At 40.9% G+C, this 255,937-nt stretch overlaps 2 protein-coding genes across 8 annotated transcripts; one reads left to right on the plus strand and one right to left on the minus strand.

The window, feature by feature from the left end:
- Positions 1–23,686: 23,686 nt before the first annotated feature.
- brd7 (bromodomain containing 7) lies at positions 23,687–64,168 on the plus strand. Its single transcript, XM_072279591.1, is given in 19 exon segments — positions 23,687–23,734; positions 23,737–23,900; positions 23,902–24,062; positions 35,334–35,536; positions 36,402–36,531; positions 39,083–39,137; positions 39,729–39,873; positions 41,721–41,831; positions 46,709–46,896; positions 49,111–49,240; positions 49,442–49,517; positions 50,193–50,300; positions 50,634–50,769; positions 51,303–51,414; positions 56,908–56,964; positions 58,154–58,259; positions 58,793–58,936; positions 60,492–60,629; positions 63,950–64,168. Coding segments are annotated over 19 exon segments (2,319 nt in total). The 3' UTR covers positions 64,057–64,168.
- Positions 64,169–76,663: 12,495 nt separating this feature from the next.
- Positions 76,664–236,712, minus strand: adcy7 (adenylate cyclase 7). 7 transcript variants are annotated; one of them, XM_072279595.1, is made up of 29 exons: positions 190,133–190,205; positions 189,150–189,218; positions 188,693–188,805; positions 142,684–143,245; positions 137,126–137,323; positions 135,979–136,140; positions 131,821–131,970; positions 128,541–128,686; positions 128,053–128,164; positions 125,663–125,790; positions 124,312–124,470; positions 122,078–122,210; positions 113,664–113,855; positions 113,526–113,569; positions 112,500–112,580; positions 109,996–110,065; positions 109,153–109,250; positions 108,982–109,066; positions 108,166–108,297; positions 102,383–102,433; positions 97,545–97,595; positions 95,901–96,070; positions 91,973–92,063; positions 91,723–91,881; positions 87,666–87,812; positions 87,447–87,554; positions 81,946–82,060; positions 81,442–81,566; positions 76,664–77,573 (listed from the first exon to the last, which is right to left on the minus strand). In XM_072279595.1, the coding sequence occupies exons 4-29, from the start codon at positions 142,855–142,857 to the stop codon at positions 77,442–77,444; spliced, it is 3,213 nt and encodes a 1,070-aa protein (XP_072135696.1). In that variant the 5' UTR covers positions 142,858–143,245; positions 188,693–188,805; positions 189,150–189,218; positions 190,133–190,205; the 3' UTR covers positions 76,664–77,441. The 7 variants fall into 7 exon arrangements, with proteins under 7 accessions (XP_072135696.1, XP_072135697.1, XP_072135695.1 ...); XM_072279596.1 differs by lacking the exons at positions 189,150–189,218; positions 190,133–190,205 and adding an exon at positions 236,426–236,712; XM_072279594.1 differs by lacking the exons at positions 188,693–188,805; positions 189,150–189,218; positions 190,133–190,205 and adding exons at positions 152,656–152,749; positions 157,798–157,926.
- Between the last annotated feature and the right edge of the window lie 19,225 nt (positions 236,713–255,937).

Consider the following 255,937-nt stretch of genomic DNA (forward strand, 5'->3'; position numbering starts at 1 on the left):
TTCACAGCGTTTGTTAACCACAAACCCTTCGCGCATGCGATGGCCAAAATATCAGACCGTTGGTCTGCACAACAATAATGCCACCTGGCCTACAGATTAGTGTTCACAACTGATATACAACATATCAAGAGGGCAAATAATGCCGTGACTAATTGCCTCTCATAGCCAACCATTGAGGGCACACACATAGGGGTAGACTATGTTGGCACAGCAGCTGACAAAGTTACTGGCCCAGACATCCAGGCATACTATAAAGCAATCATGCGCCTGCATCTGGCTGACATTAAGTTCAGGGAAGTTGGGGTTCCTTTTGTGTGAGTTGTCTCAACCAGTCGCCCTTGCCCCATAGTGCTCACAAACTGAATGCAGACTATTTTTAACTCCATATGTAGCTTCTCGCACTTGGGCCAGAAGGCCTCACAGAAATTGGTTGCTCTAAATTATGTGTGGCATGGCCTTAGAAAGGAGGTGCGCGATTAGGCTACAGCTTGTGTGGAGTGCCAGAGGACGAAAGTTAACCATCATGTTCAGACACCGTTGGTACCTTTTGATATCCCTGAGTGATGATTTGACTATGTCAATGTGGACCTTGTTGGTTCTCTTCCCCCACCCTTTGCAGTTTGACACACCTCCTTACCATGGTGGACCATAACACAAGGTGACTAGAGCTCTGGCATCGATGCCGGGCACATACGTGGCTCGTGCGTTCATCAGCACCTGGGTTGCTCAGTTTCCTTTGAGCAGATTTCCAATTCCTTTCAGACCTCTGGGTTGCAATGGCCCAGAACCTTGACATTAGGCTATATCACGCCACAATGTATCACCCACAGTCCAATGGCCTATGCAAGCATTTTCACCACTCCTTAAAGGCTGCTCTGAGGGCTTCCCTGATGGATGAGTGTTGGCGTGATCATCTCCAGTGGGAACTGCTGCGACTCAGGACAGCTCCAAAAGAGGACCTGCAGTCGTCTGCAGCTGAGATGGTATAAAGACAGACGTTACGCGTGCCAGGTGATTTTATTCCTGATGCCATGACTGCCTGGTTGGCCTCTCAACAGCATTCCACCCTCCTCAATAAATTCAATTCCTTTGCACCTATTCCTACCTCCATTATGGTATACAGCCCTCTTGGGTTCCCGTTGACTGACATTCCACCTCATTTGTCTTTGTCCTCCATGATGCACACTATCATCTTCTCAGACCCTTTACAATAGCCCATTCCAGGTTTTGGAATGGGGAGAAAAGTTTTATCATATATGAGGGGTAAACCTGAATGTATTTCAGTAGATCGCCTTAAACCGACCCACCAAGACTTGGAGCATTACACAAGACCCAAGGTGGACAGATCTTCCGAGCTCTGGACAGATTTACAATTCCGGTTTTAGTTGATTCTGTGTAGGGTAATGTAATTGGTGGAAACATACAGAATTCACAAGCAACATTGAGTCGAGGTTCACTTTAAGAAGCTGGTCTGACATGATGATGTAATTACATAAAGTACCTTTACTAGGCTTCATGTTTTTATGTGCGAAAACCTATACATGCACTTTGGTAGAAGGAACAAAGAGACAGAATATTTACTAAACAGGAAGAAAATTCAGAAATCATATAACCCAATCGCTGAATGGCCTAATTTGCTCCTGTGCCTTATAATTGACGGTCCTTCTATTGCCTTGTCTATTCAAGTTTCTCTCAACATCTCTCTTAAGTATAGTGAATGTATTATATTCCACCATATCCTCCGGACTCCAGATATTAACCACTTTCCCCTCAAATCCCCTTCTTTTCAGCTTAAACCTATGCCTCTATGCCATGGGAAAAAGATACTGAGGTTTTTTATGCCTCTATAGGTCAGTCCACAGACAACTTCTTGCCAGACAGTGGATAAACCCAGGCTATCCAATCTTTCTTCATAAGTAAAATCCTCTCATCCATACAACATCCAGACTATTCTCCCTTACACATTCTCTAGTATAATTGTATTTTCGTATAATATTGCAACCAGAACTGCACATAATACTCAAGCAGCAGTCTAAATAATGTTTTGCAAAATTGCAACATAACATTCCAACTTCTATATTCTATGCTCAACCAATGAAGGCAAGCACGTTACATAGACAAGAGGTGCTGCAGATGCTGGAAATCCTCAAGCAAAATGCTGGATGAACTCAGCAGGTCAGACAGCATCTACGTAGAGGAATAGAGAGTCAACATTTTGGACCGAGTTCTTTCCTCAGTACTAGGAAGAAAGGCAGAAGAAGCCAGAATAAGAAGATGGAGGGAGAGGAAGAAGTCCAAGCTGGCAGGTGATAGGTGAAGCCAGGTGAGGGGGAAAGGTAGGTGGGTCAGGGAGGGGGGAATGAAGTGAGAAGCTTGGTGGTTATAGGTGGAAAGAAGGAATCTGATAGGAGAGGAGAGTAGGCCATGGGAAAAAGGGACAGAGGAGGGGAACCAGAGGCATGCCATATGCGTTCTTCACCACCCTACCTGTTTTACTACTTTCAAAGAACAGTGGGCATAAACTCCAAAGTCCTTCTGTTCATTAGCAATCCTTAGTAGCCTGCCATTTACTGTATATGTCCTACCCTTATTGGACTTCCCAAAATGTATCATCAAACCTCTAAGAATTTATTAAACAAGAGCTAGATGCAAGATTAAATATGGCAATGAAACATGAAATTTTGGCAACCTTTGCTTAAAGCATCTTCAGCAATGTGGCAAGAACTCAGTCTATATTGCACTGTCAGCCTAGACTTTTTTGTGTTCAAATCTCCAGAATGGGTTTTGAACAAGACTGCTGGCAATTGCTGCACAGTTGACATGAAAGAGTGATTACTGATGGACTGTTTTAGATATTCAGTGGAACCATAATGAGATTTAAGATCACTAAAACAAAAATCAAATCAAGATTGGAAAGCTAATCTTGATGCAAAAGATGGTTGAAATCTGGAATTATAAATACCATAAATTATTTCAAAAGGATTTAATAGCTGTTTGAAACACAATAGCTTGCATTTAGATGGTATCTAACATAAAATAAAAACATAAAAAGAAAGTAATGTCAAAGGAATGGAGAGAGGGCAGAATATTCAGATTAGACTGGATAGCTCATGTGGAGAAAACATCAGTATAAATGAGCCCGATGGCCTATTCCTATATTGTATCAAGCTTTGATTTTATTATATTCAGTCCCTTTGAAAATTTACAAGGGTTGGTATATAAATATTCTCATCTTATTTATAATGATTAATATTTGAGTAAATAATGATGTTGGTAGAAGGAGTAGATATACAATGTGGTGCAAGCTAGTGCATGAGAAAGCCTTTGATTTTTCTTCAATTACTTGATTCCAACAGTATTGGTAATGGCAGTATTACTATTCCTCAGCTTCATTGTACTAGGAAAGAGGACAAAAGCAAGTTAGACTCCTAACCAATGACTCTTACTAAGAAATATATGGTTATAAACATCAAGTAGGGATATTATCTGCATCTAGTGCAATGCCCCCTGTAGCTTATCATTCCAGAAAACCTTTATCTGTTTATTAATACATCATAGCTACAACAATAACTAAAAAACCAAAAGCTTCAGGTTTTGCACTTCAGAAGGAAGATTATTCCAATGCAAGATGACACTTGGCATGCAAATTGTTGATGGCCTGCTGATGCTCTTGAACTATAAACTAGCATATGTTAACAAATCAAAGATAGACAATAAGAAATACAGAACAAACTGCACAAACTTTTTTGGTCATATGCATTCAACCACTGGAGTTTCTTCTTGCACTTAGCATAAAAGGGAACTATTTTATGTTAGCGTACAGGAAATCATCTTTTCGTAAATATTTTAGGCTGAAAGGTCTCCACAAATACAAAATGTACAAATTTCATTTAATTTGATACCTGCTTTCTTTGATTTTATTAGATTCTTGTTTATAATTTCTTTGGACTGGTTGCAATAATTTCAAAAGATCTCTGTTCAATTGTCTTATAGCACCCCCAGGAGGAGAAGAAACATACATGCAAGATACAGTGCAATAATGGGATTGTAAATACAATGAAAACAGTGACACACCAACATTTGAAGCACTATCAATTCCATATTAAAGTTCAAAACTCAGAAAGAAGCAAGCACTTAAATAAATTACCATATTGCAGAGTACTAATTACATCAAAATAGCTCCAGATATTATAGCTGACACATTTACTCTGGATTTTTGTTGGCTAGAAATCATCACAATTTCCCTTATCCCTCTGCAACTCTCAATAAAAAAAAATCAATTCCAATCTCCTACAAACATTCTTCCAGGACTACCCTGCCAATCAGTGAGTTAACATGAATATATGGATTCATATATGAATTTTAACCACACATCAATAGGGTTATAAGTATGCTAAAAGTCTGTTACTTCACTTATCCTCATTATTACTATCAATCAAGCTAATTTTTCCTGTGGTTCCAATTACATTGTTTACAGATCCAATGTACAAGTAAATTATTAATTTAGTTCTTGCAAAGTTGAAATATATGGAATTATTTTGTATTTCTGTTGGATTTAAGGCGGTTTACAAAAGTATTTCATGTTTTTTTCCCCATTAACTTCCCTTATACTGTATTTCCTGAAGCCAGTTACTCATGCTGGGATATAATTCCAAAAGCAGAAGTAACCTAGTATTGCCTTCTTTCAATTTATTCTCATATTCACATTTCTAACACAGTTTGCTTTACAGCAGTAAGGATTAATAATTTAGGATATTTTTTTCCTCACGACAAACAATTGAAATCTCTATATTTTATCTTCAATTCCTGATTATTAAGATAAATCTGATTCAAATATTAGTTGCAGTTGGATCCAGTTCTTTTACATCATTGATTGATTGTATCTCACAATTACATTCTATTATTGAGTATTCATAAGGAAAGTTCAGGTTGCCAGTCTATGGAATAAATGAGGATGAAGAGGGAAATTTTAACACAGAGACAAACATGGGTTTTAATGCAGGTAGGAGTTTAACGTCAGTGAGAATGGGTACAAACTCCCATCTTTGACTCACGCACGTTAGTCTGGTTGAATGGAACAGCCTTCGGACAGCAAGATTTATCAATTAGCAAATGCTCATTGATAATATGAACTAAAACTCCAATACATTTTTTAATTTAACACCATACTTATGGCCATCCCAAATTCTCTGAAATTTTCCAATGAAATAAAATAACAAGGCTAATTAATTGCCATTCAAATCCTTGAATAAATATTTAAGGATTTCAACTGTTTTTTTTATCGACATCAAGTTCTGTAAGTCCCTCTGCTATGTTTTCTTTCTGCACCTTGGAAGTTTCCTGAATAAGGTTGCATGCCACCTTGTTTTCCATAGATTGACACTTTCATGAGGAGAACAGCCCATGAAAGAGTGATCAGTAGCAGCAATGATCTACAGAGGATAGATCTGAAGCTGCAGAAGTGTAAGGTATTATTCACAAAGCAGGAGTTGCAGGCAGAACCTGAACTTCCTTGAGTTAACGGATCTGCAAAGATCCTGACACTCAGGTTGTAGTACAGATGTGAACTAACAGCCTGCACAATTGGGCAAGGCAGTCACAATCCACAATTAGGAAGTGCCCAATGCTTCCTCTGAAGCTAACACACAAAAGATTCACTACCTGCTCTTTGTAAAGATTTCAACATGCAACAATTGTTAATGCCCAGTGATCACCAGTTTCTGGAATGGCTGGCACAAGTTAAATCAAGGCCACTGTCATCTTCTGTTTTTTTTTCTATCATGAACCTAGAGTTCTAGTTGTTCCATAGGCTTAAAGTAATGCAGTCACACCTACTCTGTGAAACTGCAGAGAGGAAAAGAGAGCAAGTCAAAGCAGAAGTGTAGGAAGAATAGAAAACATGGTTGATGGGCCAGTCAGCTATGGTAGAAGACAAAACACAGTTAATGACTTGTAAGCCGAACAAGTGCTACACATGCCCTTACACTTCCTCCCTCACCACCATTCAGGGCCCCCAGACAGTCCTTCCAGGTGAGGCGACACTTCACCTGCAAGTCAGCTGGGGTGATATACTGCGTCTGGTGCTCCCAATGCGGCCTTCTATATATTGGCGAGACCCAACGCAGGCTGGGAGACTGTTTCGCTGAACATCTACACTCTGTCTGCCAGAGAAAGCAGGATCTCCCAGTGGCCACACATTTTAATTCCACATCCCATTCCCATTCTGATATGTCTATCCACAGCTTCCTCTACTGTCAAGATGAAGCCACACTCAGGTTGGAGGAACAACACCTTATATTCCGTCTGGGTAGCCCCCAACCTGATGGCATGAACACTGACTTCTCTAACTTCCGTTAATGCCCCACCTCTCCTTCGTACCCCATCCCTTATTTATTCATTTATTTATTTATCTCCCCCCCTCCCGTCTTTTTTCTCCCTCTGTTCCTCTCACTATAAATCCTCGCCCATCCTCTGGGCTTCCCTCCCCCTTTCTTTCTCCCTAGGCCTCCCATCCCATGATCCTCTCCCTTCTCCAGCCTCCCCTTCCTTTTGCCAATCAACTTTCCAGTTCTTAGCTCCATCCCTCCCACTCCTGTCTTCTCCTATCATTTCAGATCTCCCCCTCCCCCTCCCCCTCCCACTTTCAAATCTCTGACTATCTCTTCTTTCAGTTAGTCCTGACGAAGGGTCTCGGCCCAAAACGTCGACTGTACCTCTTCCTGTAGATGCTGCCTGGCCTGCTGCGTTCACCAGCACTTTTTATGCGTGTTGCTTCAATTTCCAGCATCTGCAGATTTCCTCGTGTTTGAGTTTATATTGGATAATGGTTTCTCATCTGAGATGAAGATACTGTACTACTGTCAAAATGGTATGAACATGTCAAAAATGTGAGCAACGTGGTAGCTGGCAATAAAAGTAATGAAAATTTGAGTCTAAATGTGTGTAGGGAGAAGTGCCAATATAGCCATCATTATAACAGACAAAGAGGAGAACCGAATGCTGAATGGGGCTGAAACAAGGATTGTTCCTCATGTCCACAAAGTGCCTGGTTTAGCATAGTCTTGTGAAAGTACCATAGCTGTGATTTGGTGAAAGTTGCAGAAGAAAGTGTTCAATGCATTCAGCCAAGCAGAGAAGGGGATTGGTTGGACCTCTGTTCAAGGAAGAAGTGAGTAGTCCTCAGGCCAACCTGATATGGGACGGTGGATGTCCACAGTGAATATGAGTTTTTGGGATGAGGAAACTGAAGATGTCAAAATGGTAAATGCCATAGAGTTGTTGCACAGGAAGGGACTGGAGAAGCGGAAAAAGACAGAGTAAAAAGTAGGAGGGAATAAGTTTTATAGGTAAACAAAAAGCTGAAACATTGGATTTACCAGGACAGGCCTGTTTTTCAGGTGCTTGGGAAGGAGATAGAAGTAGCTTTCTGTGGTTGGTTGACTGTTAACCTATCCAGAAAATGAGAGTAGTAAAGGTCAGAAATCATTGCCTTGATGTTCAATGATGACCATGGTTGCATTGGAAGATAACTGCCAGCTGACATTTGAATTTTATAAGTTAGAGATCTGTGAAACAACAAAATCACAACAATAATGCATTTGTCACCATGTTGGATGATAATATTGGTCTTTATTGAGCACAGTATTACCGGTTCAGTGGGACATAAATTAGAGTGTTTGTGGGCAATGGAAAAATTGAGGTGGTCAGCATTATGTTGGTGATTAATAATGAGTAAATCTCATCGCCGTGGCTATCCCTCGAGGTCGAGGATGATGGTCTTCATTCTGTTGATCTACTTATGGGCTCTCAAGTGGCTTATGAGTCCAATCTTGGCTTTGAAAGTTCTTCCGTATTCAGAACAGGTAGTTCCAGATGGCATATTTGGTTGGGCTTTGGTTGTTGCTGCCTCTCTTTCCATTTTCTTCTCTTTTCTTCTAATTCTGCACATCTGTTGGTTTCGAAAGTTGCTGTTCCTTCTCGGATGATAGCTTGCCAGAGTTTCCTGTCCTTGGCATTGGATTCCCAATTGTTGATGTCAATGTTACATTTCTTCATGTTGGCTTTTAAGACATCTTTGTATCTCTTCTGTTGTCTGCCTCTTTTACGTTTACCTTCTTTAAGCTGGGAGCATAAGATTTGTTTTGGCAGATGTTCGGCTTTCATCCGAACAACATGACCACTCCATCTTAGTTGGTTCTTGATGACAAGAAACTAAGAAATTAAAAGGAGATGTCCATACGGATATGGAGAATGGAGAAACAGTCCCCTATCAGGAACAAATTCTACTGTTGAAAATATTGAGCACAAAGGTAAAAACAGTATAAGAACAACCCAAAGGCAAGAAATTCATTAAGAAAGGAAGGAAACTAGGGCATTTTCTAAGCAGTTGTTAAAGAAACTAATGTGCCTGTAGAAGCAGAGTTTGATCAATAACCTATTAATAACAAAACCATTGTAGGTGGAGAAGGTAAATAAGACAGGTGAAAACCTATCCGAGAGAGAAGTTCTATCTTCAAGTTGGTATTCTTGGAAAGAAGAGGCAGTGTTTTGAAAGATAATTGAAGTCAAAACAGAGAAGATACTGGAAATCTGAAGCACAGCATGTAAGTGCAACTACAAAGAAAGCATGGCAGCGCTTCTACTTCATTAGGATGAACACAAGAAAGACTGCAGATGCTGGAAATCTAAAGCAACACACACCAAAATGTTGGAGGAATTCAGCAGGTCAGGAAGCATCTATGAAAATATATAAACAATTGACATTACAGACCAATACGCTTCTTCAGGACTGGAAAGGAAAAAGGAAGACACCGGAATAAAAAGGTGGAGGGAGGGGAAGGAGGATAGTTAAAAGGTGATAGGTAAAGCCAGGTGAATTGGAAAGCTAAGGGGCTCAAGAAGAGGACAGTGGACAACAGGAGAAAGGGAAGGAGGAGGGAAACCATGAGTAGGTGATAGGCAGGTGAGAAGAGGTAAGACGGCAGAGTGGAGAATAGAAGAGGGGAAGGAGAAGGATTTTTTTTTACTGGTAGGAGAAATAGATATACATGCCATCAGGTTGGAGGATACCCAGACGGAATATAAGATGTTGCTCTTCCACCCTGAGGGTGGCCTCATCTTAACACAAGAGGAAGCCATGGACTGACATGTAAAGACAGGAATAGGAACTTCCACTGGGAAGGTCCCTTTTTTTGTGGATGGAGCAGAGGTGCTCAACAACATGGTCACCCAATTTATGATGGGTCCCACCAATGTAGAGGAGGCCATATCAGGAGCACCGGATACAGTAGATGACCCCAGCAGATTTGCAGGTGAAGCGTTGCCTCACCTGGAAGGACTGTTTGGGGCTCCAAATGAAGGTGAATGGGCAGTTGTTGCACTTAGGTTGCTTGCAAGGATAAATGCCAGGAGGGAGATTAGTGGGGAGGGATGAAGGGACAAGGGAATAACAGAGGGAGCCATCCCTGCAGAAAGCAGAGGGGAGGGGAAGAAAATATATGTTTGGTGGTAAGATCCCTTTGGAGATGGCAGAAGTTGCAGATTTACCAGGCTTCACTTATCACCTTCTAGCTATCTTCCTTCCCTTCCTCTCACCTCTTTATTCTGGCATCTTCGCTCTTCCAGTTCTGAAGAAGGGTCTCAGCACAAAACACCAACTGTTTATTCATTTCCATAGATGTTGCATGACTTGCTGAGTTCCTCCAGCATTTTATGTGTTACTTCAATAAGGATTTGCGAAGATTCAGCACGACATCTAAAACTTTGACACACTTTTATAGAGGTGTCATGGAGAGTGTATTGACTGGCTGCATCACAGCCTGGTATGGAAACACCATTGCCATTGAATGGAAAAGTACACAAAAAGTAGTGGATACAGCCCAGTCCATCACTGGTAAAGCTCTCCTCACAACTGAGCACATCTACATGGTGTGTTATTGCAGGAAAGTAGCATCCATCCCCGAGGACCCCAGCAACCAGGCCATGCTCTCTTTTCACTGCTGCCATCAGGTAGAAGGTCCAGGAGCCTTGGGACTCACACCACCGGGTTCAGGAACAGTTATTACCTCTCCATCATCAAGGTTCCTGAACCAGAGCGGATAACTTCACTCAACTTCACTCATCCCATCACTAAACTGTTCCCATGACCTATGGACCCTTTAAAATGACAGGAAACACACATACAGCATTTTTGAAGACAAAGAATTGATATGTCAGATCAACGACCCTTCGAAAGATTAGGATAAATGAAAAAGAAAGGACATTACAGCTGTGAGGAAGGGGGGTTGGAAGAGAACAAAAGGAACAAAGGTGATATACTAGGGAACAATGATTTTCAGGTAACAATTACTTTCCATGCTGACAATTAGAGAGAGGGATAAGGAACAAAAGAACATGGTGGAACTTAGATGTAGGGACCAACAGATGTTAGAAATCTGAAACAAAAGAGTGTGCTGAAATACACAGCAAACCAGGTGGAACCCGTGGAGGGAGAAAATCTCAGCTCTTGCTCAGATAGTTGATTCTTCTTCAAAACTGTCCAGAAATTGGTTCCCAAAATTTATTGAATTCAATACCAAGTCATGAGCACTTCAATATACCTAGTCAGAAGTCGGAGCAATGCTCTTCAAGCTTACATTAGGCAATGTAGCTAAAACATCAGCTGGAGCTACAATATTCTAGGCAATCATTAAATTGATCCATTTCAAGTTGCCTGCTTCTGCTGTTTGCGACCACACCAGAAAGCATTTATGAACATTAATGTAGTTTTCCTCTCTCCACAAATACTTGACTTTTTTCTCCAGGCCATTTTTGTTCCATATTTCTGGCAACTGCTGTGTTTAGATCCCATCAGTACCGACATTTGAAACAGGAAATCTGCATATGCTGGAAATTCAAGCCACACACATCAAAGTTGCTGGTGAACACAGCAGGCCAGGCAGCATCTTTAGGAAGAGGTACAGTCAACGTTTCAGGCCAAGACCCTTCATCAGGACTACCTGAAGGAAGAGTTAGTAAGAGATTTGAAAGTGGGAGGGGGAGAGGGAGATCCAAAATGAAAGGAGAAGACAGGAGAGGGAGAGATGGAGCCAAGAGCTGGACAGGTGATTGGCAAAGGGGATATGAGAGGATCATGGGACGGGAGGTCCAGGCAGAAAGACGGGCGGGGGGGGGGGGAACCCAGAGGATGGGCAAGGGGTATAGTCAGAGGGACAGAGGGAGAAAAAGGAGAGTGAGAGAAAGAATGTGTGTATAAAAATAAATAACGGAAGGGGTACGAGGGGGAGGTGGGGCATTAGCGGAAGTTAGAGAAGTCGATGTTCATGCCATCAGGTTGGAGGCTACCCAGACGGAATATAAGGTGCTGTTCCTCCAACCTGAGTGTGGCTTCATCTTTACAGTAGAGGAGGCCGTGGATAGACATGTCAGAATGGGAATGGGATGTGGAATTAAAATGTGTGGCCACTGGGTGATCCTGTTTTCTCTGGCGGACAGAGCGTAGGTGTTCAGCAAAGCAGTCTCCCAGTCTGCGTCGGGTCTCGCCAATATATAGAAGGCCACATCGGGAGCATAGGACGCAGTATATCACCCCAGTCGACTTACAGGTGAAGTGACGCCTCACCTGGAAGGACTGTCTGGGGCCCTGAATGGTGGTAAGGGAGGAAGTGTAAGGGCATGTGTAGCACTTGTTCTGCTTACCAGGATAAGTGCCAGGAAGGAGATCAGTGGGGAGGGATGGGGGGGATGAATGGACAAGGGAGTCGCGTAGGGAGCGATCCCTGCAGAAAGCGGGGGTGGGGGGGAGGGAAAGATGTGCTTAGTGGTGGGATCCCGTTGGAGGTGGCGGAAGTTACAGAGAATAATATGTTGGACCCGGAGGCTGGTGGGGTGGTAGGTGAGGACCAGGGGAACCCTATCCCTAGTGGGGTGGTGGGAGGATGGAGTGAGAGCAGATGTGCGTGAAATGGGGGAGATGCGTTTGAGAGCCAAGTTGACAGTGGAGGAAGGGAAGCCCCTTTCTTTAAAAAAGGAGGACATCTCCCTCGGCCTGGAATGAAAAGCCTCATCCTGAGAGCAGATGCGGCGGAGACGGAGGAATTGCGAGAAGGGGATGGCAGTTTTGCAAGAGACAGGGTGAGAAGAGGAATAGTCCAGATAGCTGTGAGAGTCAGTAGGCTTATAGTAGACATCAGTGGATAAGCTGTCTCCAGAGACAGAGACAGAGAGATCTAGAAAGGGGAGGGAGGTGTCAGAAATGGACCAGGTAAACTTGAGGGCAGGGTGAAAGTTGGAGGCAAAGTTAATAAAGTCAACGAGCTCAGCATGCGTGCAGGAAGCAGCGCCAATGCAGTCGTTGATGTAGCGAAGGAAAAGTGGGGACAGATACCAGAATAGGCACGGAACATAGATTGTTCCACAAAGCCAACAAAAAGGCAGACATAGCTAGGACCCATACGGGTGCCCATAGATACCCCTTTAGATTGGAGGAAGTGGGAGGAACCAAAGGAGAAATTATTAAGAGTAAGGACTAATTCCGCTAGACGGAGCAGAGTGGTGGTAGAGGGGAACTGATTAGGTCTTTAATCCAAAAAGAAGCGGAGAGCTTTGAGACCTTCCTGATGGGGGATGGAAGTATATAGGGACTGGACATCCATGGTGAAAATAAAGTGGTGGGGGCCAGGGAACTTAAAATCATCAAAAAGTTTAAGAGCGTGAGAAGTGTCACGGACATAGGTAGGAAGGGATTGAACAAGGGGGAATAAAACCGTGTCGAGGTATGCAGAAACGAGTTCGGTGGGGCAGGAGCAAGCTGAGACAATAGATCTGCCAGGACAGGCAGGTTTGTGGATCTTGGGTAGGAGGTAGAAACAGGAAGTGCGAGGTGTGGGAACTATAAGGTTGGTAGCAGTGGATGGGAGATTCCCTGAGCGGATAAAGTCGGTGATGGTGTGGGAGACAATGGCCTGGTGCTCCTTAGTGGGGTCACAATCAAGGGGTAAATAAGAGGAGGTATCCACGAATTGTCATTGTGCCTCAGCAAGGTAGAGGTCAGTACGCCAGACTACAACAGTACACCCCTTATCGGCAGGTTTAATAATAAGGTTAGGATTAGTGCGGAGGGAGTGGAGAGCACAGCGTCCAGAAGGAGTGAGGTTGGAATGGGAACAAGGTGCGATGAAGTCGAGACGGTTGATGTCCCGTCGGCAGTTAGTGATAAAGAGATCCAGAGCAGGCAGAAGACCAGAGCGGGGTGTCCATGAAGAAGAGGAGGGTTGAAGACGGGAGAAGGGGTCATCGGTGGGGGTGGAAGAGTCCTCGCTGAAGAAGTAGGCTCGGAGACGGCGGAAGAAGAGTTCCGCATCATGGCGTACACGAAACTCGCTGAGGTGTGGGCAAAGGGCCTTCTTTCTGTACTCTCTATTTGCCATCACCAAAGATAATTGGTCAACTCAGTCTTCAGCCCTTCACAAACAGTTTGTTCACTCCAACCCTCCATCTCTGAACTTAAAGCATGCCTATTTTCTCACTTTTCCAGTTCTGATGAAGGGTTCAGTAACCTGAAACACTGCCTTTGTTTCCCTTCCAAAGGACGCTGCTGAACCTTTATGCGCTTCTGACACCTTCTACTTGTTTTAGGTTTCCAGCATCTGCATATTTTTGCTTCAAACAATAGGTGAGACTGCATCACATTAAACTCATCAAGAAGCTGGTGCATGCCATTACTGGAATGACTATTATTGAGTCACATATAGCATCAGGACAATAGCTACAGAAGATGACAGCATACCTGTAAATACGTATATGTCTTGTCCTCTATCTCGTGAAATATGCTGACTTACAAGCTGCTTAAATTGTAAGTATGCATTCCTTACTCTCACTTTGAACTACCCTTTAGTCTTAATCCTTTAATAGAATAATGTTAAGGAACACAGAGGAGTCATGCATTGACCTTGCACAGGGCTTTGTGCAGAATTCAGAACCCATTCTTTCCACCTTGAACAAACTAAAGATGTGATCATAATCCAACTGATGGCTGCTTTCTCAACCTCCACTGCAGCACAAACAAAGGCTGTGTGCTCCAAAGGAAACTCAGACCTCTTATGCAATGTCAGCTTGCTACTCTGCACACTCATATTGCTATCATTGTGGCTTTTGATACAAGCTGAGTGTCACAGCCTCCATATTTAATAATAAAACCAGGGGCACCGGCAATAACTGCATGGAGCAGAGATCTGCTGCCTCTCTCTAGATGACAGCATTTGTGATCCCATCACTTCCAATCACTGGTATTGAAGTTCCCTGTCAGCAACCCAGCCAGCTCCAATCTATCAGGCCAAGCTGATGCAGTGCCAACACAGAGCTACTGAAGGTCATCTGCGAGCATTGAAAGTCAGCAGTCTTTCATAACAATGCTGCAGCCACTGGTGTATCAATGCACAGCAACATTGAAAATTGCAAATGGATACACACAATTGACAAAAAGCACAATTTAGTTTCAAATTTGATTTTGATTACTTAGTTTACATTGTCTTTTAATGCTGGCAATGTGGCAGATTGAAGATTTGATGGTCTGCCACTAAAGAACGCAAGATGTGATCCATCGGTAAACAAGGGTTTCAAAGGTCAGCTCTTCATTTCCCTCCACAGAAGCTGTTTCTCCATCTCCTTTATGTATTATCACATATAAAATGCCTTTACTTTTTGGTAGCATGAATGAATGAACTTGCTACAAACATTCCTGACCAGAACAGATAGCCTGAGTTATTTCCACTTCTACCTTCTGTAAAGAGGCTAAACTTGATTCCTCTTTGGTATATGCTGAAACATGCAACACAAAATGAAAGTTTGTAAGACAAAATGGTGTCAGCTTGGAATGTGGGAACAGCCTGGAGATGTGCATGAACACACATCCTTGGGATTAGATACTGATAAAGAATGTTTTCCTCTGACCAGACCCGTTGTCTCTGTTTCCAAGTTATGTGCCTAGGGCAAAGGTCGCAAGAGATAAGAAGGTACAGGCTGGTACCACTAAGAGATAGAAAAGTACTGGGATAAGAGTTATGTTACATTTTGGAAGGGTATAAAATGGGGCAATGTCTTCGTGCAAGTGAGAACCATTCCTTAGGCTGGGTCACAACTACTGCTAGAGCTGGAGAAAGAGACAAGATGCTGAGAGGAGGAGAAAGAAAGAGAGACAGAGACTGGAAAAGCTGTTGGACATTTACGGTTCCCTCCAGCAGTATATTGTGTGGCATAGCTTAACAATTAGTTTTTAAATATTATGTAGTCTCTCCTCTGACATTATTAACCTTTTTTATTCCTGTATTTTATTCTTTGTCTATCACTAATAAAGTATAACCTTTAATACACGTACAGTGCCTCCTTTGTGGATACCTCTTGCTGTTGAATCAGAAAAGAACATGGAACAAATTTTAAAATATTCTCATTACACCTCCTCCCTTCTCTCCCTTCACTTTTCGCAGGTCTGATCCCTCATGTGGATAAGATAGCACCGCATGCAGCAGACTACCTTGTTGTTCAAGATTCACTCAGCCAAGGACTTGAAGGCCTAGTCAGCAGAATCATTATCCGAACATGGAAGACCCTTCTCTGTCACATTTTGTTTGATCTCAGATTGCAATACAATGAAGCTAGATCATTTGTTTTCTTATCCCCAGACTAAGAAGGTTTGGCTCCCCCCCCCTCCCCCCCCAAGAATCTTCAAAACCCAGAGATTATTGTCCAGAAGAATCTGCCTCTGCCAAAGAGAGAGCTTTTCATTGTAGTCCACAAGGAGTATGCAGGGAGTGTATGAAAAAGTATTTCTGTTCCTTGGCAACTCTTTTTCAGAGCACTATTCTAAATGTTGACAATTCATGCTTGCAATTCACAACCCTCCACTGCCCCCTACTTCCTGCTATTTGTTTGCTGATGAATGTGAAGAAAGGAACTGAAAGAAACCAAGGTTGAAGCATGAGTTAGGGGTTATGGTACACAGGGCTCCTGGTTGTTTACAGGACTGTCTTAAGTTTTCGACATTAAATGGGCCGGTTGAGGAGATAGGGGATGTTATATTCTGATATGAATCCACATGAGTGAATCTTTGATTAAGAAAAGCATTAGAATAGCAATGTGAACATTTAATGATTCTTCAGGAAGATCATTTTCCTCTTCTACAACTTCCTATATACAGTATATTCCCAGGCAATCTGTAACCTGTGTCCTCGTGCACCTCCTAAAGCATCGCTAAAAATATTCAGCATCTCAAAGGCTTGCAAATTTAATTGTAAAAAACCTTTCACTGAAGCACCCCTGAATTTCATTACTTTGTTTTTGTATTATCCAATAGGGAATCAAGAGATATTATTTTATTCTCATTCCTATCCCAGTCCCTCTCTGACACCTATGAGTCGTTGGCCTCTTCCACCATGATAAACAAATCCTAAAGTAAGCTTCAGCAACAGTATTTTATTTTCTGACTTTTCTGACTCAGGATTGTTCTGTCCCAATAAAAGATGATCAACCTGAAACATTAACTCTATAACAGCTGCCTAACCAGCTGAATATTTCCAACATTCTATGCATTTATTTCAGATTTCCAGCATTTGCATGGTTTTGCTCATCGAATTTATATTTCACAGGCCTAGTATATTTTCCTTTTCCTATACACTGCTCTAGTTGTAATTTTTCTTCTTATATTTACTTCTCTACCATGCATGTCAGCTATGATTAACAAGCCTTTATCAAAAGCACAAGAGATTCTGTGAATACTGGTAATCCAGAGTAACACACAGAAAATGCTGGAGGAAATCAGATCAGGGAGCATCTCTGGAGAGGAGTAAACAGTTGACGTTTCAGGCTGAGGCCCTTCATCAGGATAACTCTTTTAACTGGGACCTCATCACTTGTGTAATTTAGTCTTTCTTGTCCCCCATCTTGTCACATACACTCTCCTTTTTCTTTCCACTTTCACCCTTCTCTGCAGTATAAAAGGTTTTTTTTACCTTTCCTACTCTAAAGAAAGGTCATGGACCTGAAATATTAAGTTTGTTTCTCTCATCCCAGCTATTGTCTGACCTAATGAGATCTTTTTCAAATTTCACGATTCTATTGTCCAGCTCCATCTGGTGGTTAGATAACAACACAAAACTAAAATGACTTCGGCTGCCTGCTGATGCAGTCAAATGTGTTAAATGCAAGAGTTGTCAGTCAAAGTCTGTGTATACTGGCCTGTTTCACTGTAAGTGTTTTAATGTATGACCAGTCATTGAAAAGAAAACTTCTTGATTGCTAACAGGCTTTCAAGTCTTCTTCCAAATACAAAGAAATCAGGCATTTGGATCTCCTGAGGATAAAAACATACCCTGAGCTTATACATACCGGCTGCATAATGCGAGGGAGCTCTTGCTATACCTGACCACTACTGATTGACTGAATGCTGAGTACATGAATTGTCATTTGTGCATGGATGGCACACAAACCTGAAAGTCAGCTTAATCTCATAAGCATCAAAAATCAATATGACTAATTGTCGATTTGGGCAAGCAATTTATCAACCTTAAGTATTGTTGACACTGGCAATACCATAAAATTTTCTGAAGGTTCCTTGGAATGGATCCAATGGGAAGATAACCAATAATGGTCATTTTGACAATTACAAATAATGTATGGCTGTTGTATTCAACATTGAGAAGGGACTTTTCTACGACAATAGAGATCTCAAACACAAGATCTTGCAGGTGTTCAGGATCTTGAGCAACTCACACAAAATTCTGGAGGAACACAGCAAATCAGGCAGCATCTAGGAACCTGCAAGAGTTATCCCAAAACGTCGACTGTTTATTCCCCTCCATAGGTACTGCCTGACTTGCTGAGTTCTTCCAGCACTTTGTGAGTTTTGCTCAATATAGAATTGGTTTGGTTCTTACATTTTGAACATAATTTGACCACAGTATTAATAAAATGTCAAGGTGTATCACACTAACCATTGCTGGAGATATAAAAAGTATAACAGATAATGGTATCAGTTATGAACAGTGGCATGGTGACATAGTGTTTTAACCACTGCACCAATGGTTCAGAGTCTATCAGTCCAAATCTCACCAGAGCAGTTAAGATATTTAAATAGATTTCATTAAATAATCTGGCATTTAAAACAAAAACAGACAAAAGAAAGCTAGTAAGTCACAAACATGGGAAAAATCTAGATGCTGGAAATCCACAGCAACACACACAAAATGCTGGAGGAACTTAGCAGGCCAGGCAGCATCTATGGAAAACAGTAAACAGTTTATGTTTCAGGCTGAGACCTGATGAAGGGTCTCAGCCTGAAATGTCGACTGTTTACTCTTTTCATAGACATTGCCTGGCCTGCTGAGTTTCTCCAGCATTTAATGTTGCAAAAGAATGCCAGTCCCAGAAATAGAAACCAAAACTACAGATTATAAAAACCTAACTAGTTCACAAATGTATTTCAAGAAAGGAAATCTGCTGTCCTTACTTGATGTGCCCTGAATGTAACTTCAGACTCAAGGTAATATCCAAGTATTACAAATATTTATGATTCTACAAAGATTTGGAGCTTTTCAGTTCCCTAAGTTTGCTGCAACCTCGGGAGTGAAACTGCAAATGCTGATACAAATGCAGATACCAGTGCTGTAGCTCAACTCTGTTTTACATTGGAACCAAGAAGGACTCACATTGAATGGTAACTGGTGTTTGATCATTGATGGAACCTCTAGGTCATTTGGTCATGATGCCTTTATTCTGCAACAGCTTTTACATCATTTGTGCATGACTCATGACAATACCATAGGGTAGTTATCAAGTGGTAGGGTCTGTCTGCTGATGACATGGTTGTTAACCAGGGAGTGTGATTAGTAACTTTGCAGTTGACACAAAAATTGATGGAGTTGATTGTGAGGAGGGCAGTGTTCAACTAAAGAATGATCTTGATGATTCGGTAAATAAGCAGAACAATGATAAATGGAAAATAATCTTTAAAAATGTGAGGTAGTACATTTTCAGAGGATTAATGAAGCTGGGATGTACACACCTTTAGAAGTAATAAGGAAGAGAGTAACCTTGGTGAAGCTGGCCAAGGGATATTTACGTATCTTTAATAGCAAAGCAGAGAAGGTCAAGTACAACAGTATAAAATATTAGTTAGGCCACAGCTGGAGAACTAAACAACACATACAAAATGCTGAAGGGAACACAACAGGTCAGAAAATGACCTAAACTATGAAGATGTTTAAACAAGCGACATTTCGGGCCAAGACCCTTCAAGAGGACTGCAAAGGAAGCGGGAAGATGCCGGACTAAGCAGATGGGGGGGGTGGGGGGGAGAGAAGGAGGACAAGCTAGAAGGTGATAGGTGGCCAAGTAGGTGGGGGAGGGGTGAAATAAAATGCTGGGAAATGATAGGTGGAAAAGGTAAAGGGCAAGAGGAGAAGGAATCTAATGGGAGAGGAGAGTGGGCCATGGGAGAAAGTGAAGGAGGACCACCAGCGGTAGGTGATAGGCAGGTGAGAAGAGGTAAGTGGGGTTCCAGAGTGGGAAATTGAAGAAGCGGGGAGAGGGAGAAAAAATTACTGGAAGCTGCAGAAATCGATGTTCATGCCATCACATTGGAGGATATCTAGACAGAATATAAGGTGTCGCTCTTCTAACCTGAAAGTGGCCACATCATAGCAGAAGAGGAGACCGTGGACCAACATGTCGGAATGGGAATAAGTATTGAAATTATAATGGTGAGCCACCTGGAAATCTTGCTTTTTGCAGATGGAATGCAGGTGCTTGACAAAACAGTCCCCTAGGCTATGTCGGGTCCCACTAATGTAGAGGAGGCTGCAAGAGGGGCACTGAATATAGTAATTAACCCCAACAGATTTCCAAGTGAATTGTTGCCTCACCATGGACTGCTTGGGGTCCCCAATGGAGGTGACAGCGGAGGTGAATGGGCAGGTGTAGCACTTCTTCTGCTTGCAAGAATAAGTGTCAGGAAGGAGATTAGTAGGGAGGGATGAATAGACAAGGGAATCACGATTCCTGTGAAAATCAGAGTGGGGGGAAAGAGGTAAAAATGTCTTTGGTGGGTAGGGTCCCAAATTAAAGATGGCAGAAGTTGTGGAGAATGATGAGTTAGATACGAAGGTTCATTGTGTGGAAGTGAGGACAAGAGAAACTCAATCCATGTTAAGGCAGCAGGAAGATGGGGTAACTGTGGGCCATCTTCTTATTCTGGCATCTTCCCAGTCTCTTGGCAATCCTGATGAAGGAACTTGGCCCAAAACACTGACTGTATATTCATTTCCATAGATGCTGCCTGACCTGCTGAGTTTCTCCAAAAGTTTGTGTGTGTTGCTCTTGACTTCCAGCATTTGCAGAATCCATGTTTATGATTTTCTGCTCACCATACTATTGGAAGGGTACAAACAACATTCAGGAGTTTTTCTAAGATGTTGCATTTCAGCTTGACAGGATAGGCTGTGATTATTCTCCTTTGAACACGATAGGAATAGGACAGGGAGTAGAAAAAGATTAAAAGGTCAAGTTGCAGTTTCAAAAAGTGCTCTAATCTGCATGCTGTTGATGAAAAATTCTGATAATGATAAGAGTGACACAGGACTGAGTAGCTTGATGAACAACCTGATAAATATGAAAGCAACACAGGAATGAGTAGCCTTAAGATTTACAATGTGAAAATTAACAATCAAGAAGCAATATAGCTTACACCAAAAGTGAATGGCAAATTAATTAAAACAGAATTGGACACAAGCTCAGCTATCCCAGTCATTCCATAAAATGAGTTTAAATGGCATTTCAAAGATACTAAACTGAAGCCTGCTGATATTCAACTAAGAACTTACACTGGAGGAAAGATAACTCCTGTGGAAATGATATTCATGACAATAAAATGCAACAACCCACAAGCCTCATTGAGCTTGTACGTGGTAAAAACAGAAGGATCAGCACTGTAGGCCCATGATTGCCTGAAACAGCAGCTTGATTGGAAATCCATCCACAGTTTGCATGCCACATCTCCTGCAATAGTTAACTGAAAGCAAATTAAGAAAGGTACTGAATAATGCCATAGCAGTGTTCAAGGATGGCATTGGAAAACTCAAACATATCAAGGATAAAATAGTGTTAAATGAAAATGCTACACCCAAGTTTTACAAAGCTCGTCCTGTTTCTTATACCACCCATGATAAAGTAGCCAGTGTGCTGGATCACATGGAAACTGAAGGAATTCGTTCCAAGGTTGGAGTGGGGCCCATGGGCAACGTCAGACGTCGCAGTAGCCAAGAAGGATGTGTGGTGATCTGTGGTGATTTTAAGGTTACCATCAACCCAGGATAGAGGTTGTCTTTGCAACCCTTTCTGGCAGGAAACGCTTCAGCAAAGTGGACTTAGCTGAGCCTACGTTCAGGTGGCGATAGAAGAGTCCCAAGTACTTCTCACCATCAACAATCACAAAGGGTTTTATCGCTGTTATAGACTTATTCTTGGAGAAGCATCTGCACTGGCATTCTAGCAGAAAGTTATAGACCACGTACTGCAACACTGCCCAGGCACTCTGTTACCTGTGTGGTATTAGTGTTACTGGTAAGGATGCCAAGGGACATCTCCAATATCTGAAAACAGTGTTAAAAAGATTAGAAGCATATGGGCTCAGAGCACGACGCAACAAGTGTGAATTCTTCAAACAAGCATCACTTACTGTGGTCACACCATTGTTGCACAAACATTACACAAGCGGCTGACAAAATTGAAGCAGTAGTGGATGGATGCCCCAAGGGCAAAGGATGTGTCACAGTTGCAGTCCTTTTTAGGATTTTTTAATTATTATAACAGGTTCCTGTCAAACCCAGCCCCTTCAACTCATCGGGAAGAAATGGCAACAGACAAAGCAATGTGAGGTGACTTTCCAAAAGACAAAGGAAATGGTGTCGTCAGACATTATAATCCAAATTGTCCAGTAATGCCTGCCTGTGTTGCCTCACCTTATGGTGTCGGTGCAGTCATGTCACATGTTATGAGTGACTGAAGTGAATGCCTCATAGCCTTTAAATCACATTCCCTTACATGTCAGTCATCTAGGCATTGTCAAAATCAAAGTGTTCGCTCAAAGCATTGTCTGATGGCCTGGGATAGATCAGAAGATTGAGCAGCTTGGACGTGCACTGTTCAGGATGCCATCACATCCAGAAGATGCCAAGAGCAGTGCCTCTCCATCCCTGGGAATGGCCTGCATTGCCCTGGCAGAGGATTCATGTGGATTTTGCCAGACCATTCATGGGCACAAATTTCTTGGTAGTGGTGGATGCAGCTACAAAGTGGCCAGAAGTGTTCCCAATAGCCTCCACTACAACCTTACACACTGTTGGTGTGTTGAGAAGCCTCACCTCAAGGACTGGTGTTCCAGAACACTTAATCAGATACACCGGACCACAGTTTGTTGAGGAACAATTTCAGTAATTCCTGAAAATGAATGGAATAACATGTATGACATTTAGACCATACCATTCAGCTACAAATAGCTTGGTGGATAGGTCTGCCCAAAGTATTATATGTAATGTAATACATTACATATCTGAGTTGAGATGCATTCTATATTGAGTTGAAGTTTTTGGCTAAGCAGGGAGGAGTGTAGCGTTCTCAATATTTCAGTAATATTTGAGTAGTATTGTAAATATATTGTTTAAGCATTATTTGCTTACATAATTCATTTTGAGTTACATGCAAGAAGTATGTGAATGCCTTGCATCATCATGCCACATATGCGACCACCACACTAAAGAAAACAAACTAAGTAAACAAGTATCCCAGGCTCCTGTGTTTTTCTTTCAACTAGTTCATAAGTTACAAAACGCTACAGGCTAGTAGAGAGTGTGATACCTTTTCTCTCCTTTGCAAAGGTATGTATAACAAGAGGGCATAGACTCTTGTAAGGGGTAGGAAATTTAGAGAGAAATTGAGAAAGAATTTTCACCACCAGGAAGATTGAAATACGGATCTCAGTAGTAGTTAGGAACGGCAAGAACTTCCAGTCTATCATTGTACAAGCTCACGGAATGTTTTTGCCTTAAGGCATCCTAACAGGGTGACGGAGGCAGTACTTTCACAGCATTTAAGTACTTAGATGAGAGCTTTAAATGACAAGGCATAGAAGGCCATGCACCGGAAAAATGACATCCGTATAGATAAGTACTGATGGTCTTTACGGATACACAGGGGCGAAGAGCGCGTTTCTCTTCAGTATTATTTGATATGTCTATGCCCTCGTTATCCGGTGACTACTCGGTAAATCGAAGCCAGGAGTCACTTAGTTGTTTTCGTGGAAAATGTAGGAAGCTACAATTACACTCGTGGAATCGGTCTGAAGTATGGGTCAGGCCCCAGGTTCAATGTGGGCGTGGGCTGGGATCGGGATCCAGGATGCTTATGTTTCAGGTTGTTTTCTCAAACTAAAATTTTCTACATAGAAGTGATCGAATCCAGCAGCCTCGGTGATAACCACGGTTCTTCGTATTATTTGCAGGAAGTCCACGCCTCATTCTCGTACGAATTATGAGGAATATCTTAAGCGTTTCTTTTAACCCGACGGCCCTGATCGATCTGCCTTCAAAATAAATGATGTTCCGCTGTTAACTCGTTTCTATTCTGAGTACCAGCGGCATCAATGAAACCCAAAACATTGACAATATTGACAAAGTCGACAAACAAACCTTGTTGAGCTATGAGGGGAAAGAGAAATCCAAAAATAAAGGGGAAAGTGGGGAGAAAGCTATCCGCTGCCATTGGCCTCTCCTTGCGCCGGTCGCCCGGTCGCCTGGCGATAGTCTGGTCCGGTCCTGTCCTCTCCTGTCGAACGTGTGTGGGCGCTGCTGTCTATCGCCGACTGCGCCCGCCCGCTCGATCGATCGAGGTGTCTGCGCTCCTCTGCTCGCCCTGGCGGCTGTGGCTGGGCCGCGCATCGCCTCTATTGTCCCGGTCCACCGCGCTCACGATGGGCAGAAAGCACAAGAAGCACAAGTCGGAGAAGCACGCCGCCGAAGGTAAGGGGGCGAGGGAAGGGGCCGCGGCCACCCTCCCCAGGAGCTGCCCCACGGGCACCCGGCCTGCCAGCGGGTTGAACGCTGCCATTTCCCTAGCGCAGCACCGCCGGACTGCAGCTACTCTGCCTCCCCTCGGGTGGGTGCAGGCCTGGTACTTCTACCCTTGTCTGACCACCCTCCTCACCCCATTGTCTCTTAACGGAGAAGGTTGGCTGCGGTCTGGCCTGCTTTCATTGACTCTCCCCGTCGCATTTGTCCTGCGGAACTCGGGAGGGGGAAAGGGGAAGCTGGTGGGTAACAGCCCCATTCATATTAATTGAGGGGACCCTTCCCAACTCCCAAGTGTAGCAGCTGGGGAGGGTAGCAGAGAGAATCTGATTTAATTCTGATTTCACAACATGTACAGTGACTTTTTGACGTCAAAGGCGCCATTAATCGGCTTCTTTCTTTCCCCACCCCAATCTTTTTGCCCCGGTTGTAAACTCGCGTAGCGGGAAATTTGAATATTTTGGTGCCGAATTTTACGACATTGTGAAAGAACACGCAGCGTTCTCTACGCCTGAAGCTTCCATAGTTTTCAGCGTTTACTTATGTACTGTGACGTTGCAGAGCCAGAGAGATACTGGAAGAAAGTCAGCTGTACAGCTTAACCATTTGCTTTGTTTTAAACTATAAAAACACGAAATGAACCTCTCTGAAGCATTTTGGGAGCTTTTAAGCACCTGCTGAAGAGTTTGATCGATGGCAAATATTTATGACATTCTCGTTGGTAATTTGATATCATTAAGAAAGTCTTTGACTTCGGTACCTCGGGTCAAGAATGATGAGTTCGGAGGAGGACATAAAGATACGGAAAGCACTGGTGTGGAGGGCTATGAATGACATGAAGGAAATCTGGAAGTCGAACCTGACCAGGGGGCTTAAAAAGAGGATTTTCATAGCAGTCATAGAGTCCATTCTCCCATACAGATGCGAGACGTGGACACTCACAAAGACTATGAAAGTCTCTAAATGTTTGCTATACAGGTATGCTCCAGATGGCTCTTGACGTGAGTTGGCAACAGCATATGACGAACGTCGAGCTCTATAACGACCTACCAATGCTCACCCCAAAAATCGAGGCGAGAAGACTGCAACGCGGGGCACTGTCTACGCCACCCTGAGCTACCTGCTAGCCTAGTCATCGTATGGGAGCCCAAGCATGGGAGGATGAACCCTGGGCACCCTCCCAAGACTATGGTCAACACACTCCTAGAAGACAGCGGCGCAGCTAATATAGATGAACTGAACACACTGATGAGGGAGAGGGAGAAGTGGAGAGTCCGTCATCGTGCCCGACGCCGGCCCCTAGGCCTAAGTCAACATAGTAGTAGTAATAGTATTGGTAATTTACAGTAATTTGAACTGCAGAACACCTATTTCATAGGAGCATACTAAATTTAGAAAAGAATGAATTTAGCAGTTAATGGCTGGCTGTGCCACATATCAACATGAGGAAGGGGAAATCGTTTAGATGATGGTCTACACTAGTCATTAGAATGTCAATTTATCTGGACCCATTTGTGAAAAATCCTATGCCCCAGTGACAGGTTTTCACGGCACGCCAGTAGGCTTGTTAGATGATCAATCTTATGTCTTTTGGGGTTCAGGATTTAATAATTTTGTTTCTCGCAAGCTTGCCCTATGTAAAAACTTTGCAATCGTTGAAAATCTCTCTGCTCCCCTGTGCTTTTAAAATCCTTGGCCTCACCCCAACGTTTTAACCTCTTAAGAGGCAATTTGCTTTTGTAACTGTACAGAATTTCATGCTCTACATCTGCATTCCTCTTTGTTTCTTCAGTATTAAAGCATTTAATTTCTTTGGCTCAACAGCATTAAACATAATGCCCAAATCCATTTGCATGGCTTTCTCTGATCTCCAAAAAGTTCCAATATACCAGTCAGCACGATGACCCATAATCATTGGGAAGTCATGTATCACAAGTCTATTAGAATTTTTTGAAGGGGCAACCAAGAATATTGCTGAGTGCATGGCAGTGGATGTTATCTACAGCAAGGTTTTGGCAAGGTACGACATGGAAATTTAATCTGGAAGGTTAGATTGCATGGGATCCAGCGGGAGCTAGCTACAAATGGATCAAATTAGCTTGATGGTAGGAAACAGAGAGTGGTGGTAGAAGGTAATTTTTTGGATTAGAAGCCAGTTACTGATGGTGTGCCACGCGTCAGTGTAGGATGTTTTGTGTTTGTCATTTATATAAATGTTCTGTACAAGTATGGTTCATGAGTTTGTAGACGACACTGAAGTGGGTGGTATTGAAGGCAGTGAAGATGGTATCAAAAATTACAGGAGGATCTTGATCAGCTAGGTAAGTGGGCTGAGGAGTGGTAAATGGAATTTAATCTATATAAGAGAAAGGCGTATTTTGAAAGTCAAATCTGGGTAGGACTTTCACAGTGAATGGTATAACCTTAGGAAATGTTGTAGAACAGAAGGATCTTGGAGTACAAGTACATAGTTGCCTGAAACTGGCTTCACATGTGGTCAGCACGGTGAAGAAAGTATTTGGCATGCTGGCTTCATCAGTAAGGGCACTTAGCTTAATAGTCAGGAAGTTATATTGCAGTTATACAAGGTGTTGGTGTATTGTGAATATTTTGTTTCTTTCGTTACAGGGAAGATGTTACTGGTAGAGTGGACAAATATATTCCAGTAGCGGAAGAGTCTAGGACCAGAGGGCACAGCCTCAGAATAAAGATGTCCATTTAGAAGAGAGATGAGAATTTTTTTTAACCAGAAAGTGGCAAAACTGTGGAATTCATTGCCACATATGGCTATGAACGTCAAGACGTTGGATATACTTAAAGCAGAGGTTGACAAGTTCTTGGTTAGTAAGGATGTCAGGGGTTATGAGGAGAAGACAGGAGAATGCAGTTGCGAGGGAATGATCGATCATGATCGAATGACAGAGTAGAATTAAAGGGTTGAGTGGCCTAATTCTGCTCCTATGTCTTATAGTCTTAAAAGAGTGCAAAGAATATTTTCAAAAATGTTGCCGGGACTTGAGGGGTTGGGCAGGTTCAGACTTCTTTCCTTATAGCATTGGAGACTGAGGGGTGAACCTTGTAGAGGTGTATAAAATCACAAGAGGCATAGATAGATAGGACGAGTGCATGCAGCCTTATTCCCATGAAAATGGGATCAAAAGGGCATAGGTGAGAGGGGAGAGATTTTAAATAAAGCTGAGGGCAACTTCACGCAGAGGACGGTGCATATATGGAACGAGCTGTCAGAAAAAGTGATTGAAGCATGTATAATATTTGGGTAGCATGATAGCGTAGTTTTTTTGAATTCATTCATTTACAGGATGTGGGCATTGCCAGCTAAGCCAGCATTTATTTCCCATCCCTAGTTGTCTTTGAGAGGGTGGTGATGAGCTGCCTTCTTGACCTGCTGCAGTCCCTGAGGTGTAGGTACATCCACAGTGCTGTTAGGGAGGGAATTCCATGATTTTGACCCAGTAACAATGAAGGTATGCTTTAAGTAGTGGTTAACATAATGCTGTTTCAGCACTGGTGTTCAATTCTGTCTGTCGGGAGTTCTACCAGGTGCTCCAGTTTCCTCACACATTTCAAGGACGTATGGTTTAGTAGATTAAATGGTCACATGGGTGTAATTGGATGACGTGGGCACATGGGGCTGGAAGAGCTGGTTATTGTGCTGTGTCTCTAAATAAAAATAAATATATTTAAAGTTGGACAGGTCTATGGACTGGGAAAGTGGAGGCAGGCCAAATGCAAACACACAAAACTAACTTGCATGAGCATCTTTGTTGACATGGACTAGTTGAGCCAAAGGACCTGTTTCTTTGTGGTATTTCTCTATGAATACTTCATACCTACCCCAAATTTATTATAGCTCACTGGCCATCATTACTTCTGAAGTGGTTTGGTATGTTTTTTACAGTAACTGTTAATATAAACACAAGTATTATCTTAAATCATACATGAATTTCAAAGTCATTTATTTGTGTGTAGATGATGGTTAGACAGCTGTCTAGTAATAAGGATTGCTTGCAGACCAGAATTGTGATTTATGAAAAAGGATATTGTTTCCAAAGCCTTGTGAAATCTCTCTCCTGCCACCAATAAAAGAACATGGTTATTTATTTGTAAATTTAATTAATACTTTAAGCCATTCCATACTGAACTTTGTAAGAGGTGTTGAAAGCACTGTTATACTTGTTGCATCAGTAGTTTAAATGACTGGCCAGAAATGTGTATTACCTCATTATTTTTACATTGCAACAGAAACATAGTCTCAATGAAAAAAATGAGTTGACAGATACACCAAACTGCTCACATCTCTTAAATAGCAAGTTCAGTGACTTCAAAGCTAAGACACCTCATGATTAAAGAAAACTTAATTTTTTGTTATATATTAACTTGTGTCAAGTCCTTTTCGTCCCCCTGTTGTTGACAGGGAGCCTGAGTCTGACAGTATTTTTAAGAATCTCAACACAATGTTCTATTTATCTTTTCTGTTACCTCCAACAATTTCCATTTCTCTTAATTCTGTTTCTTGCTCATCTGTCAAGTCTCCATATTTCATCATCTGGCACATTTTATCGATCATCCTTTGTAGAGGTTAATTGCTTTTATTGAGCGTAAAATTTACTGCAGTTTCATTTTTTTTTTTTGGATCCCTAAGTAACTACTCTATAATACCCCAACTCTATCTTTCCTCACTTAACTCATTGTTTTAACATTGCCAGCTGTGAGTTAACGTTAGAACACAATACTGGACTGGACAAGCCATTCAGCCCAGGATGATGCCAACTAATACTAAATGTCCTCCTATTTATCAACCATATCCCTCCATTCCCTTCATATTCCTCTGTCTGTCAGCCTCTTAAACTCAACCAAACCTCCTGCTTCCACGATTAACCCTGATACCCTCTTTCAGGCACCTACATAACCTCTGCTTGAAAAACAAATCACATCAGTCTTAACATTCTGCCATCCAACCTTAAAATTATGTGGTGTTTGCCATTTCTACCTTGGCGAAAAGATTCTGAACCTACCCTATAACCATGCATCTCATAAAAACCTCATTGCTTAGCTTCCGACACTCTAGGGAGAACAACCCAATTTGTCCAATCTTTCATTGTAGCTCATTATCTCTAATCCAAGCAGCAAGCATCTTGGTAAGCCTCTTCTGCCCTCTCTCCATAGTTCACCACATCCGTTATGTAATGGGGTGATCAAAACTGCATGCAATACTCTCAAATGTAGTCTGACAGCAGTTTTATATAGCTACAGCACAACTTCCTTACTGTTGTGCTCAATACCCCTACCAATGAAGGAACCATGCCATACACCTTCTTTACCACCTTATCCACCTTATCCACTTGTGTAACTACTTCAGTGAACTTTTCTATTAAAGGAATCTACCATTAATGGTATACTTTCTCTTTTCATTTGATTTCCCAAAAGGGTAATGCTTCACACTTGGGCAGATTAAACTCCATCTGCCTCTTCTCTTTACGTATCTGTAACTGATCTATATTCGCCCCCTCCCCCATATTCTTTATTATTCCTTTACAATGTCCATTCTTGGATTCATCCACAAACTTGCTACTCCACCTACCAATCTTTCTGTCCAAATATTTTATTTATATATATATATATATATCAAGAACATCAGAGATCCCAGCACTGATCCTTGTGGGACATTACTAGTCCAGGCCTTCTGTCTGCATTCTGTGTCTGAATTCAAACTTAATAATTCATCCTGGATCCCACGCACCTTTACCTTCTCAATCAACCAACTATTAGGGACCTTATCTAATGCCCTACTGAAGTCTTTATGGATAATTTTCACTGCTTTACTGTCATCAAACTCTTTTATCACCTTATCAAAAATTCAGTCAGTTTTGTAAGGCATAATCTATGCTGCACAAAGTCATACTGACTGTCCCTAAGCAAGCTATGCCTTTCCAAATGTGCATAAAACTTGTCCATCAGTATACTCTCCAACAGCTTTCCTACCACTGGCATGAGGCTCACTGGCTTATAGTTACCTGGAATATCCCCATTTCCCTTCTTGAACAAAGGCTAGATCGCAGAAGAATGCTACCCTTCAATCCTCTGGGACCTCACCTATGGACAGCAAAAGACTGATGGGTAAACTATCCTCGTTGGGACTCAACAGTGCTCATTCTGCTGCTGTTCACACTGCTGACTCACAACTGCACTGCCAGATTCAGCTCAAACAACATTATCAAGTTCGCTGATGATATTACAGTGGTTGACCTCATCGGCAACAATGATGAGTTGGCATACAGAGAGGAGATAGACTTGAAAAGTGGTGCGAGAACAACTTGAGTCTCAACATGGACAAGACATAGGAGATGATTATGGACTTCAGGAAAGTGCAGGTCAGCCACTCTCCATTGCATATCAATGGCGACATCATAGAGAGAGTGAAGAGCACAGAATTCCTTGGTGTGCACATAACGGTGATCTAACTTGGACCCACAACACCTCACTAGTCAAGATAGCACAGCAGCGTGAAGGGATTGAGGCATGTAAGGCTCCATGCCCCATTCTAACAACTGTCTACAGGAGCACCATCGAGAGTGGCCTGTCTGGCTGCATCAATGTGTGGTATGCAAGCTGCAAGGTATTGGACTGCTAGACCCTATGGAGGACAGTAAAAACCACTGAGGATCATTGGGATCTCCTCCCCCGCCATTTGTGACATTTACCAGGAGCATTGCAGATGGAGGGCCCAATGATTTGTTGAGGATCCCTACCATCCATCCCACAATCCCTTTGAGCCACTAACATCAGGAAGGAGAGGTACAAAAGCTCAAGTCTAGGACAGCCATACTGGCTTACAGGGGCTTCTCTTAGGCTGTGAGACAAATGAATACCCTGCCACCACCGAAGTCTTGTCATAGGACAGTGAGTCGTTTACTCATTCCCTGTGCTGTGCTTTACTATATGCATGTTGAATTTTTTTTTTTTTTACCTCTAATATAATATTTTGGTTTATGTGTGTTGTATGTTGTGTGGGTGCACCATGGTCTGTGTTTGGTTTATTATATATGTACTATTACGAGAAATAGTTCGTGAACCCTTTGCAATTACCCAGCTTTCTACATTAATTACTCACCTAAGTCACAATAATAGACAAACACAATCTGCCTGAGCGAGTAGCACACAAACAATTGTACTTCTGATCAGTACTGAGTACGCCATTTGAACAATCACAGTCTAGGTTCAAAAGTATGTGAATCTCTGTGTAAGCTATTTGGAATCAGGCATCCCAATTAATGAGATGAGATTGGGTTGTAGAGGTACGTCGTCGTTTCCTTCCACGCCGCTCTGACGTATTGGGAAATCGTGTGCATGGCAAGTTACAGCATTGCCTTCTGCGGAGTGAGTTTTTTTTTAAGAGATCACCAGCTCTTAACCCAGCACAGATGGAGCGCGTGCAAGGGAGCCGGCTGGATTCGAACTCAGGACCTCTCACCCCGAAGTCCAGCGCTGATGCCACTACACCACCAGCCAGCATTGTAGGGGTACACTGCCCAATAAAAAAGACACACAAAGTCAGGTTACTGACAGAGTCTGTTACTCTGAAGAAAGATCTGTTTATGTGCAGCATTAATCAAAACAACTTTCTGAGGGCCTTGGAAGAAGAATTGTAGAGATGCATAAAGCTGGAAGACCATTTCTAAAGACCTGAGTGTTCATCAGTCCACAATAAGAAAAATTGTCTACAAATGGAGGAAATTCAGTACTGTTGCTACCCTCCCTACGAGTGGATGTCCTGGAAAGATCACACCAAGAGCACAACAGGCAAACAGGAAAAGACCTGCAGAAATCTTTAGAACTTGCTAAAGTCCCATTCACGTGTCCACTATATAAAAAAAACATGGAATAAGAATGATGTTCACAGATGGATACCACAGAGGAAACCACTGCTCTCCAAATAAAACATTGCTGCACATCTCAAGTTTGCAAAAGACTACTCGGATGTTTCGCAACACTTTTGAGACAATGTTCTGTGGACAAATGAGACAAACGTTGAACTTTTCAACAGAAGTGCACATTACTATATTTGGAGGAATAAGGGCACTGTACACCAACACCAAAACCTCATCCCAACTGTGAAGCAAAGTGGAAGAAGCATCAAGATTTGGGGCTGCTTTGTGGCCTTAGGGTCTGGACAGCTTGTAATTCTCGAAGGAGCAATGAATTCAGAATTGTATCAAGGTATTTTACAGGAGAATGTCAGGGTAGTGGCCCATCACCTGAAGCTTAATAAAAGTTCAATGATGCAACAAGACAATGATTTGCAAGACAAGAGTAAATCAACAATAGAATGGTTTAAAAAGAAGAAAATCCATTTTTTTGGAATGACCAAGTCAGAGTCCAGATCTTAACCCAATTGAGATGCTGTCTCATGACCTGAAGAGGGCTGTTCATGCAAGGTATCCCAGAAATATTGGTGAACTGAAACAGTTTTGATTGGAGTAATGGTCTAAAGTTCCTCGTCGCCATTGTGCAAGTCTGATCAGCAGCTACAGGAAATATTTGGTGGAGGTTATTGCTGCTAAAGGAAGTTCTACCAGTTATTAAGTACAAGGGTTCACATACTTTTTCCAGGCTGGACTATGAATGATTAAACAATACATTCAATAAAGACATGAAAAGTACAAATGTTTGTGTTATTAGTTGAGGCAGATTGTGTTTGTCTATTATTGTGAATTAAATGAAGATCAGACCACATTATATGCGTAATTAAAGCAGAAAACCCAGTAATTGCAAAGGGTTCACAAATTTTTTCTTGCAACTATACAGTCAGATGACAATAAACTTAAACTTTATCAAAGCCCCAGCAATCTCCTCACTTCTTTTAATATTCTGGGACATATACCATCAGGCCCTGTGGACTTACCCACCGTAATGACTTTCAGAAGACCCAGCACTACCTCCTCCTCAAACTGAATGCCCTGCCCCTGCACACTAGCATGCCCCACTCTGCTTTCACTATCCTCCAAATCTTTCTTCTCAGTAAATGCAAAGACACTCATTTAGTACTTCGGTCACTTGCTCGGACTCCAAGTTCAAAATTCCCTCCTTTATCCTTGAGTGGACCTATTCTCCTTAGTTATCCTTATCTAAAATAGTCTTGTTTTTGCCCTGTCTTTGGCACCAAAATAACTTTATGGCCACAATCACAATGGGTGAGCCCATGTTGTCCTATTAATCTCGCCGGATGCAGTCAGTGCAGTTCCAGCAGCAGCTGCTTTAAATCCTGCCATCATTACATCTAGAATTCCTGAATATCATTAATCTTTCTTATCAATGCATAATTATAGGCATAGAATCAAATTCCAAATATGTACTGTTGAGATTCAATTCAATTTCTCCAGCAGTCCTTTTAAATTAATGGCTACTTCTGTGCTGTTTAATTTCCAGTTGGTCTTCCCAATTGAACAGCAGTATTATAGATGCTTTTGTTTTCAGTCTTCACACAGAAAATACACATTGTTGCGGACCACCAATTCAAACTAACACAATTCATGCAAAGCATCTGCACTATGTGAAACTTATAGCTGTCCTCCAAGACAAGTTTTCCTGTTGTCAGTTTCCTTGCAAGCTTGTCCTACTTGCCAACCTTTTAACCACAGGCATAGGGTCAAATTTACCAAGGTTTAGTTAATAACACCAAATTGTCTACTTATTTCAATCTGTACATCCTCTTTGTTGCTAGAATGTTTCTCTAACTTTTGGTTCAGTTGAAATGTCCTTTCTTTGAAAATGGAAATATTAAAGTAAAAAATCTGGCAACCATTACTGTTGTATTTAGAAGAGACCAACAGCTGAATTAAGTGTGGGGGGCGGTAGGACCTAAACAGCACATATGGGAGGGGTGAGGGAGGGTAAAGCTGGGAAGGGGAAAGGAGATGGGGTGGTAGGGTTTCCTTTGCTTTTTGCTTGTTTACATACATTCATTTGATTGTCATTATGTTGTTATAAGAAAAAAGAAGCATTGTACTTTAGGACATTGTCGGTTGTGGTTAAGCTGATGTTGCTCCACAATAAAAACATTTGAAATGAAAATGGAAATATTAAAGTCATCCTGTGAATCCCTATCTCAAGCTCAATAACTTCATTGTGCACCCCATCTCTTTACAAAATATTATCCGTTATTAATCCAAACGGTTTGCCATGGTGGTTTAGTAGTTTACCCAAAACAGAGCTTCTTCATTATTGAAGTTGAGTTTATTGTCATATGCACAAGTGCATATATGCACAGGTATAATGATCAACTTATTTGCAGCAGCATCACAGGTACATAGTGCCATTCATGATAAGCAGCATTCATAAGAAAAATGTAAATTGAACATACATTGGACCCAATTTTTACAACAAAGCACACTGAACAAAACAAAAATCCATTTTACGGCAAAGTAATCAAATGTGTCATAGTGTTGCTAAATTGTAGTGATTAAGGTTTTGCTGATTGGTTCAAGAGCTAAATGGTTGAAGGAGAGTAGCTGTTCTGTTGGTGGAGTACTTGAGGTTTTGGTACATCCTACCTAATGGTAGCTGCAAAAAGATGGCATGGCCCGATGGTGGAGATCTTTGATGATAGATGTTGCTTTCTTGAGGTAACACTTCCTATAGATACTACACATGTTATTTTTAGATATTTCAACTCTCTTCTGTCTAGACTTCAACTTCCATTCTTCTCAAAGTCAACTCAAAATTCTACTACTTTTATTTTTCATCATTCAGTTCTAAATTTCAAAATGCTAATTCTGGCTTTTACTGTTTTGTAATCCTGACCAGTTCACAACCTAAATGAGTATGTCTTTCATCTCTTTCTTCCCCTTTTGCCTCTTCTAGCCTCTTTTGCATTTGTTCCCTTATGTCCTATCATCAGCGTCCATTTCTTTAACCAGCTTGGCCCATGTTCTGCCACTTCCTTTCTAAACCCTTCCATCCCCTTTTCCTTGAAGCTCAACAGATTAACAAAATGGCATCAATTTTAGTTGAATTGTAGTGTTGCAAAGCTTTTTTATCTTATGCTGTCAAGGTGCAAAACTTGTCTCTTGTTTAAAGTTTGTTAAACAGACCCATTGTTCCTAGCCTTACTAAACTGGATTGCTTTAAGTTTCCCCTATGCTTTGAATTTAAAACAGTCAAACTTGTTATCAAAATCCAAAACCCTGTTCTTCTGTTTTTCAGAATATACAGATAAGCCATTAAAGCTGGTACTTAAAGTGGGTGGAAGTGAAATAACAGAATTGTCAACAGCAAGTTTAACTCATGAATCTAGTATAAATGAAGACAAATCTGATCATGATAAACACAAAGAGAAAAAGAAAAAAAAGAAAAAGAAAACTGAAAAGGAGAAACGAGTAACTCCAGATGAACGAAAAAGGAGAAAGGTATGGATATACAAAGATATTTTCAGATACAGAGCTCTATTTATATAAGCATAATTACAAGGTGAATATGTGTTTCACATCTTAAAATGTCCCATCATTGTGACCGGCTAAGCAGTCAAATTCTGAAGAGTTAGTGCATCGAAAAGAAGTGTGGTTTGGCTTAGATTTTATAAATGGCACAAATACTAGCATTGTAGCTCAGACACTAGGGGATTCTGAGAACATATAAACAGGATAAACTATGTAGCTCTTTAACCAATCAGAATGAAAATTCATTACTGAGATACAAAGGATATCAGCCATGAAATTAAAATTCAAATTTTCCGTTGGAGTATCTAATGTCAAGTTACATGCAAGAAGCAAAATCTAAGACAAGAAAACAAGGCTCATGGAAAAAATGAAATATATATTTTTTTTAATCTTCAGTAATAATTAATTCTCAAGAAATAATACTCCATGCTTTTAAAAGTAAAATTTCTGTGCCAGCAAGAAGATTTGAGAATAGTTAAATAAAATACAATGAAAAGTTGTCTTGCACACAATTGGATAAGACTTCGTTTTCCTTCATATTTAGTGGGGATTGTATCATCACACACATCATAGATAGGAACGCCAAGTACCTTACAGTCAAGTCTTTAGAGAATCAAGACATTTCAGGCAGCCTGATATTTCATTGAAAGCTTGTCCGAGAATGTTTGTGAAATTGGTCTCCAGATTTGCCCATTATTAATCACCTCTCATAGTTTTCCTACTGCAAAAGGAACATTGTCTTTTTTACATTTGATAGATTATAACTTACTTTTGGCAAATAGGGATGAAGATAAAATAACTTGGTATGTTATCCAATTTTCTTCCCCCCTGCGAGGATGAAAAGAAAAGGCGGGAGAAAGAGCCTTCTGCAAGTGAACGGGAAGAGGAAGAAAGAAGTCGATCTCCTGCAAGATTTGAAATGCCACCAGAAAGACACATGGCTTCTCCTTTAATAAAAGTGGAAGGTGAGTTTTTGATGTCTAACAGCCTCCTTAATAATTCTAATTTCTGTACTGATATTTTTTCAATAGTATATATTGTATCCATAAATGTAAGATATTTTAAGAAAATGCATGGTTAATTTTGATCAGTTGTCCACATAATTTCATATATTTGTTGATGATATTGATGGAGGATGTCAGTATAGTTAAATTCTGATATCTAATATCTTACTATTTGGAAATTCCAGTGGTTTAGCATCTGGCTTACTGAGTAATGTTTGTCAAGCTCCCTTTCCACTAACCCGAGACGTAGTTCTTACAGTCCCTTTCCATTCAGCAGCATCCCAGTTACCATTCTCACGTTCCCATCCCTTCATTCAGGTCCTCTGTTATTCACTTTTTAATACACTACGAAGGCTCTTCCAGTGCTGATCTTTTCATTCACTGGAGCTGATTTTTCTGTGCCAATCTTAAAGTAATGGGGCTAGGTTTCCTGCACTCTCCAGGATTTACTCAGGCTTCCTTTCCATTCACCCTGGTCTTGGTTCCTGTGCTCTCTTAACACTCCTTAAGACACCAGGAAGCCTCTTCCTGCACTCCCTTTCAGCTTACTTGGTCCCCGGTTCACGCATTCCCTTCAACTTTCTATCAGTATTTACAAAGGAGGACATGGAGAATGGGGAAATTATTGTGATGCAGGCTAGTTTGCTAGGACACTTTGAAATAAAGAGGGAGATACTGTTGTGTCTCAAAAAAAAAACATTCAGATGGATGAGGCCCCAGGGCCTGATGGGATATACATCAAGTTACTGAATGAGGCAAGAGATGAGATTGCTGGGCCTTTGTGAATATCTTCCTGCCCTCTCTGACCATACACAAGGTCCCAGAGGACTGTTGAGTAGCTAAAGCAGTTCCATTACTCAGGAAGGGATAATCCCGGAAACTATAGGCCAATGAGTCTCACCTCACTAGTAGAGAAATTACTGGAGAGGATTCTCAGGGATTAAAAAACTATGACCTAATTAGGGAGAATCAGCTTGGCTTTCTGCAGGGCAAGTTATGTCTTACTAACTTGATTAGGTTTTTAAGGAGGTGACAAAGGTGATTGATGAAGGTAGAGCTGTGGATGACATCTACATGGATTTTAGGAAGGCATTTGATAAGGTACCTCATGGAAGGCTCATCCAGAAGGTTAGGATGTGTTTTGGATTCAGAGTTTACTTACCCATAGAAAGCAGAAATAGTGCTTGATGGGACCTACTCTGGCTGGAGGTCTGTGACAAGTGGTGATCCACAGAGATCTATACCGAGACCAGCTACACAGATTGATATGGTTGTAAAGAAGGCATATGGCCATGCTTGTATTTTATTTGTCAATGAATCAAGTTCAAGAGTTAGGAGTTGTATTGCAGCTTCATAAGTCTAGTTATGCCACATCTAGAACATTGCATTCAGTTCTTGACATGCAGTTGTAAGAAGGATGTCGAGGTTTTAGAGAGGTGCAGAAGAAGTTTACCAGAATGTGGCCACTCCGTGAGAGTGGCTACACAGATTGATAAGGTTATAAAGAAGACATTTGGCCATTCTTGCATTTTATTTGCCAAGGAATCAAGTTCAAGAGTCAGAAGTTATATTGCCAGGATGCTGCCTGGATTGGAGGGCATGTCCTATAAGGAGAGGTTGGAGAGTGTTGGGTTGCTTTCTGTGGAGTGGCGGAAGCTGAGCAGAGATCTGATAAAGGTTTATCAGATTATGAGAGGCATCAATAGAATAAAAAGCTGGTATCTTTTTTCCCTGGTTAAATGTTTAATACTTGAGGGCATGTATTTAAGATGAGAGGGACATTGTCTCCATTAAACCATTTCTTATTATTCCCCATGCACTTAATCCTGTTCATTTATCGGTCATTGAAACTTCATCGTGGATGAGGGATATTCAGCTAATGTTACATGTTCTGTTTATTAGGAAAGTCATTTAACTTCGTTCCATAGGAATGTTCCCTGTAATTATTTTTTACAGTTGCAAGGACCAAAATCATTGCTCTGAGGAGGAATTTTTTATACGGCCTGAAAACCACATGGCACTTTAAATTTTTTTTATATAGTATGCACACTGTGAATATTTGGAATGAAAGTTGAAAAATCACGTAATTCTGAGTTTATTTATTAATTGAAGAGTATAATATAATACAGTACAACAAAGAAAATATTTCACATTTCGTAAACTTTTTCGAATTGCATCCAATTCCAGCTGCGTGGCAACAAAAGCTATGTGTATGGGAGCATTTCAGTTACTGCACAGCTTAAAGGGAACAGTGTTCATATCATTGTGTATCATTTTGAATATCTCTCCAACTCTCTTTACACTTAGTTATGAAGTTGGCTTTCACTGTCTTTTCAAATAAAAATGTATCTCCCCAAACTTTTCTCTTAATTTGGCAGTGACTGTAAATCCAAGATTTCATAAATCAAGGCTAGAAGGAACATGCTTTATGATCAGAAGTTTGCAAGTTTTTGCATTGCCTTTTAACCATATACATTTCTAGCTAACATGTTTTCCTTTGTTTTTATTAAAGAACATCAAACACCTTTCCAAGAGTTGCTCTATCAGCTTTTAAGACAACTTCAGAGGCAAGTAGTAACTACTTAAAAATATTGTTTGGCTAAGGGGAGGATAACTTAGGGGGAAAATAACTTAGAGGTCATTTACGAGTCTAGTTGGAGACTTCGAGAAGCAGAAACTCTCTTCATTTTTAAAAAACAATTGTAAAGTTATCACAAATGTTTTTGGATAGTATAACAGATATCTGGAAATTTGAGAGCATGTTTTCAGAAGGCACTTCAGTTAGTGCGGGGCTTGAGGTTAAATTTAGATATTGATTTATCGATTCTGTGTCCTAATTTGGCCAGTTATTTTTTCATAATAGTTTCAAATGATGAAAACCGGTCTTAACATGCAAACCATTTTCTTGGTGTTTTGCAATAAGTATATTAATTTTGAACATGCTGTTTTTCAAAACAATTTGAGAACTTGGAAATAACTAACTTCATTTTGTCATCACATTTTATTAGACTGAGATCCCAGTTTGGGATCTCCAAGAAATGAAAATAAATTGCCAAGATAAAATTAAGTTTTGAGATCTTTGTAAAGTTCATGTACATGGGCCAGTGGTATTTTCTTCGTAAAAGATCTTCTTAGATTTTTATTTTGCATTCTTACAGGAAAGACCCCAATGCATTTTTTTCATTCCCAGTTACTGATTTTATCGCTCCTGGATATTCTCTGATCATTAAGCAACCAATGGACTTCAGTTCGATGAAGGAGAAGGTGAAGAAAAATGAGTATCAGAACCTTGAGGAATTAAAGGTATACTCATCAAACTATTGGTTCAATATGATTAACATTAAATATTGAGAAAAAAAATCTCATGATTTTAGAACATCAAGATACATAATTTCATTCAGCATCAAATACGTCATCCTATATCTAACCATTTGAGCCATCAAAAGAGCATCGATGAGAGGAACAAATTTCAAAGGTGGTTTGAGAGTAATTTTTTTCATTGAGCGTAATTGATATGCACTGTCAGGTGACGTAGTAGAGTGGAATCAGATACAATAACTTCATTTAAGAGGCATTTAGACAGCGTTTGAATAGGCAAGACAGAAGGATATGGTTGTTATGCAGACAAATTAGTGTATGTGGGCAAAAAGATCAGCATGATTTTATCGCTCCTAAAAAGCTGTTTCCATGCTGTATGATTCTATAACTAAGATATAAAAGATTTAAAATGTTGTTTCAATAATGTTAATGTTGTTCCATTTTTTATTTTGTGTGGCATATTCAAAATATAATCAAAATGTGTAGTTATTTCTAATTTTCTCAGGATTCTTAATTTAATTGTTTTGTTAACCTGACTTAATAGGCACACTGTAGCCTGCAGATGACAGCAGTCAGTATTAGGAAAGACCAGTTATATACCACAACAAGGCTAGATCTGTGTAGGCAATTCTCTTAGAGGTCGGAGACAGGAATTGTTATTTCATCACTGACACAAAATTTGAGTCATATGTCATATTTCTGATCCATTATAATCCATTATAATTATTTTTAAGTATTTTTTATGTGGATTAGAAATGGGATGGTGTAGTTGGTGTTGAATAATTTTAATAATTATTTTTAAATGTCCTTGGTAATTATTTAAAAATTGACATAATCTGGTCACCTTAAATGCAAGCTTTACTTCAGAGTTATTCATTCATATGGCTGCTGGTTCTGAAGTTATGTCAATGGATGGCAGGAATTGAAAATTTATTTGCTACTTCTATTGATGATGGTCAAACCCTCTTCATTACAAATGTGTATAATATGCAGTACTGTATAAAAGTCTTAGGCACATGTATATAGCTAGAGTGCCTAATACTTTTGCACAGTACTCTATTAATTTTATGTATTGCACTGTACTGCTGCCACAAAAAAAAAACAAATTTCATGACATATATGAGTGACAATAAAGCTGATTCTGATATGGGTTCCTATAGTGCACTGATAATTGGAAGGGGGCAGGGAGAGAGGCGCAAATCCATGGTCTCGCGAGACTAACGGATGCCACCACCACCACCAGGGAGAGGGAAATCGTGGTTGGGTAAAGGGGTGGGAGCACCAGAGAGACGTTCTGTAATGATCAGTAAATTGATTGTTTGGAATCAAGTGACCTTTCCTAGTGTCTCAGGACTGGGTGTGTCTGCATCCACACCACTTCCTGCTCCTGGCACTCCTCTGCCACGTGTCTCACACCACTCCCGTGGCACTCCACCCTCACCATTCCTCATATGCTTTGCTCCCGCCAGATTTACAAATTCGCTCTCCGCTTCACATTAACAAATACAGTACTGGGCACCCTAGCTCTATATATATCTCAAAGGCTTTTGCACGTTACTGTAATTGGTACAAATACTGCAAATCTCCATTTGGTGGAGTGGGCATTTACTTGATAATTATTAAATTTTGAAAAGCAGTCTGCATCATATGATCATGTAAGCTGTTTGTGATTGTGTTGTGTCCTCATGAAATGGTATTTTCTTCTACAGTGCTTTGTGTAATGTCATAGAATGTATGAAGTATATTTTGGATCAGTACTGGTATTAAAATAAAGTAGTCATTATTATAATAGTATTAGATTCAAGAATCTGTAATAATCCTTTATTTTACAGGGAGATTTTAAAATGATGTGTGAAAATGCAATGACCTATAACAGGCCGGATACCATTTACTACAAAGCTGCAAGGAAGCTATTGCACTCTGGAATGAAAATTCTCAGCCAGGTAAAAACATTGAAATATATGTCAAAACAAACTAGTACTATCATTTTACTAGTGCCCAAGGGAAAACACTACTATCTTTGTGGTGGATAGCATGTGACTCCAGACACACACCAATATCATTGCCTCCAAACTACCCGCTGAAACAAAGCACATAGAAGTTCGTGAACGTGATTAGAGAGTGAGAACACAGACAAGAGAACATAAAAATTATGAAGCATAGAGCTGGAGGACAAGTTATTAAGCCAATATCAGAAGGATCAGCCTGTCCTGAGAAAGCAAGTTAACTAAAGCTGCCGAACTTGCATCTGGGCACTGCAATAAGTTGGTTAGACTAATGCAAGTTACAATGGGCAAAAATGAATTTGGCTGTCTATATGAAGGGGGGGGGAAATAAATAGGAAAAAAAAGCTGACTTCTATCGTTTTGGAAATATAACCATGATACCAGTTTGAATGGGCATTTAATAGTCAAGCTTTTTGTTTAGTATTGGAAAGAATGGGCTCAGTGCAACAAGTTCCATTCCTTATTCCAGACCTTGTTACATTGTTACGTATTCAACAAACAGAATGTACAGACTGGCATTGTCTAATCTGATAGATAACTGAATAGTGTTTTAGTTTTACCTGGTAGACCTATTGATGGTATGCAGTAGCAAATGGCAGGAAGTTCATGGATAAGCTCTGCAGTTAATATGCAGGACATGGATGTACCAACTTTTTTGGTGCATTGCAGAAGTACAGGAGAGGCCTGAAGAACTAAAACTTTCATGGCACAAGTCCAAGTGGGTTAGGAAGTACAAGATGGGCTGTGGTAGCATGCACGCAGCGGGAGATCCATGTGTTTTCAGAGCAGATCATCTACTTTATTAATACAAAGAGTTCTTGCCTACAGTTTGGGATCAAAATGAAGGGGGGCAATGTACTCGAGCAACACACTCAAAATGCTGGAGGAACTCAGCAGGCCAGACAGCATCTAGGAAAAGAGTACAGTCGACATTTTGTCTGTATTGCTCAGATTTCCAGCATCTGTAGATTTTCTCTTGCCTGGGTGGATCAAGAACTGAGTTCATTTCCTGGTCGAAAGGAATTTTGGCCTCATCTTTTGTGTTGTCAGTGGTTGTTAGCCCATAGTGCATATATTGAAAACTGTTATAGTACTAACCCATGGCATCCCGTGAAGCCCAAGATAAGTTTTCAATGAAAAGTGGGTTCTGCTCAACAGCCGGTTCATCCATTGTCATAAGAATGTGGGGAAATCTCAGTGTTAAAGCTTTGAGTAGGAGTCAGTAGAAAACTGAAGAGCAGATTAGTCATATTTTCTCTATTTAAGCATGGAAAAACGGCAAAATTTCCATCTGCAGGATATCTTAATCATTCTTATGTGGACCATTGCCACCCCGGCATGTATTGTTAACTTCTAATTGTTCCTAAAATGAGGTGAAAGTTGAGTTGAACACCTCTTGCTTCGGCAGTCTGAGGTATCCGCCTGTTTCAAGCAGGCTTCAATTATACCAGTGCCTAAGAAGAATGTGGCAGTCTGCCTCACTGACTATCATCCAGTAGCACTTGCATCCAATGTGATGAAGTGCTTTGAGAGGTTAGTGATGGATGTGTCAACTCCTGCCTGAGGAGTGACTTGGATCTGCTCCAATTTTCCTACTATCACAACAGGTCAACAGCAGATGCCATTTCATTGGCTCTTCATTCAACCCAGGAACATCAGGATGCTCTTCATTGACTATAGCTTGGCTTTCAATACTCTCAACCCGTCTGAACTATTCAACAAGCTCCAAGACCTAGACCTCAATACCTCCTTGTTCAACTGGATGCTTGATGTCCTTACTTTCAGATACCCAGTCAGTTCGGATTGGCAATAACATCTCCTCCATAATCACCATCAGTATAGGTGCACCACAAGGTTGTGTGCTTAGTCCCTTGCTCTACTCGCTTTATGCTTAAAGGTATGACTGTGAAGCTAAGCACAACTCCAAAGACATATTTAAGTTTGCTGATGACACCACTGCTGTTGGCCAAATCAAAGATGGTGACAGATCAGGATAAAGGAGGGAAATTGAAAATCTGGCTGAGTAGTGCCACAACACCCACTGCTCCCTCAATATTAGCAAGGTCAAGGAGCTGATTAGTGACTTGTGGAGGAGGAAAATAAAGGTCCATGAGCCAGTCTTCATCGCGTATCTGAGGTAGAGAGGGTCAGCAACTATGTTCCCTCTAAGCTGTGCACGTGTGCACGCACACACACATTTTTCAACCAGCACACAAAGGTAATTAATGTGTGCACAAAAGGTTAGTTACCTAAAATAATGTAGTAATTAATAATTATACTTATTGAAAATAATATTTTAGCTAAATGTTTCTGTTAACTAGTTAGTCGGTTTTTCAAACACCACAATGCACGTCACTAGTTTATGTCACCTGTTCCGGTTTGTACAGCTGCATCACGGTGGCAGCCACCTTTGGCGGACAGTGTTCATAGATGTAAAGTTTACAAAGATCTGTTTCAGGTCCTGTAGATAGCATACTAAATTTTTATTGGAAAAAAATTGATTCATTATGTCAAATTCAAAAGAAGCGAAGGGCGTGAAGCACAAAAGAACTGCAAATTTGTTTAACAAAATAGTAGAAACTGCTACACCGAAAGCTCATGAGGTCATGAACGTTCAGCTGTGAAAAATATTAATGTATGATTCGGAAACCGGAGTTATCTGTTTGTATTGTCATGATGCGAAAGTCGCTGGAGAATTTGTTAGTGGAAAGAAGTGGGATGATATTTGGAAACTTGACTTTTTGAAGCATCATTTGGCAAGTAAATCACATTTGGACGGTGTACAAAAGCTCAGGCAACAGAACCCGTCATTACCCATTACAGGGGTGCTACACATGTTACGGTTGAGTGCAGATGAGCAAGAGCGAAAACTAGTGCGGACTGTGAGTGAGGTTTTAGCCTAATGAATCAACTCAGAAACAAGCTGAGAAACTATTTAGGTAAATGTCATTTGGCTATGTTAATGAGAATCAAAAGCTGGATTGGATGGAAGTTGTATTAGTCTAGATAGAGTTTACAAAGAATGGGCAAAGACAGGAGAGAGAAAAAATAGCTGAGTGACTTATGTATGTATGTTATTTTGTGCAGTTTTATGTCAAATATTTTGTAAACCTACATAAACTGTGCCATGTGTGCATTCAGTGCGCACACACTTTTGTCACAGGAAAAAAATCTGCACAACATAAGATTTTTGCGCACACTGACTACTGAAAGTTAGAGGGAACACTGGTCAGCAACTTAAAATTTCATTGTGTTATCATTTAAGAGGATCTATCTTGAGTCCTGCATGTAAGTGCCATATGAAGAGAGCACGACAGCATCTCTACTTTCTTAGAAGTTTGCAAAGATTTGGCATGCCAGATAAAACTTTGAAGAGCTTCAATAGATATGTGGTGGAGAGTATATTGACTGGTTGCATAACAGCCTGGTATGGAAACACCAATGTCTTTGAAGAGAAAAGCCTACAAAAATAGTGGATATGGCCCAGTCCATCACAGTTAATGCTCTCTCCACCACTGAGCACATCTACACAGAGTGCTGTTGCAGGAAAGCAACATTCATTATCAAGAATTCCCACCATCCAGGCCATGTTCTGTTCTCACTGCTGCCATCAGGAAGCAATGCAGGAGCCTCAGTATCCACACCACTAGGTTCAGGAACAAGAACTGTATAGTTGGTGCCACCACAAGGTCCTGCTGTCCCTTGCTGACACACTGGAGTGGGAGAGGTGTAAATTGAGACCAGCTGGCAGAGCAGCAAACAAGGCAGTTATTGTCATCGAGGAGAGGGCTACGCCAATCGTATCAAAAAGGCCTAAATCCATTCTGCTGCAAAATGAATAATCATGGGAGATGAGGGTCGATGTGGGATGGAAGCTGCAGTTCCCAGAGGTGGTGCAAACCACACTTCAATCAGACATTGTACTTTGGTCCACCAAAGACAAGAAAATCATCCTGGTGGAGCTCACAGTACCATGGGAGGAAGGATGTGAGGAGGCTCACAAGAGGAAGGCCCTGAAATACCAGTCCTTAGTCTAGGAGTGCAGGGGCAAAGGGTGGCAGACGTAGCTAATCTACAGGGTGATTGGCTGTAGAGGGTTCCTGGCAAGCTGAGCCTTGACGAAAAGAACAAGATCCAAGCAGCTCGCTTGCTTGGATATATAAATGTGAGATGTTGCATTTTCGGAAGATAGTGTCAGACCTTCACAGTTAACAGTAGGGCCCTGGGGAGTGTTGTACAACAGCCAGATCTAGGGGTACAAGTATGTGGTTCCTTGAAAGTGGCATAAAAGTAGCGAGGTGAAGCTGGCCTTTGGCACTCTGGTGTTCATCAGTTAGGGCACTGAGTTTAGAAGTCGAGATGTTGTGTTGCAGTTGTACAGGACGTTGGTAAGGCCGCATATGGAATATTGCATTCAGTTGTCACCCAAAGCTAGAATGAGTGCAAGGGAGATTTTTGAGGATACTGCTGGGACTTGAGTGACTGCGGTACAGCCTAATTCTGCTCTAGAATCTCATGGATATGGGTCAAATACAGGCAGGTGGGACTAGCTCAGATGGAAATTTTGGGCCATAGGGTTTGTTTCCATGCTGTCTGACTCTGATTCTTGGACTCTATCTGCTCAATAGAGAATTGTGTTGTTGATTTTTCTGCATTTGACACCTCCATGACGAATGCAGGGAATATTTTCAGACACTGACATAAGGTTACATGAAAGTGAATGAAGTAACATTTATGATTATGAATTCTGCATTGTCACCAGAATAGAACCAAAAATATTTTCTTTTAACCTTTGCAAATGATTGTTTTCTTAGGAGAAAATTCAAAGTTTGAAGCATAGTATAGATTTCATGCAGGATCTGGAGAAATCCCACAAGCAGGGAGAGAAGCTGAGAACGGGAGAATGCAGTGAGGAACACAAGAAGGATGACATGGATATCATATGGGAGACAATGAAAAATGAAGGAATAAGATCAGCTGATCAGAGGAATGAGGACAGAAGGTAAGGTGTTGTGAAAGTTGCTTGTTACTTCCAGTATTTATATGGAGCCTTTAGTCATGGAAGAATACATTTCTATTTAGCTGGTTTGAAGTTAAAAGAATTGATCACTACGATTGGCAAAAGAAATGAATTCTCAAATAATAAGTGTCTCAGTGATTATAGACCGGTTAGCCTAAAGTCGGTGGTGGGGAAACTGCTGGAGTCAGTTATCAAGGATGTGATAACAGCACATTTGGAAAGCGGTGAAATCATCGGACAAAGTCAGCATGGATTTGTGAAAGGAAAATCATGTCTGACGAATCTCATTGAATTTTTTGAGGATGTAACTAGTAGAGTGGATAGGGGAGAACCAGTGGATGTGGTATATTTGGATTTTCAAAAGGCTTTTGACAAGGTCCCACACAGGAGATTAGTGTGCAAACTTAAAGCACACGGTATTGGGGGTAAGGTATTGGTGTGGGTGGAGAGTTGATTAGCAGACAGGAAGCAAAGAGTGGGAATAAACGGGACCTTTTCAGAATGGCAGGCGGTGACTAGTGGGGTACCGCAAGGCTCAGTGCTGGGACCCCAGTTGTTTACAATATATATTAATGACTTGGATGAGGGAATTAAATGCAGCATCTCCAAGTTTGCGGATGACACGAAGCTGGGTGGCAGTGTTAGCTGTGAGGAGGATGCTAAGAGGATGCAGAGTGACTTGGATAGGTTGGGTGAGTGGGCAAATTCATGGCAGATGCAATTTAATGTGGATAAATGTGAAGTTATCCACTTTGGTGGCAAAAATAGGAAAACAGATTATTATCTGAATGGTGGCCGATTAGGAAAAGGGGAGGTGCAACGAGACCTGGGTGTCATTATACACCAGTCATTGAAAGTGGGCATGCAGGTACAGCAGGCGGTGAAAAAGGCGAATGGTATGCTGGCATTTATAGCGAGAGGATTCGAGTACAGGAGCAGGGAGGTACTACTGCAGTTGTACAAGGCCTTGGTGAGACCACACCTGGAGTATTGTGTGCAGTTTTGGTCCCCTAATCTGAGGAAAGACATCCTTGCCATAGAGGGAGTACAAAGAAGGTTCACCAGATTGATTCCTGGGATGGCAGGACTTTCATATGAAGAAAGACTGGATGAACTGGGCTTGTACTCGTTGGAATTTAGAAGATTGAGGGGGGGATCTGATTGAAACGTATAAAATCCTAAAGGGATTGGACAGGCTAGATGCAGGAAGATTGTTCCCGATGTTGGGGAAGTCCAGAACGAGGGGCCACAGTTTGAGGATAAAGGGGAAGCCTTTTAGGACCGAGATTAGGAAAAACTTCTTCACACAGAGAGTGGTGAATCTGTGGAATTCTCTGCCACAGGAAACAGTTGAGGCCAGTTCATTGGCTATATTTAAGAGGGAGTTAGATATGGCCCTTGTGGCTACGGGGGTCAGGGGGTATGGAGGGAAGGCTGGGGCGGGGTTCTGAGTTGGATGATCAGCCATGATCATAATAAATGGCGGTGCAGGCTCGAAGGGCTGAATGGCCTACTCCTGCACCTATTTTCTATGTTTCTATGTTTCTATTATGTTTTAACTCTTAACAGAGTAAATTTTTACAGAGTACATCAGAAATAGTTACTGATTTGTTTTGAGAGTGTTACAATGTGATGAAACTACTTCTGTAGGAATTAATATCTATAGGTTCTAACCGTTCAGTATTAAGATGCATTATCAGTATCTTAGGTCATAAACAACTGCTGAGTGTTCTTTAAGTAATGGAATTTAATGAAGTGCATTGTGTAATACAAACAGCCTAATTGTTACATCGTGTGATAAAATAGTCTGGAATGCTGAGCATCCAAGTTCATACCTAACGTTCACTCTGAGGTAATAGTGGTCTACTGGTATCTGAGAAACTATATTGCAGTAATTGAGGAATAAAGGAACAGACAGAATGAGATGATGGAAGTGACATTCATTGCTAGCTTTTAACTGAATCCAAATACTATTTAATATTTGAAAGATTGTTCAAACCATAATATAATATTGCTACAGGAACAAAAATGTTGCTTTTTCTGGTCATTAGTGTACTACATTAAAATTACAAAGGTTCAGTAATTGAAGATCAAATTTTAATATAAAGCAGAGTTAATTATTAGGCTGTGCGGAGGCAGTAGTGAAATGGTTGTGAACTCAAAGTGCTTATTTAGTGGTGGAAATATTTTGCACAGGTCAGAAAAGGAATCTGGGGAGGACCTGCCTGGCAGTGGCAGTAACGTGATTGACAGGGAGTTGGAAAAGGTTGATCGTGTTATTGAGGAATCAGCTGGAAAACTCACACGGCGTAAAGTAAACAGCAAGGTAATCACTTTTAGTAAGTTTACGTGTCAGGTACAAACTTGTACTTTTTAAAAGACTCTGTAAATCCCATTAAAGATTAAATAAGATATCAGAGAGTCTTAAACATGCCTGAAGTTTTATCACTACATCCAGGTTAGAAAAGCTGAAGAGAATAATATTTAAATGGTTCATGTTCCCCAAATTATTAATATTTATTTATAGTTTGAATTCCAGAGAAGAAAAATTGATGGTACTACCACCCTAGGAATTCTCAATCCAGTGGAGCCTGACATGGGAGGTAAGACCCAGTTAAATTGGTGTCAAAACACTGTGACCTTTCACTCCAGTTGCAAGGAAAGCATTGGTAATTTGAACCTGCAGGTAGGCAATGTCTTGGATTGCACCTACAGGCCTTGTGTATCAGATCTGCAGTCATTTGCTCATTCGTGGGTTGCTCAGTGTTGTTTGCCTGCTCGCCTTTTTCACTAATGTTAGGGATCCTTGCCTTACAAAGCTGAATATTTTTGATTTAGCATCAGTTTCTACCAGGTCATAGAGGCCACTGAGTGAATGTTGTTCATGTTCAACAGTTTTGAGCCCAGCCTTAGAGAAGCAGTCTCAGTTATCCCTCCATGGTATTTCTTGTTTCCTATGCTAGCCACTCTGGTGGTTGTTAGCAAAGCTGCAGATGTGTGCGCGCTGATGTGAATGTTATATTGTGTGGATCTGTGCTGGGATGAATAAGCACATTTCCGTGCCCCTGCTGCCATGAGAGTTGACAGCCCTTTTGTGAAATGTACTCATAGGCAAAGCCCAAGAATGAAACCTTTGTGATATCATACAGTGTTACATCTAAGTGTCTCTGTTATTCATTATCATCTTACTTTATTTGAGCATTTGAACAGCCTTGTGCTCCCAGGTTTTCTATTCAGTTAGAGCATGTATTGTTAATTGTGCTTTACCTTGGTTACAGATACAAATTACTGCCCAGTGAAGCTTGGTATGATGGCTGGTAGATTACAGTCAGGTATCAACACTCTTCAGGGATTTAAGGAGGACAAACGTAATAAAGTCATTCCAGGTTAGTGCTGCCTCTGTGGTGGAAATGAGTGCTCTTACCAGTGTGTTGTAACATCCTTAAGAGTAAAAGCTCATAGAGAATTGATCCTGAGTTAACTTGTATGGGAGAGTTTATCATTTAATTGAGATTCCTATTCATTTCTATCAGGAGTTTTTAAGATGAAAATTACTTTTGATTAACTTTAGTTTGTAGCAGTCAGTTGCCAAAAGTTGAGGTAGTTAACATAAATTAAGGAACCTTTGTTTCAGTTGGGCTAGAACATGTCTTTCATGTGAAATTGCTTTCCCGCAACAATTTTCACTAGGTGTTTTTTTTTTCAACATTTTGCTGCAGTGACATATTTGAACTATGGACCATTCAGCTCTTATGCTCCAGTATATGATTCTACTTGTGCTAATCTCAGCAAAGAGGATTCTGACCTCGTATACTCAACCTATAGTAATGAATCGAGTCCTCCAGGTTCCTTTAGGTGAGTTTTCTTTCTTTAAAGAAAGCTTCTGGCATGCACTCTACAAGAGGCGTGAATCACAATCACAGTGTTTGTTTTGATAGTTTGCACCAGTGGATAATCCATCAATTCATAAGTGGTGAGATATCACAGCTAACAGCACAGAAGAACATTTATTTTTGAGGGTTAACCATTTTTTGAACTCCAAAACTGAGGAGAAGCTAAGCATTGCTTGTTTCTTGCCAGATCTATTTTTAGGTGTTTTAAATACAAAAGACATGATGACACTTGATAAAATAATATATATTCTGTTAATTGCTAATGCATAGATTATTCAAGTGTAATAGCATGTTGCACACCACTGATTTATTCATCTATACTGTCAAAAGTGATATGAAGAATTACAACTCAGCTTAAGTTGTTAAAAAGGCCAAAATCATTCACTAAATTAACTGTGCTTAAGTCAGTTAATTTTGAATTTGTAGGAACAAATTACTGTCTAAATAGGGCAAATAAGAAACTTTAGCGGTATTAAATAATCTGTTTGTTTGCAGTGTTCAGCAGTTCCTGGCAAGTAATGAAGACTACAGCGTGAATATGGTGGATAATTTATTGGATTCCCTGACTAATGGAGAACATTCTAGATCACTGAAAGAACTGGAAGTAGTAAGTCTGCAATTCCCTGCCATAAATATTTTTTCCATTGGTATCTAAACATCGTCATTAAACTGAGTGCAGGGCTTTGTATATTATTTCAGTTTTGTGGAGGTGAAACAAAATAATATTGAGTACAATTGCTCATGTCCATCATTACCAATCACCAATCCAATCAAGAAAACCGCTAAACTATAACCATCAGGTCTCACCTAATGCCTCTCATACCATGCTGACTCTGATCAAACTCTGCTCGCTACTGCTGGTGTTTAGCATCATCATCGAAACTGAAATTACATTGTGATTAGATGAATTTGTTTATTGGCAAGTAAGAGAAAAGATTTCATTTATGTGGATGGTTTCCATTCATTTTAGCATATCTACGGTACTCTTCTAACACAGTCACTGGCAAAGAAAACTTTTCAGAAACCTCATATTTAGTAAGCTCCCACAAGTACTATTAAGATAATGGCCAGATAATTAGGTTTAGAGTTGATTGAAAGATAAATATTGGATGTTATTGGAGATGATTAGAGTTGTAGAATAACACAGCACAGCAACAAGTACATGCAGCAACTGGTCCATTGTCGACCACAGCTTCCTTCCTGCTAGTCCCAGTTACCCATGTTCAGTCCATAACTCTTCAAACTTCTCCGCTCTGTGTTCCTACCTAAAAGCCTATTAACTGTTGTAATTGGACCTGTCTCAACCATTTTGAATTGCCCTGCGTTCTTCAAAATTGTACCGTGGGATCTTTTTTCTTCACTTCACAGTATTCTTGGTTTATTATTTTGTCTGCAAGGTGCCTTTCGTGCTCCCTCAGTACTGCACTGGAGCATCAACCTAGATATTTCCACTAAGTGGTAGTGGATTAACACACAAATGTAAATCTTTTCCAGTATTACCTGAGATCAAAGAATTTAGTAAATTGGTGATAGTTCCCCAGCCAAAGAACATATTTATATTGGGTTTTATAAATTTAATATTTCCAGGTATAACTATTCCCTTGTCTCAACAGTTTTCAGACAGATGGCAGTCATGAGGAAGTAATTTTTTTTACTTTCCTGTGAATTGCTTTAGGTTTTTTTTGATAAAGGTTGAATTATCATTTGCCACATTTCTCTTGAAGGTAGTTTCAATTTACAGCGGAGAGCACAGGCTGTGTGTCTCTGCGTAACTCCTTCCCTCTCTAATGCTTCCTAACCCACCGGCTTGCTTGCCTGTCAGATTTTTTTCTTCTAAAGTATACATCCTTATCCATTATTCAGCCACCTTGCTTCTCCCCTAACTCCACGATCGGCCTTTTTGCTGAACTGTTAGGCTGTGCTCAGCTGGAACGTTCCTTGTTCTGAGGAGGGCAACAGTAATGTAGTAGAGAAAAGCAAAAGGGAATCCAGAAGAGGGGGAGGAGGAACAACTGAAGAATAGCAGGTAGAAGTGAAACAGAGGAATGAAAGGAAATTGAGAGCGAGTAATGGTGTGGGAGAGCAAAAAAGGTGGGGACGGGTCAGTTTCTTTAGGTTTGTGAATGAGTTTTAACCAATGCAAAAAGTTGACTTTCCTTAGAGTAAAGATTGCCTGTATTAGTTGGCTAAAGAATATTGTGCAGAACTGAGATAATACACTGTACGTAACATGTGATTGGACAGGAGAGGATGTTCACAAGGATGCTGTATGGAATATAACCATATAACAATTACAGCACGGAAACAGGCCATCTCGGCCCTTCTAGTCCGTGCCAAACTCTTACTCTCACCTAATTTCTCCAACCCGCACTCAGCCCATAACCCTCCATTCCTTTCCTATCCATATAGGTATCCAATTTAACTTTAAACGACAACATTGAACCTGTCTCAACCACTTCTGCTGGAAGCGCGTTCCACACAGCTACCACTCTCTGAGTAAAGAAGTTCCCCCTCACGTTACCCCTAAACTGTTGCCCTTTAACTCTCAACTTATGTCCTCTTGTTTGAATCTCCCCTACTCTCAATGGAAAAAGCCTATTCACGTCAACTCTGTCTATTCCCTTCATAATTTTAAATACCTCTATCAAGTCCCCCCTCAACCTTCTACATTCCAAAGAATAAAGACCCAACTTGTTCAACCTTTCTCTGTAACTTGGGTGATGAAACCCAGGTAACATTCTAGTGAATCTTCTCGGTACTCTATCTATTTTGTTGACATCTTTCCTATAATTTGGTGACCAAAACTGTACACAATACTCCAAATTTGGCCTCACCAACACCTTGTACAATTTCAACATTATATCCCAACTCCTATACTCAATGCTCTGATTTATAAAGGCCAGCATACCAAAAGCTTTCTTCACCACCCTATCCACATGAGATTCCACCTTCAGGGAACTATGCACTACTATTCCTAGATCCCTCGGTTCTACTGCATTCTTCAATGCCCTACCATTTACCATGTATGTCCTATTTTGATTAGTCCTACCAAAATGTAGCACCTCATATTTATTAGCGTTAAACTCCATCTGCCATCTTTCAGCCCACTCTTCTAACTGGCCTAAATCTCTCTGAAAGCTTTGAAAACCTACTTCATTATCCACAACTTCACCTGTCTTTGTATCATCTGCATACTTACTAATCCAATTTACCACCCCATCATCCAGATCATTAATGTATATGACAAACAACATTGGACTCAGGACAGATCCCTGAGGCACACCACTAGTCACCATCCTCTAATCTGACAAACAGTTATCCACCACTGCTCTCTGGCATCTCCCATCCAGCCACTGCTGAATCCATTTTACTACTTCAATATTAATACCTAATAATTGAACCTTCCTAACTAACCTTCCATGTGGAACCTTGTCAGAGGTCTTACTGAAGACCATATAGACAACATCCACCACTTTAACCTCGTCAACTTTCGGAATAACCTCTTCAAAAAATTCAATAATATTTGTCAAACATGACCTTCCACGCACAAATCCATGTTGACTGTTCCTAATCAGACCCTGTCTATCCAGGTAATTATATATTCCATCTCTAAGAATACTTTCCATCAATTTACCCACCACTGACGTGAAACTCACAGGCTGATAATTGCTAGGCTTACTCTTAGAACCCTTTTTAAACAATGGAACAACATGAGCAATATGCCAATCCTCCAGCACCATCCCTGTTTCTAATGACATTTGAAATATTTCTGTCAGAGCCCCTGCTATTTCCACACTAACTTCCCTCAAGGTCCTCGGGAATATCCTGTCAGAACCGGAGACTTATCCACTTTTATATTCCTTAAAAGCGCCAGTACTGCATCTTCTTTAATTATCACAGTTTCCGTAGGATTATGGGTTAGAGGAGATACTGCCAAGAATCAAATGTCATTTCCAACAACAGAGACTGAGGGGAGATTTAATTGGTATGTAAAAAATTATGAGGTACGAACAATGTGAACAGGAAGGAACTATTTCTCATGACATTAAGGTAAATAACTAGGGGCATGGATTTGTTAATTAGTAGAAATATTGTTTGAGAACAAATACTTCCATCCAAAGAGTAGTAGGTGATCTCACTGTAGTGCAGTACTATGGAAAGTGTAGTAGAAGCAGACACTGCTGTTACATTTAATAGTTAAATGGATAAGCATTTGAAGAGCAATGGCCTACAGGGCCGTGAGGCCATCAACACAGATACAACAGGTTCAACTTATTCCTATAAATCTTCACTATTTTGTGAGAGGATAGTTGATTGTCTAGATTATGGTTCATTTCATGCAGTTATGCTGAATTCATATCCAAGGAATATAGAAACATTTTCCAATCTCTGACCATTTTAATAAAACTCTACTTGTTTTTCTTAACATAGATAATTGAAAATTGCTAATTTCACATTTATCCATATCATACTGTATCTAACTTATAATTGCCTGCATTGTGAATTTATCTAAATCATATTGAATGCTTTTTTGCATTCTAACAACTCTTAATCCTACCCAGTTTCACATCATTGGCAAATTTGGAGGTATATTCAGTTCCCTCATTTAAATCAATGCTACATACTGTAAACGGCTGGAATCAAAGCTCAGAACCCTGTAGCATCTTCACCACCTTCCAAAGTGAAAAGGGCCATTTGTTTCTACTGTTTGTTTCCTGTCTGTCAAACAATTTTCAGTCTATACCTGTATATTACTCCAAACACACGTGCTTTAATTTTGAACTCACCTCTTAGATGAATTTTATCAAGGACAATGCAAAGACAATGCATCCACTAAGGACCCCATATCTATTTATCGAGTTACATCCACAAAAAAATTGTAATGGATTTGTCAAACAATTTCTAATCTACATTGACTTTGTTTAGTATCTTAAGCTTCCCATGCTCCCTTGAAACTTTGAGGGGCCTTGCTTCCTGCACACCCTGAAAACCACATAATTGGTCCTTCTCTTGAAATACTTCCCTATTTTGTAGTTCCTTGTGTTGTTTTTTGTTTGCTTTTTTTTAAACTATTCTGAAACAACCTATTGTCCAGTAAATCACATGATTCAGCACCTGGCTTACAGGTGATGTTTCCCTGGGTCCCATGTCCCACTATACCTTGAAACTTACCAGGTTCACTGAGAAGTTGTTATATTGTTGTGTACCATCCAAAGGAAAGGTGAATTTCAAGTGTTTTGGGATATAATTAATAATCTCATCAATAGTCTGTTAATTTGCTAGTTCAGCAGTGCCATGTTGCTGGATTAATGAAGCTTTACAGTAATGGAGATACATTAGCCACTCTCTAATCTGCAGGAACTGTCAAATTATCTTTAAGGTTTAGGAAGATGACACAATCAGTAGACCTATTTCCATGGCCGTCTCATTTTAGTACCCTGGCATACAGATTATCAAGCCCTAAGGACCTAGAGGCTTTCAGCACTATTGTTTTCTCTAATACTATACTTTTCACTAATGTTAGTTTCCTTTAATTTCTCTTTTTATCTTTGGTTTGCTAACAGTTCTGGGAAGTTATTGGTTCCATATCAGTGAATGTACAAACATCCTTGTAAAGTTGCTATGCGGTTCATTCCTTTTAATACTTCTTAATTTATTATCTTAGATAGTGAGTATATATTTTTATATAATGCAGTAACCATAGGTGTGTCTATTCATAGAACAACACAGGCTCTTCAGCCCATCATGTTGTGCTAACCAACATAAACCTACCTCGTGATCAATCTAGCTCTTTCCTCTTATACAGCCTATATAACCTTTCATTTTTGTTACATCCATGTGCCTCTCAAGAGTCGTTTAGATGTCCCTATTGTATCACTCAGCTACTACCATCCCCGGCAGTGCATTCCAGGCACCCACCACACTGTAAACAAAAAAAACTACCTCTGACATCTTCCTTCAACTTTCCTCCACTCACCTCAAACGGATGTCCTCTGGTACTGATTTTAAATTAATATTGACAGTCATTTTGCAGTAGACATACTTTGAAGTACTCTTTCTGATGAAACTAGTAATTATTTTCATTATTATGTTTTTACAGTCCAGTGATAACCATGAAGATGAAGTGAGGATTCTTCACGGTACTGAAGACACACAGGTAATACTAACAATATCTGCTGATATAATACTGACCTGCAAATCCCTGTTAGTTAAATCTGAAAGGTGCAAAGCTTTTTTTTTGCCAATATTCAGTCAATTTGTAATAGCACTGTTCGTTGTCCTGTTTCATAAAATGCTTTAAAAAATACTTTCAGTTCCTGAGATGGAGGGCATCAAGATGCAGTATAGTTGCAACTTTTTCACTTTTTTATTCACACTGTTCTAAAGATTTGTTGATCTTTCAAAGAGTATCACAGTGCATGTTTAATCATTCATTAACTGACTTTCAAAGCCCCCAGGTTGGTAAATGAGATGCTTGTGTATGTTCTTAAGGTTGAAACAGCAGCATAACTTCAAACAAGCAGGATTGAGTTTTAGTTTCTGTAAAACTTAAAGAATGGAATAAATGAAGATCTCTAAAAGCTTAGTTCTAATTGCACTTAATGTGACTGGCAAAAGCTATCAAAAAGAAAAGGTGATTGTAATACAGACAAAATATGTGGTGAAAAAATTAAGGTTTGTTCAGCTCTAATGAAAACAACAACTGCATTCAAATTTTCACCTAGTAAGTGCCAATAGGACTTTATCCTTATTTCATCGAAGTTTAGGAGGATTTCATTAAAGCTTGCCAAATATTCAAAGACCTAAATAGAGTGGGCATAGGGAGGATGTTTCCAATAATGGGTAAATCTAGGACCAGTCTCAGAATTTAAGGACGTCCCTTTAGAACAGAGATGAGAGGTTATTTCTTTAGCTAAGAGGTGGTGAATCTGTGGAATTAATTGCAACGTACGGCTGTGGAGGCCAAGTCTCTGGGTACATTTAAAGCAGAGGTTGATAGGTTCATGATTAGTAAGGGCATCAAAGGTTACAGGGAGAAGGCAGGAGAATGGGGTTGAGAGAAAATAAATCAGCCATAATTGAATGGTTTAGCATGCTCGAAGAGCTGAATGGCCTAATTCTGCTCCTATCTCTTCTGGCCTTATTTACTATAACCCTCATTATCTACAGAATTGTGGAGACTTGAAAATAATTTTCTCATTTGTTTGGGGAAACAAAATAAACATGAGGCGTAGTTGAAGAATCACCATCTCCACATTTAGCATTTCACCCATGTTTGACTCCTTAGTAAGGTTAAACTGCAGTGCATGCTTGTTCTGTGTCACATATCAATTTGCTTTATCCAGGTTTCCTCAGCTGAGTCTCTGCAGCCATTGGAACATAGTTCTGGGCGTGCTTACGACAATTTTGCTTCTCTACAATCATTAATAAATGCAGAACCTGAATCAGCAGGTATGTAAGCTTTTCAGAACTGGTTTTATTAGACAGACACTACAGCAGAGAGCAGGCTGAACACAGAAAATGCTGCAATACTCAGCAAGTTGTGCAAATATTGTGGAATGGAAAGGAATTAATATTTCAGGTCCTGGACCCCTAGTTTTAACAAGAGAGGTAACAATTTAGTTTTAGGTAGCAGTGAAGCTGTGGGAGGGGAATGGGTGGAACAGATTTTTCTAAGATGAGGCCATGTGATCTAATGTGACTGCTAAAAACAGATTAAGCTTTTTTATCTGTGTAAAACAATGCAAATGAAAGGGCTGTGGAACCCATCCAACAGATCAGACTGTACAGACAATGTAGTCGGCATCTTGTTGTGCTTGTAAAACATTTTTTTATATCAGCTAGGATATCTACAATGCTGGAAGGACTTGGCTATCTGATATTAATGCACCATTCAGATGTCCTTTTGTGCTGTACCAAGTGCTGACAGGTTAGAGAGAGATCCTTTAAAAGTTTGTAATATTAATTCTGTTTCTGTATTTCAGAGTGTAAAATGTTTCAAAGGAAGCTTGATGAAACGACCAAACTGTTACAAGATCTTCAACAAGCACAGAATGAACGATTTGGAACCCGACCCCCGTCAGCTATGATTTGCTTATTGGGACCTTCTATTAGAGAGTTGTTACTTGGTAAGTCTGGTGTCTGTATGGCCAGCAGTACACATATTGGTTCAGCTGCAGGGAAATTTACAATGCTTTTAAGAATTTAATTTTCCTTCTGTTCAGAAAAGATGAACAAGTAGGGGTGGGGTGGGGAGATGTAGGCCATGTGCAACTAGATACATAATTTAAATCAATGTCAAAAGACCGAAGGGACTTTTTCTGTGCTGTATGTTATGTTAAATGCTTTTTCCTTTATTTTTGTTGATTTCACCATGCTCCAGAATTGAACTTGTAATCTTGAATATGTCAGTGTATCTCGCCAAGAAGAATATATCTTGAAACTGATAATTATACAGCTAATTACTTTTTGATCTAATCCTATTTAGTTTATGAAAATAAGTAATAGTAGAAACAAAATATAAAGAACATCTTCTCTGATGAAAATAGTATTTGCTGAGCCATCGCAACACACATCAAGGTTGCTGGTGAACACAGCAGGCCAGGCAGCATCTCTAGGAAGAGGTACAGTCGACATTTCAGGACGAACTGAAGGGAGAGCTAGTAAGAGATTTGAAAGTGGGAGGGGGAGGGGGAGATCCAAAATGATAGGAGAAGACAGGAGGGGGAGGGATGGAGCCAAGAGCTGGACAGGTGATTGGCAAAAGGGATATGAGAGGATCATGGGACAGGAGGCCAAGGGAGAAGGAAACGGGGGAGGGGGGGAAAAAGCCAGAAGATGGGCAAGGGGTATAGTCAGAGGGAGAAAAAGGAGAGAGAGAGAGAGAGAGAGAAAGAAAGAATGTGTGTATATAAATAAATAACGGATGGGGTATGAGGGGGAGGTGGGGCATTTGCGGAAGTTAGAGAAGTCAATGTTCATGCCATCAGGTTGGAGGCTACCCAGACGGAATATAAGGGATCTCCCCCTGCCCCTCCCACTTTCAAATCTCTTACTAGCTCTTCCTTCAGTTAGTCCTGACGAAGGGTCTCGGCCCGAAACGTCAACTGTACCTCTTCCTAGAGATGCGGCCTGGTCTGCTGCGTTCACCAGCAACTTTGATGTGTGTTGCCTTGAATTTCCAGCATCTGCAGAATTCTTCGTGTTTGTGATTGTTAAACCATCCTTGGGTTTCAAAAATTAAATATTGATTAGAGCAATAATTTGGAGTAAAGCTTATTGAAGCACAAACATCAAATTACATTCCTGTGATAAATATGAACTATCTCTTAGAAGAATTTTTTTTTTAAGTTTTATAAGAATTTTAGGAGTGTCTCAATATATATGCCATGAATATCAGACTTTGAAGTCATCTTTAGCCTGAATTTAGGGTAAACTCCTGAATTCAACTTGAAGTGCTTTGTTGGTCAAAAGAGTTCATGTATTGTCTTTAAACTGGGTGAGAATGTTATGATTACAGAATGAACCAATCAAATTTAAACATGGCTTTCACAATATGTCCTGAAAGGCCTGAGATAAAATATTGATAATTATAAATCAGGAATTATATTAAAATTGTACAGCAATGTGACCAATGCTATTCTACTTCCTATAACTACTGAAAATAACTTAATTTTTGTTCAGCTGAGAAGGTAACTGGAAATCTGAAAGAATTGGCAAGCCAAGTAACTCCTGGGGACATAACCAGCACTGCTGGAATTCGAAAGGCCATGGGAATTTCAATCCCTTTAGAAATGATGGATTCTTTAGATCCACTGTTTGGTAAGTATGGGAGAATAAAGTTCAAAAACTACACTATAAAGCTAAAAATATGAAAATACACTGACAAAATTAATGGTACAAGTGGAATGACTATTACCCATTCTCCTATTTTAAGGAATTATTTTCGGCGTACTCAGTTACATGAATTGGAGTAGTTTTCTATTTGTATTTGACAGTATTCCAAATTTCTTCTTTCTTGACATTAATTTTTTGGGAGAGTAAGAGTGTAAGAATGGATGAATACTGTTTTTGGGTTCTGGCACCCTTTGGTAATTTGCCCAAGTGGTAGTTCCTTTTGAAAGTCCCGAGATTAGCTCTGAAGCAGTTGGTGACATTGGGAGGGACTGTACCTGCTCCATTGCTTAACTTTACCCATTGTTAATTTGGAAAGAAACAGCAGATGGCAGCAGGAACTTAGTTTGATTATTTCCTTGTTACATCCCTGTGATCTGTGCATGGTCTAACATCACACATCGGGTGTTTTCAAGAATAAATACTTAAATTATTTCCCTGACGCAAAGCAAATAATTGCTTTCATGTTTTCATTGTGATCCAATGTATAACAGTAAAATGGTTCCAGCCCAGTAAGTCATTGAGGATGTTTTTATTGTACTTGAGTTGTAACCATCTCTGCCAGCTGATAGGAATGTCACTCTCATGAGGTAGTGGGGGCGGTTCTGCTAAACCATTATTCCTAATCGATTGGCATCTCCCTAGAGCAGGGGGTTTAAATGGGGTGGAGTTTGTTAGGTGAGTTCAGGAAGGTTTCTTGACACAATATGCAGATAAGCCTACAAGAGGAGAGACCGTACTTGATTTGGTATTGGGAAATGAACCTGGTCAGGCGTCAGATCTCTCAGTGGGAGAGCATTTTGGAGATAGTGATCATAATTCAATCTCCTTTACAATAACATTGGAGAAAGATAGGAACAGACAAGTTAGAAAAGTGTTTAATTGGAGTAAGGGAATTATGGGGCTATCAGGCAGGAAATTGGAAGCTCAAATTGGAAACGTTCTCAGGGAAAAATACAGAAGAAATGTGACAAATGTTCAGGGGATGTTTGTGTGGAGTTCTGCATAGGTACGTTCCAATGAAACAGGGAAGTTATGGTAGGGTACAGGAACCGTGGTGTACAAAGGCTGTAATAAATCTAGTCAAGAAGAAAAGAGAAGCTTACAGAAGGTGCACAGAGCTAGATAATGTTAGCAATCTAGAAGATTATAAGGCTAACAGGAAGTAGCTTAAAAAGGAAATTAAGAGAGCCAGAAGGGGCCATGAGAAGGCCTTGGCGGGCAGGATTAAGGAAAACCCCAAGGCATTCTGCAAGTATGTGAAGAGCAAGAGGATAAGATGTGAAAGAATAGGACCTATCAAGTGTGACAGTGGGAAAGTGTGTATAGAACTGGAGGAAATAGCAGACATACTTAATGAATACTTTACTTCAGTATTCAGTATGGAAAAGGATCTTGGTGATTGTAGTGCTGACTTGCAGTAGACTGAAAAGCTTGAGCATGTAGATATTAAGAAAGAGGATGTGCTGGAGCTTTTGGAAAGCATCAAGTTGGGTAAGTCGCCGGGACCGGATGAGATGTACTCCTGGCTACTATGGGAGACGAGGGAGGAGATTGCTGAGCCTCTGGCGATGATCTTTGCATCATCAATGGGGACGGGAGAGGTTCCAGAGGATTGGAGGGTTACGGATGTTATTCCTTTATTCAAGAAAGGGAAGTAGAGATAGCCCAGGAGATTATAGACCAGTGAGTCTTACTTTAGTGGTTGGTAAGTTGATGGAGAAGATCCTGAGAGGCAGGATTTATGAAGATTTGGAGAGGTAAAATATGATTAGGAATAGTCAGCATGGCTTTGTCAAGGGCAGGTCGTGCCTTACGAGCCTGATTGAATTTTTTGAGGATGTGACGTAAACACATTGATGAACGAAGAGCAGTAGATGTACTGCATATGGATTTTAGTAAGGCATTTGATCGGGTACCCCATGCAAGGCTTATTGAGAAAGTAAGGAGGCATGGGATCCAAGGGGACATTGCTTTGTGGATCCAGAACTGGCTTGCCCACAGAAGGCAAAGAATGGTCGTAGATGGGTCATATTCTGTATGGAGGCCGGTGACCAGTGGTGTGCCTCAGGGATCTGTTCTGGGACCCTTACTCTTTGTGATTTTTATAAATGACCAGGATGAGTAGTGGAGGGATCAGTTAGTAAGTTTGCTGATGACACAAAGGTTGGAGATGATGTGGATAGTGTGGAGGGCTGTCAGAGGTTACAGCGGGACATTGATAGGATACAAAACTGGGCTGAGAAGTGGCAGATGGAATTCAACCCAGATAAGTGTGAAGTGGTTCATTTGGGCAAGTCAAATATAATGGCAAAATATAGTATTAATGGTAAGACTCTTGGCAGTGTGGAGGATCAGAGGGATCTTGGGGTCCGAGTCCATAGAACGCTCAAAGCAGCTGCACAGGTTGACTCTTTGATTAAGAAGGCATACGGTGTATTGGCCTTCATTAATCGTGGAATTGAATTTAGGAGCCAAGAGGTTATGTTGCAGCTATATAGGACCCTGGTCAGACCCCACTTGGAGTACTGTGCTCAGTTCTGGTCGCCTCACTGCAGAAAGGATATGGAAACCATAGTAAGGGTGCAGAGGAGATTTACAAGGATGTTGCCTGGATTGGGGAGCATGCCTTATGAAAATCAAGTTGAGTGAACTCGGCCTTTTCTCCTTGGAGCAGTGGAGGATGAGAGGTGACCTGATAGAGGTGTATAAGATGATGAGAGGCATTGATTGTGTGGATAGTCAGAGGCTTTTTCCCAGGGCTGAAATGGTTGCCACAAGAGGACACAGGTTTAAGGTGCTGGGGAGTAGGTACAGAGGAGATGTCAGGGGTAAGTTTTTTACTCAGAGAGTGGTGAGTGCATGGAATGGGCTGCCAGCAACAGTGGTGGAGGCGGAAACAATAGGGTCTTTTAAGAGATTTTAGGATAGGTACATGGAGCTTAGAAAAGTAGAGGGCTTATGGGTAAGCCTAGTAATTTCTAATATAGGGACATGTTCAGCACAACTTTGAGGGCCGAGGAGCCTGTATTGTGCTGTAGGTTTTCTGTGTTTCCTAATACTTGGGCCTGGTGGAGAGTAGGGAGCGACAGGAAGATGCTGCCCACCAGATACAAGTATCATCGCCCCGGAGGTGAAGCCTGGTTGGATAGTGAACAGGGAATCCTGCACTTCTATAATTAGATGAATCTGAGTGATGCATTAACAATTTACCATGCTTCAGCATGCCTATAAACTTACCATTACAGGAGCCAAAAACAGCAACCAAGTGGAGGAGATGGAAATTGCAGAGCTGCCACAGGCTGAGCAAGCTGTTGCTATTACTAGAGAAGATCCTGTAGCTGTTGCTATGTGAGATGTCAGATGAAGTAGAAAAAAGTTTCATCTCAAAACATAATCAGTAATTTAATGATTTTGTATGAATTTTGTACTGTAAAGTGTATAATAAATGTGAAATTTTTTAAAAACTTTTTGCTCTATTATTTAGTCTTTCTTGTTCATGAGCTGTTGCATGTATATCATTATGACTGTTTTAAAAAATGAAGACTGCCATATTAAATAGCTAAAAGGTCGATCGTTAGCTCACCAGCGTATCGATTGATAACCCCCAACTCTGCTACACACTGGTGATCTGAAGCATTTTGCTAGTGTGTTAAAGACACTGGAATCAACCACATTGCTCTGGACTTGAAATCATATTGATCAGGTGAGGATTATAGATTTTGTCCGTTAAAGGACATCAGTGAACCGAAGATTTTTTTTCCTGAACTTTATAGTTTTATGGGGACCGACTCTAATACTTAAGTTCTAGTATCAAAGAAGATATTTCCGTTATCTAATTGTATGATTAAAATCATTACCTTTAAATCCTACCACAACCTCCATTCCGTTGCTATTAAACACAAGCACCTACCTGCCAGATGTCTGAAACTGAGCCCTTCAAGTTACAACTATTCAATCCCTCCAAACATACAACTCCTCTCACTAAATCAGGATTTGAAGCCCACATCCACGATTATGTCACATTGACTGCCTTAATGTTCTTCTGACGCCTGACTCTGAGCTGGGTGCCACGGTTTCAGGTTCTCCCACTCTTATTGTGCAGATAAATATAGTATTTGTATTTTGTCAAACCTGATTACTTATGTTCATGAGCACTTCATGAGTAAAGAATCGGATTTATTCCATGTCTTTTTGCAATATAGAGGATTTACCACTAAAGCTGCTTCCTACTGCGAGCAGTGATGCCTGCCAGAAAATGCGCACCTCCAAGAGGTATGGAGGTAAACGAGCAGGCGCTCTGGTACGCTGCAGCCGCAGAGGCTTCCTTACTGCTCTCCTGGAAATCTGCCTTTCAAATGTCCGCTCTCTTACAAATAAGAGTTAGTGCTACTTGTCAGGACTAACAAGGGTTATACCCATATTTCTGCCTTTTGTTGAAACATAACTCAGACATACCAGACAACTTTGATCAAATGCCAGGATACCAGCTATCAAGAAGGGGTCTTGCAGCATGGTGTGCTAGTAACAGCTTGGAACTAATGCTATCAAGACAATGGAAATGGGGATTGATTTTTGCCTACTTGCCCACCACCCTCCTCCCCCCGGGAAATTAATGGTCAGGCTGTATCTGTGGTTGATTCATTAACATTTCTAGGGACTACCATTACCAATACATTGAAGTGGGACAAGCACATTATGCTCATCACTAGGAAATCCCAGCAGAGATTGTTCTTTCTACGCCAGCTTAAACAAAACATCAGGCGGGAGGAGAAGATGGCAGCACAACGCAGCGCGCTCAGCTCTCCGGTGAAATGATATCGTATTTGTTAAATAGGGGCCATGCACAATTCTGATTTGATGGAGACAGCCGTGAGAAGCACAGTGGAACATCTGGAGAAACTTCTGAAATGCCTGGTTTGCTGCCGCTGCTACTGTGCGATGGAGAATCTCCAGAGGGAAGGCCGCAAAATCCTCGGCTTTGCCTGCTGCTGGCGGCCGGGGCTGGGGTCGAAGCGCTTGACAGAGACGGTGCTCGGTGTCAGAGGCTCGAAGTTTTCCAACGACTCAGAGTCGGACTGTGGTCGGGCATGGCAGGGAGAGTTTTCTTCCTTCTCCCGTCTGCGTGAGATGTGGGACTTTCGAGAGACTTTGAACTTTTTTACTGTGCCATGGCCTGTTCTTCATCAAGTTATGGTATTGTTGCAATGTTGTAACTATATGTTATAATTATGTGGTTTTTGTTAGTTTTTCAGTCTTGGTCTGCCCTGTGTTTCTGTGATATCACACCGGAGGAGTATTGTATCATTCTTAATGCATGCATTACTAAATGACAATAAAAGAGGACTGCATGTCCTCATAATCTAATCTAATCTCAGGGTGTATCCTGATGAATTTTTACTCAGTCATCACTGACAGTGTTTTGACAACCTCTGTCACGATTTGGTTTCCTGCCGCCTCCTCCCTCTCCAAGTCCAAGCTCCAATAAGTGGTCTACTCAGAGGAGAAGGTTATTGGTGGTCACCTACCAACATTAAAAGACCTGCTCATTGCCAAAGTGAAGAGAATAGCTGAAAAAATTACTGCTGACTCTCCCCACCCTAGCAGTCACCTATTCACCAAATTGCCATCAGGGAGATGCTGCAAGTCCATCAACACCAGGACTACATGTCATTTCTGAAGCTCTCCTGTAGCTATCCAGTTTCTCAACAAAACCACTCAAGTGTAATATCCTAACTATCCCTGTACATCTGTTCAATAGTCTTTCCTGCTCTCCTGTTGATTTAGTCTGTTCATATGTTCACACTTATTTAAGTTTAATTGCTGATCTATGAGTATGTGACTGTTCTGCTAAATGTTGATTACTCATGGCTGTTTGCACTATTGTCAAGTAAGTTGTTGGTTGCTATTTTGTTTTTTGCTTGGCACTGAACCACCTTCAATTCTGGTATGTTTCATATACTGGCAATAAAGTGATTCTGACTATCTTTCAGGCTATAAGAACTGTGCCGCCTATGTCGAAGGGCCGAATGGCCTACTCCTGCACCTATTGTCTATTGTCCTACTCCCTCCTCAACTTTCCCCATTGATATTTATGGAGCTCTACTGTTCCTAGTCTTTAAACAGCACATTTTTACCTTGTCTTCCAAACCCCTTTGTGGACTTGCATCTCACTTTCTTCCTCTCCCCAATGATCTGTAGCCTTACGACCCTTTGACCATATGATATAGGAGCAGAATTAGGCCATTTGGTCTGCCGAGTCTGTTTCGCCATTTCATTATGGCTAATCTAATTTTCCTCTCAGCCCCAATCTTCTGCCTTCTCCCCATATCCCTTGATGCCCTGACCAATCAAGAATCTATCAACCTCATATGAATCTATCAAGGAGCACTTAGAAAATCTTTGGATTCTAAATGCTACTTGAATTCAGGCCTGTAGCATATACCCAAAATTAACTGCTCCACTATTGAAAGATACGTTTTAACTACAGAATCAAACTATTTTTTTCTCCCTTCCTTTACAGAGCTTTTTTAAAACTGTACACACCTATTTATATGGATTTTAATCTTTCACTTCTCCACATCTTTTTATAGGCATCCATTAGTCTCATGAGACCATGGATTTGCGCCTTGGAAGGTTTCCAGGGCGCAGGCCTGGGCAAGGTTGTGTGGAAGACCAGCAGTTGCCCATGCTGCAAGTCTCCCCTCTCCACGCCACCGATGTTGTCCAAGGGAAGGGCATTAGGACCCATACTGCTTGGCACCAGTGTCGTCGCAGAGCAATGTGTGGTTAAGTGCCTTGCTCAAGGACACACACACTGCCTCAGCCAAGGCTCGATCTAGCGACCTTCAAATCAATAGACAAACACCTTAACCACTTGGCCACGCGCCAACACACCTCTCCACATCTATACACGTACTTACTGACAGTATTGTTTTCCAGGGAGAAAGCCAGCACCAGGACGACTGACAATGTAACCATCTTAGTGACACTAGCAGACTGGCCTACATCAGGAATAAACAAGCTGGCTGCAACCGACTTGTTACCTTGCAGTTACTTAACACAATAGACGTTTCATAACTTCACGTTCTCAAGGCTATGAGCTGCTACATTAATTCTCCCTTTAGGTCAGGGTTTCCCAACCTTTTTTATGCCATGGACCAATACCATTAAGCAAGAGCTCTGTGGACCCCAGGCTGGGAACCCCTGATCTAGATCCTTCTCAGCAGCAAATTTTGAAAGGAACTATGGAGTCTAATGTTTCACATGGCCTCTGGTTCCTACCTAGTTCAGAAGTGTGTCTACCCCTAGATTAGCCTCAGCTGGGCTTTTGCAACGGAAGTCACTGTTACTCTGTGGGTTTTAAAAGCAGCTCGACCTGTTGCCTTTGAGACATGGTGTGTCCATCCAGAAGAGATTGATGGACCCTTGCAGGGATGCACATGTCCAGTCTGCTGGGCTACAGGCCACTATAATTGATCCCCACCTCTGAGCCATGTGGGAGCAGCAAAAGCACAATGGGATTACTTTATTTTGCCTTCTCTCAGGATGTTCAAATATTTGCACCGTCTTCACCCCCTCCCCCCAGCAAAAAAAAATCATCAATATAATCATTAGGTCAGTCTAGCTAATTTCAAAGAAGTGTGTAGAAGTGAACAATTAAAGCATCTCTAGAGTCAGTTTAAGAAACAAATCTGCTGTTAACTTTTCTCTTCTTGTTTTACAGCGGTTTTGTTAACTTTTCTAAAACTACAGGATAACAATTCAGAGGACTTGATTAAGAAAGCCAGTTAAACTTACCATTTTTTACCCTCTACAAAGGGAAGTCAAAACAGCCCAGCACATCACCAGCATCAGCCTACCGGCCATATATTCAGAAATGTGCCCGAAAAGGGTCATGAAGGATCCCACCAACCCTCCTCGTTGACTGTTTGTCTCACTCCCATTTTTATATATAAGACATAGGAGCAGAATGAGGCCATCTGGCCTAGAGAGTCTGCTCTGCCTTTCAATCATGGCTGATCCTTTTTTTTATATCTCCTCCTCAACCCCAGTTCCCGGCCTTCTCCCTGTAACTTTTGATGCCATGTCCAATCAAAAACCTGTCAATCTCTGCCTTAAATACACCCAATGACCTGGCCTCCACAGCTGCATGTGGCAACAAATTCCACAAGTTCACCACCCTCTGGCTAAAGAAATTTCTCTGCATCTCTGTTTTAGATAGATGCCCCTCTATCCTGAGGCTGTGCCCTTTTGTCCTAGACTCTCCCACCACAGGAAACATCCTTTTAACTCCTACTCTGTCTAAGCCTTTCAACATTCGAAAGGTTTCAATGAGATCCCTCCCTCATCCTTCTGAATTCCAGCGAGTACAGACTCAGGCACATCAAACGTTCATATGAGAACACTTTCTTTCCTGGAATCGTCCCTGTGAACCTTCTCTGGACCCCCTCCAATGCCAGCACATCTTTTCTAAAGATGAGAGGCCCAAAACTGTTCACAATACTCAAGGTGAGACCTCACCAGTGTCTTATAAAGCCTCAGCATCACATCCTTGCTCTCGTATTCTAGACCTCTTGAAATGAATGCTAACATGGTATTTGCCTTCCTCACCACTGACTCAATCTGCAAGTTAACCTTCAGCGGTGTTCTGCATAAGGACTTCCAAGTCCCTCTGATCTCAGATTCCTGCATTTTCTCCCCATTTAGAAAATAGTCCGCACATTTATTTCTACTCCCAAAGTGTATGACCATGCATTTTCCAACATTGTATTTCATTTGCCACTTTCTTGCCCATTCTCATACTCTAAGTCCTTCTGCAGCCTACCTGTTTCCTCAACAATACCTGCCCCTGCACCAATCTTCATATCATCTGTAAACTTGGCAACAAAGCGGTCTATTCCATCATCTAAATCATTGATATACAGCATAAAAAGAAGTGGTCCCATCACCAATCCCTACAGAACACCACTAGTCACTGGCAGCCAACCAGAAAAGGATCCTTTTATTGCCACTCACTGCCTCCTACCAATCAGCCAATGCTCTATGTTAGTAACTTTCCTGTAATACCATGGCACTTAAATTGATAAACAGCCCCATGTGGCACTTTGTCAAAGGCCTTCTGAAAATCCAAATATACAACATCCACTGCATCTCCTTTCTCTATCCTACTTGTAATCTCAAAGAATTCTAACAGGTTTGTCAGGCAGGAAGGAAACCATGCTGACTTTGTACTATTTTGTCCTGTGTCACCAAGTACTCCATCACCTCATCCTTAATAATTGACTCTATCATCTTCCCAACCACTGAGGTCAGGCTCACTGGTCTATAATTTCCCTTCTGCTGCCTTCCCACTTTCTTAAAGAGTGGAGTGATGTTTGCAATGTTCCAGTTCTCTGGCACCATGCCAGAGTCCAATGATTTCTGAAAGATCATTTCTAATGCCACCACAATCTCTAACGCTACCTCTTTCAGAACCCTAGGACGCAGTTCATCTGGTCCGGGTGACTTGTGTATCTTTAGGTCTTTCAGCTTTTTGAGCATCTTCTCTCTTGTAATCGCAACTGCACCCACTTCTCTTCCTTCACACACATCAGGCACACTGCTAGTGTCCGCCACAGTGAAGACTGATGCAAAATACTCATTTAGTTCATCAGCCATCTCCCTTGCACCCCATTATTATTTCTCCTGCCTTATTTTCTAGCGGTCCTATATTTACTCTCATTTCTCTTTTATTTTTAACATACTTGAAAAAAATGTTCACTATCCACTTTGATATTATTTGCTAGCTTGCTTTCATATTTCATCTCTTCCCTTCTAATGATATTTTTAGTTGCTGTCTGTAGGTTTTAAAAAACTTCCCAATCCTCTACCTTGCCACTATTTTTTGTTTTGTTGTACGCCCTTTCTTTTGTTTTTACAATGACTTTGACTTCCCTTGTTGTACTATTTTACTATTTGAGTATTTCATTTTTGGAATACACATGTCCTGCACCTTCCTCATTTTTCCCAGAAATGCACGCCACTTGTGCTCTGCTGACATCCCTGCCAGCAGCTGCTTCCTATTTACTTCATATACAGTAAAGACCAATACGGTTTTGCACCACCAGCATCACAGGAGTTGCCAGTCAGCATTGAACTCAATGTAGGACTGCCTTAGGGTCTCCAGCTCCAGATTTTTTCTCAGGGTTTACTCCTGAAGCCTTCTGCTTTGGGTATAGCCACAAGGCAGTGGAGGTTTGAGATCAGAGTTGCTTCCTCCTAGTTGAGCTGCCAACCAACCACAGCTAATGAGTCTCATCAGCTTGAAGCAACTGGTTTTAAGGCACCAGTAACCGACCTTTGCCCTTTCTCCTATCGGTAGAAATGGTCTTAGTAGCTAAGCCACACGCGAAGGCCAGGAGCTGGACTTGGTTGTCAGAGGCTATTTGAGGTGCACACCATTGGGAGCATTTAATAGGTAAAGACATAGGAGCAGAATTAGGCCATTCAGCCCATTGAGTCTTCTCCACCATTTCATCATGGCCGATCCATTTCCCTCTTAACCCTATTCTCCTACCTTGTCCACATAATCTTTCACTCCCTGACTAATCAAGAACCTATCAACCTCCACCTTAAATTTTAAAAAGTGACCTGGCCTCCACAGCCACCGCTGGCAATGAATTCCACAGTCTCACCACTCTCTGGCTAAAGAAATTTCTCCTTATCTGTTCTAAATGGACATCCTTCTATTTTGAGGCTATGTCCTCTGATCCTAGACTTCCTCCGCCACAGAAAACATCCTTTTCACATCCACTCTTTCTAGGCCCATCAATATTCAATTAGTTTCAACGAGATCCTCCCTCATTCTCCTAAATTCCAGTGAGTACAGTCCGAGTCTTCAATTGCTGCTCATATGATGACCCTTTCATTCCTGGAATCATTCCCATGCCTCATCTGAACCCGCTCCAATATCTGCACATCTTTCCTTAAATAAGGGGCTCAAAACTGCTCACAATATCTAAGTGAGGCCTCACTAGTGCTTTATAAAGTTTCAACATTACATCCTGGCTTTTCTATTCTAATCCTCACTACCGATTCAACCTGCAAAGTAACCTTTAGAGAATCCTGCATGAGGACTACCACCCCAAGTTATAACAACCTTAAGGAACCATTAATTTAATATGAAATATACACACACACACACACTTTCTATCTTAGGTACTTACATTTATTGTATGTTTTATTATTATTGTGTTCTTTATCTTGTGTTTTGTTTTGGCGCTGCATTGGGTCCGGAGTACCAATTACATTTTGTTCTCCTTTACACTGGTGTACTGCAAATGACATTAAACAATCTTGAATCTTAATCTGTGTGGTTTTAACGCAGCTTTCAGATGTGCACTGTTTATGACTCTGTGACAAAGAGGTCTGTTAAATAGTTTCAATATCCTGCAACATTGGACTAAGGGAGTGATTAAGGATAATGTGAATTAGTATCTGGACAATATGCAGAGAAATTTACTCACTGTATTTACATTTCTTGCAGCAAGATGTGAAAGCACTTTGTTCTACTGCTCCCTAGTGGAGATGGTGCAGTATGTACTGTGCAGCATGTACCGTGCAGCAATTCTTCAACATGCTCTCCCCCCCCCCCCACCCGCCCCCCGATTCTGAAGAGTTAAAATTGCCCTTACTGTCTTATCCTCACAGGGGTAAAATAGTGCAGATGGTTTTCAATATAGGGAAACATCCTGCAAAGACAACAAAAATTATTGCAATAGGACGATGTTTTCCGATATGCACATTAAGTCAATCAACTTTGGTATGGCAATGGAATTCTCAACTTCGCTTTTAAAGGACTGTTTGAATTTGAACTACCTCACATTCATTGACCACAAGATATAGGAGCAAAGTTAGGCTTAACCATTTCCCTCTCAGCCCCAATCTCCTGCCTTCTCCCCATATCCCTTCAGGCCCTGACTAATCCAAATCTGTCAACTTCTCCCTTAAATATACGTAAGGACTTGGCCTCCACAGCTGCCTGTGGCAACGAATTCCACAGATTCACCGCTCTCTGACTAAAGAAATTCCTCTTCATTTCTTTTCTAAAAGAATGTCCCTCTATTTTGAGGGTTGCGTTCACTGGTCTTAGATTTGCATACCTTATGAAACATCCTCACTACCGAGGCATGTCAAGATTCAATAGGTTTCCATGATATTCCCTCATTTTTCTGAATTCCAATAAGTACTGGCCAAGAACCATCAAACACTCATCATACGACAAGCCTTTCAATCCCTCATTACATCCTTTTTATATTTCAGTTATTGTTTACAATGGCCTCCAGCAAAACATTGCCTCAATTTAACAATATTCATCTTAACTTTCAAATCCCTTGATTTCTCTTCTTATATAAATCACCACAACCCTCCAATTCTGGCCTCTTGGATATTTCCAATTTTAATTGATGGCTCTGCGTTCAGTTGCCAAGGCCCTTGGCTCCCTTCAAAAACTAATTTACATCTACTTCTTTCTCTCTCAGACCTTGGCCAAGTTTATAACCCACCATCATTATCTCCTTAACACACTGTATGACAGTTTGTTAGATTTCCTGAGGACTCATTATTTATGTTAAAGATACTATCTATATGTGTTGTTGCTGTAGAATATTTAATGTTTAAGCATATTCAAAGTCAATTAATCTTTATTCAAGTTCCCTGAATATCAATAATTTTGACATGTACTGCTGCAGATCTGATTTATTGGTACAGTTCCTCAGAATTATCAGAAAAGTTTGTTTCTTCATTATTCACAAAAATGTACTTCACCCATTTGCAAGCAATGATGCAACACAGAAAATGACAAAAAACAGTTTCTCTTGTACTTTTATGCTAACAGTAGAATTTTAAACTCCATTAAATTTTGTTCTTTTCCTAAAATACAGTGCATACTTTTCTAGAATTCTTTAACTCAATTGTCATCTTATCAACACAGTTGAGATAACAGTCATATCATCAAAGCCAAAGTTAATGAGCTGGTATTAAAAATACAAAATAAAAGAAACACATTGAAAATATTTTCCTTATCTCTACGATAAACAATATTTACAGTGCTCAACAATCTAAGGCCGTTCCTCAACAAAATGTTGGAAAAATTCTGTGACAATAATAAAAGACTGTACCACACTTATCAACTATATTTTACTTTTATAAGACTGGTTAATAGTTAAGACAGTGTGTTTAGAATCACACATATTATTCAACTTAAAAGTGAAATTCATGCATTTCATAATCACATATTACATCAAAGATACTTCACTATGCAGTCAAAAGATCACATATTAAGTAAAACTCTACAACACTGTTTCAGTCATGAAACATTTTTTGAACACTAAACTGTTAAAGAAATTACACAGTAATTGGTTAGAGAGCAACATTGCACTAACATCAAGGGTCAATAAAGAGTTGCTTGAGGAGTTTTTGAATGTTGAGGCGCAACATTTTTGAAAAAATTAAGGCAGCAGCATTATGAAAATGCAACATGTAGTTCACAAGAACACGTAAGGAAATCGGAGTGTAAACTTCCTGCCCTGCCATTCATCATATTCATGGCCGATCCATGCTGGTCTCAACTCCTTTTCTGTGCAAATTCCTCATAGCCCTCAATTTGCCGATCTTTTAAAAATATCCTGTCTTGTATATGTACCTTCGCTTCAGACACTTCTAATGATTTAGCTACAGTAAAGTGATTTTGTGAAGCAAACGAGTCCATTTATAACTTCGGCACTGCGAGGGAGTATTCTGGAGTTATGTGAATATAGCAGATATTAATTCAAGGAAGAACCAGTCTTCAGTTCTTACTGTAAATTACAAGCAGTAAACTGAAATTAAATGACCCTCACACTAAGAGATATGGTTGCAAAATGTTGACCATGAGATACTTGCATATGTGTTAGACAATGGGGTTGTGTTAATTGCCCTGCAGGAACCTAATCCACTATGGGTAATTTGCGCCATTGTAAATAAGTTCAGGGAACCTTGCAATTAGAAAAGGTATTTGAACATTCAGAAGCATCTCCCACTGTAGATATGCAATTCAAAAGAAGCACTGTCAACTCAAAGTATTAAAATTATCAACGTCATTGTAACTATTGAAGCCGTATTGAATCGTCTACTATTACCATTGATGTTAAGGATAGAGAAATGTGATGTTTGTGAGTCTCTGCTGAGAGTGTCTCCAGAATGATGGCTGCTTGTTGTGACAAAGACATCTATATCACCAGCTTCAGTGTTTCTCCAGTGACTTCAATCACAGTCACAACATTTTGCCCAGCCTTGGGTACTCCTCACATACTTGATATTTACACTCCACATAATCCATGACAGCCTCATCAGCTCTCTGAACCACTGATATTATCATTCCAGTTACTCTCACCTCCTCCCAGTCGCTGCCTCAACTTCCCCCTTAAAGCAGCGACCTCCCTCTTCGTTACTGGCATTCCAGAAGTGCATGGACCACCTCGCACTCCCTGGGCCATATCGTCCCACACATTCCTCGGGCATTTCACTTTTACCAGTACATGTACTGTATATCTTTGGGATGCATCTGGTGAATTTCAGTCATTTCTTCGAGCTTGCAACACAATTCTGAATTCCCACAAGTGATTTTAAGTGAGGGCAGCTCGGGCAAAATGCCCTGGTTTTTCTCGGGGGTGAAGGGCTTGTGAATGATAGCAATCAGGGTCAAGGGCTGGCTCAAGTCATCAGGATTCCCGACCTGTCATTGTCTGTCCTCAGTATGTGCCATCCCAACAGATATGCATGGGTATAACTTCTCCCGCAAATATTTCCACACTAATTACCATATTAAGCAAAATTTAAGGGATGGGTAAAATTAAACAGTACATATTTAAAAACCATAGAGTACGTACTCTGCAATATTCCACTTCTGTGCCACTGAACTCATTGATGCCTGCTGCATTTCCTTTCATACAAAAGTCTATTACTCTAAGTTTAAAAACTTACTCTTAAAATACACATGCACACTCACAAACAAGTATGCAGACTCCCAAACAAGTATACATAGAAACATAGAAAATAGGTGCAGGTGTAGGCCATTCGGCCCTTTGAGCCTGCACCACCATTCAGTACGATCATGGCTGATCATCCAACTCAGAACCCTATACCTGCCTATACACTCGTCTGGTGTCCCAAATGGTCAATAACCACTTTCACAACAGGTGGCTCTGTCTCAACAAGCTACTCAAAAATGTCTAGTACCTTATACAAACACACACACACACACACACACACACACTTTTATATCTCCCAGTTCAGCTCTCTGCAATGTTCTTTGATATTTTGTGATCTTGTGATCATTGACCTGAAGAGATCTAAGTGTGGGTACTACTGCTTTAGTCACTGGCCACACAATGGGTCATCAACGTATCCCAGACAAGCCCCCAAATGTGGTGACTGTGAACGAAGTCACCAGAGAGGCAATGAAGCTGGTGATACAGAAGTCTTTATTCTCCACAACATGCGGGCATCACTCTGGAGATAATCTTGGTAGGGACTCACAAACCCTAACGTATATCACATTTTTATACACTTAAGATCAATGATTAGGTGATTTGATATGGTCTCAGTAGTTACAATTACATCAATACCTTTAATACTTTGGGTTGACAACACTTCCTTTGAGTTGCATATCTACAATGGGAGACAACTTTGAATGTTCAAATGCATTTCTTCGTTGCAAGCTTGCTTGAACTTATTTAAAATTATGCAAATTATTTCAGCCCATTGTTGCCTGGATTGCTGCAAGGCAATTAACACAACCCCATTATTCAACTCACATGCAAACATCTCATGGTCGCCATTTTGCAAACCATATTTGTTAGACTGAGGCCAGTTTAACTTCCATTTACTGCTAGCAATTTACAATTAAGAACAGAAGACTGGCTCTTCCTTGAATTAATATCTACTATATTTACATATTAACATAACTTCAGAATAATCCCTAACAAGCACTATGTCTGAAGTGATTTTTGTTGGTAAATGATAATGGAGAGATGATATAAATAAAGACAGACTTGAACTTTGTAGTAACTATTAATAAGCACTACATTATTGACTTATTGTGGCAGTACAGTTTACAGCTCTCAAAACTATTTTTAAAAAGTGAACACAGATAAGAGCATGTCTATGTAATGTAACAACTCTGCTGATTAGACAAGTACAATCCTGTTGACAATGCATTTGTTCAGTTTCAAAGTCCAAAAAAAATTATATAAACATCTCCATGGCATCACGTGCATTTACAATCTTGCAATTCATTTGTATCTTATTTATCTGTATATTATAATTCAGACCTAAAACACAGCAAAAGACTCACTGCTAAAATTTACATACAATTGGACAGAATGCATTTTCCAAGTATAGCTTCTGTATTATCATCCAAATTACAATAGGCAGTGGAATTTCATGTGTTTTAAGAGATCATGAGACACTACACAGTTATTTAAAAAGTTTCTTGTATCTCAAATTTTTAAATAAAAAGTAATCTCAGTATTAATCTTGTGTTTTTCATATTTGAAAATAACACTTATTGCTGCCACTTTTCTTAAAAAAATACATATAAATGCCTACAGTGCAACTGGCAATCTTTTGGTGAATGGAAATATCACTTTCTGCTACTAGAACTCAGTAGCCCATTTTGCATTCAGTGTGAGTGACTTGGTTATGTGGTCAGTCGAGGATTCAGTGTGGCTTGTTCATGTCAGTGCACAGAAAGTAAGTCTGTAGATCCCCTTTCCCTTTCACGCTGATCAGTCCTCGAGATTCACAAGAATATCCTAGTTTTCGCAAAACATTGCAAGTTTCTTCTGTCACCTAAAATTAGAAAATAGTAATATAACACAGATCTACTAGCAACTTTCTGATCTCCCCTCTTGTCCTCTCTAAGCTTGTCCAGAAACCCACTATTGTTCCCTTGACTTTACTCCCACCAGAACAGTCAAACACACCCGTCTTACCTTCCTCAACCCCTTGATAGTTGATAAGAACATGCTTCATCTGGGGTATCCTTGTCCTAGTTGAAATCTATCATTATCACATCTATATCTTTTCCAATAGATCACACCTCTTATTCTTCTTTCCTTGCAAACTAAATGTAATCTTGTGAGTTGTTCTCGTTACTGAATAAAACTATGTTGGAACTATCTTCTTCCTATAACGAAAGTTATACTACAGGTTTAGCACTCCTTATCCAAAATGCTTGGGGCCAGATTTTGGAATATATAATGAGATAGGTTAGGTTCGCCATAATTTCCGACTCTGAATTTATGTACTACCAGTAAGCAGTCTTTGTATTACATGTGTACTTAACAGTAAAATTATTACATACCATTAATATACTGAAAATATAATGTGTGCAGGGTAACAAAAGTAGCACAGCAACATTCGGAGAATATCTGAATCAGCTGTTACACAACAACAATGACAGGCTTTCCTTTTCCACCCAAATGCCGTGTATTTGCATTGCACTTTTTTTTGGGGGGGGGAGGTGTTATGTAAGGTATAAAAAACAATCAGCATCATAGACTTCAAAAGTTCAAAGTAAAATTTATTATCAGAGTACACACATGTCACCACATACAACCCCCAGATTATTTTTCTTGCAGGCATACTCAACAAATTTATAGAACAGTAACTGTAAACAGGATCAATGAAAAACAGACTGTGCAAATGCAGATATAAATAACTAACAAAAGCATGAAATAACAAGTTAAAGAGTCCTTAAAGTGAGAACTTTGGTCATAAGAGCATTTCAATAGATGAGTATAGTTATATTCTTTTGTTCAAGAGCCTGATGGTTGAGGGGTAGTAACTGTTCTTGAACCTGGTGGTGCAAGTCCTGAGGCTCTTGTACCTTCTACCTGATGGCAGCAGCAAGAAAAGAACATGACCTGGATGGTGAAGATGTTTGATGATAGATGTTGTTTTTCTATGGCAACATTTTATGTGTATGTGCTCAATGATTTTATCTGTGATGTTCTGGGACAAATCCACTACTTTTTGTAGGATTTTCCACTCGAAGGCATTGGTATTCCCATACCAGGCCGTAATGCACCACACATCTATAGAAGTTTGCCAAGGTTTTTGATGACATGCTGAATCTCTGCAGACTGCTGAGGAAGTAGAGGTGCTGTCATGCTTTCTTTGCAATTACATTTATATGATGGGTCCAGGACAGGTCCCCTAAGATTGACACACAGAAATTTAAGGTTACTGACCCTCTCCACCTCTGATCCTCTGATGATTACTGACTCATGGACCTCTGGTTTCCTTCTCCTGAATTCTACAATCATTTCCTGTGCTCTGTTAACATTAAGTGAGAGCTTTTCATTATGACACCACTCAGCCAAGTTTTCAATCTCCCTCCTGTATGTCGATTCGTCACCCCCTTTCATACGGCCCACGACAGTGGTGTCATCAGCGAACTTGAATATGGTGTTGGAGCTGTACTTAGCCACACAGTCAGAGGTGTAAAGTGAGGGGAGCAGGGGGCTAAGCACACATCCCTGTGGTGCTCCTGTGCTGATGGAGATTGTGGAGGAGACGTTGTTGCCAATCCGAACTGACTGAGGTCTGCAAGTGAGGAAATCCAGGATCAAATTGCACAAGCAGATATTGAAGCCCAGGTCTTGGAGTTCACTGATTAATTTTGAGGAGATGATGGTATTAAATGGTGAACTATAATCGATAAATTAATCGATAAGCATCCTGATGTACGCATCTTTGATGTCCAGATACTCCATGGTTGTGTGAAGAGCCAATGAGATGGCAACTGCTTTGGAGATGGCAAATTAAAGTGGATCCAAGTTGCCATCAGACAGGAGCTGATATATTTCAACACCAGCCTCTCAAAATACTCTATCACTGTGGATGTGAGTGCCACTGGGTGCTAGTCATTGAGGCAGGTTACCATGCTCTTCTTGGGCACCAGCATGATCGAAGCCTACTTGAAGCAGGTGGGTACCACTCACTGCTGGAGTGAGAGGCTGAAGATATCCGTGAATACACCAGCCAGTTTGGTCAGCAGAGGTCTTCAGTACTCAGCCAGACCAAGGTGCTTTCCTTGGATTCACTCTCTTAAAGGCAGCCCACACATCATCTTCAGATACTGAGACCAAAGGATCATCAGGAGACGTGGGAGTGAGCGATGGTTCCTCCCTGTTCTGGTGGTCAAAGTGAGCATAGAAGGCATTGAGCTCATCTGGAAGTGAAGCTCTCCTGTCCCCCAATGTCGCAAGATTTAACTTTGTAGGAGGTTATGGCATTCAAACCCTGTCACACTTTGGACCCAGTCTAGTCCGGAATCTCCACTTCACACGAGAGATGCTGCACCTCTTGTAGCATTCTCGATCTCCAAACTTGAATGCCTCTGAGCTTGCTCTCTGCAAATTCTGGATTTTATTGTTCATCCAGGGCTTCCAAATGGGGGAAAACCCTCAACAATTTTATGGAGACACACTCATCTACAGCTGTTTTAATAAAGTCTGTTATAACCCTGGTGTAGTGATTCAGATCCTCAGTGAGTACCCAGTCCACTGACTCAAGGCAATCATGTAACTGTTCCTCTGCCTCCTGTGACTGCGTCCTAGTTGTCCTGCTCTCTGGAGCTTTGCTGTTTAAGGCTCTGCTCTGTTCTGTTAGACTTGTTTTGGTACTAGGTTTTCATACACTTTAAAAATTTAATACTGTGCCTTTTCTTAAATTTCTTCAAAAGATCTGAATATTCACAATTACCTTCAATTTTCAGTTCACTTTGCTTGTTTCATGATCAGCAAACTGTTAAGTGGTATGTGTTCACTCCAATGCTGATGACACACAATTGAGATCTTCATTTTGCATTTTATGCAGGTTTTCCATTCTTTGCATTTCTGGTCAGATGCTAAATGCATTTCATTGGCTTTGTATCGGTACTCGGCACAATGACAATAAAGTTGAATCTAATCTAATCTAATTTTTCATTAACTTCTGTTCATTACATGTGATGTCACTTCTCAGAACTGTCTGTGGTGAGCAGAGACCAGCCCAGTGTCTTGTGGAATTTTCCATTTGTGACTTCATGTCAGCACTCAAAAAAAAATTTGGATTTCAGAGATTTTTGGATTTTGGAATTTTGGATAAGGATTACTCAACCTGTAGTATTATGCATATACAATACCAATTTGAAGACACATTACATTTCCTAAGGGGGAGAAAGTTGATATAAAGTATTATTATATGATGAAAGGCCACTCACATATTGTATATGGCCATCGAAGCAGAAATGAATGAAAGCTTCATGAATAAAAGAGTAAGAATATACAGAAGACAAGTGCATCAGATTACAGTCAATGCCTCTCTAGTGGGTGCAGCGACCCAAAATCTAGGCTGCGAGATTTTATATATTATTGGAAATGTCTAATGCACACATGTTGGTAATAGTTACAAAATATACTTTTATTGCAATCATAGTACTCCATATTGCATTTCAAATGCATCAGGATCAATCACAAAAATATAACCTCAACAAATATAGTTTTTATGTTAAACTATATTTATAGTGGATTAATGTCTTTATGTTCAGAGTACAGTAAGAGTATGTTACCAGGCTAGGAGAATGTATGTGGATACTGTTTCCTAATCATTGCTCAAAGCTCCACACAACACCTGAAATGAATTCCCAGTCACATCCACAAGGAACGTTTACCTGGATTTTACCAAGTTCACCAGTACTTTCCATTCTGCTAGCAACATTAACTGCATTCCCCCATATGTCGTATTGAGGCTTCTGTGCTCCAATAACACCAGCAATCACAGGCCCATGGTTTATTCCTGTCCAGAACAAAAATTGCATACTGAGGAAATTATCAAAAGACTTTGGGGGTAATTTATGATTTTATAGGATGGAGAAGGTACATTGTCTGTAATGAGCAACTAGTCTCATTAATAATAACATGATTGATGATATCTGATTTGTCAATAATAATTTTTCCATTTACCCCAGTGGATAAAAATTAGCTGGATAATGCTGCTACTACTATAAAAATATTCTCATAGTTGATTTTTTTCTGAATTTTGCCTGAATTATACATTAACATCTTTGGTACTATTTGTAAATAATCCAGCATGCAAACCTTTTTATGACTAACTGCCTGGTGTTATTAACCACAATTAATAAAGCAATCAACAATAATTATAGAATATAACATACCAACACGTAGTTTGAAATTATTGAAAGAATGTCTGTTAATGCCATCTAGTTTACTCATCAGAGCAGTGGCAAATTCCACCATGATGCCAATGTGAGCACAAGGCTTTTCACTATCCTGTCAAAACAATAAAGTGACAACATTTTAGACACACAAAAGGAAAATAATAAAATGTAACCATAAAACATCAAGAGTACCAAGTAAGAACTCAAAAGTGCTGCAAATGCCAACAAATCAGGCCACATCTACTGGAAGAGAAAGGGAACAAATGTTGCAAATCATTTTCTGACTTGAAATAGCTGTTTTTCTCACAGCATTGGCTTAACCTGCTGAGTGTGTCCAGCATTTTCTGCCTTTATTCTACAATTACAGCATCTGCATTCTTTTTCAGGACTAATAAAAAGGGATCGACATTCAAATAGAGTATTTGGACGTAGCATTTGTTTGTAGAGAGTATTTTTTACAAATGGAAAAGCAGAGATGATCAGGGATAGTCAGCATGATTTGGGTTTGGGAAATCCGGCCTCACTAATTTGATGGAGCTATAGAGAAGGTAGCTCAGAATATAGATAAAGGCAAGACAGCAGACATTGTCTCTATGGACATTAGTGAAGCACAGGGTCCTGCACAGTAGATTGGTTAAGAAGCTTAGCAACATGGGATTTAAAACTGGCTTGGTGATGAAACAGAGAACAGTGGTAAAAGTTGCTTTTCTGATAGGAGGTTTGTAACTAGTAGTGTAAACAGCAACTACTGCTGACACCCTTGACTTTCGTGCTACTACTTGATAGTAACATAAAGTGAGGTGTATTTTATTATGGTTTTCTTTGGTACTACATCATTCATTTTGGGAAGTCATACGGGGATTGGACATGTACAATAAATGGTAGGAAGCTAAGGAACGTTGGTGAACTGTGGGTTCAAGTCCACTGTTTCCTTAAAGTGGCAACACAGATAGACAAGTGTTGACAGTAAAACTGAAAGTTGGGTCATTATGTTGCAACTTTGCAGGACACTGGTTGTACTGGAGTTGGAGCATTGTGTGCAACGCTAGTCACTGCACCAAGGAAGTATGTGATCACACTGGAGAGAGTGAAGAGGAGATTCACCACAGTGTTGCCTGAACTAGAGGCCATTATTCATAAGGAGAGATTGGCTAGGCTGGATTTGTTTTCCCTGGAGTGAAAGAAATTGAGGAGCGACCTATCTGAGTATCGAAAATTATAAGAGACACAGAGAGATGGAATCGATGGTCAGGATCTTATTCTCATTGTAGCTGTATCACAAAAGTTCATGGTGAGAGGAAGGAATTTTAAAGGGGATTTAAGGGAAGTGTGCATGGCATGGTAGTGTAGCAGTTAGCACAGCACTTCACAGCGCCATCTATAAGATCGGGGTACAATGCCCGCCACTGTCTGTAAGGAGTTTGTATGTCCTCCCTATGACCTTGTAGGTCTCCTGCGGGTGTTCCGTTTCCAATCCAGCCCTCGGCACAGGTACAATGAAAATCTTACCTGCAGCAGCATCACAGGCACAGACATCACTATATATAAGTGACAGATAGAAGGACTTCAGTATGGGAGGAACAGAGAGATATGAACCTAATGTGATCAACAGTGTATTTGGGTAAAAAGGTTAGCATGGATACGATGGGTTGAAGGGCCTGTTTCTGTGCTGAACAAATCTATCACTAAATGAAAAGAGGATGATGAGGCAGCAAACCACCAGTGCTACTTCATATTCTCAATAAATCAATTGCCACCACTCCATAAAAGACTAATATAAATTAAAACAAAAACTGTTAGAAATGCACATCATCATCTCCTTTAGTAAAGCTCCGCCTTCTCTTTCAGGGGTAGGAAAAATATACACCAGCATTTTTCGGTTTTATTCTGAATAATTAGGCACTGCAATATTGCATTAACATATATTGCTTCAACTTCACTTGAATTGATAACTCTAGACTCAATAAAGTGATTTTTTTTTAAATTACATGACACAATTACCATCTTATCACTGGCATTGAAATGAAAATGGCCAACATAAAATAAAAACGGGAAGTATCCATTTATTAGGAGGGAAATATCAGCTTTGTTTAACTTGCCCCACAAATGCTGCCCAACCTGCTATGTAGTTCCAGCACTTTAAGTTTTCAATTTCAGGTCAGAGACCCTTCAGAAAAACTGGAGAAAAAATAAAACAAATTAGCTTTCAGTAGCAAGAAGGTAGGAGAGGCCTGGGAAGAATAAAGGGAGTGTCTCTCATGAGGCAAGACTGGATGATATAACTTGGCAGTGAAGAAACAGATTATACTTCTTTGTCTCTGATGAGTAAGGCTCTGAAACACATCCAGTAGGCCAGATTATAGAAAACTGTTGACAGGCAGACTTGCCAGATCAGTTACTGGAAGTAAAGAGCAAGCTACCCTAAACTGGAGAATTCAGTATGGAGTCTCAAAGGTGACATGCACAGGCAGGTGTTGTTCCTCTGGACGGCATTGGACCTCATTACAGCAGTGCAGGAGGCAGAAAGGGCAAAGTGGAAGTAAGGTGGTTAATTAGAGTGGCGAGCAGGTAACTCGAGTGGACTAAACAAGTGCTCAACAAAACGTGTGGTTTCTACAATGAAAAAGGACATTGTGAAGAGTACACTAGCGTCACAGAGCAACACAGCACAGATACAGATAACACACATGAAAGTTGCTGGTGAATGCAGCAGGCCAGGCAGCATCTCCAGGAAGAGGTACAGTTGACGTTTCGGGCCGAGACCCTTTGTCAGGACTAACTGAAAGAAGAGCTAGTAAGAGATTTGAAAGTGGGAGGGGGAGGGGGAGATCCAAAATGATAGGAGAGGACAGGAGGGGGAGGGATGGAGCCAAGAGCTGGACAGTTGATTGGCAAAAGGGATATGAGAGGATCATGGGACGGGAGGCCTCAGGAGAAAGAAGTGGGGGGGGGGAGCCCAGAGGATGGGCAAGGAGTATAGTGAGAGGGACAGAGGGGGAAAAACTCTCTCTCCCTCTCTATATATATATACCCCATCTGTCTGTGTGTGTGTATATATATATATATATATATATATATATATATATATATATATATATATATATATATATATATATATACATACACACACACACACGGATGGGGTATGAGGGGGAGGTGGGGCATTAACGGAAGTTAGAGAAGTCAATGTTCATGCCATCAGGTTGGAGGCTACCCAGACGGAATATAAGGTGTTGTTCCTCCAACCTGAGTGTGGCTTCATCTTGACAGTAGAGGAGGCCATGGATAGACATATCAGAATGGGAATGGGATGTGGAATTAAAACGTGTGGCCACTGGGAGATCCTGCTTTCTCTGGTGGATAAAGATACAGATGGGCCCTTTGGTCCGTGCCAACCACAGAGTCAACTCAGCTAGTCCCAATTGCCTGCATTCCGCCATATCCCCACAAGCCCCACTCCTCCATGTAACTACTCAAGTGCTTCTTAAACTCTAACTGCCTCAGGCAGCTCATTCCGTATACTCACCATTCTCTGTTCCTCCAGTCCCTTTTAATTCTTTACATGCTCCCTAAACCTGTGCTGTGTAGATCTAAACTCCCCTAACTTGGGGGCAAACACCGTTACCACCCACCTTATCTACACCACTTATAAATATAAAAATTTACTTCTAGGAACCTTTACATCCCTCATTCCTCTAACATTCCAAGGAACAGGGGAGGGGAGGGGCTTGTTTTGTTGTTGCATTTTTGGTTTGTTGCTGCTGCTCAGGTGGTTCCTCCGAACATTGTGGGCATGCTATGCCGACAGCAGAATGCATGGCGACATGTGCAGGCTGCCTCGACACATGCTTGGACTGTGTTGATTGTTAACACAAACAAGGCATTCCACTGAATGTTTCATTGCAAATAAATCTGAATCTAATGTAATCTGGCCAATTTACCCCTGGCATCATCCTTGTAAATCTTTCCTGTACTCTTCCCAGTTTAACCAAGCTTTTCCTATAACAAGATGCCAAAAACTGTGCATTGTACCCCTAGTGGAGCCTCACCAACAACTTGTACAACTGCAACTTAAAGTCCCATCTTCTATACTCAATGCCCTGAGTGATGAAAGCCAGCATGCTAGACATACTTTTAATACCCTGTTACCTGTGATGCTATTTTCAGTAAACTTTGCTCCTATAGTCTTGGATCCCTCTGTTCCATTACACTCCTTAATGCCCCACCATTCACAGCACAGGTCCTGCACTACTCTGTTCTGTTTTCATCTCAGAACTAGATGTGTTTTCAACTCAGATTTCCAGTATTGGCAGCATTTTGCTTTTGCTTCTAAAAGCAACAAAATTACCTGCCCAGATTCACATGTGAACAATCTAGGTATTCTTGTTCCTTGAATAAGAATAAAACAACTGTTCAAAAGATTAAAGGAATAAAGGAATATATTGATTCAAAAACATATTGAACAGGATACTCATAATAAAAGGACATTTTCTGAGAACACAATTATTAGACTTGTTTCTTTTTGCATTTTTGAGATAAGATAAAGTGAGCTTGGAAGAGAAAGCCAAGTTTGCGAATGACTAAGTGTGGCGATTTAACTTATTCAAGGTTTGCAGTATCTGGAAACATTCAAGGACTTGCTAACATATTAAAAAAATTGATCCCAAAAAATACTGTGCATATAAGCAATTATTTTAGTTGCCCGCAACCCTCAAAGTATTTAAGTGTGTTTAGTGATAAATACCAGACAATGTGACAATGTGACATTGTGACAATGCCCTTTTGTGACAGAGTGGATGTGACCAACGTTTCCCTCTCAGGTGTGCGCACACACACATTTTTTTACTACTAGCGCACAAAGGAATTTGAACTGCACACAAAAGGTTGTCGCCCTCTACCTCGTTGCCAAGTTTGGTATATCTCACGATCGTACACAATCACGTTTCCTTTTCTGGTCTCTGATGTGGACGGTGTCGACAACGTGGAGCTCGCGGTGTTTTGTCTACAGATTTTAGAACTGGCTTATTTATACTGTTTTTACTGAAAGAATTATTCAGTGCACACACATTGTCACTGGGCAAAAAATTGCACAGCACAAGATTTTAGCGCACACTGGTCATTACAAATTAGAGGGAACATTAGATGTGACTGAGTAGTTGCACCATTGGTTGAACCTGCTGACAGAATTGACTCTACGTGACCAAGATTGTATTACAGTACATTACTCATGTTTCACTCTCCTCCAAGTTGCACTTCTGCCAAAGTAACCTTTTGTTACTGGGAGATGTTTCTGTAACTTTGTTCATTAGTTTTCTTTCCTCTACTTCTTAAACAGACTGTTTTCTATGTAAATTGATGTCAATGGCTACATATGTACTCAGATGTATGCCCAGACACTTCACCCTAACTTAATGGCCGAGACAATCTTGCCAACAGAGTCTGAATGCGGCAAGCTGCTAGTAGAAACTGCTGGTAACGTACAAGCCAGTCAGTATTACCTGTTTATTTTCTTGACCTGTGCCAATACTAAGGCCTGCAGCTGCCATGTAGGTGCTCCCAATAGTTTTGATCTTTTCAACACCACTGAACTTTGGTTTTGACAAAAGCTGCAGAAAAATAAAATGACAGTGGAAAGAAGCTGTAAAAGTTAGCTGAATATACCATAAGCAAAAATAGATTAAACGCCAGTTAAAATAAAATTGCTTTAATGTAGTTACCTCATCAAAATCTGCAATTATTTCATTTAATAGTCTCAAGCATTCAAGCCCTTCTTTGTTTACATCACATTCTGTGTAGAACTCTTTGAAGTCAGGAACTGAGGCAAACATGATACATACACAGTCATAAGACTGATGATACAAATCCTGTGACGAAAAATGTGAAAACAAGAAGGCAACGTTAAATAAACATTTACATGTCTATATACATTCACCTCACTGAGCATTTTCTCACCTCAGCTGGCTTCCTGTTCACCCATGATCTGTGGTGACCTCACCAAAACATGGATACTCAGTGCAATTGTCTCTTCAGTCACTGTATTGTTCACCCATGGTTGAATATTACAGAGTACTTAACAGCATCAAAATCACTGTCACATGAGGGATACCATATATTTGTGGGGTCAGAGATACAATTAGTTGATTTGACAATGAATATACCAGAAGTTAAAGAATAAGTTAACTATAGTGCAATACTCACTGCAAGATTAACGTTTCATTTATGCTGTTATATTAATGCAAACACAAAGGTAGTGAGTGGCTGTAAAGGGTAAGTGCATTTGGCTAAAAGCAGTCAAGAGTAATAGAGTAACAATCTGTTCTAAAATTTCATTCCTGTAGCACTGGTTTTACTATATAAGCAGAATAACATTGAATTGTAGCACGGAGATTATCAGTGAGTTATAGAGGGCTCTACAAACAATGCAAGTTCAGCCATGCTTTTAATATACAACATATATTGAACCTGTCGCAGCATTCATCAACATCATGGCCGATCAGATGTCTCTGCTCGATTTCCCTTCATTCTTCCCTTATCCTTGGATCTCTTTATTATTCAGAAACTGAGCAATTTTTTTTTGAACTCAGTAACTACATGAAGAAATTTCCACTCGTTTCAGTCTCGAGTTGCCCACTCTTTATTCTGAGACCGTGTCACAAATACTAAAAGATTCAACAACACTTCTAAATGCACACCTAAAGCATGCAGAATAAGAAAGGATAACAACCTTTCTATATCCACTCCGAGTTCCTAAAGAATTTTAAGCTCTGAATAGATCAACTCTCATTTTTCCCAAACTCTAAAAAATAACTCTAGTCCACTCAGTCTCTTATACAGCAAATACAACTAATCTCTGGAATCAGTTTGGTGAACCATCACTGCAGTCAGTACATCTCTTTTTCTAGATAAGACCAAAAGTTGCATACAATTATAGTCTTATATAATAAATGAAGCTAATCAACACACAAAACTTATCTGATGCATCTCCAGCAAATTTGCTTTTTTTGTGTACAAACAACATTAGAATGTTGTGTCCTGCAATGTGAAACAAGATCTGAATGGTTGTTGAAGTCAGTATTGAAGCTACATGGGAGTGAAATTGAGAGAGAATTGGGAAACATTACAATTGCCATTTAATCACCTGATTACTACTCCTACCGCGCGCTTCCCCCACACACACAAACACACTATTGCATACGTGAAAGTCTTACACGATCAAATAATTGTTGGACCTTCTGAGCTAGACAGTAAGACACAGGAGTAGAACTAGGCCATTTGGTCCATTGAGTCTGCTCTGCCATTTCATCATGGCTGATCCATTTTTCCTCTCAGTCCCAGTCTCCTGCCCTCTCCCTGTATCCCTTCATGTCCTGACCAGTCTAGAATCTATCAACCTCTGCCTTAAATATACACATAGGCTTGGCCTCCACAGATGCCTGTGGCAAAGAATTCCACAGGTTCACCACTCCCTGGCTAAATTGCAGGAATTAAATAGAAAGTTAATGGAAAACATTTCAGAGCATTTTCTAGTAGGTTTTCAATACTTGCCCAGTTGTGAATATTGATTTGTGTAACGCCCTACTTAACTTTTAGGTCTACTGTTAATGAGCTCTAAGTTTTCTCAGCCCACTGACATGAAACTTACGATTAGTAAATCAGTTTTGCACTTTGGAATTATTTTTGGAACAGATAATAATAGCCAGTTTGGCTAGTCAGAATTTCAAGCCTCACAATGTGAAGCAGTTACAAGAAAAGGTCAAGTGCATTTCTTATGATATTTTCTCTTGATCAAAAGACACCTGCAAAATCAGGTTTAATATCACTGGTACGTATTGTGACATTTGTTGATTTGGAAAAGTACATAATAATAATAATAAAATTACTATAAATATATACATAAAGTAAGTACAGTAGAGCAAAAAGAGAGAAATAAATGCTGAGTTAGTGTTCATGGGTTCATTGTCCATTCAGAAATCTGATAGCAGAGGGGAAGAAGCTGTTCCTGAACGTTGAGTATGTGTCATCAGGCACCTGTATCTCCTTCTTGATGGTAGCAATGAGAAGAAGGCATGTCCTGGCTATTGGGTGTTTTTAATGATGGATGCCACTTTTGAAGGTGCCCTGGACACTGGGGAGACTAGTGCCAATGATGAAGCTGGCTGAGTTTACAACTTGCTGCAGTTTTTCCCAAACCTATGCAGTGCCCTCCCCCCCAGTAACAGACTGTGATGCAACCAGTCAGAATACTCTCCATGGTACATTTGTAGAAATTTTGCAAGCATCTTTGGTGACATACCAATTCTTCTCAAACTCCTGATGAAATATAGCTGCTGTCACACCTTCTTTGTAATTGCATCAATGTGTTGGACCCAGGATGGATCCTCAAAGGTGTTGACACCCCTGAGGAAATTGAAACTGCTCAACCTTTCCACTGCTGATTCATTGATGAGGATTGGTGTGTTTTCCCACGACTTTCCTTTACTGAAGTCCACAATCAATTCCTTGGTCTTATTTACGTGCATTAGCAAATGCTGCTGCTGAGATACCACTTAATCAACTGATCTCTCTCACTCCTGTATGCCTGCTTGTCACCATCTGAAATTCTGCCACCAATAGTTGTGTCAATGGCAAATTTGTAGACGGTATTTGAGCTGTGCCTAGCCACACAATCGTGGGTGCGGAGACAGCAGAGCAGTGGGCTAAGCACGCATCCTTGAGGCGCATCGGTGTTGACTGTCAGTGAGGAGGAGATGTTACTTCTGATCCACACAGACTCTGGTCCCCCAATGAGGAAGTCAAGGATCCAGTTGCAGAGAGAGGTACAGAGGCCCAGGTTTGGAGCTTGTTGATTAGAATTCAGGGTTTGATTGTGTTGAACACCGAGATGTCATAAATAAACAGCAGCCTGATGTAGGTAATACTATTGCCCAGGAGATCAAAGGCAGAGTGGAGAGCCAGTGAGATTGTATCTGCTGTAGACCCATTGCGGCGATAGGCGAATTACAGTGGGTCCAGGTCCTTGCTAAGGCAGGAGTTGATTCTAGCTATGACTAACTTCTCAGAGAACTTCATCATAGTAGATGCGAGTGCCACTGACATGAATATTACCCTTTTGAAGCAGGTAGGAACCTCGGACTACAGCAGTGAGAGACTGAAGATATCCATGAACACTCCTGTCACTTGGTTGGCACAAGTTTTCAGTGCCCTACCAGGTATACCATGAGGGCCTGACGCCTTGCAAGGGTTCACCCTCTTGAAAGATGTTCCGAAGTTGGCCTCGGAGACCATGACCTATGTCAATAATAGTCTTATTTTGATAGTCAATGGCACTGCATGTTAACATCATAATGACTCCTCCATGGGATCCACTCTTAATGCAAGAAGGATAAATAAAAAAGCCAAACTGAAACTCTACCAATGCTGGACAAGGCAAGTCAGGTTAAGATTCCAGACACAATCTATGTCTTTCACTCCTACATCGGTACCAGTTGAGCATTTGCATGATAAAATACAGTTAACTTTAAAAGATAGTATATTAATGGTAGAGTTAGAAATTAAAGATACTTAAGATTATTTCTTCAGTAACTAATACTCGGGTGTGCACATATCTGAACAGATTCCCCACAAAAATAAATCACTGCCAAGAATTAAACACTCCTTCAGATAATTCACATCTCATTTTGATTCTTATGAGATATTGCTGAATACATAAAAAAAATCTCTGGCTATGATTAACATACAATTTGCGAGTGCTTGTGGGTGAGGAGGAATCCATACCTCATTCTTTTTATTTTCACCAATGAAGTGCTCAGCTACATGCCCTGGCAGCACATTTTCCAGCAAAAGACGATTCAGGTTTTCCATGGTCTCAATTTCTTCCCTCTCCCTTTTAAATTTATTCTTCCATAGGAAGTCTAGTCTACAATAATATTCATTCTGAAATAAGAAAAAGAAGAACTGCTTTGTCAGCAGCCTGCTCAGCCATTTGCAATAGTCATGGTACTTTAATGCTGCAATTTTTTTTTACCTGTTTTATTAAAAGCAGCAGCGTAAATCCAAACAGGAAGAGGTAAAAGCTACCCATTATCTCTGGATTTTTAATGGGGCTTGGATCCACACTTCGAAACAAAAACAAAATTTACAAAATAAGTTGCACTTAATTACTGAAATATCAGTCTGACAAATTCACATCTTCTGTCACTATAGGCCCCAGTTATAATCAACTCACAACAAACACAAGCAAAAATGATTCTGCATTTTTTTTACAAATATACATTATTCATGGAGAAGGTTTTCAAAGTTCGAAGGTAAAGCACCATTTCTTCTCAGCATTTTGCAACTGAAGATGGATTTTCATCCACTAAGAGCTGAGGGCTTCCCCACCTAGCAAACCTGCAGGTCAAATAAAATACTTTCCTTGGAATTCCGCATTCCATGAAAAGTTCTCCGCAACATCTGTCAGTCTCCAGACAGCATACCTGAATCCAGCCCATACACCTCCAAGGGGATCCTGGTTTCCGATTCCCCGACATAAATCCTTTTCTTTTCCCTTCCCTTCCCTTCAATTCTACCCAAACAGAGCGGCAGCTGAACTCACTCATGGCCCCACTCCTCCCACCACCATATGCAAGACTCCAGAGCTCTCCTGCCAATGCAGAGTGGCCACCTTTTCAAACCTGGCTCTGTACACAAAGATTAGACACCATGTTTTGACCTGAGGGAAGGTACAACACCTAATGTAGAACGGCTGAGGCCTTGGACATCGGGCACAACTAACACTTAGTGTGGCAGGCCAGCAACCAAGATTGACCTAGAAAATCAAGTCAAGTGTATTGTTATTTAACAATATACAATGTATAGAACCATATAATGTATACAGAAATGAGACAAATTTTCTTCAAACTAGGGTGTAAAGCGCAGTAGCACACATAACACAAGATAACTTATGAAGGTAAGGATAATATGTACAGATGAATCATATATAAAAATAACTAAAGTGCATCAATAGTAAATATTGTATGGTACGGACAGATTAACCAGTAACACTTCGAATATGATGCTACAGGAAGTTAAGAAGCCTAATGGCCTGTGGGAAGAAACTGTTTTTCACCCTGACCGTTCTGGTTTTGATGCATCGTAGTCTCCTGCCTGATGGTAGAAAGTCAAAGAGGATGCTGGATGGATGGGTGGATCCTTAGTAATACGAAGGTCCCTGCAGTATGCAACACTCCTGATAAATGCCCCCAGTAGATGGTAGGGACATCCCTATGATCCTCTCAGCTGTCCTCACAGTCTTTTGTAGGGACTTTTGCTCCGATATTCAACTGTTCCCGTACCAGATGAAGATGCAACTTGTCAGGACGCTCTCAATGGTGCTCCTGTAAAACACAGTTAAGATGGAAGGGAGGAGGGAGCCTTGCTTGCCTCCATCATCTTAGGAAGTGGAGATGCTGCTGTGTCTTCTTGTTCCGGGAGATGATATTAAGGGACGAGGAGAGGTTATCTGTGATGTGAACCCCCAGGAACCTGGTGCACTTAATTCTCTGTTCAGAGGAGCCATATATTTGCAGAGGAGGATGGTTCATCTGCATCTTCCTGAAGTCCCCAGTGATTTCCTCTGTCTTCTCCACGTTCAGGCTTAGGTTGTTTTTCTCACACAATCCACCAGTCACACACCAGTCACCTTCCTCTTTATACTCAGTCTCATCATCATTCTTGATAAGAACCAAAGATTCAAAGTACATTTATTATCAAAGTATAATACAGAATACAACTCTGAGAGCGATCCTCCTGCAGGCAGCCACAATCCATGGAACCCGTGCAAAGAAAACATCAAACTCCCAATGCTCAATAAAAAGAACAAATTGCACAAATGGCAAAAAGCGAGCAAACAACACGTAGAATATCAAACACCAAACCAGGAGTCTTCAGCTTATTTCGGTTCAGTTCAGCACCACTAGCTGATCGCAGGCCGCAGAGCCAGTCGTTGTCAAAATGCGCCAGTCCTCACCGATCGTCCTGATGAAACCAACCAAAAAACAGCAAGAAAAAGGGTAACCAGGATTGAAATACACATGCAACATGAACCTCAAAGTCCCCCAAAACAAGTCCACAGCCAGGAGCCTCACAGATCAATCCATGCAATGTGGAACCCAAGACTCCTGTATTTTCTTCTGATGGTAGCTAGCGAGAGAGAGAGAGAGGGAGGGAGGAAGACTGGTCAAAAGCCGGCAGGCAGCACCGAACACCTGCCTGCACTCCGCTCTTGTCTTCATCGATTTCAACTTGCTCGACGCCTCAATCGGAGAGAAGCAATGAAGTTGATCATGGGGTCGCGCCCTGGTTCCAGGCCACCAGGCTGCACCAAACGCTTTCAGAGACAGCAAAGCGCCAGATGGCTCAATCAGCTCAAAGACACACCATCAAAATGTAAATCATAGGTTCCAAACGCTTAGTCATAGAAGCATATTTGAAAGAAGAAGAAATAAAAGTACTAAAAGACGTAATTTAGTGAACTCTCTGCAGGACATCAACATCGGCCACGTTGGTCGCTGGTGCCATCCTGAAGCAATTCAAGCTTTCCTTTATAGATGCTGTGAAATTCTTGGGTAAGCTATATGGCAAATTTGTAATCCATTGTCTGAGTGCTCAGAAAATAAGTACTGCCAAACGTACATGAAATGCTGCTGTTTCCACAGCACTTCTCCACAATGTAAAACATGCTAACATCCTTAGTTTGGGAAGATTGTTGTTTACTTGAGGCTTGATTCCCACAGAGGGGAGTGAACACACAACACTGGCTCTCTATTTGTTGTGAGTTACCCAACTGATTTGATTTTAGAAATAATAAGTTAGTTCGAAAGTAAGTAAAGCACAAGATAGACATGAGAAAGTCTGTAGATGCTGGAAATTCAAAGAAACACACGCACAGTGCTGGAGGAACTCAGCAAGTCAGACAGCATCTATGGAAATGAATAAACAGTCAACATTTTAGGTCAAGATTCTTCTTTGAGATTGAGCATAAGGTGCTGATTCATAAGGTCCACAAGGCATTGAAGTATGCAGATGTAAGCTATTAAGAGAATGTGATAACTTTTTTTTTCCCAAAATGAGCAAAACCACATTGGTTGGCAGAGTCTAGATTGATAAGATTTTTGGAAACAAACAAGGCTAGTTCAGTGGAAATGTAAAATCCTCCCTACACATGAATCATTAAGAAATAATTAATTTTTGAAATGTAGCTGGCCGGTATACATAGATTAGAAAAGAAACGTGGGCTTCCTTGATTATATAAGTGTGAACTGTGAGTGAGCTCATTGGACTTCTGTTCTCAGACCGGAATCGCCTAAACTTGCTTCAGATGTCCCATTCCTTGCCTGCTTCCCAATGGACACATGGAAGAACTCTAAAGGTTCAGCTATTAGGTGACCTGTTTGGTAAAAAAAAAAGATACTTCGCAAACAGAACATAAAAATTAGAGGAAATGAAAAATAAGTTGGAGGCTGGAAATCTGAAAGAAAACATTGAAAATACTTGACAGTTCGTGCAGTGTCCATAAAGAAATTAACAGAATTAATCCCAAGATTGATGTTCTTTCTCTTAGTTATGGAAGGTTATTGACTTGACATCGTTCTGACTCCACCAATTTTGCCTGACCCACTGGGTGTTTTCAGCAATCTCTTACATTTCAATGCAACTGGAAGATTTAATTCTTTCACTTGGCCCACATTGGTTTTTTTTTGTTTTTGCACTCCTGCATAAATTCTGAAATGACCTCCACACATATGCCTATTATTATTGTATTCTCAACCCAGAGCTTGCTAAAAGGTGACAATCTGGTTACCTACGGTCAGAAGCAACAACGAGGAAAGCGATATTTCAGTGAATTGGCAATCAGAGAGAGAATACATACATCAACGGCAGAGGTTTACAGTTTTCCATTGGTAAAATCGTACCTGCCGTACAGAAATATCTTGTACTGCTTGAACAAGGAATCATAATTCTTCAGGAAAATGATGTTATAAACCACACAGGCAATAATTAAGAGGAGAGCTTTCAGTTCAAAGCTAATTCTGAGGAAGACTGAACAGGTGATGAGCCCCAGGATACAACAGCACACATAATACTGCCAAAAGTAAAATTAGAAGAATTAGAAAATGCACCTTCTTATTAAACAATCAATGATTTACAAACTTAATTATATCAAACTAATTTCAAACAGCAATCTAAATTAGACATTTACAAATCTGCCGTGCACATTTTTGGTTGTAATCAACACATCTGTAATTAACCAGCTGACATAACAATATCTCCAATGACCACACCCTGAAGGAAATCAACCACGTTTCAAGATCCTGATCTATTTCAGAATGGCATGAGATTGCTTTTCACCAAGCTAAAAATATGTTCACATCAAGCTACTAATTAATACTACATTATCGACCTGGTTAGAAATATAGAAACATAGAAAATAGTTGCAAGATTAGGCCATTCGGCCCATCGAGCCTGCACCACCATTCAATATGATCATGGCTGATCATCCAACTCAGAACCCTGTACCTGCCTTCTCTCCATACCCTCTGATCCCCTTAGCCACAAGGGCCATATCTAACTCCCTCTTAAATATAGTCAATGAACTGGCCTCAACTGTTTCCTGTGGCAGAGAATTCCACAGATTCACCACTCTCTGTGTGAAGAAGTTTTTCTTCATCTCGGTCCTAAAAGGCTTCCCCTTTATCCTTAAACTGTGACCCCTCGTTCTGGACTTCCCCAACATCGGGAACAATCTTCCTGCATCTAGCCTGTCCAATCCCTTTAGAATTTTATACATTTCAATAAGATCCCCCCTCAATCTTCTAAATTCCAGAGAGTATAAACCTAGTCGATCCAGTCTTTCTTCATATGAAAGTCCTGCCATCCCAGGAATCAATCTGGTGAACCTTCTGTGTACTCTCTCTATGGCAAGAATGTCTTTCCTCAGATTAGGGGACCAAAACTGCACAGAATTCTCCAGGTGTGGTCTCACCAAGGCCTTGTACAACTTGGAAGCATCAAGTAGAACATGATAATTTATAATCATGCTTTAAGGGCAGAAAGAAGTATTTTGAAGTAGTTACTGAAATACTGTACATCTACACATCCTGAATTGGGCACTTAAAGTGGATCACCTGAAGATTACACTTGCTCTCGACTACCTGGCAGCTGCTATATTGAGGGATCAATTAGCTTTCAATAAAAAATTACATTGCCTTTTTTTCCCTTCTTCATGTTACCATTACAGTTCATTGTTTCACAAGAGAAAATGCTGCAAATCTCATTACTATAGAAAACAAATTTAGTGTTTCATTACCTGAGAACCAGATTCAGATTTATTTATCAAATGTGCATCGAAACATACAGTGAGATGTACCATTTGCATTAACAACCTACACACAAAAGGATGAGCTGGAAGCAGCCCACAAATGTCACCACCCATTCAGGCACTAACATAGGATTGTCATAAAGGTACTTTAGAATAGCTGGTGGCATAATCTAATAAAGCAAGGCAAAATTCAAATTGCAAACATCAAAATGAACAAATGAAATTTATATATACTCACAGGAAGATAATAATTCTCACACGCTGTGTTGGTATTATTTTGTAAGTAGGGCTAAAAATAAAATATTAACATTCAATATAACATAATTTTCACCCACACTGTGCAGTTCTAAAATATGGTAAATGACAGTCTTTAATCTAAATCATCCTTGGCCCATTAACCACTGTTAAGCAAAGATGCACAATTCTTTAGTAAAATGATATTATAAACCGCACAGATAATAATTAAGAGGAGAATTCTTTAGAGAGGTGCTCGAGGGTCTGCACGGACCTGGTGGGCCAAAGTGTCTGCATATGAGCTGTATGATTCTACTAACCCCAAGCCATGAGTAATGTTCCCTCTCAGGTTTTTTTAAAGGATGCACATACCAACCATAGCTCTGAGCAGGAAACTTTTACACAATCTGAAAACTGTGCTGCACTTTAATAAGACATTATAACAAAGAAAATTATAGCTATGTGGTAACAAGGGCTACGTGCATGGGAGTATTTCAGTTACTGTGCTGCTGCACACCCCACACCCATGCAGCTTAGAGGGAACAGTGGCTGTGATTTTAAAACTAACCTTATTGAAGTCTGGATGAGTTACAGGATACAACAGCTCACATTATACCAAATAACATTAAAACTATTATATTTTTAATTGATTAAATGGTTAAACAATGATTCAGAGACTACATTAACTGCAAATAATTTCACCTAACAAATTAAAAGATTTGTTTTACACTGATATACCAGTTGTACAGTGTACCTGTTGAAATCAACACATCAATAACTAATAAACTGACAGATTTGTAGAATACCTACAAAGTATTTCAACTTCAAACAATTTTGTTTTCAACTGTCACCTTCTAAAATGCTACACCAAAACGAAAAATAATTCAACACAATTCATTTTAAGATAACTTCAGTGGAGACTATCAGCCTGACAGGATGATTCGATTTATAGTCTCACTTAAACCATGGTAAAAGAGTTTGGGGAAATTGTAATGTCTTGGGCTATACCATGCTACATGAGAAACAATTGACATTTCTGGAGCAAGTCACTGATCTGTCAGAAATATTACAGATTAAGTGGGGGGATTGAAGTGTAATGGACAGAACAATTAACTAAAAATTATGCTGAGGTCTGAACTGACATAATTATATATAATTGTGAGAGGCATATATAGGTTAGATAGCCAGTATCTTTAGTCTATTGTGGAAATCCCAAATATTAAAGAGAATAGCTTTAAGAGGAGACGGGGTAAATTTAAAGGCTGGTACTTTTTTTGCCTGGAAGGTACTGTCAATGGAAAATGGTGGAAGCAGGTATGACAGCAACATTTAAGAGGTACTGAGACAGACACATGAACAGGCATGGATTTCAGAGAAAGAGATCAGAGACTTGTGGTTTAAAATTAGCAACCATGGCATTGTGGGCCCAAGGACCTTTTGCTATGTTATACTGTCCCATAAGCTCCTTCACCAATAGAAACAACATGGAAAAAGATTGGCTACTGGTGTCCACTTTGACCTCCAGAATAGAGAGAATATTAATACCTCTTCGTGCTTAATCATGAGACTCCTAAAAAGCCAGTGAGTTACTTCACTTCTGTCTGACTCCTGCCCAGGCCTTTCCATGTGAAGGGAAAACAAGACAAGGAAGGATGCTCTCATCTCAAGAGTCTCTTCACTCAGCTTCACTCATCGCCTTGCCTTAATTTTACACAGACTCAGGGTTCTGAAAATTGGCCTTCAAACTGAAAGTCTTGTTTCTTTTCCCATAAATGTAACCTGGCCTCCTGAGAATTATCAGCACTTTATGTTCTTAATTTAGACTATCATCATCATCATGTGCCATGCCCAGTTTGAGCTTTGACTGCCATGGCCCACACACTCCTGTTTCGGGTCAAGTGGATCAATTCATTGGTATTCATTTCCAGTTCTCTGGCTGTTGTCTCCATCATCATTTGTCTTTGCCTTCCTCTTGCTTTCTTCCCTTCAATCTTTCCCATAATTACCGTGCACTCTAACTCCTCTTTCCTAATCACATGTCCAATGAAGTCACATTGCCTTTTCACGATCTCATACATTATTTCTCTTTTTGTGTTTGCTCTGTTCATGACATCCTCATTAGATATTCATTTCGTTCATGATATTCTTTGCATCCTCCTCAAAAACCACATCTCTGCTGCTTCAATTCGTTTCCTCATGTTACTAGATATTGTCCAACATTCTGAGCCATATAACATAACTGGATAAACGTAACATTTCAGTACTCTGAGGAGGGTTGTCATGCCTAGTTTAGTGTTGGTCAGTATACTCTTCATTCTCATAAAGGTATCTTTTGCCATCCCTATTCTTTTTTTGATGTCCATGTCGCATCTGATGTCACCCAGCTTCCTAAGTAGCAAAAGTTCTGTACTTGTTTCATGTCTTCCCCGTTTATTCTCAGCCTGCAGATAGGATTCTCCTTCTTTTTGATTATCACCATACATTCTGTCTTTTTTCAATTGAGAGATAGACCCATTTTTGCACTTTCTTCAACAACTATATCAATTAAGTTTTGTAGTTCTTCCTCCGTACTTGCAATTAACAGTGTCATTCGCATATCTAAATTTACTGACGTTTTCACCACCAACTTTGATTCCTAAAATGTCTCTTATTTTTTGTAATATTGTTTCACTGTACACATTAAACAAATCAGGAGAGAAAACACACCCTTGTCTAACGCCTCTCTTGATTTTCGTAAACTCTAGATCTAGATTTGAAAAACTTCCGCCTAATCAGAAATCTGTACTGGGAACAAACTGCCGCTGTAAGAATAGATGAAGAGGTGAGTCCGTTTACGAAATTTTAGACTACAGATACTCTTAATGATTTTAAATTTCTTAATCAAAATCTTCAGGAAATTCAACTACTGGTTATAAAGCTTCTTCCCATATACAAATACACTAATGGTAGTCTATCCTCATTGACAAGAAAACGTATACATATGGGCCTGGTCTTTCTTGATACGAGAGAAGCAACAAGTGAACTTTACTCCAAAAGAGTCTGCCTAAAGATGATAGAACCCCTTCTTACAGAAGCCCTAGTTTTACATTGGTCAGTTTATGTCACGTCACCTTCCTGACTGTGTCTGGAGATTGTTCAATTACATGTCCATTCTTCTCACCATTTCCTGCCTGTGTATACTCAAGTATAAATATACAAATGCACAACTAATACAGTGAAAAATAGTAATAGTTTTAGGTCCTTCTCTCATCTCTTCTAATCCAGAAGGGTGCTTTCTTCAAAACATGTAGTTCCAGTCCACACATCATGAAGAACATTTACTGAAGGTGATATTTATGCCCATGAGGATTCTCTGTACTAGGCTAAAAATATAGTCACACCACTGTACCAATTAAATCTGCACTCCTAGCCTTGTTACCTGTAATAACCCAGTCTGAGCATGAAGCAACAATTTGGATAGGGCAATTTATATTAGAGGTTTAAGGGCAGAAATTAGTATTTTAAAGTGGTTACTGAAATGCATCCGCCCATCCTGAATTGAGCACTCCTTGGGTCCTTCTTCTGAATTTGACTGCCCAAGTAGAGTGCTGTGAGAAATCAATTAGGTTACATTTTTAAAATGCATTACCTTTTATCTCTTTCTCATTATTATTATTATAGCAAAACATTTTAAATGAGAAAATGTTGCATATTGCAATGCTGTACTTCCCACAGTTTAGTGCTCCATTGCCTTTCTGAGAATCACTATGTGGTGGCAGAATCTAGTAAATCAAGGCAATATTTTGAGCCGTCTCTATTTCCTGAGGAGACTGAGGTCTTTTAGCATCTGCCGGACGACGCTGAGGATGTTCTACAAGTCTGTGGTGGCCAGTGCTGTCATGTTTGCTGTTGTGTGCTGGGGCAGCAGGCTGAGGGTAGCAGACACCAACAGAATCAACAAACTCATTCGCAAGGCCAGTGATGTTGTGGGGATGGAACTGGACTCTCTGATGGTGGTGTCAGAAAAGAGGATGCTGTCCAAGTTGCGTGCCATCTTGGACAATGTCTCCCATCCACTACATAATGTACTGGGTGGGCACAGGAGTACATTCAGCCAGAGACTCATTCCACCGAGATGCAACACAGAGCATCATAGGAAGTCATTCCTGCCTGTGGCCATCAAACTTTACAACTCCTCCCTTGGAGGGTCAGACACCCTGAGCCAATAGGCTGGTCCTGGACTTATTTCCCGGCATAATTTACATATTACTATTTAACTATTTATGGTTTTATTACTATTTATTATTTATGGTACAACTGTAATGAAAACCAATTTCCCCCGGGATCAATAAAGTATGACTATGACTATTTTATTTGGAAGAATTAAAATGAAGACGTAGTGTTCTTTTCTACTCACAGCAGAGTGGTAGTTCTCATTCACCATAGTATTTGTCATATTTCGTAAGTAATGCTGAAAATCAAATATTTTTCAATATAGCACACCATTTTTAATGACACTGCAATAGTAGCTTCTGCACATCCTGAATTGCGCACTGAAGTTGGTTCACTTGAAGATTAGACTTGATCGTGAAGTCCAAGTACAGTAGTACGAGAGATCAATTAGCTTCCATTAAAAGAAAATCATTTCTTCTTTCTGTCTGGTTACTATTATGTTATTATATTTTATTGAAAGAAATATCGCACACCTTGTTATTGTAATTAACATCTCAAAATTTAGCACTCCATTGCCCAACTGAGAAACACAAAGATGGCTTAGAGTTATTCATGTCATAACCTAATAAACTAAGGTAAACATTTACCTGCAAAATTCAAAAGGTAAAAAAAATGTTTGTGTCTACTCACAAGAGTGCAGTTTGTCTCACTCATCTCATTGTGCACTTCTGGTATTGAATACTGAAAAGACAGCAATAATATTCAATGCAGCATATAGTTTCCACTGATTATATACAGTTCTAAAACATGGTAAGAATTCTTATCATATTGTTGGACTCAAAACTACATGGGCCAAATGAGATTTGCTTCTTTCATCCTTTTTGAGATGCATGGCTTTGTTATGGATAAACCCCGCAATCAGTATCAACAGCTGTTAATTTCTGAAAGCCCTGAACTATTAAATTATTTTTTTTTTATTTTACAGGAACAGCAAGGTAACAAGACAGGACCTTCTGGTTCAACCAGCCGATGTCACCCAATTACACCCATGTGACCAATTAACTTACTAACCCGTATGCATTTGGAATGTGGGAGGAAACCGGAGCACCCGAAGGAAACCCACGTGGTCACAGGAAGAAGGTAAAGACTCCTCGCAGACAGAGGTGGGAATTGAACCTGCATTGCTGAAACTGTAATAGCATTACGCTGCCCACTATGTTACTGTGCTGCACTTAATTGTTACATTATTTTGTATTTAATACATGAAGCACAAGAGGATATGATATGCACCACTCCCTAAATTTCAAAAATATAATCAAATCAGTAATTTCACTGTCAGCAGTAGTTTTGTATGCAAGAAATGCAAGCTTGTGTTGAGTAGAAAAAGGGAGCAGTGGGTCATGGCAGCACAACCAGAGCTTTGGCCAGCGACCAATCCGGACGTCAGAGGTTTAAGAGGAGGTGGTTTCACTTAGGTCCACTGCCTGAGCTTTGACCAGCGATCAATCCATGCTTGAGATTGATTAGCAAGAGCAAATTAAAGGAAGCCAGGGACAAGCACAGCAACCATTGTCGCAGCGGCTGTCATCAGAGTGGACAGAGTCAGAGTGGTGATCTTGAGGCTTTAGCACCTCGAGGCTTCAGCGAAGAGAAAGCAAAAGAAGAAAAGCTCTAGGTTGTTTATTTTCCCTCCCCTTCTTTATATCTACTCAGCTAGGACAGTAGAGATGCCAGAAAGGATCGTGGAATGCTTCGCTTGTGGGATGTGGGAAGGCAGGGAGACCTCCAGTATCTCTGATGACCACAACTGCAAGAAGTGCCTCCAGGTGCAGCTTCTAACAAATTGCGCTAAAGAGTTGGAGCTAGAATTGGATGAACTCCGGATTAATTGGGAGGCTGAAGGGATGGTAGATAGGACATATAGAAAGGTAGTTACACCCAAAGTGTAGAACACAGGTGTCTGGGTAACAGGCAGGAAAGGGAAAGAGTTTAAGGAGCCAGTGCAGAGTATCCTTGTGTCCATCACCCTCAACAACAGGTATATCACTTTGGATGCCACTGGGGGGGGGAGGGGGTTGACCTCAGAGGAAAGTCACAGTGGTCAGATCTCTGGTACTGAGTCCGGCTCTGTAATGCAGGAGGGAAGGGGGGGATAAGAGGCACACTGTGATGACAGGAGATTTGTTAGTTCAAGGAAACGGACAGGAGGTTCTGTAAGATTCCCAGGTGGTATATTGTCTCCCAGATGCTAGGGTCCAGGACATCTCGGATCGAGCCTTCAGCATTCTTAAGTAGGAGGGTGAATAGCCAGAGGTCATGTTCTACGTATGTACCAATAACATGGCAAGGACGAGCGATAAGGTTCAGCATAGGGAGCTCAGGGAGTTAGATGCTACGTTAAAGGGCAGGACATCTAGGATTATGATCTCAGGATTGCTACCTGTGCCACGTGCTAGTGAGGTAGGAATTAGGAAGATTATACAGTTTAATACGTAGCTAAGGAGTTGGTGTAGGAGGGAGGGCATAAGAATTTTGAGTCATTGGGCTCTCTGTACAGAAGGGACACTTTGCACTTGAACAGCAGGGGGCCTAATATCCTCATTGGAAGGTTTGTTAATACTGCATAGTGGGGTTTAAATTAGACTTGAAGGAGCATAGGAACCAGAGTGCCAGAACAGTTAGTGGAGAGGTTGTGGAGGCAAATGTTGGTGAGACCACAAAGTTAGGAATCAAAGGGTTGAGCATGGTGCGACTGGTGTCCTGAGCTGCCTATATTTCAATGTAAAAAGTGTCATAGGAAAGGCGGTTGATAGTGCTGAAGATGAGATACAGTAGCTGGTTTACCAACAGAGGCAGTGTGTAGTGAGGAGGGCTGTCGACAGGGCATAAATTGCAGTTAACAGGATGAGTTGCAACGTAAAAGGCGGACAAAATCGGAAAGAGTGAATACAGGACTGAAGGTGTTATACTTCAATGTGCACAGTATATGGCATAAGGTAGATAAACTTGTAGCACAGTTACGTATTGCCATGTATGACGTTGTAAGCTGAAAGAGGATCATAGCTGGGGAGCTTAATGTCCAAGGATACACATTGTATCGAAAGGACAGGCAGGAAGGCAGAGGGGTGGTGTTGCTGTGTTGGTAAAAAATGAAATCAAATCATTAGAAAGAGGTGACAGAGGACCAGATGGTATTGAATCACTGTGGACAGAGCTAAGGAACTGCAAGGGTAAAAAGACCCTGATGGGAGTTGTATACAGACCCCAAGCAGTAGTAAAGATGTGGTCAACAAATTACAACGGGAGATAGAAAATGCCTGCCAAAAGGGCAATGCTCTAATAGTCATGAGGGATTTCAACATGCAGGTAGATTGGGAAAATCACATTCAGGCTGGATCCCAGGAGGGTGAATTTCTAGAATGCCTGTGAGATGGCTTTTTAGAGCAGCTCATAGTTGAGCCCACTAGGGGATCAGATATTCTGGATTGGGCGTTGTGCAATGAACCAGAATTGATTAGAAAGCTTAAGGTAAAAGAACCCTTGGGAGCATGCAATCATAAGATGATCCAATTCACCCTGAAATTTGGGAAGGAGAAGCCAAAGTCAGATGTATCAGTGTTACAGTGGAGTAAAGGGAATTATAGACACATGAGCGAGGAGCTGGCCAGAATTGATTGGAAAAGAACACAAGCAGGGATGACAGCAGAGCAGCAATGACTATAATTTCTGGAAGCAATTCAGAAGGCACAGGATATAGACATTCCAAAGAGGAAGAAGTATCCAAAAGCAAAGATGACACAATTGTGGCTAACAAGAGAAGTCAAAGCCAGCATAAAAGCCAAAGAGAAGGCATATAATAGAGCAAAAATTGGTGTGAATTTGGAGGATTGGAAAGCTCTCAAAAACCAACAGAGGGCAACTAAAAAGGCATTAAGGTAAAGATGGGATACGAAGTTAAGTTTGCCAGTAATATTAAAAAGGATAACAAAAGTTTTTTCAGATACATAAAGTGTAAAAGAGGGGCGAGAGTTGATAACGGACACCGCTGGAAAACAATGCAAGAGAGGTAGTAACGGGGGTCAAGGAAGTGGCAGACGAACTGAATAAGTATTTTACATCAGTCTTCACTGTGGAAGACACAAGTAGTATGGTGGAAGTTCCAGGTGTCAGGGGGCATGAAGTGTGTGAAGTTACCATAACTAGAGAGAAGATTCTTGGGAAACCGCAAGGTCTGAAGGTAGATAAGTCACCTAGACCAGATGGTGTACACCCCAAGGTTCTGAATGAGGTGGCCTCACTGGTTGGGAAAATGTTGGAGTCAATTTTGAAGGACAAGGTCTCAGGGTACTTGGAGGCATAAAATAAAATAGGCCATAGTTAGCATGGCTTCCTCAAGGGAAAACCTTGCCTGATAAATCTGTTGGAATTCTTTGAAGAAACAACAAGTAGGATAGACAAAGGAGAATCAATTGATGTTGTGTGCTTGGATTTTCAGAAGGCCTTTGACAAGGTGCCACACATGAGACTGCTGAACAAGCTATGACACCATACTAGAGGAAAGATTCTAGCATGGATAAAGCATTGGCTGATTGGCAGGAAACAAAGGGTGGGAATAAAGAGGGCCTTTTCTGGTTGGCTGCTTGTGACTAGTAGTGTTCCACAGGGGTCTGTGTTTGGACCAATTCTTTTTACATTGTATGTCAACGATTTGGATGATGGAATGGATGGCTTTGTTGCAAAGGTGGAGCAGCAGGTTTTTTTGAGGAAGTAGAGAGGCTACAGAAGGACAGACATATCAGGAGAATGGGCAAAGAAATGACAGATGGAATTCAATGTCAGGAAGTGTACAGTCATGTATTTTAGTAGAAGAAATTACAGGATAGACTATTTTCTAAATGGAGAGAAAATACAAAAAACTCAGGCGCAAAGTGACTTGGAGTCTTGGTGCAGGATTCCCTAAAGTTTAATTTGCGAGTTAAATCGGTGGTGAGGAAGGCAAATGCAATGTTAGCATTCATTTCAAGAGGACTAGAATATAAAAGCAAGGATGCAATGTTGCGACTTTATAAAGCGCTGATGAGGCCTCACTTGGAGTATTGTGAGCAGTTTCAGGCAGTTTATCTCAGAAAGGATGTGGTGAAACTGGACAGGGTTCAAAGGAGGTTCACAAAAATGACTCCAGCATTGAATGTCTTATCATATGAAGAGCGTTTGATAGCTCTGGGCCTGTATTCACTAGAATTCAGAAGAATGAGGGGTGACCTCATTGAAACCTATCGAATGGTGAAAGGTCTTGATAGAGTGGATGTGGAGAAGATGTTTCCTGTGATGGGAGAGTCTAAAACCGGAGGACACAGCCTCGGAATAGAGGGGCGTCCTTTTAGAACGGAGATGAGGCGGCCACCTTTAGCCAGATAGTGGTGAATCTGTGGAATTCTTTGCCACAGCCAGCTGTGGAGGCCAAGTCCTCATGTATATTTAAGGTAGAGGTTGGTAGATTCTTGATTGGTCGGGGCTTGAAGAGATATGGGGAGAAGGCAGGAGATTGGGGCTGAGGGGAAAAGTGGAAGAATTGGCAAAGCAGACTCAATGAGCCAAATGGCCCAATTCTGCTCCTATATCTTTTGGTCTTATGAATCACTTAGAACACATTATCCAGGGCATGTTCGCACTGCTGCTATTTTATTGGACTGGCATCAAGAAGACCTGAACTATTGATCCAGAGTCTAAAGGTAGAAATTTTTTTTAAAAATCAGTAACGGTTACAGTGAATCATGGTTTGTTATAAGAAACGATTTTGATCACCACTACCTTTCTGCAAGTAAGCCATTCTAAAACAATCTGCCTGTATGTGACTCTGGACCCAATATGATTGACTCTTAATTCTTTTTTAGGTGAGTGAGAACAATATCATCAGTCAGAAGACAAAAGCAAAACAGGCTTGTTACAGGAAAACTGCACATCAGAATACCTATCTTGAATTTCATAACGTAGTAAGTTTTCTCTAAACACACGGTGCAGAATGGTGAAGTGGAACTGGAATATTACAATGATGGGTGCTCTGTTGAGATGTACAACTAACCAACAGAATGGTTGGTACTGGCTCTATGTAGAAATCATCACAACGAGTAGGCTGACTGAGCTGGCATGGCACCTACATTGCAAACCAGCGGGGTACCCTCTTCCTAGAAGAGTTGCTTCAGATTTGCTCCCACCCAAAGTATATTTTGATGTGGTAAAATAAACTCCTCTTCTATTCCTTCCAAATTCTGGAATTGTCTGCCATTTGCACAGTTCCAGTTTTGTCAAAACTACTGTAGAAACCATCAGCCTCCACTCATATAAGACAGCAAATGGCTCTACTCTTTTGGTTATTACCCCCAACATCTGGAAAAACTGCACCTTTTAGGGCTTTCTAGTTAAAACTTATTCACATCTATACACACTTCAACGGTTTCATTAGAGTTACTCACCAAGTTCAAAACTGAAATGACCAATACAACAATTATGACAATGAGAGTCAATGTTAGCCGTAATATTGGTTTTGTTGTAATAGCTTCAGAGACGCCAGTGAATGGATTTGAAGACAAACAATTCTTCCATAGCTTTTGCATGGAACAGAAAAGAAACATGAATTGAAGCGCTGACATTCTTTAGCAAATTGTAATGAAAATTTTCCAATGAAGGCCAAATAAAAATTCAAAACTAATTAAAAGTTTTGAAGGTTTGCTATAGCACTGAATACTTAATATCACTTTGGACTCATTTGTCTCCATTTCTCCAGTTCAAATTTGAGGAAACACAAACATAGAAGAACTGATTGTTCAATCAGAACAAAATACTATTCCAGTTTGTTAAGAAAATCAGTGGTAACAATAATTACATCAATAGTGACAGTGACAATGCCAATGGGAACATGGTGATAAAAATATTGGTAGCAACTATAATCATTGGAATACTGGAATAGCAAAGGTTTCATTACCACAGAATTAAAAGAATTACACAGAATGAAAGGTAACATGAATAATGTGGATAAATACATGGTTAGAATATTTCTTCACAGAGGAAAAGCACAGATGTAAACTAGTTAGCCCAAATAGCCTGTATCTAAGTTTGTATTTTAACTCCAATAGTGTATTGAACCGAGTATGCTTTCAGACTTCATTTAACATAGCAAATGGTTTTAAACTGATGTTACAAAGAGGCAGCAATTCACTAATGTTACAACGGAAAGTTTACATGACAAAATTAATGGATTATCTTAGCTACAATATTTTGATTCAACTCACCTTCACATAACCAGCAAAAGAAATGAAGAGAATTATCAGAAGAATAATGGCAGCAATTCCAAATGATATCCCCAGTGTATCTGTTCTATTGAGAAAAACGTATGTGGCAGAAGTTAGGTTAAAAATATTTTAAAACTTAAAAATATATTTGATTCCAAATGCAGTACTTACTTTGGCATAACTAGCAAGTGGATCACAAATATGCAACAGAATATCAACATGGCACAACCAGCATAATACCTCAGGGAGGGAAGACAGACTGAACGATACTGGAAGAAAGAAAAAAGGCAGCCAATACATGAAATGATGAACGTTTCTCTTCACTTTGTTTTCCCTTTCTTAAACAGAAACATAGCACAAGCTACCCAAGAGATGTATCAACTCATATGCCCAATCAGAAGGGGAGAAAGTTCAGCAAAACACCCATCAGGTGAACTGATGAAAATAGACATAGATGTGATTGAAAATATGGATTTTAGAAAAAGCTTGCAATGATGAAATGGCACAATTTTGTGGAGAAAGCTCTAGTAAAGATACGTTGGAGTTGTATTTATGCAAAATAGTTTAATTCAGATTTAATCCACAACAGAGATTTTAACATCTTCGTTCTGAAAAGTTCTTGTTACCTTAATTTGTCAAGCATATCTTAGTATAAACTCTCATTCAGCTGAATTGTGATAAACACTGTATTGTTAAATGTTAAAACCAATGCTTCAAGGGAATTGTAAAGATATATTTTTGCATTCTATTAAAAATAAAATTGACTTCTAGTTCCTCAGATATATGCTGCAATGCACATAAACTTTCATAGAGATTATTCAAATCATAGTTTTCTTTTGAAGAACCAAGAATAAAGTACTAATAATATGCTTAAAATATTGTTATTTTATGTAAAATTGTTATTTCCCATGATATTGTCATTTTAGTTGTTTTGTGAACCAACTTCCAAGGTCAGTAAATTTTCAGGAAAATTCTTGGACCTACGGCTCAATGAACACACCCTAGAATACTTACTATTTTTTCCAGACCCTTTTCATTGAATAAAGGCATCAGATGGGCAAAGATGCCACATTTAATTGATTCTCTGTAGAAAGAAAAAATTGTAAATATTACTGGGTGGTATCAGAACTCTCACAGCCTGGGGTAGAAGCTGTTGTCCAGCCTCTCAGTCATTGTTCTTATACAGAGGTACCTTCTGCCTGACAGTAAGAGGTTGGGCACGGAGATTCGGGGAGGGATGGACATAGAACTAATGGTATGTATCCTGGAAAGGGGAAGAGAGACCCCAGTGATGCTCTCCGCATTCCTTACTGCTCTAGAAGTAACCTAGGATGTAGATCATGAAAGGCTCTCCTACCAAGCCAATCTTTTCATCATGCAATCCATCCTTATGATCACCTAATGCTTATAATACTTGCAAATCCTCTGAGCGAATTGAAATTTTGTACTTTAAACAAGTTGAATGAAGTTGTTAAACCCTCACCACTTCCATCCTCTCTCTGGCTCCCACCCTCTCCAAACTCACAAAGGATTTCCCACCAGAACTTCAGCAGAGAGGACTGAGGAACAACAAAGGCATTTATTCCAGGGCTTACGATGAATTGGAGTAAGATATGCACCTCAGCTTACAGTCCTGTATCATTTTAACATTGGTTAAAGCAGTGAACAAAGGAAACAGGGAAACTGGTGATGATTAAATATGTTCACATCTTAAATGTACATTCATCCACAAACATCTATTCGACAATGACCTCAGCTTCTCTGCATCCTTAATGGTGCATTCAAAAAATCTTCATACGATGAAAAAACTACCATTTTATCACTGGGGTGGCCACAGAAAGGTCCTGTAGTGTCTGAAGCCCTGTACATCACCCACTTCATCACATGCTGCTGATCACGTATCTTCAGAGGCTACAGAGTGTCCTGGAACGAAGCCAAGTCTGGGGGCATGGGGCGAGGTGAAAGAAAATCAATGAGTGGTGAGGTGAGTGGAGGACAGGGCAATGGGTAGCATTGTGTTTATTACCAGAAATCAAAAGCTAATCAGCTTTTCAGCTCTTAGCTCCATCGCCACCCCCCCCCCCCCACCTCCTGTCTTCTCCTATCATTTCGGATCTCCCCCTCCCCCTCTCACTTTCAAATCTTTAACTATCTCTTCTTTCAGTTAGTCAAAACGTTGACTGTACCTCTTCCTATAGATGCTGCCTGGCCTGCTACGTTCACCAGCAATTTTTATGTGTGTTGCTTGAAATTGCAGCATCTGCAGATTTCCTCGTGTTTACGCTAAAGTAGACATCTGTTGTGGTAGGGAAGTGGCGGGGGGGGTGTTGGTTAGCACAGATCATGGGAAGGTGTGATGGAACCACATGTACTTATCTCAGAAGGGTTTCCAGAGCTGGGCAGGACCTGCTCCTAAAGACCTCTTTTAAGTAGCATGAGACTGGAAATAGTTAACACTCCTCTGAACAATCTAACCTAATTTACCCAGCAACACTGCAAAATACAGTTGAAAGAATAATGCCAGCACTTGCACAAATGAATCTAACATCACATCATCTGTATACAAGGCTGGTTTACAATGTCAATAGCCAGTCAAAATTCCAGAGTGGCGCAATTTGGTTGAGAAATGTACACACAACTGCATTCCACTCTGGAAATCTGATATTCTGACTGAATGTTTTTGCCAACTAAAGTTCCACAAGTTAAAGCCGTGACCAAAATCAATCACTGAATCACTATTGAGAACTTTGATGCAGGACTTAAAGAAGGGAAGTTCTGTTAATTTGAAAAGAAACTTGGCTGGTCCACACTTAAAGCACTGCGTATAATCTGTTCTCATTCTTATAAAAAGTAACATTGAGGTATTGGATGTCAAAATAAAATCAAACTGATAGCAGAGCGGAGAAATTATTTTCACCAGGAGATCATGACTTTTGTCTCACTTCTACTCTGCCTTTGGACTCCTTCACTATTCCAACACATGTTCAACAATTAGTACTGCATCTTAGCACATTACTACTAAAATATTTTGTCAAAGTATGGAGAAATAAACTGTTGCATTACCAGTGTTATTTTTCAATACACTACAGGGCAATATTTTAACATACTGTTCTATATTTGCATAATGCATTAGAAAATGTTGCCCTCAGAGTTTTGAAGCAACAAACATTTGAAGAGGAAATCAGCCACATCAATTTACCCTCTATCCCAAAGCAACTTCAGTGCATTTAGACTAGACTCAATGAGGAAGCAATGATTTTTTATTCTTGAAAAGCTATCCTGCTTTCGTTATCTCTCTTCTATTAGCAATGGAAATTTACACCGAGATAGTCACTCTTCACATCTCAGCCCACGCAAGTGATTGCAATGGGGTGTACATGTACAGTACACACATGAAACAAGATTGTTGCCTTATTCTGGAGATTGAAATATTTGTTTAACTTCAAGTGATTGATCAATGTCCGAAGGGCTCTAAACCGCATTGTGAAAGAAGCATCAAAACGTAAAATGTTACATACTTTGGTGAATTTATCCCGTTGATTGTCGTTATCATTTTTTCACACAGTTCCTCTTCAAATCGTCTTTTTTGTGATTTGTTTCTAGACAGTGAAAATTGCAGTTGAGATACGGTACACACTACACGTGATATCTAATTAACATTCAAAGCTTTTCATCCTGTATGTGAGATAGATTGTTATTCATCATTTTTGTATCATAGAAGAATTGTATGCACAAAGCTCTATCAAATATAATTTGGCAGCCACCTCTGAAGACTGGAATGAATGAGAACTAAAAGAGGATCAATGTGGGTGTTAGTTAATACATCAACATCTCAGAATGTATAGAGTGTGACAACATGATATTAAAACATATCTATATTTTATAACAGTGAAAATAATTAAATTCAGAATTGTTGGACTGACAATTTGTGTCACAGCAATTTGATGTGCACTATGCTGCACTCAGCTCTTCAGCTCCCAGACACTGCCACTGTGCCCCTGCCTTGGTGTCAGCAACAAGTTTCAAGAAGCACCAAAACATAGAATTAAGGTCTAAAGCTTCACCTTAATTTTTACTCTGTATTCAGGAGAGAGCTAAGCCCTCATAGTGAACTCTGTGCTGTCCATTTCAGAAGGTAAGTTAGAGTAAAGTGCACTGGTAAGTCTGGAGTCTGATCTGAACCACGTTCAGCAAGAACGGCTATTTTCGTTTCCTAGAGGATGATCTTAAAACAATCTGGGAGCTTCACGGTCACCATCATTCCAGCTTATATAAGTGAAGTTAAATTTCCCAACTTCCATGGTGGAATTTGACTTCTGCTTCTGAGTCTTTAGACTGTCATCCAGCAACCCAGTCTTGCAGATACCATATCCCCAAGGTCCAACAGAAAGATAAGTGGCAAAAAAAAATTGGATTTTTTTTGTTAAATGCTTTCTTTAAAGAACCAAATTATGCAAGATAGTCTGAGAATTATTGAATTCTGACTAAATATATTATAGCATCAATCTGCAAATGTTGATCTCATGTAGCTGATGAAAACCCACCGATCCAATGTCCTGTGGAGCCCAAGAGAATGCATTGGGGTTTCCTAGAAAGATGAGAGGAAAGAAAAGACTGAGAATGTGTTGATTTGTTTCATAGATAGTACAAGTCTTCAACAGAATCCATGTTTTCATCTTTACCTTCCCAATCTTTCCACTTGGTGCTGAGATTTCAGAGCTAACATTGTCTCGTTGCTGAAGGTGGGCAAACGGTTTTGCCGCACCCCACGACTCCAGGTATCGCGTCATGCGGACAGACGCTCTCATTTTTAGTCCATCATTAACATGTCTTGGCTTCGGCAGGTGCCGACTCTTTGGGCTTTGCTGCTTTGTCTGTTGATGATATAACATTGACATAGAATCTATACTGTAATCATTAAGGCATAAGAATAATGACAGTAAAACATATCGGTGAAGCTGGACTTTGTTTTTCTACAAAATGATTCAGGTGAATAGACAACTTACAATCATTTCCACAGAAAATTAGGTCTGGTGTGAAATTGACTACTAGTTCGTTTTGAGCATGCTTCACTCTATTAAAGAAGGTCAATTTTGTTCCTTTGCAGGAGATTTACTTTTGAATATACTGTAAGTGTAAGTAAAATATTGATGCAGAAAGATCAAGTAATGAGGCTTCAAAGTTCAAAGTAAAATTTATTATCAGAGCACATACATGTCTAAAGTAAGTACATGTTCAGCACAACATTGTGGGCCAAAGGGCCTGTATTGTGCTATAGTTTTTCTATGTTTCTATGTCACCACATACAACCCCGAGATTCTTTTTCCTGTGGAAATCTATGGAATAGTAACCATAAACAGGTTCAATGGAAGAGCAAGCAGAGCACAGAATTTAACCAACTGTGCAAATGCCAATAGGAGTAAATAACAAGAGCATGAAATAACAAACTAAAGAGTTCTTAAAGTGAGATCATTGGCTGTGGGAACATCTCAATGAGTGTAGTTATCTTCTTTTGTTCAAGATCCTGATGGTTGAGGGGGTAGTAACTGTTCTTGAACCTGGTGGTGTGAGTCCTGAGGCACCTGTACCTTCTATCTGATGGCAGCATGGTCTGGATGGTGAGAATCTTTGATAAGACCATAAGAGACAGGAGCAGAATTAGGCCATTCAGCCCATCGAGTCTGCTCTGCCATTCCATCATGGCTGATCCCAGATCCCACACACCTGCCTTCTCGCCATATCCTTTGATGCCCTGACCAATCAGGAAATGACCAACTTCCACCTTAAATATACGCACGGACTCAGCCACCACAGCAGTCTGTGGCAGAGTATTCCACAGATTTACTACTCTCTGTCTAAAAAAAATTCTCCTTCCCTCTGTTCTAGAGGGTCGCCCCTCAATTTTGAGGCTGTGCCCTCAAGTTCTCGATACCCCCACCATAGGAAACATCCTCTCCACATCCACCCTAACTAGTCCTTTCAACATTTGATAGGTTTTGATGAGATCCCCACGCATTCTTATAAATTCCAGCGAGTACAGGCCCAAAGCTGCCAAGCGCTCAAGTGTTAACTACTTCATTCCCAGAATCATCCTCGTGAACTTCCTCTGGACTCTCTCCAAAGACAATACATTCTTTCTGAAATATGGGGCCCAAAATTGTTGACAATGCGCCAAGTGAGGCCTGACTAGTGTCTTATAAAAGCTCAGCGTTATCTCCTTGCTTTTATATTCTATTCCCCTTGAAACAAATGCCAGCATTGCACTTGCCTTCTTCACCACAGAATAGCCTGTAAATTAACCTTCTGGGAGTCTTGCACGAGGACTCCCAGGTCCCTCTGCACTTCTGATGTTTGAACCTTCTCCCCATTTAGATAATAGTCCACACTATAGTTCCTTTCACCAAAATGCATTGCCGTACATTTCCCAACATTTTATTCCATCTGCCACATTTTTGCTCATTCTTCCAATAAGTCTTGCTGCAATTGCATTGCTTCCTCAGCACGACTTACCCCTCCACTTATCTTTGTATCATCCACAAACTTTGCACAAGGCCATCAATTCCATTATCTAAATCACTGGCAGACAACGTGAAAAGCAGCAGTCCCAACCCTGAGAAACACCACTAGTCACTGGCAGCCAACCAGAAAAGGCCCCTTTTGTTTCCATTCATTGCCTCCTGCCTGTCAGCCATTCTGCTTATCCATGCCAGTATCTTTTTTGAAATGCCATAGGATTTTATCTTGATAATGGATGCTGCATTTCCACGGCAACATTTCATGTAGATGTGCTCAAAGGTGTTATCTGTGATGTACTGGGCCAAATCCACTACATTTTGTAGGATTTTCCACTCAAAGGTATTGATGTTCCCATACGAGGCCATGATGCAGCCAGTCAATACACTTTCCACCACACATCTATAGTGGATGTGTTTGTCGAAGTTTTTGATGTCATGTCGTATCTCCTCAGACTCCTAAGTAGAGGTGCTGTCATGCTTCCTTTGCAATTATATTTATATGATGTGTCCAGGACAGGTCCTCTGAGATAGTGACACCCAGAAATTTAATGTTAGTAACCCACTCCACCTCTGATCGTCCAATGAGGACTGGCTCACGGGTCTCTGCTTTCCCTCTCCTGAAGTCTAATATCAGTTCCTTGGTCTTGCTGACATTGAGTGAAAAGTTGTTGTTATGACATCACAGCCAAATTTTCAGTCTCCCTCCTATATGCTGATATATCATCCCCTTTGATATAACCCACAACAGCGGTGTCATCAGCAAAGTTGAATATGCGGTTGGAACTGTACGTAGCCACACAGTCATGTGTGCAAAGCGAGTAGAGCAGGGGGCTAAGCACACATCCCTGTGGTGCACCTGTGCTGGAGATTGTGGAGAAGTTTTTGCCAGTCCAAACTGACTGGGGTCTGCAAGTGAAGAAATCCAGGATCCAATTGCACAAGAGGGTATTCAGGCCTGGGTCTTGGGAGTTTACTGATAAGCTTTGAGAGGACAATGGTGTTAAATGCAGAGCTGTAATTGATGAAGAACATCCTGGTGTATGCATCTTTGCTGTCCAGATGTTCCAGGGCTGCCTGAAGAGCCAATACGATGGAGCGGATCCAAATCGCCACTCAAGACAGGAAGCTGACACGTTTCAACACAAGCCTCTCAGAACACTTCATCCCTGTGCCTGGGGTCTGCAAGTGGGGAACTCCAGGATCTGGGCAATAGTCATTGAGGCAAGCTCTTCTTGGACACCGGTATAATTGAAGCAGGAGGATACCACACACTGCCAAAGTGAGAGGTTGAAGATATCCGTGAACACACTAGCCAATTGGTCAGCACAGGTCTTCAGTAGTCAGCCAGGTACTCCGTCTGGATCGGATGCCTTGCTTTTTTAAAATTTTGCCCCAGAGAAAAAGGGACGCACACAGGAGATGACTTGGCCCTACCGAATCTGCACCTACCCTACTGAAGAACATTCCCACAACCCTACAACTGCCGTGAAAATTCTTCAGAGGTGGGCTTCTTACTTCAATCACCTGACTAATCCTGTTTTGCAACCCTTTGATGAAATGAAGCTATTTACACCCCTGCATACCCTTTCCTTCTTCCTTTTCCCACACATTGGATATCTCCATGAAGCTCCGTCATCATATATGGAATTTCTGATGCTCGTTCGAATTATTGATCTCAGCAGTTTTTTTTTTTAATCTTTGCCTCCTATAGCTGACCTAGAGGAGGTTATCACCTCAGTGGGTTCTGTTCTACCAAACTATCAATCATTGAACAAGTTATTTCGTAGTGTTTTGGTATTATACCACCAAGTAGTTTTAGTTCCATCCAAACAGCATCTAATTCATATCAAAGAAAGGTTTTTTATGAAAACATTAACTCCCATTTCTCTTTCCACAAACACTTTCCATAAAATTTGTCTAACACTTTCCTTGCCTGAACCACCAAAAGAATTTTGCACAGTGAAAAATGCAATCAATCAGTCATAGCATTCTTCATCCAGGAAGTTCAAGTATTTTAATCCCCAGACCAGTGAATTCAAACTACACACATATTAAAATCAATTCCAGGAATATTTAACCCAGAACCACTAAAGTCCAAGTGAAATCCATTAGTCACCAGACCAGAATAATATACAAATCTAATCCAACAGTGGGAGACAAACAGAAACTGTAAAAAAACTAACAAATCAGTCCTTGACTTGATAAATACAGTGCAATTAGCACACCACAACTCTAGCATAAATGATAATGTTAGTTATGCTGTCGATATTCTTTTACAGCATATTTATAATTATGATTGATTCCACAGCCATGTAAATCAATTAAAATGTCTTAAAGTTGAAAATGAATGACACTGTTTCAGGCTCTCCTAGGTCAACCACTTAGCATTTGGTTACTGTATATCATGGGTGCAAGCCTTCCACCCATGCTGCAACTGAACCTCAGCTATAAATCAGAACATTGCAACTACTTTGAAAAGGTTCATTACAAACAAAATGTAGAAGTCAGCAGAACATCGTGCACAATGCACATTTCTATTTTTAACAGTACAACGATTTTTAATAAAGTTTGCGCATCTGGGACTTAATGATGGTGCTGCAGAATTTCCCCAGGTCACTTTGGACAAATAGAGTGAGCTGTAAACTAAATCTCCATCTAGACTAAAAAGCTGCTTATCTCACCAACTCCAAATTCTCACTGAGGCAGCAAATTTTCACGATTGCAAGTATCACTCATCAGCCCGCATCATTTCTAGGTATAAATGTCAAATCAGGATCACTTTTTCACAGGATTCTTACAGCTCTCACACAAGAGATAATTACTAATTCAGGCTGATACAACTAGTTGATGAGAGGTGAAAGATATATGCTCAATCTACACAGTCATTGTTAGGCTGAATAGTTTTCCCTTCGTAGATTATAAAAGAAACAACACCAAAAATGGTGTTTACATTCTCCACTTCCAGCTGTACTCTCATAGCACAAAATGGCACAACTCCACAATCGTGAATTATCAGAAGGTCCATTCATCTCACCAACAAACAGGAATTTAAACCTGTTCCTATGAATCAAATGGTAATGTTGTGACAGAGCATATTTTACCTAAAGTGCTGCAACGACAGACTGGTTAGCTATGGGTCTGTACCAGCTTATTCTTCACTCTGAAAATGTCCAAACCTATTAGAATCAAATTCAGAGGAAATTCACTTCAAGTTACATTGACTTATCCTCTGATAACTATTTACATAACTTCACTCCAATCCCACACAACATTTTCTGAGAAATCCTTGATTGCATAGAACTAATAAATCAAATTCTGCAAATGTTTATTCAAGCTTGCATATTGTAAGTGCTCTTACTCAAGAAATTCAAACAGGTTTACTTTTGCAGATACATCACCGCCATTACTCCACTACAATACATACAACCTACACAGACGGTAGGGTATGGAACACAATGGTCCTGGTACAGGTCGATGGGAGTAGGCAGTTTAAATAGTCTGGCATGGACTAGATGGGCTGAAGGGCCTGTTTCTGTGTTATACCTTTCTATGACACTATTACTCATAAATTAACTAAAAACAAAACTACTGCAAGAATTCTTTTGCAGATTCTTTCAATAAATATTCAACAGGAGAATCCACATTAAAACAAAATAATTACTTCAATCCGCTGAATGACAATTCTCTGTTCAGTATCTGACCAAGTTTCCACAAGTGGATGCCGGAAGGTGATATCTGGAGAACATCAAGCTTAGTGTCTAAGTATTACTATGTTTAAATTATAGATATAAATTTCTGAGATGTAATTACATTTGCAAGTTGAAGTTCAGCACATAACTCAACCTATAAATACATTTACCAATTTTTTAATACTGGTTAATTCTTCCCTTTTAAAAGAGGAGGGAGTGTGGTGTACCATCTACAGCCATCAAGGAAATCTACCCTAAAGTTGGTGGATTGCCACTACCTTAAGACAGCGGTCCCCAACCACCGGGCAGCGAGGAAACGATATGATTTGGTGGTATGAGTCAGCTGCACCTTTCCTCATTCCCTGTCACGCCCACTGTTGAGCTTGAACGCACGCAAGCTCATTACGCATGCATCATCCATGTCAGAGCGGGAAGGAGATCAACTCCTCGAGCTTGCGAATGACGGTGGGCTAAAAAGTATGTTTGACATAACATCTCTGCCGGCATTCCGGATCAAAGTCAAGGCTAAATATCCTGAGATAGACACGGAAGCACTGAAAACGTTGCTTCCATTTCCAACATATCTCTGCAGTGAATGCAACGAAAATTGAATTGCGGTATAGACTGGACATAAGGAACCCATTCGAGTATCACTGTCTCCCATCACCCCTCGATAGGACCGTCTTGTTGCAGGAAAACAAGCCCAGGGCTCCCACTGATTCAGCGATGTTGGTGCGTTGCAATGATTTTATATGTTCATACGAGGAAAATATGCACTACGTGTTTAATATCCAAACGTTATTTAAAATGTTATGATGCTATTGACTTATAAGTGACTTACATAACCATATAACAATTACAGCATGGATACAGGACATCTCTGCCCTTCTAGTCCGTGCCAAACGCTACTCTCACCTCGTCCCACTGACCTGCACTCAGCCCATAACCCTCCATTCCTTTCCTGTCCATATAGCTGTCCAGTTTAACTTTAAATGATAACATCGAACCTGCCTCTATCATTTCTACCGGAAGTTCGTTCAACACTTACTTCGAGCTCCCCTGTCCTCCCCTGATAATTGAATTATCGCTATCTTCATGTGAGGAAACTATGCGCTGTGTGTTTAATATTAAATTCGTTAGATAAACCATTTTAGAAATGAATTGAGTGTATTAGCCACTTATCACCTCTATTCCGGTCGTGATTAACAGCCCCCACCGAGCAGAATCGCCAAAAACGACTTACAGAAAGGAAATCGGCAGGTGCACGCATGCGCATTGGTGCCCGCGCAAGGCTTCATGGTCATTGTAGTCCTTCTCGAGGTAAGCACAATGTATTTGACTGCTACACTTGTCTGTTGGCAACCATTCCCCCCCCACCGGTCAGCCGGTCCGCAAGAATATTGTCATTATGAAACCGGTCCGCGGTGCAAAAGAAGCTTGGGGACCCCTGCCTTAAGAGATTATGTTACTTCATTGACAAAACTTTAAAAAGCTGCAGATACTGGAGATCGGAATTAAAAACAGAAAATATTAGATGCATTCAGCAGATCAGGTAGCAGCTGAAAAAAGAAACAAGAGTCAACCTCAATTCTCTCCCACACCACTCTCCACCCCAACAAATTTTGTCTGACCTGCTGCCTTGTTCCAGCATTTCTGTTTTTATGTCACATGGTTACCATATTTACTACTGCCTGTTTCAGTTGCAAACAAGGTGCGTCAATAAATAGCTAAATTTACTTAACGCTCTGTGTCTAAGGGAGTGGATGTGCAAACTAGCTCTGGGAACCAGTTTAAAACTCACATATACATTATCTAATTAATCCTTGCCAGCTGTCCCCTCAGCAATTAGATATGAGAATTCATTCAATCAATATGTCAATACTTGACATCAATTGCTATAGATCACTATTGGTCCCTCAACCAATCCAGTTTTGAGACTTCATCGCAATCAGATTGGGGCTGGATATTCTGGCAGGAAATTTAAATTTCTAAGCAAACCAAAGACCATAGTAATGATTCTTTAAACAGGGATTATAGTTATCCAGACTGACAGAATGGACTCTCGTACTCTTACAGATCATTCAAATCCACGAGATTACATTCCAGACCACAAGTGAGCTCAATTATCTGATGTGCAGGAGGTGATCCGGTGTAGGAGAATGTGGTAAATATGCAGTCTGGCCCTAACATCTGCACTTTGCCTTCTTAATACGTTTTCATTCTGATTCAACATATTTTAATCTTGCTTAACAACAGTACTTAACAACAAGTAAACTTATCAGAATCTAAGGTTTCTGACAACGTGAAAAATTGAATTGGTATTAAAGGCACAAACAGCGCCTCTTTCTCATCAGATGGTTGAAGAAGTTTGGTATGCCCCCCCCCCACCAAAATTATAAGAACTTTCGACAGGGGTACGATTGAGAGCATCCTGACTGGCTGCATCACTGCCTGGTATGGAAATTGTACTTCCCTCAGTCGCAGGACTCTGCAGAGAGTGGTGCGGACAACCCAGCGCATCTGTAGATGTGAACTTCCCACTATTCGGGATATTTATAAAGACAGGTGTGTAAAAAGGGACCGAATGGTCATTGGAAACCCAAATCACCCCAACCACAAACTGTTCCAGCTGCTACCATCGGGGAAATGGTACAGCAGCATAAAAGCCAGAACCAACAGGCTCCAGGACAGCAACTTCCACCAGGCCATCAGACTGCTTAATTCATGCTGACACAACTGTATTTCTATGTTATACTGACTATCCTGTTGTACATAATATTTATTATAAATTACTATAATTTCGCATTCGAGCAGAGACGAAACGTAAAGATTTTTACTCCTCATGTATATGAAGGATGTAAGTAATAAAGTTAATTCAATTCAAATACTCACCCTTGGATCAATGACTAGGTAAGTTTTAAGCTTCAATTCATTGAGGTAGGCATTTCTTTGGTGTCCATTTCCTTCTTCAACTTCATAGGCCTTATGCAAACAGCTCAGCGTTGCTGCAGTGATATGCACACGACTGAAAATAGGACAAAATATCATCAGTAAGCTCAGTTATCATTGAATACACACAAAATGCTGGAGGAACTCAGCAGGCCAGGCAACATCTATGGAAAAGAGTACAGTCAGTGTTTCGGGCCAAAACCCTTCAGCAGGACTGGAGAAAAAAAAGCTGAGAAGTAGATTTGAAAGGTGGGGGGGAGGGGAGAGATCAACATCAGGCAATAGGTGAAACTCGGAGGGGGAGGGATGAAGCAAAGAGCTAGGAAATTACTTGGTGAAAGAGACAGAAAGCCATGCAAGAAAGAAAAAAGATAAAAAGGCCTCACTCTGGTGCTCTCCCTCCCCACCCGCTTTTTTCTTTCTTCCATGGCCTTCTGTCTCTTTCACCAACTTCCTAGCGCTTTGCTTCATCACTCCCCCTAGCGCCCGGTGTTTATCTCTCCTCTCCCCCTCACCTTTCAAATCTACTCCTGAGCTTTTTTTTTCTCCAGTCCTGCCGAAAGGTTTCGGCCTGAAATGTCAACTGTACTTTTTCCCCATAGATGCTGCCTGGCCTGCTACATTCCTCCAGCATTTTGTGTGTGTTGCTCTGATTTCCAGCATCTGCAGATTTGCTTGTTTGTCATTTATCATTGATACGGTTTTCCAGCAGTAGTATTTTGGGTCAGACAAAGTTTAAACCAAGAAGCTGAAGCTATTGAACACCAAATTATTTACGGTGTTGTGACAAGTTTTATCCAAAAGAGTGAATTAACCAATTCACTACTTAAATTAACCTGTGAATAATTAGCTCCAATCATGCTCTCCAAGCTTCTCAATGCAAAAAAAGGAGAGAAATAAACAATGAAAGACAAAAATAATTGGAAATATAATGGTATAGGGAAGTTGAAGTATAATACAGCTGCTTATACCTATGGTTTGCAGAACAGATTGATAAGATAACTCAGAAGGTCTACAAGATACATTCATTCATTCATTCATTCATTGTCCCAAGGCATATTAGCAACAGGAAGGTCAGTCTCAATTTAACAAAAGCATCACGTAAGTCTCAGCTAGCATCCCACACAAAATTTTGATTACCATCTAATTGAAATGATATCATTGGAATTGAGGGTACTGAAGAAAATTCTGAGGTCTTTGAAAGAGCTGAAAATGTATTAAGAAAGATCAACATTTTGCTCGGAAACATCAGACGCAAAGGAAAATTTATTCAAGGAATATAAAATTATGAGCCGCTAAGAATAAATGAATAGCAGGTTCTTACTTCTCTTGAAGAGATTAATTATGAGGTGGCTGGTAAAAGTGTTAAAGGGGAGTTGACAGCATAATTTTCCCCCCGATTACAGGAGGATGTATGAAAGTCACTCTAGAAGGTGGTAGAAACCCACATCATGTTCGAAAAGTACCTATTTACAAAACCACAGACCTTGAACCGGGATTAACATAAATGGTTCTTTTTCAGTTCTTGAGGCTAAATGGCCTCCTTCTGTAGGATGCAATATTGCTTATTTGCCAATTTGAACAGATAAACTGATTGTTAAGAGTATAAAGCAATGTTTCTCATATTAAGGATCAGCAGCTACCATCGAATTTGATTGTTCCTATTGGCACAGGAGGAGAATATTTCAGCCGCCTAATTCCATAGCAATAATCCATCCAATCACAATCCAAGCAGCAACTCCATATTCCCTCATTCATACAAATCTCCTTCTTCAATCTTCTTAACATTTTCCTAACTGATAGCACTCTGTTTGACTCTGAATGAGCAAAGAATTTCATATTAAAATTACTTGTAGTTAAATAAGACTACCTTGTGGAAAAGTTGTCTTGTATCAAAGACAATTAAGGCAAAAAATAGCAACGCACACGCTAGAGGAACTCGTCAGGCCAAGCAGCATCTATGGAAAAGAGTAAACAGTTGACGTTTCGGGTTGAGACCCTTCATTAGGAATGAGTCCTGATGAAAAGTCTTGGCCTTAAATGTTGACTGTTTACTCTTTTCCATAGATGCTGCCTGGTCTGCAGAGTTCTTCCAGCATCTTGTGTGTGTTGTTTGGATTTCCAGCATCTGCAGATTTTCTCTTTTTTGTGATTTGATGGCAAAAAAAAATGCTTACCCAGGCACTCCCCCAGATTCCATGTGATTGGCTAAGGTTACGTCATGTGACCATACATCATACTGCCACTTCCTCAGCCCAATTACACCACATAGTACATTGCCAGAATGTACTCCAACTCGCATACTGATGTCTACTCCTGTTGCATCCCGCACTTGCCTGCAAGGGACAAGAGGAGATAATTCACTCACCATTAATACATGAGAGCAGGCAACACAAGCAATAGAAACAGAAGCAGATCACTCAGCCCCTGTGCATGTTCCACTATTCAATCGGGTGACAACTGACATCATACTTCCTTCACTAACCCCACTTCGCTCAATTTTATCAAAATCTAAGAATCCACTGAGTTTACTCGTGGAAATCCCAGTCTCTGAAACTAAATTATTTTAAACGAACTGTCCATTACCAGAAGTGCGAATCAGCTCCACGGAAATCAACTAGCAAAATGCATCATAAAGCTTTATATGCAACGTGCTTGCAGATTGAAACAGTTCTATATCACAGTGATGCAACTTCTTTAGGCTGCCAAATCATACATCCTATTTTATCTGTTTTTAAAAAAAGCATTTCTTTAATTGCCTTAAGTTTATATCCTCTTAGTATTGACAATTTTACTTCCTGTTCATTCTGTCTATAGCTCCCAAATTTCTGTACATCTTGATTTAATTTTCCCTCAGCCTCTCTTTCCAAAGGAAATAATCTCTCCTCACAACATAGAGGGAATTGAGCATGCTCAGTTCAAACAGTAGAAGAGCGAGACAATTAAAAATGCACAAGTGCAGAAATATTGCTGATGTCAATAGGACAAAGATAGCTAAAAGTTAGCCATTACACAATCTTCTATAATGGAGAAAACAATGGTTTCCCCATTCTCATTTTCTGATGTGCTCGAGAGCTAGCAATAGATTTTCCTTCAAAGTTCAGGTGATGACATTGCCAAAAGAAGACATTTAGACATTGACAAATTTTACATTTTAAGACATTTAGATAATATTAACCTTGATGGAACTACTGAGGAATAATCAAATACTTAAGCAAATAAAGTATATGCCAATAATTGGGTTAAGTTAATATTTGATGGAAACTGGATAAAATCAATTCACAGTTCAGTTTATCTGATCAGTTGTAAGTTCAAGTGACTTTCCATTAATTTTTTTGATTCACTGTGTCTATATATATCACTCAGTGTAAATTTTATCACATTTATAAACTCTATTTTCATTTTAGCTTGAATTTTAAGATTCAATCCAATGTACAGTAAGATTCTGCAATTAAATGAGAACCAACGAAGTCAAAACAAAAGATAAATCACATTGATTTGAAATGCTTCTCAACCACCATTACATACTCAATAGCTTCGCACATGTCAAGTCCCATTTTAACGCAATTCTTGGCATGCTTTGGTAAAGATACAGGAAGTCCAGAGACGCAGTAATAGCAATCACCCAGTATTTTAATCCTCATACATTCATTCTCCTGCAAAAAACAAGCATGGTAAGCAACATTTGTCTACTTTTATTACATAGTGGTAAATAATGCAATAAACCATCCGTACTAAGAAATACATTCAAATTGTTTTAACTTCTGAAATTGTTAATGATAATCTTTAAAAACTATTTAATTTCATATTCTACAAAATAATAGTAGAAACATATATTTAAAGTAACAGTGAAAACATCCAGATATTGAACTACAAATTTAAAGAGTACCTAATAATTACGGTTCCCCACCAGGAATCTTTTGGATCTTTTACCACAAGTCCCATGAACACATCTCCATTTCAGACATTTCATCATTTCCTGGCATAATCACTGCATGGAGCATTTTTACTAAAACATAATATTCCCTCTCCATAGAAAGAAATCCAGGCAGATTTACTGGCTGGATCACAAACCCTTTCTTACAAAGGTGAAAAAATTGAAGAGAATGGGTGGGAAAGAGTGGGAAGAGAGACATAGGAAATAAAAATAAAATTATACATGTCGTTGTAATATTACATTTTTGAAAAGAAGCCCCCAGATTCATTGAAATTAAGTTATTCCTCAGGAAAAGGCAATTAATCACTAGGTCCCATCACAAACTTTTGAGAAAAGGATACAGCCAGCTTGAGACGATTCTGTTTGTTCACTTGAACAAAGTAAAATTGGAGCAGGCATTTCCAGCCTACCAGACAACTTCGACCCACTACTATTCACCTACTGGCAAAACAGGTCAATGGTGAACACCACCTCTCTGGCCCTACGCTCATCTCAGGAGCATCTCGATATGAGGACTAGCGGATGATAGCTCTGCCTTCAGCGCCTTAATTCTAAGCAAACATCTCCAAATTCCTAGACCTGATACTCAGTTTGCAACACGATCCTGGACCACATTCAATAAGGATACCTATTGACACTTTTGCCATGATCACCTTCAACACCAGTCCCCCATGATGCTGGGTACTCAGCCCCCTATTCTACTTCCTGTGCACTCCTAACCTGACTACATGGTCAGATTCTGCTCCAACTCCATGTACAGGTCTGCAGATGCCTCCGCCACGGTGGGCGACATCTGAAATAATGATGAGTCACAGTAAAGGAAAGAGGGAGAGCTTAGTAACATGGTGCCATGACAACATCATCATTGTCAATAAAAGTGCTGGTCATTAACTTCAGGAAGCAGGGGTGGTACATACACTCTTGTCCACATTAGGAGCGACCATCACCAATAGCCTATACTGGTCCAACTAACTAGACCCCACAGCCAAGAAAGTTCACCCACACCTCTATTTCACCAGGAGGCTAAAGAAGTTGAGCATGCTGTTGTTGACCATCACCATCGACGCAGCATAGGACGCATCTTGTCCAGATGCATTACAGATTGGTATGGCAGCTGCTCTGCCCAAAACCACAAGAGATTGCAGAGAGTTAGGGACACAGTTCAGCACATCAGGAAAACGAACCTTTCCTCCATGAACTCTGAGTTTACACTTCTCGCTGACTCAGTAAAGCAGCCAACATAAGCAAAGAACACTCTCTTCCCTGAATTCTCTCTTCTCCACCCTCCCATCGGGCAGGAGATAAAATAGTCTGGAAGCACATACTGCTGGGCACAAGGGCAGCTTCTATCCAGCTGTTATAAGACAATGGGAAGGACCTATTCTATGGTAAGATGGACTATCTCACAATCTACCTGATCATGGTCTTGCACCTTATTGTCTGCCTGCATTGCACCTTGTCCGTAATTGCAACTCTATATTCTGCATTCTGTTATTGCTTTTCCCTCCTACTATCTCGAAGTACTTCCTGGTGAGATGAAATAATCTGTATGAATGGTATGCATTTCAAATTTCCACACAAATTCTTCAATGAGTCTTCAGAATTTTTCTGATCAAGATAAATGGTTCAGAATGATGTAGAACAACCCGGGCCACTATTTTTGATTCAATATTAAATACAACAAAGGAAATTTGGTTAAATGCAGAAATACTTGAGAAATATTTGTCTCCCAAAACCCGCATATGTGGCATCTTATTCCTGCAAATATTGAAATATTGTATACAAATCCTAAAATCACGAAAAGTTCACGTGCTCATTGTCCCCAAACATCTTACCCCCTCTGATGGACGTTTGCTTGCACGTACCTCACAAATTTCTTTCAGGTGCACCACTGCAAATCAGAGTTTTGCACCTATCTGGCACCACAGTGAGGAGTAACAAGGAATAGTTTTCTGGTGCATAAATATATGGAAATGCCTACCTTAGCAATTTGGTCAAACTTCCCAAACAGCTCATTCAGCATGACAACCAGCTCCTTGGGTGAACAGTCGCTAGCCAGACGGGTAAAACCAACAATATCTGCATAGAGGATGCTGTTAACAACAAATGTAAAAATGGAAGAAAATAAGTCTGATAATCAATTAAGGCAACAATAATTAGAAATTGAGATAAAATAATTTCAAAAATAAGGAAATGACCAAGAAATGAGAGGTAAATATAGACTTTTTTAAAAATGGTTATATTTTATTTGATGTTCTGATGGTGTACAACAAAGTAGCACAAAATTTCATATAGCTGGAAGTCTATCACTGGAGACCTGCAAAATCATTGTGTTTTAGTTTGTTGTATTAAATACAAATGACAGATAGAGGCAGAACAAACAAATTCAAGATACAATTGGAAATAGATGGCATGGTCCCTAATCTTTGTGAATACGTACTACCAAGATCAAGAATATTGACACTGTACCTGACATTCTGATGTCTTTTCACATACAAGCTGTGGAAATTATCACGCTTATGTGGGTAGTAGTTATTCTCTTTCAAACGCTCAATAATAGATAGTTTCATTTCCATTGATATACAAACAGGCAACACAGATAACAGCAGGCTTTCCTGGAATAAATACATTACAAGAGTACTCTGATATTTTTATTGCTACTAAACATTTACCATTACATTAAGCATTAAATTACACAAGTGTAATTGATTTAATTGTTTAAAAACCATGCTAGTGCCAGCAAAAAACAACTTTCCCCATGTCATAAACATTCAGCACACCCAAGACAGGAATAGAAGAAACTAGCTTGCTGTAATCACGCCAACAATTTCTGCACTTACAATGAAGACATCCCTTCAGATAGTATTGCAAATGAACTGCCAATTACACACAGTCTTGTACTTTGCAGATACCAAAGGACCTCTTTAGTACTCTAATACCTAACTAATGTCTATACACTTCGCATGGACTGCACTACCTGCCAGAAGTATGTATTGGATATGCCAAGGTACAGGGCTCAAGATCTTTTAACTACTTGCTGCTTCATCCTAAATTTTGGTGTTGTGTGCATATTTGGGGGAATAAAAAGCTTTGCATTGCAAACAGAGGCCACTCCTAGCCAATAAACATTAGCAAACAGCTGCACACTACCAGACATCCCACCCTGCAAAAACTCATTTCAGGGAGGTAGCACCATCAATTTGCAGGAGACTCCGGGAACTTCCGGGAGAGGTGGGATGTCTGCAATAGAGTAGCTCCTTAGCAGCTAGTCAGCTAGTTTAAATAACGTTAGCTATGCTAATGAACGAATGACACCTGTTAAACTCACCTCAACATGTCTTTTATAGTCTTAACACACCATGGGCAATAGAAAAGTCACTGTTGCAAACAGTGCAGCGAGCAACACTGTCATTATTTTTGACCCCTATTAGGCAGGGGTACACTTTAGTGTAGTCTGGGGTGACGTACATTTTATATATTTTTTGGAACACTCTGCCACTCTGACTTTTTTTGGAACTCTCTCGCTCTTGCTCTTGCTCTCGCTCTCTCTCTATCGCGCGCGCTCTCTCACTCGTGGTCGCTCTCACTCTTACTCGCTCTTTCACGCTTGCTTTCTCGCTCTTGCTCTCTCTCGTGCTTGCTTTCTTGCTCTCACTCTCTCTCGTGCTTGCTTTCTTGCTCTCACTCTCTCTCGTGCTTGCTTTCTCGCTCTCGTGCTCTCTCTCGTGGTCGCTCTCACTCGCGCTCGTTCTCTCGCGCTTGCTTTCTTGCTCTTGCGCTCGCTCTCTCTCGTGCGTTCTCTCACATTCGCTCTCAAAAAAATCAATTTCTGGGACATTGTATATAATTTGCGGGCATCAGGGAGCCACTATTAATTTGCAGGAGACTCCCGGAACTTCCGGGAGAGGTGGGATGTCTGCACTACTGTCTACACATCCATTAGTCAAGCATCTTGGGGATTTGAACACTTAGTATCCAGGTGTGCACGTCAAGATCACTGGCACACTCTTAATGGTGAATCTGTTAAAAATTTCTGCCACGAACTTGATGCCAAGCATAAATTTGCCGAGAGTTCCCAGTATTGACACTGAGGAACCTGTTCACTGATCTCGCACCTGGTGATGTACATCTTGGTGTCATGATGTGAACCCAAGGCTAATGAATACTGCAGACCCCTCAAACAAAGCAGCTGCTGACTTAAGAGTTGATGCATACATTGACATGAAAGGCAAGCAAGCTTATCTAGTCCTCTTTCAAGAAGGCGTTTAAGACTAGAATTTTAATGCAGGTAAATCTGCCTTTCTAGTCACAACTGCAGTTTCATGCTGTCACCCTACTGTCCTTCTGATTCCCAACACCAACCCTTCACCCCACAATGCTGACCAGATCATATAGCTAACCCCTCCCTTCCAGGCTCTGTTTAGTTGCACCTCAAATTCTCCTATCATTTATAATGTCTGAACTCCTAAACTCAGCCGTTCTTCAATCCCCCATGCAATATCCTCTCCCAATGCTGCCACATGTAAAATTACCCCTCTCCAGATAAGTCCTTCTCCCCTCTATTCTTCCTTGAGTCCTCAACACCAATCTCAGTCATCTCCCTGTCCTTTCTACCCTCCCTTAACCAGTGAGAGCAGCTTGAGGTAGGATCTGACTTGATGTAAAAAGTAGTAGTTAATGGATCATTTGGCGCATGGCCAAGTGGTTAAGGCGTCGGTCTAGTGATCTGAAGGTCGCTAGTTCGAGCCTCAGCTGAGGCAGCGTATTGTGTCCTTGAGCAAGGCACTTAACCACATATTGGTCTGCGATGACACTGGTGCCAAGCTGTATCGGCCCTAGTGCCCTTGGACAACATCGGTGGCGTGGAGAGGGGAGACTTGCAGCATGGGCAACTGCCTGCCGGTCTTCCATACAACCTTGCCCAGGCCTATGCCCTGGAAACCTTCCAAGGCACAAAACCATGGTCTCACGAGACTAACGGATGCCTATTTTTATTTTAAAAGATCATTGTCTTGACATTTCCACGTGATAACTCAACTGTATTGTCATTTACAGTCTTACAGCATGAAAACAGGCCCTTCAGCCCAATTAGTAAATGCTGACCAAGATGCCCCATCTAAGGTTGTTCCATTTGCCAATGTCTTATCTAAATCTTTCTAGACCATGTATGTGTCTCACCATCCTTTAAAAGTTGTCGTTGTTTAATTTTCCCCTTTGCTTCCCACAAAATCCGCAACTGTACTATTTCAGGCCCTGAGTTCTACCCTGAATGCACTTCATGGCTTCCATTACTCCAAGACCTCGATTAAGGCTTTATGATGCTGAAAACTTTAAGAAGTATCCCAACAATAGGAGACACTGAGGAACAGCCAAGCCAAGTCTGGCAGTATAAATATGATGCTGTATGAGTTGACCACACTGCAGCCTGTGTAATATTATCACTGTTTTCATTACTCAGATGTGTTCTCTACTTGATTTGGTCAATAATGATTTTACAACTGCTGTATAATCTAATTTTAACCTGTGAACGGCATTTGAATGTACAGATACCTTAGTACTGAGTAATAATCACACAAATTACACTACTCTCAACTTTGAAAAATTGTTGGGAATGCTTTATCATACTTCTTGTTCACAATCTCTTCAAATTGAAGCTTAGAAATTGAGTCAACAATGAATTATTTTCTTCTGTGAACATTTTTCCCTTTCTTATGGGATGGAGAAAAAGTTGAGAACATGCCATCCTCACCTGCTGTTTTTTCTTCACATCCAACTGCATCCTGATTTGGATACAACTCAAGGTATCCTCATAAGTCTGTTCCAGGGCACGTTCCATTGAAAACTTATGAAAAAAGCCAACCAAGCAACCACATAAAAATATCACAGCGTTGGAGATCAGCTGGAAGACCAAAACAACAGTATCAGGTCTACAACTAAATCAACCCTGATGCAATGGCAGAGCAGACACAATGGGCCGAATGGCCCAATCCTTCTCCTATGTCTTGTGGTCTTATGTCTCACTTCTGTAACATAAGAAACATCAAACCTTATCGCATATTGAATTTTTAAACTTTACTGGACCTGATATTACCTTTCTGCTTTAAAAGTAAAGCGAAACTTTATTTTAATTTATGTAAGAAAGTTCAGTGACTCATTGGGTGGAGGAAGAAATGTTCTACACTTTATACCATTTTACACGTTTTATGTTTGGCAGGTGGCGGCCAAAGTAAATGCAGTAAACCCCCACTAGCATTAACAGAGAAATTTAATGATTTCACTTAGGCCTGATTTGGCAAGTTAACTAAGCTCTGGTCTCATGAGGAGTTGGGCTGGGAGAGCATCTGCCAGTTCATCTGCAGAGAAGAGTTAAAGTAAGCACTTAAAGAAGAAATGAATACCCAAAATGTTGTGGCTTTCTGAATCCCAAAGCTGCTGAAGATCATTGATATGGTCATGTTTCGTAAGTCATTTTCTGGTCAAAGTGCAGAAGGCCATGACCTATCTCCTCCCACCTTCTTACTTCATCCCCCCCCACCTATCAGCTGCCACTTAGTACTCCTTCCCTTCCCCCCACCCAATGTGCAAAGTGAATGACAAACAGCATTCATTATCATTTGCACAAACTTCTCCTGTTCAAATGAGGCCCAGATGACTGGTGAAACAGATTGTCACAGGAGGGTTGAGGCCTACTTTTGCATTAAAGGACTCTGCCCTATTGTTAAGTCCAGTGTAGATATGTTCACTTAACTGTGCAGTATTATTGATTGCCTCTGCAGTCCCACGATCATTTTTTAAGTTTCTCTCCTTCTGCCACATCCCATAAAATTTCTCTATATTAAGTGTTGCAGGTTATCTGCCCAAATGCCCCATCAGCTTCCTGACCTCATCCATTATAAAAGGAGCAATCCCACATAAATTATCACTAACTCAGTCCTCAACCCCACCAAATACTTTATTCTCCGACCTTGACAACTATCAGACTGGAGTTATCAAGGATTAATGGGAGGCCATCAACCCTCATGTGGCCCCAAGAACCATATCATTGTCCAGCACAACCAAACAAAAATAAAGAGGGGACAAGCTACATTCCAAGAATAAACACTTCATACGTTCTATCTAGGCACATGACACCGACAGTACCAACATGACATCCTGGGTGACTGAGATGACACAGAAGTTGACAGGCTCAGGATGACAATGACCTTCACCTCTCCAGTCACTGCGGTGCAGGCATACCCGTGTGGCAGACTGTGACAGAAAACCTTCCTACTGCCTGAATAACCAACTGAAGGCAGAGAGTTGAAATGAATGGGTGTTTCACTGGTTGACTCTCAGTGGTTAGTGGAGTGCCAAAGAGGTCGGTTCTGGGCCAGCATCTGTTCATAATATACATTAACGAGGGGACCAGGTGGAGCACATCTGCATTTGCTGATGATGCTAAATTGAGGGGAAAAGGCAATTGTATGGAGATTACAGAGATTGTACGGAGAGATACAGATAGCTAATTATCTATCATATGGAGTACACTGTTAGCAAATGCAAGGTCATCCGCTTTGTAAGGGAAAACAGAAAATCAGATTATTAATTAAGTGGTGAATGATTGCAGCATGCTGTTGTGCAGAGGAATTTGGGAGCGCTTGTGCATCAGTTGCAAACGTTTGGTTTACAGATGTGACTAGGTTATGAAGAAGGCAAATGGAACGTTGGCCTTCATTGCTAAAAGGATTAAATTTAAGAGCAGGGTAGTTATGCTGCAATTATACAAAGTACTGGTGAGCTCACACCTGGAGTACTGTGTGCAGATCTGGCCTCCTCACTTGAGGAAGGACATACTGGCTTTAGAGGAGATGCAGAGGAAGTTCACCAGCTTGATTCCGGAGTGAGGAGAGATTGAGTTGCCTGGGACTATGTTTGCTGGAATTCAACTTACAGAAACATATAAAATCATGAAAGATATAGACAAGATAGAGATAGGAAAGTTGTTTCCACCAGAAGGTGAAACTCAAACGAGGGGTTATAGCCTCAAGATTTAGGGGAATAGATTTAAGCTGGAGATAAGGAGAAACTGCTTTGCCAAGAGAGTAGTGAATCTGAGGAATTCTCTGCCCAGGGAAGCAGTAGAGGCAACCTCAGTAAATATACTTAAGACGCAGTTTGATAGATTTTTGCATAGCAGGAGAATTAAGAGCAATGAGGTAAAGTCAAGCAGGTGAAGCTGAGACAATACCAAGATCGACCGTGATCTTATTGAATGGCAGAGCAGATTCGACAGGCCAGGTGGGCTTATCACTGGAGATTTAACATTGATCTCTGAAGTAGCTTGGGGACCACTTTCCTAACCTAAGCTTCTCTACCCCTCCTCCCCCCAGCAGCTTAAGATATTCTTTTGAAAGGCAACTTGAAAGATTGCCAACCTAACCCGTTAGCTCAGAATTTGACCTCTCCATAGATGCTGCCTGATCTACAAAGCATTCCCAACATTCTCTTCTTTCATTTATGTATGTTATCCTTGCCTCCTGGTTGTCCTGGAGAACCAATGATTGGAGCACCCATTTTTAAGTTAAATGAAATGACTCTGAGCTCAAGCAGAAACTGCCATCAATGGTCATCCTGTTTTCTGAATTCAGAGAATAAAATTATGTGCAAACCCAACTGACAACTCTACGGGCGATTTGTGATCCTTTAAACAGGGCAGATGCAGAAATGTCTCCTGCAAAGACTTGGCACAGCCTACACTGCATTAACGGTAGTTCCTGAAGCAGCTTGACAGCTGTCAGTAAGACATCACACAGGGTCAACATCACTGGGCTTCACTCCACTCGCTGCACCCACATTCAGCATTCTCATTTTACTCTTTTAGTTCCTGACTGGGTAAGACGACTGATTTTGCTCTCCAAATCAGCTTAGACTTGAATTTCTGGTCCCCCGAGATAAATATAACAACCTATGTTTCATTCGACAACGTACAATAAACTTAACCTTCCACTTGTGATAAAATGACATTTTATCCTACCATATAAATAGGTCTGTGTCTAGACATACACTATACACTTGTTTGTACTCTTGGACACATTGGTTAAGGCTCATACAGGGCTTGAGGTTTGTGGCTGACATTTATACAAGGCATGAATCTTTTAGTTTTATTAATAATTTAAAAAAAAAGCAAAATAGATCCTCTACAGTCTCAGTTTTTCTTCTCACCAATAAAATTCCACTTTGTTTACTTTGAATTGAGTATGTCATAAAATGCTTTAAAGTTGTTAACATAGATCAATGCCATTAGTTTGTGGGACGCATGAACCAACAGAGCAAATGGTTAGAAAAGAAACAGCAAAGAAGGAAAGAAGAAAGCTGTTCTCCATAACACTAAAGAAAATTAAGATCCTTTTCAAGAAGTAATTAAGGCAAAGTTTAATCTTTAGATTCATTACTATTTATTTCAATTTACTTATGCCTTACAGAAATACATGATAAATGAGTGAAATTTTAAAATATACAAGTCCGCAATTTTGCTAAAACACTAATAAAAAAACAAAAAACCCAAACTGAATCAAAAGCTTTATATATAATATATCCAAGAATGCAAAGAAATGAAAGAGACTAGTCACAGAAACTATTTGTATGATATAATAAAGTATTACTATGTTCCACTTAAATATGTTTACCACAGAAATTATATGATTTTTCAAAAAGATAAAAATTTACTACATTTCTTAAGGTGTGGAAAGTAAAAGTAAGTTTATTATTATTACGTACATTGCAGCATCCTTCCTCTTGTTTAAAATTAATGAAATAATGATTATTACATTTTACCCAATTAAAAATAAGGTTCTGATTCGTACCTGGAGGTGGTCAAAAATCAGGGTCACTGTTCAGCACAGTTAACAAATTAGTAAAGGAGTCTCACCTGATGAGCAAGGTAGATGGGTGGTTTAGGTGCAGTTGAGAGACAAATACTGAGTGTAACTAAATGAGAGATGGACGACAGGAGACTGGCAATGATGGCATCCCGCATAGATAATGGCAGCATTGTATATAAAACAAAGACAATGTACAAAAAGAATGGCACCTTAAAGAAAACAGAAACTATCTTATTGTTTAAATTTGTAACTTATCCTCACCCACAAATTGTACATTCCCAACAAACATAAATATCTTTACATCAAAATTCAGCCTTTAGAATGCATCTTGCTGATCTGCAACCGTGAAAGCAAAATTGAGATTTATTAGTATTTAAAGAGTACTTCACAATTTTGCTTCTCTCCTCTCTGAACTCACATTTTATAAATAAAAAACAGTCAGCTGACTCAGGAGACCTGCTTCCCTAACTTTTGAGCAGAGTTCAAAATACCGATTTTGCAGTACAATCTTTACTACAGTAGGTATTTATTTATTTTGTGGATCAATGGAAAAGTGGCAGATGCACAGGCCCTGCCAAGTGGATCCTCACACAATCCTTCGAGATAACACAGCAGGCATTTGAAAAAAAAACAGATGAAATTTTGTACCTTCCACCTACAGAATCATAAACAGACATTGCATAGCTCGGCATGCTATACAATCACTTAGAAACTTCTGAGACCTTTCAAATAACCTTGTAACGTACAGTATGAGCTTCCCTGGGCAAGCCCAGCCGTCATTTTGTTGCAAGCTTGATCCCACAAACAAGAGATTTTTTCTTTAAAATGGGAACTTAATTCGTGGTCAAATTGTTTGAAGAAAGAATGTTGATCATGACGCAAATGTGGTCTTCTTTGTAATTCTGTTGCTTCAGTAAGAATCAGTTTGACAGCTCATCCAAAGGATGGCCCTTTGGTAATGCTGTACACACACTCTACTTCAAGAATGGGACTTACTGATCAATCAAACCAAACTGATGCTACAATAAAATGAACAGAATATTCATGAGAGGCAATAGCATCAAATTTCTTTTAGCGTTCTTCCAATCAGAACACCTTTTGCCAAAATTATCAGGAGAAACTTTGCTGAAATTCTAACCCTATTAGTTTACAGATACCACCATAACTGAACTTAAAAACTGAAATGAGTCATACCTGGTCCCAAGCAGAGATACTTTCACCAGTAAAAATGAAAATATACCCCATGGTAAGAAGGCAAAGCCAAATAAACAACGCAAATATCTTCATGCATCTTTGAAATAACGATTCAATGAAGACCAGAACAAAAATGACTACAAATATCCCCAGAGCGGTGCATAATGTAACAAAAAAGCGAAGATGATCCAGAACTGTCTGCATGAGAAAAAAAAATGAAACATGAATGGGAAATACAGATGACCCTTTTCATTTCTATGTAAAGTTATTCACTACTGTGCATTCATGAAATCATTGAAGAGTGCAAAATGAACTTCAGCTCACATCAAAGTACCTAATCAATTTTCAGTAATTCAAAGAATTATGTAACATGCAGATTTACAGTTAATGTCCATATTAAATCTCCATATATTAATAATAAAAACTTCCAAACTGGCTAATCAGCTTTCAGACTTTGACAAAATATTCATCATTAATAAATTCTTACAGTATAACATTTTACAAATAAAAATAATATAAACCTCTTTATCATTCTTTTTTGAAACAAATGATTACATTAAGTTATTCAATAAAATCAATTCAGATATTATGCAGTCTTATCATTTTACCTTGTCTTCTTATAATGACACAGAGCTAATCAGGCCCTTGCTGGCTACATGGAATGGAATCCATTAATGTCACTCCTCCTTCTCATTTCCCTGTATCACCTGAATTTATTCTCAAACACTCATGATCATCCTTTTCATCATTTGATGGACACTCATCTTTGATTCGTTCTGCCATTAATCAACACAGAGGGGAAATTTATAGCAGCCAAATAACCTACCAGCACATCTTTGGGATGTGAGTGGAAAGAGGAGCCTTCAGAGAAAACCCAAGGTCCATATAATATGCAACACACATAAAAGTTGCTGGTGAACACAACAGGCCAGGCAGCATCTATAGGAAGAGGTACAGTCGACGTTTCGGGCCAAGACCCTTCGTCAGGACTAAATTACAGTCAACATTTCGGGCCATCCCCCACCAGGAAGGTCTCAAAGCTCTCCGCTTCTTTTGGGATTCCAGACCTAATCAGTTCCCCTCTACCACCACTCTGCTCCGTCTAGCGGAATTAGTCCTTACTCTTAATAATTTCTCCTTTGGCTCCTCCCACTTCCTCCAAACTAGAGGTGTAGCCATAGGCACCCTTATGGGTCCCAGCTATGCCTGCCTTTTTGTTGGCTTTGTGGAACAATCCATGTTCCAAACCTATACTGGTATCTGTCCCCCACTTTTCCTTCGCTACATCGACGACTGCATTGGCACTGCTTCCTGCGCGCATGCTGAGCTCATTGACTTCATTAACTTTGCCTCTAACTTTCACCCTGCCCTCAAGTTTACCTGGTCCATTTCCGACACCTCCTTCCCCTTTCTAGATCTTTCTGTCTCTATCTCTGGAGACAGCTTATCTACTGATGTCTACTATAAGCCTACTGACTCTCACAGCTATCTGAACTATTCCTCTTCTCACCCTGTCACTTGCAAAAATGCCATTCCCTTCTCGCAATTCCTCTGTATCCACTGCATCTGCTCTCAGGATGAGGCTTTTCATTCCAGGACAAAGCAGATGTCCTCCTTTTTTAAAGAAAGGAGCTTCCCTTACTCCACCATCAACCCTGCTCTCAAACGCATCTCTCCAATTTCACGCACCTCTGCTCTCACCCCATCCTCCCGCCACCCCACTAGGAATAGGGTTCCCCTTGTCCTCACCTACCACCCCACCAGCCTTCGGGTCCAGCATATAATTCTCCATAACTTCTGCCACCTCCAACGGGATCCCACCACTAAGCACATCTTTCCTCCCCCCCCCCCCACATCTGCCTTCCGCAGGGATCGCTCCCTACGCGACTCTCTTGTCCATTCGTCCCCCCCATCCCTCCCCACTGATCTCCCTCCTGGCACTTATCCTTGTAAGTGGAACAAGTGCTACACATGCCCTCACACTTCCTCCCTCACTACCATTCAGGGCCCCAGACAGTCCTTCCAGGTGAGGCGACACTTCACCTGTGAGTCAGCTGGGGTGATATACTGCGTCCGGTGCTCTCCATGCGGCCTTCTATATATTGGTGAGACCCGACGCAGACTGGGAGACCGTTTTGCTGAACACCTATGCTCTGTCCGCCAGAGAAAGCAGGATCTCCCAGTGGCCACACATTTTAATTCCACGTCCCATTCCCATTCTGATATGTCTATCCACAGCCTCCTCTAAAGATGAAGCCACACTCAGGTTGGAGGAACAACACCTTATATTCTGTCTGGGTAGGCTCCAACCTGATGGCATGAACATTGACTTCTCTAATTTCCATTAATGCCCCACCTCCCCCTTGCACCCCATCCGTTATTGCCCATCCCCCCTCCCCCTTCCTTTCTCCCTGGGCCTCCTGTCCTATGATCCTCTCATATCCCTTTTGCCAATCACCTGTCCAGCTCTTGGCTCCATCCCTCCCCCTCCTGTCTTCTCCTATCATTTTGGATCTCCCCCTCCCCCTCTCAAATCTCTTACTAGCTCTTCAGTTAGTCCTGACGAAGGGTCTCGGCCCAAAACGTCGACTGTACCTCTTCCCATAGATGCTGCCTGGCCTGCTGCGTTCATCAGCAACTTTTATGTGTGTTGCTTGAAATTCCAGCATCTGTAGATTTCCTCATGTTTGCATCCATATAATATGCTAGTCCCTGCAGATGGGAGGCAGTACCCCTACCTGCTGCAACATGAAGTCGTCCCAAAAGACAGAATAAACATTCCTTTAAAAATTGTTTTTTTTTCCCCTCATTAACCTCTTCCTAAAATCACAGGAATGCCCGCAGTTTAATACCGTTTGCATAAACCTGTTTTCCATAACGAGCGATTCTTAGAGAACAGAAACTCCCTTATTTCAAGGTAGTACTGACAAAATATTAGCCATAGACAAGAATTACCTAGTTTACTAATTTTCACTTTTTTGTAGATTTGAGTGGATTTGTACAATAAGGAAGTTTCAGAACAGCAGCACTAAGTAACATTCTTCATCTTCAATACAGTAATTTGTATATATTTCATCTTGAGATTACAGCATTGGCATCTGAATATTCAAAACCCAAGCAATCACACAGTGGAAAATAAGTCATTCAGGCTATTGTGCTAATACCACCGTTCTGCTCTCCCTGTAATATCTATTTTTCTCTCTAATATTAAATTAATTATTGAAGTTGGTTCTTCTACCTTTCTACACAATGATGTCCATGTTGTAAATTGTTTCAGGATTTTCAATAAATCTTTCCAATGTTAATATGCTTATTACAAGCTGCTTGATATTCCACTAACTGCTTATTTATCTCGGTGTTAACTCATATAGGTGGACTCCCAGAGGAATCAGCTTCGTGAAGAGTAAAACAGGCAAATGTACTTGGGAAAGGATTTGTTCTTCCCGCTCTCAAGATCTTTCTGCCAAAACTTTAATTTAGAAACTGATTGTTGTTAATTCCCTATATGATTTGCTGAATTAGCATTATATGCAGCCTCTTTATTCACTTGCATTTTCATTCTTCTTTTAACAAAACATTTATCTTTCTAAGTGTTGCCCAGGAATCTTAACTTCCTTATTGCAACTTGCTAAAATCCCATCTTTGACATTCCACTGTAAAATTACGTAGCTAAGTTCATAAAGTCAACCAACTCCAAACTCCAGACTTCTCAAAGACCAACACTCTCTTGCAGGTAGTCACCTGCCAATATCTAGTTTCAGTGACTATGGTCATAACTACATATATTCATGCTCAGTGTCAATGTATCTTAAGCAATACGTGGCATGATAATACCATGAAAAACAGGAAGGCAGATTGTAATACAGCAGTTAATTTGTAAGCAGCAAAATTTCACAGGCAACTGTGTGGCTATAATCAGATAATTATGTTTTTGTAATGCTGTCTTGAGAAATTAATTATTGTTCAGGGTGCTGGAAAAACTTTCTTAATTGAAATCGTGCCAATGGAGTCAACTTTAATTCAAGGAGCACCTTTGGGTCCCCCTTTTCATATCATTTCTTGAAGGAATGATGCACAGTTTATAGGGCTTAATTTTTTATCTCAGATTTCAAAATATATATATGTGTATGTGCTCAAGTGTTTGGGAAGGGACCTGAACCTATAACCATCTGACTTAGAGACAAGAGAGCAACCAAGCGAGCCACGCCTAATGGAAAAAACAACCCATAATTTTCTCAATCCAAAAAGCCTACATTACATCTTATAATTACACTGAATCCTGTCAAATCAAAACTTTAGCACAATGGGTTAAGCAAATTTTGTCCTTAGCAACAGAGTCTCTGTTGGCATTAACAGTTCATAGAGACATGTATTTAAAAACATACAAATGATTTATAATTTTCTCCTGGGTACAATATTTTTCTGCAAGTGTAGCCTCAGCACTCAGATATCAGGCTCAAAGTTCCAGAAAAGCATTGGCAAACAGTTGTTGCAAAATCTTCTAAAATGAAATACCTCATTTCCCCTTTCCCACCTATGCTCTGTGTCAAAATACAGTACAAAGAGTACTTTTTAATAAGTTTATCCTATAAGTGTTCTTCAGTATATTCTTAAGAGAATAAAAGATGGTGCCCCAAAAACCCATGGAAAATGAAGGATTAAACTAATACAATTACCAGCAATGGTTGATGAGCGTACAAAGGACTTTTAGAAACATTCGTATATTGCATTGTTTAATCTACCCCCCCCCATAATCTACCCCCATAGTGATGCAACAAAATTAAATGTTTAATTATTGATTTTTTTGCCCAACAGATTTTAATGAATTCTGCTCTGACGGCAAACACTGGCATCAGCTTCTGTCACATGTAAATATAAATAAAGGCTACAAGTAACAATTATGAAATTTTTAAAACTGAACCTGTAATTACACTTTCATTAAAAATTGCAACTGAATTTCAAATTCACAATGGTTAGAATCTATTTATTTGTTTTCAGCAAAATCAGAATTTATTGCCCATCCCCAGTCACCTTTGGCAAGTTGATTCCAGATCCATATCTGGCATTTTTACTTTTATTTATTTAAACTACAGTGGCCCTTTTGGCTCTTTGAGCCATGGTGCCAGCAACCCACCAAATCAACCCCAGCTTAATCACAGGACACTTTGCAATGACCAATTATGATGTAGTTAAAACAAGTTACCCTATTGTATTATTAAAGAGGAAGCTACAGGATTTTCCCCAAACCTATTGAAATATTAAATAGTACATTATGTTCCGATGGTGCATGACTTGCCAGGGAGCATGTTCCTGCGCCCATAGTAGATGCAGAGGGCACAATATTACAAACATGGTCTTTGACCCTTGATCCAGTCCCATTTCTTAAAATGAAACTCTAAGTGAACAATATATTCAGAACTTAGCTTTTAAATTACAGTCCATCAAATAGTTAATGAGCCCCATGTTAAAACAATACTGATACTAAAAACCAACATTAAAAAACAAATTTTCCTTTGCTCAGTTACTTACAGTGCATAGACAAAACATTTTCAACTTACCAGTTCAATGACAAAGAAGATGACAATCAGGGCTATACAAGCCACAGTAATAATCAGCAGGAAAAGAAAAACAAGAGGGAATTGCTGGGTTATGCAGAAGTAGGTCTCAAAGAGTGAGTCTGTTCTTCGACGAGCCTCATTTTCATTAATAAAGTACTTCCCTCTGGACGGCATTGTTTATAATTCCAAGTTTTCTTCTTTAAGGTGAGACTTTGGCAGTTGGCAACTCAGGGCTCCCTGTTAAAGGTATTTTTTATTGTCTGGCAAAGAAGGCTGTTCATTCATTTGTGCTCTGTCTAGTGCTTTCTCTTGTGATGTAAAAAAGAGAGAGTGGGGATGGGTTGGGGGAGGGGAGGGATGGTGGTAGGGGAGTGGTCACTCTTCCCAGTCTGTTCTGACGTTCCAACCCACCACGTGCACTTCATCAATTGTGCTGAGCATGATTTTTCAGTTTAAAATAATGTTTTTTCCTTTTACGTGCTTCTGAGTTACCGTTGCCAGACAATTATTCTTCTTAACATCCGGGAATGGATATTGACGATGTTCTCGAGTGGCATCAGTCCTACGAGGAATCCAATAAGAGATAAAGGGGTTAAAGAGAATCATCCACATGTTTCACTTTACTCAGTGTGCTTCCGTTAACCTTTCCTTTGTGAACTGCACATGTTTATGTACCTGTCCTTTGAAATCCTCCACTAGATTTCTTCAAAAATAACATAAATATGCAACTACAGTATCTTATCTTCTGGGATCTATCAGATATTTAATTTATTTTTAATGTAGCCTCTTTGAATGGAATAATATTGTATATGCAGATCAACAAGATTTCTCTACACTTGAACTGACTCAGTCACGTTAGGCTAAAATATTCAAAGTCTTCCCCAATCTATAACAGAATTGTCTATTCTGAAACTTCATATTAGGATATAAATTAAAACGCAATTGCACGCTTTCTCATTATTGGGGACAGAATGTGTGTTAGCCCTTACACATTTAATTACAAACAGTTCCATGGTAACAGCAAGGCATGGAGAACAATGAACATTTAGAGTTGGCAAATATATTTAAAGAGCAATGACCAACAATTTGAGTGGATGTTTCAATGAACTCTTTTCAGCACTGCGGAAACTGTGGTATTGTGACAGTAGCATGAAGAATAGGATTCTGGTAACGAGGGGTGCCAGAAGAGAAGAATAAATTGAGCAGAGCATTTTCATTACTAAATTACAATCACCATGGCAGTCTCTGACCCTCCTTCAGAGAGAACAAACACAAATGACAATACTAGCACTGAATTCAGAATGACATCAGAACTGTTTCAATCACCTACATATACAGCTGTATTCCTTTAGATTAGAGAGAAAATGTGAACAAAGTGGATCAATTTGTATCCATTAGGAAGAATTCTGAGTTTCGTTTCACTACGGGAGTCTAGCACCAAATACAGAACTAGAACTATGGATGACAAGTAACCAAGTAATTCAAGAGTGAAACTGTATTTTGTACAACTAACCCAATACAAGATGTAATGTTTCATTTACATCACAGGATGATCATCTGAGCTACTCTACAAATCAACAGCAGTGTGCTTGCTCTACCAGGGAGTGCAGTAGCAATAGCAACTGTATCAAATAGCCATTGTTCTGCTTTTGTATTAATTACACACAAAGAGGTAACTTCAACCTAATTATGCAAATATTTGTAACTTTGGGCCAAATGTCATTTTATGGATAACATCATCTCTTTGTCATTCTGAACTTTCAACTTCCTACTCAATTATATCAGAGGGATCACCAGGGTTCAATCCTTTGCTAAATCCCATTTGACTTCCATGTTTGTTCCTTTAACAACATCAAATCAGGAAACAAGGACCGAAAGAAACTGCAGAGGTTGTAAATCTAGTCAGTTCCATCTTGGGTACTAGCCTACAAAGTACCGGGACATCTTGAGGGAGCAGTGTCTCAAAGGCAGTGCCCATTATTAAGGGCCTCCAGCACCCAGGGCATGCCCTTTTCTCACTGTTACCACCAGGTAGGAGGTACAGAAGCCTGAAGGCACACATTCAGTGATTCAAGAATAGCTTCTTCCCCTCTGCCATTCGATTCCTAAATGGACATTGAACCCTTGGACGCTACCTCACTTTTGCACGATTTTAAATCTATTCAATATACATATACTGTATGAAGTATACTGAATAAGATTTATTTATTACTCTATTATTTTTTTTCTTCTTATGTATTGCATTGAACTGCAGCTACTAAGTTAAGATTTCACTTTACATGCCAATGATAATAAATCTGATTCTGATTGTGTTACTTTGAACCAGGGTGTAAACCACAGTAGTACACATAATACACACATCATGTAAAAACACACAAGCCTCATTGACATATATGAACACTGTACCTTCCCCAAATCTGAGCAGATCACAATGCTTGTCCAACACTCAGGAATGAATGAACAGAAATATCTTCTGCTTCATCATTAGAAGACAAAACTCATTGCCTTGGAACCTTGCTACATCCTCTGTCCTGTATCCACCAACTCTGTGCCTCTCATTCGGCCAAGAGTGAGGATGAATCTCAGCATGTCTAATCTTGGGATTCTGTTTGATGCCGAACCTAGATACTGACCACATATCTATACCATCACCAGTTTCAGACATCTTTTGTGTTTGTGTCAGATAATGGGGTGGTTCTCTTTGTAAAAATAAATGAAATCAAATCCTTGAGAAAGAAGTGATATAAAACCATAAGACATAAGAGTAGAATGAGGCCATTTGGCCCATTGAGTCTCCTCCACCATTCAATCATGGCTGATCCTTTCTTCCCCACTCCCAATCTTTCTCCCCATAACTTTTGATGCCATGTCCAATCAAGAATCTATTAATCTCTGCCTTAAATACACCCAACAACCTGGCCTCCACAACTGCCTGTAGTAACCATCCTCTGGCTAAAAAAATTTCTATGCATCTCTGCCTTAAATGGACGCCCCTCTATCCTGATGCTGTGCCCCCTTGTCCTAAACTCCCTCACTATGGGAAACATCCTTCCCACATCTATTCTGTTGAGGCATTTCAACATTTGAAAAGTTTCAATGAGATTCACATTCATCCTTCTAAATTCCAGCAAGTACAGACCTAGAGACATCAAACGTTCCTCATATGATAACCCTTTCATTCCTAGAATCATCCTTGTGAATCACCTCTGGACCCTCTCCAATGCCAGCACATCTTTTCTAAGATGAGGGGCCCAAAACTGTTCACAATACTCAAGGTGAGACCTCAGCAGTGCCTTATAAAGCCTCAGCATCACGTCCCTGCACTTGCATTCAAGACCCCTTGAAATGAATGCTAACATTGCATTCGCCTTCCTCACCACTGACTCTGCCTGCAAGTTAACCCTTAGGGTGTTCTGCACAAGGACTCCCAAGTCCCTTTGCATCTCAGATTTTTGGACTTTCTCTCCATTTAGAATACAGTCTGCACGTTTATTTTTACTACCAAAGTGCATGACCATACATTTTCCAACATTGTATTTCATTTGTCACTTTCTTGCCCATTCTCCTAACCTGTCTAAGTCCTTCTGCAGCCTACCTGTTTCCTCAACACTACCTGCCCCTCCAGCAATCTTCATATCATCTGCAAACTTGGTAACAAAGCCATCTATTTCATCATCTAATTAATTTATATACAGCATAAAAAAGCAGTCCCAAGACCGACCCCTGCGGAACACTACTAGTCACTGGCAGCCAACCAGACAAGGATCCTTTTATTCCCATTTGCTGACTCCTGCCAATCAGCCAAAGATCTAAACACTTGTAATACCATGGGCTAACTTGGGAAGCAGCCTCATGTGTGGCACCTTGTCAAAGGCCTTTTGAAAGTCCAAATATACAACATCCACTGCATCCCCTTTATCTATCCTGCTTGTAATCTCCTCAAAGAATTCCAACAGGCTCATCAGGCAAGATTTTCCCTGAAGGAAACTATTTGACTTTGCCCTATCTTGTTCTGTGTCACCAAGAGCTCTGTACCTCATCCTTAACAATTGACTCCAACATCTTCCCAGCCACTGAGGTCAGGCTAACTGGTCTATAATTTCCTTTCTGCAAGAGTACAGTGACATTAGCAATTTTCCTGTCCTCTGGCACCATGGCAGAGTCCAATGATTTTTGAAAGATCAATACTATTGCCTTCACAATCTCTACCGCTACCTGTTTCAGAACCCCAGGGTGCAGTTCATCTGGTCCGGGTGACTTATGTACCTTTAGGTCTTTCAGCTTTTTGAGCACCTTCTCCCTTGTAATAGTAACTGCACTCACTTCTCTTCCTTCACAGACTACAACATCTAACACATTGCTAGTGTCTTCCACAGTGAAGACTGATGCAAAATACTCATTTAGTTCATCTGTCATCTCCTTATCCCTCATTATTATTTCTCTGGCTTCATTTTCTAGCAACCTATATCCACTCTCATCTCTCATTTATTTATTATTTACATACTTGAGGCTTTTACTATTCACTTTGATATTTTTGCTAACTTGCTTTCATATTTCTTCTTTTACCTTCTAATGATTCTTTTAGTTGCTCTCTGTAGGGTTTTAAAAGCTTCCGAATCCTCCATCTTCCATTTTGCATTGTTGTATGCCCTCTCTTTTGTTTTTACATTAGCTTTTGACTTCCCTTGTAGGCCACAGTTGTACTATTTTGCAATTTGAGTATTTCTTTGTTTTTGGAATACAGTATATCAATATCCTGCACCTTTCTCATTTTTCTCAGAAACGCATGCCATTGCTGCTCTGCTGTCATCCCTGCCAGCAGCTCCTTCCAATTTACTTTGGCAACTCCTCTCTCATACCACTGTAGTTTCCTTTACTCCACTGAAATACTGCTGCGTCAGACTTTACTTTCTTCCTATAAAATTTCAATTTGAACTCAGTCATATTGTGATCACTGGCTCCTAAGGGCTCTTTTACCTTAAGCTCCCTAATCGTCTCCAGTTCATTACATAACACCCAATCCAGTATAACTGATCCTCGAATAGGCACAATGACAAACTGCTCTAAAAAGCCATCTCATAGACATTCAACAAACTCACTTTCTTGAGATCCATTACCAACCTGATTCTCCCAATTGTCCTGCATGTTAAAATCTCCCATGACTATATAGGATCAGAAGACACAGAATCCTTGTTGGCAGAGTTAAGAACTTGCAAGGGTAAAAAGACCCTGATGGGAGTTATATACAGGCCTCCGAAGAGCAGCCAGGATGTGGGGTACAAATTACAATGGGAGATAGAAAAAGCTTGTCAAAATATGTTACAATAGCCATGGAGGATTTCAATATGCAGGTAGATTGGGAAAATCAGGTTGGTGCTGGATCCCAAGAGAGGGAGTTTGTAGAGTGCCTATGATATGGCTTATGGTTGAGCTCACAAGAGGAAAAGCTGTTCTAAATAGGGTGCTGTGTAATGAAACAGAACTGGTTCGGGAGCTTAAGGTAAAGAAGCTCTCAGGAGGCAGTGATCATGATATGATAAAATTCACCCTGCAGTTTGAGAGGGAGAAGCTAAGGTCAGATGTATCAGTATTACTGTGGAGTAAAGGGAATTACAGAGGTATGAGAGTGGAGCTGACTGAGGTTGATTGGAAGGGCACAGCAACAGTGATGAGGGCACAACAGCAATGGCTGGAGCTTCTGGGCAAAATTCAGAAGGTGCAGGAAAGATACATCCCAAAGGTGAAGAAGAGAGGATGATGCAACCATGGCTGACAAAGGAAGTCAATGACAGCATAAAAGCAAAAGGGAGGGCATATAATATAGGAAAAAAGTGGGAATTTAGAGGATTGAGAAGCTTTTAAAAGCCAAAAAGACAACTAAGAAAAAGCCATAAGGAGAGAAAATATGAAATATGAGGGTAAGCTAACCAATAATATAAAAGAGGATACCAAAGTTTTTCAGATATATAAAGAGTAAAAGAGTAAAAGAGGAAAAAGTGGATATCAGACCACTGGAAAATGATGCTGGAGAGATAGTAACAGCCTGAATAAGTATCTTGTATCAGTCTGCACTGTAGAAGACACTAGTAGGAAGCCAGAAATTCAAGAATTTCAGGGGTAGAAGTGAGTGTAGTTGCTATTATTAGGGAGTAGGTGCTTGGAAACTGGGAAGGTCTGAAGGTAGATAAGTCATCTGGACCAGATAGGCTACACCCCAGGGTTCTGAAAGAGATAGCTGCAGAAATTGTGCAGACATTAGTAATCACTAGATTCTAGAAAGGTTCTAGAGGACTGGAAAGTTAAAAACCTCACTCTTTAGGAAGAGAAGGAGGCAGAAGAAAGGAAATTATAGGCCTGTTAGCCTGACTACAATGGTTGGGAAGATGTTGGAGTCAATTACTAAGGATGAAGTTTTGGCTTTCTTGAAGCACATGAAAAAATAGGCTAAAGTCAGCATGATGAAATCCTGCCTGATAAATCTGTTGAAATTCTTTGAGGAAAAAACAAGCAGGATAGACAAAGGAGAGTCAGTGGATGTTGTTTACTTGGATTTTCAGAAGCCTCAGACAAGGTGCCACACGAGGCTGCTTAACAAAATGAGAGCCTATAGCATGACAGGAAAGGTACCAGAATGGACAGAAGATTAGCTGATTAACAAGATGCAAGGAGTGGGAATAAAGAGGGCCTTTGCTGGTTGGCTGCCAGTGACTAGTGGTCAGTGTTGGATCCGCTTCTTTTCATACTATACATCATTGATCTGGATTATAGAATTGATGGCTTTGTGCCCAAGTTTGTAGATGATATGAAGATAGGTAGAAGGGCAGGTAGTGTTGACAAAGCGGGAAGTCAGCAGAAGGACTGAGACAGATTCGAAGAATGGGCAAAGAAGTGGCAGATGGAATATTGTATAGGGAAGTGTATCGTCATGCATTTTGTAGAAGGAATAAAGGCATATGTAGACTATTTTCTAAATGGAGAAAATTATTTTTAAAAATCAGAGGGACAAAGTGACTTGGGAATCCTTTGCAGGATTCACTAAAGGTTAACTTGCAGGCTGAGTCGACTGTAAGGAAGGCAAATGCAATATTTGCATTCATTTGAAAAGGACTAGACTATAAAAGCAAAGACGTAAATGCTGAGGCTTTCTAAGACATTGGTCAGACTGCCCTTGGAGTATTGTGAGCAGCTTTGAGCCTCTTATCTAAGTGATCATAATGCCTTAAGATGATCATGATGATCGCGCCCTCCCAAGACCATGGTCAACACACTCCTAGAAGACAGCGGTGCGGCGAATGTAGATGAACTGAACACACTGATGAGGGAGAGGGAGAAGTGGAGAGTCCATCATCGTGCCCTAGGCCTGTGTCGACGTCGTAGTAGTAGTATCTAAGTGACGTTCTAATATTGGAGAGGGACCAGTGGAGGTTCACAGAAAATTTTTCGTGAGCTGAAGGATTTACATGTGAGGAGTGTTTGATGGCTCTGGACCTGTACTTGCTGTATTTTAGAAGAATGAGGGAGGATCTCATTGAAACCTACCAAATATTGAATGGCCTAGATAGAGTTGATATAGAGAGGATGTTTCCTATAGTAGTGGAGTCTGGGACTAGAGGGCACAGCCACAGAATGGAGGGACATCCGTTCAGAACTGCGATGAGTAGGTGTTTCTTTAGCCAGAGGGTAGCGAATCTGTGAAATTCGTTGCCCCAGACAGCTGTAGAGGTCAAGACATTGGGCACCCTTAAAGAGCAGGTTGATAGTTTCCCGATTAGTAAAGGGATCAAAGGTTACAGGGTGAAGACAGGTTTGAGAGGGATAATAAATCAACCACGATGGAATGGCAGAGCAGACTCAATGGGCCAAATGGCCTAATTCTGCTCCTATGTCTTATGGTCTTAATGTGCTGATCAAACCCACATCTACATTTCTGTTATCTCCAATGCTCTTTCAGTCAGCCTCCCAACACCATCCACTGTAAATGAGCTCATAGCAAGCAACAACCTCCCTATCGAACTGTGATAACTAACCCCAGTTTCAAATCTCTGTGGCCTCATCCGTCCCTTTCTCTGTGACATCTTCCAGCTGAATAACTGTCCAACCTCTCTGTCCAGTTTCAAGTTAGCATCTTTAATTCTCATCAATCCAGCGCGGGTGGTCATGTCTTCAGCTAGCAAGGGAAGCTCTTGAAACTATCCCCGCTTTACCTTTCTGTCCCCAATTCCTTCAAGAAAACCTGCCTTTTCTAAAGCTTTTTGGTCCTCTATCTCAATACTTCTTTATAAATGTCTCATGTAAAATTTTGTTTGTCGTTAGTAGGTCCCTTTGGCCACTCACACATGCCCCATCATTCATTACAACTGTGACTGCCCCTGATAGTCGTGTCCTCCACTATGCCAGTTCCCTTTGGTCCAATACACCCTGCTCTTTCAAATCTTTACATACAAATATCTCCCATGATCTGGCCACCACAAACCTCCAGGATAGAGAATGTCAGAGCTTTACCACCATTGCTTCACACCCGAGCTTTAAACGTGTGTCTTCTAATCATTTCTCCTTCAAAGGCCTCCCATTCATTGAACCATCTCAACATTTACCTGTCGTCCTCCCTAGCAATTGTATCATTTTTCAATAAAATCATCTCCTTTCCTCTAAACTCCACAGAATGTAGGTTCAGTTTCTTCAGCTGGTCGTAAAAGACAAAGAACAGTACAGTACAGAAACAGGCCCTTTATGGTTGATATCCCTTTACTCTCTGTCGATTATATTGCTTAAACATTGCTGTTGAATCTGCTTCTACCACCTCACCTGGCAGCAAGTTTCAAGTTTAACGAATGTGTTTTTTGGACTGCCTCCATTGCCAGTATATCAGGGAACTAAAATCATACGTTGTACCCAAGGTGGGGCCTTACAACTATTACAGCAAGTCCCCATGAATAAACACCAACCTTCTTGCAACAAAGGCTCACAAGCCATTTGCCTTCATAACCACTTGCTGTATCTGCTTGCTAACCATTGAGATTCATGCAGAAGACGACTTAAATCCCTCAGTACTTCTCTCACCTGTTACCTTTATACATTCAGATAAAAGAATTCCTTCAGATTCCTCTTACTGAAGTGCACTTCCCCACAATGAAGTCCTGTTGCCAAGATCCTGCTTACTTACTCACACGATCTACACCCAGCTGCAGAGTCCTCATCTGATCACAAAATGACCTCTCTCATATACACATTTCTATGTCATCAGCAAACTTGAATACATTACATGTCCTCTAGGTCATTAATTAGAAATAATTAGGGCACCACATTAAATCCTTTATGAAAAGGACCAATTTATTCTGTCTTTCTGTTATTTATACAATAACCTAGATTAAATACATTCTAATGCATTTTCCCTAATACAATGAGCTCTCACCATGTGTATCAGCCTTTTTAATGGCACCTTGTCAAATACCTTCTGAATATCCTAATGTTACACCTACAGGTTCCCTTCCATCAATTCTTGTGACTTCCTCAAAGAACTCCACTGAAAATCCAATTTTTCAAATTAGACTCATCTTCAGAAAACCATGCTGAAGTTTCTCCAAATGACTGGTTATTTCTTCATTATAGACACTGGCAGATGTTAAGCTAACAGGCCTATAATTATCCACATTCCCCTTCTTTCTCTCTTACATAATGGAATCACAAATGTGGTTATTCAATCCACTAGTACCTTCCGGAAACTCTGGAAAGGAAAAAACCTCAACTAATAACTCCAATATTTCTGCCGTTGTTTCATTTACATAAAACTCCTAGGAGCAACCTGTTGTGATCTGGTGACTTGTCTGCCATTAGTTCTCTAATAACTTCTCCCTTAAGATAGTGACAATCGCAAGTTCCTCCACAGTATTAAAACTAGCCTGTCGGAAATCTTCAGGTTATTTGCATTGTCCTTTACAGTGATGACATATGCAATGTGTCAATGTAACCTACCTGTTATTTCACAAACAAGAGAAAATCTCCAGATGCCGGAAATCCAAGCAACATGTACAAAAATAATGGAGGAACTCAGAAGGCCAGGCAGCATCTATGGAAAAGAGGACAGTCGACATTTCAGGCTGAGACCCTTTGGCAAGACTGGAGTCAGAGGAAGAAAGTGGGTGGAGGGGGGAAGTAAAGAGCTGGAAAGTCAATTGGTGAAAGAGATACAGGGCTGGAGAAGGGGGAATCTGATAGGAGAGAACAGAAGGCCATGGAGGAAAGAAAAGGGGGAGGAGCACTAGAGTGAGGTGAGGTGATGGGTAGGCATTTTCTGGCAGTTAAAGCATAGGTGCTTGGTGAAGCGGTCTCCCAAACTACGTCATGAGATGTCCTCCTTCTTCAAAGAAAGGGACTTCCCTTCCTCCATCAATGCTGCCCTCAATCACATCTCTTCCATTTCATGCACATCTGCCCTCACCCCATCTTCCTGCCACCTCACCAGGAATAGGGCTCCTCTTATCCTCACCTACCACTCCACCAGCCTCCATGTCCAGCACATAATCCTCCATAAATTCCACCATCTCCAACAGGATCCCGCTATCGGGCACATCTTTCCCCCCCACCCCACCCCACTTTCTGCTTTCCGCAGGGATCGCTCCCTACACAGCTCCCCTGCCCATACATCCCTCACCACTGACCTCCCTCCAGGTACTTACCCTTGAAAGCAGAACAAGCGCTACACCTACCCCTACACCTCCTCCCCTGCTAACATTCAGAGCCCCAAACAGTCCTTCCAGGTGAGGCAACACTTCACTATGAGTCTGTTAGGGTCATATACTGTACCTGGTGCTCCCAGTGTGGCCTCCTGTATATCGATGAGACCTGACGTAGATTGAAAACTGCTTCGCTGAGCATCTACGCTCTGTCCACCAGAAGAAGCAGGATCTCCCAGTGGCAACACATTTTAATTCCGCTACCCATTCCCCTATGTCAGTCCATGGTCTCTCCACTGCTGCGATGAAGCCACACCTGGGTAGCCTCCAACCTGATGGCATGAACATCCACTTCTCAAACTTCCAGTAATGTCCACCTGTCCTCACCCTCTGCTTCATCATTCCCCATTCCCATTTTTCCTCTCACTTTATCTCCTTACCTGCCCATCAAGTCACTCTGGTGCTCCTCTCCCTTTTCTTTCTTCTATAGCCTTCTGTCCTCTCCTATCAGATTCCCCCTTCTCCAGCCCTGTGTCTCTTTCACCAATCAACTTCCCAGCTCTTTACCCCACACCTCCCCCTTCCGGTTCCACCTATCACCTTGTGTTTCTTCCTCTGATCCCTCATCTCCTTTTTCTCCAGTCCTGATGAAGGGTCTGAGCCCAAAACATCACCTGTACTCTTCTCCATAGATGCCACCTGGCCTGCTGGGTCCCTCCAGCATTCTGTGTGTGTTATCTGTATTTTCTTTTTTTCCTGCTATTAGTTATCTGAATCTCACTCTCATTGGTTCTCACACTTATCCAATGTACCCTCTTCCATTTTATATATCCATTAGACACCTTGCTGATTGATTTAACGTTACTTACTAATTTTCCCTCAATCAATTTTCTCCCTTTTAACTAGAATATTAGTTTCCTTCGCTAATTATAAGCTGATAGATAAACTACAGAACCTGTACCTCTGTACCTCCCTCTGCAATTGGATCTTCAACTTCCTAACCAGAAGACACACAATCTGTGTGGATTGGTGATAATGCCTCCTTCTCACTGACGATCAATGATCAACACTCAGAGATACAGGAACCGCTTCTTCCCCTCTGCCATACGATTCCTAATTAGACATTGAGCCCATGAACACCACCTCATTTTTTAAAATATGTATTATTTCTGTTTTTGCTGTGTATGTATATATATATATATATATATACACACACACACACACACACACGCGCGCACACACATACACACACTTACTGAAATTGTTTTACTTTTTTCCTTTCTATATCATCATGTATTGTATTGTATTGCTGCTGCTACAAAGTTAACAAATTTCATGATACATGCTAATGATCCAGGGCAAGCATTAAAAAGGGCCACTTTTCAGCATAATTGTATAAGGGCTAAGAGAGTTGTAAAAGAGCGCCTGAAGGCTTTGTGTGTTAATGCAAGGAGCATCCATAATAAGGTGGATGAATTGAAAGTGCAGATTGTTATTAATGATTATGATATAGTTGGGATCACAAAGACATGGCTCCAGGGTGACCAAGGATGGGAGCTCAACGTTCAGGGATATTCAATAGTCAGGAGGGATAGATATGAAGGAAGGGGAGGTGGGGTGGTGTTGCTGGTTAAAGAAGAGATTAACGCAATAGAAAGGAAGGACATAAGCCGGGAAGATGTGGAATCGACATGGGTAGAACTGCGTAACACTAAGGGGCAGAAGACGCTGGTGGGAGTAGTGTACAGGCCACCTAACAGTAGTAGTGAGGTCGGAGATGGTATTAAACAGGAAATTAGAAATGTGTGCAATAAAGGAACAGCAGTTATAATGGGTGACTTCAATCTACATGTAGATTGAGTGAACCAAATTGGTAAAGGTGCTGAGGAAGAGGATTTCTTGGAATGTATGCGGGATGGTTTTTTGAACCAACATGTCGAGGAACCAACTAGAGAGCAGGCTATTCTGGACTGGGTTTTGAGCTATGAGGAAGGGTTAATTAGCAATCTTGTCGTGAGAGGCCCCTTGGGTAAGAGTGACCATAATATGGTGGAATTCTTCATTAAGATGGAGAGTGACATAGTTAATTCAGAAACAAAGGTTCTAAACTTAAAGAGGGGTGACTTTGAAGGTATGAGACGTGAATTAGCTAAGATAGACTGGCAAATGACACTTAAAGGATTGACGCTGGATATGCAATGGCAAGCATTTAAAGGTTGCATGGATGAACTACAACAATTGTTCATCCCAGTTTGGCAAAAGAATAAATCAAGGAAGGTAGTGAACCCGTGGCTGACAAGAGAAATTAGGGATAGTATCAATTCCAAAGAAGAAGCATACAAATTAGCTAGAGGAAGTGGCTCACCTGAGGACTGGGAGAAATTCAGAGTTCAGCAGAGGAGGACAAAGGGCTTAATTAGGAAGGGGAAAAAAGATTATGAACACTGGCAGGGAACATAAAAACTGACTGTAAAAGCTTTTATAGATATGTAAAAAGGAAAAGACTGGTAAAGACAAATGTAGGTCCCCTACAGACAGAAACAGGTGAATTGATTATGGGGAGCAAGGACACGGCAGACCAATTGAATAATTACTTTGGTTCTGTCTTCACTAAGGAGGACATAAATAATCTTCCAGAAATAGTAGAGGACAGAGGGTCCAGTGAGATGGAGGAACTGAGTGAAATACATGTTAGTAGGGAAGTGGTGTTAGGTAAATTGAAGGGATTGAAGGCAGATAAATCCCCAGGGCCAGATGGTCTGCATCCTAGAGTGCTTAAGGAAGTAGCCCAAGAAATAGTGGATGCATTAGTGATAATTTTTCAAAACTCTTTAGATTCTGGACTAGTTCCTGAGGATTGGAGGGTGGCTAATGTAACCCCACTTTTTAAAAAAGGAGGGAGAGAGAAACCGGGGAATTATAGACCAGTTAGCCTAACATCAGTGGTGGGGAAACTGCTGGAGTCAGTTATCAAAGATGTGATAACAGCACATTTGGAAAGCGGTGAAATCATCGGACAAAGTCAGCATGGATTTGTGAAAGGAAAATCATGTCTGACGAATCTCATAGAATTTTTTGAGGATGTACCTAGTAGAGTGGATAGGGGAGAACCAGTGGATGTGGTATATTTGGATTTTCAAAAGGCTTTTGACAAGGTCCCACACAGGAGATTAGTGTGCAAGCTTAAAGCACACAGTATTGGGGGTAAGGTATTGTTATGGATGGAGAATTGGTTAGCAGACAGGAAGCAAAGAGTGGGAATAAACGGGACCTTTTCAGAATGCCAGGCGGTGACTAGTGGGGTACCGCAAGGCTCAGTGCTGGGACCCCAGTTGTTTACAATATATATTAATGACTTGGATGAGGGAATTAAATGCAGCATCTCCAAGTTTGCGGATGACACGAAGCTGGGTGGCAGTGTTAGCTGTGAGGAGGATGCTAAGAGGATGCAGAGTGACTTGGAAAGGTTGGGGGAGTGGGCAAATTCATGGCAGATGCAACTTAATGTGGATAAATGTGAAGTTATCCACTTTGGTGGCAAAAATAGGAAAACAGATTATTATCTGAATGGTGGCCGATTAGGAAAAGGGGAGGTGCAACAAGACCTGGGTGTCATTATACACCAGTCATTGAAAGTGGGCATGCAGGTACAGCAGGCGGTGAAAAAGGCGAATGGTATGCTGGCATTTATAGCGAGAGGATTCAAGTACAGGAGCAGGGAGGTACTACTGCAGTTGTACAAGGCCTTGGTGAGACCACACCTGGAGTATTGTGTGCAGTTTTGGTCCCCTAATCTGAGGAAAGACATCCTTGCCATAAAGGGAGTACAAAGAAGGTTCACCAGATTGATTCCTGGGATGGCAGGACTTTCATATGAAGAAAGACTGGATGAACTGGGCTTGTACTCGTTGGAATTTAGAAGATTGAGGGGGGATCTGATTGAAACGTATAAAATCCAAGGGATTGGACAGGCTAGATGCAGGAAGATTGTTCCCGATGTTGGGGAAGTCCAGAACGAGGCATCACAGTTTGAGGATAAAGGGGAAGCCTTTTAGGACCGAGATTAGGAAAAACTTCTTCACACAGAGAGTGGTGAATCTGTGGAATTCTCTGCCACAGGAAACAGTTGAGGCCAGTTCATTGGCTATATTTAAGAGGGAGTTAGATATGGCCCTTGTGGCTACAGGGATCAGGGGGTATGGAGGGAAGGCTGGGGCGGGGTTCTGAGTTGGATGATCAGCCATGATCATAATAAATGGCGGTGCAGGCTCGAAGGGCCGAATGGCCTACTCCTGCACCTATTTTCTATGTTTCTATGTTTCTATGATAATAAACCTGATTCTGATTCTGGGTAATCTAATTCTTGTAAATTTCCTCATCTTCTGGCTTACCACCAGCTCTTATCATTTCATATGTTCCAGTATTGAATATTTTCTTTGACCTCCTTTGTAACTGTGATGGCTCATCCTTCTCCTGTGAATCACCGCAGCACATTTTGCAAAGTTATGGCCTCTTTCAAAATGAGTTGTTATTCACAGTTGAAATTATTGCTTTCGTATCTGAATACATCCCATGATCAGAGCGTAAATTCAAAGCAGTTTGTTAAATGCTGCAGAAATTTTCAGTCAAGCTGCAATTAGAATTTAATAAAATTATCATTAAACTTTATTTTTGAAGTTGTTCCGATATAGAACACACTTGATAAATACTGAATAAGGAAACAGTCCACTTACAATGATGATTCGAATACTTAACTTTCCAATTAATTCTTCACTATTTAATTTGTTTTCATTATGGAACAAGCACTTAAGTACTTCATTCAGTAGTTTTTTTTTAAGAAAATAGGAGCTCATAGACTCATACAAGATGATTTAATCTCCACAATTTACCAAAGACAGAAATAATAAATGTAACTATAAATTGAAACAAGCACACTTTAATAAACTTCTAAAAGGCATTTCAAATCATAAACACAAGAGATTCCACAGATGCTGGAAATCCAGAACAACATGTCAAAAAAATGCTGGAGGAACTCAGCAGGTCAGGCAGCATCGATGAAAATGAATAAACAATCGACGGTTTGGTCCAAGACCCTTCTGCAAGGCTACAAAGGAAGAAGGGTGCCTGAATAAAGCAGGGGCAGGGGGCAGGAGGAGAAGATGACAGGTAAAGCCAGGTGAGGGGGAAAGGTGAAAGGCTGGAGAAGAAGGAATCTGATAGGAGAGGAGAGTGGACCATGGAAGAAAGGGAAGGAAGGGCACCAGGGGGAGGTGAAAGGCAGGTGAGGAGAAGAGATAACAGGCCAGAGTGGGAAATTAAAAAAAAGAGGGCGGGCAGGAGAAAATTTTTACTTGAGGAAGAAATTGAAGTTCATGCCATCAGTTTGGAGGCTGCCCAATATCCTTACAAGTTAATCAGATTGTTTATGTTTCAAATTTATAAATACATTTATAATTTTAGCTTAATAGGAACTTGGACACACATTCCACTGTGTTCTCACTCAATCTGCAAATCATGGATCTGAGGCAGTGATCTATTTTCTCTCTTTGTTCCTGGAGGTGTGTAAGTTTTTAAGAGAAGGAATCATACAGTCTGAGGTTCAGCCTAACTAAACAGAGTCATAGGGAAACACTCACCTCTTCACCTGCCCATCACTTCCCTGCGGTTCCTCTCCTCCTTCCCTTTCTTCCATGGTCTACAGTCCTCTCCTGTCAAGATTCATTCTTCTTCAGCAATCTACCTCTTGCACCTACCAGCTTCTTAATTCTTCCTCCCCTCTCCCACCTAGCCACTCGCCCCCCCCCCCACCTGACCTGGTCTCACCTGTTACCTGCCAGCTTGTTCTCCTGCTGCTAGCCCATAAAAGAACATCCCCTTCAGCAGCGTCACCTGTTAGTGAGGGAAATAGCTGCAGAAGATCCCTAAGTGGATTGCTCTTCCTAGTGTTCGCCCAGCTATTTGAAGCCCAAATTCTGAACTATTAAGATGTACTCTCCATGTGATGAGCATTGAATGCCTGGGGATAACAGCTGAAGACACAAAGTGAGTGTGGTCTAAATTGTATTCACAATTCATATTAATCATACATACAGCATAAAACTACTTTGTGAACATGAACTGAGGCAAAAGATAAAAAGTAAACTGTCCTGCCAGCTCAGTTTCCTCATTTCAAGATCACAGAAGTGAACTGGTCCCAATGGCAAAATCAGGTTTTGATAAGCAAGTAAAAACAGATCACTTTTGAACAACTTTTCTTCAGCCTTCCCTCCTGTTTTAGCTTGCAGCAGCAATCCATCAGAAACATGAAGGATGTGGCAACTTCCCAATCCCTCATCTAGCTGGCCATCCACCGCAGTGAATTTACTTTAAAAAGCTGGCAGGCTAGTCACTCGCTGAGATATCACAGCTGTTCCACTTCTGCTCTGAGCTAATGTCTACATTTGTTTGTTTTAAAGTAGCAAGTCAGTAGATGGTCATCCACAACCAGAAAATTAACTCTTCTTCTTTATAGCCCCAAATTTTGCAGAACTGTCCTTACAACTTTAGGAGTAGAGGAAAACAAAGTAGGAAATATTCTAAGCAAATCTGATCTCTTAGGTAAATAAATCAGCATGCTTAGATTTAGCTGCATGTATAATCTTAAAATGAGGTCAAGATATGTGCCCTTCCCCTCCGCAAACCTTTGATAAGTAAATAAACAATTAACAAAACACATAGCCTGTTAAAGAAAATAACTGGTGCAGACATCAGGAGCTGCTGGTTTGCATTTGTTGGTATATTAGCTGCACTAGAATAGCTATTCAAATCAACTACATGTTAATAATCAAATATATATTTTCTGAAAGCCATTGCGGTAAAACATTACCAACAAAAGATTTATTTACATCAAAAGACATGATATTGGCTGACTTGCTGGTTGCTCCACTAATGGACTGCAGTGGAGGAAAATGTGAGGTCATCTCTTGTAGACTCAAAGCAAATAGAACAGAGTACTTACTGAATGAAGCAATAAATTCCAAAGAAACTTAAGGATCATCTAACTACCGAAGAAAAACAAGTTCAAACTCCATCAAAGCAAGAGGGTATGAGGAGGGAGAAAATGCTTTGGGGACTTTTCAAAACCTTCTTGAAAAGATAAACCATCCTCACTGACTCATGGAGACTGATGTCTCTGACTATCACGAGCAACCAGGAAGGCATTAAAATGATTCAGTCTTTTTGATGCGAGCATGACAAGTCAAAAGGAGTGCAGATGCATTTAAAATAGAAGCAGAAATTGGCCATTTGTTTTTTTTTTGAACATCCTCCACCTTTCAATATCATTGTGGCTAACTATTTGATTTAGTACCTAATCCTGCATTCTCCTCATATGTCAAGGGTAATCTAGCCTCCTTCATAAATATATTTAATTTCTTTAGCTCCATTGCTTTCTCTAGTGGAGAATTTCACAAATTTCATCCAGTCTCTGTTCTCAAGAACCCCATACCCTCAAGCAGTTCTGGACTCCAAGCAAATTAGGACCATCCTCCTTGGATAGGTTTCTGTTGTCCTTCCCCATTCTTCTAAATCCCTATGAATATAGGCCTAATTGACTCATTCCCCCCTTTCATATCACTTCAGCCATCCTAGGAAGAACGGCTTTCAGCAATTGGTGTATATAAGCATCCAGCAGCATTGGAATTTCTCTTTTCCTAATCTCGCACGATTGAAATAACAATATATTTGTGCTTAGAACAAAAATTGATCACCTCGCATTTATCTGCATTAAATTGCATCTGTCATAAATTTGCCCACTCACCAATTTGTTGAAATCACGTTGAAACTCCTCAATTGACCCAGGTAACCATCCCTCCTTCGCCCTCTGTGGCAGATTCTGTTGATCTCATCAGCCATCTCAAAACCCCAACAAACTAGAGTGGATACAAGCCAACCACGACTATGAAAGACTGTGTAGATCATAATGACAACCAATGGTGCAACTCCCAGTTCCTCGCCACTCATACTTTTCCACCTCCATGATCATTTTTCTACCTCCTGAGGGAGACTGCTTCATGGTGAAGAGTTGTATGGTGACCCTCAAGTGAAGACTGCTTCGTCAGGGCAGCTATCTGACCAATAGCAAATTGCATTGCTTAAAGCCCTACCCGTAACAAATCATCACCATTTCTGACCCCCACAGACATCAATAACTGGGTGCAGCAGAACTTTATAAGTGCCAGAATTTCTTTTGTTTCTTATATGGCCCTTCTAAGAATGTCAGCTGCAGTTATGGAGAATACTATGTAAAGAAACTTCCTCCAACTCTCTTTTCCTTTTCAAGTAAGAATGGACAATATAATAGATACAGTATCTTCCTTTTATCTGCAATACAAGAATAAGAAGGTTGTTCTGAAAGTTTTTGAATGTATTTGTTTAATAAAGTTTTATGAAAATGACAACTCAACATCAACAAAATGACCAATGTTTCTATATTTTAAAAATTCTTTGTTTTTTTAAGAGATACAGTGCAGAGTTGTCCCTCCCAGCCCAACGAGCCACACCACTCAGTAACCTACCTATTTAATACTAGCCTAATCACAGGGCAATTTACAATGGCCAATTTACCTACTCACCAGTACATCTTTGGACTGTGGGAGGAAACCAGAGCACCCAGAGAAAACAATGTGGTTTACGGAGATAATGTGCAAACTCATTACAGAGGGTGCCAGAATTCAACTCTGAATTCGGCAGCTACCTGAGCTGTGATAGCATCGCACTAACCGCTACACGAACATGGCGCCCATCTTGAAAGTAATTTAGAAGCACATAAAATTGATTGCTGGATAATTCATAAATCGCGCCGTGGCACAACTCGAGTAGCAGCAGCACTCTCAATGGATACGATCAAATATTCCCATTTCAACCTGATACAGCTAAAAAGTACAACTGCTTCCAAGGTCAGTACAGTCAAAGATGTCGTAATGTATTTAAACGAACTATCGCTGCTTAAAACCAATGGAAATAACACAGTCTGTTGTCAGAACCGCTCACATATACCACAGAGGAAGCACGGGTGCAGAGCGGGGTTACAAGTGCATTTAAGGAAACGGTTTTAAAATTCCTATACCGACCATTTTGCTGGCAAACATGCAGTCTCTTGTGAATAAAATCGATCTCAGAGCAAGGGTGCTGAGTCAGAGGGACATCAGGACCGCATGTGTCCTTTGTTTCACAGAATCCTGGTTAACCCTTTCCGTACTGGATGCAGCGATTCAGATCGACGGGTTTACTATACACGGTCAGGACAGATCAAGGCAGAGGTGGAGGAGTATGCCTCATGATCAACTCTTCTTAGTGCACAAATATATCAGTGCTGTCCCAATTCTGCTCACCAGACCTGGAATATCTAGCAGTTAAGTGTTGTCCTTCCTACCTACCACCGGAGCTCTCCGCGGTCATTCTGGTAGCAGTATACACTCCATCTCAGGCCAATGTCAATCAGCAATGATGATCTGAGCAATGGGATCAACATGCACAAAACAGCACACCCTAATGCCTTCACCATTGTTTTGGGACATTTTAACCAAGCCAGTCTGAAAAAATTCACTAAGCAATTACCATCAACAGATCACTTGCAATACCAGAGGAAACAACACACTGGACCACTGTTGCACCGCCATCAAGACTGCCTGCCGTGCTATTCCACGCCCTCACTTCGGGAAGTCTGATCATCTGGCTGTACTTCTAAACCCTGAGTATAGGCATAGGCAGAGACTGAAGACTGCCGCACCAGTAGTGAGGACCAAGAAGGTATGGACAAGGAAAACACAAGAGTGCCTACAGGACTGCTTTGAATCGGTGGACTGGACTGTTTTCAGGGATTCATCTTTGAACCTGGATGAGTATGCTGCAGTTGTTACCAACTTCACTAAAACCTGTATGGATGAGTGTGTGCCTACAAAGACTTACTGTACATTCCCAAACCAAAAGCCATGGATGAACCAGGAGGTACATCATCTGCTGAAGGCTAGATCTGTGGCATTCAAGTCTCGTGCCCCAGGCCTATATCAGAAAGCCAGATATGATGTGTGGAGGGCTATTTCAAGGCTGAAGAGATAACTTTGAATGAGTTTGGAGGCAACATCAGATGCACGGCAACTCTGGCAGGGTTTACAGGACATTACTTCCTACAAAGCAAAACTGAATCGCATGAATGATGCGATGCTTCACTACCAGATGAACTGAACGCCTTCTATACCTGCTTTGAAAGGGAGAACAGTACTACAGCTGTGAAGATCCCTGCTGCACCTGATGACCCTGTGATCTCTGTCTCAGAGGCTGATGTTAGACTGTCTTTAAAGACAATGAACCCTCGCAAGGCGGAAGGTCCAGATAGAGTAAATGGCAAAGCTCTGAAAACTTGTGCCAACCAACTGGCGGGAGTATTCAAGGATATTTTCAACCTCTCACTGCTAGGGCGGAAGTTCCCACTTGCTTCAAAAAGGCAACAATTATACCAGTGCCTAAGAAGAATGTGAGCTGCCTTAATGACTATCACCCGGTAGCACTCACATCAACAGTGATGAAATGCTTTGAGAGGTTGGTTATGACTGGATTGAACACCTGCCTCAGCAAGGACCCAGACCCATTGCGATTTGCCTGTTGCCACAATAGGTCAACGGCAGATGCAATCTCAATGGCTCTCCAGACAGCTTTAGACCATCTAGGCAACACAAACACCTACATCAGGATGCTGTTCATCGACTATAGCTCAGCGTTTAATACCATCATTCCCACAATCCTGATTGAGAAGTTGCAGGACCTAGGCCTCTGTACCCTCCCCCTGCAATTGGATCCTCGACTTCCTAACCGGAAGAACACAATCTGTGCAGATTGGTGATAACATATCCTCCTCGCTGACAATCAATACTGGCGCACCTCAGAGGTGTGTGCTTAGCCCACTGCTCTACTCTCTATATACACATGACTGTGTGGCTAGGCACAGCTCAAACACCATCTATAAATTTGCTGACGATACAACCATTGTTGGTAGAATCTCAGGTGGTGACGAGAAGGCGTACAGGAGTGAGATATGCCAACTAGTGGAATGGTGCCACAGCAACAACCTGGCACTCAACATCAGTAAGATGAAAGAGCTGATTGTGGACTTCAGGAAGGGTAAGATGAAGGAAGACATACCAATCCTCATAGAGGGATCAGAAGTGGAGAGAGTGAGCAGTTTCAAGTTCCTGGGTGTCAAGACCTCTGAGGATCTAACCTGGTCCCAGCATATCAATGTAGTTATAAAGAAGGCAAGACAGTGGCTACACTTCATTAGGGTTTTGCAGAAATTTAGTATGTCAACAAATACACTCAGAAACATCTATAGTTGTACCATGGAGAGCATTCTGACAGGCTGCATCACTGTCTGGTATGGAGGGGCTACTGCACAGGACCAAAAGCAGCTGCAGAAGGTTGTAAATCTAGTCAGCTCCATCTTCGACACCAGCCTACAAAGTACACAGGACATCTTCAGGGAGCGGTGTCTTAGAAAGGCAGCATCCATTATTAAGGACCTCCAGCGCCCAGGGCATGCCCTTTTCTCACTGTTACCATCAGGTAGGAGGTACAGAAGCCTGAAGGCACACACTCAGCGACTCAGGAACAGCTTCTTCCCCTCTGCCATCCGATTCCTAAATGGGCATTGAATCCTTGGACACTATCTCACTTTTTAAAACAAATATACAGTATTTCTGTTTTTTGCACTTTTTTAATCTATTCAATATACATTTACTGTAATTGATTTATTTATTACTATTGTATTTTCTCTTCTATATTATGTATTGCATTGAATTGCTGCTGCTATGTTTACAAATTTCATGTCACATGCCAGTGATAATAAACCTGATTCTGATTGTGATTATTAACGCTGTTCCTATTTTCACTTTGATTTGACCATGGCAAATCAGTCTTTGACATATTGAAGAGAATATTTCAAGCAATAAACATTTTTTAGAATATATTTTAAACACTCATGATTGCACTGGTTCATGGCCAGTTTGAGACACTGAAATCTGCAGGTTTCAGGAAAAAATAACATTTCTCAAAGTTAGTCAGCTTTGGCCACATTTTTACAACTGTAACACGTGCATCCATAATACAAATCGTTTAGAAAGTGATAGATGGCTTGGGGAACTCAATTTGCATGCTGTAAGCCATATTGATTATAGCTCAATTGTAATCCTGTTTAAATCTTATTTGAAGACAACTACAGCCCATCCTGCAATAACATTTTTTTAAAACAGGCAGTGTCTTAGGAATGTAACTATTGCATCATAGCAGAGCTACCCTAACTTCGTTTAGCAAATGTGCCCAACTTGGAAACGGCACACCATAATTTATCTTATTTGTGCAACACAATACTTTCTAATTTTGATTATACACTTGTTTCGTCCTGTGCAACTATGTCTGGGTAATATTGAGAATGAATTTATATATCAGCAAAATTCATTCCCAATATTCTGTCAAATTAATAGATTTATTGTAAACTGCACATAGTACACGGTAGTCGTCAAATTTTGTTTATTAACATGTGTGCACAGGTATGAAAAACTTCCATGCAGGAACAGCACAGGTACATCTGCATGAATACAAATTATCCAAAATTGTCTAAAAAAAACACAATTAGAAAGAAAATAAAAGTGCTTTGTAGTACAAAATAGTCATAATGCTGCTGCCCTAAGGTAGTGATAAGGGATGTGCAGTTTGATTCAAGAACTGAGTGGTTAAACTGTCCAAGTACGTAGCATTCTGAAAGTGGCAACACTGGTAGATACAGTGGTGAAAAAGGTATTTGGTACACTTTACCTTCAGAGCCATGGCATTGACTTGGATAGTTGTGATGCATATGACATTGGTGAGACATTACTTAGAGTACTCAGTGCAGTTCTGGTCACATAAGAAGATATCACTTAGCTGGAAAAGGTGCAGGAAAGATTCACAAAGATAATACAGGGACTAGAGGGCTTGAATTATGAGAGAATAGATAGGTTAAGGCTCCCCATCTCCTCCCGCCTGGAGTGTAGGAGGCTGAGAAGTGACCTTCCAGAAAATCATGAGGGGCATGGATTAGGTCTTTCTCTCAGAGTAGGGAAGTTAAAATTTGCCAGAGGAAGTGATAGAGGCAGACACAATTGCAACTTATAAAATGCATTTGGACAGGTACTTGGATAGAATATGTTTGGAGGGATATGGGCCAAATGAAGGCACTGGGAAAACTCAAGTAGGCAACTTGATCAGTATGGAGGAGTTGGGCACTGCTGTCTAACTCAATGACTATGTAGTTGCTAATGTAGATAAAGAAAGCAACCAATTATACACATCTGAATCTCTTATTAGAAAAAATAAAGTAAATAAGCAGTTAATTTGCTTCACAGAAAAAAAATGGTTAAAACAGAACTTGCTCTTCAATTCACCCCCTGGAATCAAGTGTCCAGCTCAACTATTAGATTGGCCTTGAGTAGAGCCTCACCTAAAACATTCATGACCACACCGCACTATCAAACTGCCCATTTGAACTGAGTGCTCAAATCACCAAATGGAGTTTGATTCAAGAGTCCTTGACCCAAGACAGACTAACTAGCAGCAAAGCCAAACTGAAACAAAGAAAACAAAAACCTCTTCCCCTTTTCTGCTAGCCTCCATGCCTATTTTTAATAGTTTTGTTTGTACACCTATCTAATTCCAAGGCAGATATGCAAACAATCTTGAGGGCTTTTAAGCACTGGAAAATATATGACATTTATTAAATGGAAAATATCACTTTTTGATTTCACAGAAGTGGCTCATACGCATTTTAACAGATAAATCACAATATGTATGAGCAATTCGGGTTTAGCTCGTTTTAGAAAACTAGCTGGCCCAAGAATTAAGGAACAAAGTTGAAATTGAAACTTCTGCTTTCAAAGACAAATTCCGCTTGCATTAAGCAGAATACAATTTAGAACACAGAACAGTTCAGTGCAAGAACGGGCTCTTTAAACCACAATGTCTGCACTAAACTTAGAGCTGAATTAAACCTGATCTTCTGTGCATACAGCCAGCCAATCAATTTCCTTGCATATTCCAACAGCTCTTTAAATGCCACTTTTGTATCTGCTTCCACCACAATCCCAAGCACCTACCACTCTGTGTAAACAAAACACTTGCCTGCACATCTCCTTTAAAAATTCCCCCTTTCTAGAACTTGATATTTCAATCTTGGGAAAAAGATACACACTGTCTACCTTATCTGAACCTCTACTGAATTAATAAACTTCTATCAGGTCTCCCCTCGGCTCCAAAGAAAATATCAATTTCTTTCCAACCTCTCCTTATAGCTCATTCCCTCTAAATCAAATTTCCTGGTAAACCTCTTTCTGCATCCTTTATAATGCCTTTGATCCTTCCTGTAATGGGTTGAACAGAATTCAATGCAACACAAGTGTGGCCTAACCAAAGCCTTTTTTATAGCTGCAACACGACTTCCTGAATCATACTCATTGCAACACCTACCGAAGACAAGCATCTTAAACATCCTATGTGTACTACGGCCACTTCCTGAATCTGATAACTCGGACCCCAAGATCCCTCTGTACATCAGTACTGTTAACTGTTTACTTTCCCCTTGTGTTTGACATTCCAAAGAGCAAAACCTCACACTTACCCTGATTAAACTCTATCTGCCATTTCTCTGCCTATACCTATAACTGATCAATATTCTGCTGTATTCTTTAATATCCTTTCACACTGTCAACAATTCCACCAAATTTTGTGTGATCTGCAAATTTACTAACCCAATCATCTATATTTTCATCCATGGCATTCATATACATCAATAGAGGCCCCAGTACCACTCTCAGAGTAACTCCAGCCAGAATAACACTCTTTCACTGGAAGAAGTCAGAAAAGAGTAAATATAGATAGACCCCAATGAGTTTGAAGATCTAATTTATGTGAGTAATTAACACACACTGTTCCAAAGAAGTCTAAGGAAAAAGTCAGAAATACATTTGTTAAATTTGAAAGAGAAAAATATAAATATTTTGAAACAGAGGAAAGTAAATGACACAATACAAATTAAAAATCAGGAATTTGTTAAACTGATCCTTTGTCAAAAATAGCAAGTGAATTCTTGAGAACATGCTGTTAACTTCATTAACTTTCTGCCCAATTTGCCATTCTTCTGTGCTAAACAAATTCCACAGGGGCACATTGACTTCAGAACTTCTAACCATACGATAATGATTCAGGGTCTTGACTCCTTCTTTTCACATTTTAGGATTAGATGTTGAAGATACAGGGTATCTCAGTCACACTGAGAAGGTATCAGCCTTTGTAGAGAATTATAGTGCTGGAGTGCAGAATGGACACTTCCCAACATTCTGGGATAGCCTGCTCCCCTTTCAGAAGAATTTTATCAATATATCAGGTCAGTGGATGCATCCAGACAAATGCATTTTTGATTAAAAAAATAAAAAGGGATATAGTTATTGAACATCACAGCACTCAATGCAATAGTGTATGTTTGTGTACTCCATTTAATCTTTAATGTGGTGATAAAATGCAAAGATAAGAAAATTGAGTCCAAATGTTTAGCCATTTTGAGCACTTTGCTCATCACTGAATGGCTGAATGGTTGACATATGTTAAGTAAACATTAATGAGCTAAGTTCATATACACATGAAGGGTCCGCTGAAGCACATACAGCAAAAAAAATCTGCTGCAATGGCCACGCCCATAGATTACAAAATGAAATTTACTACCATATGCACAGATACATTATGCACTGGTGAAATAAAAAATACTTAGCAGCAGCATCACAGGCACATATTGAATTGGAGTTGAACTGAATTGGTTTACTGTTGTCACTTGAACCAAGGTACAATGAAAATGCTTGTCTCACATACTATTCATACCAGTCAAATCATTGCATGGTAAAAGGTACAAGGTTAAACAGTAACAGAAACACAGCATCAAATAAGCAAAATTCACAAGAAATACAGAAATGACACACAAATTAATTGCAAGGATGAACACAATTAGAACAGAAAAAAAAACAAAGACCATTTTAGTGTGAAGTGATCCAAGTGGTTACAGTATTGCTAAACTGAGTGATGAGGGTTTTGCCAATTGGTTCAGGAATTGAATGGCTGAAGGGAAGCAGCTGTTCTCCAGCCCAATTGCGTGGGACTTCAAGCGTCTGCATCTTCTGCATGGTGATGGCTGCAAAAATACAGCTTGCAATGCTTAGGGGCAATACTGGTTTAAACCTCCAGCATCCCTTCTTGCTCATCTTCTTGCCCTTCAGCCATACAGCTTCCTTGTTTTACATTGCCTTCGATGGGAAGAAATTATTCCTCTGATAATTCCCACATTAGATCTATTATAAATACTAAAAGGTCCTTTGAATCAGGAGTAGTATGAGCCTCTTACTATTCCCTTTTGCCTTCACTGGGTCCGTATCCCACCCTGCCTTGCCTAACTAACTATCTGTCCAAATAAAGGTAATAACAATATCTGATTCTACCACCAACTCTGGCAGCTCTAGATATCCACCACTCTATGTGTAAAAATGCTTACCCTTCAAATCCCTTTAAAAATCCTCCTCTCACCTTAAACCTATACATAGATTTTCTATGTCTAACCTATCCATGAACCTCATAATCTTTTATACTTCTGTCAGGTCACCTCTCAGTCTCCTTCATTCCAGGAAAAACAAGGCCAGCCCTGTCCAATCTCTCCCCATTACTAAAGTTCACCAATCCAAGCAGTATCCTGGCGAATCGCCTCTGCAATCGCTCCAGTACAATCACATCCTTCTTATAACTCGGTGATCAGAATGGCACACTATACTCCTAGTGCACCCCAATCAGTGTTTTGGAAAGAGTTAGCATAATGTCATAACCTTTGTTATATTCTATGTCCTTACCAGCGAAGGCAAGCATGCTTCAAGCCTCCTTCTTCACTACTCTATAGACCTGTGTTGCCGCTATCAAGGAACTGTGGACTTGGGGCCCAAAGTCTGTTCTCTGTTAATTAGTTAAAATTCCATTCTACTCATTAATATCCTACCGAATTAACATTTGACAAAAAAACAAGGTAAACCTTTGTGGATAAAGGGCAAGGAGAACAGAGAGAAAAGACACTTGAGGTCTAACAGTTCCCCTGGAAATAATTCTTTCACACGGTAGATTGCCTTGGTTAGTCCACATGATGGGACTTGCACCTAAAGGTTAACCTGAAGTAAGTGCTACATGAAATGGGCTTTATAAATAACAGGTGCAGCCAACTGAACTAACATAGGCGCAGGCACCAAGGAGCACCCAAGAACAGGCACTAAAAGAAGAGGAAGTTAATTGTTCATATATAGACCAAGATATAGAAATTGTTTCACATGATAAACTTTTTTTTTTTGCACAATACACAATGAATCTAATCTAAAACCGCTGTGCATGAGCTACCTCTGCTCTGAATCAGAAAGAAAGACCTATGAAGCCACTGGACTATTATATAGATGTCAAGCAGATTGCAAGGTGCACAGAATTATCTTGCACAATCGAGGCCCATGAATAAAATGGGCCACTCCCATCAAAGCAGTCTGGAACTGCTGAGGTAAACCCTACTCTAACCTGGGTAAAAAGGACATGGTTACCGGGTCTCTGACCAGTTGATCTTGCTGCAGGAAGCCCCACCCCGCAAAGTATTTGGCTTGATACTCATTCTTGATTATGCTCTTTTTCAAGCCCCTTTTCTATCCAAACACATTCAGTGGATCCTAACCTGATCTCACTACTCAACCATCATATAATTGGGACTCCAAATAACACCAACTACCTAATCATACAGTAACCATTTTCCACCACCACCATTCAACCTTCCCATCTTCAGATACTGCCCCATTCCATGACTTCAGACCCAATCCAAATATAGGTGGCACAGTTTTAGACATCAGCTTACATCAGATAAATGAAGAATGAAAAACTCTAGTTTCTTGCAGCTCACCTGGTGTCCTCAGTTTTCAATTACACTTGCTTATTCACTGAAACTGGATCACACAGCATTTGAACCTGCAAAGATATTGTACAATATCTAGATAACAGAATTGCAGCTCGGCTTTGAGTAACTGGACCCATCGTGGGATTTGAAATGTGAGAGATAATTAGGAGAACATATACATGATACAGATATACTCAGAAACCACTCTAAATGATAACCTCTGGAAGAAAGGATGCAATATAAAATTGAGTCAGTTGAACAGATTGGAAGTAGCAGGAAGATTAAGCACGAATAATCAAATCTTTAATGTTAAAACAGGAAAAACATCAAAATCAAAAATTGAACCTTTTATCAACAACCAGTTACAGAGAATGAAAACAACTTGGAAACTTGGAATGGAAGCTCCCTAAAAATAAAGTGAGAAACAGCAGCAGTGAGTGAGATTGGTACAGCAGCAACATTCTAATAAACAAAAACAGACCACACCTATGATCACAATCCCAAGAACATCTAGTCAGATACAAAGGTCTAAAAATAAATCCTAAAATGGCCGTCTGTGATAAAACTTAAACTGGTGACAAAGATGAATGAAACAAGAATTACTGGGGAAAGAATTTATGTAACGACTACAACTAAGTTTCATTTTAAGATTATGGGTTCCAGTGTGCAGCAGATCTTCAAACCACAACCATCTTACTCTCAGGTTTACAATGAAAAGGCACAGATAAAGAAAACTACAAGGGCTTAAGAAAACATATGTGGTTAATATTAAAAAGACAATGCAGAGCCTTGCAAGTACATTAATAAAGTAGTGGAGCATTAAGAGGGTGGGTTCACTCAAAAATGAAGATGATTTGATCATTAGGGCAGAGGGGAAAACAGCAGAGCTGCTTCACAAATAACTTGAATCAGTATTTACCAGAATGGGGGGAGTTAGAGATTTGCAAATGAAAGGAAATGAAATCTATGGACAAAAAATGAATCAAGAAATGGAGGTCTGATCAGTTCTTGTGCAGAATCAGACAGCACACAGCCCAAATTTGAAATATGTGTTAGTACTATGAAGCAAGAAGGGTTATGGGAATAGGATGTAGGTACACCAACAAATGAGTCAAAACTGCACGATTTTGGATTGATAAACCAAATACAAAAACAAAATGTTCATTATAACTCTGCAAACATGTGATCAGTAACACTATTAATATAGTTTTGCATGCCCTATGATGTTGAGGATGCATTAGCTTTGGAGAAGTTCCTTCCCAGGTTACAAGAATGCTGACAAGAATGGAAAGTGAGGGGGTGGAGTGTTGAGTTGTGAGAAAAGGTCAGACTGATACTAGACAAGCATTCGATACAGAACTTCAAAACTAGAAATGTGGTGGATAAAGTAAACATGTTTTAATCTAACAATGGATATTATAGAAGATAAGAGGGCATAAGATCAATTTGCCTATCGCACCAACAGGTCAACAGAGGATGCCATCTCCACAGCACTTCACTCTGCCCTGACCCACCTAGACAGCCCCAACTCCTACATCAGAATGCTGTTCATTGACTTTAGTTCGGCATTCAATACTGTGATCCCCTCCAAGCTGATAGCCAAACTTCGCCAGCTTGGTATCAGCGTATCACTCTGCAATTGGACCTTGGACTTTCTGACTAACAGACCCCAATCAGTTAAGTTAGACAACCTCTTCTCCTCCACTCTCACCCTGAACACTAGCGTGCCTCAAAGCTGTGTGCTGAGCCCTCTTCTGTACTCCCTTTTCACCTATGACTGCATTCCTGTACATGGTTCTAACTCCATAATCAAGTTCGCAGACAACACCACGGTGGTTGGGTCTGATCAGAGGGGATGACGAGACGGCCTACAGGTACGAGGTCCAGCACCTGGCCTGTGGTGTGCCAACAACAATCTGGCCCTTAACACCCAGAAGACCAAGGAGATCATTGTGAACTTCAGGCATGCCTGGAGTCACATTCACATCCCCATCTACATCAACGGAACTGTAGTGGAGCGTGTATCAAGCTTCAAATTCCTTGGTGTCCACATTTCCGAGGATCTCACCTGGTCCCTGAACTCCTCCATCCTGATCAAAAAGGTGCAACAGCACCTTTATTTCCTGCGAGGCATCAAGAAAGCTCACCTCTGTCCCAGGATACTGATGGACTTTTACCGCTGTACCATTGAGAGCATACTCACCAACTGCATCTCAGTGTGGTATTGCAATTGTCCCGTATCGGACTGCAAAGCACTCCGGTGTGTGGTGAAAACTGTCCAGCGGATTATCGGCACTCAATTGCCCATCATTAAGAACATCTACCATAAACGCTGCCTGGGCAGGGCGAAAAGCATTATCAGGGATACATCTTACCCTAACCATGGACTTTTTAACTCTCCTCCCATCCAGTAGGCGCTACAGGAGCCTCCGCTCCCACACCAGCAGGCACAGGAAGAGCTTCTTCCCTGAGGCTGTGACCCTGCTGAACCTCACATCACAGCACTAAGCAATATTGCACCCATATTGTACTGTCTCAGTACTTTTATATTTGTGTGCTGTAGCACTTTTTTTATTCGCAGTTATTTCGTAATTAACTCAGGTCTTTTATAGGTGTAACATTACCTCATTGCTCTTGAACTCAATCCCACGGTCTACTTAATCTCCTCTCTTGCAGCTGCAGGCTATCCTTGATACCAGTCAAGTGAGTATTTACTGTTCTCCCTCTGTAGTAAACACATGCTTTGTCTTTTTTTTAGGTAAGCAGACCAGAACAGTACACCATACTCCAGGTAGTGTTTCACCCCAATTGTAATAGGACTTCCATTTTCCTGTATTCAAATTCCCCTGTAAAAATGACAGAAATTTACCTTCTCTTGATTTTATAATTTGATGGTGTAATTTCAGTTCAACAACTTGTACTTATATGGTCTATTTAATGAAATGTTCCAAGCATTCTACACTGCCAAATTCAAAGTAAATTTTAGCTAACATTAGAAATTAGGGTGGATGATCTGGCATTTAAAGTGATGAATTTTTAAAGAGTCTTAAAATCAAAGAGGTCCACTGAATGAAAAGGACAGCATCGGACCGAGGTTGTTGAGGGCACACCTGCAACTGCACTGATTAAGGAATGCTGAAGAGGACAGAACTGAAAGAAGTAACAGAAAATTGTAGGGCTGTAAAAAATTGTGGAATTAGAGAGGAAAGTATCACTCTAATTGAGATCAGTACAGATTAGGTTTGAATAGGAAATTAATTACCTTTATATCCTCATGGCATATTAATTTACCCACAAGGACAACTGGATATTTTTGCTTCTATAAAGTGGTCATAAGGCATCATACCACACTTCTAATGAAGGTCACCTTACCAAATATGTTCACCTTGATTCTCTTTCCACAGACGCTGCCTGGCCTGATGAATGTTTCCAACATTTTCCATTGTTATTTGTGAAATGTACTATATGGTAGAGAACAGCAAATGATATGAAGCAGCTGTCATTACTATTATGGAAGCAGCAGCGGAGCGAGAACTTTCAACTGCACAGTTAAAAAAGTTTTAGTGCCAGATGAGTGCTATTACACTCAGTCGCCACTTTATTGATACACCTGTTTGTTAATGCAAATATCTGATCAGCCAATCAAGCAGCAGTAACTCAATATATAAAAGCATGTAGACATGGTCTAAAGATTCAGTTGTTGTTCACACCAAACATCAGAATGGAGGAGAAATGTGATCCAAGTGACTTTGGAATGATTGTTGCCAGATGGTGTAGATTGAGTATCTCAGAAAATGTTGATCCCCTGGGATTTTCATGCACAACGGTCTCTAGAGTTTACAGAGAACAGGGTGAAAATTTTAAAAAAACATCCACTGAGCAGCAGTTCTGTGGACAAAAATGCCCTGTTAATAAGAGAGGTCAGAGGAGAATGGCCAGATTGGCTCAAGCTGACAGGAAGGTGACAGTAGCTCAAATAACCAGGTGTTACAACAGTGCTGTGCAGAAGAGCATCTTTTAACGCACATGTCGAAACGTGAAGTGGATGGGCTACAGCAGAAGAGCATGAACATAATTAAAGTGGCCATTGAGGATATGTTGCAATTTCTTGCATTGTTTTTTGCACGTGGCCCAGCAGATGCACTCTTTGAGGCCTGTTCCTAAAGCAACGTCCTTCTAGCTCCAGGGGAATGTTATGGTGAATGAATAGATGCAGCAATGGGAAGACCGCTCTGCCAAGGGCTGAGAGATATTTGAACAAAAATGGTACACCTAAGCTTTCTACCTGCAAAAGGGCCATGCAGCCTCCCCTTGGTCAAAGTCTGGCACTTCTGGCAAGAATACTGAGACTGAAGACATGTGCTTTGGAGGTACATGCGTACAGGGACTAAATACCTGTGCTGTGGGACATGTACAGGGACCGAGTACCTGTTCTTTGGGGGAAACCTGTGAGACAAGTAAATGTGTGCACCCAATCTTCCTACTCAGTCAGCTGAAGGAACCGAGGATCAAGTCTCTTTGAGTACAACAGAGTTCCAGTATCTTCCCTACCACAGTCCTGAGCAGCAAATGGAGTTACAACAGCAGCCAGCGTGTCCCCGAGTCTGGGAACTTGTAAGTGACAGTGCTCCTGATCTCAACAGTAAAATCTGTCAAGGCACAATTCAAGTTAGATTTGAGGTCGCAGTAGGGTCACAAGTTTCAGAAAGGAGAATTGCCGTTTGCGCGTTAGTCCCATGGTTTCAAGGAAATAGTGTTAGCAAAACATTGCTATGTGAAGAAGCAAGAACGAGGAAATCTGCAGACGCTGGAATTTCAAGCAACACACATAAAAGTTGCTGGTGAACGCAGCAGGCCAACAGCATCTCTAGGAAGAGGTACAGTTGACGTTTCGGGCCAAGACCCTCCGTCATGACTAATACCAGCAACTTTTATGCGTGTTGCTTGAAGAAGCAAGACATTGCTTTTCACACTAGTAAGACTGGAAATCTCAAGGTAGAAGACTAATTTTGCAACTTATAAGATTCATGATATTCAGATGAGTTTTACATTGGGAAAGGAAGTGCTTGGGAAAACAGAAATCCCAATGAGATGACTGATTTCCCCAATGAGACCCAGAAATGCGTGCAAAATGTTCTACCACCTTGCTAATCCAATCACAAACAAGAGAAAATCTGCAGTTGCTGGAAATCCAAGCGACACACACAAAATGCTGGAGGAACTCAGCAGGTGACGCAGCTTTTATGGGAAAAAAAAGGTACAATACACTCATCTTTTTTACTCCAGTCCTGTCGAAGGGTCTCGGCCCAAAACATCGACTGCGCTTTCTTTCCTCAGATGCTGCCCGGCCTGCTGAGTTCCTCCAGCATTTTGTGTGTGTTACCACCTTGTTAAACTACTTTTCCACAGCATATTGACTCATTTCCCACCCCACCCCCCCAAGGAGGTGGGTGAAAAAATTTGCAGCTTAAAGTGTATGCAAAAATGCTTAAAATGAGTTGGAAAGGCACGTGGCGCATGCAGCAGGTAGTGATGCTGGCTTACTGCTCTGGGTTTAACCCTAATTTCTGCCTCTATCTATGTAGAATTTGCATATGCTGCCCATAACTACATGCAGTCCCATCCCCCTCAGCACTCTAGTTTCCTCCCATCTCTCAAAGTTATACAGCTTAGTAGTTTAATCAATGACAGTAAATTAACCCTGCTGTCGGTGCTTTTTGGAAATAGTGACAGAAAGAAGGTGGGTAGGCAGGGGTATTAATAGAAAATTGAGAGAGCATAGGCTACAAGGAAGCTAGTGAGGGAATGAGATGGATGCAATTGCTCAGACAGCTAGCAAAGATTCAACGGGCTGAATGGCCCTCTCGCTATTACATGAAATAAACTGGCATAGATTTTATCTTGACGTTCCTGAATATGACTGCTGCGCATCTCCTAACCTTCTAAATAGACCTATGGTGAGAGTCTTTGGAACTTCAATAACTAGTACTTCAAATACCTGCTTGATAGGCAGTGTAATCTTGTATAAATCTGAACTGACTTGAATTTGAATCTCAATTGTCACATTAGAAAAAGATTAAATTTGATCAGATTTGTGGATTAAAATATCATTCACCCAAAAAGCAAAATAAAATAAGCAATATTATTAGATTTCTCAGATAAAGCAGAGTTTTTGAAGAAACTATAAATAGGTTCAGTGAAGTTGATGACTGCCACTTAAATATCCACAAGTAACTGAAGAATAAATACAATGATCCCCTTATATTGGCCAAGAATTCATAATACCAGACACAATCTCATTTAAGTGCTTTGATCACAATTTTTTCATTAGACTTACCAGAATAACATACAAGCTTTGGCAACTGCCAATGCAAAAATGTGCAGCTTTCCACAGTTCCACCCAGAAATCTATTACTTATCCAAACTGCATATTGGGTAACTGAACTAAGTTTTAACTTCACTTATTACAAATAGTGCTGACACAGCCACAAGATGTTCAACTCATTTATGGTATGAAGTCTACACATAATTTGATGTGCTTTTTGAATGCAATGACGACATTTCGTATTTAACATGTTCAGAGCATTCCCACAACTGTTCATAGAAACTTTATTTTTTTTAGTACATAAGCAATCATACAGAACCAAATGAATTAAATCTACAAGTAAAATATTTGATCTAATGCATAGAGTTATGAAACAAGCAATTAAGGAAGAGAAGCATTGAATCACAACTATCAGAGCATAGTTCTATAGGAGCAATATTAATTTTTCAATACAGAAAATGAAATTGCATTTGACAATTACAATAATCCTAAACATACAAACAATTTAAGAGCTTCAAAAAAATGTAATAAATTTCCATTCAAAAGAATTACCTGAAACTAGTCAGTAAATAAACTCGTTATCCATTCACAAGACCTGGGCTTTAATGGCAAGATCAGCAGCTATCATTCATCCCTGTCTGTACGGGAGAAGGTGAGACTGAGCTACTTTCTTGAACTGTTATAGCCTACGTACTGAGGATACACACACACTGCAGCAATGAAGGAGGGTGGAATATCTCCAACTCATATGGTGTATGACTTGAAGAGGAAACGGAGGCGGTGAGTGTCGATGAACCCATTGCTCTTCCTCATCCAGGTGATTGGGCTCAAAATTTGAGAAGTGATGTTGGCACTTTGTTAAGGCCTAGCCTTCCTCAATTATACAAAGGTAATTTGCTGAAGTTGTGGTTCTTCATTTAAATTCATTCCTTTTATAAGAGCAACTTTAAAAACAGAAACAATATTGGGCTGGATTATACCCAAAAATAAAGCATTAAAACAGGAATTGTGTAATTTCCAGTTGATTTCAACTCAGCAATCATATTGTCAGCCCTTTACAGCAAACAACAGCAACTCCATATTGGTTGCTAAGGAAAATGGCAGCAGATGAAGAGGAAGGTGCTGCCAGATTCACCGACATGTTTACAGTCTGAAAACAGTACAGGAATCCAAATCATTTCTGATTATAAAGCCAGACTCCAGGCCTGATTCTGTGTAGGGTCAGAGGTTAGATGCAGAGCCCATCTGTAAGTTCTGTACTTCTGAACTACAGTAGACAAGTATGGAAGTCAAGAACATGCTGAACTGCACAATGCTGACATTCTCTAGAACCATGAAATGAAATCCAAATCAGGGCATTATTTCCAGCTCAGGCTTCAAGCCTTTAGTATAATTTGTTTCCCACTTCTTCTCTCCGGATATTGTTGCAATAAAACTATACTATTATGCCTTTCCAATCATACTGATGAATTTCAATTTCTTTTGTACATTCGTCTTACTGTGCTTTTTTTTAATCCATCTCTGCAAGACTTGTACAGGCTGTTTTTCTTTTAATTATATGTTTACTTATCTTGGCACGCATTAGTTTAGCCTGAACTCAGATTTTTAAAGGTAGTATTTACCCTGCGTACCTACAACTTCTGCAGAGATCCTTACAAAGGAAGGCCCCAAGAAACAGTGTAGCCTGCCAGCTCCTTTACACTAATGCTAATCTTTCGCCGACATGATGATTGAGAGCCCCATAGAATATCAACAAATCTTTTCAAATGTTTTCAGTATTTTCTAATGAGGTGCTGTTGAAAATTTCCTTGCTTGTGTTGCTCCCATGTTTTTCAAAGTCATCTTTGTTCATGTGCTGACTCCTGATTCTAAATAATTCTGCCTCCAAAATAATGTTAAATGTAGTGACTCTATGGTCACTGTCCAGAGATACTTTATGGATTCATATTTTGTACATGTTTGGATCAAGAAAAGCAGCGAAAAACTGTGACTAGTTTTTTTGCTGTTGAGAAACTGTTCGTGCATTTGGATCTGGGAACACAAATTTGTTTAAAAGAAAACAACATTCTATGCGCCTTGAGATGGGAGGGGTGGAGATCTTGTTCTTCTTCATCTTGTGCATCATCCTCCCATCAGACTCTTAACTCATCCTTTAGCCCTTCACATTTTGAGATAAACTGGAGGCCTCATTATACCCTTGGTGCAGATTTGGGGGGGAAGAAAACAACATCATTCCTGAAACCAGGTATAAAGAAAAGAAATCGCCTTGTCATAAAGAGGAATTTGACTGAGCATGGCATCAAGAAGGTTGGATAATACCAGAAACAAAAAAATCAAAACTTTATATAATGAAAGATGGCTTTAGTTTATAAAAAGTTCTTCTAGCCCAATACACCACTGGAGAAGATCTCCAAGGCTTGTGACCTAGCAGAACCATCTTCTGCTACTTCATTAGTCACCTTCAAGATCACATGCAGCAACACTTGCAGTCGTTGGAACAATTTCCAAACCACTTGCAGCAAGATAGAGATAACATGTGACATGGGCCGATAAGTGCCAAGTAATATTCACACCAAGCAGTTACCACCTTTAACACAATAGAATCTAATCACACTTGTGACATTCAACAGCACTGCATCGCCAAGAATCCCACCATAGCACCTAACCGTGACTCTTTTGCTTGCATCTTCGGAAACAAGCTCTGTTACCATCTTTAATATCTCCATTTTCCCCTTCCAGGGTTCTTTTGAAGACCCTGATCTGGAGTTACACACTAACTACGGTTCTTTGCTGGAATGGGACCCGCTCTCGGGGGTTTCATGAATGGCCATTGTTTGGCAAGCCAAGGGCTTGGCCTAAGAGCTTTGCCTGCCTTCAGAGGCCCGAGATTTTGTGGCTCTGGAGATGAGTGGATTGAATGTCAGTGTCACAGCAGGAGATCGATGTGTCACCGGGGGAGTCGGAAGATCTACGGCTGTGTGCCCAGAGACCCGAGATCTTTGGGCACAGAGCTTGGAAAAAGTGGCGCAACAGACCTTTATCATCGTAAACCAGCGAGTTGTTCGTTATGTCTCCCCTCTCGCTGTGAAACAGAGACACCTCTTTCTCCCTCATTAGAGAGAGAGAGAGACTGTGGTATGTTGCATACTGGGTGAACAAATAGTCTTTGGGGTAATTGCAAGTCTGGGTCTTTGCTGTTGCTTTGCTCATGCTTGAGTGCTCGATGGTAGGTGCCAATGCTTTTTTTTTGCCAGTGGGGGGAGGCGGGGATTGTTGCTTGCTGCCGCTTACACGCGGGAGGGAGGGGAACTGGGGGGGACTTTGGGGTTTTAAGATTTAACTGTCATTCATTCTTTGGGGCGCTCCTCTGTTTACATGGATGGTTGCAAAGAAAAAGCATTTCAGGATGTATGTTGTATACATTTCTCCGACATTAAATGTACCTTTGAAACCTTTGAATCACAGTCGTGGAAATCATCTAATACACTCACATAAGTATTTTTATTCATGCAAGAACAATGAAGGAATACCTTTCACGTGCCTGGATTGGTACAGCTTCAACAATACTCAAAAAGTTTGACATTATCCAGGACAAAGCAAACCACTTTATTGGCACATTATTCATCGTATTAAACATTCCAACACAAACAGGCAATGGCAATAATCTATACATTTATACTGCTAAAGGTTTGAGAAGGGATTTTTAACTGTACCTCCCAAACATTTGACATCTAACCCTTAGAAAGCCAAGGGCAGCAGATGCAAGTGTAACTCTTGCTTCGGCTAGCAGCTAAATATAGGGGGTGATAGCCCCCATCCCAGCCAAACTTAGAAATCTCCTTTGGGTGGATGCTGCACGATGTGTCCCCTGTTACAAATCAGTACCACGAAATAACAAACAGTACACAATACGTGATTAAACGATTAAGCTTTATAATTCTTACTTTGACTATACGGTTAGTAAATAAAACAAAAAAAAGAAAAAGCCCTATTCTTATGAAACAGTCTACTGCGCAATGTTGGAGCTCACTGATAAGCCGATTGTCCACCATCAACCTCCTCCAAGCGACACTGACCTTCGGACCCTCGCTCCAAGCCCACCCATCCAGCGGTCTACCAACTCTCTCCATTCGTGTCTTCTCTCCTCATCTCTCCTCGGCAAAAGAACCGCAAAAATCTCTCTTCCAGACTCACAAGAAAGAACAACAGCATTCCAAACCCCGTTATCCCTAGTCATAACCCAAACATTGCTGCTACAGGGAAACCATTACATTATCAGTGAAACCTTACAGCATGTTACACAAGCAAATGCCGCTGTCACCTGCAAGCTCTCCTCCATGTCACACATTGATCCAACATCACTGCTCTTTCATTGGCAAGGGTTGAGATTTACGACTCTCAACCCTGATGCACTATGTTACTACCCAAGACAGAATTTGTCAGTGTAATTCTATACGATCCTCTCAATGGAATGGGATAGATGATAAATGTTGCCCTTGCCAGCACTACTACGAACGGCAAAAAAATCCAAAAAAGAACAATCTGCTTTTCATGCTACATCACCTTAATCTACAAACACTTTGAAGCAGATCCATTTTCTCATCCTGAACTGCAATGATCCTAAAAAAAAACTTGTATGTTATTTTCAACAATTTAGTCCACAGGCAATGGCTCACATTTCACACGCATCATGAAACCACCCATTCCTACTTTCCAACTAGCCTTACCCTAATTAATATCCTCACAGTTTGTGCTGTCAGATTCCATGTAACTCTTGATGCCCCAAACTTAACTCCAGTTGAAATCTGGTGAAAGAAACTGTTGTGCCCTACCTCCAGACAGAGTCCCCTACAATCCAATTCCAACTCCATCCAACCAAATATATATTCAGGTTAAGTTCTAAACAAACCTTTTACTCAAAGCTAGGCTTCTAACATTATCTATTAACTGTCAACAAAACCATTATAACTATCATTGCACTATCCTCCATTCTAATACATTAAAACCTTCATGTCCTAAAGACTGCTCGCTACATTTCTTGCTCGCACATTACCCCGATTATGCTATCTACAGCTGAAATAATTTTAAATTGTGGCTGCCATCTGATAGCATGTCCAAGGTCTCGCCGACTGCAACCATTGACCTGTTGCCCACTTTCAAGGTGCTCATTACTCAAACACCATTCACTTGTTCCATTTGCATCCTCCTGTTCACTTTCTACAAACCCATCTGTTCATCCAAACGCTTAGCCAAGCTTACTAGCTTAACCACAACAATAGTCCATCAAGAGTTTATAGAGTCACAGGTTCAGTGCTGTACAGCAGAGGAACAGGCCCCTCAGCCCATCATTCCCATGCTGACCCTTTTGTCCTTCTATACAATCACATTTGCCCACATTGGATCTGCATCCTTCTACACATTGTCTATTTAAGTGTCTGTCTAAGTTAGGGATCGCCAACCCATCGATCGCGATCGACCGGTAGATCTTTCAGACTTTCCCAATAGATCCTGAAGAAAAATCAAAAATAAAATACACAAATACTGTTGTAATGTGAGCATTATAAAAGTAAGTAATACTAATTAGGATAATGGTAATATAGCAATATTTTTGCTAAAAGGCTGTTTGTAAAGAGAGATTGTTTCCGGGTTGCAGAGGTTTAGTTCCATTCTTTCTGCCCAGTGCGCATGTGTGTAGTTCCCCTGCCATGCACTGCGTTTTCAGCGTAGCCTGTGCTGCATCAAAGTGACAATCAGATTAGGGATAAGAGTACAGTCTGTCGCAAACATCAATATACGGCAGTGGTCCCCAACCTCCGGGCCGCGAAGCAGGCAGTGGTGCAGCAGTAGTCGGGATGCACACAGCACATTTTTAAGAAAAAAAGCCGAAATAAACAAGCTAACTAATTAATTAGGTGAATGTCAGCTCAGATCAGAGGCGATGCAATCGGCAATTGCTCGTGATATCCTGATAGCATAGCGGAGTCTCCACGAAAGAAGGCAAAAACATACAAATTCCATGCAGAATGGGAAGAGGAATTTCTGTTTACCTTGGTGAAAGACAAATGTGTATGTATGTTGTGCCACCAAACACAAGCACTGACTAAAAGAAGGAATCTGGAGCGGCACCAAAACACCAACCGCCAGGAATTTAAAGACACCTACCCCCCCCAAACAGTGCAAGTTGTGCCTGGAAAGTTGAGCTGAAATCGGGGTTGAAGGCCCAGCAATCATTTTTCACAAATCATGCTGCTCAAAATAAGGCTGCTATTGAAGCATCATTTCGTGTAAGTCACCTTTTGGCTAAACACAAGAAGCCTTTTACAGATGGCGATTTATTCAAGGTCATTACTGCAGCAAGTGTTTTTAATGACTTTAAAAACAAAAACGGCATCACAACCGCAATACATAATATGCTGCTTGGCCCTGCAACAGTAACAAGGAGGGTAGAGTCATCGTCAGAGGACATGAATATTTTTCACTACAGTTCGATGAATCCCTGGATGTAATGCAAACAGCTCAGCTTGTTGTATTTGTCAGAATGGCTTTCCAGGATTTTACAACAGAGGACTTCCTCACTCTTTTGCAATTAAAGGAAAGAACGAGAGGTGAGGATATTTACAATGAGTTTAAAAAAATATGTCCGTGAAAATGACATCCCCATTCATAAACTGGTGGTAATTACTACTGATGGGGCCGAACAATGCACGGTGTGCGTGTTGGTTTTATACCACTAAAAGTCAGTGCCTGCTTCGGGTCAACTTATCTATGTGAAATTGCATTTTCACAGATGAAAATTATTAAATCTAAGTACAGGAGTTGACTTACTTTCAGACACCTCACTAGGGTTGCCAACTTTCTCACTCCCAAATAACGGACAAAAGTAGCAGTCAAATCCCGGGACATTTGTGTTTACCCCAAGAAAGACTAGAAAGGACCATGAAGCCTTACGCGGGCACCTGCGTGCGCATGCTTGTACGTGCCGATTTCTTTTCTTTACCTCACCAATCGGTTTTGGCTTAATTTTCATTATTTCTACTTTACATAGGCTGTGTATTTATCATATCATTCCTGTTTTTACTATATATTAGTGTTATTTTAGGTTTAATGTGTTATTTGGTATGATTTGGTAGGTTATTTTTTTGGGTCTGGGAATGCTCAAAATTTATTTCCACATAAATTAATGGTAATTGCTTCTTCGGCGTAAAGCATTTCAGCACAAAAGGTTTCATAGGAACGCTCTACCTTAGCGGGGGAAATACGGGACAGTTGGCAACGCCACACCTCACAGACTGTCTCAGACTGGCTGTCTGTAGTTATGAGCCAAATTTCAGGGAACTAGCAGAAAGTATTCAGCCCCAGTCATCACACTGAGTGCAACAGTCAATTTTTATTCATTTATTTTTCGTGTTGGAATAAAATTAAATAATGAAACTTAGAATTAAAGGTGTGAAGTATTGTAATATTCTTAAAGAAAGACAGCTATGGCCTGTTTCATATGCTAGTTACAGAGTTTTCTTGTTTGAACTAATTTGAAAGTTTAACAAAAGTATTTGTGTAATTCAAATACAATTCGCCCAAATAAAAGGCCTCAAATTGGAAGTACACCTGAGCTGTTTTCTCTCTAAACGATTTAGTAGGTAGATCACGCCTTTCACTGAGGTCGAGGTAGGGGATCTTGGGCTTAAAAAGGTTGGTGACCACCAGTCTAAGTAATTTTATCCAATTTCACCAACTCCGCTAGCACCATATTCCAGGTTTTGACTGTTAACTTGATCTATGTCTCTCAAAATCTTTTATACTTCCCACAGGTCAACCCTCATCCTCCGTTGCTCCACTGAAAACCAGCCCAAACTATCCAATCTATCTGTATGGATAAAATTCTTCAATCCAGTTAAGACCTTGATGAATCCCCTTTGCACTCCCTCCAGTGAAATCACATCCTTCCAACAGTGAAATGACCAGAGCTATTTATAATACTCCACGTGAAATCTAACTAGTGCTTGAAAAGCTGCAAGATAATATCCCAACTCATATATTCCATATCCCATGCCTTATGCTTTCTTCATCCCCCTATCAACCTGTGATGCCACTTTCAGCAAACAATGGACTTGAACCCCAATGCCTCTCTGTTTACCAATATTCATTAGTGTCCCACTATTTATTGCACATGTCCAGCCCCTATTTGGCTTTCCAAATGCATCATGCAATACCAAAGAAAACCAAGCATAATCTTATTATTAAGTGGTTCCTGCACTTTCTAAATTTGCTGTAGTCATATCATTAAATTTATATGCACACTTCCTTTTAGCATGTACTAATTAATATTTTTAAATTTATTATACAGAGAACAAAGTATTGTTCTGACACCATCAGCGATCCAAATGCTCGACAAGCTAATTTTAGTGCAAGGGCCCAAATAGGGTTGGAGGCAAAATAATTATTCATAAAACTTTGGAAAAGTGTCAGTGTTGAAGCAATAAAAAAAATGCAACGTTTTTCCATTATTGAGATTTTGAAACTGAATGTTAATAGCAAATAGTGAATAGCAATTTAAAACACAGTATCTGGTCAGCTCTGCTTTAAATGATAAGCATAGTCTTTGTGGTTTATGAATTAAAATGATCAACAACATGCCTTATGTCTTCTTTACTACCCTATCAACCAATGTTGTCAACTTCAACCTCCTGCATATTAAGTTGATGATCATCCCAATTACTGAACCATAAGGCAGAAGCGTATTATTTGTTTCTGTAGTTCTAGAAAAACTCTAAAAGTAGTTATAAAAACTATGATAAGTAAACACATGATAAAACTAATGGGAAGACCACTTGGGATTGAGCTGGGTATCACCTGGTCTTCCTGACAAGAGGTCCATGTACGTCCTCAGGACAGCCATTTCACGAGAGAAGCGACAATTCAGGAGCAAACTTGAATCAATGCTTGAATCTAGGCTCAACAGCAGTGGCAAGGCTTGAATGCCATCACCTCCTGCAAGGTGAAACCAAGCAACAAGGTTTTGCTCCCAGATGAGCTCAAAGCCTTTTATGCTCGCTTTGACCATCAAAACATGGAGACACATTCAAAAACCCCCCACAGTCCCTGATAACCCTGTGATTTCAGTCTCTGAGGCTGAAGTGAGAGCATTCTTCAAAGTGGTGAAGCATCTGGCCCAAAAACAGTACCTGGCTGAGAGATAAGCCTGATTTATACTTCTGCGTTAACTCGACGCTATAACCTACGCAAGTGACTTACGCGCATTGTGAGCATTTATACTTGTGCGTTGGTGTGTCTGCGTCGCTCTGCAATTCGCGCACGTCACACATGCCCGTGCAAGGCTTCATGGTCATAGTAGTCTTTCTCAGGGTAAACAAGAAGCGAGCGTCTTTTCTCATAAAAGCAAAACGTGTCCTCCATAATTTCAGAGGTCTGTAAAGCTTTATGGAAAGCATTGCAGCCAGAGTTCCTTCCCTGCCCCTCAGTCGCCCAATGGGAAGCTATTGCAGCGTAGGATGAAATATGATGCTACCAATCACAGCTGTTGTGGTCTGCGTTGCCACAACACGCGGTTACATTTTGGGAGAGGTGCACGTCGCAGCAACGCAGGCTCTGGCATAGGGATCCGCGTCGGCTTTGCGTAGGGTTTGCAGCGACGCAATACTTACGGCGTCACGTTGACGCAGAAGTATAAATCAGGCTTTGCAGACCTGTGCTGATCAACTGGCTGGAGTGTTCACTGATATCTTTAACCTCTCGCTTCAGCACCTGCTTCAAACAGGCTTCAATTATACTAGTGTCCAAGAAGAACGTGGTAACATGCCTCAGTAACTACCATCCAGTAGCACTTACACTCTCTGTGATAAAGTGCTTTGAGAGGTTGGTGATGAAACATATCAACTCCTGCCTGAAAAACAACTTGGAACCACTCTAATTTGCCTACTGTCACAACAGGTCAACAGCAGATGCCAGTTCATTGACTCTTCGCCCAACCCTGGAGCATCTGGATAGTGAAGATACATGTATCACAATGCACTTCATTGACTACAGCTCAGCATTCAATACTATTATCCCCTCAAAACTAATCAATAAGCTCCAAGACCTACGCCTAAATTCCCCGGTGTAACTGGATCTTCAATTTCCTTATCTGTAGTCTCCAGTAACTTTGGATTTACAACAACATTTCTTCCACAATCTCCGTCAGCACAGGTGCACCACAAAGCTGTGTGCTTAACCCCCTGCTCTGCTTGCTTTATGCTTATGACTGTCAGGTTAAGCACAGCTCCAATAACATATTTAAGTTTGCTGATGACACCACTATCGTTGGCAGAATTGAAGGTGGTGATGAATCAGCACATAGGAGGGAGATTGAAAATCTGGCTGAGTGTGTAACAACATCAAACTCTTGCTCAATATTAGCAAGATCAAGAGCTGATTATTTCAGCAGAAGGAAACTGAAGGTTTATAATCCAATCCTCATCAGGGTATTGGAGGTAGAGATGGTCAGCAACTTTAAATTCCTCAGTGTTATCATTTCAGAGGTTCTGCCCTCAGTCCAGCATGCAAGTGCCATTACAAAGAAAGCACAGCAGTGCCTCTACTCCCTTAGAAGTTTGAGAAGATTTGGCATGGCATCTAAAACCTTGACAAACCTTTATAGAAATGTGGTGAAGAGTATATTGACTGAATGCATCGTGGCCTGGTATGGGAACACCAATGCTCTTGAACGGAAAAGCTTATAAAAAGTAGTGTTTACAGCCCAGTCCATCGCAGGCAAAGCCCTCCTGACTAGTGAGCACATCTACATGGAGCATTGTCACAGGAAAGCAGCATCCATCTTTGAGGACCTCCACCACCCAGGTCATGCTCTCTTCTCGCTACTGCCATGAAGAAGGAGTTACAGGAGCCTCAAGACCCACACCAGCAGGTTCAGGAATGGTTATTACCCTTCAACCATCAGGCTCTTGAACAGAGGGGATAACTCCTCTCAACTTCACTTACCCCAACGCTGAACTGTTCCCACAATCTATTGTTGCACGGTCAAGGATTCTTCATCTCATGTTCTCAATATTTATTATTATTTTATTTTTGTTGCTTGGTATTTACTGTGAACGCTGCAAGAAAATGAATCACAGTGTTGTATTTGGTGACACATATATACACTTTGATAATAAATTTACTTTAAACTTTGACTTTGCTAAGTCATCTTCATTAATATCCACGGGATTGTGTTCAAATTGTGAATGATATCCCATTGACTCTTATTAAATACAATAGCCAGACACAAGGAAAATTTTGTACATATGCCAATAAGCCACAATCTGCAATCACTCTCATGTGCATGTATCCTTAGATACCCCCCTCCAACGTGCCACCGGATGTAGTGGTTTTGAGAGTCCTATACGCTCTGGACCACGTAGCACCAGGGCAAAAGCGAAAAAGGAAACCTTGCACTGACATCATTGTGAGCCCTCCTCCAGCAGATAAATCAGTTTTCCTCCATTTTGAGCATCACTTGGAAGAACCGCTGAAAGCAGAACATACTTTGAGTGAGAAACTATTGTGTATACAAGCAAATGTACCACAACCGATTGAGTTGGCAAAATCCTTGGACTTAACAGCCAGAACTGGATATGGAACATCTAGGGAAGGACTGGACACAATGACCCCTACCAGTACCAATTTAACTGTTCATAATAGATTTACGAAATAAACAGCTTCTAGAGAAATTGTCCCAAGTACACACTATCCCTCGTGCTAAATCTAGCAGCTCAGAACTAGAAATTCACTTCGATTTGTGGACTGTCAGAAATGTGTCCTTTGCAGTTTTGTTTCCAACCTTTCAATTTAATTGATTTTTCTGATTCAGAGGAAAATTTCAGTTTCATAAGTAACCCATTTGAATTCACAACTTGGAACAGATCTGGCAACTCTCCAGAAATGGCTCAAGAGCTTCTGTTCATGCCAAGTTTGCAACGTCCTCAAACTTTGCTAGGTGATGCTACACAGCAGATACCTAATTGGATCCTACAGCCTGCAAGTTTTAATGATCTAGTAAGTACAAAGACTTCCAGACTTTCTACCATATAACTTACCCAAAGGTAAGTCGATAAAAATGTATAGCTTTTCTCGCCATCTCTCACCTAACAGATAGATCTGCAATGTGCAAGCAGAAAGCGGTAGCTAAACTGTCTATTCAATTGGTTTTGAAGTATTGTGGCTAACTCAAACAAAAATAGAGTCAAAAACTAACTGACTTCAGTACTCCCCAACCCAAATACCAAATTACACATTTAAACCACACCACATCCTGATTAAATAAGTTACAATACATTCAGATTACATTTGCAGTCAATGCATATACTTGTTATTAAAACGCCAGTGGTTTTCTATGGAATACGGTCTAGTTCATTAACTTCAAAATTACACAAAGTACTGTACCTCATAGTGACAGCCAATATTTAATCTGTAGTCGATTCTAGCTTTAATTTGAAGTGCTACCTATCAGTTTAGATGTCCTTTAGAGGAGGGGTGGGTAGATATAAATGGAAGTCAAACATTTTAAATTACCATGAAGACAGATAGGGTTGCCTTAGAAACTGTTCAAGATGATTAACATTTTCCAGCCAGTACAAACTGTACTATGAACAGGAAGGCAGAGATCAGCAAGAAAACAGAAGTTGCTTTGCAGAGAATTACAGAAAGGTTATAGGATGGGAAGAGGCCTTTCAGCCCATTAAGACTAGGCTGGTTGTATACAAGAGCAATCCTGCCAGTACTATTCTCCTCCTTCCCCCGCATCCTCCATATTTTTCTTTCAAGTGCTTCCATTGTTCTCAGAATGAAGCAATGATCTCACGAGGAAAGGATGAGCAGTTGTGGCCCACTGTTGCGATAATTTCTTACGTGTTGTTACCTCCTCCTTCTACCACTTACTGAGATCTCAGCTTTCAACCAATCCTGCTCGCTTGAGCATCCCTCACTTTTATCTTGCATGAAGAGATAATGCAGCTTCTAGAACCCTAAACTTTGCTGAAAGCGCAATATTTCTAATGAAAACTGATATGAGGATAGTTGCAGATATCAGTTTGTTGTCACTCACAGTTATCGTAAATTCCAAGGAAGATTTTTTATTAGTATACTTCCCTCTCAGCAAGGAGTTCATAACAAAGATTCATGAGTTAGAAAACATAGAAAACTTAGAAAACTTACAGCACAATACAGGCCCTTTGGCCCACGATGCTGTGCCGAACATGTCCTTACTTTAGAAATTACCTAGGGTTACCCACAGCCCTATATTTTTCTAAGCTCCTATCCAGGAATCTCTTAAAAGACCCTATCGTGTCCGCATCCACCACCATCGCCAGCACCCTACTCCATGCACTCACCGCTCTCTGCGTAAAAAAACTTACCCCTGACATCTCCTCTGTACCTTCTTCCAAGCACCTTAAAACTATGCCCTCTCATGTTACCCATTTCAGCCCTGGGAAAAAGCATCTGACTATCCACACGATCAATGCCTCTCATCATCTTATACACCTCTATCAGGTCACCTCTCATCCTCCGCCGCTCCAAGGAAAAAAGGCCGAGTTCACTCAACCTATTCTCATAAGGCAAACTCCACAATCCAGGCAACATCCTTGCAAGTCTCCTCTGCACCCTTTCTGTAGTTTCCACATCCTTCTTGCAGTGAGGTGATCAGAACTGAGCACAGTACTCCAAGTGGGGTCTGACCAGGGTCCTATAAAGCTGTAACATTACCTCTCAGCTCTTAAACTCAATCCCACAGTTGTTGAAGGCCAATGCACCGTATGCCTTTTTAACTACACAATCAATCTCACAGCTGCTTTGAGTGTCCTATGGACTCGGACCCCAAGATCCCGCTGGTCCTCCACAGTGCCAAGAGTCTTGCCACTAATGCTATATTCTGTCATCATATTTGACCTACCGAAATGAGCTACCTCACACTTACCTAGGTTAAACTCCATCTGCCACTTCTCAGCCCAGTTTTGCATCCTATCGATGTCCCACTGTAACCTCTGACAGCCCTCCACACTATCCACAACACCCCCAACCTTTGTGTCATCAGCAAATTTACTAACCCATCCCTCCACTTCCTCATCCAGATCACATAAAAATCACAAAGAGAAGGGGTCCCAGAACAGATCCCAGATCCATGGAGTGTTACCAACCTCCATGCAGAATATGACCTGTCTACAACCACTCTTTGCCTTCTGTGAGCAAGCCAATTCTGCTGAATCCACAAAGCAATATCCCCTTGGATCCCATGCCTCCTTACTTTCTCAATAAGCCTTGCATAGAAAGTAAGACTCGCTGGTCTATAATTTCCTGGGCTATTTCTACACCCTTTCTTGAATAAAGGAACAACATCTGCAACCTGCCAATCCTCCAGAACCTCTCCCATCCCCATTCGTGATGGCAAGATCATCGCCAGAGGCTCAGCAATCTCCTCCCTCGCCTCCCACAGTAGATTGGGGTACATTTCAACTGGTCCCAGAGACTTATCCGGGACCGGTTGACATTTAAGTTGAATACAATTTAAATCAGCTAAGGCATCTTGCACTATGCTAGGTACTTTAACAACATTGTACTTTGGGAAAACATTGGATATAAAAATAAGCAGAATGCCATGACATTATTGGTACCACAAATAATATCAACTCCTGCAACAGTGAATCAATGATGAAGATTGTGAACAGAACGGCAATAATCAGTTAACACTGGCACTGAATATAAATTCCAAAGCTATAGTAAATACCATTAACACTGGATGTCTCATCCATTCACAAAGCAAGGCATTCAGGGTGCAAAGTCTGCTGCCCAGACTTGCCACCTACACTGATCCTATCCTGGCAGGATAAATCCAGTTGGTACAAGTTTGCAGAGGAACATCCTTCAGAATCTCATCGTGGTGCAGCTGGATTTCATGTTGACCCCAGTGAGAGAGGAGAAATTAACATTCTGGTAACTCGGTTCACCATGGACTGATGTCAGGGCCGCTAAACTGGCAGGTGTACGTCCGCAATGGGCTGAATGGCAGTAGTTTCCTTCGGCTACAGCCAGCTCCACTCAGGCCAGAATTAGCCCACAAATTATCTGGGTACCCTTGCAAATCCTCTGGGGTCAAATTAATTCCATGTCATTTCATTAAAAGCATGGCCTTGAAGGATTTAGAAATGGGGTTGGAAAATCTCGCTCCCCATCCCCTGTGTAACAAACTCTGCCACAGGCACACTGAGCATCCATTGTAGCTTCTACAATTACATGAAAGAAAGCTTGGTTTCGGCTTTAAGGTCATAGGCTTCCCATGAATAAATTCTATTATTAAATGGCCTCAATGATTGGATAACTTGCATTGCCCAACAGTCACAAATTGTCAATATGCTGGTAAGTCAAGGGAATATTCTTGGCAACTACAAACACAAAAGATAGCCTATCACATGCCTCCCCGTACCCCTTTGCAGCCACTGCTCCAATTTAAGTAAATTCATTTCAGTCTTAAATGGTTTGTACAAAAGTAATTAGCCCCCAGGATGAAGGGGTTTTTTGTTCTTTTTTCACAAGGGGCTACATGCAAAATTAAAATAGGATTCTCAGAGGATATCGTTGGATCTCAGTGCTGGTCCCTTAAGTTCCCAATACAAAACAGCCAATGCAGTGGAATTGCTTGAGCAGGGGTGACTGAAGAACTACTTTTAATGATGGTCTATAACGTCAAACATAAAAGACAAAGGCAGACACACCTAGTGTGAAGAACCTGCAAAGAAAAACGAAGTGATCCCTGCCATTGATAGTTCCCTAGTTCAAAGATAATGGCTGCAGACATCCCACCCGGCAAAAGCTCATTTCAGGGAGGTAGCACCATCAATTTGCGGGAGACTCCGGAACTTCCAGGAGAGGTGGGATGTTTGCAATAGAGTAGCTCCTTAGCAGCTAGCCAGCTAGTTTAAATAACGTTAGCTATGTTAATGAACAACTGACACCTGTTAAACTCACCTCAACATGTCTTTTACATTTTAACCCACCATGGGCAATAGAAAAGTCACTGTTGCAAACAGTGTAGCGAGCAACACTTTTTGACACCTATTAGGCAGGGATACACTTTAGGGTAGTCTGGGGTGACGTACGTTTTATATTTTCTTTTTTTGGAACACTCTCCCATGGCGTGCTCTCGCTCGCTCTCTCTCTCTCGTGGTCGCTCTCCCTTGCTTTCTCTCTCACTCTCTCGCTCGTACACTCTCACTTGCTTTCTCTCTCGCTCACGCGCTCTCGCTTGCTTTCTCTCTCGCTTGCTTGCTCTCGCTCTCTCTTGTTCTTTCTCTTTTGCTTTCTCTCTCGCGCTCTCTTGCTCGCTCTCAAAAAATTTGATTTCCGTGATATTGTATATAATTTGCGGGCATCAGGGAGCTACTATTAATATGCGGGAGACTCCTGGAATTTCCGGGAGAGGTGGGATGTCTGTGGCTGCTGTGTGAGGTGCTGTTATCAGAAGTCGTGCATGCAAGGCATAGAAGCAACTGGCTGAAGTGTTGTTTGGCCAGGGCTGAGGGCACACATTGTTGGGCAGCAGCTCCAGTGGGCACTCTGTTCAGCAAGCACACTGTAAGTGTTGATTAGAATCTAATGGCTGAACCTTTGGTGAGTAGCTTACCCAGATTTACCTTTTCTGGTTCTTATTCCAGTACCATTTTGTGTTTGTCCAATACAGTGGATGTTGCAGAGCCACTGGCAAATAAACTGCTTTTTTTAAAGTTTAAAATTAATAATTTTGTCCTGACACTTGAAGCTCTGATGAAAGATGTCAATGTTAGAGTCAATCAATATCCAGGTATGGTTGGACGATTCGGGCAGTGCATGCCATTTTTCATTTCACCTTGTACTAACTAATGAGATTAGTTCCTATGGTTACAGGGAGTTGTTTCTGTTCCCCAGCAACCACACATTCAGGCCTTTTGGCCCTTTCAATAGTGATTGAACTGAGAATAACCATAAAGAACACATCATGGAAACCTCCACAGTAATGAGCATGGTTCAACGATTGCCACAGTGATGGGAGAGGAAACTATTCAAGAAAGGGTAAAAAAAAGAAAATATAAACTACTTCATTCTGGAGTCAAAGTGAAACAAGTACACCATCAATACATTCAGAGCTGTCAAGAATCTAGGCACACATAAAGTGTTTTGCTCCATTTTCTAAAAAGGAAGCTAATAAAGTGAGAGACAATGAATACGCACTCATTAACAGCATAAAATAATGAAGCACTATAAGCTGGGAAATCAGTCAAATATCCCAATGCAACTCGAACTGTAGAAGCTCATCACAGTCTGTATTATAAGAGCTGCCGTTCCACAGGAATGTGCAAAGTAAAACACTGGCTCCCTTGCCAAATTACAGACCCCAAGTTCTGATTTTATTCATCACACGCCCAGAAAAATAAGTTCTCAATCATGTCTAATTGTTTTTGTGCTGAAAGCTCTGCCTTTCCTTCCATTTCCCCAAAGGGGATCGCCCTCCGTTTGTACGTGATGTTCAATTGTACATCATCGCTCCCTACCTTAATCCCCCTAATTTGTCCGAAATGCCAGACTGCCTTTCTGACATCCGGTAAATGTACAGCAAAAATGTCTCTGTGGTTCCCAACATAGACTCCATTCCCTTTCCAACAGTCCATGCTTTTTTCCTGGCACCTATCTCCAGCTCAGCCAGTTACTCGTCTTCCCACAGACAGCCAAGAAACAAAGAAAGCCATGGAACCTATTCAAAGAATAAACATCACCCCCCCCCACCACCACCACATGCAAAAAAAACCCACAAAACTGCGCAAACAACAAAAAATATTATCGAGAAACACAGAATATTAAAAAAAAATCAAAAGAGCCCAGGCATATTCCGTTCAGTTCAGCCCAAATAGCAACAACAAAAAAAAGGAGCAGCCAGAAACACATCATAACATGAACTATAGATTCCAATCCACAAACCACATCTATTAAACCTTGCCCAGGACCCAAGGCTCATCCTCCAAAAGCACCAAGGGAGAGAGAGAAAGCAGATTTTTATCTCAAATACTTAAATGTTCATAATTCTTGGCAAATGTCTTCATGGACTCACCCAACCCTACCTTTGCAATCTAGGACAGCCTTGCAACCCTTAAACATATCCAAACCTCCTTCAACTCTGACCCAAGCTTCTTGGCCCATAATGTCAACTGTTTATTCTCCCCCATAAATGCTGCCTGACCTGTTGAGTTCCTCCAGCATTTTGTGTGAGTTGCTCTCATGTTGTTTGCTTCCTTCCATTTCATTCAATACAGTCAGATTGGGAAGGATGTCCAAGCTCCTCTTCGAACATCTGGAGTTTCTTTTGGGGAAAATGGCACAGCCCAGTTTCCAACTAAATCTCAAAATGGCTCCAACATGTTTCACTGCCTCCCTTCTCCCACAAGGGAAACATGCTGCTGAACTTGGTAGCTACAACAATCAGTGATAGGTTTAACATTAATAGTAAAGTTCCACTTTGAAGGAAGGTGCCTCGCAACTAACTTCCACTCACTATTGTAAATGAAGCATCAATTACAAGTATGGCATTATGTAATATCCAGTACTACCATCTCTCTGCTTTGCTACCTCTATACTATCTTCTCGCAGCCTTGGATCAAGCACAACATCCTTGATTTATTAATCCATGCCAGGATGCCTCCAGGTCTTGCTGCATGTACACTTGTACTGCTTTATATCTCAGAAGATGCAGATCAAAGTGAACATTCTGCATTCATCAGCAATCGTCCCCATTTCTGACCTAACAACGGGAAGGTGGTCAATGATGGAGCAACAAAAAATAGTTTTTGGAAAAAGTCTGTGCCAATAGTGTCTAAAATAGGATGAATGACTTCAACAACCATAACTATTTTCTTTTGGGCTAATTATGACTCCAAATGGTTAATAGTTTTCTTCCTAAATTCCCACTGATGCTGCATTTTGTCAAAAGTTGCCTTGATGTCAAGAGCAGTTGAATGTATTAACTCTTTAAACAAAAGACAAGTTTAGTCAAGGGGACTAACGCAGTCTGAAGTTTGGATTTCTTTGTGAAATCCAAGTACCAATAAACAGATTATTGGCATAAAAGTCAATGACTCCTCCTTCATTTCTGACAGTTAAAAGCAAACCATTAGATGACAAGTAGCCAGATTTAGTCTTAAGAGCAATTTTTCATGTGCTCATGTAGACAGTGTTATAACTGTATTGGACCAACTGAGTACAGATATAGCTAGTTCTAGCATGCAGGTCTACAACACTACCAACAAAATCTCATCATCTTGGTTAATAGGTACTTTTCAGTTGGGAGGAATTCAATGGGTTCTACCAAATGTAAAGCTTCTGTTTAACAAAATCGTCAAGAAAAATAGAAATTTACACCTCTCTCTACTGTTCCAAAATTAACAAACTAATAGTAAATGGCTGCAGTTTCTCATTTTGGATCTTACCTTACAACTCATAGGGAGACACGTTTTCAGAATGTGTGCATAGGACCAAACCGTTCAGCAAGTATATATGACCAAGATTCCTGAACTCTTCTTCTAATTTCCCAGCTTCTGGATTTCTTTTTAATCATCTATTTTCCATGTTTCAAAATTAAGGCCTGCAGATTCCATCTTGCAGTCTCATGACTATCTGGATGTTAAGGGTGAGAACTATAATTTAGGTTTGAAAACACTCTCTCTTTATGCTATTAAACAACGGGTTACTAGTGATTTCCACTTGGTCTTTGTCCTACACCCATCCCTGCAGAATATCCCTCCACTTTGAAACTTTGATGAAAACATGAGTATTTGCCATATGGAAAGAACCAAATAATATTATTTTATCAACTTTACAGATGGCTAGATTCGTAACAAGCAATGCAGCGCACTTGAGAAATTCAGAAATTACTTGAAAATATTAAATGCAAAGCAAAATTATATCACAAGACCTGGCCAAAAGGTGCCACCTCAGCGTTGCAGGACTGCTTCGAAAGCACGGACTGGAGCATACTCAGGGAGGCCACTACCTATGATCATCGCGTCAACATTAATGAATATATGGGATCCGTGACTGGCAACGTAGGAAAATGCACTGAGGACATTACCGTGATTAAACACTACAATGCCATGACATAGCAGAAACCGTGGCTGACTGCAAAAGTTCGTGCACAGTTAGGGATCAGGACGCTGCCATCAGATCAGGGGGCAGGACGGCTCTGAAGTCAGCAAGAGCCGCAGTCTCCCAAGCCATCAGGAAGACAAAGCATGAGTATGTACAGAAAATCCAGACACCTTTGTGATGCCAAGGACACACAAGGTATACACCCCATAACCAATTACAACAACAGCAACAACTCCCTTCCTGATAGGCTGAATGCCTTCTGCACACGATTTGACGTAATGAGTGATGTGACATCGAGGAACCCCCTGAAGAACTGGCACCCTGTCTAGCCACAGCTGAGTTGAGGAGGATCCTAGTCAAGGTAAACCCACACATACCTGCAAGGCCAGACACCATACCTAGTCAGGTGTTGAGAGACAGCGCAGCCCAGCTAACAGAGGTCTAATGGATATCTTTAATATCTCTCTGTAACAGCCCACTGTCCCTGCAGGCTTCAAGGCATACAACCATTATTCTGGTGCCAAGGAGAGCTGGCCTAAACTATTACTGCCCAATGGTAGTAACTTCAACAATCATAAAGTGCTTTGAACGGCTGGCAATGGATTGTATAAAATACCGCCTTCTAGCTACTTTGCACCCTTTCTAGTTTGCCTACCGCTTATACCGGTCCACCAACGATGCCACAGCCCCAGCCCTGCACTCCATCCTGTCCCACCTAGAAAACAATGCCTCACACACCAGGATGATGTTCAGCTTGACATTTAACACGATCATCCCTCACAGCCTGATGGGTAAACTGTCCTCGTTGAGACTCAACACCCCGCTCTGTAACTGGATCTTGGACTTCTTGATGGAAAGACACCAGTAGGTCCAATTTGGCAGTGATATCTCAAGCTCCACTACGCAGAGCACAGCTCAAACTGGATCATCATTCGCTAATGATACAACAGTGACTGGCCTCATCAGCATCAATGATGAGTCGGCATACAGAGAGGAGGCTTGTCAAATGGTTGAGAACAACAGCCTGAGTCTCAGTGTGGACAAGACAAGAGAGAGAATTGTGGACTTCAGGAAGGCACAGGTCAACCACTCTCCATTGCACATCAATGGCTCTGTTGTGGAGAGAATGAAGAAAACAAAATTCCTTGGTGTGCATAACAGACGTCTAACCTGGATACACAACAGCTCCTCACTAGTCAAAAAGCTACAGCACAGTCTACATGTTCTGAGGAGACTGAGGTGTGCAAGGCTCCCGGCCGCCACTCTAACAGCCTTCTATAGGAGCACCATCAAGAATGTCCTGTCTGGCTGCATCATTGTGTGGTACTGAATCTGTGAGGCATCAGACTGCAAGACCCTGAGGAGGACTGAAAAAACCAGCGAGAAGATCACCGGGGTCTCTCTCCCCCCCATTTGTGACATTGACCAGAAGTGTGGCAGATGAAGAGCCCATAGCATTGCTGAGGATCTCTACCACCCACCCCACAATCTCTTTGACCTACTACCAACAGGAAGGAAGCACAGGAGCATCAGGACTAGGACTGCCAGTCTGGGTATCAGCTTCTTCCCACGGGCTGTGAGACTAATGAATACCCTGCTACCACCAAGGTCTCGTCACTAGGACTGCTAGCTATTTACTGTACCGTTTACCTGTGCTGCGCACTACGTGCATTTTGAATTATAGTTTATTTAATTATTTATGGTAATATTTTCATTTATGTGCTCTGTGATAGCTGTTTTGTAGGTGCACCAGAGGAATGTTGTTTCGTTTGCTTGTACGATGACAATGGAGGATGTCTTAGGATGATGAACTTGAACTCGAAAATATAATTTAACTAAATTAAACATAACTGTTCTTTTCTGAAAAAGGAGAAAATTGAAATCTCTCTTCTTGTTTCTGCATATTAATTAACAGATTTAAATGTTCAAATGATTTCAGAACGTGAAGACATTGTGAATGTGTCGCAATAGCGAGATTATCACGGTATTGCAAGTATTCCTTTTCACAATTTATTGCTTAGGCAAAAAGGTAGAGCCTGTCCTTCTGAAGACATCATGTCAAATCAGAGATTAATTGTCTTTTTAATTAACTACACTATGAAAGTGATGAGCCGTGAGGTAGGTGTATGGAGTCAGATCACAGGATAGCTGAGATTTTACGGCATGGTGGACCGAAGCAAGAGGCTCCCCTCTCCACCCCTCCGAAGAAATTTACCTCACTTTTAAGTATTAAACTAGGGAGTCCCTTCAAGTTCAAGGATATTTTGGTACTCTATCACAGGCAGTAGCCTCTCCACCATTGAGGCTATTTTCAAAGGCAGTGCCTTAAGAAGGTGACATACCATCATTAAAGATCCTCACCACCTGTGACACATCCTCTTCTCATTACTAGCAGCAGGGAGGAGGTAAAGAAACCCACACTCAATATTTTAGGAATAGCTTCTTTCCCCACCCGCACTATTCCTCTTTTGCATTATTTATTCTTTATTGCAACCTATAGTAATTTGCTACGCCTGCACTATACTGCTGCCTCTGGAGCAATAAATCTCACGACTAATGTCAATGACAATAAGCCCAATTCTGATTCAGGTTCAATGATCATTGTGACAATTCTCCTGTCTTGCAGTCCAAAATATTTATATTCCTTACAGGATACTGAGACAGAGATTCAGGTGATTGGCTTTGGGATATTATTGTTACATGTACCAAGATACAGTGAAAAGCTCCCCTCACCCGTATTTTCTCCATATCCCAAATGTCTGCATTCACCCATCTTCCCACCACCTTAACAGTATAGAATTCCTCTTATCCTTACCTATATCACTGAGCCTTTGCATCTAACACATCATTCTCCGCAACTTCCGCCATCTCCGAAGGGATCCTAACACAAAACATACCTTTACCTCCCCTCCCCACCCCTCTCCTTTCCATGAATCCCTTGTCCATTCATCCCATCTCACTAAATCTCCCTCCCGACACGTCCCTGCAAACAGCCAAAGTGCTACTCCTGCCCCTACACCTCCTCCTTCACCTCCAATAAGGCTCCAAACAGTCCGTCCAAATGAGGCAACGCTTCACCTGCGAATCTGCTGGGGTCGTCTATTGTATCTGGTACACCCTATGCGGCCTCCTCTACATTGCTGATACCCATCTTAAATTGTGGGGCCGTTTCTTCCAGCACCTCCACGCCACTCGTCAAAAGCCTAACTTCCTCGTGGCCAAATATTTTGATACCGATTCTCATTCTGACATGTCAGTCTATGGTCTCCTCTTGTGCCACGATGAAGCCACCCTCGGGGTGGAAGGCCTTATATTCTGTCTGGGTAGCCTCCAACCTGACGGCATGAATATTGATTAATTATGTTGGCTGCTTTACTGAGAGATCGAGAAGTACAGACAGAGTCCAGAGAGGGGAGGTTGGTTTCCATGCTATGCTAAGCTGTGCCCGATAGTCTCCACGGTTTCTTGCGGTCGCAAGCAGAGCAGGCGCTATACCAAGCCGAGATGCATCCAGATTGGATGCTTTCTATGGTGCATCAATAAAACTTAGTGAGGGCAATGAGGACATGCCAAATTTCTTTAGCCACCTGAGGAAGTACAGGCGCTGGTGAGCTTTCTGGTCTGTGACATCAACATGTTTGGACCAGGACAAGCTGATGGTGACGTTCACACCAAGGAACTTAAAGCTCGCAACGCCTATTATGTATCCCCATTATTGATCCAGTATTTTTAGCCAACTAGCTCTGTTTCAGTATTTTGAGTAGAAATACACTATTCAATTAAGTATGCTCACTTGATAGTTAACATCAAAAAAGCTGCGCTTACGTCGACCTATTTTCTACCACTTACAAAGTTCCTCAGCAAATTAACAATCTTAAGCCAAGTGACCTCCTTGACTAATTGAACCCTGAAGACATTGTGCACATTTACAGACTAGTGAAACAAACTTTAGAAGCTTTGTACTTCCCTGTATCCCACATGTATAAGTATGTAGTTTCGTGGCTGTTACTGGAGCAATCACTTAAAGTAGGTGGCAAGGAAAGAGAAACAATAACGAAATTGTGTAAAAAAGCAGAAACAGTGTAGACTATCAGGGTTCAAGGAAAGAACGGAACTGGCACTTCTTTAATATGAATATTAAAACTTGACAATCTAATACATTAAACAAAGGGATCTTTGTTTAATACAAAGGGATCTGGGAATACAGGACCATAATTCGTTGAAATGGCATCAAAGGTTGATAGGGTTATATAGAAAGTTTTTGGCACATTGACCTTCATAAGTCAAAGTATTGAGTACAGAAGATGGGATGTTATGTTGAAGTTGTAAAAGATGTTGGTGAGGGCTAATTTGGAGTACTGTGTTCAGGTTTGGTCACCTGCCTACAGAAAGGATGTAAATGAGGTTATGAGAGCACAGGGGAAATTTACAAGGATGTTGCCATGTCTGGAGGACCTGCGTTATAAGGAAAGATTGAAAAGGTTAGGAATGTGTTCTTTAGCACGTAGAAGATTGACAGCAGATTTGATAGAGGTATACAAAATGATGAGGAGTATAGTTGGGTTAAATGCAAACAGGTTTTTTTCCAGGGGTTGGGTGGGACTACAACCATGGGTTAAGGGTGAAAGGTGAAAAGTTTAAGGGTAACATGAGGGGGAACTTCTTCACCTAAAGGGTCGTGAGAGTGTTGAATAAACTGCTAGCGCAAGTGGTCCATGCGAGCTTGATTTCAATGTTCAAACAAAGTTTGGATAGGTACATGGATAGTAGAGATATGGAGGGCTATGGTCCCAGTGCAGGTCATTGGGAGTAGGCAGTTTAAATAGCTTTTGGCATGGACTAGATGGCTGTTTCTGTGCTGTACTTCTCTATGACTATTAGACACAAGTTTCAATTAGACCGACAACATTGTTGAACCTGCCACTTCTAGGCTCAACTTATGCCTTTGCAGCTCACTCCGTCATTGTCATGTTGTCAGCATTTGTTTTCTAAATTTTATTTGACGGGAAAAAATAAACCAATGATAGCAATTGTAAGGGAAAACTAGTTGTTGAATGATTATGTTGGCAAACCATTGACAGTTGGACACTTTCAAAGTCCAACTGCCCCAGCCTAATTTCTTGTTAATGCAGGTATGTGAAACTCTTAATGGCTGAATGCAACAGGCAACTTCAGCACTAAAACGGAAATAAACCACATTTAAGCTCAAAAACGGAGAAAAGTCTATGTTTCTAAATTCATGTTAATTATTACAAGAAGCATAACCAAATATAACATTTTAAACAATATGGCCAATGAAACCACATTTCAGAACCAGGGGACGATGTGCAGTCGAAACCACGCATATTAATGAAAGCAGAGAGATTTCAACTTCTGGCCCTGATAAGCTGCGGCACTTACATCTGCTGAGAAATACACCTGTAATCTAATGGATATGGTATTCTTGAGTCAATGTGTAAAACGAATTGTCAGAATTTGGCATCACGAGCATTCTGTGAGACACTGTGAAGTGCATCTCTCCTCTCAGCTTCCTACTGTGGACACATTCAAAGCAGATGTTGTAAGCCTCAAAATATTACTGTTAGATTCATTACCTATTTATTTCTTAGGTCAGTCTAACCTCATGAATGTTGCCTGGCTTCAGTCAAGGTTGACACGACAGTGCATTCCAGTTAATTGGGACATATCAGGACCAGTACGTTTGAGCCCAATCAGCTCAAGTTTCATGGAAATAATTAAAAAGATATAAAAATGACAAACTACCATTTAACTGAATAATAAATTATGTATTTAAATGAAATACAGAATAAACTAGAACACTGCCAATTCTACTACAGTACTATCAAGCTGTGTATTGGTTCCAGTAGTTGTTGACGGAGGAATATATCCAGTGTACGCTGCCGTGTTCTTTTGATTGATTGTAGATGAACAAAATCCGTACAGACACCGAGTACAGATAGAGAACTACCTTCAAACAGTGCTTTCAATGATTGCATCACCCAAATCTTTATTTTAACATTCAAGATGATTCTCAATACCTTCAAATTCTTTGTAATTCCAAACTTGAGGAAGTGAAATTTTCACTCCTGGCCATTTCTGGCATCTCAAACCCTGAATGCTTGAAACTGCAGTGAGCAGAACATTTCTGAATTGTCTTGCTTTTTATTACTTGCCAACTCCTGCCTCAAGTAAGCGGCATATTGTCCCAAATAAACAAAAGGAATTCCAGCTATTTTCTCGATTTGTTTTTGTTAAGAGTTGCACCAAGTAAGAGGCTGTCCCAATGAACCAAAATCCACTTTACGGTGTGTTTCTTGTTCAATGCTATAACAAGAAGGGAGACATATTAACTATAACATTAAACACTCGAACCAAAAGTATGAATAAATACCATACACATCGGAGCAGAATCAGGCCATTTGGTCCATCAAGTCTGCTCTCTCACTCCATTATGGATTATTTATTATCCCCCTCAACTCCATTCTCCTCCCTTCTCCCCATAATCTTTGATACCCTATCAACTTCCGCTTCAAATATACCCAGTGGCTTGGCATCCACAGCAGCCCATGGCAATGACTTCCACAGATTCACCACCCTTCAGCTACAAAAAAGTCCTCATCTCTGTTCTAATGGACGACCATGAGTTCTGAGTGTGCGTCCTCTGGTCTAGACTCCACTACTATAGGAAACATTCTCTATTCCAGACCTTCAATCTTCAGTAGGTTTTAACGAGAGTCATAGAATCATGGAAAAGTACAGCGCAAAAACAGGCCCAACCGCCCTTCTAGTCAACACTGAAACCATTTAAACTGCCTACTCCTATCGACCCGCACTAAGGCCTTATCCCTCCATACACCCACCATCCATGTACCTATCCAAACTCTGCTTAAACGTTGAATTCGAGCTCACAGGCACCACTTGCGCTGGCAGTTCGTTCCACACTCTCACGACCCTTTGAGTGAGGAAGTTCCCCCTCATGTTCCCCTTTTCAACTTTCACCCTTAACCCATGACCTCTGGATATAGTCCCGCCCAACCTCAGTGGAAAAAGCATCCTTGCATTTACCTTATCTATACCCCTCATAATTCTGTATGCCTCTGTCAAATCTCTTCTCAATCTTCTACGTTCTAAGGAATACAATCCTAACCTATTCAATCTTTCCTTATAACTCAGGTCCTTCAGACCCGGCAACATGCTTGTAGATTTTCTCTGTACTTTATTAACCTTGTCTACATCTTTCCTGTAGGTAGGTAGCCAAAACTGCACACAACACTGCAAATTAGGCCTCACCAATGTCTTACATAACTTCAACTTAACATCCCATCTCCTGTATTCAATACTTTGACCTATGAATGCCAATGTGCCAAAAGCTTTCTTTGTGACCCTATCTACCTATGATGCCACATTCAATGAATAATGAACCTGTATACCCAGATCCCTTTGTTCTTCTGCACTTGTCAGAGGCCTACCATTCATTGTGTAAGATCTACCCTGGTTGATCCTACCAATGTGCAACACCTCACACTTGTCTATATTAAATTCCATCTGCCATTTTTCAGCCCATTTTTCCCAGCAGATGCAGATCCCTATTCAAACCATGATCAAGTCGTCACTTTTTATTGTCATTTCGACCATAACTGCTGGTACAGTACACAGTAAAAACAAAACAACGTTTTTCAGCACCATGGTGCTACATGGACAATACAAAAACGACACTGAACTACGTAAAACAACACAAAACTACACAAGCAACACACATCAAAGTTGCTGGTGAACGCAGCAGGCCAGGCAGCAGAGGTACAGTCGACGTTTCGGGCTGAAACCCTTCGTCAGGACTAACTGAAGGAACAGCTACTAAGAGATTTGAAAGTGGGAGGGAGAGGGGGAGATCCAAAATGATAGGAGAAGACAGGAGGGGGAGGGATGGAGCCAAGAGCTGGACGGGTGATCGGTAAAAGGGATATGAGAGGATCACGGGACAGGAGGCCCAGGGAGAAGGAAAAGGGGGGGGGGGGACCCAGAGGATGGGCAAGGGGTATAGACAGAGGGACAGAGGGAGAAAAAGGAGAGAGAGTGGCCACATTTTAATTCCACATCCCATTCCCATTCTGACCTGTCAATCCATGGCCTCCTCTACTGTAAAGATGAAGCCACACTCAGGTTGGAGGAACAACACCTTATATTCCGTCTGGGTAGCCTCCAACCTGATGGCATGAACACTGACTTCTCTAACTTCCGCTAATGCCCCACCTCCCCCTCGTACCCCATCTGTTATTTATTTATATATACACATTCTTTCTCTCTCTCTCTGTCTCCTTTTTCTCCCTCTGTCCCTCTGACTATACCCCTTGCCCATCCTCTGGGTTTTTCCCCCCCCTCCCCCTTTTCCTTCTCCCTGGGCCTCCTGTCCCGTGATCCTCTCATATCCCTTTTGCCAATCACCTGTCCAGCTCTTGGCTCCATCCCTCCCCCTCCTCTCATTTTGGATCTCCCTCTCCCCCTCCCACTTTCAAATCTCTTACTAGCTCTTCCTTCAGTTAGTCCTGACGAAGGGTTTCGGCCTGAAATGTCGACTGTACCTCTTCCTAGAGATGCTGCCTGATCTGCTTTGTTCACCAGCAAATTTGATGTGTGTTGCTTGAATTTCCAGCATCTGCAGAATTCCTCGTGTTTACAAAACTACACTGGACTACAAACCTACCCAGGACTGCATAAAGTGCAAAAAACAGTGCAGGCGTTACAATAGATAATGAACGAGACAATGTGCACAGTAGAGGGCAGTAGGTTGGTGTCAGTCCAGGCTCTGGGTATTGAGGAGTCTGATGGCTTGGGAGAAGAAACTGTTACATAGTCTGGTCGTGAGAGCCCGAATACTTCGTTGCCTTTTGCCAGATGGCAGGATTGAGAAGAGTTTGTATGAGGGGTGCGTGGGGTCCTTCATAACGCTGTTTGCTTTGCGGATGCAGCATGTGGTGTAAATGTCTTTAATGGTGGGAAAAGAGACCCCGATGATCTTCTCAGCTGACCTCACTATCCGCTGCAGGGTCTTGTAATCCGAGACGATGCAATTTCCAAACCAGGCTGTGATGCAGCTGCTCAGGATGCTCTCAATACAACCTCTGTAGAATGTGGTGAGGATGGGGGGTGGGAGATGGGCTTTTCTCAGCCTTCGCAGAAAGTAGAGACGCTGCTGGGCTTTCTTTGCTATGGAGCTGGTGTTGAGGGACCAGGTGAGATTCTCCGCCAGGTGAACACCAAGAAATTTGGTGCTCTTAACGATCTCTACGGAGGAGTCGTCGATGTTCAGTGGAGAGTGGTCGCTCCATGTCCTCCTGAAGTCAACAACCATCTCTTTTGTTTTGTTCACATTCAGAGACAGGTTGTTGGCTCTGCACCAGTCCGTTAGCTGCTGCACCTCCTCTTTGTATGCTGACTCATTATTCTTGCTGATGAGACCCACCACGGTTGCATCATCAGCGAACTTGATGATGTGGTTCGAGCTGTGTGTTGCAGCACAGTCGTGGGTCAGCAGAGTGAACAGCAGTGGACTGAGCACACACAGCCCTGGGGGGGCCCCATGCTCAGTGTGATGGTGTGATGGTGATAGCCTTCCTCACTGTGAAATACATGCCCAATCTTGGTGTCATCTTCAAATTTGCTGATCCAGTTAAGCACATTATCATCCAATCATTGATAAAAGATAAGATAAAACTGTACTTATCCTGAAGGAAATTATTGTTGCTAAGTTGCTCAGTCAGAAATACAAAATGTAGGCATATCAATGACGAACAAAAACGGACCCAGCACCAATCCCTCTGGCACTCCACTAGTCACAAGCCTCCACTCAGAGAAGCAACCCTCTACTACCACTCTCCGGCCAATGTCTAATCCAATTTACTACCTTATCTTCAATGCCAAGCAACTGAACCTCCCATGCGGGACCTTGTCAAATGCCTTGCTGAAGTCCATGTAGACAACATCCGCTGCCCTGTCTTCATCCACTTTCTTGGTAACTTCCTTGAAAAACTCTATAAGATAGGTTAGACATGACAATAGCACAAAGCCATGCTGACCAGCCTTAACCAGTCCATGTCTATCCAAATGCTGGTCTCTTACAAATATATCCGGTCCCTTAGGATATGTTCCAATAACTTCCCCACCACTGATGTCAGGCCTATAGTTTCCTGGTTTATTTTTAGAGCCTGTCTTCAACAGCAGAACAACGTTGGCTATCCTTCAATCCCCGATACTTCACCTGTCACTAAGTGATTTAAATATCTCTGCAAGGGCCCCAGTAATTTCTGCACTTAACTATCACAGGGTCCGAAGGAATACCTTGTCAGACCCTGGGGATTTATCCACCATTATTTGCCTCAGGACTGCAAACACCTCCTCCTCCGTAATCTGTACAGGGTCCATGAAGTCGAACCACTTTTCCTCCTGCGTAAATACAGATGCAAAAAAAATCATTTAAGATCTCCCCAATCTCTTTTGATCCTCCAGAGGACCCATTTTGTCCCTTGAAATCATTTTGCTCTTGACATATCTGTGGAATCCCTTAGAATTCTTCACCCTGTGTGCTAAGGCAATCTCCTGTGTTCTTTTAGCCCTCCTGATTTCTTTCTAAAGTGTTCTCTTGCATTTCTTGTACTCCAGAATCAGGAAGAGACCCTTTCTCATCTCCCCGGTGGTTCTACAAGTTCATTGCCCGATGTCAGAATTGTCAGAAGTTATAAGGCCACCGATACAAAAGAGCAATTAGTTTGATAACCATTTCGGTCAAGTCAATGGACTATTGATACAGAGAGCAATCAGTTTGATAACTATTCCGGTCAAGTCAATGGACTATCAATACAAAAGTACAATCAATTTGTTAGACACTCCAGCCACCTTAAATGAAGAAAAGAATGTCCTACCTGGTTTGCTGGAGCCACAACTTAATTACAAAGATAAGAACATCCGTCAAATTTGTGCTTTAATTAAGAAAGAAATGTTCTGTCTAATTTCCATCAGGTACTGCTTTTGTCAAAATCAACAGGTATGAAAAGCCCAGAGACATCTATGTAAGTCTGGGCGAACTTTAATCATCTTGCTCCAAAGAAGGCAGCTGTGGGACATTATTCAAACACACTGCAGTCACAGACATAGTCAGTACTTAATTCATTGTTTACAGGGATCTGAGAATCCCCTATTCCCTTAAACTTTATCACAGAAGCACCTCATTTGTTCCTACCTACCATGCACCTCTTATTTTTTTTCTTAACTAGGGCATCAATATCTCTTGAAAACCAAGGTTTCCTACCATTGTTATCTTTACCTTTTATTCTGACAAGCTTATACAGTACAAGCTTTGTACTTTCAAAATTTCACTTTCAAAGACCTCCCACTTTCCGAGTACATCTTTACCAGAAAATAGCCAGTCCCAATCCACTCTCACCAGATTCTTTCTGATAAAATCAAAACTGGCCTTTCTTAGAATCTCAACCCACAGACCAGACCCATTTCTTTGCATATTTACTTTGACACTGATAGCATTGTGGTCCACAAACTGTTTCCCTACACAAACTTCTGTCACCTGCCCTGTCTCATTTGCGAATAGCAGACCAAGTTTTGCACACTTTCTTCTTGGGACTTCTACATAATGACCAAGGAAACTTTCCTGAACACATTTGACAAACCCTATCCCATCTAGTCCTTTTACAGTATGGGAGTCCCAGTCAATATGTGGAAAGTTAAAATCTCCTACTATAACAACCTTGTATTTCTTGCAACATTCTATGATCTCATAGAAACATAGAAAACTTACAGCACAATACAGGCCCTTCAGCCCACAAAGTTGTGCCGAACATGTCCCTACCATAGAAATTACTAGACTTCCCCATAGCCCTCTGTTTTTCTAAGCTCCATGTACCTATCCAAAAGTCTCTTAAAAGACCCTATTGTATCCGCCTCCACCACCGTTGCTGACAGCCCATTCCACGCACTCACCACTCTCTGAGTAAAAAAAAACTTACCCCTGACATCACCTCTGTGCCTACCCCTCAGCACCTTAAATCTGTGTCCTCTTGTGGCAACCATTTCAGCCCTGGGAAAAAGCCTCTGACTATCCACATTATCAATGTCTCTCATCATCTTATACACCTCTATCAGGTCACCTCTCATCCTCCATTACTCTAAGGAGAAAAGGTCGAGTTCACTCAACCTGTTTTCATAAGGCATACTCCCCAATCCACGCAACATCCTTGTAAATCTCCTCTGCACCCTTTCTATGGCTTCCACATGCTTCCTGTAGTGAGGCGACCAGACTGAGCACAGTACTCCAAGTGGAGTCTGACTAGGGTCCCATATAGCTGCAACATTACCTCTCGGCTCCTAAATTCAATTTCACGATTAATGAAGGCCAATACACCATATGCCTTCTTAACCACAGTGTCAACCTGTGCAGCTGCTTTGAACGTCCTATGGACTTGGACCTCAAGATCCAGCTGATCCTCCACACTGCCAAGAGTCTTACCATTAATACTATATTCTGCCATCATATTTGACTTGCCAAAATGAACCACTTCACACTTATCAGGGTTGAACTCCATCTGCCACTTCTCAGCCCAGTTTTGCATCCTATCAATGTCCCGCTGTAACCTCTGACAGCCCTCTACACTATCCACAACACCTCCAACCTTTGTGTCATCAGCAAACTTACTAACTCATCCCTCCACTTCCTCATCCAGGTCATTTATAAAAATCACAAAGAATACAGGTCCCAGAACAGATCCCTGAGGCACACCACTGGTCACCGACCTTCATGCAGAATATGATCCGTCTATAACCACTCTTTGCCTTCTGTGGGCAAGCCAGCTCTGGATCCACAAAGCAATGCCCCCTTGGATCCCATGCCTCCTTACTTTCTCAATAAGCCTTGCACGGGGTACCTTATCAAATGCCTTACTGAAATCCATATACACTACATCTACTGCTCTTCCTTCATCAATGTGTTTAGTCACATCCTCAAAAAATTCAATCAGACTTGTAAGGCACGACCTGCCCTTGACAAAGCCATGCTGACTATTCCTAATCATATTATACCTTTCCAAATGTTTCTAAATCCTGCCTCTCAGGATCTTCTCCATCAACTTACCAACCATTGACGTTAGACTCACTGGTCTATAATTTCCTGGGCTATCTCCACTTCCCTTTCCTGAATAAGAGAACAACATCCGCAACCCTCCAATCCTCCGGAACCTCTCCCGTCCTCATTGATGATTCAAAGATCATTGCCGATTCAAAGATCATCGCCAGAGGCACAGCAATCTCCTCCCTCGCGTCCCACAGTAGCCTGGGGTACATCCCGTCTGGTCCCGGTGACTTATCCAACTTGACGCTTTCCAAAAGCTCCAGCACATCCTCTTTCTTAATATCTACACACTCAAGCTTTTCAGTCCGTTGCAAGTCAGCACTACAATCACCAAGATCTTTTTCCATAGTGAATACTGAAATATTTATTAAGTATCCCTTCTTCTTCCTCCGGTTCCATACACACTTTCCCACTGTCACAGTTGATAGGCCCTATTCTTTCACGTCTTATCCTCTTGCTCTTCACATACTTGTAGAATGCCTTGGGGTTTTCCTTAATCCTACCCGTCAAGGCCTTCTCATGGCCCCTTCCGGCTCTCCTAATCTCTTTACAAATTTGTTCATCTTATTCCCTTGGATGTGTAACATAGCCCCATTACCGTAGTCATACCTTTTTATTACTCATTTCCACCCATAACACCTCACAAGACAAGTTCTCCAATCTGTTCTGACTAAGCACTGCCGTGACAATTTCCCTGGCTAGTAATGTCACCCTTCCTCCTTTAATCCTTCCAGTTCTATCATGTCTCAATCAACGGTACCCCAGAATATTGAGCTTCCATCTTGCCCCTCCTGCAACCAAGTCTCATTAATGGCTACAATAGCATAGTCTAAAGTGTTGGTCCATGTCCTAAGCTCATCTGCCTTTCCTGGGATACTTCTTGCATTGAAATATATGCAGCTCAGTGTACTAGTTGAACCATGCTCAATCTTTTGATTCCTGACTCGGTCTGAGGTCTTAAAAATATGTCTCCACAACCTCTCCACTAACTGTTCTGACACTCTGGTTCTCATCCTCCTGCATGAGATCCCCACTCTTTTTTCTAAACTCCGGTGAGCACTGGCACATCCTTTCATTCCCAGGATCATTCTCACAAACCTCCTCTGCACCCTCTGCAATATCAGCACATCCTTTCTGAGACAGAGTTCCCAAAACTGTTCACCAAGTGAGGTCTGACCAATGCATCATAAATCCTCAGTTTTAAAAAAAATACAGGCTGAGAAATTGAGGCCCAACATGTATTTGGTGAAGTAATTGTAGCAGTTCCTCATGTAATCTCTATGGGCCAACTCTGCAGCTGTTTGTTTGCAAGTACATTCCTAGTTATTTCAAAAGCTTATTAACATTAAGCAACAATTTGAAAATTATGAAATGTATTTGGGCATAAAAAGTAGTATGAAATTGAACTTGCATGCAGTCAAAAAGGAAGTTCACATTGTCTTGGTCTCAGCATTCTAATGTGTGCAATACTCTAAATTATACATTAAGGCCAAAGGGAGAACTCAGTTGACCTCAGTAACTTAACTTTTCCTGTTGTGGAATACCCCCAGCAAGATAACACAGATAACCCCTTGATCACTGGCTTGGCAAGAGAGGATCTCCAAGCAATCATAAGGAAATTCAGCTCATAACTTCCTGTATTGGATAGGCGGCAGCATTAAGCACCCAACATGGTGGAGATTTTTATCTGTGGTGAGCCAGGCCCAGTTTAAGCAAGGCAATCTGCAGCTGTTTGCAGATTAGAATATGAAACACCCACAGGAACAGAGAAAAAATTGTTTTTTTTAAATTGAGTACTGTAAATGATGCCAGGATAAGCTCACTTAACAGACCTGCACAATACACTCCACACCATAAACTTCTGTTCAGCAGTAACACATTATAAAATTGGGAAAAATCACACAGTAGTCTGCAACCACAAAGGCAGCACAGCACCATCTCCACTCTCAAAGAGGCTTAAAGAGATCTGGTATGTAGAAGACTCTGACAAACATTTACAGATTTACAGTGGAAAGCACTCTGGTTGGTTATATAAGGCCTGGTGTGGAAACGCCAATGGACAAGTACACAAGACGGTATAGACAATGGTGGACTCAGCCAATTCCATTATCGCTCTTCCCACCACTGAGGACACTTACAGGAGGCAATGTCTCAAGAAGGCAGCATCATTAGGGACCCCCTACCCTCTTCCCAATGATGCTATTAGATAGAGGGTACAGGAGCCTGAAGACCCACACCTCACGATTCAGCAACAGCTCCTTTCCCATTGCCGGTCTCTTGAACTGACACAAGAACCTTAACACCACCTCAGCGTACATTTTTCTCTCTCTTTCTATTTTGCACTAGTATTACACTTATTTTGTTCATTCTGGTCATGTCTAGTTATGAATAATCAATGCCAATTTAGGAAAGGAAAGGTACGTTGCATCTGGAGGTTCTCCAGTTAGCGGACGCTTTCCCTCCACGCCTCTCTGACTTAGTGGGGAATTGCGCACGAGGTAAGTTACAGCAGTGGTTTGCCATTGCCTTCTGCCAGGTGAGTTTCCAAAGAGACCACCAGCTCAGATGGAAAGCCTGCAGGGGAAGCGGCTGGATTTGTACCTGCGACCTTTCGTCCCGAAGTCCGACGCTGATGCCACTACACCACCAGCCGGGTCAATCCAATTTAAGCTTACGTTAATATATCTTTATCCTTGTGTTGCAATATACTGTGCTGCTCTTGCAAAAAGTTAATTTTCATGGCATTTAGGATCAGAATTAGAGTCAGAATCCGGTTTAATTATCACTGACAATGTCATGAAATTTGTTCTTTTGTGACAGCACTACAATGCATTACATAATAAAAATTACCAAAAAACAATAAATATTTAAAAATAAATTAAATAAGTAGTATGAAAGGAGGTTTTGAAAAAATACTGAGGTATTGTCCATGGGTTCATTGTCCATTCAGAAAACTAATGGCAGAGGGGAAGAAGCTGTTCCCAAAATGTTGAGTGTGATGGTATCAATGAGAAGCAGGCATGTCCTGGGTAATGGGGGTTTCTTAATGATGGATGTGCCTTTCTGAGGCATCGTCTTCTGGAGGTGACCTAGATGTTGGGGAAGCTAGTGTCTATTATGGAGCTAGCTGGGTTTACAACCTTCTGTGGCTTTTTCCAACTCTATGCAGTAGCCTCCTCCATACCAGATGGTGATACCACCAGTTGGAGTGCTCTTCAGGCTACATTTGTAGAAATTTGCAAGTGTCTTTGGTGACAAACCAATTTTCCTCAAACTCCAAATGAATTATAGCCATTGTCTTGCCTTCTTTGTAATTGCATCAATATGTTGGGCCCAGAACAGATCCTCAGAGATGTTGACACCCAGGAACTTCAGACTGCTCACCCTCTGTACTGCTGATCCGTCAATAAGAACTGGTGTGTGCTCCCTCAACTTCCCCTTCCTGGTAAATGTCAGCTCACTGACCGTGACACCGAAAAAGTTGATAACGTTTAAGTTAGTCCTTGGTGAGCAGAGTGCTGCAAATCCAGTGGGGACTACATTAGAGTGAGGGAAGGAGGACAGTGAAATGGCAGCAAGGGACACAAGCTGGTGCAGAGGCAGATGCAGCGCCAGAGGAAAGTGAAGAGGAAGCTGAGTCACAAGAACAACTTCTACATTAAAGCCCTTTTCAGATAGCTTTTTCTGCAAAGCTCTTCCGGTTTGACTAAAAGCTTAATTAATGCTTAATTTATGGGAGTGGTTTTGTAAACAATATTCATATGTGTTTGTAGTAACCCAATATATGAGCTATGGCATATACAAAACAGGTAAATAATAATCAGTGACAAGGAAGCAAAAACAGGAAACCCCTGCTCCTTCAAGAACATGGTTGCCCGTCTTGTTTCCTTCTACACCCACTCCATATGAGAAATTGTAAAATCCAAACTTCAGGGCAAACGTTGAATTTTACTAAAATTAATATATTAACGTCTAGACGCTGTGTGACCACACTTACGACTGGACTGATAGACTAACCAGAAACTGGTGCACTGCCCAAAATGTGAATCTGAAGTTAATCAGGCCTCACATCCTGACCCTGGATTACTCATCTTGCTGACTGCATAGTGTTAACATTACCTTCTCCTACAGAATGAGGAGTGTTAAGCAGAGGAATTAAGCAGCTCCAAAGCCCTGGTAAAATATGTGCCTATCACAGTGGTGGCTGTTTAAGTACCGAAGAATTAATGCAAAACACTTAACTAGGAACAAACAGCAACGTATTAGGAAACATAAGCTGATTAAATCAGAAGTTGCAACACACAAAAGGAGTTATTAGTATATGAACAGTCTGAAAGAATGGGTCAAATTGATTTCCTGTACTCCTGACACACAGAACATGGTGAGCGTACACTTCAAAAATATGGATTACTAATGATTGTGAAAAATCCGTAAAGGTTTTAGTCTAGACCTCAACAGCATTGTTTCTTGGTTACAAAATAAACTGCAATTACCTATCCAATCTCTCTGACTGTACATATGGTGTAATGATGTAAATGTTGGAGGTTGCTTGTATTCCGGTAACCTTGTTCTATTAAGTGAGCAGACTGAAATGCAGCACCGCTCACAAATGTTATATATTAGCAAGTAACATGAAGGGTGAATCCAATGAACATACTCGCTGGCAGATAATTCATTCTGTTCCCACAAACTCGATTATAAAGAGTTATAAATAAAAGATGGCACTTTATTGTAATGTACCTTTCACAACCTCAAGGATGTCCCAGATGCTTTTTTGCCAAAGGATTTCTCATGCTTAATCACTGTTCTAATGTAAAAAAATACTACAGCTAATCTGCACACAGCAAGATCTGATATGCATTTATGAAATAATAGCCAGAAAATGTATTTTTAATGTCAGATGAGAAATAATTACTGGCTAGGATACCAGGGGTAATTTTGTTGCCCTTGAAACATTATGGCACAAACTTTTGTCAAACCTGGAAGACAAGTATTCTAATCAGAGCCATGATACTGCCAACACTGCGCTGTTCCTTCAGAATTGGCCTCGAACATTGGCTCAATGAGGAGCTCAGAATTGCCCAGTAAGCTTTGAACTCACAACTTTCTGACCTAAAGTAAAATCATGTACAGTTAATTGGTCTGTTGGTTAAGCAGGGCCGTCACTTATTTGGGACTACGCTTAGAGAACAAAAACTAACCAAGAAAATAGACAAGGTTCCCTTCATTTACTTGGGACAATAATTTAATTAAGACAGCAGACTATTACCAAATAGTTTCTAACTAACATTACTCACTTGAACTTTTGTGGCCATTAGACACTACACCGTGCTTAGAGTAAACAGTTTTAAATAGGGTGATTTGCATGTGTTTGTGTTCAAAAAGCAGTGCTCTTTGTGACTAACAGTTGGTGAGAAATAAACAGTAAGACAAATCAGAAGTACTTTGCTTACTGTGGTTTCAGATACAGAGGCTTGGAGATGCCAAAAATGGCCAGGAGTAAAAACGAAACAACTTCACTACTTCAACAAGTTGGGAACGACGAAGAATTTGAAGGTATCGACAATCACCTTAAATGTAACAATGAAAATGCAGATTTGGAGGATGAAATTGCTGAGAGAACTGTCTAATGGCAGTCCTTTATCTGCACTATGTATTTGTGCAGACTTTGTTCATTTATAGTCAGCCAAAAGAACATCGCAGCATGTCCAATAATGTGTCATAAACTGGGTCTTCCTTGGTTACAGAGGATATCCATGACTTCTCTTCTGCCTTATCATGCCCTTCGCTCTCCACGAAGTGTGCAGAATCGCCTCTTGGCCGTTGGATATCACTGTTGACCTCATCCGCCGGAGCTCACTTCACATTCCAGAATAGACATGTCCCTAATTCACCAGGGTACAAGGCCTTTTGGCTACCCTCACCTGGCTTAGCCTGCCTGTCGAAGCATGCAAACAGCTACTTTGCAGCCATAGGTAAGAACTGAGTGTTCAGTGGGGACCGAGGTGAGTGAGCTGCCCCAAAATGGACACAACAAGCCCCTCCCTGGATACCTCATACACAGCAGCATACACCGGATGACTATTAGAAACTACTAACAGCCTTGTAGTACTGTAGTAGTATTAGCGGTGTTCTAATTTGTTCTGTATTTCATTTAAATGCATAATTTGTTACTTAGTTAAATGGCTGTTTCTCTTTGTAATAATGGATATTTCTGTATGATCCAAGGTAGTAAATGACAAAACAAACATTATCATTGGTGAATGCTTCTGCATTCCATCAGTTTTTTTTTCCAATTTAAAAACTGAATAAATTCAATGCACAAGAGATAACATAGAGAGAAGCAGAGCAGACTACTCAGCTGCTGGCTGCTCTGTTCAATAAAATAAGGACAGATCATCTCGGTAACATTTTCCTGCATCAGCCTAGGTTCACTTAATGTCCAAAATTCCAACAGTCTCAGCCTTTACTGAGCTTACGAACTGAGGGGGGGCTAGCTTTCAGATTATTAGTTAAGGCAATGCTTCATTTAGTCTGTCAGAGAGTAGATCCCAAGACACTATTTCAAGGTGGGGATTATCCCCAGTTTCCTGGCCAATATTTATCCCTTAGCAATATAACTTAAAGCGAAACAGATTAAAGTCAAGTTTATTGTCATATGCACAAAGTCATGTATGCACAGGTAAAATAAAAAACTTAATTTACAGCAGCATCACTGGCACACAGCAATGTACAAGCAGCATTCACAAGATAAACAGATCTCCCATGTTGACAGTAGAAACCCACAATATTATTTCTCAAAGAATGGGAGTTACCCCTGGTGTTTCTGTCATAAGTCACCCCAGTGCAGGACTGACAGAGAACTATATCAGCATGTCTGACAACATAGTTCCCATCTGCCCTGCACTGGGATAACATGGGGTTTTGTTTCCAAGCTCAGGCCTCTCAGACTGGAACCTACAGCTTTCTGGCAACCAAGCTTCAATTGACATAAATAAAAATAAAACCTAATTAAAAGGCCAAATGGGAGCTAATGGTCTATAGAGAGTAAGAGGCTTAAAGTTATTACATTGAAAAAAAACTGAAGAAATGAGTGCAACTAAAATCAATGCACTTAAGCTGATGGCCTCCAACCAAAGCAAAGATAACCTCAAATAAAGTTCATGCATTATTAATTATCCTCCAACTTTCTGGACCTATATGAGTGAAAGGTAGCAAATGTAATAACAGTATTCAAGGGAGAGAGGCACAGGAGATGGAAAGGAATGAAGACAGACCTGAGATGTTCTCTGGTCATCTACTGATCATGTTTCCTACATTTTAATAATACAGCAGAGACAATGGATTGAGTTCAGCACTTGCATTAAGATCCTGACAACACTAAAACAGTTCAGATTTCAAATTGTTAAACTGAAAATCTATAAAAGCAGTCACATGTGAACAAATGTTGATTTTTTTAATGAGAAGTCAAGAGTTTATCAAAAGGTTTGTATGGAAGAAAATTTATTCAATGCACAAGAAAAACAATAATTCTTTAGAAGGAGACAGCAGCTTATGAGTAACAAAAGTTTCCTCTCTTCCAAAATTACAGGTGTATTAATGAAGAAGGTACAGTTTTGTGCATTTTCACCCTAGGTTTATCAGCACATATTTTATGAGCTGTTCATTTACTTTATGCAAAGCCAAAACTGCTAAACACATCTTTGTTTAAAATTCTTTGACCGAAAATGTGGATTATGTTACAATTAAGCAAGCAGTGAAATGATTCAACTCATCATTAAGGTAACGAGCAGCCACTGAATCAAATCTTAACAAGATTTAATGACTTCAGGACAGGAAGTGAAAAATGAATTGACTGAGATACAACATGTATTTGTTCTTGCACATATCTAAGTCGTAACTACTTGTTGCCTTATTTCTGTAATTATTTTTAGCTAACTTATTTGTGGAAAGTTTCAATAAAGTGAATTCTTCATTTTTCAAATCTTCTGCAAGATTTGAAACTCCTGGTTTATGACAACTACTTTAAAACAACCAATCACACATAGTCCAAAGAAAGTACTGTATGTAATCAGCTCCCTTCCACAATGAGGAAATGGTGTTCAGCTTTAACTAAAATGAAGCACAAGTTCACATGATACATTCTACAAATGAGCAACAAAACTACACTTTGTTAGACATTCCAAAAGAAAGCTGAGTGAATTGACCTGTAAAAATCACAGGCATGAGCACTGAGTCACACTGTAGATCATATTTAGTTAGCTACAAAGTCCACTGTGTATTCTATATTTATACTGTTCAACTGCACAATCAGCCACTTTTGATTTAAAATTAACACAATGTTCTCATTCTCTGCTGTGCTTAGTGTTAACGAAATTGAAGTGATCAGAGATTAACAGGATAAAGCTTACTTAAGTTTTTAATTAACTATGAACAGTCTGATGGATATTCACCAAGTTTTCTGAAATAGCATTTTCAACATATCAGTCCAACCAAACTCTCCTCATCAGCTACTTGAAACTGTACTGCAAGAGTAGTCATTTTATGATTAATTCTTGTTAAAGGACACTCTTAATCTTTGCCTCCATCTAAAGCAAAATTCAACTTACAAAATTCAATGTGTTAACAACATATCACACTTAGATGAGAGAGGTAATATAAACATTAATCAAACATGGGTAAATCCTTGCAACTTTATAAAATGTATTCATCTGTGATAATAAAATCAACATTTCCTCATGTTTCTGAATACACATGATTATAGAAATTGCAGAGTATTAGAAGGCAATACTCTAAAGATTCAAATAAATTTACAGAGCTGCACAGTGAGAGACTGCAAATAAGCTGAAACTGCTCTGTAACCTGTAGGTAAATATGTCAGAATCACACCATTCAATCCGACTCCTCCACCCATCCAGATGCAAAGTGCACAATGTCACAATAGGATTGATCTGTGTGAGGCCAATACAAAGAGCAGATCCTTAGACTTCAATCAATCTCCTGTAAACATTGAGTTTTGATTTATTTAACTCGACGTCTGAACTCTATAACGCTTCAAAAATGCTTTCAAATCATTGCTCACATTTTATTGTTATGCAGCATATTACTTTTCCTCTCTTAAATAAAACATAAACTTTAGTTAATACTTGTGATCATTTTTACACAATGCTTGAAGTAACTAGACACAAAATATTTTTCAATTTATTTGAACGCATTCTTTTAATCATGACCCAGTTTTCACATGGACATACAATAAGACTGTTTTGATCAAAAAGAAAGAAAAACAACTATCTCCACGCCTCTTGGAACTCTGACAATCACAGCCCTGAAAATTCTATTCAGATTGTTGTCACGCCAGCTCTCCATAAATTAGCCTGAACTAGAGAAGCACTCAAAACAAGAGAACCAATCAGTAAATAGCAACAGCATGTCACAGGTGTACTTTGAAACAAAATCTCTGCTTGTGGTTTACCACAAAGCAAGCTCTCCTATTACCATTCAGCCATAATCCACACACACACTGACAGATATAATGCCCAATTATCTTGGGCATTACGTGTTGCTTATAGGATTGGAGGTCCTATAAAGAAGTAGATTAAAGATCACTAACAGACAGAATGCAGACAGGACAACACAGCCATGCAATGAGTGGTGTTGTTGCCTCACAGTTCCAGTTTAATCCCGACTTCTGGTGCCGTCTGCCTGCAGAATGCATGCTTTCCTTGTCGGTGTTGTCCAGGTGCTCTGGTTTTCTGCACATCTCAAAAGATATGAGGGTTGGTAGGTTAACTGGCCGCGATAAATTGCCCCTCTAATGGAGATTTACAAGATGACAAGAGGCATAGATAGAATGGAGAGCCAACACCTTTCTCCCCAGGGCAGCCATGCCCAGTACAAAAGGGCATAAGCTTTAAGGAGATTCAAGGAAGGCACTGGGGCAGGATGTCAGAGGTAACTTTGCTTACACAGAGAGTGATAGGTGTGTGGAATGCACCACTGAGTGTGATGGCAGAGGCAGATACATTACAAACTTCTAAGAGATTCTTAGGCACATGGATGAAAGAAAAATGGAGGGCTAGTAGGAGAGAAGGGTTAAATTGATGCAATACACATCAAAGTTGCTGGTGAACGCAGCAGGCCAGGCAGCATCTCTAGGAAGAGGTACAGTCGACATTTCCGGCCAAGACCCTTCATCAGGACTAACTGAAAGAAGAGCTAGTAAGAGATGGCAAGACCCGACGCAAACTGGGAAATCGTTTCGCTGAACACCTATGCTCTGTCCGCCAGAGAAAGCAGGATCTCCCAGTGGGCACACATTTTAATTCCACGTCCCATTCCCATTCTGATATGTCTATCTATGGCCTCCTCTACTGTAAAGATGAAGCCACACTCAGGTTGGAGGAACAACACCTTATATTCCGTCTGGGTGGCCTCCAACCTGATGGCATGAACATTGACTTTTCAAACTTCCGCTAATGCCCCACCTCCCCCTCGTACCCCGTCCGTTATTTATTTATATACACACATTCTTTTTCTCTCTCTCCTTTTTCTCCCTCTGTCCCTCTCAGTATACCCCTTGCCCATCCTCTGGGTTCCCCCCCCTTTTCTTTCTCCCTGGGCCTCTTGTCCCATGATTCTCTCATATCCCTTTTGCCAATCACCTGTCCAGCTCTGGGCTCCATCCTTCCCCCTCCTGTCTTCTCCTATCATTTCGGATCTCCTCCTCCCCCTCCCACTTTCAAATCTCTTACTAGCTCTTCCTTCAGTTAGTCCTGACGAAGGGTCTCGGCCCGAAACGTCGACTGTACCTCTTCCTAGAGATGATGCCTGGCCTGCTGCGTTCACCAGCAACTTTGATGTGTGTTGCTTGAATTTCCAGCATCTGCAGATTTCCTCGTGTGAGGGTTAAATTGATCTTGGAGTAGGTTGAAAGGTGGGCTGAATGTCCTGTACTGTGCTGCACTGGAGAGATAGCTCACGAAAGTGGCACTGATGTAGAAGATCAGTCATCCTGCGACTGAAGTGCAGAGCAGCCTCAAGCAGCAACACACCTCAAATGCTTCTAGAGGTCTTCCGCTGTACTTCACCAGAGACAATCTTATTACAATTGCTAGTGTACTTACCATGCGAGCAGTACAAACCCTGGGCTTGCCAAATAGACAGAATAAACTTGAAGAGCAAAGGTTTAAATTCCAGATTATTTTCAATCCATCTGATGTAATAAAGTCATAATTATTAAACTCTAATGATGTGGTGTAAAATTACTGTGATCCATTGAACTTGAGTATATAAAAAGCCATTGTGATAACATTATCACAAAATGTGACAATGAGTGACATAAAGAGATATTGCAGTAGAAGATCAGGTTTAATCAAAAAGGTAGATGTTAAGCAAAGCTTTAGATGAGAAAAGCTGAAGGTTGAAAGAGATTAAATGAGGGAACTCAGACTTCAAGTCAAATGAAGGTGATGCAACTAAATGTGCAAAATTTAAACTTAGTCATGATCAAGAGGTCAAAAGCTACAGATGTTTTACCAGGCTGTGAAGTTAGTGCAGCTAAATGGAGATGAGGAGATGAAGGAACTTGAAATCATCAACAAGCAACCAATGTAGGGCATTGAACATACAGGTGATAAACAAAAGGGATGGATCAAGTTGGGCTCCAGGCTGCAGAATATTGAATGATGTCACATTAAGAAATAAACAAAAAAAAAGAATGAGAAACACCAATCAGGAACAAGTTGGAATTAACAAGTTCAGAAGTATAAAGCATAAATGAGAGCTTGGGGTGCAACCCTACAAAGGCAAGGAGAGAGTCGAACAATGCACAAGATGTCTTTATAGAATCACTGCCTTGTGTACCAACTGTCCCCTGGGCTAACAATTATTAGAGGCATTTTTATTGTGTGCCATATCACAAAATAATGACAACATAATGCAGTAGTATAAAATCATTAGAGTTTATTGGTTTTTCAGAAAGAGATCAACATTCAGCACATCCAATGTAAAGAAGGCATACTCGGAGGTTGCTTAAACAATGAACCAATGGATAGAGTTTAATAAGGAGATATTACAGCAGAAGATCAAATGTTATTACAGGTCCCACAGAGAGGACTTAGATGAAAGATGGAGTGTTACCTACCCAGGAAAGGGGAATTAGCAGGTGAGGAGGATGCAAAGAGTCTGGAAGGAGGCAATTCACAGGCTGCATAAGCAGGTGAGAAGGTAGCAAATGGAATATGTGAGGAACTGAAAGGTCATTCTAGTTAGCAGAAACAAAGGAAAAATAACACCTTTTTGAAAATAAAATGTTAAGACATAAATTAACGTGAGTTTAGCAACTCTAAGTGCGTGGGTTCACAAATTGCACAACGTAAGCCTACAAGTCCAAGAAGCATTTTGGAACTCTAACGGTACATTGGGTTTACATAGACATACAGCACAGTGACAGACACTTCCAGCCCAATGAGCCCACACTGCCCAATTAACCTACTAACTCGTACATTTTTGGGCACTGAGGGAAACCCATGTGCTCACTGGGATAATGTACAATCTCCTTGCAGACAGCGGTGACAAATGAACCTGGGTCGCTGTTGTAAAGTATTACACTAACCACTACGCTATCGTGCTGTCCCACGGAAGGTTGAATTGAAGTACAGTCGACCCTCCTTATCCGTGAGGGATTTGTTCTGGGACCCCTCATGGATTCCAAATAATGCGGATGCTCAAGTCCCTTATTCAACCTGTCTCAATCCAGTGGACCTTAGGACCCAGCGGAACCCCGGACCTTATTTAACCTGTCTCAGTGTGGTGGACATTAGGACCCGGCAGCGGAGCTCTGAATCCGCAGTGTTTCTGTTCGCGAAAATGATCACGATCACGATTTAAAATAAAGTGGAAATAATAAAGAGGTGAAACACCACTGGTCATTGGAAAAGCGTTAGGCTACAGTCGGTCAAGAATTGGAACAATTTTAAAGGATAAAGTGAGAAAACCCCTCTCTCGATTAAAGCTGTAATTATTACTAAGCAACGCAGTGGTTTAATTATTGGGTTTTGGGGATTTGGGTTTTTGATCCTCCACATCAACCCAGCAAGGATGGAGAGCACTCGGGAGCGGTCTGTCACTGGATCAAACTCGGGAATTTCCATTCCCTAGCCCAGCGTTGAAACATACGTTTCTTAAGTGTTTTATATGCATAGAAAGGTAAAATATATACTATATACTAAGACAAACGTTTGACTAACTGACGCTAAATAATACCGGATGTACCTGTTCCGAGTTACTTAGTAAAAGAACTTCCATTTTTGTTCAATCTCGATCCACGATAAACTACACACATCCTCCTGTATACTTGAAATCATCTCTAGATTACTTATAATACCTAATACAATGTAAATGCTACGTAAATAGTTGTTATACTGTATTGTTTAGGGAATAATGACAAGAAAAAAAAGTCTGTACATGTTCGAACAACAAGTGCTGGAAGAGCACTTCCAGGTTTTCTCAATTTGCTGTTGGTTGAATTTGCGCATGCGGAACTCGCAGATAAAGAGGCCGACTGTACACAAGTAAGGAAGTCTTGCTTGGTGAGACCACACTTCATTACCAGTGCATCATGGGCATCTTATCTACAGGAAGATAAATTCCTGAGTTTTGAGGATCTTCTGAGGAGAGACAAGAAGCTGGTCCTTAATGGAAGTTGGAAGAATGACAAGCAATTTTATTATGAGCTACCAAGAGACTGGGAAAGGCAAAGAGACTTAATTCTGATAGGCTATTTCCTCAGGAAGCAGGATTTTGTAATAAGGTACAGAATTTCAGAATAAGGCATTAACTATTCATAAACAAAAATGAGGAGAAATTTATTTTTACGTTGAACTGAAAATCTTTGGGATTCCCAGATCAGGTCTAAGCATGCTCTGTTGTTGCATAGATTTAAGATTCAAGTCAATAGACCTTTGAAGACCAAGGAATAAGATGATCACACTGAGGCACTGCATCAGTCATGATCTTATAGTCATGACCATGCAGCATGCTTACACCCCAATTTATATTCTTCAAATCAGCACATCAAATAAATAAAATCCACAATAATACTTAAATGATTTGTCGTTTTTTCCCTAGAGCTATGGATATTGATTTCCAAGTGTGAATTGTGCCTATATTTTTCAGAATGATCTGTACTATCAACTGCATTGAGGGCATGTTCTTCCTTCATCTTCTAGCACTACTTTAACTTTGAAAAATAAGTATGAAAACCCTCAAGCAATGCCTTTCATAAGAAACAATATGTGCAGTCTAATAGCACCATAATGAACAATATCCTGACTCTGCAACTCTTAGGCAAATGTAACAAGGTCTTTATATTCTATCTGGGTAGCCTCCAACCTGATGGCATGAACATTGACTTCTCTAACTTCCGCTAATGCCCCACCTCCCCCTCGTACCCCATCCGTTTTTTATTTATATACACACATACTTTTTCTCTCTCTCCTTTTTCTCCCTTTGTCTTTCTCACTATACCTCTTGCCCATCCTCTGGGCTTTTATCCCCCCCTCCCCCTTTTCTTTCTCCCTAGGCCTCCTGTCCCATGATCCTCTCATATCCCTTTTGCGGATCAACTGTCCAGCTCTTGGCTCCATCCCTCCCCCTCCTGTCTTCTCCTATCATTTCAGATCTCCCCCTCCCACTTTCAAATCTCTTACTAGCTCTTCTTTCAGTTAGTCCTGACAAAGGGTCTCGGCCCAAAACGTCGACTGTACCTCTTCCTAGAGATGCTGCCTGGCCTGCTGCGTTCACCAGCAACTTTTATGTGTGTTGCTTGAAATTCCAGCATCTGCAGGTCTCTCCGTGTTTCCGTAACAAGATCAAACTGCCTTTCAGCCCAAATAGACCATCCCAGCAATTATTCTCTTCCTCAAAAAAATGAATGAAACCAAAGCAGACTATGTTAAATGTACTTCAACTTTCAAAATTGTACGACTTCCATTATAATAAATGACTGAGCAGACAGGGTAAGTGTCAATTGTTTATATACCCAAGGAAGCAACTCCAGTAGTGAATACCTTGAAGAGGTTTAAATTGAGATAGAAGGAAAATGAAGGGGTATCATGGGCTGTGTAACTGTTTATTTGGGGTAGGGATGTACTGAGGACCATATTCTTCCAGCAACCCATCCCAAAAACAGCTTAAAACCAGTGCTGTTTTGTTTCTAACCAACCTCCCCCCTCCCACTCAGATCAATGAAAATCATTTTTTAACATCACCATTCAAGGCAGAAAATACAGAACTTTGTAGAAAGAGTTAACAAGAAACCGAGATTTGAGAAATAGAAGCATCAGATCTAAGCAAGTGTGACTACACGTTTTTGACATTTCATTTGTAACTCGATCCAAAATCTACTTCTTAAAAAAATGAAATGTCACTCCAGCAATTTTTAAATCTTAATACACTGTATAATATGTTATGACAAGAAGTTACAAGTTTTAAAATAAGGAGCTACTGTATAGATCAGATGGAGTTCCAATCCTGGATTACTCAGTCATAGCATCACAGAAAAAGTGCTTTTATCCCACCACATCCAAGCATCCGTTCAAACTAATCCATTTCTCCTTTCACATTGATGCTAATTCCCATTCCCCATTCCCTTCCTACTCCCTGCAATTCCGTTTCTCTTGAAATTTGTACACACACAGATGCCAATTGAGGATAGAAAAACTTACTTTATCGTCAGTCCCAATCAAACAGAAAAGTAACTTAGGTTGTCAAAACTAACACGCAAACAATAACAACAGGAACGTCGACTGCACCTCTGGCCTGCCTGGCCTGCTGCATTCACCAGCAACTTTGATGTGTGTTACGCAAACAATAGCCTATTAACAAGCTGCCAAGTCACTGTTGCCACATGTAAATTACTAACCTCGCACAATGTAACAACTTCTGAAATGGAAAGAATTCTTTGAAGCAACACACATCAAAGTTGCTGGTGAATGCAGCAGGCCAGGCAGCATCTCTAGGAAGAGGTACAGTCGACGTTTCAGGCCGAGACCCTTCGTCAGGACTAACTGAAGGAAGAGCTAGTAAGAGATTTGAAAGTGGGAGGGGGAGGGGGGGATCCAAAATGATAGGAGAAGACAGGAGGTGGAGGGATGGAGCCAAGAGCTGGACGGGTGATTGGCAAAAGGGATATGAGAGGATCATGGGACAGGAGGTCCGGGGAGAAAGACGGGGGGGGGGGGGGAACCAGAGGATAGGCAAGGGGTATAGTCAGAGGGACAGAGGGAGAAAAAGGAGAGTAAGAGAAAGAATGTGTGTATAAAAATAAATAACGGATGGGGGACGAGGGGGAGGTGGAGCATTAGCGGAAGTTAGAGAAGTGAATGTTCATGCCATCAGGTTGGAGGCTACCCAGACGGAATATAAGGTGTTGTTCCTCCAACCTGAGTGTGGCTTCATCTTTACAGTAGAGGAGGCCGTGGATAGACATGTCAGAATGGGAATGGGATGTGGAATTAAAATGTGTGGCCACTGGGAGATCCTGCTTGCTCTGGCGGACAGAGCATAGGTGTTCAGCAAAGCGGTCTCCCAGTCTGCGTCGGGTCTCACCAATATATAGAAGGCCACAGAATTCTTTGAAATACATAAAAAAATTGCTATGTGATTAACTAAGGCTATAAATTAAATTGTATGCAAGGCTTACTTTTGTCTAGTACAGTATGTCTATGGAATCACAAGAATTATAATTGCCAACAAGTCTCTTGTACTGCCAATGTTAAAGTACTGCATTTAAAACAGAAGGAATTCATTTTTCCCACTGCACCAGGAGTTCTCAACTATTTTCTGCCCGTGGCCCACTTCTGACTTTCCCCACCTTCCATAGTCTCTGTTAGTTGCTAAAGTTTGTTTTGGTTAACTGTACTAATTACTCTAAAATACAGTCAAAATTCATTTTTAAGCAGCTTACATGCATATGTTAAATATAATATCACAGGTGAATCTGAAAAATAAAACTATTTCAAAGCTCTGAATAGGATTATATATATTATAATATATCATATTCTTCCAACCAACAATGAAAAGGCGCTTAATATTGTTACTTTGGGCATTTAGTGAAATCCTTGAGAATGATACAAACTACCAAGTTTTTGAATATCTGATTGCAACTTGGTTAAAGAAAATCAAAGATCTCTTTTCACAACATCAAGACGGTTAAGAGTTTTTGATAGCAGGCGAAGGGCTTGACTAAAACCACATTCAACGAGATAAGGGCTGGGAATCCAATTAAAAACAACTTTGCTTTCTCCCAGAGCTGTGAAAACTTATTTTGAATATCACTAGTTATCCAGAAACTTTGCTTGCTGTGTTTGAATTTTGCTTGAGCTGTTATATCACTCTGCAGCTCCATAAGACATTCTTGCAATGTGATGTCAACATCATTCACATTCACCCCAAATGGATCCACCACCCAATCTGGAACATGCATCTCCAGCTAAAATTCCATATCAGACTGCAGTTGTTTCAAATGATCAAGATATACAATCAGATCGTCATCTTGCAATTCTAGTTCATGATTGGCCAGTGAAGGAAATTGCAGCAACTCGTGACGTCCAATTTTTCTGCTGAAAAGTTTGAGATTTCCATGGAAAGGAGTAATAATAGCCTCTTTGCATGGTGTGAGATTGCAGTTTATTCCTTGTAACTGTTTAATAAATTCAGTTTTTCAAATCTGACAAGTAAAATATGTCAGACTTTGTAGTGACAACTTGTTCTCCAAGGTGCTTATAGAAACACTGTAATACTATTAAGAAAAGTGTTTGAACTTCCTTTCAAAACATGACAGGGAATTAATGGAAGTTGTAGTGGTAGATAGAGATGCAGTGGTAGACTTCACATGTCCTGGCTTCTCTGCAGTCTAGCCATCTCTGGCAGTCGACCCCACTGCAGTAACTGCAGCCTTCATGTCACGTTTTATTAGTATTAGAACACGCACAGGTCAGTGGAAGGCAAAGAGACCCAGCCTCCTGCTGTATGCTCGCTGACTGGCCTTGCTGCAGGCAGCCCAGCCCAACCTGCAGTTTGTGATTTGGGAGTGATGTGAAGTGAGGGTCAGCAGGCCACCCTGCAGGGAGTGAATGGCAGGAGCAGAGATAACAACTGACTACCCCCCCCCTCCCCTAAACACAGAGGCTAAACTGCTTGGCTGCCTCACTTGCATAACCTAGCATATTTTTCCATTCATTTCATTCAAGGTTCCAACTAAATAACATGTATCCAATTCTTTTTTATTTATATATTTTATAATGACTTCAGTAAAACAGTAAACTTAACATAGCTAATTCAGAAACTCCTGTGGCCCCTAGTCCCCAGTTTCTTGCTTTTTACTTGTGGCCCTTACAAATTCAGCCATGCCCCGGGAGGGGGAGAAAGGAGAGAGGGCATATGACTCATATGGAGAACCACTGCAGTGCATGATAGTTTAACAATGTCACTGTTGTTGCTTTTTTCCATATGCATAGTGAAATCTGATTGTAATCTGCACTTTCTATTTCAAATATGCAGATTTTTTCCAAATGCAAAACAACGAATGTCATGACATAGTAACACACATCAAAGTTGCTGGTGAATGCAGCAGGCCAGGCAGCATCTCTAGGAAGAGGTAGTCGACGTTTCAGGCCGAGACCCTTCGTCAGGACTAACTGAAGGAAGAGCTATTAAGAGATTTGAAAGTGGGAGGGGGAGGGGGAAATCCAAAATGATAGGAGATGACAGGAGAGGGAGGGATGGAGCTAAGAGCTGGACAGGTGATCGGCAAAAGGGATATGAGAGGATCACGGGACAGGAGGCCCAGGGAGAAGGAAAAGGGGGAGGGGGAAAAACCCAGAGGATAGGCAAGGAGTATATTCAGAGGGACAGAGGGAGAAAAAGGAGAGAGAGAGAGAGAGAGAGAGAGAAAGAATGTGTGTATATAAATAAATAATGGGTGGGATACGAGGGGGAGGTGGGACATTAGCGGAAGTTTGAGAAGTCAACATTCATGCCATCAGGTTGGAGGCTACCCAGACGGAATATAAGGGATCTCCCCCTCTCAAATCTCTTACTAGCTCTTCCTTCAGTTAGTCCTGATGAAGGGTCTTGGCCCAAAACGTTGACTGTACCTCTTCCTAGAGATGCTGCCTGGCCTGCTGCGTTCACCAGTAACTTTGATGTGTGTTGCTTGAATTTCCAGCATCTGCAGAATTCCTCGTGTTTGCGTTTTTAAATGTCATGACATACATCAGTGAGAATAAACTGTTTCTACTTCTGAATCTTCAAATGGAAAGATGTCACTTTCTAAAGATTAATTTAGAAATCTTAAATTTTTAAATTTTAATTTTTTTGTGTTTGCTATTTTTATCCATGAGGTCATGTCACAGCTATATAAGACCTTAGTAGACCCCACTTGGAGTACTGTGTTCAGTTCTGGTCACCTCACTACAGGAAGGATGTGGATACTATAGAAACAGTGCAGAGGAGATTTACAAGGATGTTGCCTGGATTGGAGAGTATGCCTTATGAGAATAGGTTGCATGAACCTGGCCTTTTCTCCTTGGAATGACGGAGATGAGAGGTGACCTGATAGAGGTGTATAAGGTGATGAGAGGCATTGATCATGTGGATAACTAGAGGCTTTTTACTCGGGCTGAAATAGCTAACACAAGAGGGCACAGTTTTAAGGTGCCTGGAAGTAGGTACAAGGAGAAGGTCAGAGGAAAGTTTTTCCACACAGAGAGTGGTGGGTGTGTGGAATGCACTGCCAGCAACAGTGATAGAGGTGGATACAATAGGGTCTTTTAAGAGACGCTCAGATACTGAGGGAACGTTGTTGTGCTTAGAGGACTATGCGGTAGGGGAATTCTAGTCAGTTTCTAGAGTAGGTTCAGCATAGGGTCGGCACAACATGGTGTGCCAAAGGGCCTGTAATGTGCTGTTAGCTTCTATGTTTCATTTGAAAGTCAGCTGCTCATTGTCTGCTGATAGAAATTATGTACAATCACTGCTAATTTTCATCCCTGTGGAGGTCCTAGGTCCTAATTTTTCACAATAAGAAATAAAGGAAACTGAGTGTACTGAATTTGCAACATAGAATTACCTACAGCCATAAAACCACATAACTGGACAGCCATCTAAATGTATGCTGATACAGATTGTGGCAAGATTGTGCCAGTCTTTGGGAAAGTAAATAGATCAACAAAACTTCCCTCAATATCTTAAATCCATTCATCTATTGTGTCCTCCAATGAACACAAAGATTTTGATTCTAATATTCTCCACTACAATGCATGACTCTTCATCAAAGATTCACCAATATCATTTCAAAGGTTTCTATTTGGAAAAGAGGTTAAAATAATGTAATCTCCATTTCTGGTCAAAACCTTGTCTTTAATCAAAGTCATTAATTCTGTAAATACACCATACCCCACAATCAAATAGTGATATTTTCTCAAGCCAACCAAAAATGTTCCTCACTTGAGAAGTTACACAAAAGATTAACAAACATTTCGTATTTGCATTTATATATGTTATTCGTAAATTAGAAATTTCAAAAACGATTTGGGTTTACTACTTCAATTGAAGTGATAAGATTTTAAAGAATACATTTTATTTTTGTTGCACCAGAAAAAGAAACCTTAAGTTGGGTTGAGTTGTTTTCCGATCTTGGTTATTTACTTGTAAACGTTTCATCACCATACAAGGAGACATCGTCTGTGCACTTTTAACTGGTAGCACACTGATGATGTCTCCTCATATGGTGACAAGACATTTGCAAGTGAATTCCCAAGATCAGAGAACAACTCAACAAAACTATCAACCACCCAAGCTACATACTTTCCAAATTATTTCCAAACCTTAAGTTCTTCACATTGTCAGAGAAATTCTTGCTGGGCATCTTCAATTAAATGGAATCAGGTGAGCTTATCAAGGACACACCAATATATAGTACAATTATTCAGTACAATTCTAATCAACATTAGGTGTTGTGATTCATGGAGATAAGGCTACAGAATTGATAATCCTTCACAAAGTAACCCAAACTAATATAAACATGAGAAAATCTGCAGATGATGTAAATCAAAGTAAAACACACAAAATGCTGGAGGAACTCAGCAGGCCAGGCAGCATCTATGGAAAAGAGTAAACAGTCGGCGTTTCAACCGAGATCCGTCATCAGGACTCCTGAGTCTTGTTGAAGGCTGTCAGCCCGAAACGTCGACAGTTTGTCTTTCCATAGATCCTGCCTGGCAAGCTAATACAAAGGGCCTATTTGCTTTCACTCATTTATTGGGTGATGGTGTCCTCTCCAAGGCCAAGATTTAATTTCTGTCCCAAAACTGCTTTTGAGAAGACAATGATGAGTGTCCTTCTTGAATGCTGCAATCCTTTCTATGAAGCACTTGTGAGCAGGAACTTACGCAATTAGATCCAGTACTGAAATAGGAGATTTAATCTATCTGTGAGTGAGGATGGTGGAGTACTTGACGGGAAACTATAGATTAATGGTAAGACTCTTGGCAGTGTGGAGGATCAGAGGGATCTTAGGGTCCGAGTCCATAGGATGCTCAAAGCAGCTGCACAGGTTGACTCTGTGGTTAAGAAGGCATACGATGTATTGGCCTTCATTAATCGTGGAATTGAATTTAGGAGCCGAGAGGTAATGTTGCAGCTATATAGGACCCTGGTCAGACCCCACTTGGAGTACTGTGCTCAGTTCTGGTCGCCTCACTACAGGAAGGATGTGGAAACCATAGAAAGGGTGTAGAGGAGATTTACAAGGATGTTGCCTGGATCGGGGAACATGCCTTATGAGAATAGGTAGAGTGAACTCGGCTTTTTCTTCTTGGAGCGACGGAGGATGAGAGGTGACCTGATAGAGGTGTATAAGATGATGAGAGGCATTGATCATGTGGATAGTCAGAGGCTTTTTCTCAGGGCTGAAATGGTTGCCACAGGTTTAAGATGCTAGGGAGTAGGTACAGAGGAGATGTCAGGGGTAAGTTTTTTTACTTAGAGAGTGGTGAATATGTGGAATAGGCTGCCGGCGACGGTGGTGGAGGCGGATACGATAGGGTCTTTTAAGAGACTTTTAGACAGGTACATGGAGCTTAGAAAAATAGAAGGCTTATGGGTAAGCCTAGTAATTCCTAAGGTAGTGACATGTTTGGCACAACTTCGTGGGCCGAAGGGCCTGTATTGTGCTGTAGGTTTTCTATGTTTCTATATGGTGTCTGCACTTATGTCATTCCTGGAGGCAGAGCTTGAAGATTTGAAAGCAGCCTTGAGAAGGCGGGGGCAGAGTTTAGGAGGATGATGGCACCTAACGGCAACTCCTTTGCTTGCATCTTCAGAAACAGCTCTATTTCCATCTTTGATATCTCTTCCCCCACTTCAAAGTTGTTTTGAAGACTCTGACTTTGTTTCTCTGCGGAAATGGGACCCGCTCTGGGGGCCTCACGACTGGCCACTTTTCAATAGGCCAAGAATGCTGCCTGGAAGACTAGGGTGGCAGATTTTCATGGCTCTGGAGGCGGGCGGATTCAAGGTCGGTGCCGCCACCTGATATGTCATGGGAGACGGAAGATCGTAAGCAGCGAACTGGCTGCATGTCCGGAGACCCGAGTTCTTTGGGCACAGAGTTTGGAAAAAGCGACACAACAGGCTTTTAACACCATAAATCACCAAGTTGCTTTGTTATGTCTCCCCTTTCAGTGTGAAACAGGGACACCTCTTTTTCTCTTATTAGGGAGAGAGAAAGCCTGCGGTATGTCAAATTACCGGGTGAATGAATAGTCTTTGAGGTACTGCAAGCATGTGTCTTTATTGATGCTTTGCTGCACACTTGAGTGCTCATGGGGGCGGGGGTGATGCTTGTTTGCTGGTGGGAGGGTCGTTGCTTTGCTGCTGCTTATGTGTGGGAGAGGGGAGTTGTGGGGGCTTTGGGGTTCTAACATTTAACTGTCATTCATTCTTTGTGGCACTCCTCTGTTTTCACGGATGTTTGTGAAGAAAAAGAATTTCAGGATGTAAATTGTACACATTTCTCTGACATTAAATGTACTTATTGAACCGCAGAACATTTTGTGGATGGAATAAACTGCATTCAGTGGGACAGTTCTATAGATTCATACACGTTATCCATTTGACAGGTTTCAAATCTGCATCAACTTCAGTGAATGGTGATGCAGGTCATTATATTTCTGGACTAGTAATCCAGAGGTTTCAACTATGATTACAAAATAAGTTTTCAAATTCTATCCTGACAACTGTGGAACAACATTAAATTGATTAAATATTTTGGAGTTTAAAAATAATCTCAGTAATGAAACAAATGGATTGTCAATGAATGCTCCTCTATTTCAGACACCTATACCCAGTCTAGCCAACAAGAAAGTCCAGACCCACACTCCTGACTGCCATTTGAGCAAACTAGCAGGCTACACAGTTACAATAAAATATCCATTAAACAACATATAAATAATGTCATCAGCCCAGATGCCAAATGTAAACAGCGCAAATTCCATTTACTGTCTACTCAAGTTGGAGCAGAAAGGGACCATACCAGGAAAATCTTTCCACAGATGAGTCACACTCACAAAATCGCACTCCACCACAACCACCAGATAGATCTCATCTTATCAGTGAGACACGCCCACCAGAGTTGGTGGTGCATCTTTACACAGCTCGGAAGGAATGGCCTTGGGAATCCTTGGCATTAACTCCAGACATCACAGCATCTTATGGCATCAGGTGAAAAAGTGAGCAGGGAGACCCTCCTGCCATTTACACCTAGCATCCTCCCTCAGCGGATAAAACAGTGCTCCTCCATGTTGAAGAACACTTAGATGCAGCAGTGGGTGTATCTTGGGCACAAAATATACTCTGGTGGGGAACTTCAAAACCATTGATAACCCCCCTCCATTACCTACAGGGCATGACAGAAATATGGCAGCTTATAATGGTTCACCAGCACCTTCTCAAGGGCAATAAATGTTGCCAGTAAAATCCAAATCCTGAAAATACATCTTTAAAAATCATTACATTAAACTAATTTTGGACGAAATGTTACTCATAATCTGAAGAACTGCAAACCTAATTTTAGTGATTATTCTAAAAGATGTGGTATTTTTATAACATGTTTTACTATCTGGAGACCAATTAAATACTTCTGGCTCAAGGGAAAGGTCAGCCAAGTAATGCACACCATTGTCCTTCAAACGACAAAGAACTAAATTGGCGAGGCTGATGGAGGGATTATTGTTGGTCCAGCATAGAGGGAACTACCTTGTCATTCTCGATTATACAAAGCACAAGAAACCTTGATTTAATGTCACATCCATTTGCTCGGCTGGATACAATCTTTCATCAACTTCACCTCAGTCACAGTGGGGAAAAATAATTATTCTTGGCAACTGGAATATAATCATAAACCAAACATCAGGCAACACACTTAACATGGAACAGATGAGATCGTATTTAATTCTTGTACACTTATTTCTTATTGCAACACCCACTCGCTAAATAAACAATAATTTAAAGAAAATTAATGATTTTGAAAATAAAGACGTAAAATTGTTGTTGGTACCTGGTCATTGATAAATGTGACCAACACTCCAAATAGAATCAAAACCTGAAATATCAGATTTCAAGGCATTTAAATAAATGCCTAAATAGTCAGTGTATGTATATATATCTCTACATACACACATAAGCATCTACATACGTGTATATATATATATACTGTATATACACATACAAGTGTGTGTATATATAACGCGTGTATATGCAAATACATAAACTATACCTATTTTGATGCATCAAATTTTTGCCATATTAAAGCACCTCCGTCAGTATACCAATCTTGCACTGGGTTATCGAGCTGTTTCACATACAGTATTCTGTTTCCTGGACCAAGGTTTTTAGCTCCAACATTAAAGGAGACAGTGGACACTGTGTCGAGCCTGGAGTGTAACCAAGAGAACTATCTAAAATTTATTCTCCCAACGACGTAAATGTACTTCCTTTTAGGGAAGACTTCTGCATATGCCTATACAATTATAACTTAACTTCGATTGCTACAATCTTTCTTTTGGCAAGTAAGCTTTTTAGTGTGCCTTCGTCGTCGTTCCTGAAAGTCAATCCGATTAAAACCAAGCAATTTTAGAATTGTGAACTCTCCTTTGTGCTTGTTTAATTCATTAAAGCGACACGAACGAATGTTATTTGAATGATTTCCTGTGCTTCCCCCCAGAGGAGCGTTTCAGCAATATACCTGAAATTCTTATTCTACTCTTTCAATCTTGTGTTTGTATTTATTAGTCCAATCTCATTCGTTCCCTGCACCTGATTGTTGGGTTTGATACCTAACCAACTACAACAAAAAAAACACAAAAGGCAAGGCAACTTACCGGCGATTTTGAAACGTTTTCCTCTTAACCGTTTGATAGTCGTAGTAATCAGATGGAAGCGCTTTAAATAAACAGGAAATTTTACTACCAATTCGTCAAAAGGCAAGCACTTGGCTTCAAGTCTTAAACGTGGATTGCTGCACCGAGCTCAGAAGTAGCAATTTCTACTTTTCGGGTCCTTTTTCCACTTCCGTTTGTCAGCAGCCTGCGTTCCCCAACAGGAAAGGTGCCATTTCAGCTGGGGTTAAAATGCGGAAATGATTCGCAGTATTCACGCGGTAGCATTGACGTTTGTTAGTTTCACACCGGCGCTGCAGTGACCGGTATACGGGTCTGCAGGCGTGAGGTCCGCAGTCGGTGCTCGCAGCCGCTGCGAATGCGATGCCTTGCCAGGTTGCCCCTTCCCTCCGGCGCCGGAGACAATCCTGGCTGGCAGAGGTGTCGGCAGTGCGCTGGGCGGCGCCCCCCAGGTGGGTGAGCGCTAGCCCCCTTCAGATCGAAGGAAAGGACGGCGCTCGCCCGGGCACGCTGATACGCCAACCTGAAAATAATTTGTGTAATCCCCTCCGTGAACAGTCGGGAGTTGACTTAATCTGGTGCTTTCGGTATTTGAGAAAGACTTTTGGAAGGAGCTTTCGCATAACTGGGTGCCGTTATTTTCCTATCCGGAATGTATGTATGTACGTTTAAAGAAGACGGGGAAAACATACCATCACAATCTATTAACATAAAACAAAAAGAAACTGGGAAGACTCAATTAGGACAGAAAATGCTGGAAATTCTCGGTATGTCAGGCAGCACCTGAGGGGGGAGAGAGAACAAAAGCAGACCTCATAGGTGAATTCGTGTTTCTTTCTCCACAGTTCCGTGACTGGTTGAATTATTCCTTTCTTCGGTCATTTTCAAGACCGAGGTGTTGCTGGCAAGGCCACCATTTATGGATGAGAGGGGGCTTCATGGAGGTACTGTATAAGATGATAAGAGGCATAGATTCAATGGATAGCTGGTACTTTTTTTTGTCCCCCAGGGTGGCAATTGCTACTACCAGAAGAAATCATTTTAAGGCGAGTAGAGGAAAGTTCAGGAGATATGTCAGAGTTTTTTTTTTACACACAGAGTGGTAAGTACCTGGAATGGACAATGGGGTAGGGGCAGATATATTGGGGCATTTAAGAGACTCTTCAATGGGCATATGGATGAAAGAAAAATGGAGGATTATTGATTGTGGAGTAGGTTAAAAGGCTGGCATAACATTATGGGCTGAAAGGTACTGTTCTAGGTTGTGTTCTTCCTGCCTGTTCCAAGAGTAATTCTGATGAACCACTGCATTCCCTCCAAAGTGCAGCCTTTGCGAGGTAGCTTCCAGGATTTAGACCCAGCAACATTAATGCCAGGCTGGAGTGCTGTTTGGTGGAGTGTCTGTAACTGTTGATGTTCCCATGTACTTTCTGCTCACGTCCTTTTTAGCAAGGAAGGGTACCGATTTGGGAGGTGCTACCAGATTGTCATGGGTGCATAACTAAGGTCCATTTCTCAGGTGGCACATACTGATGCTAGGGGAATTAAGTGTTTGAGGTTTTTCTTGGGACACCAAGTTTGTCCCAGAAGGTGTCAGGCTTCCACAAAGTTGTTTGTGTCAGTAACTCTTATCCAGGCATTTGGAAGTATTCTATCGTGTTCCTGACTTTTGTCTTTTGGGTGATGAGTAGGCTTTGGGGAATGAGTAATTCACCACCTGACTACAGTTATATTGTGGCAGGTCCATTTGGATATCTGACCCTTAGCATAGTAGAGGATGCAGCAACAATAATACTATTGAATATCAAGAGTGGGTAACTAGACCCTTGCTGGACCTTGCATTTCCATGTGTAAAGTTTGTTTGCCATTTATCAACCCATACCTGAATGTTGTCCAACTTTAAGTACAGGCAGGCATCATTGGTTAAGAATATGTGAATAGAACAGAACATTGTGCAACCATCACCAAATATTGCCAAGAAGGACAAGAACAGGAGATAATGGGACAGAATCAGTTACAGATACCTGTCCAAGTTGCATTCTACCCTGAAGTGGAAATATATTGACAATTCTTCAGCACTGCTGGGTCTAAATCCTAGAAATTGCTACCCCAAACACTGTGAGAGAACCTTAAGTGGAGGGACTGAATGGTTCAGGGTAAGTATCGATGACCTTCTGAAGGAATGGTCATTAATGAAGGTCATTGGAGATCAGACATGGTCCCTAAGAATCTAATGTGGTGACGTTCTGAGACTAGGATGTTTAAACAACAACAAACTCAACTATCTTCCCTCATTCGAGGGGTAACTATCTAGAGACTTGGTTGTGACTTTGATGTCCCTTGACTTCACTTTTGATTCCACATTCAGTCAAATGCTGCCTTGATGTTTAGGGTAAGCATTGTCACTTCACCTCTGGAATTCAATGCTCTGATCCTTGTTTGGACTCTTGCAATATTTTTAATATATTGTTTGCCATTGGTGGTAAACTATCCATCTGAATAGGTCAAATGATTTTTGTTCAGAAAGTCCCATTTAAAGGTTATTTTATTATCAAAGTGTGTACACAGAGTGCAACTCTGAGATTTGCCTTCTCCAGATAGCCATAAAATACAGAAAACCACAGAAGCAGTTGAAAGAAAGATATCAATCCCTCTCCGCATGAAGAGAGAAACAAAAACTTACAAACCCCGAACACCCCCAACCCTTCCCTTGCACAAAATCTGAAAGATAACCCCAAACCCCCAGCCCACCAATCGGCAACAAGAAAGAATGGGCAAGAACGGAAAAAACAAACAGAACTGAAAGAGGCCAAAATAAACTACAGTTAATTTGAAATATAGTCCCATCCATAAATCTCAGAATTTCGATAACATCCCTAAGAGCATTGGGACCCAGTAGCCTCCCTGAGGGCAGTGAATCAAATCAGTGACCTCTGGGACGGACGTGACTCAGAACAGCGACCCCTCTGATGGCAGTGAATTGAACCAGTGGCCTCTCTGAGGGAAGCAACTCTTTCTGAGGTTGAGGACTTCAAGTTCAGTTGTTCTTGGAGGTAAAAAGGGAGGTGACAGTCTGACAAAGGCTGAGATAAAATGGGGGATCTTTTAATAAACTAGATGACTACAAAATGATTTGAGCATCTGGGAATCACTAAATAACGCAAGACAATGCTTCTGAAAGTTAAAAATCTGTAATATTTTGGGCTGGCAAAAGATCGGTCCAAAAATTCCTCATTTACATTTCCTCCAATCTAAATCCAGTTTTAACATCATTGTTACTGAGTTGGGTGTGTTTAATTAGCCGACAAAGCAAGGACTTTCAAATGGAATATACCCAGGAGAATGTGAAGACTATTTTAGCTGCATTCCTCTATTGGAAGTTGTAACTTTTGTTAAGCCACATGTTAAATTGTGGTCCAAGAGACATTGCTGATTAACCACAATGACGGCTGCCAACCCTGTTCTCGCAACACCCAATAACATACAGAAAAAATGGCTTACACACAACTTGTGTAAATCTTTCCAGCTACATATACACTTCAAGTTTAAAAAAACCTACTGAAATGATTATGAACATACATTTCAGATATTGCTTTCACCAAAAAAAAAAATTCATTAGATCTTAATTGGGGTTTTGAGCTCTTTGTTCAGTAGCTTCCACAGTGTGCCTCAGAGTGATTGTGGACAATATTGACAAAGTCAAGATATTTTGACTTTAACACTTTAATTCTATCTAAGACAAAACCAAGGCTGATAATTTAATGCAATTCTGTGAGCAGGGTACTGTTAAAAGAGCTGGAGGAACTCAGCAAGTCAGACAGCATCTCAGCCCAAAACATAGACTGTTTACTTTTTTTCCAAAGATGCTGCCTGGCCTGCTGAGTTCCTCCAGCATTTTGTGTGTGGATCCCCCAAAACTCCAGATTTTCTCATGTTTGTAACGTTAACAGAGATTGTGCCTTTCAGGTAGCATTCTGCAATGATTGTGAGAACTTGGTGTGCACAAATAGCTTATATGTTACCACAGAGTTCTCACTGCAGAAGGAAGTTGCTTTGAGACATTCTGGAATCAGTGAAGAGTTGCAAGTTGCATGGCTTTATTTGCACAGAAGCAAACCTACAAGTGCTGAACTACAGGACAGACTGAAGTGACCTGGCGGTGCTAATTACTTTTGGTTTGTTTTTTCAACTGTTTTAAAGTAGTTAGATTGTTAGATGTGTTGATTATAGTTTGAACTCTCTTCTTCTGGCAACGTTTCTGTTTCCGTGGCAGGATGGTATTTCAGCCATTTTGCATTGTATTTTAGCAAGTAACCAATAGGCCTTAACCAAAGAGACAAAGCACATATGATAGGGCTAATAAACAGATCAACTGCACACTAACACAGAACAACTGTGCAGAAGATCTGAAATAAAGAAAAAAAAGTTCTGGAATCACTCGGCAAATTTGACAGCAACAAACAGTAACTCATTTTTTTCTCTTTAAGGATGCTGCCTGGTTTAATTAGTAGAGTGGATTCCCACTTATATGGAGCAATTCTTAAAGAACAGAAACTAAACAAGAAAATAGCCGGGATCTACTCATTTATTTAAGACATGTTCCACTTAATTGGGACCTGAGACAGTTGTCAAGTAGTTTCCAACCAGCATCAGTCATGTGCATTTGTGTGGCCGTTAAACACAGTTTGTGTTCAAAAAGCAGTGATTTTTCTTACTAATAAGAAGAGAAGTCAGCAGTAAGACAATTTGGAAATGTTTTCGAATCGAGAAAATCTGCAGATGCTGGTAATCCAAGCAACACACACAAAATGCTGGAGGAACTCAGCAGACAGCATCTATGGAAAAAGTACCCTGAACGTTTCAGGCTGAAATGCTTCAGTAAGACCCAAAGGGTTTCGGCCCAAAACATTGACTGTACTCTTTTTCATAGATGCTGTCTGGCCTGCTGAGTTCCTCCAGCACTTTGTGTGTGTTGCTCGGATTTCCAGCATCTGCCGATTTTCTCGTGTTTTTTCACTACTTCAACAAGTTAAGAACGACAAAGAATTTGAAGATATTGACAATCATCATGAATGTTACAATGAAAATGAAGATTTGCAGGATGCAATTGGCAAAAGCATTGTATGAAGGCAGTCTATTATCTGCACTAGATGTCTGAACTAATTTTGTTAATTTATAGACAATCAAAAGAACATGGCAGTGTACAATGCTTGAATTCCTCCATAAATAGGACAACCTATGGACTTCTTCATCTCATGTTCTCAATATTAATTGCTTATTGATTTATTAAAATTATTATATTTGCAGCATTTGTTGTCTTTTCTACATTGGCTGTTTGTCCGTCCTGTTCAGTGCGGTCTTTCATTGATTCCATTGAGTTTCTTGAATTTACTGTGTATGTTTGCAAGAAAATGAATCTCAGAGTTGTATATGGTGACATGTAAATATTTTGATAATAAATTTACTTTGAACTTCTGATCATGATTATCAGCGACTACAGTTTTATGGTACTGTAGTAGTATTGGTAATGTTCTAATTTGTTCTGCATTTTGTTTAAATACATAATGTGTTACTCAGTTAAATAATTTGCCTTTTTAACTATTTCCACGAAACTTCAGCTATTTGGGGAATCTGCTTAATTGGGTCAAAATGATCTGGTCCTGATGTGATGTGTACTGTATTTCCATCATTTTTGTATTTTTATTAATTAAGCTTGTTTGGTATGCTATTTACCAACATTGTGTAACAAAGTTAAAATTAACAATCCTGCCCATTTTTGAAATGAGAATGGACAGATGCCTGGCACTCATTGTTATTCATTAATCAAATGTAATTAGGTCATTAGGGAATTTTAATTAGCCACATGCATGTCATGGCAACATATTAAGCTATTGTTAAAACAGAAAATGCCACTTGCCCAGTGTGGCAGGTGGAGAGTTTTCACATCAAAACTAAATATGTAACTAAGAAACTAATTTGAATGAACAGATTCCTACTCCTATTGTCTAGAGACCAAATTCTTCAGGTGAATATAGCAGCAGCATTGAGTTGACCAAAATAGTTAGACACTCACAGGAAAAACTCATTTGAAAGTGAAATTCCACTTCGTCAAATAGATGTGAATCACGATTCTGCATAGTTAAACAATGCAGTATTTTAAACTAATAAATTGACTCATAAGAATGTGGCTGACCTGATTCACTTGTATCTTAAATATTTTCCCCATGATTAACTGTCCAGATCCTGTTGACTTCAGTACTCTAGCACTGTCATGAATTTTTCCATCCTTATTCAAAAACCATGTATCTGTGAGATCCAATTTATACTTTTATCACTGGTGAATCATTTGAAAAATGAACATTAAATCCTTCATAGCTGGGAACCTCAGATCCACTTTCATGTTTAGCACCTATTCACAATATCTCTCACTAATTGTCCCAAATCATTAAACACCATAATTTTTTCCTCGAGCTTAATATCTGAGCACCAGCCTACAGTATTCTCCTTCAGGCTTTTCTGCAGACCCAACCTTACATGAAGGTAACCTTACCCTGAATACTTCTGCTCTGTTTAGGTTAACTGTCAATTCTTAGTTCTTGCAACAAGTTCATGCATTATAATTTTATTTGAATCTAAAACAGCTGGGTAGTTAACCTCTACTTCTAAAATGTTTGGTAAAATAATGGTAAAGGGAAAATATTTTGGTTGTCATCTATATGCCCATCCCATAAAAAGAAACATTTTCTGACTTCTGCTTTTTGCACATGCAGAGCTTACATGAGAAGTCTGTTTAGTTTTATACAAATAGTACACAGATAGTATAATGGTTATTTTCTACTTCATCTTGTGTAATAAGATGGACCTATTATGTTCCTCCATAGCAAGGGATAAATGAACGCAGTATGATAGGATTGGATATCCTGTTTGGGAAAGACTTAAATCCTTTTATGTGGGTTGATGGATGCTTTGGCCACGTTCCACAAGAACAAGACCAATACAGTTTACTCATTCATGAGTAAGGTGACGGAGGATGTTGCCAAAAATTCAGTCATGCAACTCTCACTCTCCAGTACCCTGCTCACTATAGACCAGTATGTGTTCAACAGATGCACTCAGCTCCAGACCTCCATAGAACACTACAGCACAGTAAACAGGCCATTTGGCCCTTCTAGTCTGTGCCGAAACATTATTCCGCTAGTCCCATTGACCTGCATCCAGTCCATAACCCTCCAGACCTCTCCCATCCATGTATCTATCCAATTTATTCTTAAATCACAAGAGTGAGTCACACTTACCACGTCAGATGGCAGCTCGTTCCACACTCCCACCAGTCTCTGAGTGAAGAAGCTCCCACTAAACCTTTCACCCTAAAGCCATGTCCTCTCGTATTTATCTCTCCTCATCTAAGTGGAAAGAGCCTGTTCACATTTACTCTGTCTATACCCCTCATAATTTTGTAAACCTCTATCAAATCTCCCCTCATTCTTCTACACTCCAAGGAATAAAGTCCTAACCTGGTCAATCTTTCCCTGTAACTCAACTGCTGAAGACCCGGCAACATCCTAGTAAATCATCTCTGCACTCTTTCAATCTTATTGATATCCTTCCGATAGTTAGGTGACCAGAACTGTACACAATACTCCAAATTTGGCCTCACCAATGTCTTATACAACCTCCCCATAACATCCCAACGCCTATACTCAATACTTTGATTTATGAATGCCAGGATGCCAAAAACTTTCTTTACAACCCTGTCTACCTGTGATGCCACTTTCAGGGAATTATGTATCTGAACTCCCAGATCTCTTTGTTCCTCCGCACTCCTCAGTGCCCTACCATTTACTGTGTATGTCCTACCTTGATTCGTCCTTCCAAAATGCAACACCTCATACTTGACTGCATTAAATTCCATCTGCCATTTTCTGGCCCATTTTTCCAGTTGGTCCAGATCCCTCTGCAAGCATTGAAAGCCTTCCTCGCTGTCCACAACACCTCCAATCTTACTGTCATCAGCAAACTTGCTGATCCAATTTACCACAATATCATCTAGATCATTGATATAGACAACAAACAACAATGGTCCCAGTACAGATCCTTGAGGCACACCACTAGTCACAGGCCTCCAGTCTGATAAGCAATCATCCACTACCACTCTCTGTCTTCTCCCACACAGCCAGTTTCAAATCCAGTTTACAACCTCTCCATGGATACCTAGTGTCTGAACCTTCCAATGTGGGACCTTGTCAGAGGCCTTACTAAAGTCCATGTAGACAACATCCACAGCCTTTCCTTCGTCTACTTTCTTGGTAACCACCTCAAAAAACTCTACAAGATTCATTAAACACAATCTACCACGCACAAAGCCAGACTGACCATCCTTAACCAGCCCTTGGCTGTCCAAGTATTTGTATATCTGATCTCTCAGAACACCTTCCAATAACTTACCTACTACTGATGTCAGGCTCAGCAGCCTGTAATTACCTGGTTTACTTCTGGAGCCTTTTTTAAACAATGAACAACATGAGCTACCCTCCAATCCTCCGGCACCACACCCGTGGCTAAGGACATTTTAAATATCTCTGCCAGGGCCCTGCAATTTCTACACTAGTCTCTCTCAAGGTCTGAGGAACTATCATGTCAGGCCTGGGGGATTTATCTACCTTTATTTGCTGTAAGACAGCAAGCAACTCCTCCTCCTTAATCTCTATATGTTCCATGACACTGCTGCTTGTTTCCCTTCCTTCCATATACGCTATGCCAGTTTCCTGAGTAAATACTGATGCAAAAAAATTGTTTAAGATCTCCCCCATCTCGTGAGGCTCCACACATAGATGACCACTTTGATCTTCTAGCGGACCAATTTTGTCCCTTACTATCCTCTTACTCTTAATATACTTGTAGAAACCCTTCGGGTTTACCTTCACATTATCTGCCAAAGCAATCTCATGTCTTCTTTTTGCCTTCCTGATTTCCTTCTTAAGTATTTTCTTACATTTTCTATACTGTTCAAGTACCTCATTTGTTCCTTGTTTGCGAGACCTCCTCCTCCTTCCTATCCATGTCATTGGTCCCTACATGGACCATGACATCTGGCTGCTCACCCTCCCTCCTGAGAATACCGAGAACTCGATCCAAGATATTGCGGACCCTGGCACCAAGGAGGCAACAAACCATCCGGGATTCTCAATCTGCCCCACAGAACCTCTTATCTGTCCCCCTAACTATCAAATCCCCTATCACTACTGCTCTCCTCTTTTCCCTCCTTCCTTTCTGAGCTGAGGGTCCAGTCTCGGTGCCAGAGATGTGACTACTACAACTTGTCCCTGGTAGGTGGTCCCCACCAACATTATCCAAAACATTATACTTATTATTGATGGAAACAGCCACAGGGCTGCTCCGCTCATTCTGTCTACTCCCCTTCCCTCTCCTGACAGTCACACAGCTTCCTGCCTCCTGACTTTTAGGAGTGACTATCTCCCTGAAACTCTTGTCTATTTCTGCCTCTGCCTCACAAATGATCCGAAGTTCATCCAGCTCCAGCTCCAATTCCCTAACTCGGTTTGTCAGGAGCTGCAGCTGGATGCACCTTTTACAGGTGTAGTCATCAGGGACAATTGTGCTGTCCCTGACTTCCCACATACTGCATACGGAGCACTGCCTCCATTACCTACTCCTAAGTTAATTAAATTAATTAAAGGAATTTACCCAGCCTTACCTCACTGGAAGCAGGCTCGTCCTCAGCTCGCTGAAGCCTCTTGAGGCAAAGCCTCAATGCTCCACTCCTACCCTGAGCCACTCACACACTGACCGGTCCTCTTCAGTTACCCCCCCCCCCCTTTTATTAGTCCTTGCCAATTATCTGAAGTACTCACTCCCTCTTATCAACTAATCAACATTCCGTTTAACACTTCAGTTGCCCTCCACGCTCCTTTTTAAAGCACAGTCACCTGAGCTGCTTTCCAGCACTCAGCGCTCGCTCTCCCGAGCCTCTCACTCCTCCTGCTGCGACCGCTCCTTGATCACACTGCCCATACCTCATCATACTTCTGGTCTAAATATGCACCAGAAAGCTGAGTTTCAAGATGAGGTGAAGTAACTGTCTATACTCAAGGTAGCATTTTGGTATGGCATCTAGAAAATATGATAAGATTGAAATTATTAGGCATTAAGGGAAACGCACTAATAGATTGAATCTTACCTCACATGAAAGAGGATGGTTTTGGTTGTTGGAGTTTCTGATTACTGGAGTTTCTTCGGGCTGTGTTCTAGGCAGAAGTGACTCAAACTTTTTTATCAATGACTTTCCTTCCATTGTAAATTGAGAGACGGGGGTGTGTGCTAATGATTGCATGGTATACAATTCCATTGGCAATTCCTCAACAAAAACAAAGGTATCCAGGTGTATGTGCAGCAAAGCCTAGACTCTCACCAGAAAACTTTCACGCTGTGACCAAGAGGAAATCCATTTTCCGACCCTTGACTTTCAACAGTATGTCCAATACTGACTCCACCCTTCCTCTACATCCTGCAGATTATCACCGAATTGGAACTACAAGAACCACTGAAAAGCTAATATTCTGCCTTAATGACTCACTTCCATACACTCTATTCTTTTCCATGTTCCACATGCCACAGGAATATGATAGAATACTCTCTACTTGCCTTGTTTCCAACATAACTCAAGAAAATGAACACTCTGCACTACACAGAACAAACCAGCCCAGTTTACTGGCATCCTCATCCATCTTTCTAAACACGCCTTCGCTCCATCGTGGATATGCAGCAGCTGCAGACTGTACTACACCCTATCCTCGTTATATGCGTCTTTAGACTATGCGGATTCACAGTTATGCGAGGAACTTATTTCTACCAACGTCTCATTATATGCGTCCAAAATTCACGGTTCTGCGAGGAGCACTGCTTTCCCGCCAATACGAGTCAGGTGCGTGTGCCTCACAATTTCACTCCCGCCACGCTCGCATTGGTTTTGACAAGGTGTGGGTGGGCGATCTTAAACTTTTGTTGGTTTTACCTATGGTGCAGTGATCTTGTGCTTGAAATATTTAATTATGCCTCCTAAACGTCCAATATCATGTCTTGGCCCGTCAGCCGAGCGGCAGAGAACCGCTCTAACACTTGAAAAAAAGTTGGAAATTATAAACAGCGCGGCATCAGCTGAAGGTAACACAGCTCTGGGACGCTATTGCCGGAGACAGAATCTTGCCTTTAAAGTTCTTTTGTTGCTTGACAATGCGCCAGCCCATCCTAGACATTGGGACAGCATTCATCCTAACATAACAGTGCGTTTCCTGCCGCTTAACACAACATCGCTGATTCAACCACTCGACCAAGGTGTAATCCACACTCAAGGCGTATGTATTTTTTTTACGGCGAACTATCTCTCAGATGCTGCAAGCAACAGACGATTTTGAAAATCCCAGGAGTTTACCAACGGTGAGGGAATGGTGGAAGTCAGAACACTTAACACAAATGGCGATGGACATGGACCCACGTTTAGAACGGAGTCAGCATTTCAGTCGTTCCCTTCCGTCAGCCCTTCTCCCCTACAAGCAAATTTATGCTGAAAAATAAAATGCTGCCAAGCAAACAACCCTCACCACTTTATGCAAATCGCTGTAATCTTTTGCTGCTGGCAGTTCTAAGAGTTCTGTGAGTCTTCCTTCACCCCTTGCTGTGCTTGATATTATCCTGACGACCACAACCATCCACCTTATCCATGTAAAGCTGTCTGACACCACAACAACCACTCATCTCCCGGAGCGAACACACCTGCCACTGTTGGTGAGTACTGTACACAGAGGATGTTAACTTTCTATGATTTATAACATTAAATATTACCTTAAATTGATTAAATATAATACAAATATTGGCTTGTAGTACTGCTTTTGTGTGGTATTGGTATAAAAATGTGAATAAATTACAGATAAAACATATTTAGGAAGCCCTCTGGAACGCATCCCTATTTTCTCCATTTAAATAATTACTCATATTATGCGATTTCACATTATGCGTCAACTTCGAGGAACGTATTCCTTGCATATAACGAGGATAAAGTGTATCTAAAAACTGAACTGCATATAATTGGCCAGCCTTCTGTGAAAGTGCCTTTTAATTCCACATTCACTCTGAGTTTGTAATTGTTGAATGGAAATTTGGTTCTTTGTTGTCACGTGTACCGAGGGATAGTGAAAAACTTGTTTTGCAGATAGTTCATGGAGATTAATTCATTACCAAAGCACACTGAAGTAGTACAAAGTAAAAATAATGAAGTGGTACAGTTACAGAGAAAGTACAGTGCAGGTAGACAATAAGGTGCAAAACGAGATAGATTGAGGTCAATAAACCATCTTATAGTACAGGGAACTGGTCAATTGTCTTAAAACAGAAGAATAGAAGGTGATACTTGTTTTCAGGCTTTTTGTTTCTTCTGCTTGATGGGAGGGTCTGGGTAAGAAGAGAGAACACCTGGGGTGATTGGGCAGGTTGCTGTACTGAGACATTATGAAATGGAGACAGAGTCCATGGAGGGGAGGGTGATGAGCTGTGTCCACTCCTCCCTGCAATTTTTTTTTGCCGTCATGGACAAAGCTGTTGCCATACTAAGCCATAATGCTCTGGAGAGGATGCTTTTTATGCTGCGTCAATAAAAATTGTTGAAGGTTAAAGGGTACATGTCAAATTTCTTTAGCTTCCTGAGGAAGTGGAGGTGCTGGTGAGCTGTCGACATAGTTGGCCCAGGACAGGTGATGGTACAATATTTGCAGAACATCTGTTAGGGTGTATTCTGGACTTAAGGTGTATAGCAAAATATTAACTTCAGCAACCAATCCTTAGACCTGAACATAGACTGTAGATTGCATTTAAAATGCAGCTCTGGACAACTGGTTGCAAAAGCTGAAAACGGTAGTTAATTGAAAAAAACGGACACTGCTAATTAACATTGTCTGGAGTGTGGGTGAGAAGAAAGAGGTGTGAACATTTTATGTAATTCAAATAAAGCATTGTAAATACAGAATTTTCCTTTGATCTTTAGCATATAAAATGTCATGTAATGTTGGGTTAAGCAGATCTCTTCCTCCAAAAATGTCTCAGTATGATGACTGCTGCTTGTTTTTTTATTGAATGAACCACTTCTGAATCTACTAGCTTCACATTACAATACACCAGATTACGCAACGTTAATCAAGCTGCCATAGAAGTAGAACTGCCAATTTCTACAATGCTCTGTACTCTTTGGTGATCGTACAATTGTCAGCGCATACATCTGCCAAGTCAACACAGTGGAAGAGCAACAGCAGGTTTCGTTGCAACTTTGATGTTTGCACCCTATTATCGATGGAGCTGTGTCCGACCTCATATAACTGATTTTTTTGTGATGGCTGCAGTTGTTGTTAGACAAGGAATGAAATGAAAGCAAATCAGCAGGGCTTAACTTCCTTGGCTGATATAAAACTTGAAAATCATACACCTGGGCCTGAAGTATCTGGTGCTTAGTGCCAGTGAGCATTTGCTTTTGGGAGCATCAAGCAGACAGCCATACAGCACAGAAACAGGTCTTTCAGCCCACAATATTAAAGTTTAGCTTCACTTGTTACATGTACATCAAAATACAGTGGTGTGTTGTTTGCATCAATGGCCAATACTGTCCAAGGACGTTCTGGGAGCCGTCTGCAAGTGTCGCCGTGCTTCAAGGAACAACATGGTATGCCCACAACTTACTCACCCTAACTGGTACATCTTGGAAATGTGGGAGGAAATCAGAGCACCTGGAGGAAACCCATATCATTACAGAGAGAAGCTTCTCACAGACACAAATTGAAATCCGACTGTAAAGTGCTATGCTAACCACTACACTACCATGCTGCCATCTATAGTGACCATCTGCAATAGTCCCATTTTCTAGTACTTGGTCCATAACACACTGTGTTTAGGTGATGCAAATGCTTTTCAAATGGGCGTACGAGAGTCTCCACCTCCACCACCTTCTCAGGGGGCACATTCCAGAAGCAATCACCCTCTGGGTAAAAAAAAATCTTCAGGTTCCTTCCAAATCCTCTTCTCTCAAACTCTTCCCACTGGCTTTATGCATCCTTGCCACATGGGAAAGAGCGTCTTACTATCTTCCCTATCCAAGGTCTCCCTTCGGCCTTATGAAATCCAAAGAAATCAACCCTATCTATCCAGTCTCTCCTCAGGCAACATCCTGGTGAACCTCTTTTGCACCCTCTCTCATGCAGTCATTTCCTTCCAAATGTGGTGCCCAGAATTATCCTCGTTATCCCATCTGTGGTCTAACTAATGCTTTATCAATTAGTACCAAGGTCTCCCTGCTGTTATACTCTGTGCCCCTGCTAATGAAGGTAAGCATCCTTATGACTTCTTCTCCAACCTGTCTACCTATGCTGTGACTTTCAAGGGCATTTGGACTTGTATGTCAAGGTCCCTCGAGCAAGCTTGTGAGCCTAAAGTTAGACAAGTCCCCTGGTCCTGATGGAATGCATCCCAGGAAACTGAAAGAAAATGGCAGAAGTTATGGTAGAGCCTTTGGTGATTATTTACCAAAATTGTCTGGACTCTGGGCTGGTCCCGCCGGATTGGAAGATGGCGAGTGTCACGCCACTGTTCAAAGAAAGATGAAAGCAAAAGGCGGGTAACTATAGGTCAGTTAGTTTAACATCTGTAGTTGCGAAAATGCTTGAAGCTATCATTAAAGAAGAAATAGCGAGGCATCTGGAAAGAAGTGGATCCATCAGGCAGACGCAGCATGGATTCAGCAAAGGCAGGTCCTATTTGACAAACTTATTGGAGTTCTTTGAGGATATAACAAGCGCAGTGGATAGAGGGGAACAGATGGATGTTATTTACTTGGATTTCCAGAAAATATTCGATAAGACTTATCCATAAGATAAAGACGTGTAGAGCCGGGGTGGGGTGTGATGTATTAATATAGATAGAGGATTGGTTAACTAATAGAAAGCAGACAGTTGTGATACATGGGTGTCACTCTGGTTGGCAATCAGTGGTGGGCAGTGTGCCGCAGGGATCGGTGCTAGGCCGATATACATTAACCATCTGGAAGAGGAGAATGAGTGTAGTGTATCTAAGTTTGTTGATGGTACTAAATTGAGTACAATTAACTGTGCTACACAAACCAATATTTGTACCATCTGCAAACTTATACCCTCCTATATTCATAAGACATAGGAGTAGAATTAGGCCATTTGGCCCATCGAGTCTGCTTTGCCGTTTCATCATGGCTGATCCATGTTTCCTCCCAGCCCAATTTCTTGTTTCTCCCCACATCCCTTCATACTCTGACCAATCAAGAATCTATCAATCTCTGTCTTACATAAAGATATGGTCTACACAGATGCCTGTGACAAAGAATTCCACAGATTCACCACTCTCTGGCCAAAGATATTCCTCCTGATCTCCGTTCTAAAATGACGTCCCTCTATTCTGAGGCTGTGTCCTCAGGTCTTAGACTCTCCTACCACAGGAAATATCCTCTCTTCATCCATTCTATCAAGGCCTTTCACCATTTGATAAGCTTCAATGAGGTCTCCTGTCATTCTTCTAAATCCTAGTGAACACAGGCCCAGAGCTATCAAATGCTCTTCATATGGCAAGCCATTCAAACTGGGAATCATTTTTGTGACCCTCTCCAGGTTCAGCACATCCTTTCTAAGATAAGTGGCCCAAAACTGCTCACAATACTCCAAGTGAGGCTTCACCAGTGCTTTACAAAGTCTCAACATAACATCCTTGTTCTTATATTCTAGTCCTCTTGAAATGAATGCTAACATTGCATTTGCCTTCCTCACCACAGACTCAGCCTGCAAATTAACCTTTAGGGAATCCTTTACAAGGACTCCCAAGTCCCCTTACCCCTCAGTTTTTTGTATTTTCTCTCCATTTAAAAAAAATAGTCAACCCTTTCATTTCTTCTACCAAAGTGCATGACCATACACTTCCTGACACTGTATTCCATCTGCCACTCTTTATCCATTCTCCTAATCTAAATCCTTCTGTAGCCTCCCTACTTTCTCAAAACTATCTGCCCCTGCACCTATCTTCATATCGTCTGCAAACTTTGCAATAAAGCCATCAATGCCATCATCGAAATCATTAACATATAACATAAAAAGTATCAGTCCCAACACAGACCCCTGTGAAACACCATAGTCATCAGCAAAGCCTCTCTTTATTTCTACTCTTTGCCTCCTGCAGTCAGCCGCTGCTTTATCCATGCTAGAATCTACCCTATAATACCATGGGCTCGTAGCTTATTAAGCAGCCTCATGTGTAGCACCTTGTTTAAGGTCTTCTGAAAATCCAAATACACAACACCCACCAATTCACACCTCGCCCATTCAGATATATTAAAAACCACAAGGGTTCCCACATTAAACCATTTGATACCCCACTAATCAGAGACTTCTCGCAATAGCAACCCTCTGTCTCCAGTTTTGGATCTATTTTGCCAACTTGCCTTGTACTCTACCCTTTTGGAAGAGGCTTGTCAAAGTCCTTACTGAAATTCATGTGAACAACTTCAACAACATTGCCCTCATTAACATATTCAGTTATCTCCTTGAAAACAACAACGCACATAAAAGTTGCTGGTGACCACAGCAGGCCAGGCAGCATCTCTAGGAAGAGGTGCAGTCGACGTTTCAGGCCGAGACCCTTCGTCAGGACTAACTGAAGGAAGAGTGAGTAAGGGATTTGAAAGTTGGAGGGGGAGGGGGAGATCCAAAATGATAGGAGAAGACAGGAGGGGGAGGGATGGAGCCAAGAGCTGGACAGGTGATTGGCAAAAGGGATACGAGAGGATCATGGGAAAGGAGGTCCGGGAAGAAAGACAAGTTGGGGGGGGGATCCCAAGTGATGGGCAAGAGGTATATTCAGAGGGACAGAGGGAGAAAAAGGAGAGTGAGAGAAAGAATGTGTGTATAAAAATAAGTAACAGATGGGGTACGAGGGGGAGGTGGGGCATTAGCGGAAGTTAGAGAAGTCGATGTTCATGCCATCAGGTTGGAGGCTACCCAGACAGAATATAAGGTGTTGTTCCTCCAACCTGAGTGTGGCTTCATCTTTACAGTAGAGGAGGCCGTGGATAGACATGTCAGAATGGGAATGGGATGTGGAATTAAAATGTGTGGCCACTGGGAGATCCTGCTTTCTCTGGCGGACAGAGCGCAGGTGTTCAGCAAAGCGGTCTCCCGTCTGCGTCGGGTCTCGCCAATATATAAAAAGCCACATCGGGAGCACCGGACGCAGTATATCACCCCAGCCGACTCACAGGTGAAGTGTCACCTCACCTGGAAAGACTGTTTGGGGCCCTGAATGGTGGTAAGGGAGGAAGTGTAAGGGCATGTGTAGCACTTGTTCCGCTTACACGGGTAAGTGCCAGGAGGGAGATCAGTGGGGAGGGATGGGGGGGGACGAATGGACAATGGAGTCGCGTAGGGACCGATCCCTGCGGAAAGCAGAGAGGGGTGGAGGGAAAGATGTGCTTAGTGGTGGGATCCCGTTGGAGGTGGTGGAAGTTACGGAGAATAATATGTTGGACCTGGAGGCTGGTGGGGTGTTAGGTGACGATCAGGGGAACCCTATTCCTAGTGGGGTGGCGGGAGGATGGAGTGAGAGCAGATGTACGTGAAATGGGGGAGATGCGTTTAAGAGCAGAGTTGATAGTGGAAAAGCTGTCAGATCCCCAGTAACCTTCTTCCTTGTCTTGCTGGGATACATCTCATTAAGTACCTGGAATTGATCTACTCTTAAACCCAGTAACCTCTATATGCTATAAACTTTCATTGTCCCAGCTGAAATCGGCTCCTACTGTATACTGTCTTTCTCTTAGGTGAATATAGATAATTTCAAACCTCACTTGGGACTTTGAATCCTCTCTTTCCCTGGTTATCTGCTTGCTACTCATGAAATGCCTTGTGATTTTCCTTAATCATATCTGCCAGTGATATTTCATGGTCCATCTTCACCTTTTTAAAATTTTAATATCCCTTACACCCTCTATCTTGCATAAGATTCTGTCCTGCTTCCAGTGCTCCGTACCTACAATTTTTCCCTCCTTTACCGGACCCCCCAATATCCTCTGACTTGCCACTCTTACCCTTCAACCTGACAAAAAAACTTATTTTCCCCGGGCTCTCCTTATTTCATTTTTTTAAAGATTCTGTCACATCGATATGCAAGCAATACAGCCACTCTGTGTTTGCTGGGGCTAGTCTAATCAGAGTCAGGTTTATTATCACTGATATGTGACGTGAGATTTGTTTTGCAGTAGCAACACATTGGAAAGACATAAAAATCTATGTTACAAAACTAAATAGAGCAAAGAAAAGAAAGAACACAGGGTACCTTTCATGGGTTCATGGACATTCAGAAATCTCATGACAGAAAGGAAGATGCTATTTCTAAATCATTGAGACTTCAGGTTCCTGTACCTCCTCCCTGATGGTCATAACAAAAAGAGGGCATGGCCAGAATGGTAAGGGCCTTCAATGATGGATGCCACCTTCAAGAGGCACCACCTCTTTAAGATATATTTAGTGGTAGTTGAATCTACAACCCTCTGTCACTTCTTGTGTTCCTGTGCATTGGAGGCTCCATACCAGGCTGTGATTCAAACAGTCAGAATGCTCTCTACTGTACATCTATAGAACTTTGTAGGTGCCTTTGGTGACGTATGAAATCTCTTCAAACCTCTAACAAATAAGCCAATGGTGTACCATCTTTATGACTGCATCAATATGTTGGCCCCAGGAGAAATACTCTGAGATGTTGGAGGCCAGGAAATTGAGACCCTTTCCATCACTGACCCCTCATTGAGGATTGGTGTGTATTCTCCCAACTTCCACTTCCTGAAATCCACAATCAGTTCCTTGGTCTTACTGACATTGAATGCAAGGTTGCTGTTGTGACACCACTCAGCCAACTGATCGATCTTACTCCTGTACATCACCTCATTGCCATCTGAGATCTTATCAACAACAGCGGTGTCATTGGAAAATTTATAGATGGAGTTTGATTTGTGCTTAGTCACACAGTCATGAAAGTAAAGAGAATAGAGCAGTGGGCTAAGCACATATCCTTGAGGTGTGCCTGTGTTAATACTGAAATCAACACTCTCCAAATTCAGACACTTAATTCCTGGTCTCACCTTATCTTGTTCCATAATTATGTTGAATGTTACTGATTTATGGTCACAATCAACAAAATGCCCGCCCAATTCATCCCTTGGATTAGATGATCACTTCCCATATCTTTACTCGGACTGTGTACTTGTGCTAAAAGGTTTGCTATGTGTACCCTTTCTACTCCTATAATATGATGATCCCAGTTAATAGTGGAGAAGTTGGTCAGACAGAATGAACAAAATTATCACCACAGAGGTACAGATCAAAATGTAAAACCACAATTGACACTGATTTACTTGCTTTCATGACAACA

This window comes from Mobula birostris, chromosome 15 (genome assembly GCF_030028105.1).
Source record: "Mobula birostris isolate sMobBir1 chromosome 15, sMobBir1.hap1, whole genome shotgun sequence".
NCBI lineage: Eukaryota > Metazoa > Chordata > Chondrichthyes > Myliobatiformes > Myliobatidae > Mobula > Mobula birostris.

Coding starts and splice junctions, on each gene's coding strand:
- adcy7 (XM_072279593.1), bottom strand. CDS start 142,857: ATGCCGTCCAGAGGGAAGTACTTTATTAATGAAAATGAGGCTCGTCGA. Junction 110,066..112,499: donor AACGGGATAAATTCACCAAA/GTATGTAACATT, acceptor TTCTTTCTACAG/AGAATCAATTAAATGTGGCA. Junction 87,555..87,665: donor TAATTGCAGATTTTGATGAG/GTAACTACATTA, acceptor ATTTTTCTGCAG/CTTTTGTCAAAACCAAAGTT.